We start from the raw sequence: 212,892 nt of genomic DNA on the forward strand, positions 1-212,892 counted from the left end.
ACACATTGGTCCATTTATTTTTAGTGACACTTGTAGCTTGTAGAAACAAACAAAACTGCAGAGGGAGTTCATATTTTTTACTGAAGGAAATAAATAAACACACTGCTGAGATCTGAATTTAACAAAAATAAGCTTTCCATACTCTAATATTTCTAGGCTATTTCAAACAATGTTATTTTCAATTTCCATCAAACCACCGTTTTGACTTATGAATCATGACTATAATCAGCAACAATGTAGGCTACTGGGCATCTAAAGAGAGCCACTTTAAATCAGAGTGGATACAGTTTTAAATAAACCTAGATATCTGAATGGATATTTCTGCAGCATGTGCTCTGATGCATGATAGGTTTCAGTAGCCTACTAATGTAAATTTCCCACTCAACCATAAAGTTACACAAAGGCGGTCATGAGCATGTCGAACTACAACAATTTCAGCATCAGTGGACCTACGTACTAATAATGTAAAGTAAAAAGGCCTATTTGATAGTTATTGGCCAGTGTTCTTGGCTCTTTTTTTTCTTTTTTACAGTGGAAGGCTCACTTTTTAAGGTGAGTTGAACCACCTGCAAATAGTGAATTAGTCATTTTTCAGTTGTGAAATCCAAGTCCTCATTTCTGTAAACTGAAAGGAAAAGCTTAGAATGGGAGAAACTGAACCAATTGACAGTGCCAGTTTATTGCCTTTTTTGAGGTCACTGCTTATATTTTGGACACTGAGTTACAGCTCTTCTGTATTAAAATCATTTTTATTACTTTTTCAAAGAGTCACATCACCAGCTGCAATATTTCTGGTTCTGAAACTGGGGATTCATTGCAAAGAAATCTTTGGCTAGAAAAACAAAACTTAGTTCACTCAGTTATTTGCAAAGTGGGGTTATTGACACAGTATGGAGTCTATAAAAGAAACACAATGTGTTAAGCATGAAAACTGACCCCCCCCCCCCCCCCCAAAAAAAAAGAAAAAAAAAAACTGGATTATTTTTCACCTTTACATCTGAACACCATATTGTGCTGTACCATCTCCTTTTGAAAATGACTGACAGCTACTCACAATTATTGACTGATGCGATTATGGAGGTGGTGTGACTGGCAATGATTTAACCTCATGATATGACTCATCTTTCATAAGACTGGCTGGACTGAAAGAATTGGAAAATGGTTTATTCCAGAATACTCACATGCTCTTCTTTTTTTCCCTTTTTGGTCTGGACTTCTGCTCTCACTCACTTTCTCAATAACTACTATCACATTCTATCTTGGAATCTGATGGATGGCTAAAAAGATTGCCGATAAGACAAAAACAAAAACAAATGTAGAGACATCACTCACTGAAACTGACAAATCTGGCCCACTGCCTGTGTTGGACATGGTTCTTCTGCTTTTCACCTGTAAAAACATTTCTAAAAAAGTTCAGACTCCACATCCCCTGAAACAGTATGCTACATATAACATAATCAAAACAGCATGCCAGTTGCATACTGGCTTTTCAAACCCATCCACTCACTGACTGCCCTCACATGCTTTCTCTTTTGGATTAATTCAATAAATACTTCTTTTGTGTGAAGGCTTGCGTGTGTGCAAGAGATGTGGCATTTGGAGTTCTGCTTTTTTCTTGCAAAACAAAATATATTAAAATTATTGTAGCCTCACCTGCAACTTCTGTTTCTCTTTAAGCGGTTCCTGTGTTCCACTGGCCTCAGTCGCATCTCCACTGCAGAGTCTAGTGTCTGCTTCTTGACTGAGGAAGTGAAATATATTTCACAATAAGCCACAAAAGCTGCATATTTTCCACAACACACAGAGGTAAAGTAATATACTGTGGGAAATCAGACCTTCCAAAAGGCCTCAACGAATGAATGTCTCTAAAACTTGGCAGATTTCTGCACATCAAAGGTTTCAACAAGAGTTCATCATTGTCTAAATTGTCTGTTATAGAACAGGCTATCACACCCATGAATAAAAACATAAATCATCAAGATTGATCATTCAAGAACTGCACTTCCAGGTTCCTGTTTAGTTTCTAGCCAAGTGCAATGTGAGTATCAGCCTAACATGTTTGATCTTGTGTAACATGCAGTAACACCCTGACCATGTGCAATATTATCTATGTAGATAATTCTCCTATGTGCAATAACAGTATGGACTCACTCTGCTTCTACTTATTTTTTTCTGTTTGTAGTGTCTATGTCGGCGAGCTGTTATAATTTAGTTCACTGTAGCCTACATAGCCTACTACTGCATGTACCACGTAATAATCAATAACTGTATTGAAATGAATCACTAAATTCACTCCATTGCATTGCTCATGTACGCTAATCCGTTGTAGATGAGGCACCAAACTGTGCAGATGGAGTCACTGCAAATTGTGTGAGCATTATCACCACCAAGTGGTTGGTTTGAACCATTACAACTTCTTGTGGCCTGCTGAATGATAACGCTGCCTGCTTGTGTAAAGGAAACCCTGGAGAAGAGGCTGCAGTGAAGGGGTGAATCGGGTCATGCGCACCAAAGCACTCGGGTCATCCGAAGAAAGACACGGGAAGTCCATCTGACCGTCGGAGGTTAGCCTATTTGATCCTCTTGCATGTGTAGAGCTCATCAACCATATGAATCTTTCAATAACGTGGTTGGTTGAACTGTGAATCATCAGGCGAGTAGGGACCCGTTGTTCTCTACAAGTTCACTGTGGCTCTGGACCAAGAAAAGCTGAACCCCACCCCTCCATCCCACCCCCACCAGTTGGACGGAGGCAGCATGACGGTATGAACCTGTTGTGAAAGGTGGGGCTGGATAATCATCTCATCCTCTGTGTGTAACTTTATTAACTATGCTGCAAAGCGTTAGCTAAGTGCAGACCAAAACCAGCTTATGGTGATTATGGTGGTGATGATGAATATAATGGTGGTGGTAGGATGTGGGAGCTATGATGTCACCTTTCCTTATCCAAAATGTGCTCACACTGTTCAACTACAGATGCAGGGCCGTTGCTAGGAATTCTGGGCCCCCTGAAAGAATACTAAAGTGGGCCCCTACCCCCTGACTTTTCCACTTTTTTTTCTTACGCTACGTATGTATTATCATTTTTTATTTAGTCTACTTTGTTTTGATGCTAATGCAGCATTACTATGAGTATTAGTCAGGGTCTTATGCAGAATTAATCAGTCATACAAACATTAGACTACTGGGGTTTTTTGTGGGCCCCACTGGGCTCTGGGCCCCTAGAATTATCATCACCTTTCTCCCCCGGCCCTGACAAGATGCAACAAAAGGCCCAAAAAGCCATTTGTCTATTTCTGTGCTCACTTTCTAACAAAACTGTACACTGACTCTCTTTTTATTTACAGACCATAATGTTGGGCTCCTCTGACATTTTAAAGTTTCATCTCCCCACCTATGGTGACTCCATCCTCAGCAAAATGAATGCTTTGCGGGAGGATCGCCGCTTCTGTGATGTCACACTGCTCCTCGGTGGTCCTCCCCAGGACGCCGCCGTCCAGCCTCTGCGCTTCCACGCTCACAGAGTGGTGCTTGCGGCGTCCTCAGATTTCCTCCGTGACCAGTTCCTGCTCCACGAGGGCCGAAATGAACTGAGCTTGGGTGTAGTGTCCAGCGTGGAGGTTGGCAAGAGACTGCTCTTGTCCTGCTACACTGGAGTCTTGGAGGTACAATACAATCTACAGCTATAACCAGATCTCCAGGTCTATTCACTGCCATGAATTAGTCCCGAGCAGGCCTCCTGTTTTACTGTGCAATCAAGATAAAATAAAAAACACACCAGGAAACAGACAAGATAAAAGAACAGAATAAAGAGTTGTATAATCAAAACAAACATGCTGTAACAACAAGAAGTTATGGATGACTAATATGACTTTAAACAAGGTTGTAATTCTGTTTTTGGACACATCTTTAAAGGTTGCAAAGTGGATGTTTGGTTTGAGTAATTTCTGTGATATATCTACACTGCTACAGGTCCCTCTGAGACAGCTGATGGGCTATCTCATTGCAGCCAGTGCGCTTCAGATGAGCCAGGTTGTGGAAAACTGTTCCCAGGCCGTGTCCCAGTACTTCAGTCCAACTCTGGCTTTCTCAAAACTGGAGAGGCCATCAGAGGAGAAGGAAATCCTGCTGCCAGACAGTGGCTGGCCAGGCCCCAGTTCCAAAAATCAGGAGGAAGGGGATGCAGCCCAACCCAGCACCAGTATCCAGGAAACCAGTACCGAGGGAGGGGGAGTTATTGTGAGTCAGGCAGCCAAAGTGGATAATCATGGAGTGAGAGAGGTTAGAGAGGACAGGAGGACGGTTAAAGCTAAAATAGAATCACCTGAGGACGCAGCATGTTTCACCACACTTCAGCCAGAAGAAGGTGGAGGCATCCTGGCTGTTCACACAAACAAGCCTTACTGTCCAGCCAGTAAGCAACACCCTCGTACAGCTGCCCAAGGACACGCATCATCATTCACAATCATAGGAAGTTCTGCTCAACATGAAGAGTTGGTCAGCAGCAGCTCCCAAAAAACAGATGAAATTCTTCTAGTCGGAGCTCAAGAGCAAAAATGTGGAGGAGGGTTGATAGACTCCGGTGTATCTGAGCTTTCTAGAGCACGTCTGTCAAAGAGGCCTTGTTCTGGAGATGAGCCTACAGAACAGTCAGGCAGTGCTTCGATCCAGAGGCCGTACTTGTGCAGGAGGTGTGACAGAGTCTTCCAGCACCTGGAGAGCTACATGGGACACTTGAAGGAACACAGGCAGTATCTGTGTTTGGTCTGTGGGGAAGGCTTTTCAGAGAAGAGCCACCTGTGTCGCCACGTACACATCCACACCGGTGTCAAGCCTTACAGATGCCCGTTGTGCCACAAGACGTTTTCCCACAGAGCCCCGCTGCAGGACCATCTCAACCTGCACACAGGGGACAGGCCCCATAAGTGCAATTACTGTGCTGTACGCTTTGCACATAAGCCAGGCCTCAGACGCCACCTGACGCATATTCATGGTAAGAGTAGCCTTGAAAACAAGCTGGAGGAGGCAGTGGACTGACAATGAAGGAGCAGTTGTAGTTTATTTTTAAAGTTACAATGCAGTCGGTCCCAGTAATTGTTTAAAGGTCCCAGAACACACAGGCAACATAACACAACTTATCCTGTTGAGGGTAATAAAGAAAAGGAGATGACAATTAAGAAATACATTTTGTGTTATATTGATTTTGAAAAAAAAATGCTGAGTACAGAAGATCTTACCTTCTGCTACCCCAGTGTCTTCCATTATACTGAGTGAGAATCATTGAGTTAATGCGTCTGCTCTGTAACATCTGGTCAATGTAAAGTAGCAGGTTAAGGCTCCCTCTGTCCATTGTTGTGCATTGTGCAGTGTTTTCCTGATCTCCATCCGGTTGCATGCATTGAACAAATTCCATTATGGTACAGTATATCATCTGCCTTGTGAAACAGTGAATGTGTCGTCAAGGGTTGAGACAGACATTGTTTCCAACACCTTTAAGCAAACGGCTGCATTTTATAGACAAGGAAAAAAAGGAGATAGATACTGTAGATAGATAGATAGATAGATAGATAGATAGATAGATAGATAGATAGATAGATATATAGATAGATAGATAGATAGATAGATAGATAGATAGATAGATAGATAGATAGATAGATAAGCACTGCTTCACCATTTGACCTCGCTGAAATTGAATTGTGTGCAGCTCACTGAGCATTACGTTCTAAGTAAATGGGTTGTCCCACATGGCTGAGAGGGTTTCCATGCTCTCTCTCACTCCATTCCTTCCCTTCACATGTCTCCTTCTCTCCTTCTTTTATCCTTACGGCCCAGTAATGTCATCGTCACTCATCTCAGTGAATGAAGCACTAGCTGTCGCCCTCCTCAGGGCATCCACGACGCCACAGGCAGGAAATTTGTGAGTGGAATGTGCATATCTCCACTGCAGAAATTACAGCGACTATGTGAGTGAACAAGGGAGACAGAGAATAACTAGACATCTAAGATACACCGAAGAATATGAACTGAATCCACCACATTTAGTGTGTTTTCAAAGATACCAGACTCCCTGAACGATATGCAGCAAATTTGTGAACACAAGTGAAACTCTATTTGTAATAGAAAGAGTTGGATAAAGTAATAACTTTGACATGGTTAGGTCATGTGATCATTCCATGAATGTCAGTATTGTATCTGCCTGAAGCCCATGCACACAGAATTTTATACAAAGAGACAAACAGAAATGCGCCATTCAGAGCACCTCCATTATGAATGAGAGACAGAGGTATAAAATATTAGGATGATTTAGAAATATGGAGGAGATGTGAATGTGAATGAATAACAGAGTAAAAAGAAAACAAAAAGACACTAGGATATTGAGAAAAAAACTACCTAAAACCTAAATTTCACATGAATGTGTATGACCATCAGTTCATACACATCAGATCATATCATAGTAGAAAGTATGGTTTCATGCACCATGTGCCCACAGTTCGACAAGAGGTCACATTGAACCGCAAGTAAGGAGCATGAAGGTGAAACAGCAGTACTTATCCCTCCTCCTATCCCACAGCTGAAGTGCCCTTGAGCAGGGCCTGCAATCCCCCAGCTGCTCCTGTAGAGTTGAGTGGAGCAGTTCATTGGCCAACAGATCAAACAGTGGTAGTTCAGGTGTGAGTGTGTGTTTGTGTGTGTGTGTAGGGAAGGCAATTCTCGAAAAAGATGCTCTCAGCAAGGCTACCTCTGAGTAATAAAACCATAAACATCACAGTGAAAAGTGCTTTTGTCTGATGTTTATCTGATCTCTTTCAACAAATGGGAATTCAAACTAATATTCAGACATCAAACACTACTGATGATAGATATTTGGACAATAATTCTTTAACATGATTTTGTATTGATTTTTATGTTTTGTTCAACTTTTTGGTCATACATGACACAGATAATGTGAGGTGTTTGATTTAGTTGCGTTTTCTGTACCTGCCACTGACTGGACCACTGGTGACCATCTTTCATCGTCTAAAACAAGATTTTGTACGGACAACAGAAAATTAAAAACAGTGTTTTTTAAGAATTCCATGTCATTTTGAAAACAACAACTCACTATTAGGGCCAGGCTTTCTTGAAAACCCCATAGTGCTGTGAGTTTTCTCACCATCTAGTTTAAAGGTGAGGTGTTAAACATTAATTTGTGCTTTTACTGCGGGTTAATATTACAGTGGGACAGTGGGACCTCCTCATCCTATCTCTGCAGGACTGACTAGATACATAAATAATAATCAGCTGCTCGATTACACAGCTCACTCCAGCCGGTGAGTCACACATGAGTGAAGCACCCAAATAAAACATCCAGATAGTTAGGTCCAATTATTATTTAACATATCCAGACTCAGTGATAGGCTCACACGAGTTTGAGTTCCTTCCAGTCCCAGATGCTCCACTTGTTCAAAACAAAGTGACTTTCAAAGCAGCAGCCAAGTTACATGTACAATACCGGTGCCTTGTTACAGCAGGAATGAGGGACATTTATGGTGCAAAAAATGACAGATCTTACATGTTGCAGCGACAGTAGCAACCTTTTATAGCCTCAGTCTTCTCAGTTTTGAATAGAATAGAGATGTATTGTCATTGCACAGTAGATACAACGCTGCAAGAATGATGCATCGTACTATATAGCACATGTTCTGTGCTTTTGACAACATTGACAGTTGTCAGTTTTAGCCTAGAGAGAGCGGTGCAGAAACAATTTTCTGCCCTGATAAGCAGACGAGTCCCTTAATCCTGAAGTTCTTGGTCCCTGCATATAGGAGGCATTATCATTATTACACCTGAAAAATATAATACAGCACAAATTTTGCCATAGAGCAAAGTGAAATCACATTATAGGCTTTCGTCTGCTTAAGTGAACAGCAGGTCATTGTAGTATGTCACACCAGAGATAAAGACAGATGGCCAAGGAGCCTGTTAAATGCTACGGAGATGCCAGGTTAAATCCATTCAAATGTGCAGGATGAAGCCATTTAACTAACAGGATTACAACCTTATAGGCTAGGCTGGAGTCAAGTTAGTTATTGTTTTATTGACCAACACAAGGTCCCCATAGTGTGAGTTAGGACAGCTTTAACAATTATAATATAATAATGAGACAATTGAATACACTTTAAAACTTTACCAGCCTAATAATGATAACTGTAATGGAAGTCATATAAAAAATAAAAAATAAAAAAAAATCAACGCGACCAAGTGTGTATTTAAACCTTTACCAGACACATGGTCAGGCTGTGGGAGAGTAAGTATAGATGGGGAGGACGCACTGAGCTGTTTTTCTTCTACTTCTCTAAACGCAGAGCTGCAATACAGCGAGCGGGAACTACATTTGTTTGTGTGTGAACTTCCTCTCTACAGACGCACTTGTCGAAGCGCATCATCTACTGCTGCTGCTGCTGCTGCTGCCTCTTGGTATGTTCCTTTAAAACCAGACAGCCCACGCCTCGAAAAGCGGCTTGTTCCGGCTTTGCCTCTTTACATCTTTTTTATCCTTGCTCACGACATTAAAATAGTGCCTCGCGCTGCTCCTCCGACAGTTGTTGTTTTTGTTCTGTTATTGCTATACTGTCGGGATGAAAACAAACATAAATGCGTCTCCGAGACTCTCGAGTATGGATGATGCGTAACAGTGCAGCAGCTCTGTGGTCGTGCAGCAGCCCGGTGGTGGTGGTGGTGAGATGCAGTGAGGCGCAGTTCAGGCACCATCACCGGCGGAGCGATACTTCCATCTCCTCTCAGCTCCGGTTCGTCAAGCGGAGGGTGTGTGGCTCGCTGTACCTGAACTGAACGTGTCCATCACGTACTTAAGGGGGGCAGAGGATCAAAACCGGACCGAGGGACCTGTGTCTAAATGCTCTGAGATGCAGTGCCAAACCGCCCTCGCATCGAGAACCGTCTCCCTGGGCTGGCTGCTGCAGCTTTTTTGCATCTGATGAAGATTGTTTTTTAATTATCAAATTTTTTTTGATGCGCTCCTGTGGATGTCTATGAATATGTTTATCCTGGTGCCCTGGTGTAGTGCGTGAGGTAAGTGACTTTATCCAGAGGTGCGCGCTATACTTTCTATTGCTCCTCTAATTGAGATTTTTGTTTGTCGGGTGCACTTGTTTTTTTTTTAATAATTTGCCTCCACTGAAGATGAGTGATCATTTAGCAGCTACATATCTCCGGAATTACATAATTAAATCTTGAACTGCTCATCATCCAATTTCTGCAACTGGTGCTGATGAGGGAATATCACAAGAAGCAGGTTGTATTGAAATGATGGGCCCGTTGCTTACAGTCAGTTTCCATTGGGGTTTATTTTAGAAAGAGTTGAGGCACTCATTGCAAGCTCTCCAGTAAATGCAGCATGAAACTGTAGATATGCTGCTGTAATGGGGGAGACTGGTTGGTGCTACAGTGTTTGTCTCAAGCATGGGGATGGGACTTTGTGCAAATTCATATATAACACCACTTAAAGTGACTCCTGAGCTCATGTGTTGCATATTATATATACTCTATAGCCTTCAGCTTGAAATGCAGCACTGTCATCATAAAGTTGAAGTATGCAGCAGCCTGTCATGACGGAGGCTCCTCTCTATAACCTGCTGATTTGCAATTGGAAGCAACCTGATATCCTGACAATATCACCAGCTGATGTTGGCCAAAGATGGCTTATAGCTCAGGTGTAATGAGGAAGGCCTCTACTATATCTGTATGTTGTGTAATACAGCAGCATGTGAGCTATATGTTTGCCCTGCCTCCCATCCAGACACAACCCCCACACTCTGGGATGATAGGCATTATGAATAAATAATCTCACAGACCCACATACCCCTACTGTACACTCAAAAACAAGTGAGCAGACATGTTGAACCCACTGTATTAATCCTGTAATAAATTATAGAACAGCACAAAGAAAATATCAAAGGAGAACTTCCTCACTTTGGCGCCATGGAAACTCATGTTTCTGTGCAAAACAGAACTATAAATGGTGTGATCAATGACAATGCCAGTGTGTGATATGATTTCTCATTTGCCAGCTGCTTGTTGTGTGTTTGTTCGCCCACACTGCCCATCCTGCTGTTAAGCGGTCTTTGTGTGCCTGTTAAGAGTCTGTCAAGAGAATAACAAGCTTCGTCAGTTCTCTGTGTTAAAGTTTAACTTTCTCTTCATCGTTTACATGCACGCTGGTGTGACAGCCATTGCTTTCACTTTACAGCCGAGTAGTGCAACAGAAAATAGGAAGTTCAGAGTTTTTGTTCACACAGGCACAATCTGATTATTTTTTTCCACTTTGTTGTCAACATTGTAGGAGCCATGCTCGATTTACTGTATGTTCTTCGTAGTTTGCATGACTATAAGTGATGATACAGATGGTATTTGAGGGTTTTTTGTTTTTTTTCAGCAAGGCGGTGGGTGTGAAGTTTCAGTGTTGTGCGAAAACCCTCCACACTCTTCCCAGAAGGCTGTGCAGTTGGGTATGTTAAAATTCTGCCTGTAGTATACATGCTGCTGAGGGGCTGCGTGGGTCATGCAGATGTACTGTATTTGGGGGAGAAATTTAAAAGGGCATTAGCACATTTATGAAAGTGGAGCAGAGTGAGTTGTAAAAACCAAAGCTGGCTCATTAAAACAGTGTGTGTGTGTGTGTGTGTGTGTGTGTGTACAGGTTGCATATATTTCATAAAGTGAGTGTACAATAGTAGCCTTGTGATCAGGATATTTGCCTTGTTTGTTGTTTTGTGTTGATATGCTCCTTCAGTCATAGTAATTACACTGACATCACATAGTTACATGCTCTCTTTCTCTCTCTCACACACACACTTGTTATGGAATGTTCTAATTCGGGGGTCTTGGTGACGTGAGAAGGAGTAGAGGGTACTCATATTACTTCAACTCATAGTCTATGGTGGTGTGTGTGTGTGTGTGTAGTTTGTATATCCATGCATCCATTTATTATCCTCTTTTTCCGTGTGCATCTCTATGCATCCATTTGTAGGAGAACACCTTCTAATATGAGCATGAGTGCTGATCCATCAGATGACGCAGGGTTAATTCACCAACTAGACAGCTCCTACCTTATCTCCACTACTGGTTGTTGTCGCTCTACAAACTGGCCTACAAACTTTTTTTTTTTACTTGTACATGACTCCATTCTTGTCCATTTGTGTCAAAATTGGCAGGAAACATGAAGCAAGAAATATAGAGGATGAAAGGGAAAAAAGCTTCTGAAGATTTTTCCAATAACTTATACAGCAATTGCCATTGTTTGACTTAAAATCCTAACACTTCACTTCCACCTTAACACAGCAGTAGTCAGTGGCGCTGCTGTCCCTGATGTGTCTCTGCAGATACTGGGGTACAATAGAGATAACTGTGCCACCTCACTCCACTGGACCAACAGAAATGCTTGAGTAGGAGTTGCAAAGTGACAGTTAAATGTCAAAGCAGAGAACAATCAGAGACTAATGCCCTCAAGGATGCACAGAGAAGACAACGCTCACATGATGTCATAACGACCACATCCCTCCTACATGCATTGTCATAGCGCTTACTCTAGTTGTTATCCCCCGATCCTTCATGTAAAGTGGGCGTGTACAGCTTTGATAGGCCTCTCATTAGCCCACTGCTGCATTCTGCTTCCTTCCAGTTGCAGTTTTTATGGGAATAACTGAATACAGTGGTAAAAACATGGATCGCACTGAAAGATTACAAACATGCAATTGTAGACTGATATTCTATAAGAGCTCTGATAGGCTGAGCCCAGTTATATCTTTGTGCTTCCTGTAAAGCATCATGTGAAACAACACTTTTTTTTCTTTTAAGCTTCATACCAGAATAACTCTACTGTACCTGTTTTTTTCTACCAGGCCTTTTTCCTTCACTGGCACTGCTCAGACATGGTGAGAAGATCTGGCAATGTGAGAACATCAACCTTTACCCTTATGTTAACCTAATTTTAACTCAATCATAAACCTAAACCTAAGCCCGAAATATAAAGACTGCAAAGTGCAGATGTCCTGAGATGGTAAAAAAACATTTCATACATCAGAGGAGTGAAAAACAAACTCAAAACAACCTCCAATCTCTTTCTTTCTCTTTCTGTCTGAGACATGCCAAAGGAAACTCCAGATGCCCTTCCCCACTCAGACGGGGGCCAAGTGAGGACTCACTGTCCTGAGCCAGATGATAGCTCGCCAACTGTTGGCTGTTAAGACACAATGTACTTCTCATCCTCCGCTCAGTGAAGTGGGCGGCTCAAAGGGCCAGTACAGTAAATCACTGCTTAGGTCCACAAAGCCTTCTTTCAACAATTCCAGGGATATTTTGCTCTTTAAAAGTGGACGTGTAACATGATGTGTCCGTCTTAATGAGGTAGGCGTTTGAAATGGCACACCCTCAAGTTTCACTTCACCCCAAAGATGACAGTAATATGCTCCGTAGGTACCACGCTGCTGCAGGCACAAACAAGTCGGAGAGAATGAAAACAGAGCTCATAGGTCAGTTTCCTCATTCTAAGATCATCGGCGAGGGAAAAGAACCTGATGAGGAAGTTGAGGTCTGCTGTAATAATACAACACACCCACCCACCCACCTCTCACTGTCACAAGACTGCACTTACTCACACTGTGGGGGCTTCATGTTGCATGTTTGCTCACATGAGTGGTGACCCATTCATGCAATTATTGGGAGTTTTCAGCGCATCATATTCTGTACTCCCCTCTCCTCATGTCATGTGAGGCATTAATGCAATGCAATGTAATTAACCTAACTGGTCCATGTGCGTTTGTGCGTGGGGATAATTCCTGCATAGAGACAGTGGCAGGGAACGAGTGGTATCCTGCTGGGGAGTCACTGTTGAACAGGATGTAGCAGTTGCTCAGAGCGGGAACAGGTGGCCGTCAACGTGACTCCAGCCAGAGAGTCGCTGTCAACAGTTGCCCCTGGAGTTTGCACAACTTGTAAGCTCGCAGAGAAAAAAGGGGGCGAGTTTTTCCTCCATGGCTCTCACGCGCCAAGATGGAAAAATCCCCACCATCTTCGCCTCCAAACTTCCCCCCTCCCTCCATCCCCCCCTCCCTTGCGCACTCCCTCCCCTCACTCCTCCTCACACGGTGCTCCAGCACTTTGTGGGCTACAATAGCGGTAATTGCGTGTTATATTTGGGCTCCTCGCGGAAGGAAATATGACCCACCGGGATAGACCGGAGCTGTCCACGCGGCCGACGAGGCAACGCGGGCGCCGCGTACTGCTGGCAGTTTGGAAGGTGCGTAAAACTGCTGTAATAATTGGCAGATCGCCTCAGATTTGCTGTATAGATATCTGTTACATATTTATAGGTATGATGTAGACATAAAAAAAAAATTCTCTGATGAAACCATGGGTATATTTCTAGTTTAATGTGCTGTAGCTTGCAGCTTGTGCGTAATGGCACAGTTCTTCTTTCTCTCTCTTTCACCTTCTCTTTTAAAGCGTTCACCAGAGACTCTGAAGTAAGTTCATTTTTCATAAAAAGTTTGTTTTTCAGGATTGATTCTTACAAAAGGTTCTATTATTATGTAATTATGTTGGCTTGATGTTGTTCCAGACATTTTATAGACAAATAAATAGGCCACACAGGTTTTTGTAAACAGGTCCTGTTCTGTGCACATGGAGTGTGAACATGGCTGCACTGGCTCTCACACTGCCTGCAGTTTGGTTTCAAAACTGGTGTAAACTGAGGCGCTTTGTCCTCCCTAATCTCAGTTTTTTTTAAACTTATCTCGGGTGTGTGGGTGCATTATTTTACTGTATCCCCAGCCCTATTTGAATAGATAATTCTCAAGCTTTTTTGTGTGGCACCTGCTCCCTGAGGGCTACAGCTGTTATTTCTGGTGAGCAGTTTAAACAGATGCAACAGGCTCTGAAAGCAACAGGTGCTGGCTGTCTGCACGCTGTGTCCAAACCGCTTCGACTCAAAAGGATAGTGGTGTTTTTGTGTGGTTGCATGTACTCGTATAAGACTCTACTTTTGGTAAATGGGATTAAAAAAAATCAAATAAGATACAGGAGGGTCACAGAAAGAGTTACAAAATACCCTATTGTACTGTAGTGTTATGTAAGAGCAGACACATTTCCTGGTATGGCCTGTTTTCAAAATCTGTACACAGTGGAATATTTGAGTAAGAGACAAGAGTTTGATAGAAGTGAGAATGTGTAGAATCAAACGAAAGCATGAAGTATGAATCAACACAAAACTCTACAGTATGGTGGTGGTGGTGACGTTATTGTGGGTTCATCACACATACAGTAAGCAGGTGGATTTTAAGGCCGTAGATCTCAACAAAGGAAATGCTGGTGGATGTGCATGTGATCAGACTCTGCTGTTCTTTGTATTTCTGAGGCTTAAAGACACGTTAATACATAACACCATTGATATAACTACCAAAATATGAATCCTGTGTCCATGTGGAGGTGTGGGCCTGCTGAAGCTGAAGTGTTTATAGACTAAACTGTGAGCCATAATATAAAAATACTGTGCAGGCTTCATGCATACAGTGCAGTACATATCAGTTCAAAAACAGTTAGTGATGCTATTTATCTATTTATTTATTTTCATTTATCTGTCTTATGTGTTGTGGCATTGTACTTGGGTCGACACAGTCTTGTGGCGTCTCCACCTAATGTGCTGAATGGGAGTCAGTTGTAAATGATCTTTGGAAACATTTGACATGAACAAAGACTTTGACCATAACAAAAAAAAAAGGTATTATTATTTAGCCACATTCTGTCTGTGTTTATCAACAGTCTGCATCATGATTAACCCTGATTCATGCACTGCTATTATGATTCAACATGAGATATGTTGGGAGGAGATATGTTCTAAAGAGCAAAAGTGAAAGCTGAGATGATTCTGTGTGACTGATCTTGCTCTCAAATTATTGTTCAGTCATGGAGTTTTATTTTTAGACTCTACGGAAGTTAATTTGTCTCCACCCCTAGGTCTTAAATGATCTAGTACCTTTTGCACACCTACAATATGTTACTGATATGTTTTTTTTGTGTATATTTTTTTGGCATTTTTGCCTTTATTTGATAGTACATAGTGAGATAGACAGGAAAGGGGGAGGCAGAGAGAGGGGGGATGACATGCAGGAAAGGTCTGCCCGACGCGGGATTCGAACCGGGGACGCCTGCATTGAGGACTAGCCTCTACATGGGGCGGCCGCCTTAACCACTGCGCCACGCACCGCCCCATGTTTTTTTTTTTAATTAGAAAAAGCAGCTGTGCTCAAACAGTTATGCAATTTATTTGTATGAATGTAGCTATTAAATGAATTTTGTCATTTAATTAATTCTGTTTTTGTCTTGCTTTTTATTGTTACATTTTAGTTCACTGGCTTGATTTTAAAATCAGCTCTTATCCATGTTTGTAATGAGATGAGTGCAGTGTACTTGACTTGGACTTGAAACAGTGCAAATTGTGTTCAAAGTGAGGTCTTTGTAGCTACTGCCTGTTATGGGCTGAGATTTTGGCTACCTTTTTTTTAAGAGAGAGAGAGAGCACTTTTATTGCTCACATTAGATGAAATACATTTATGACTTTTACAATGGAAGGCACGGAAGACTGCCAGTGTGTTCACAGAGTAATTATATAAATGCTGGTCCTTAATCGGCAGGACCCTGGAAATCAACAGATTAATGACCTTATCGAATGCAATATTCAGCTATTTGTTAATTTCCTTAAGCAATTAAACTGACTGTTGTTGAGCTATTGTACAGAGGTGTAAGTGCAGTGGACAAAATCATAAAAATGCATCCCTCGGTTGGACCCTGCATGCCATACTGTATCTTTATCTGTCAGTTCTGTCAAGGTATTGCTGTACAATTAATTGAAATGGTACCAAAATTGCTATTTTTTCATTGAAAATGAATCATTTTGCATATGAATTAGCCCTGTTATAGAGAACAACACAAGTAAACACTTTTCATTTATACTGTTCTAGCTATTGTGGAGATTATGTTGTTGTAATTGTATGCACAATAGGATTATATTGAGTTAGGATTATGTTCTTATGGTGATGAGTTATTCCATATGGTGGTTTGTCTACAGTCATTTTTGTGCTGGTCAGTGCACAAAAACGACGAATTAACTCTAATCCCAAGTAAGAGTTATATTGTAAGCAACTATAAAGAGTTAATGAATGTACAGCAATTTTAAAAATAACACGTTACAATATTTGTGTTATTACAGCTGTGTTTAACCATATTCGCTTTCCACACCAACATGAAGATATGGGTGTTCCACAGGAAGACAACTATTGACAAGTTAAATACTAAATATCATTATGTCCTCTCCCCCACAGTCACCGTCGCCAAGCAGGCGCTGTTGTCGGGGCTGGTTGACATGCATTCCCCCTGATCTTGGCGACGCCTCCCTCAGTGGTGTGGTGGCAGGATGCCAGTGCAGGCAGCCCAGTGGACAGAGTTCCTGTCCTGTCCCATCTGCTACAATGAGTTTGACAGCAGCGGCCACCAGCCCATCAGCCTGGGCTGCTCCCACACGGTGTGTAAGACCTGCCTACACAAACTGCACCGCAAAGCCTGCCCCTTTGATCAGACGCCAATCAGCACGGATATCGACATGCTGCCGGTCAACTGCGCCCTGCTACAGCTGGTTGGAGCTCAGGTGGGTCAGAGTGGACCATGTGTGTTTATACAGGTGTCAAATGAGACAGTCACAGTAGGGATGTCACGATTATAAATTGTCTTGGTACGATTATTGTCAGAGAAATAATCACGGTGTTACGATTATCACGATTATTACGCATTAATTAATTTCACAACACTATGAATGTGTAAAATCAAATATAGTCAAAATATAATTACATTACTCATTGTTTACACAAAATATTTCAAGTATCTATTAATATATGACCAATTCTTAATCCCCCAGGGGAAGTGTTTGAATTATTCAGGTCATAAATTGTCATCTATACCAAATGTTTGTGTCTATTTTAATCGTTTTTTGTTTTGTTTTGCTTTTTTTTTTTTATTAAAAATGACACGCTAACATTTAAATTCCTACCAATTCAATGTTACGTTAGTTAAATGGACCAGTTATCTGTGCATTTACCTTTATTTTTGCGCACATCTGCCGATAAGGTTCCAACATCATCTTTTTGGGAAAGTAACGGTATTTAGGAATCTTTACGATTAATTAATTGTGGCGTTTAATACCACGATTAATTGTGAAAACAAGTAATCGTGACATCCCTAAGTCACAGTAAGACGAACTCTAACTACCGTCCTCTTTGTGTGTTGTGATGTTTGCTTCTTAGGTTCCAGATGTGCAGCCGGTGAGCCTGAGTAGTGCAGCAGAGGTGGAGCACTACGAGGTCTGCAGGGTGTGCGTAGAAGAGCTGGCTCTCTACTTAAAACCAATCAGCGGAGCAAAAGGTAGTGTGTGCAGTGTGTTTGCATGCAATGTAATAAAAAAAATCTGAGTTCAGTGGACATTTGCAAAAGCGAATCAAGCTCTTCATATATATTGTGCGGGGGATGCAGCTGAGGTTGCCTGTGGAACTTGGTATTCATGCTTTTCACACTTGCCATGACGCCTGAAAGCTTCTGTACTTTTACACTACCGAAGGAAAATTCAGCTCTCTGCATAACCAGATAAGAAATATTAACTACAAATTGACCAGCGGTTCCGTTTTTTTTGTGCAGCCAATTCTGGGTGACGCTGCGATGGTAGCATTTATCATTCTTGGCTAATAACATCATTTGGACAGTTGAAACGCATTAATGCCAAAAAAGGAGAATTTGGTGGGAGGATTTAAGTAAGATGAAGCTTTAAACTTCATCCCTTCCAAGAAGAGGCCTTTAAATGCACCAACAAAGCTGCAGGCTAAGCTGCTCCACACTTCTTTTTGGGGGTGAGGAACAGGTTTCTTTGCTTTATTTTAGACAAGAGCAGATAAGTGCCATTTTGGAAAAAATGAGCTGAGGCTTTGTAATTATTCTTTGCATAGTGTTGTTTTCAATAAAACTTTATTCTTTTGAGATATGTCTGTTTTGTTACATCTCAAAGTCACTCAACTTTGGTTTGACTGATATCACCTTATGGAAATAAAAAATAAAAAATGAAGATTCTAGAATTTTTTAAAAACGGAGTTATCTGCTTTTAGAGTTAAACTGATACAAAACCAATCAATTTGAATATAGCCAACAGCACTGTGACGGAGCTCCACAGATGCACTGTTTTACCACTGAGTTATCACCCACTATAGGTGTGGCGACCCTGAGTCCGAGCGTGCTCAGTCGGCCCATGCAGAGGAAGCTGGTGACCTTGGTGAACTGCCAGCTGGTGGAGGAGGAGGGCCGTGTGCGGGCAGTGCGGGCGGGCCGGTCACTGGGTGAGCGAACGGTGACGGAGCTCATCCTGCAGCATCAGAACCCCCAGCAGCTCTCCGCCAACCTCTGGGCAGCGGTGAGGGCGCGGGGATGCCAGTTCCTGGGACCTGGTAAGTGTGTGGAAAAGAGTGGAGGACATAAATGTGTGGTGCGGGGTAATACATGTGATCTGGAACAAGTGGCATTGTGGGTGAGATTTGCATAAGAACTAAGCTTTTGGATCTTGTCTTGTAAACATCATCAACAATCCTTTAAGTTTAAAAATAATGGAGGCTGCATAAAAATAATTTGTTTCAATCTATTTTTTAATAAATAACTCACCCTTTTTCATCTCAGTTAATCTCGACTATGTAGCTTTCTCTGAGATATTATCAGTCAATATAAAAAGTAATTACAGAGAGAGTGGTACTTGACTACTAAACATCCAAACTGTGAGTTTAATAAATTGCTAGTCTCTCACTCGACTGGACTCGTGTCAAAAAAATTGCTATTTTCGATTGCCTCATCAAAGTGACGGCTGGTGCCGGTGCCTGGTGTTCTGTGATGATTACTCATAGGGCAGATTCTGAATGGGAAACTGTTTCTCATCATGATAAGAGAATGAGTTCATTTAAAAGTCTGAGGACACCTGGTTCTGAGTGCTGAAAATCAATGGAGAGAAAATTCGAATATGCAGCCATTGTCTGTAGTAAATGTGTTTGTGCTGAATATTGTTCCCTGATTCTTCTTCTCACGCTCTTTGTCTCTGTCTCGCTTCTCCCCATCACTATCTCAACCACTTGCTGCTCTTCTCTCTGTTCCCACACCGCCAACCCCCCCTCTAATTCTCCCTCGTCAGCTATGCAAGAAGATGCGCTGAAGCTGGTTTTACTGGCTCTGGAGGACGGCTCAGCTCTTTCCAGGAAGGTGTTGGTTTTGTTTGTGGTGCAGAAGCTCGAGGCTCGGTTCCCGCAGGCCTCCAAAACCAGTATAGGCCACGTGGTGCAGCTGCTCTACAGAGCGTCCTGCTTCAAGGTACTGCACAAGCAACACGAATGAGCACGATCTACATACACACTAAAAGTGTGCACATACAAGAACATGTGAGCAAGCTGCACTATTAACAGCTCCATTTATAGAGAATAAGCCGCTGGCTCTTCGAATGTAGTCTGCGTCAAAGTGAACAAAAGATCCTCAGTTTGCTGCTGTCCCAAGAACCCACGTCATAATAAATGACCTGATTAAATGAAGGGTATTTAAATAGATCCTCATTTACCACCACATATTTTTTTTACCCCATAGACAGAGTTTCAGGTTGATACTATTTTATGTAATCAGTTGTAAAGGTGTTTTCCAGAGCTGCTATTCTTGTCAGCTAAGACTGATATTTTCCATGGAATAATGCAAAGAATTTATACAAAAAACTTCAAGCCAAATGTTTCCTGAGTGAGTTTTGGAAACCCCCTCTCAACTGCAGATTGTGGTCCAAATTAATATGACCCAGTCTGACATTTAAGATATGTATTATCCCTCCCTAAATACTGATACCAACATCTAATATTGCATAAAAGTCACACCTGCAGTAAGGATACATGCTCTGCTGATGCATTCTGTGTGTGTGGGTGTATTTCTGTGCCTGTTATCTGATGACAGACATCGCTGGTAGGGCAGAAATGCCAGCTATCTGCTTGTGATGTAACAGCAGTCTATATTTGCCCTTGTTGCCCCGCCTCGCAGGACAGGGACAGACAGCACAGAGATGCAATGAAAGATAGGTGCAAGTGAAGGAACAGAGTGTTTTTTTCTTCTAAAGAGTGGAGAGCAGCGAGAGCTCTGAGAATAATGAAATCTGACTCGGTTCAATTGTTATTTTGACTGCGGAACCTGTTTGATTTGCCGGAGGTAGCTGGTGGTGAGTGTGCTGGTGTCTCGTGATGATTACTCATAGGGCAGATTCTGAGAGAGGGGTAATCCCTTTGTCTGATCTGAATTTGAGTTTATTAGTCTGAAGACACCTCACACAGATACACTGACGGGAAGGTAAATCCTGTTACAGTTAATATGAAAGTCACAGGTATCGCTCTTAGTACCTGGGACCTCCCAAACCAAAGTACTATTTATTATTGGTGGATAAGTCACCCTAACAACAGGTGTCACAGGTGAAAACTCTACTGTAATAAAAATATGATATAATAATAATTTTGGTGAATCAATAACTCAGATTTGACCTACTAATACAACTCATACAATATATACTATATATATATATATATATATATATATACAGTATATACAGTGTATATATATATATATATTAGAAATGCTAATAGATTAAGACTTGCTTTAAAAAAATAAAATTATTATTGCTAGGTGAGAAGCTTGATCTTGGTATTCTTCCTCTGTATAAAGAACAGCAAAATATAATTTCATATATCCATACTTTCCTTTTTTTTCCCTCATCTCTTTTCTCACTCTCCTGCCTCTAATTTCACCCTCGTTTCACTCCCTATCCCTCCGCCATCCGTCCTCTCCTCTCCTCCCTCTCAGGTCACTAAGCGGGATGAAGACTCCTCGCTGATGCAGCTGAAGGAAGAGTTTCGTACGTACGAGGCTCTCAGGAGAGAACACGATGCCCAGATTGTCCACATCGCCATGGAGGCCGGCCTACGGATCTCACCCGAGCAGTGGTCCTCTCTGCTGTACGGGGACCTGGTCCACAAGTCACATATGCAGTCCATCATCGACAAGGTACCGTTGCTTCGCTCGCCGTATTAGTTTCAGCATCGACAAAATCGTCAATCAAAAAAGCACAGGGGAAATTAATGCTCGTCTCCCGCTACAGTTGCAGTCTCCAGAGTCATTTGCAAAGAGCGTTCAAGAGCTGACAATCGTTCTGCAGAGGACAGGAGACCCGGCCAACCTCACAAGCCTTAGACCACACCTGGAGCTACTTGCCAACATAGACCACAATCCAGGTATTTTGTGTAACAGCGGTCGTTCTGAATGAATACTAACTAAGGAGTCTGACTGATTAACATTTACTCTGAGCAAACGGTTTGTCCAGTTCCACAAAGATGAATGAGAATGAGATGTGAAGAAAATAGGCATGCTGTGGCACTCGCATATCAAAATGCAATTAGCAAGCACAAAACAGAGGATTAAGCACTGATTTATCTTGTGTGTGTCACATTGATTTAAGCGAAGCGCGGTGACTCAGCAGGGTGTGTGATGCCTTTGACACTCAGAAGTGTGTTCTGTATTGTGGTTCCCTGCTAAACTTGGCCATTATATTGTCATGAAACAACAGTGTGCCTCAGGCATCATGACAAAGCTTCACACACAGTGTATCACTCTGCCTCCGGCGCATGGTGTTTAGTGCATTAACATAAACATTTCATTTGTCAGTCACAGATTTTGTCTCTATTGTACACCACACCTCTGCAGTGCTGCTCAACACAAATAGAGATGACGCTGCTTTGCATTAAAGTGAAGCTAGTTGTGTGGCTCTCAGACAGCAGTGTTATCGTTGAAAGAGCTTTTTGTACAGACATCAGTGCTCCACCTAGGATGAATTGTAACCAACCTCCCTGACTTTTCATGTAGCCCTCTTATCAGGTTGAGTGTTTTCATTTGGTTTGGTTTATGACCCTATACCTACTAAACTTAACACAGTGTCAAGTGCTAATCATCAAATGTAAGCATGCTAAAGAAAGATGCTAAACTAATATGGTGAACAAGGTAAACATTTTCCTTGTTGAACATCATTGTTTTAGCATTGTCATTGTTAGCATATTAGTATGCAGGTTGTAGCGTTGAGCCTCACAAAGTAGAATCATTGTAACCTTGTTATTCTGGCCTTTCTTGATACAGACATGTGTTTCACTTCTTTTGTTGTAACCTGTCGTGGAGACAGATGAATGTTTAATCTCAATAATCTCTGTTCTTCTAGTATTTCTTCAAATACGTGCCAAATTCTTTCAAGGTTCACAGACTTGATAAGATCCTCCACTTAAAGGGATAGTTCAACATTTTGGCAAATTGGCCCATTGCCATAATCACTATAGTCACAGCAGTAGGTTTGTTACCTTTAATTGTCGGTGTAAGCTGTTTTTAGAACGGAGGTGTGGAGCGGCAGGCTGCTCAGGGCTACGCTATGGAGGCTAAGGGAATTTCTTGGTTTCCCTCATCAAACTCATCAAATACACAACCCAACAACTCCAAAAGGCTGTCGTGGACAAGTTGTGACCTGCACATTCACCACGCTATGAGATAATAATGGAACGTTACGAGACGGAGCTGTTTTAGAGGTAAATTCATGCAAAACCGCTGATGCGCGTTGCGTTCAGGGACAGTTTTTCAGCAAGCAGTCTCTGTATTTACCCTGTATTTACCTTGAAAACGGCTCAGTTTCGTAACGTTCCATTATTATCTCATAGCGTGATGATTGTGCAGGTCACAACTTGTCCACGAAAGCGTTTTGGAGTTTTGGGATTGTGTATCTGATGAGTTTGATGAGAGAAACCAAGAAATTCCCTTAGCCTCCGTAGCGTAGCTCCGAGCAGCCTGACGCTCCGCTCCTCCGTTCTAAAAATAGCTTACACTGACAAATAAAGGTAACGAACCTACTGCTATGACTATAGTGATTATGGCAATGGGCCAATTTGCCAAAATGTTGAACTATCCCTTTAACAGACAGTTATTGTTGATCTGTGTGCAGACGCCCCAGCGCCATCATGGGAGGAGCTGGAAAGTGTCATGCTGGCTGTGAAGTTGGTGGTTCACGGACTGGTGGAATTCATCCAGAACTTCAGCAAGAAGAGCCACGACACTCCTCAGGTATACTGACGCGCCATTGTATTGTACACCAGGTTAAAGGGATAGTTCAACATTCAAATTCGCCTATTGCCATAATCCATAATCCAGTAGGTCTATAGTAAATACAGGCAGTTCTCAGGATACTGGTGCTGCAGCTCCATCCAAACATAGCCGAAGGCCGTCAGCATGTTCAAGTTCAGGGTCCTGCAGCACACTTTGTTCCTCCTGCCTGTGGCATTTAAGATAAAAGACATGAAAGTGTCTCTAGCCACTAACAGTCAATGGTTAAAGATTGTGCTATTAAAGCTCTTAACTAATTAACCATCAGTTATATAGCTGACACAAGAGAGTGAACAAATTCTAGATAATGTGTATGTATGTGAATCAGACACTGGACTCTAACAGTGTACATTGTGTAGAGTAGTGGAGTGAATAGAGACTGAAGTTGACCTGTATGTTAGTATAACCTACAGTATATTCACATTCTTGCCCACTAAAACAAAATGACAGAAAAATGGTTAAACAACTGTAGTACATTTCTGTTGAAGCTCAAAAGATTCTTCATTCCTGGGAAACAAAAATATAATATCATTACAAATACATTGTGGAAAAAATCCATTATGGAGAAAGTCACTGAGATTTTTTCTTTTACTTTTTTTTATTCTCTCAGAAATGAAAATCACAAGCTGAAAATAAGGTTTTTCACTCTGTAAACCAGGAAATAATTACCATGTAAGTCTACTTTGGAGGCAAATTGTTTGGAAAGGGAGCTGGGCCATAAACACTTAAATTATTTTCCACTGAGAATGAATGATAAGGGAGATTATTAAGTCTGTGATCATATTCTTTTTAGTTTTATGACGCTTGTCAGCTTTTCTTAATAGTCTGTCCCTCCATGTGTGTGGACTCTGACTTATGACATGACTCCTTTTTACTGTTTGTTTGACATCACAGTCCATCCATAAATTGTGAGATGTCCCCCTCTCAACATTTACTTTAATGAGCTGTAACAGTCTGCAGATAAATAACAGAATCACCTTGGATACATTTTACAAGACCATTAAAACTACAAAGAGTGAACATTAACTAACATCTGGACATGAACTTCACACCTTTAACTTATCATTACTGCTGTAATGATAGGTAAGCATATTAACCATGTAAACAAAAATCACATGACACTAATGTGCTGGAAAAATCAATAAAATGCTTGTGTACTTTGGAGGAACAAAAGGTTTGACGTGTCAGTTTAATTTCACACTTGATGTACATAGTATCTGTGTGTCGTTCAGCCTCAGGCCAACAGCAAATATAAGACCAGCATGTGCCGGGACCTTCGTCAGCAGGGTGGCTGTCCCCGAGGAGCCAACTGTACATTCGCACACACACAGGATGAGCTGGAGAAGTGAGTGAGCAGTACACACACAGTAACGCACTCTGATCATCCAATTTTACATTTCCAGCTGTGTTATTTTATGTTGTTATTATTGTATGTTTATTGGCACTACGAAGCCTCTCCCAACCTCCTATTCAATTAGATTTTAATCTTTTTATCTAATCGTATACTCTCTGACACAACGTCCTCTGTGACAGTAATATTGCATGCACACACATTGACACACACAAACACACACACCTAATCCCTCCCTGTTGAATCGAATTTGCTCATTATCCGCGATTGTCTTCCTCGCAGATTTCGACTGAGGAACAAGAAGAGCAGCAGCGTGGGCCGCGCATTTCCTCTAGCGCCCGGGGTCATGGGCAAAACCTTCACCATGGAGGGCAGCATCCACGCAGATGTGTCTGCGGGGATGGGACAGGGGCTCAAAGGCACGGGGGAGAACACAGCCTCCCTGACAGAGGGAGTCCCTGGCCTCAGCCACCCACAGCTTATCTCCAGAGGGGCTGACATGATGGAGGAAATGAAGAGAGCGGTGCCGAACGGATCCAGTGGGGCGAATGGGTCCAATGGGCTATCTGGTGCCGGCAGAGCCACGTCAGGGTCAACGGAACAGTAAGATTATTCATCCGCACCTTCTATTGTTGACATTTAACCACATGACCAGTCTAATATTACTTACAGTTTAGCACTCCTGTTAAAGCAGAAGTAAGCGATTTTAAGACTTATATTAACACAAAAATATCGCTTACTTCTGCTTTAAGTTAATGCACACAAATTTACATTTAAGTTTCCAAACTCTCAATTTACTGTAGTCATTTCTCAGTGTAGGGTGAATTGCGTTCAAATGTACATGATTGTCAAAATTTTTTGGTTTCCTTCATTTACATTTGAATAGCTCCATTCAAATCCACATTGTCAAGTCACCTCATGTGTGGGCTTGAGCACACTGGCTATTTGCATATGATTTGGGCTGAGAACTAATCCCTCAGGAACATTTATGTGCTGTAGGGAAGGTTTGACCTTTTCGTGTCTCCGAGTCAGCCCTGTGCTCTTTTCTTTTCTCTTTCTATTGTCATTCCGTCCATTAGGAAGCCCATCTCTCCCCCCAGGACTCCAGTCAGCCACTCGTCAGCGTCGTCTCCCCTGACCACGGTTGGACGGGGCGATGGCGGTGGCGCCGCTATGCCCAAACACGGCGGCTTCATGCTGCGCGCGCCGCATCCCTCGCAGGCGTCGGAGATGTACTATCAGGAGCCGCACTCTGCTTATGACACAGGCCACTATCCGCCAACCTGTGAGTCAAGTTTCTGGATAAAAAAATTTGAATTTAAACGACGTTTGAAAAGTCATAAAATGTAAATGAATCCTCTCTGCTCTTCTCTCCTCCTGCCTTTCCTCCCCTCACTTCTCCTCTCCAGCAGGTTCTTACTACCCATCCTCTCTCCATCCTCCCCACAAACCCTGCATGGCTCGCTTCCTCCGGTCGTCCAACGTCCCAGAATCCTCGCTGCCGCCCTCCATCGGCCCTCCGCCGACTTCCTACCCCAGCGATCCTCAGACGCCTCACCCGCCCTCCTCCTCCTCCTCCTCCGGGTACCCGCCGCACCCACCTAGAGACCGGATGGGTCCTGCCTTCCACCCTCACCCGGGGCAGCCTCAGTATGGGCCCTTGGCTCCTGCACACGGGGTTTATGCTCCTCTGTATGACAGCAGGAGAGTATGGAGGCCTCAGGTGAGCCTCCTTGTGCATTCCTATCTCCCTGTATAATTTGGTCTTTTTTTGCAACTTTATTGATAGCGATCACAACTGTTATTACAGCTGTACCACAGAGAGGATGCCAGGAGTAACTCACTGCCTCCGGAGGTGCTGCATTCCTCCGTCTACCAGCCGCCACTCAGGGAGAGATTCAACTCTCTAGACAGCAACTACTGCTCTGGAGCTGAACATCGTGCAGGGCTACACAGGGTCAGTGAAATAACACTTACCATTTTCACATAACAACACATGTCTGAAACACTTTTTGAGTCATATATTAGAATAATAACCGTGCTAACTGGCTTTTACCAGACCACAGCCTCCCCCATTTGCTTAAGTGATGTTTATTCATACTGTAGGTTGGTAGCAGTGCCAACGCAGTCTATTTAAAACGAGCGGAAGGCTTTAAAGAAAGACAATTTATTTTAATTATTGGTAAGCTACTGTATATAGGAGATAATCCACTCTATGTAATAATTACAAAACGTTGCTCTCTGCTGAGGCTAATATTAGAAATATGTGCTTCTTTTCTTGATATCATGAAACATCTCATGAGTAATACCCAGTATATCCCCACTGAAGCTATCTGTATGAGTTGAGGTTGGTGCGTCTTACACTAAACAGATTTATCGCGGCTTTCTTTTCTGCAGCGTTTCCTTTCCTTCGCTTTCTCTTCTTACACCCACATGTCATCTCACCTCTACCTTCCCTGCCAGCCACAGAGCTGCAGTATGTAGCTTCAGCCTCCTCTGTAGTCCTCCCACTTCTCAGCCAAATATGTCTCTGCCTCCCCCACTCTCTTCTCTGCTTCTCACATCATTATATACCATTACCACTATAGCTGATGCTATAGGAGAGACACAATCAATACATTTCAAATACAGGAAATAATTGTGATAAGATAAGATAAGATAAGAAAAGAGTGGGTGCAAAAAAGTGAGCAAATATTAACACATAGATACGTATGCAATTCCATGGAATATTCCACCACTTGCATGTACACTATATGCACTGCACCTGCATATTTTACAGCTGCTATTGATGTTTCCACCCTAATATCATCAGAGGACCTCCTCTGTCTCCATTTATGTCACACCTCGACCAAACGTGAAATCAGGGCAAGATTGGATACATGTCTGGAAACAGTATTTCTTTGAGGCACAGCTGAAAACTGAAATTGTAATGTGCAGTATTGTTGTTGTCCAATTTGATTCTGGATGATAATAATGAGTTTATGATTTCACTCATTGTGTTAGATAGTACTGGATGGCATTGAGGCTAAAACGTTAATAAACATGTTATAAATATATAATGAAGATGATGGTGTTCGTATCGTGGTCTGTTCTCTCTTCTCTCCCTCACACTTCGTCTCTTTTCCGACGCTCCCTCGGCAGGATTACGGTCGTGTTCCTCTGGGCTACGAGGATCTGTTCAGAAGGAAGCAGGAGCAGTGGGCGCATCACCACCACCATCACAACACCAACAGACCCTCCCAGTCCTCCCCCATTTTCACCATCGATTTTGGAACCGAGGTAAAAGGCAAACAAGCGATAGGCTACAACACGTGTAGGCTGCATGCACCAGTCATTAAGAGATTTTATAGACCACCATGACCGTTTTATCCATGCTGTCACTGCAGCCAGATGAAACTGTGAGTGATAAATTGCTTATGTATTTTACCCTTTTTTTTCTTTCTTAAATTTGGTGGATTTAATGCCCATCCCAAAAGCTAGGGTTTCCACTGTGTCCAATACAATTTAAGTGGGAGATAGTTGCTTAGCAACAGTGGAGGAAGATATCATAGCAATGCACAGTTGTGGCATGTGTGCGTGTGTGGGTGTGTATATGTGTGTGCGTGTGAGAGAGAGAGAGGGAGAGGATCAGAGAAAGCAAGAGGAGAGACTTTAACAAGCGGTGACTCAGGCTTTCAGCTGGGTAAAGCTTTGTTTAACAGCACGTCAGATGTTTTTCTGACGATATCCACTCTAAAACGGAGCTCTTATTAAAGAAACCACAAGGAGTTCGTAAGTGTTTGTTTACTAGACTCAATTGAATTTGGATGCTTCTGCATAACAAGCATAAGCAAACAGGACCACGGGCGAAAAAGACTGGCTATTTCTATTTAATGATGTCTGGTGCTTGCCACGGGGATGACAGCAAAATGGCAGCATGTCAGCACGGGGCAGCAACAACATAAATCCAAATTAGTGAGCAACCACCAGGCCTTGTGTATGAGGTGTATGAAGCCTCCTTACAGTAAACTCACATCCCCTGTTTAACATATTTGTCTGACTTGTGACGATGTCCATCTACCTACCCAGTGTCTACTGTATACGTACCTGCTTATTTTATGCTTATATGCAATTTAGAGTGTCCAATTCAACTGTCTCATCTATTAATCTGCTAATGTACTAATGTAGGCATGATGGAGAGAACATGCAAACCACCAGCCAGTGGATTCAAACCCAACACAAAATGCTAACCACTGAGTTGTTGTGCTACACCAACTGTAACTGTTATGTACCAGCTGTAACTGTTATGAATATGATATGCATAGATAATTAAGAGAGAACTCTTTCTCTTTCTGTCTCTTCCAAACAAATGCTCAGCTGACAGATAATGGTGGCAGACGTTGTAGCTATTGTCCTCAGAGGCCCCTAAAGTCATGAAAAAACCCCACAAATCCTCGTAATCCCCATGACCTCTGGGCAGATCAATCTAGATTTAGCATCAGGAGCATGTCTCTCTCACACAGTGGAAGCAGAGGAATATGTTCCTATTGTCATTTTTGAATCGTCTCTCTCTCTCTCTCCCTCCCTCTCCTTCAGCATGTGGAGAGCAGCGGTGGTCAGTGCGTGGGGTGCAGGTTCAGAGGCGAGGAAAGTTTGGCGCACTACTCCCCGTGGTCTTGCGGTACCATCGGCCCCTGCCTCAGCCCCTTTGAGCCCGAAACGCTCAGCCACACCTCAGCTCACTCCTGCTCAGATCACTCGGTGAGACTCATTTCCCACACCCAGAGACCCAGTTGTTCACTCTCCAGCATCACTGTCTGCTCCTGTGTATTTAAGTGTTTGCCTCCCTTGTTTTTACTCGTGCAGGAGTTAGACAGTAACGGAGGCGGAGGTGGTGGCGGCGGCGGTGTCAGTAGTGGCAGTAGCGTGGGGAAACGGTGGCTGCATTCGCTGGATCACTACCGGCGCCTTAAAGACGAGGACCCGATCATTCCCTTCAGCGAGGGGCCCATTATCTCCAAGTGGGGCGCCATATCCAGGGCGTCACGCACGGGCTACCACACCACTGACCCCGTCCAAGCTACAGCCTGCCAGAGCAGCTCCAGCACCACGCCCATCAACTTTAAAGGTAACAAGGGACGGACCAAAGCACAGGGAGAGAGAAGAGGATTTATTTATTGTATTTAATCAGAAATTTTAAATTTTTAAATTATTATTATTTCTATTATTATTTCTATTCTATTTCTATATATTATTTCTCTTTCATTCTTTGTGTAATACTTATACATTTCATCCTGTGAATATGTGCATACATACACTATATTTCTCAATGCTTACTATTTTAATGGTAAAATTGCTTTGAATTTTCTTTTTCTTTTTTTTCTTTTTGGAATGTTTTTCTGTCATAGATTACAACCCTCACTTGGATCATGGTGACTACAGGTGGAGCTCCAGAGGATCAGACTCCTCCAGCCACTCCAGCTTCCTAGAGAGGTACAACTAGTTTGTTACATCACTTTATTTCTATACAGGTCGTCTGACATGCTAAACTGGTAAATCATACAAAGAGCTGAGTAGTGAATATAATTGGACCATATGTGTTGTACAGTATTGAATGTTGTCATAGCAGTTCATTTCTGACTGTTCCCTAACACGTTTGCTCTCATTCCTGCTCTCTCATCCCTCGCCTCTCTCATTGTGTAGCAGTCACTTCCTCTCTGAGGTCAGACTAAAAATAGAGCTGCTAGCTGGTTGGTAAAAACCCACTGGGCTGCCAGGAAAAGGAGTCAGGAAAGCCCTCTGCATTGATGTCTCTAATGCACTTTCCACATATTTTCCAAGATAGTGACATGGCTTTTTTAATCACTGTTTGTGTTGTTAGTTTGTAGTATTATAATACCACATTTTGTCTATCAATACCAGGTGAATAATTCACAATGTAATGCATTTTAACAACATTAGCTTCATTTTATATTATTTTGCCCTCACTATTGTCTTTCTGTTGAAATCAATGGAGTGTATCTACAGTACCTTTTGAAAGCTAGAGAGCAACTCTGTGTTTGTTTGTGTCTCTGTGTGTTTCCAGTGAGCAGCTGTGTGCATCAGATCTGCGTGGCCGTCGACCTTCAATAAGCAGCGGAGAGAAAATAGTCTCTGATCTGAAGGCCCATCAGACCGCCTACAGCCAGGACCGGGAGGGGGCCGAGAGCGAACCAGACCCAGACCGAGACATTGAGCTGGAGCTGTGCGCTCTGGACATGGAGGATTCAGACCACCAGGAGATCAAGTCTCAGGTTGGTCTGATGATCTGTGTATCACTCAAGTGTAAATGTCATACTTCAAAGAACAACCAAACCTCCTGCCACTTTCTTATCTTTCTTTCTTTCTTTTTTTTTTATTATTTATCATCTTTTCCTCCCAGGAGTCTTTAGACCTGGCTACCCCACAGTCTCAGGATGCTTCCCACCTCCTCCCACCTCCCTGCTCCTCTCCCCTCCTCTCATCCCCTGTAGAGGATCACCCGCAAACAGAGGGTCCTTCGACAGAAAAGATGGATGCTCACCTGCTGAAAAAGATGGCCTTCAGGTGAATTACCACGGCAATCACTGTCAAACAGGATGGCCAACAATCTGCGTTGCTTTTTGACCTGATTTGTTTTCCTCTGTCTTCATCCTTCCCTCCTTTGCTTTCTTCTTTTTCCTACTCTCTTTCTGTTCTCCAGGAAGTCTCTGTCTCCTGGGGGGTTGGTCTCAGGAGGTCTTAGCGTAAGGAAGCTGGTGCTGCGGACCGGTCCTTCTCGACTTGGGGACGCTTCCACCCGGGCTTGTCAAGAAACGCCGGGGACAGAGATGCTGCTCAATGGAAGCTAAGAGGACTCAAAGTCAGACAGTGACCTGTATCATGCTAGTGCTGAGCTGCTAGCCCACAACCAGAGCCTGGTTAAAGGGAATACCATTTAATTCCAGCCTTCATATTTGTAAATCATCTGCCTAAATAAAACCTGACAGATATGGGTCACCGGTCTGTGCTGCGCCACACCACAAGGGGAAAGAGAAAACACCCTGTCCTGCCTCCTAAGTAGTCATTCACAAATATAATAGCTCCACAGAGAATATAGTGAAATCGCTGTTAATGCCTAGATGCTGAACCCGTCCCTGTTGGAAGTTTAAATCACAGTTAGGAGAAAGGCTGGAGATCCCACAGCATCGTCACCACATAATCACTCTCTCTATAAACTCCCGAGGTTTATACCGTACATCATCCAGTTTGTTGTCGTTCCTCTTGTCCAGACAAATGCCGCATACAGCACTTGTTTATTTCTGTGTTTAACTACCCAAACAAAACTTAACAAGCCAGGCATTCTCCATCCCCTTCGGAAACTTTAAGCCTTTTATGGATATCTGCCAATTATTTTTCACGCCCCTCTATCTCTGCACTTATTTTGGCCATTGGTTTATTTTCTAGCCTCTGTGTTTCATAAGTATTTCCCAAAACATCAAAGAGAAAAATGGGAAGGGAACTCCATCCCTCCAATACAATCAAAAAGAAACAGAGGGCCTCACTATACTGACAGTGAAACAAGCCTCTTGTCTTTTATGAGTCATATGATTAAAAATGTTGACCTTCAAATTCCCTTAACTGTCACAAGATCACAGAGCACAATGACACACTCATAAACTGAATCTGATAATGATCATTGGTGATTGAAAGTCACGAGGGGTGAACAAAGTGAACTACTATACTAGCTATACTAACATATTTTCTCAGCTGACTCATTCTGCATAACTAATGAAGACAGAGCAATTCTCTCTAAGAGGGGATTGTGCTTTGAGCTGCAGATTTGAGATAATTTAGTAGATTTCTCCTCAAGCCATGTTCACTACACAGTCAGCCCTCGAATACTGCTGTTCCATCCTTGTGTGCGTTAGCGGCACGTATCCCTGCCTCTGACACACGTGACACACACGTGCGCAAACGGTCGTTCACACACAATAGACAAACATGCAATACAGTGGCCTTTCTCTCCTTGGTGTCCTATAAATCTTGGGCTCTACAATGACGTTGGTCCACCACGCTCACTGACTGACTGACTGACTCCCGTCTCATATCAGAGCTGTGATCTTACACGCAAACGCGATCTCAGAAGCTGAACACTGGAAGTCACATCTTTTTGTAATCCCGTGGCTTTTTCCGCGCTTTCCAGCCCAGTCACACATACATGTACTGTTTAATATTCAGAGGTCATGCATGATTTTTCAAGCTGAAGCCTACAAAAAAAAAAAAAAAGTGAGGGACACCTATTTCCTGTGTTTCTTCATGCTGTGTCTTTGTTTAACGTTTTTTTTTTTCTTTAAAGTTTTGGTTTGTTTATTTTCCGCATTCGCTAACTTCCGTGAAGTTGTTCGTCGGGGTATTTTGTATCAGGATCTTTGTTACCCTTGTTGTGTTTCTTTATGTTTTAATTCACAATGAAACTGATCATCTTGTCTGATGTTTCTCTGTGTTCGCTGGCCATCAGATGTGCTGCTGTCAGAACGCTGTAATCCACCAAAGTCGAGTTCACTGTTATTTTGTACACTATGGGTTGATTTCCATACAGAACGGCCTCGCCTCAGTCCCTTTGATAGATGCGAGGCGTCTCGTCGTGTGTGGTTTAGTCTTAAAGACCTTAGCATGAAACATTCAACCCATCTTATATACACAGGATTTAAAGTTGTGGAGACTCCACTGAGTTTGTTTACGCCCGCTCTAAATCTTATGAGATTTGTGTAGAAAGAGAAAATGAGTCTTTCAAGTTCCCTCTTTGCTTTCCTCTCACCTAAGCCACTGTAGCGTCTCAAAAAACTTTACAGGAGACAAGTGGCAACATCCTTCCCCTCAAGTTATATCTTAAATCCCATTTTAGAGGATGGCAGAATGGCTACACAAATGAGGAAAGGTTTTTTGAGTCCAATTTAACAAGAATGAACACTGAAATGAAGGACTGGTGACCTTTTTGGGTGGTTTCTGTCTTATCTTCCACCATACTGCTAAGAGAAGCAGGTACAGAAAATGAAGCACTGGACTGAACAATTCAGCGCGACTTGGATGTGATAATACTGCTTTGGTAAAAAAAAAATTAAATAAAAAAAATAAAAATTTAAAACTTTTATAGTGTTGATTTCTGACCTGTAAAAGGCCAAGAGCTGGCGCAGGGATTTAGCTGCTCCAAGTCATGAAATTAGCCTCAGCTACCCACTGTCGCTCTGCATCTGTTTACAACTTCAGCTTTGAAGTAATGTAACGATAAGTGCCATGTCGTGTACAGTACAGTACAGTACAATCAATCCCTGCAACGTTCCTATAGCTTTTCATATTCCTCAGCTGTACACTTATGTGAGGAGGGAAAGGCTCAGTCAAGTTGAGGAGTGAGATACTTCTCTTGTAGTTCTACTTTGTTCCATTAGAGGAGGCTAGATCCTTGTCTGTCTGAATCGCTCAGGGAAGACTTAAGTTGCTCAGCTAGTACTTTGGCTTTTTCTATAGTCATCACTTTAAATATTCTGTGGATGTATTTACCCGAGTTTCACTTGTTGATAACCGATCCTTTCGCCCAAACCAAAATGGGTCAAAGTTTTAACGTTGATTATATTGTTTGCCAGTGTTTACTTTTGCCAGTGTTTTCTTTTGCCTCTCAGTATCAATATTGACTTTGCTATTTTTTTTGTTGCTCTCATGGGAAAGGGCTGGGCACTACTGTATGTAAAAACAGTATTGTGAGTATTGAACTTATGTCAAAGTGATACTCCCTGTTTCCTTCTAAAGTGTCTATTATTGAGCACTGCTGTAGTGGCTAATTGCACTGCACTAATTTCCACCCCTGTCACTGCCAGCAGGTGCACTCCAAGTGGGGTGTGCCCTCCCACCCACCCACTCCCACCCCTTCCGTCCTTCCCACCCCACTTTCTTTCACCCTCTATCACCGCCTCTGTCCTCCCTGCATCCTGCCTCATGCATGTGATATAGTCCCTCTTGTGATGGCGGAGGAGTACTGATGATTCTGTAGTTGTGATACAACACACCCAGCGCTGTAAGAGTTCTGCACATGCCCACTGTGTGGCCACGTCAAGTGCTGAAGTTTGCTTGCAGCATTTTACTTGTTTGCTCATGAAAATTAATTATTGTTTAATAGAGATTATATTGTTATTACTATTATTGTTATGACCAGATTTGGTTGTTGTCGTGGTATTTTTTTCCTTCTTAGTATATTCTAAGTCTGCTTCTCTGTTTTGAATTTGAGAGTTTGCTGAAACTGTTGAAATTTTTTATTAGACAAGAAAGTGTCTCATCATTCTATATTCTATGGGAAAAAGCCTGTTTGTTGGTTGTGAAACATATGATGAACTGATGTTTTCTGACTATTCATGTCTGTATTAGACATTTTATTTGCGAATCTATTGTTCGATTGAAATGTAAATGAACTATTAAGAGATGGTACACATCCGTCATTGTATACAGTCTGGCACCATCATTAGATGGACTTATAGTATAGATGCTCATTTATACAACCTGTGATAATCAGCGATATTTAAATGTTTAAATCATTGGGGCAGTTGTGTAATGTTTCAGAATGAGGAAACTAAAATCCTTAAGAGACAGCATATCTAAAATGTCCCCATAATGAATAATACTGTTACGTATTCCATTTATTTCCTTGGAAATATCACATTGTGAAAGGTTTCCCTTTTACTTAACTGTTTGGTAATGCAGGAATGGAGTAGGTCTAACCTATGGTGATGATGATTTATGTGCTATTAATGATTGATGGAACTGTTTGAGTATTGTTTGACTGACTGATTCTTCTGTGCATTTTCTGGCTTGTTTACCTGTGTTACACTGATTTACAGACAGCTTGGCCGAGCAGCATACTGCTTCTGTGTTTTGCACTGAGAGATGGAATTATGAAAAGGAAGATTTTAGCACTTGAAATTGCATGCTACAATAAAAACCGACAACTGATAGTGTCTGCTTGGCTCTTGTCGTCCTTTGTGAATTTCAGTTTCCTCTTCCTGCTCCTCTCAGAGCCTTTGAGAAGTCCCTGTGAGGACTCAACCCTTGACACAGTGATGAACTCCATCTAAGACTGGCTCAGTTATGTAAACAAAAGTGGCTGTTGCATCACTCCTACACTTTATTCTTCCTGAGCACGTTTCCTCAAGGCATTTTCAGTTCCTGATCAGGAAGATGGTGGCTGTGTAAGGCCTCTGTCACTGCACCATGTTGTAGAATTAAAACCGAATCACAATGGGGTAAGCAAAACACAAGGGGGTGCTAAAATTCTCTGAATCTCATTGGGAAAACAAGTGCATATTGCACGATGTATCTCTACGGCCAGTGTTACTGTAAATTGTGTCTTTTCAATTGTTTAATTGTATTACCTGATGAAACAACAAGCCCTGACAGGCTTTACAGGAAGGGCTACTGACACTACAGCAGAATGAGGACACTGGGTGTGTTTGTCACAGCTGACCCCTGTGGTTTAGTGGCTGATTATGAAGCATAGTTGGAAGATTTAGTAGAGCCACCCTCGCTTTCAAGTCATAATCTGTGAATGTGGATAGCATTCCCATCAAACTGTTGCCAAAAATAGTGAATTATACTGTATGTGTTACATTACATTAACTTGAGTTAGAACTGCTGGTTTGTGCAATATGTTAAAGTAATAATAGTGATTTTTATGCATCTAAGTCAACATGCAAACTGCTACTTTTTCTTCTAAAGACACAATTACCCCCCCCCCCAAATAAACTTTAATAAAGCATCCTATATGCAAAACACTTTGTTATAAAACATCTGTACGCAAAACACTTCAGGATCAGGAATAACCTTGTAAAATAAAACAAGATCCAATGTCTATTTTGAGTCAGTTTTGGTTGTCTTTGAGGAGAAAAAGTTTGAGGATCAGGACCCAAACATCATGAGGGGGCATCATGTCATGAAGCCTCCCCTCCTCCCCAGCACAGGCGAGAGGGGGCAGTGACAGGCGCATGCGCAGTGCGGATGTCAGCGGGTTGGTCGGGCTTGTGTTTACAGCTCGGCTGGATGCTGTTGGGCTGCTGATGTTACTGGGACAGTGCAATGTTGTGCCCACCGCCATTGGAATAAATACAACAGTGGGATTAAAGGTAAGCTGTTTTTACACTTGCACTCGCGTTTCACTGACACAGTTAAATGCGACTGTCCCTTCAGGTGTGGAGAAATAAACCTTTTTCTGGGTTGTAACTCTCAGGGTAGCAGGGCTAGCACACGTTAGCCTGCCCTGCTATACACAGTGATATGGCCTGTATCAAGGCTCTCTCCAAGCGAGGGCCAGTCAACGGGGTTTATTCACTACATTATTGGCAACACTTTTCACACAGCAGGTTGAAATAATTGCTTCGTGGTGCCGGAATAGTTTCGCTAATTGGTCACTGTGTAGTTTTAACATTTTTGTCGGACGGTGAATCGATGACTGATGAATAGCTACCTTAGCTAACGTTGGTGGCAGGTTGGTCAAGGCTAAGTGAGGCAGTAAGTTATCAGCAGAGCTAGCTACATTAACCTCCTCTACATTTATCGAGCAAACACGATTTAACCCGGGATAACTTGTCTATCTATCTATCCAAATGTGGCGTTTAAAACACACCATGGCCCTGTGAGGCTGGACATTGGACATGTAGCAGCTTGTAACCCGATTAAGTGGTGTCTCCATAAAGCCAATTAATGTATACCATCATATCAGTGCTGTGCCTCAAATATTAGTGACTTGGTGTGAAACCACTCTAGTGTCGTTGTGACTAGTGTGACACATTTTGTGTGTCTATAGTGTTTTGTGTGTCACTGTTCATACCTAAAGCTGAGGGCGGAGTGACAGCTGGGTGTGCTCTGTTTTCGTTTTCAACACGCGCTGTCTGCACGGGCTCATGCTAACGTTAGTGATTATGGTCACTGCAAGTTGTTGTCATTTATCTATGGTGTATTGATTCATACAGAAATACCCCACAATGCACAGTTAACCATTCTGTTTCCTGTGTCGTGCAGTGACACTTCCTGATAGCAACACATGTGCATTTTTATTAGGCTATAGGCTAGGTAATAAAGACAGATTAGGATTGGATGAAGTAAGTTACTGTAGGTCAGTATGATTTTTAGATTGGTTTAGGTAACATTTATGCTGTTTGGATTGTCATAGCAAGATGGCAAGATGAAAGCCTTTAGTTGTGTATCCAGGTGTTGACACTAGTGAATATTTGTTTAAGATAGTAGCAATTAGTACAAACTGCCTTACAGATGTTTACTGGTGGACTTACCTTCTGCCTCGTTTTCTTCCTAAAGTCAAGTCCTCAGACACAATGAACATTTAATCCATTCATTTTTTTGTCAGTGGAAGTTTTGTTATTGTCACATGATAAAGGGAGGGACCAACAGCCACTGTTTTGAATAATCCTAACAACAGTAGGCTACAAACACACATGTCTTGACAATCAGGGTTTGTGAGTCCTCTTGTGTCAGACATTGCCTGGAGGTGCTTAATTATTGTGTTAAATGAAACCTGTTCATTGACTTTACCTGTGCCTCTAGTTCACATGACAATAACGAAGTCACGTAACACATGCAAACAAGATATACAACTGTATGAAAAACTGCTTTTTGCTAATACCTTATAATCTTCAATCTAACCCCGCTGACCCTGACCCTGCCAGACAGCATCCTCTCCCTTCTGTTATTAGCAAGGAGACATAATAAGTAGTAGCAGCAAACTAGCTGTTGTCAGGTTGTTATTGCCGCAGGGAATAGCCAGAACCAGTAGCTTTTGTATTGTTGTGAATTTGAATAGTTATCAACAGTGGACAACATGTATGGTAACTTTGGGCCAGATGTGCCAACTGCCACTTCACTCGGCTCTTTGTTCTTGGTCTGTTTCTTGAAGCACAGGTCTTGCAGTTGAACCTCATCAGGTGATGCACGCATAAAAACAACACTCGGATTTGGCAAATATTTACAATAAAAAAATAGGTTGGCACAAAGTTAGTACAAAGGTCAATGGTTCTTCAAATATATTCTTTATTGTGTGTTTTTAAAGCAGTATGAGTATTTTCAATCATTATCATTGATTCATATGTTACTCTAAGATGCATTCTTGAAAACTGGCCTCAGTAGATGTAACAACTTACACGTTTTTAATTTTTTTTATGTTCAGATCAACATCTCAGCCTCTACTTATAGTACAACTGCCAAATGATCCATAATAAAATACAGGACTTATGAACCAATACAGTACTATAAATCCTTGGTCCAGCCCAAAGATGCCAGCACTAATTGATCCATTTTGCTGTTGAGCTGTTGCACATTTTCTCCTAGTGTGTCCTCCCTGGTATCACTCCTATTATAACTTGGTCTGTAACTGATTTTAGACTGAGCCCCAAATGGTCTGAAATGCACCTGTTACTTGGGGAGCTGGTGGAGACTGAATGGCGGCAGCGGTGGGTGTGGGTGTGGGTGGGGGGCTGGCTTCAACTGTAGTGGATTAGTAGTTCCTTCATCCAGCTGCTGTGGATGGGATGAAAGGAGACCATGTGGGGTCGAAACGCATGGAAATTCATTTCATAGCTAAGAGAGGAGTTGCAAAAGTGCTCAGAGAATTAGTCAACACACTCAGTAACGCCTGCAAAACGTCTTCCTCGCTTATTGTTGACTCATAAATCACAGTTGAATTTCAAAACATCCACAATGAGTTTGGAGGACGCATTGTTTTTTTTGTTTTTTTTGCAAATATGCAATGGTTGCATCATGAGTAGCTGTGGGTATTTGTGTACTGTCCAACAACATGGAAATTAAGTGCACTGTTGTGCTGATTCAGCTTTCTGCCTGAACTGCTGAATTGGTTCTTTCAAACCAGACAGTTATCTGTTTATTTACCACAAATGTGGATAACATTGTTTGGAGGCATTGTGGGTAGAGTCTTGGCACAGAGTGGTGTGAACCTGTTAAGGTCTGGATTCTGTGAAGGACCAGCCGTTGTATTCACACCTTTTTGATCAATATGTGACTTAACCTGCTTCACCGCGGTGCATACAATATACCAGGCTGCATCTAAAATCCCTCCTGTAGGTGATCTCTGTTGATGTGCATGGAGCTGTGGATTAACAAACACTGCTAATATTTCAGCTCAGAAAAGTCAATAATTGCTTTGGTAATATTCAGTGACTTATCCTGAGCTTATCGTCTATTTAATATTAATCAGTCCTTCTAATTATTCAGGCCTCCAGTCATTTCCTCCAGGGGGGCAGAAATGTAATCAATGTTTATCACTTATTGCCTTTTGATTATTCTGCTATTTGTATTTTATTAGTTTTAGGAAAAGGACAGATTATCTTTTGAGCTGGTTTTTACTTTACCCAGAGATATTTCTGTCATCAGGTTAGATGCTTTCTGAACAACCAGTGGCAGGAATTGTGTAATACCAGACTAACATGTCACACCCTAAATGTATCATTAGTTTGTCCAGTTCCTATTGCAGTCACCCCGTGCTCTTGGTCAACTTTAATATCAACATTTATACAACTTACTGTCTCCATATGTACTGGTTATTTCGAGAATGAAAATAAAACATTCAAATATCCGTAATTCACACATAATGTGTGTATGATCAGCTGAGTCTTACTGTAAGTTTAACCTTGTGTAAGTGGCACTCGCTGCTTTCAATTCCAGCGTCTGAAGGCCTCTACACCCTTAACAACTGTTTGTTGTTGGAGCTCATATTCACTTACACACACACACACACAGGTGTCAAGTTTCTTTTATGAGCTTCTTTATAATCTACTGATAAATAAATGTCTGTGAATAACCACACATTGTGCGGCTCAGTATTTCACAGTCGAGGGTGTTGTTGTAGCCAGGCCTGTTCTGTGTGTGTGGAGTTGATTTTCTTTCTTCTTCTCATGCAAAACTATTATGTTGTTGAGTTTGAGACATGCAGAGGTTTCTGGTTAGCCAAGTAGGAGCCTGTGCTCTACATGTGGACCTGAACTGAGGTGGTTATTCAGTGATCACACAGGACAAATAAGATTTAAATTAGGTTCTGCATGCGTCTGTTTGTGTGTGTTTGTGTGTGTATGTGTTTCCTGGAGTCGTGCATCTTGGCTCTGATCATTCAGTCCCCCTTTCAGTTCTTTTCTTTCTCTTTCCTTCTCCACCATACCTTGTGACTGACCTTGTGTTAGTTCAGCTTTTCTTTCTCCTTTTCTTCTTTTCTGTCTCCCTGTTTCTCTCTGGTGTCCCTGCCTGGCTGAAATTACTGCTGTGAGGCGCGTCGAAAGGGGACTGTGCTGCAAGCCTGAATGCTCTCTGGCTGTGTCTGGCTGTGTCTTCCTCTCCCTTGTGAGGTGCACGCAGCGCCCAGCTGGCAGCCCAGGCCAGACCATTCAGCTGGAGAGTGGTAGAGGAGGAAGAAAGGACAGGCATAGGTTTCCTGTGTGCACATTTTTACACATGGATTGACATAGATATTCTTATCAGATGCTGTGTTTCTGCTTTGAACTGTGACAAACAGCCATGCAGGCCCCTCACAGGCATTTGGCCCCAAATTTGCAGGTCGCACCCAGACTACATTAAGATAACTGCGTTTATCACTTTGGGTGTTAAAAGCTATGTTGGTAAAGCTCTGAGCTCTAACTCCTGTGGCTGTGAAAGATTTAGATTCAACTTCACTGCATCTTATCACCACATAAATATCTGCTTTTTCTATTTTTTTCCTTAACGAAACAAGCAACTAGGTTAAAAAAAAAAAAACACATGATACTATTCTTTTTTACTATTTTATGCCAGGTTTCATTCAAGGAAAAAATGCACAAGTGTCAAAAGATCAAATAGAAATTTTGGGTGTGAACAATAACTGCCCTTTCTTTATATTGTGAATTGAGTATCTGTTGGATAAAGCAGACAATTTGAAGATATGAGACATTATATAGGCTACTTTAACACCTTATATAGTTATGAATACTATGTAGAAAAATATTTTACAGTTCAGTGCTTTGAATATGTAAGTGTTACACTGAACAGCCCAGTGATACAATTAACCTGAAATGACCAATGTGTCCTGTAATTTTCTAAATCTTTTTTTTTTATATACAAAAAAAAAATCTTATTCATGTCTAAAATATTTATATTTAATTGAAAACCAGAATTAACTTTCACATCTGTATCAGGCAGAATTAACGGCAAAATATTTGCATGAATATCACCAAAAAGACCAAAAAGAAATGCTGCAAATGATGAGGGTTTGTTGTCATGGTGACCTACACAATAGTGCTCCATTTCTTTTCTTCTGTCCTGTGCTGTCAGAAGATAATCCAAGAAACCAAAGATAAGATTTACAAAGCAAGAATTACAACAAAACACACAAAACAAAGACATAAAGAGACGAGAAATCACGAGCAAAGGGTGTGGCTGGGTTAAAAATAGTAAGAGTGAATAAAGAAAAAAGAGAGTCTGTCACTGAGGTCTCCTGTTCTAGAGAACAAGATGGTCTTGTTGAACACAGTGATTCTGATGTGTAAAAATTAAATTATACAGAGCAACTTTGTTAAAGTTAAAGAAAATTCTCTCATGAGCCTAGAAATGTCATCCACTTTAAGATATTTAGAAACCTTTTAAGCATTTAGCTAGGAAATTCTGTTTCTGATCTTGTAACAATCACTATACTCTGATAGGTAGTGTGTGTGTGTGTGTGTGTCATCTTGGAAATGTACCGTGTCACTGAAAAGGTTGATAACAAACAGTAAAGCTTGGCAGGAAAAGGCAGAGAGCTGTTACTGAGGCAAAAGAAGGAAGCAGGCTGACAAGGCAACCATTATGAGCCCGTTGGAGCTGCCAGCCAGTCGGGCTGGATTTGTGTGTGCACGCACATGTGTGCCTGTGGGTGTGTTGACTTGTGTTCATGATACAGCTAGCTAGAAACGTGTGTGTAAGATCCAGCAGTAAATGGCAGTTTTTTTCTGTGTGTGTGTGTTTGCATGTGTGGGTGTAGCTCAACTGCAAAGGCTGAGAGTTTCTTTTCGGTGTTTGTGAATTTAAACATGAATGAGTTAATGAAGCTAATCGCCATCTCCCTCAGATAACATCACAAGTTGTAGAGTCTTAGCTGAGCTTGAATTGCTCTCTAGTGAAATGATTGATTCTAGGGTTACAAAGCAGTAATCTGCTTTTAGGTTAATGGTGGCCTGAGAATTGAATTGGCTTCTGATGAATTCCTTTTCACTACTTCATATTTCTTGGCGTTTGTCCTTGGGTGGCTGCATTGTTAATATCACAGTTAACATTTAGCATCATATAAGACTCGTGAAATTTCTGAGCATGTAAAAAGATGCTGTCGGGAGGCTATGTGGACTGTTACTCAGAGACTTGAAGGATAAAGGATTGAAAAAAGGCCTATGTGTTGTAATTTTAGTTATTTTCTTGATTAATTTGTTCTCAAGAAAGAGCTGATGCTAATGCTTATCTCGCTGCTAATGCTTTGATAGATGTGTTCTAAGACCGTTTATAAGATTTGGGGGAATATGCCTTATCAGCAGCAGTCACAGTGGCAAAACCAACAAACAAGAGACCAGAAAGAAAGTTCATCAAGTGAAAAAGATCCAGAAGAAGAACTAGATTAATCACTCAGATTACAAGTGTGCTAAAAATGGAAAGCTGGTGCCTTTGAGCCAAAAGTAGAGTAAACATCTGCAAAGATTAAAAGCCTGCGTAGGCTGAGCAGTGATGCACATTTTGGATTTTGGACAGAGTCAGATGCGCCTTTTCTTATTGACTGAGATTTGCTTTGTTTATCTGTTGTTTGAGAAAATATTTGACAGTTGGTGGATGAAAGATCCTTGCAGATAATGGAGTTGGCCGGGCCAAGGTGGAATTCTCCCGCAGGTGAAGGCCACGCACACCCACACGGGTGTTTCTGATTCTCTGGCTCTTGTCGGGCTGGAAGGCCCATAGACCAGAGCGGCTTTTTTATGCAAATGAGAATGACTGATGCATCCTGGGTAATTTAGGGGCAGCGCCCGGCATCCCTCCATTGAAAAGTTCAGCCTAACTGGCTTGACAAACTAACTAACAAAAAGTTGGCTATTAACAGGCTATTTACAGACAACACTTAGCCAAAACCTACCCGGTGATTCGACCAAATACGTGTAGATGTCTGGGTAAGAAATTTCTGGCCACTTTGTGGGGTCATTGATCATTGTGGTAGGCTAAATGAGCATACCGGTAGATTAATTAATTGTAATTTTTCAAGATAGCGTGAACAGTGGGTTTCAAAGAGGGTGTCAAAATAATTATGAGACATAGTGCTACAAAAGAAACAAAAAATTAAACATTCAAATTGATTGTTAGTTAGTCTACGCTCCATCAAAACACAAAAAGCCACTGAGTGCAATGTAAAAATGCTGGGTGCTGCCCCTAAATTACCCAGGATGCATCAGTCATTCTCATTTGCATAAAAAAGCCGCTCTGGTCTATGCTGGGAATTACTGTACATGATGTCCCTAAAAACTTTGTGTGCGGGGCGGTGCGTGGCGCGGTTTTGATTTGACAGATTCATCAGTTTTAGAAAGTTAATTTACCACTATGAATTTTAGTCAGAATGTCAGTTAGAATTACATAATCACTTTACTTACTTTAGTCTATAATTACTCTATAATTTTGGTGACAGTTCCAGAATTTAAGATGAATTAACTTGTAAAATGTTAGGCCTATATTACAAGATGAAGATGTTAGATTGTAAGATTAATTTATAATATGTTACATCATAGTCCTGAGAGAAAAGTAAAGTTCATATGTTACAGGTACAGCTCTCAAATGTAAGATAATATGGAACTTATTACATTATATCAACAGGTTTTACCTGATGCCACCAAACTATTTGAGGTAATAAAACGATGACAGTGTATATTTACACTCCCTAAACAAGTGCAATAGAATTATTGTGGGAATGAGGAAACTGTGAATCCAGTACACACACCAATGTTGTTGGACTGGGTTAGCAGGGCCTTGAAAATGAGTTGTCAGTGATCCTAGAATGAATAACTTTGGCAAGACAGTTAATAAATCATTGCAGGATAGACCAAACATATTGTCCCAAGTGATCTAATAAAATCAATTTTTCTGTACAGTATGTAATATTCATGTTGTTTTGTTTATATATCGTCATGTTTATTTCTACTTCGTATCATTTTCAAGGTTTCTGATTAAGATAAGATGATAAGATATGTACTTTATTGTCCCCCTGTTGGGAAATTTGGCCTGGACTCAGTGCCGCCAGACCCATCAACCGACAACCACATACACTAGGCAGGTAGTTAAAAAAACACATTCAGGTAGTTAAAAGAACACTGTCAATACCAGTAACTGCAGTAGAAACACTTTTGCACACAGATTGACAAAAGGTGCATCGGAGGAGGAGAGCGACATAGGCTGGAGAAGAAACTCCCGCACATACATAACAATAAGAAATCACAACAAACATTCTAGGTCAGAGCAGCGTGAGCCCGGGTCGCCACAGAGCAGCGCCACCAGAAATGACAGTGATTGTCAAAGTTTTCTTTCCTATGTTCACAATATTTTTGTACATAGCTTCACACAGCTAACCTGTGAAGTTAACTGTTAGCAGTTATAAGACTTGTTTGGTAGTTGGGTGAAGTGAAAAAGAGGTATAAAGCAGAGATGTGGTGGGCTCTAGTGCTCTCTGAATTGTTGCAGTTCCTTATTAGGATGCAAGTGAAAGAAACATGACTGCTAGCTAGCACTGACAGTACTCATGATTAGTTATTAAATTAGTGAAGTCATGTGATACCTGAAGAGCTGGAAAGGTCTGTATAACTTGCTCTCAAACACCGGGCTTTGATTTTTTTTTTTTTTTTTTTACATGGCACTTTGTCTTTTTCTGAGACAGCCATGGTGATATGTCTTAAAGACTATGCAGGATTTGTAGCTTAACTATGCTACATTTTTATTTACCTTAATTAAACAGCTTTGGAGTCATTGTGATGGTTTAATAAATGTCTTAACTTGTTACGAGGGAGAATGGAGACTCTCTGCCTTTCACGTGCATGCCACTTATTGCATATCTTGGCTGAAGAACTTTGCAAAATCAGGGCCGCCTCCCCAATGTCCCAGCTCTCGTCTCTGCGGCACCGCGACACAAACACGCCCCGTAACCCATAATCTCTTGTTTAGGGCTGCCCCGACCAAAGATTTTGTTGGTCGACCAGTAGTCGTCACTTATGGCGATTAGTCGACTAATCGACCCCCCACCTTGAGGGGGAAAGAAAAAATTTAAAAAAGTTAATTTTTTTTGTGCCCGCGGTCAGGTTGAGAATTAATTAATTAAAGCAGAAGTAAGTGATATATCTTTGTTAATATAAGTCTTAAATAGTTATATCTTCCGACAGCAATCACTTACATAGAGTGTTTGGACCGAAACACGGGTCTGTCAGTCACTCTGCTCTGCTCTGAGCCGAAGAGAAAACATTTATCGTATCCTACAGTTTTTATCCAATGAGGAGAGAGAACGGCATGCAGGGCTGTGTGTGCAGCCAAGGGACGCCGTGAATGTGGTGACGTAGGGACGAGGACTGTTATGGTGCGTTCAAGGAAACTCGTAACTCGTGTTTTTCCGACCTGTGAAGTCATACCAGTTCAATCTGGTACGACTTCACGGGTCAGAAGTTACGAGTGGCCGTTATAGTGACTTTCACAGGTAAAACAGGTCGGAAAAACACGAGTGGGTTGCCTGGAACGCTACAAAGTCGTAAGTTGTGACTTGAAGCTGTAATTTACGGTTTCAAAAGCCTGCCTGGAACGCAGCATTAGCCAAAACGACCGGATCGCTTACTTTTCCTTTAATGCTCATGACTCCGGCCGTGTTGGGTCCGAGATACAACAACAAGCCGGTCGGGTTTTACCGTTATTACCGGCAGAATGCCCGTTTATCACCAATAAACACAGTAGATGAGGAGGGTAAAAAGTTACTGAGCTCAGGCTGTGTGACGGGGGTGTGGGGGTGGGGGCATAGACATGTCTATGGGTGCGGGTCTCTGACTGCAGCGGGGACCATCATTGATCCGCTCCGTGACACTGAGACTGACCGCCGGTGAGCGCTGTGGGACGGGACCGGGGCTCAGACAGCACCGCTAATGAGCTTCATTTTGACAAGACACGGCTCCAAATGTTTGTTTTTTTCCTGCGACCAATCGACCAATGAAATTTTGGTCGGCTAATGATTTTTTGGTCGACCAGTGCTTGGTCGACTATTTAGGGGCAGCCCTAGATTAAACTACACAATAGCCTACATGTTGTAACATAGTATACGATATATAACAGTAATATCTACCGCTCTATTGATTGCTTTCTCTCTGGCTTCGATGTAAACAAATGCACATGGCCAGGATGAGGGTTAGCAAAACAGCGGAAAAGCGACCAGACTTCCTCTTTAAATCAGTTATCATGAATTGAACAACAACTAGAAGTCAAAAGTCTATCTTGCATTTGGCCAAGTGAGCCAGTGTGAATGTGACCTTTGAGCTTTTGGACTTGAATGTGGTAGAAAGATGAGGTGAGTAAAGTATGGTATTAAGATTCGTATTACTTCCCACTGGTTTCAGAGGATACAGGGCGACAGTTCTCTGCTCAGTCTGAGGCTCTCTGGACACATTACAAGTCATTTTACCCTCTAACCCTGTCTTTCAACTTTGGTATTGCAATATAAGAAATGCCAACACCCTCTGTATGAAAAACAGCCACTCATTTCTGCAGTTTCCTTTGAAACTTTAGTGCAAGCCTAAGCTGTCAGTTGATATTACTCAGTATATGTTGGTTGCCTAATCATAACATTCATATCAGCCGAAACTGTTACGAAACCTTCATTTAACACTGAGATTGCTACTCATATTAAGGTTTGGCCTGGGTCATAATATTGTTATCATAAGTAATTCACATTATTAACTGCTTTGACCTTTCCACTGTAATTTTTAAAAATTATTATTACTTCTCCATTGTTGGACCTGCTTTGAACAGGAAGGGCGGGGGTTCGCCAAGAGAGTAAAATGAAGAAACAGCAAGTAGAAAAATGGAGGAGGGCAAAGGCAGAGGGGGAGAGAGGAGAGCAATGAGGGCTGAGAAAAATAGGAGAATGGTGGAGGGGAGATAAGGAGGAAAGAGTAGTGAAAGGGACAGGGATGGGAGAAAGTGAAAGGGAGGAGTTGAGAGGGGGAAACGGCCAGAAATAGCTTGTTATGGTCTCCTCTTGAAACCCTGCCAGAACCTGCTGTTGTGCCTTTCTTCCTGTGCTACACACAATGGCACCTATACCACCTCACACCGTAACGGTAAACCATACTTAACTCTCTCATACCGGTCATCATACCATGAAATGTGAAAAATGTCTTCTCTTTTCTTTCTTTTGCTCTCTCCTTTACCTATTCAAGTCTTAACCTTCTCCTGCTCATCATCTGTCCTCACAAGAAACAACATGAATGAATGAATAAATGAATGAATGAATGAATTCATTTCGAACGAACATGTCTAAAATGAAAAAATATATCACTAAGTATCATCAAATCATAATATGCACATGTTTGAACTTCGAAAAAGATGATTTTTTGAGAATTTATGAATGATTTACAGATTCTATATTTGATGGTTCATTCATTATTTTGTATCATTATATGCCTAACTTTGGCTTTGATGCCATGGTAACATATCATTGATGGGATTATTATGAAGGGAAGTGGAGTGAAAGGCAAAGTGAAGGTTGAGCTGATGATGTGAAAGGTTCCCCACAGGATCTCAGTTTTCAGGCTGTTTGTGGTTTCGGTGGCAGGCCGGGAGAACCGTCATGAAGTGAGGAGTGCACACAAATGCAATTAGCACTTTGAGTCTTTGTTGTGTGTTTAGGGGAATATATCTCTGGTGTACAGTACAATGGTGTCAGTGGGGTTGCGGAATCGTTGTAAGGGATGTTACTGACGTGTGCTAGATGGATTGTTGTAGCAAGTTGGCTTGTTTCTTTACTCCCTCACTTTCATGTGCATCTTTCCTTTTCTGAATGACACTTGTATCACCATGGCTTTGCACTGCATCCGGCTATTTTGCACATACTTCTTCTCTTTTCTGCTGAGATAGACAAAGTTGCTCAAAATGACACACAGTTTTCTTTTTTACTTCATTCTAACCTGGTCTCTTTTACCTGATCTATGCTTTTTTTTTTGCTTAATATTTCTTTTGCACCGTCTATCTCTCACTTAATGCTCCCTCTCTTTTGGGTTTGTAAAGCTGCCACAAAATTACGTTAATAATAATAATAAATTTTATTTGTAACGCGCTTTTTCAAGTGCTCAAAGACGCTTACATAAAAACACAAATACAATGCAGAAAATTATCACAGATTAAAATACAAGAACAAGATACACAAGTTTAATTTATAGATTAAAAGCCAGTTTAAAAAGGTGGGTTTTTAAAAGTGATTTGAAGGTGTGGGGGTCTGTGCAGTCTCTGATGGGTTGGGGGAGTGAATTCCAGAGGGTGGGGGCGGCAACGGAGAAGGCTCTGTTGGCTCATTAAATCCATGCATAAAAGGTACCTCCAGTTTTAGAGGGTTAGTGTCCAAATAGCCAAGTTTCCAGTCGTCTCAAAAGATGCTTTTCATGGTTTTCATCACCTCATGACTGTTTTCTGCTTTTTTTCTTTATTTATTTTTTTCTTTCTCTAGGTGATTTTGCTCATGATCTCCCACCACTTCCGCCTCCTGTCTTCCATTCATGAGCAGCGTGGCTGAGTTTAACAGCGGCAGCCATGGATGACAAGGGCTCGGTGGGGAAGATTAGCGTGTCTTCGGACTCAGTGTCCACTCTCAACAGTGAGGACTTTGTCCTTGTGTCCCGGCTGGGGGACGAGACACCCTCCTCCACTAATAATGGTAGTGATGACGAAAAGACAGGACTGAAGGTAAGGATGGTTGGTTGTAGGTGTGGACAGAAGCACAAGGGAGACTTAAGAGCTGTACTCATCTAATTACTGTAGAGTCAAGGTGCTGAGTACACTATACCACTGGTCTGTTAATATTTACAATAGCCTCGTGGCATGAATCCATTCCTCAGGTGCTTCTTCCTAAGAATACCATATGCCCATTACTGAAAATGGTCACCATCTGCTCTTGAATATTCAAGAAAAATTATAGTAACTGTGAAGCTATAATAATTTTTAAATAAAATATCAACTGTAGAATAACAGGCCAGATGCTGCTGCAGAGTGAAAACTGTTTTTTAGAGTCTGTTTGAGGATTATCCAAAACATCTTGATGCTCATTTCATCTTTACCTATCTCTCAACAGTATATCATGTTGGCTCATGCCAGGGTCACAGTTCAGATTACATTGTTGTCAGGTTGTGATCATCACTCACTTATCCAAAGCGCGTGTCCATCTTTTTAAACATGCAGTCTCACACTCTAACCATAAGGCTAACCATTTCTCTCTTTTTTTCCCCCCTTTTCCACATTTTCACTCTACCACCTTTAGTTTGTCTTAGATTTGTGTGTTTTTTCTGTGTGTATTTCCTCATTTGCTATTTGTAGTAAGGAAGTCTGTAAATCCTTATTGCACATCCCTAAAAACTGAGAGCATTTTCATAGGCTTTATTTGTCGAGAAGAATTTGCTCCTATATTGTCTGTGTTATTTAGATTGTGTGGGACAGCAAATAAAGAAAGAGGCCATGGCTGCACACACAAACGAAACAACTGTAGAAAACACTATCCCTTGTGCATTGTTTTTGTGTGAGCTGAAACTGTAAGACAAGTCAGCTGATAGTTTACCAATTTGTTATTCAGTGTCAGCAGGCTCAATGCAACCGAACCTTCGAAAAAAAACAAAAAAACACTTCCCATCTGCAGTCAATCAGCTGCCTCTCTTAGTATACAGCCTGCGCTATCATGCTACAGTATGTCCGACATACAGTATGCCCTCTGTGACTCTGTCGAGTGCTACAGTTAGCACTCGCTCAGCAGATATAGGTTTACCAACAGTGCGCCGCATGGTGATGCGGCAGCAAGTGCTTTGAACTCATTGTCAGAGAAAATAATGGTGTTTTGTGACCTGGGTGTGTCTCTTCACAAAGAGAAAGAATACTTTCTGAGGAGATGTGTAGCTACCAGCCACCATCCTGTGTGTGTCCCTAATGGGTTCAGGTTACCTCCTCTCCTCTCCTCTCCTCTCCTCTCCTCTCCTCTCCTCTCCTCTCCTCTCCTCTCCTCTCCTCTCCTCTCCTCTCCTCTCCTCTCCTCTCCTCTCTTCTCCTCCAGACCCGGATACATTTTGTCCACGTCTATTCCTGTTTATTAGTAATCACATTTCCTGTTATTGAAGTGGCTGGCCTGAATTTTCATATTCTCTCCATGACTTTATATCATTACGGTTCCTCCAATGTTTCTTTGCAAAGGAAAAATTGTTAACTTGGTAGTGTGAAGGTACCACAAGATGGCGCCACATGAGCATAGATTTCGCATATTCCGCTGATGGGACGAAGCCACACTTTCCTGTCATTTGCAGTGCTTGGACATTAGAGAGTATGAGTTTGCACAATAGGTGCGTAGAGCGTTTTGAATGGGTTGTGGTTGTTCTGATTGATGACACGGTTAGAGCAGCTTTGCGATACCTAGCTGCCACGGAGGAGAAGCAGAACTCGACACACATCCACCGTTCTTAGTATGTACGTAGCGGTGAAATCACTCCATCCACTGACACTCAGTCATCCAGATGTCATGTTTTGGTTTTCACCAACACACTTTTGTGCACATTTCCCTCCCAGTCCGCCCATCCAGTCAGAGAGGAGTCAGTGTGTCTAAACTTGTTGTTTGTTATGCAGGTGATTTCTGAGGAAGGGGTCAGCTTTAAGGTCAGTCTCTTCTCTCGCTATGTTTCCTTTACCAACTCTCCTCTATCTCTTGCTCGTGTATATCTCTGTCTTCCTTTCTCTCTTTGTCATGTGATTCAGTGGTGATTCTGTCTGTGATTATTTGTGCTGCCTGTATATTTACCGGCTGTTGAGTGATGGCCCCGAGCGAGCTTTGTCAGCAGCTTAGTTCCAGTGATGGTAGTGATAGACATACTTACATGTTGCACTGGAGTTGTATGTTGACAGCTGCCAAGGCTTTTAGCGCTAACTGTAAATCACAGTCCCCACTCCAGTTTGACGCAGTTAGATGTGTGTCTGTTAGATACGGAGCCCGAATATACAGTAAAACCGATAGCTGCTTTACATCAGTGTTGTTTTCAGGAGTATCAACACGCAGATGCCTGTAGATTTACTGGGCATCCTGCTCTAGAGTACTGAGCAATGAAGAAACGACTAAATTTAGGGGGGATGTCCAACAGTAAAACAGTGACATGCACCACACAAAGTGAAAAATCAGACTCTTCTCTGAATTGCCTATTTTCATCCCCTCTCCGCTCAGTGCAGCAGTGCCCTCTGCAGTTAAAGCCTGCTCTCCATTTCTTACCTCACATCAGGCTACAGCCACATCATGCAGGGAAATGTGTTTTGTGGCCCTTCATGGTTTGTCCGGCCTGACGCCTGCTCTTTGTTTTTACTATTTGGTGGAATAAGCTCACATTATAGTAAGTGTTGGCACGGCTGTTCTGATTTCTGGGTGCAACTGTTTCACAGCTCAAACACACTCACCGACTAATCACTAATATTAGATGAAATGCAATCAATACATATGTCTGACTGCCAACATGAAACAAGGCATCTTTCTTCTTTAAACATTCACGCACTCACCTCGAATTAATTACAAGATCACAGTTAAAAGCAAAGTCACTGCACATTCCTCAAAACTGCAAAATATGGTTAATGTAGGCCTCAGGGTTATTGTACATTTGTTATGATTACAATGATGATTTATCACAGTACGTGTTCCTGTGTTTTATTTCATGTGTTTGGATTTAAAAGTGTTGTTTTTTCTGTGCCCCATTTTGTCCCTGCTTCTTTGTGTGGCTGTGTGGTTGTCCATGTGTGTGTGTGTTTCTGCTCCTCTGTGTGTGTTTGTGTGTGTGTTTGTGTGTATCAGATTGTGGGGAATGGAAGCGAGCAGCAGCTCCAGAGGGAGTTAGAGGATGTCCTCATGGACCCCTCGGTAGCTGACACCGGGCTCGGACCAGAAACGGAGATGGACAGTCTCGCCGGGGGCGACCGTGGCCTCCTCCCCACCACAGCGTCACCTGTACCGCCAGGCTCTGACCCTCTGAGCTCACCCCCCCCACCCAAGCTGGAGATGGTGCTCCCCGTTCAGACGGCTCAGGAGAGCGAGCTGAATGAGAGGTCATACAGAGGTGAGATACAGTGTGACTTTTCTCATCTTCTGTTCTTGTGTCTGTCTCAACTGGCTGTTAACCACAGTTTTATACTGTATATAATATAACTGTTGTCATTTCTTTTTTTTGTGGAAATATTTTATTTTTCAGTTTTATGCAATGTATACAAACATATCAGTATACCAACAGTATAAAGACATAACATAAGACAAAACATGGAGGATAAACCTCCTTACCCTATAAGTTTCATAATAAACAAAGTTCAGGGTCCACCGGAACTTTAACTCCTGTGATCCTGGTTAAAGTCGAGCAGATATCATGCCAGAAAGGCCTAACTTTCGTACACAGCCAGGTACAGTGCAGAAAGGAGCCAACTTCGGTGTCACATCTGAAGCACATTTCTGACAGGTTAGATTTGAATGAGTGTAATCTTTCTGGGGTAAGGTATAATTGATGTAGAATATTATAGTTAATCAGTCTATACCGGGCATTGATAATAGTTGACAAGCTGTTTTGACACAAATCTGTCCAAAACTGTTGTGTAAAATGTGTAACATTGAGATCTGACTCCCATTACATTCTAAACTTAAACAATCCTGGTTTTGGGCCCTCATTCAACAACAGGCGATACATTTTAGAAATAAATGTATGTGTGTTTCGCTCATAAAGAAATCTTTCAACATCATTCATGACAGGCAGGGTCATTTCAGGATCCAAATTAGCCCTCAGAAAGGATCTTAGTTGGAGATAACAGAAAAACGTTTAATTGGACAAGTTACAGTATATTCTGTTGTAATTTCTTCATATTGACTTTGTGTGTGTTTGTTGCATGGGTATGACTGTTGTCCATCTCACTTATCCTCCTAAATTCCTTACTCCATCCTCACTTCCCAGACAGGTGAACTTAGACAGGGTCAATATGGTTAATTCGCAACAATAAAATGAACATGTAAGTCATTAAAAAATAATTATTTTATTTCTACTTTGCAGCTGATGAATCATCATCAGAGGGCAGTCCTATCAGTCCCATTCCAGATGAGGATAGCGTTGTGTTCAGCCAGCTGACCTATCTGGGATGTGCGTCGGTCAACGCCCCCCGCAGTGAAGTGGAGGCCCTACGTATGATGAGCATCCTCAGAGGACAGTGCCAAGTCCCCCTGGATGTCACACTGTCTGTGCCAGGCGTGTCTGAAGGCACGGTCAGGTAAGGGGAACATATGGAAAAACAGTCAAACGTTATTATAAATTCAGGTTCAAAAGTGTTTTTTTTGCTGTATGTGTGTGCAATATGGATTTATATGAGCCCTGAATGTGTGTAAAAGCTCATTCAATAGTAATCAAATTACCTCAGCAACATCATACAGCAAGGGGTGGTATGTGTGATGTAGGATGATAACCAAAGATGTAGTCAAACTTGCTTCGGCACATGTGTTGCTTGACTGAAAGGAGTCAATGTGTGATATTTTAACAGGTTGTTGGACCCCAACAATAGCACAGAGATTGCCAACTACCCCATCTACAAGATTCTGTTCTGTGTGCGGGGTCACGATGGCACACCAGAGAGCGACTGCTTTGCCTTCACTGAGAGCCACTACAACGCTGAGATCTTCAGGATCCATGTGTTCCGCTGCCAAATCCAAGAGGCGGTGAGGATTCAGTCATTGATTGTTATTTTGAATAATGTGTAACTATGTTCTCTGAATACACATAAAAAAAGAAAAGAAATCACACATACTAAAAATGTCCCAATAAATGTTGCTGCTATTCAGTTATAGAACCACAGGGGGAGCAAAAGCTCCTGTTATGAATCCCCTGCTCTGTTTCACACTCTCGCCTCTTTTTTCACACTTTTTCTGTCTCGTCGACTCACATACATACAACTTGTGTACACTCTCATAATGCTGGCAGTATTCTGGTTGACCTTGCCTTACAATGTTGATCTCCCTGTAGCTTGGTCCCACAGGGCTCAGTGTCAGTGCTGGTGGTTCCTCACTGGTCCCCAAGGGATTATGTCATGCACTGCAATGCACATGAACACTACACACAAACACAAAGTACACACGACCCCCCAGGCCAACTTATAGGAGGGAGGAAGTGTCATTGCTTATATACAGTGGGTTTTACCAGAAAATAAAAGAAGAGAAACGGGAATCCACTCATGAAAGTGGGTTAAAGTGCTGCCTCAATGTTCAGTGACCTGATTTCTCCCTCATGGAAGCACTCTCCTTCAATGTCACGAACAGCCCCCAGACAGACGCCACTTTATCAGTTTCCCAGACACCCACCGGTAACACACATGCACACACTATAAAACACCGATGCAAAAGTAATTGTGTGAATATCTTTTAGTGTACAGCAATTCAACTCTTTATCTAGCAACCGGACATCTCTGTCTCCAGCTCTCTCTTCCTTCTTCCTTCTTCCTCACAGTCTTCCTCTTGCACACACCCCTCTCTTCCTTTCTGTCCCCCAGCAACAAACCAATCTACACGACTTTCAGCTTTCTTGTGGTCTCTCATTCGCACTATTAGACTGCGGTGAGTCAGCCCATTGGTTTGCCTCCTTCAGGAAAAAACTGCTCCAGTCATATGCCTCACATCAGCCTCAAATCCTCTGTAAACAACTCCTCCTAAAACCTCTTTAGACACGCTACATTTGTGAACACTCACACTGTAGCCATACCTTAAAAATGCATATCTTTTGACAAAGGATGATTTAAAAAAAAAAAAAAGATTTTTCTGATGGCACACACACACAAACTTTCCAAATCAACATTGACATAACCTTGTGGCAGTCCATCACAAACACAAACTGTGTACTGTTCTATTAGCCACAGCTGTCTCGTTCGCTTTAAGCCAGTGACCCAATTATTTAATCAAATTGTGAAGACCATCTGAGGCATTATTACCGATAATCTCGCTAATACAGCAATTTAGAAAGACATATTAACTTAATTTCCTTCTTTTATTGAAATAATCATTGTAATAACTTTGAGTGCATGTAAGTACTTTTTCAGTGCATTTTTAAATAGAACGGTTCATATATGAAGCAAACCACGTCCTCAGTCTTACTCCATAGTGCCAGACCTCCTAGTCAGCCCCCAAGGCTAGTTTCTAACAATTCTCAATCTCCTGGTGTTGGTAATGTAGAGCCCTGTGAAGTCTCAAATCCAAGGTTTCTTTTGTCTTTTTTTTTTCTCTCCCGTGAACTGAATTCTCCCTCACAGAGATGTACATCTAGTGCTGTGTGATTCAAATCAGTATGGCCCTACAGTAATAGATTTGTTTCGCTGAAGCAATATGGGCTCCTAACCCAAATGAAATCACACGTTTGGAGAGACAAACAGAAATTGAACTGTGGCAAATGGATAGAGATTGTTGCCATGACATCAGCTGAAAATGTCTCAAAGCCTCATGTCAGTACGCACATACTGTATAGACAATGCTGCCAAGGAAGAAACAATAAGAATATTCTGGAGGGAAAGACACAGTGTAACATGACACTTAACAATTTCCAGATCTGTAAGGCTACAGCTTTTTAAGTCTGATTGCAAATCCAAAATGCTTTAAGCAATTAACTGTCATGAGATTTTAGAGTAAAAACAGTAACTTTTAAATATTTTGTATGTAGGTCATTTGATGAATTTAAAAATGTTTGCATAAAAATGGCCAGGGACAGAGCCTCTGATCCAAACTACTACAGAGGAAAGAAAAAGCTAAATGTAAAAGAAAAATTGTGTGTATGTATTTATGTATTTATGTATTTCTTTCAACACTTTCACACTTTTCCTATTTCCAAATACATTTATTGACAGTTCTTGTCTTGATTTTGAGGCATGTGCTGCTTTCTAGTTAGATTGAACTGCTATATTTTGTATTGTATGGCGTAATTGACAGTTTTCCTCAAGGGAAAAAAAAAATCTGTTCAAAGAAAAGAACGGCAGAATCTTTTTCCTTCTATAAAAGCAGCACTCAATACCTGCTCAAATTACTTGGCAGATTGATATTTTTGCAGTGCAGCTGTCCAATGTCCTGATAGACTTTGCACACAAAGAATAAAAAAGCCATTTGAAAGTGGTCAGTTTTAGCTGTAGCATTGATTGGAATAGCACAGAACAACAATTCCTTTGTGTTAAATGTCATCATTTCATCAATTCAGGGGGCGACCCCCATCTACCCCTGCTCATCCACCATCTCTTACATCCAGTCCCCCATTGTTTCTGAATAAATAAACCCCCTGCAATCCCCTAACATCCTTCTACGGTACCAGGAACATAACAAAGGCTTTGTGCAGGAGAGGCTTGAAGCTGCTTTATATTCTGACTTTGAAAAAAAGCAAAAGAGCCTTGTTATTTATTGATAACAGCAGTTTCCCCACACCATCTCCCAGTCACTAACCCCCAAGATCCACTGTTTACCAGAATTAGAGATGATCCAAAACCACTGTGCTGTGGGCCTCGATTTGAGACAGAGCTCTGTTTATTATCACACACACATGTCTGCTTCGTAATAATCGAAAATAAAATAAAAGACCTTTTCTTGGCTTAATGCAAAGCTTGCAAATCCGAAGTCTTGTGAGTGGAAAAGTATGTTTAGTGAATGTAAATAAATCATTACCACCCAGTTTTCCGCACTTGGCAGTCTGTAGCTGCCCCAACTCTGCTCCTCTTTTTGGGTTGGATATTTAGCAGAACCCTGCAGTCTTTGCTAGGACTGAGTCGTCTGTGTTTGATGTTAATAGAAACAGTACCACACCACGCTCAGATTCACAGGGAAATATGAATCATTATGTTGATTAAAACTCAGAATGCTTAATAGTTTCTAGCTTCTGCAGTCAGTAGAGTAGTGGGTCATTAGGTTAGTTTTTTAGTGCCCCATATTGCAGGATGACAGTAACAGAACTGCAGACGCCGGATTGAGTTTTTAATCAATACTAATGACCCACTGATTACTTTGCCTGGTGCTGGTAGGTTTGGCTCACAAAACAGAGCTCTCTCTGGTCCACAACACAGTTCAGCTGCAGGAGCCGAGCTGAATATTGTGCAAAAGCCAAAAATACACACTACAGTATTTTGCCTTGCGATATTGTATGCTGTCTCTTCAGTGGATATTTTTATTGAATTCCTGTTGTAATTAGTTAACTAAGTGACCTGCGTCTACAGTTTAAGGCTATTACGGGGGTTGATGTTGGGACAAGAGAGTTGTTTTGTAAATGAATTTCACCTGTACTGTTTAAATTTCTACTTCATGCTGAATAGAGGTCAATAAAGGTCATGAGTATTAAAACAAAGAAAAATAGGCTCTTTCAGGGAATGTGTTGCATCAGACAAAGTACAGTAGTACATGAATTGAAATGGGTTAAGTGATCTTTTTTGACATTCACTATTACCTAACAAATAACATCAGCTCAACACTTTTTCTCTCTCTTTCTCTCTCCAGGTCAGTAGGATACTGTATAGCTTTGCCACAGCGTTTCGGCGGTCAGCTAAGAAGGCAATTCTGTCGTCTCAGCAGGCGGCTCCGCTCACACCTGACAGTGACTTGTTCACCTTCACCGTCAGCCTGGAGATCAGGGAGGACGATGGAAAGGGTACCTTCAGGTGGGACAGACACAGTTACACATGACATATTTTATGTAGAGAGTATGCCACACATGGACTGTTGGTTGCAGATACTGTACCTGTATTTGATAGCTGTGCTGTCTATATACAGCAGCAAACTCGGTATGCATATGTGTGTGTGACTGGGTGAGTATGAGAAGTAGTGTGAAATGCTTTTGAGTGGTCATTTAGAGTAGAAAAGTGCTATTTGAATGCAGTTTATTACCATGTACAGCTTGTTCACTGTAATGACCACTGTGAACACAGACTGAGCAGAATCAGTTAACTGTCATGAATCACTACACTCCCATAAACTGTGGCAGGTTTATAAATAGATAATTATTCATGTCACAATTTACACAACTGTTGTGATTTAGTGAGGCCAATTTAACCAGCTAACAGTTACTTTTTAACTTAAAATAGCCTTTTTGTACAGGTTGTAATTTCTTCCAAATTGGCATTTTATGCATCATGCGGTCCTGAGTGAAGCACTGCTTACACATAATGCTCAGCACAGATGTACACACACAACAAAAGGCACGCATGCCAAGATCATTCAAGTATAAATCATAGATAATTGGAAAATCCGTTTTTAATGATATAGCTCAGTCTCTGCCATCAGTCTGCACACTGTTTTGAACACCAGCTTTTGTCATCAGATCCAGCTTGTCTTGAATGCCTTGGGCAGTGTCATTGATTTTGTTTTGAAAAATTGGGAAATGTAAAGAAAAGAGGAAGGTTATAAATCTGAAGAGCCAGATTTGTGGTTGCAGTGGCTCACTCTCTATAAACTAAATATTTACAGAGCTTTGAATGAAATTGGCTATCAAATGGCCAGAGATTCTCACCAAATTACACAAACACAGAAGCGTGCAGCCCTACTTTGGGGGATTAAGTGTCGTTCAAAGTGAGCAGAGTTTTGAGTGACCTAGTTACAAAAGTCACAGACCTTTGCAGAGATGACAGCGTGTGGAGTAAATGCTGCCCAGTTAATGAAATGTGAATGCTTTAAAGGAACGTTACTTATGAATGTTACTTCTTCACACACAGACTTTTTCACACATTGATAAGGAAAAATAACAGAAAGTTCCTGTGTTTGCTTCATTCAACCCATCTTTCCTGACCGTTTTGATTTTGTTTTCCCATCTTACTGAGTCACATCCGTGCGCTCACAAGCAGCCTCAGATGCTCAGCTTATTTGAAAAACAAAACAAAACAGACAAAAAAAATGTTTGTGGTTATTTTTAGCAAGCAGATATTTCCTCCTCATTAGCTCTTGGTTGATTATTTTTAGTTTGCTGACTTCCAAGCAAATAGATTTCACATGCAAGTAAACATTCACTGTTTTTTTTTTTCTTTGCGCAAATAAGATATAGACTACTCCAAAACTGTATCAGGTGGCAATATAATATACAGTATGTAAAATAACACATGATTAAAATGTATTTACATTGTTTTTCCTTTATTTGGAGTGAACAAACCCGTTTACCTGCAGTCAGAGAACCTACAGTAATGGTAAAACCATGACTCAGTCTGATAGTCTGGTTGACTAAGCCCTGTCTGGTACAAAAAATCACAAAGCACAAAAAATATCCCTGCCTGCCTAGATTTTAAATTGATTAACAGGTTTTTATTTTTTTCTTTACTCAAGGGTTTCTTCAGTATTTCCTCAGGAATTTGTGTCAGCGAGGGTTTGCAGAATGTGGAGTGCTGTTCCCGTCTCTAAATGTCTCTGCTGTTAGAGCAGGAAAAGAAGCAGGACCTGAGCATGTTTGATAACAGCTCTTACACACACTTTTATTATGATAAATGCAGCAGTTCTGAAACATAAGCAACAATCTTCATTTCTGGATGACTGATTGAATGATTAGAGATAAATTCCTGCGATATGCTTTGTCCAACAGAGGGAATTCTTTGTGTAAATTTGTAAACAACAGTAGAAGCTCATCAATTTTTCCCCTTCCCCAGCGGGGATATAAATAAACGACCTGTTCACTCTGCCTGACTTCAAGTCAGATTTAATCTATCATTTGGTTATTTTGTTATATAAGGTTTCAGTTTCGAATGTTAGTAAATCAGCCTTACTGTGTCACTCAGACATATTATTGAATCTGCTACATAAATTAATTTGATACATGTTCCTCTCATTCATCTCCGCTTTTCCATTATGCTACTGGTTTTAATAGTTCTTTTTTTTCTTCTTCTTATTCAGTGCCGTAGCAAAAGACAAGGACAAGCAGAGCTTCAAGCTGCGTGCAGGAATGGACAAGAAAATAGTGATTTATGTCCAGCAGACCTCCAATAAGGAATTAGCCATCGAGAGGTAAAACAAAGCACACTTACACACTCATGAACACACACAACGTTTTCAGAGCAGCATTCTCAAAGGTACTAGATTACTGTATATTGGTATAGGAGCACTGAATGTGCTACAACATCCCAACAGTGATGACGATAAGAGAATACAAAGATTAATGGGAAGAACCAAGGTTATGAAACCCATAAGTTAAAATTTCTATCACTTAGGAATTTTCCTGTTGAAGGAAGAATCTGTCAAGTACGTCTTTGGACGAGAGCGACCGCTCTATTTGCCAGTCTTCCTTCAAGTGTGACCAGACATTCACAAAAGAGTAATCACTCTACTACAGTTGATAAACACAGCCCGGTGAATATCTTTACATCCGTGCGTCGACCCATGTCAGGTTTTAAGTGTTCCGGCACAGTTATAAGAAGTTGATTGATGTGAGTCTGTCTCCAAGGCTCCTCATTTTCCACGCTTTAATAAATCTGTTGAAATTTAAACATTCCATCACTTTATCGTGAACTTCCATTTTCACGGTGGTTTGTTATTGTTTGAGGAACTTAGACAAGGTGAGGATTGAAGTGCTGTGTTTAATATTCTCCACGTCCTGGTCTGTGTTAGAGGATCAGTCCAGGAAGCTATTTGCAGTAACATATGTGGCGTTTAACAACTGGTTTTACTCTATACAGAGATTTATTGTTCTGTCCCTAGTTCCCGCTCTTGGGCTTTTCTCTTTTTTCTTTTTCTTACGTAATCCTTTTCATTTCTTTCTCTCTCTTCTCTCTCTGGCCTCGCTTTGAGTATAAGTGTCTTCATGTGCATATTTATTTGTTTATATGTGTGTCTGCAGGTGTTTCGGTCTCCTGCTCAGCCCGGGGAAGAATGTGAAGAATAGTGATATGCACCTGCTGGACCTGGTGGGTGGCTGTGTTTTCATGTGTTTGTCTCTGTGGCCGTGCACTGTGTGTTTTTGCTAACTTCCTCCAACTGGTGCCCCTTCAGGAGTCAATGGGAAAAAGCTCCGACGGGAAGTCTTACATCATCACAGGAAGCTGGAACCCCAACACGCCTCAGTTCCAGGCTGTGAATGAGGAAACGCCCAAAGGTACCAGCCAAAAATCTGTCGAAAAAATTCAAATAAAACAAAACGATTTTCAGCAGTTATTATTTCCTCGTTTCGTATTTCACAGAATAGGTTGTCGTGTCTTTACTCATGTTTTCACACCAATATTCGACACATTGACAAGTGTCAAGATCAGTTTCTGATAAACCCTCAAATCAAACTGTTAAAGAGCAGGAAATCATAAAATGCTGGCTACAGTGAACAGGCATGGGAACTGTACACCAAATACTGTTCCACACGACACAGTAGGTACAATGCTTTAACAGATTGCACCTTGGAAAATTGGTTATCAAAAAAGGACACTAAATCCAGCTTTAAACACAATGTCCAATGTTGTTAGAATCCAGCAAGCCATGGTTTGTTTTACAGAGGTGAATCACACACGGTTGCTGCTGGTTTTCTTGTTTTATTCTAGATAAATTCATGTACATGACGACAGCAGTGGACCTGGTGATCACAGAGGTGGAGGAGCCCGTCCGTTTTCTGCTGGAGACGAGGGTCAGAGTGTGCTCCCCAAATGACAGGCTGTTCTGGCCCTTCAGCAAGCGTAGCTACACTGAGACCTTCTACCTTAAACTGCGCCAGGTATGTCAAGTCATGGCACGACTCTCCATTTATTTTGCACTAAACTACAATCAACACTGCCTATTTGTTGTATATACATTTTTATTACATTTTATATTGCTATTTTATTATGTATAGGTTGTTCTTTTTATTCTTTGTGTTGTTATTGTCACTGTGTGTAATTCTGCTGCTGCAGCACTGTAAATTCCCAAGTTGGGATCAATAAAGTCTATCTATCTATCTATCTATCTATCTATCTATCTATCTATCTATCTATCTATCTATCTATCTATCTATCTATCTATCTATCTATCTATCTATCTATCTATCTATCTATCTATCTATCTATCTATCTATCTATCTATCTATCTATCTATCTATCTATCTATCTATCTATCTATCTATCTATCTATCTATCTATCCCAAGTTTCTAACAATTATCTTGACAATTTTGTTTTCTATAGTTTATTTAATGTGTTATGATTTGTTCTCTCTTTAGATGGAGCGTAAAGAGCGTAAAAGTCCTGCCGCCGACACACTCTATGAGGTGGTGAGTTTGGAAAGTGAGACTGAGAGAGAGAAAAGGAAGACCACAGCCAGTCCCGGCATCCTGCCCACCGGGTCCGGTACCATGGTTCCTTCACCACCTGAGGATGATGAGGAGGAAGGTGATTGCACGTCCTTTTTCTTTTTCTTCTAAGTCACGTGGCTGCTTAGTCACCTCTGGGAAGTCACAGAATATACAGTGGTAGCAAATCACTGAAGCATCTGTCAGGACTGACCTCATTTAGAAACATGCACGATCGATGCAACAATAAAAGTAGCACCATGCAGGACAGTGACATTAAATAAGGTTAACCAGTGGGCTGGACCAAAGCGTTTTTAGCCTTTGACTTAATCACTAGTGCTCTAATGATCTAAAAATGAGAAACTCCTGGGTATTGTGGGGCTGGGTCAGAAATAGCCTTACAGTATGGTCCACAGGAATCGAAATCCAGCAGGAGATCGGTCAGTTTGTTACAGAACTGTCTGTACTGTATCCTCACAAAGTACTTGCCCGTGGTGTGTGTGTTTTTTGTGTGAATGTAAGAGGTAGCAATGGCAGTAAATGGCAGATAGCATAACTGAGATACTTTCTGTATCTCTCAGTGTCAGTCTCTTTTGGTACAGTTTGGTCTAACATTTTGGACGACATGTCCATTGACTACTCAACGCTTGTTGTGAATTTTTGATACAAAATTTTTACAATAGATAGAGCAGTCTTTTTAGCTGATGCAGTGTAAAGCTGGAATAAAAAAACCTGTTAGACCATGAATTCTCACATCTGTGTACAAAAGGACAATTTATTTAGAGAGATGTAGTTCAAGTCCAGTAGGCTACGTACAGCTCACATGCAGTCTACAATAAACCACAAATACAGCTCTGTTACATATGACACAGTGCAAAACATGGCCCAGCATCAACCAGGGGATCCATAGCCTTTGATATAAACATCAGTTGAACACTTTGAAACAGAGTAACTACTAGTGGAGTAGAAACTTGTGTGTACAGTGTCTTCAACACCAGCGAGCAGAGAGTTTGATTGACTCTACAGAACACCAATGTCTGTGAATTTGAAAACATCCACAGTATTAGTTATTGTCATTCATTTAATCATACTCTTTACACATGTAGGAGCTTTGATGAATTTAATATCACTGAAGTAACACTGTGATGTGTTTGTGCGCCTGTGTGTCCAGATAATGACGAGCCGTTACTCAGTGGATCAGGTGATGTTTCCAAGGAGTGCGCGGAGAAGATCCTGGAAACCTGGGGAGACTTGTTATCCAAGTGGTAAGGCTTTTGTTCCCCCGTTCACTCTCTCCTTCCCCTCATATCGCTGTTGCAAAGAATGTGCGCACACATGTCCATGCACGCACACAAATAATTCATTTTTGTGTGTATGTGTGCAGGGTGGGGGGGGTTAGTGCACGTACTGTGCACTGTGAAAGAAAGAGCAGCAGGCAGGAGTTCTTGATAAGCAGCTTATTAAGATGGCTTCCCTCTCCCATTACTGCATTTGTTTTTAATCAAAAGCTTGTGATGAACTGAATAGAAACTGCTTGGACTTTAATTAGCTGGAAGTTAAGCCCCCCCACACACATACACTGCACAGCATGCCTCTCCCTCTCTGTTCTCGTGCACGTATGTTTCTCAGGAGAACCGTAAAATATCTTTTTTAATGTGTTATCAACATATATCAGCTTTTTATTCTTCATTGACTTGGTTTGGGTGTTTATCGTGTCCTTTCATAATCCATGAATGTTTTGAGGTATTTGTCTCACCTCTCTGATAAAATTACCGCCTAAATAAAGAAAGGAATCATAAGACTGGCCTATCATAATGCTCGGCTTTGTGTGTGTGATTGGTGATTCTCTGTGTGTGTGTCTGTCAGCATGAGAGCATGTGTTGTGGAATTGTGGGATGTAGCGCTCAGAGAGCACACAGAGGCAAATCACAGAAAGCCCTTTACAATCTTATGCCCCTAAGGACCAGGCCTGGCATTACTTACGTCACATGCACTTACACATGCGTGCACACACACATACACAGGATACTTTTGTTTCCCCTCTTAGTCTCTGCAGAAAATGCCACATATTGCATAACCTGACGGTTGGAACAAATAAACAAAACAAAATAGAGAGGGATGAATTAAGAAAAGGAGGGGAAAAAAGTGAGAGAATCATCAGGGATTCAGGGGTTTTCTGTCGGCGCCAGTGAGGCAATAGTTGGTAGATTCAGCTGTGGCTCCATTTTTACCTTCTCTGTCTCTGTATCTCTAATTCTGTGTTCGCCACTTATTAGCAGGCTGGCAGGAATTTATTTCGCACTGCATACCGTATGAGGAGGATTTAACATGTAAAGAAGATGAGAAAGGAGGGAGGGAATGGACATAGATTTGATTCATCTTGCGGCCATTTTTATTTAGTTTTTATCATGTGTCTATTGTTTTCCCATCCTGCTAAAAATAGCGCTGGGGTAAAGTAAGTAAGATTCTCATGGGAAAAAAATGAGAAGGAATCTCATGGTTAGATTAAGTAACATGTATTTTCTGTACAAAATGAGAACATATTGTACATTCTGAAACTGACCTTTGAGTCCTTGATTGATGTTATCCCTTGTGGGAGACACGACTGGAACTTTTGAGAGACCGCCAAGCATGTAAATTATAATATTTTTGGTAGTGGATGATTGAACTCCTCCTCTTAGTCATGATTCTGTCCCAGACCATCTATAAAGCCCATAATAAACCTTCTTAGACACAATCAAGGGCCAATGAAAACATTGTTTTTGGTAGATACTGTAGACAGGTGTGCACTGTGCACTGCAGATTGCAGCTGCACTGTTGAATGTAATGAGGGAGTCAGCAGTGTTCCATACTTTGAAGATTTATTGAATGAGCCACATTGAATAAAGTTAAAATTAGTATGTCTTTGATAAAATGCCTGACTCCCTCTCCTCTCCTCTCCTCTCCTCTCCTCTCCTCTCCTCTCCTCTCCTCTCTCCCCTTTTAGGCATATGAACCTATCGGTGCGTCCTAGGCAGCTGCCAGCCTTGGTGCGGAGTGGCATTCCTGAGGCTCTTCGAGGGGAAGTGTGGCAGCTCCTGGCAGGCTGCCATAACAATGACCACCAGGTAGAAGAGTACCGCACTCTTATAACAAAGGTAAGACCACACAAAAGAACCGTCTTTGTTAAGATGACCACAACTAAATCTCTATGATTCCCTAATGTTGTGGGTGTAGTGATTGAAAAAACTTAAGGCTCTCAATTTTAGGATGCATCAGCAAGCTGTGAACATCACCTCTGGTGATTTCTTTTTTCTTTCCTTTTTTTTATCCCTTAATAGTTCTGGCCTTTCTGATTCCACACTTACAATGGTTATAGTTTGATCTCTTCAGCTGAAACACATTCACTTCCCATGGCTGTCATTTATGGTTTTTGGTTTCTGCTGGCCAGTGCCAATGTGCTACTGTTCATGTCCTTGGCACCAATTTTGGTTAAGCTTTACTTCTTTGGAAGTACACCTCAGGGCCACTGTTTCGTAAGTTTCCCCTCTCATGTACTCCAGACTTGTGATGGCAACCACTGCTGCCCCCGTAGATGTCAGCTTAATACTTAAGGCGTTACATAATTGAAAGACTTGTACATTTTCTTCAAACGGAAACAAATAGCCTTTAATAGTTCTGTTCAAACCTTTTCGAATAACTCCCTGTGACTTTGTGATTTACTACTTTAAAAATATACATCAATAATTTGAATATTGATGTAACTACTTTTTAATTTCAAAATGTTAGCTGTTGTTTTTAGCTATTCAATTTTGCGACTTTGGGTCTGAATGATGGTGAGAAATGAGCAGTCTTCGAGTGGCTTGATGGTCAGTGTGAGCTGCAAGGATGTGTCATGAATAAAAACGATGACAGTTAAGACGGATGCGAGTAAGCTCACAACAGTGGCTGATCTTGTGGTGTGTGCAGCTGTTTTTTTTTTATTTTTTGTTTAAGTGAATGTTGCCCTCAATATTTCAGACTGCTTTTGAAGTCATGCACATGCAATCTACTTGGCCAAAAATATCTTGTTCTAAAACATTTTCACACGATTTTACATTTGTTTTATTGGCCACAGAATGAATGTCATTTTTCCCCGAAACACAGTGGGTAATGTTAAGTCAACGCCGCACAGCGCCTCACGCCTGCTACATACAATGGTTGGTCTGTGATCAGAGAGGATAATTTAATTATTATTATTCAATTATGATGATTTCAGTTGGGGGTATTTTTACCAGTAGTTTTATCTTAGCCTTTTGCTTCGCCTTAGTCCATGTGCCTCTTCTCTACAAACTGGCGTCTGTATTTGTGTTCAGAAATGACAGGTAGCTTTTTAGTTTCAGTTTGGTAGAGAATGCAAGTTTGTGTATGTGGATATGTGTTTGAGGACGGGAGGGGACTTCGCCCTGCTATGTGTTAGTCTATGTAAATTTAATCACGGCCACAGCTCTGTCCACTGTTCTTATGTAAAGGCAACATCCCCAGGCAGCGAGCTGGGTCCCAGGTGGTGACAAGATGTTGGTCTTGCCCTTTCCTCCCCTCTCTTCTCTTCTCCTCTCCTCACTCTCTTTTTCTTCACTGTCCCTGGCTACATTCTGCTTACTCCTTTGCTCTTTTCCTATCTCTGCCTTTATGCTTATTCCTTATTCATGCTCTCGCTGCCATTAACCTGTGTACTGCTTTTTTTGGCTTAAAATAAATAAATAAAACGTCTCAGCTCAAATTGAAGTTTTACACAAAAATAACGCAGGAACTGGGATGTTTTTCCCTGAACATGAATGGTATAAATGGAATCTCAACTTTCACTCAGACAACAATAACAATGGATCAAAGTGCCACTGCGTTGATAGCCACAGGACACAGAGTTGGATAGGAATTTATTGCAGAAGCACTAAAGCATTCCAGGTTTGTACGTCAGCCAATAAACACACGGAGAAAAGTGTGGAGAACACGTGCAGCTATATTTGACTCTGGCAGGCAATTCATGAGTTTTTATTTTATTGAACAAGTAGTAAGTAGAGTCGTGTTGATTAAAAAAAAAAAAAAAAACCCTAAAACTTAAACAAAAGATCTTGTTGAAAGAACTAAAATATTGAAAGCGTATTGAAACATATTGTAAATTTCCCCACTGTGGGACAAATAAAGGAATCTTAACTAAATTGCATAATGGTTTTCTGCATATTAGAAAAGGAAAGAATTTTCATTCACATCATTGTTTCCTTTGTAATTGGCACTAATTGAAGCTTATCTTCTCACATACTAATTCATTCTTTCCCTTTTCAGCTGCTGTTTTAAAAACTTGTACATACCATACTCAAGTACCAGCTCCTAATTTGTTTTGTGTGCTTTCGGTATTCACCCTATTTGTGTGTATCTCTTTGTGCTTTATTGCAATGTATGCACATGATGTCCTAGCCAGTGTCCTCTTTGTGCCCTAACCTCATTTGAACTTGGTGTCCATTCATATCTGAATGCAGGGCATTGATGGAAGTGAAAACTGGGCTGTAGTTCTGGGGTATCAAACCTGTGCCTTCCCTTTAGAGCCCCAATGAGCTCCCTGATATGAGGGTCCTAGCTGCCAAGTACTGGATGTACCGGTCTAACTTCAAATACTGACTAATTAACACTCCACCAGTAACTAATAAACTCATTAGTCTGCTATAGCTATGGCCCACATTTTGCATTAGCTCAATAAATTATAGTGAGTGGAGTCTAGGAGAAGTGCATATAGCACACGCATTCACAGGCACACACAGACACAATAAACTTATGTCGAGATCTCAAGCATCACCGGATGTAACACACGATGGCAGCCGAAAACCATGCATGTAGAAATCAGTTAGAAGCGAGCGAAGGCCACAACAGTGTATGTTTTTGTACCCGTATGTAGTCAAGTGTGAAAAGACCCAACATGAATACTGTAAGCAGACTAGTGGTGAATTATTTGAATAGCATTTGTATAGGAATGAGTCTGTTCTGATCCATATAAGCTGCTGATCACTCTAAGCATGATCACTACACACTGTTTCCTGTGTAATTGGCTTTGGCAGCGCACTGGTCGAATGCCAGCTGATTCTAATCAGGAGGATGTTACAAAAGACAGCATGACATATTGGCAGGCGATACTTTGCTATTGTGCTGAGGGGTCATAACATTGTGACCATATCACAGCATCACAGTCATTATATTGTTGTCAGTATAAACTTACCCTTCATGCACAAGTAAATTGTTGAGATCATCTTTGTCATGGTAGCTACTTTAAGGTGACATGGAGCGCTTAGGAATAAAAGCAGTGTAGCCAAAATGTGCCAGCTTGAAGCATATTACCATAGATATAAATATAATTCTAATTTAGTAGTTGTAGCAGTAGTTTAATCTTTTTTTTTTAATTGTTTGTTTTATTTATTTATTTATTTATTTATTTTTGCCTGAGTCATGCTGTTTTTTTTGTGGCTCAGTAGCAAATGTTCTGAGGCTTAGTGCTCAGGTCAGTGGACATGCACAGCGCAGACACATTTACATTTACTTAATAAGAGGAGTCAAATATTCCTCCATGGTTTATAGTATTAACAATACTATAAATTAATTATCATGAGGTGTACCTGTATAATTATACCATTACAATTATATGTTATATAATGTTAAGTTTTATTGACACAGTGTGAAGAGCTGTTGATGTGTCGATTTTGATTTAAGATGCTGATTTTTGAAGTTGTGTTCAACTTGTGTGTGTGTAGTTGTTGATGATAGTGTGTAATGTTGGTTTATTCACTCTCAACCTCCATTTACACTTACACAAAGATGACACATTACAATAAAAATCTATGAAGGTGTGTCAACTGTGGCATAGATGTGCACATTCATGTAACATAGACACAAAAGTGACCAGCTAAACACCGGCCCGGTCCCCAGACCTGCTGCGCCAGCCTCCTGTGGAGAGAAAAAACAAGCGCTCATAACTACCTGTCTGCCTCCGTCTCTGCCTGACCCACATAATGACCCGTCTGCCTGCCCATGTCTTTCTGTCTCTCTTAATATTCATTTGTATTTGTGTACGCCTGACTCTGACTGTCTCTGACTTATACCTAGACCTGTTTGTGCGCCTGTCGACTCATGTGTCTTCCTGTCCCTCTCTGTCTGCCTGCTCATTTGTGTTTGTCACACTCGCTGCATGCCTTTCCTCTCCTGCTGTTTTAGCGGCCCAGTGTGTCTGCCTCTCTCTCCTCCTTTTTGTGTATGACTGCAAGCCCGCCCGTCTCTCCGTCCCATACTGTAGGTTTATGTGTGCATTGCTGCTCTGACTTCTGCAAGGCAGAAATGGAAATACATTTAGATAGGCTTTATCCTGCTTTGAAGCCAGTTTCCACATATAAAAATAGTAAACAGTGAATGCCAGAAGGTACAGACATTCAGATCAAAGTATTTCAGATTTATTTTTTCAAATATGAGCAGCAATATGATCATTTTTCATGGAATTTTGTATCATCTTCCCACAGTAATGTGTTTGTGTCTGTAACTACGTAACAAGTGTCACCACCTTTGCCTTTTGCCTCCAGGCTCATCATTCAGAGATAAACGGTGATAAACATCAAGCACATAAATGGTAGTGTTATGACTGCCCAGTTCTATGAAATTTCTTTCCTACAAAGCATTTCTCTGATTAGTAGTTAACCCATCTAGGACATCAGCTGACTAGTAAAACTTTTTTTTTTTTTTTTGGTGGATCACGTTGATCCAAAAGTTGGCGCCTAGTGACTGTTTATTTTTATGTTTATATAAAAACAGAGCTGAATTATCAGGATTATGTGGCACCAGCTGAGTGGTGGTGGATGGTGGGTGGGTAGTAGTCATAATCAGATGAGAGTCAGACATAAGGGCAGTGAATTATCTTATTCATTTAATAGTTATTACTGTAGCTTAGCTTATCAACCACTTTTTCGCAATTTTGATGTTGTTGTTGAAGTAAAGAAATATTATACGGATTAATCACACAATATATTAAGCATTAATTGCATTCCACCCTGATAGTAACTCCAAAAATTTCAGTAAAATAATGATAACAATATTTTGATTGGACACGATGAGATGAACAGTCATTAGCTCCTTATCAGTAGCAATTACATGCATTAACTCTTATCTTCCCATTATAATATGCTACATATATGTAGGCCAGAGTTTGGGGCCATTGTGTTGTTGCCAGGTGTGTGTCAGCTACTTGAAGAATGTCCTGGAGAGGTTGCCAACCTGTGAGGAAACGTAGGTCAGACAGATAACAGCACAGTGTTGTGCTCAACTTGGCAACCAGGTGACAGTACATCACACTCTTCCTTCTTCCCTGTTTTCTCAGCTCTCTTTTCTTCTCACTTTTTTTTGTTCTTGCTATCTTGTGTGTGCGTCTCTCTCCTCAACCTCTCCTCCCCCCCTTCTTGTCTGTGATGAGCTCTGTGTTCCCTTTGACTCCCATCCTCATCCTTTTCTCCCATTCCTCTTCTTCTTGCAACCCTTTTCGTCGTACTGTCATCTATTTTTAGCTCCTCGTGTAGTGGGCAGAGGAGGTGCGTGAAAGCATGGGAGTGTGTCTGGATTGCGGAAAGGTGTGTGCGTATGTGTGGCTGTGTGGGTATGTTTGGGTCTCCATCACGCTACACTAAATTGCCCTGCACGAGACAGACACTGCGGATGATGAGGATGTGGAGCGTGCAGCACTAAATCTGATGGTGATTACGACCCACTGAAGTTTCTAATTTTAGCTGAGTAATTAAATGTAATCATCACATCATATGATCTAAAAATAAATCAGTTAGTAATTATTCCAGCACAAATTCAGTTGGCTCTTCACAGGAGAGCGAGGGCTAATTCAAGACAACGAAATAAAAAGTGTTGAAGTCAGTTCTAACCAGACCTTTGGAGACGTGCAATAAAAAAGCTGGCTGTTGACATTGCTGGGAGGGAGATTAAAAAATGTCTGGTGAGGTCATGCCTACCTGGGTATAGCTGAGTGTATCAAAGCAACTCTCATGTGAAGTGGAGGTGCTGTGTCTGCTGATGCATACGAAACCAGGAGCAGGTGCATATCTGTTTAGGGCTCTCAGGCCAAATAGACAGAAGGACATGTACAAAGTTACAGTTCAAATGCAAACAATCTGCAATGTGAGTCAAAGTACAATTTGACAATGTTAAGATCTTGCTTGTACTGTGCTTACAGTTTTGGCTATTGCGTAAGAATATTAATAAGGAATTGACCACTGTGACTTAATTGTTAAAGAAAATAAAACACTAAGATCTAAAAAAGACCCTTGAGGAAAGTGCACAATAATTGTAATTTCTGAGTGAACATGTGGACATTTTAGAGTGGTATTTCATAAACACATTCATGAATGCTATTATTATTATTATTATTAACATTACCATCATGGCCTTCCTGCTAAAGTTAGAGGAGTTTTGGTCATGATATTTGCACATGATGTTCCAGTCATCATCTCAAGTTTTAGTTACACAACTGAATTGCGTCCTTCAAGCTCTCCTTTGCTTGCAGTTTGCACCTGGAAGGCAGACCCAGTTGCTAATTTCATAATTACTTGCTGCGTTTGCAAATCGGCTGCAAATTACTCACAAGCTGTGGGCTCAAATTAAATTATTTGCGCCATGTTTCCATGTTTTTAAATCTGTCTCTCAGTCTCTTAAGATTAAATGTTGCTGTGTTTTATTATGAGTAGATTACGAACAAAATGATGATTGAATTTATAAAAATCAATTTATCATGTTATGTTTCATTCAATGTACAGTACAGAACTATTTTGAACACATCCAGCCAGTAAAACTGTAGTCAAGGCTTCCTTTGTGATGCAACAAGGGAAAAAAAACATAAATTCCAGCTTCATGTATCACGAGAAAGTAAAGAATATTTGTTAAATAACAGTATTTCTGACTGCCTGGTTAAGTTCTGCCCTGTCATCCCACACAAATAAGAGCTGATGACAGCCGTGTATAGCCTGAAGCACATACTGTATGTATAGTTCTTTCAGCATGCTAGGATGCACAAAGCTGTAGGGAGACCTGCTGTTCTGCCCTGTGTGTCCTTGGTATACAATCAGATTATTAATAGGAGTGCTTCCTGTATACCTCATTTATTGTTTCAGGACTAACAAACACAATAACTTTGTATTTCTTCCAGCTCAACATTTCTGGTTGCACAGTCAAAACAGTCAAAAGGCCTGAGTTAACAGAGAATGTTGCTAATTTTAACAGTGTGAAACTGTATTTTTGAATCTTGGGTAATTATGAGAAGAAGAAAAAACTGAGGGAGGAGTGAGAGCATGGGGGGAAGGAGGCAGCTTCGTGCCCTTGCAGTTGATCATTGGTTGGAGCCACAGGGAAAGGGGAGGGGCCTCTGTGCCACTGTTTCTGTAGAGAGAGAGGCAGAGGGAGCGAGAGAGAGAGAGAGAGAGACAGCAAAGGAGGATAAATGAACACGGGGGGTTCTCCCAGCATCGGTATGCCTGCCTACCTCATTTCCACTCCAGACATAGTTGCTGCTCTTCTGGAACGAAAAAAACAGCTGAGGTGTGTTTGTATGTGTCTGTACGTCTTTTAAACATCAGTCAGCCGGCGCACTGCCTTGATCGTTTCACAGCAGCCTGCTGTGATCTTACTGCGAAGGACCAGACAGAAGCTGAGACAAGAGCAAGCGGACATGGAAGAGTGGTGAAGAGAGGGTAAAGGGGCAGCCAGACAGAAGAATCAGGAAAAAGAAGCTGGACAGAGGTGGAGTTGCAGGACAGAATTAAAATTAGAAATCATGCTTAATGTCTCCTTCCCTCAATTTATGCATGCGGGGCTTTACACAATAATGTCTTTCCAGTGGAATCTGTGTTTGTGACTCCGTGGACTCCGTGGACCGTAGACAGATAAAAGGCAGCTTCAGTCTGTGCTTTCTGCAGCTGCAGCAGATGTTGAAGACATCTCTGACTTTATAGGGAGCGGAGGCATTTCAAGCATAGATTGGACTGGAATTCCTTTAAACAAAGTCACATTTCTTTCTATTTTTTCCTTTTTGTGCCTTCAGCCGGGAAGTTTGTTTGACTGGAGGAAAAGAAGACAAGAAACACACATATTTCTTTTTGTGTGGTAATCTGTTTTTACCTGGTGGCTTTTTTTTAATCTCTGTATAAAGCCACAACTGCCCGCAGTGAGGACAAAACAAGGGAGCTTCCGCACCTTTCTCTGTCCTTTCCATCCCTCCTGCATTTGAAATGGCAAATGGCAGCAGTCTCATCATGGAACCGCAGCGTGGAGCTTTGCATTTGGACTAAAACCGTACGGCTACTATAAGAACCAGCCAGATACCGGAACGAAATAGTGGGTTCCTGGGTTCATCGTACCCTTGAAGGGCCCCTCAGACACGTATTCCTGCCCAAGATGATGAATTCCTCCCTGGATCCACTGAACCAGAGCTCTGCTGACCCATCAAACGTATCTGCTCCTTTCTGCCTGCTTGAGATAGGCTATTCCCAAATTTTCAGCACCTGTCTCCTTGAAGTCTCCGTCATACTGCTCCTCACTGTTCTCATTATTTCCGGGAACCTGGTGGTGATTTTTGTGTTTCACTGTGCCCCCTTGCTAAGCCAGCACACCACCAGTGCTTTCATCCAGACTATGGCGTACGCTGATCTTCTGGTGGGGGTCAGCTGCCTGTTCCCCTCCCTGTCCCTCCTCCACCACTTGCAGGGCCTGGACCCCAGACTAACCTGCCAGGTGTTTGGGTACATGGTGTCTGTTCTGAAGTCAGTTTCCATGGTGTCGCTAGCGTGTGTAAGTGTCGACCGCTACATCGCCATCACACGACCTCTGACCTACGCGTCCCTAGTAACGCCTTGCCGGGTGCGCTGCTGCATCGTTCTAATATGGTTGTATTCTGCTCTGGTGTTTCTCCCGTCTTTTCTCGGGTGGGGTAAACCTGGTTACCACGGGGATGTGGTGGAGTGGTGCGCAGTTCAATGGAGGACTAGTCCGGCATTCACAACCTTTATCGTTGCGCTGCTCTACGCCCCGGCTGCTCTCACCGTGTGCTTCACCTACGCCAACATCTTCAAGATCTGCCGCCAGCACACCAGGGAGATCAGTGAGCGCCACGCGCGTTACCGACCCCAACAGCCGCAGGGCCCAGGATTGACAGCGGGGTCTGGGGTCAAGGACAACAGTGCAACGGAACAGGGGCAGCTGCCCCATTTGTCCCAGCATCAGAAACCCCAACACCACCAACCACAGTATCAGCAGCCTTCATCAACATACCCGGACAAGCGATACGCTATGGTACTGTTCCGCATTACCAGTGTGTTTTACATCCTCTGGTTGCCCTACATTCTCTACTTTCTGTTGGAGAGCGCAGGGATCTACCACCACCCCGCAGCCTCGTTTCTCACCACATGGCTGGCCATCAGCAACAGCTTCTGTAACTGTCTCATCTACAGCCTCTCCAACTCTGCCTTCAGGAAGGGCCTCAAACGCCTCTGCTCCTTCTGTTTACAGCGCAGCGGCGGGGGCTTCGGGGTTAGGAACACCAAAAAGGCTTTCGTCGGCTCCGTCGAAAAGGGTTGTGCAGGGCCAGGGTATGGATATGGCCATGGTGACACAGGCATTGGCACAACATGTCATGTGTAGTGCGCACACACAGAGGAAAGTCTTTTCCCCAGAATGGCATTTGAACTTTTAAAAAAGATGCCTGATGTGATTGCTGTAAAATGTCTCCTCTGTTAAGCTGAAATGTGCTGTAAAGAGATGGAAGGAGGCGTCGAACTGCCACTGCTGTTTCTGTCGCGTTTGGAGGTTACACAGGCGTCCTCTCTGCATACGCCACAGCTGGCAAAGACAGAGGAAGGGAGTCAAGAGCAGAGTGCTGAAGAATTGAAAAGCCCAGATAGCCCACAACGCTTTTAAAAGTGGTCAAAGAAACACAGTTTTTTGTGTGTGGACATGGGTGATAGATGACAGTGTTTGGAAAGGAGGATTAAAAAGGTGTCTGCAAATCTTGGAGAAGTGAACTCTGTCGAGGGTGAATGACATTTTTATCTATTGTTTTTTTTCTTTCTTAACTTATTTTTGCCAAAAGTAGAAAACTGATCTGAAAAGCTGTTTGTGGAGTATGTGAAACAGCACAACCTTCGTTTGTTGCCATATTATCAGCACAGTATGTGTTGAATGCAAAAAAAAAAAAAAAATGCTAATGGAACAGTTAACTACCATGCTGTAGCAATGTAGCGCTGAGGTGTACTGCCAATGGCAAGATGTTTTTTATGTGCCCTTACCCTCTCATTATTTACATGCTGAAAGTGAAAAAGAAATGGAAAGAAATGAGCTCGGTCTCTAGACCTAGGTCCAATGCCATTACAGAGTTTGTTTGCATTGATCCAACTGATTATAGCTTCTCTCCTTTGAGATATCTGTCCATGGAGTATGCATTTTAGATTATTTATTGATGCTGTTAATACAAGATGAAACATTATGTCTTTAACTAACTTGTGGGTTCACACATTGAGCCCACAGTGAGGATAAGATGCTACCCAGCTTTGGTGTACGACTGTTAAACTGACAAAAATCAAATATAAATTTCAGTGAAAATTTCTTTCTGTTCTTTTTTTTTCAAAATGTTTGTCAGTTCATTGCACCTTTGTTGTTTGGATTTATCTATCTAAACCTGGAAAGCATATATTTTTACACTTATACACTGACTTTTGGTACATTTTTTGGGCTGATTTTAATTTTATAAAGATGTTTTTGCCCAAATGTTGAGTGTAGATGAATGACTCTAGAACTGTGATCCATACCCTTTGTCTTTAGATGTGGCTGAGATAAACAATCTAATGAGAAGCCGCAAAGGCGTGTTTGTGGAAATAATCACATTTACATATTCTTGCAAATACTGACCCTACCTGAGTGCATGCTGTATTGTTACTGCATCATTGTGCCTGCACTCCTGGACTGTGCACACATTTAAATGCACACATAAACACAACAGAGCAGACAAATAGCCCATTCACTCTGCCAGCAGGTTAACCTCTGTGCAACACCATGAAGAGGGACTGACCCCTCAAGAAATTGCAAATGCATATGTGCACGTGTGTGTGTGTGTGTGTGTGAGAGAGAGAGAATGTGTGTGTAATTTGTATGTGTATTCTTGCATCTATGTGCATGCATGTCTGTTTCCATCATCTTGTTCCCATCCATAGTCGTATGAGCACTTTTCACATGAAGTTAATATTTAGTACAAACTAATTAAGGCAAGTAGTAAGATGAAATGAAGCCAAGTGTACATACTGTGTCAAAAACTCAAAAGTAGTGAAAATGATCTCTATTTTGAACCATGGAAACTCATTTTACAGTTTCTTTAGGTGCAGATATTCTATCTTTATATAACTTATCTAATCTACCAAAGAAAGTCCATCAGATATTCTTGGATCATGATTTTTTTTTCTAGATCCCTTACATTTATCAAATGGGTTTTACACAAACGTTTGTGTTGCTCCATTGCACTGTGTTGGCTCAGTGATGCCTTGTGTGCATGAATACGACTGTTTCTCAGTTATATGGTGATCAATTGTTTTTGCCTTGGTAAAAAAAAAAAGAAGAATTAACTACTGGGGAAGTGTTTTCCCACAACAGCCAGGGAGGGCTCAATTTGTAGACTTGTGACACAGACTGGTTGGTATATGCATGTGCACAGATGAAAATGAGCCAGCCTCTGTCACTTTAAATCCACATTTAGAAGACAATAACCTGAACCACGTTTGCAAGTCATTTAGTCATGTGACTGTTTATTCAGCATTCTTCAAAAGTTCAGAATTTGTAATTACTGCTCCAAAACAACCAGGAGCATAGTCATGACTCAAAACTGTTATTATTATTATTTTGCGTGTGTGTGTGTGTGTGTGTATGAGTATGTGTGTTAGGATGTGACCACTGGCTGAATAGGACTGTTGAAGGTGTTCTAGCAAAAGGTGTGAACAGAGTTATCACCTTTCATTGCTTTATTAGCTGTACCTCACCTCCCTCAAGTATACTGTATTCTGTGAGTGTATGTGAGTATGATGTATAGTGGTGGTAGATAGATTCACATGTTGTCTTTTAAGTAATTTGGCTATCATCTGTGAAGCATTGCCAAATATTGTAATCTTTCCTGTTTGTACCTTATTTTGTTTAGAAATGGTGTGTACAGAAGTGGCATATTGAATGTCTAATTGTCAAACTACACAAATTTATTTTTGTAAAAATGACTTTGTTTTGTTTAGTCTCTTGTGAAGTGATACATGTTGCGGACTCTAAGTAGGTTTAGCAGCATGCTAAGTTGTGTCTTTGTGAAGATGCATTTTATTTTACTTGGGGCAGTTTCTATTGAGGTGTCTCTACTGTTGTTTGCAATTTGAGAGATTGAACACTTTGATGTTCTCCACTAAAAAGATCATCATTTCCTACAACATTTAATGGTACAATTCCACAGAAATGTGCGAGATTTAGGTCAAAGTTATCAAGCCAAAACTTGTTCGCATTAGCATTCGCATACACACACATAGACACACATTCCCCTTTTCCTGTGGGAAAACAATTGGCTCTCGTGTTCTCAAGGGAATGACGCTCTGGTCGTGGCTGTCTCGAGGTACAGAGCCATTTTGGGAAGGATTAGAGAGAAGAGGTTGTATGAGCACACTGAGTCTGTCCTAGGAAGGCATTTGCAGGTCAAAAGCAGGCTTCTGCTATGAAAGATGAATGATGCACTGATTAATACATGAATTGGTGAGAGCATACAACAAAAGGAAAGTAATCAGTAATCAGTAAAACACGTGCAGGCCCTCTGCATGCAATTAGATTGATATTTAAGTATGAATGTGTAAAAAAAAAAAATCAGTGGTTTGATGACTCCTTACATTTGAATTCATTTTAATCCTTTAAAAAATCTCCAGAAGCAGTGGGTGGCTGCTGCTTTGTCACCTTCCTCTCCTTATAAGATTCCCAATCAGCTTTATGTGCATCTCCACTCGCTGGACAAGGACTAACCAGATGTGTATGACTTGGGAACAAACAGAGAACAAGTCACATCCTGCATATCTGACTCAGGATAAACAAAAGTGTATAAATTGTTTCACCAGTATTATGTGTCTCATGTGTTTTGTATTTTTATCGAGATAAAGAACACATGAAACTGATAAGTGTAATCGGAGCCTGATTTAAAATAACAGAAGAATTTTGATCATGAACATATTGCTCTCTAACTTTAGAGAAAATGTTTTGTGATCATCAACAAAAGACTTTGACACTCTATCTCAGCACAGGTTGGCTATTGTTTTATACAACCTCACTCTAAGTGCACTTTAACACACATACACACATTCCCACACAGTGGTATTTTCTTATCTGCCTTTTAATCTATTCTATTTGATTTTCTTCTTTGTGTTTTCATAACACTCAGAATAGACCACACCAGACCCTAATAATAGCTGACTCATGACCCAGCCGTGGTGAGAAACTGTTTATTACCACATCAAGATGAGACTGACCACTGAAACAAAACCTTGGTCTGGAAACTTTCCAAAAGATCCAGGAATTGTGATTCTGCATTCACTCCTGCCCACACTGAATGCTGAAAATTGCTCACTGTTAACAATGGGGCCTTTGTAAGTTTGTGATTGAGAAAATGAAGCCATTACCATGTTAGGTAACATCATTATTTCATATGTCGAGGGTGTTGAATTTGTAATGAGGTTTTTGTAAGATGGCTGCTTTTATAGATCGAGATTGTAAATGGTCGAACGTGTTAAGTTTTGCTTTCGTTGAAAGTGAGCCTCTGTGACCAATAAGACACTTTTCATTAGATGATGCTTTGTAGGTGACAAACCTCTACATGTCCTATAAGATGTACATGTTGTGTATCTGTACCGAGCAAATAAATGTAATGTTATCTCAATGCATTCAAACCTCCTTGTGCTACAGAGTCTGAGCAGGGCTGTTTAAAATGATGTGTTCCTTTGTGTGTGTGTGTGTGTGTGTGTGTGTGTGTGTGTGTGTGTGTGTGTGTGTGTGTGTGTGTGTGTGTGTGTGTGTGTGAGAGAGAGAGAGAGAGACAGAGACAGAGAGAGAGTGAGTTATGTGAAATACATAGCAGGAAAAGGTTAAATGTCAGCAGTAAACACAGTTTAATTACATTAATACAGTGTTATTTGTGACAATTATCATAGGTCCTGTCCAAAGAGATGGTTCCTTTAGTGAGTTGGAAGGCTCCTGGCCAAAGATCAAGTGATGCAGCTGATAAGAAAAGTAATAGCTTTTTTTTTTTTACATCCTGCAACACATTCACATACAATTTTCTCTCATTTGCCAAATCGTAAATGCCTCATGTTGATCGTTACAGATAAAAATAAATTGTCGCTGTGTTAACATGCTGTAAATGGGCTGTAATACAGCAGCACCATATTTGTGCAAGCAGTCACTCTGCTGAATTTGCATCCAGGCAAAGCTGCAGTGGAAAATGTAAGTTAGACTGGATTGACGAATAAAACCATAAGAAAGTACCCGACATTGTAATTTTGGCAGTGTAGTATTTGCTAGTGTCATTATGATTTATATTGCTCATTGAACTGTCCGTCATCTCTGTTCTGATCAGATTCATATTCTGTCTCTTCTCCTTGTGCTGAAGCAGTGTACCAGTGCACAAATGGCACAGAAAGTAGGGCACGAGACAGATGATTAACATTTAATGATTGACGACTAAGGTGAAGACACAGCAGTACGAGTAGCTTGAGCACTGGTCGATTACAGAGTATTGTAAAGGAAAGACAGGAGGAGTCACCGATTTAACTAACCATTATTTGTTTTTATTAAAACCAGAATTCAAATTTCACCTGTCTACAGTTATATTAAAGGTATTCAGAAAAGAAAATAGATTTTGAGCCCACTATGGGTCTTAACATTAGTGTAATCACTCATCGATCAGATGATGTAGGCCAAACTTTGTGCAAAATTCTATTTTCGAGTAAATCCGGGGTGAAAGTGGGGTAGTGTTTTTTTCGCATTGGATAATGCAGACGCACAAATTATGCGTCACGTTGCTCACGATTCATCAGCCAGTGATATTGGATCCGTCATCCGTCAATCAAACGTCTGAGAAAAACGAGGGGTACGATGGAGGAGACTCGTCCAGCACCACCAACACAAACTCTCCTCCGTCTCTACTCCACTCTCCTCCTCCGGATCCCTGCGCTCCATCACTTAGCCTCGTTAGCTAAGTTAGGAAGCTATAACGTAGCAAGCCTACGAGCTAACCGTTAGCTAAACACACTTGCACATACACACACATACACACGTTTTCCTTACTCGGGTAACCTCGTGCGGCAACTCGTGGAAACTCGTGGAAGGAGGCGCGACAAACAGGACAAGCGGCCATTTCTGAACACCTTTAATGATGGAAGCGTCTGTCAAAGCCTTTCTAATAATTTACAAGACAAAATTTCTGTCACATCAGTGAACTAATCAGAGAGTTGCACTCAGGGTTGCTGGGGTTGAGGAACAAAGTTTGTATCAAGCCTGATAAATATCACCCCGTGTTCTCTTGGCATCTCAGCGGGGTCCTTTAGGAGCAGAGAAAGAATAACAGAATGACATGTCAGCTATTGTGTTGAGTCAGAGAAAATCAGGGACATAAACAATAGAGGGCTAGCTACTCAGCCTTCCCACGGAAGCTCTACTCTTGTACTTTATTCCTAGCTTTAGACACACACACACACACACACACACACACACACACACAGGACAAACACACACTGTAGCTATGCCATTTTTGGCTTATCCCCATGAAGTGTTTTTATTATAGGTCTGTTAGAGCAAGTTTTACCTCTTGACTTCCACTGAGTTCATAGGTGCTCTTTGATTCCCCTACAGTGCTACTCTGGCAGTTGCTTGTTACAGTTACGACAGTTAACAGTGACAACTCTTGTGGCATTAGATCAGACACTAACAACGAGCATGAGTTGCTGCTCTTTCCCTGGCTGCCATACCCACCACTTTATTTGTTGTTGATTGTAATTAGAATAAACAGGACTTTTGATAGAAGATGCAACGATAGTGTGTCACTGTTATGAAGTGATCCATGGTTGAGAAATAAAATGTCTTTCATCGTGAGACTCAGTACCTTAAAGGGGACCTATTATGCTTTTCCAGCTTTTTTGTTGGATAATGGTTCTAGAGGATGTGAAAGTGCCATATCATGAGGCTTATGCATTTGGAGGTGAGCCCTGCAAGATGTTTTGGATGGCTCTGCACGCAGTCTTTTTTTAACATTGAAGTCGCATTGATGTCAATGCGTGCCGGACCCCCCTACATGGCCATGCCGAGGTATATGCTCCAGGCCGGCCCCACCCCCTCCCCCGCTGCTCTGCTGTGGCTGTTTTCAAAACTGCAGACTACCGTACTGCCTACTTTATTTCTTGCTGTAGCACTGTTAAATCATTAAGTTTTAATATTTTTTCATGCTAGGAAGTAACTTTTTAGATCCCCAATGTGCGGTTAGTTTATCCAAACGACGGCTATTTAGAAGTTTGCTCCAACGTTTCAGAGAAGTGAAGCTCTACCTGTGGGAGCAGCGACCAGGTGGAGCAGCGGCTCATCACAGAGGCAGCAGCCCGTCTGCAGAGCAGGTCAGCCGGCCAACCTCCGTCGTCATCCCGGGGAAGAAATCGATCGCTAATAAACATACCTGCAGGTCTTTTAGAGGTTTACCGCCGGCTGGTTAAATTCTTTTTAGGAGATAAATGTTGGTCTCATGGATGAACTCTAACAATTGTGGCAGCCGCATTAGTTTGTTTGAATGAAAGGTGAAGCTTCATGTGTGTATTGAACAGAAGAGCAGCGCTGCCTCGGGGCTCTGTAGCCTACATACAGAAATCACCACATTTACATCAATAAATAAATGTTTTACAATGAACCGATCAGTCTGCATAAAATTTTATTTAATGCAGACTTGAGATGCTTGCTAGCCATCGTCATGGTAACGCAACGCTGAGGCTTTGGCTCATTTGCATTTAAAGGGACAGGCACTGAAACAGACCGTTTTGCACAGGGCTGTTTTGAGAGGATGAACAGACTGCTGTGATGTTTGATCTTTGGGGGTATTTTGACCGAAGCATCATAGACATGTCTTTAAGACTCTCAGGAACTATTTTAATTTGTAGAAAATGGGCATAATAGGTCCCCTTTAAAGCAAGTCCCATAATGGTATCATGAACATTTTTACAGTTTTCAAATTGAACCCTAAAACATATTCTATCATATGTTATATAACATTATTTTTAGAGGAATCTTTCAATAATTTGGCTTCCTTGAGGTTTTGAAGCCTTGCTGCAAGCAACAAATTGAACAAGAGCAGGAATAGTTTGACGTTTGAGAAATATGATAATTTGCTTTCCTGCTGAGAGATGGATGAGAAGATCGACACCTCAATCACATCCATGAAACATGTACAGAGCCAGAATGAATAGCCTAGCTTTACATGAAGGCTGCAAGAGGGGGGGGGGGGGACAGTGCACCTCATTTTACCTAAAATAATAATAAATAAAAAAAACCTTTACATAAACATTTCTCCTCCTCTAACACACTCCTAGCTGTACAGACATGATACTGGCATTGATCTTTGCCATGTTACTGTATGTGCGTCTTGCGTTGTCTTCTCTATTCAGTTACATAGAGATACACTGCACGTCACATTGGCTTCCTCTTCTGTCTTTTTTTGTGTTTCTCTTTTTCACTTTAATTCTCACACTTCCGTCCACGACCATGAGACACTGGGTTTGTTTTCTCTCCCCACGCACGCTATGCTCATTCCAAACCTCTCTTTAACCGAACGGACAGACAGACATAAAGGAAGCTAATTGGCCATTATGTCAGAGGTCTTTGTACATGCTCTCAGCACTTCAGATAAGTATGGCTAAGTGGTGCTTGTATAAACATGGATCCTTATCATTCACTGATAGACTGTAGCACAGTGTAATGGGCCCTTCACACTGGATGCAGTAACTCCACCCCTGTGCTCTAAAGCGCATCAATACCAATGGCTTTCACTGTGAATGAACAGATTTCTGGAGTGCCTCTGTGCACCTTTTTATTTGGCCTTGTAGCTAAAGTTCATCCTGGTTGAACTTTACTGATGCACTTCATGGTGAAGCCCTTCCATGTCTATTCAGGAAAAAATGTGGTGTAGCCACCCAGAAAGGACAGAACAATTATGCAGATGATGTTAGAAGTGAAATTACAGTGTAATTATGGAACTGTGTTAGAAAACCTCTCCCTAGACGCAAGAGGACATATTTGGTAGTTTTTGGAAAAAATAATTACCCTGACTAATCTAGGATCACCGGATGGGATAAGTTACATGTTGTATTAAAAGGTGAAATACCATGTGTATCAAAGACCAACCTTTAAAAGGCACAGGAACAAATCCTACTCTGACCAAAATCGCTCTAACAATCAACATTACTCAAACTTCCTGAAGCATCTAGTCACATTGGCTGTGCTTACAGTCACACACACACACACACACTCATAGACATGCAGTAACTATGACTTACTGGGTGTGGTGGAAGTTATGGAATGAACTGTTGTTGGTCTCTGATCCCGATTAGCTCGCTTTGTTTTAGTATTCCTTTCTTCCTGCATTTCTTCTCATACTTGCATTATTTTTGTTTCCCTCTTTTCCTCTGTGGAGGTTGGAGCAGAAACCTTGGGAAAAGGAGAGGGGAGGGCTTGATGTGTAACAGAGAGGCCGAGAAGGTATAATTAGTTACAAAGTAAATAGGAGAGATTTGAAATACACACTATGGCGTTCCAGATTGGTATCCCAAGTAGGAATTTAAACGGTAAAAGCTGTATTCCTACCAAAGTGATTTTGAGCGAAGTGCTGGATGCTTCATATTATTTGCTAATTAAACATGGATCTGCTTAAGCATCACTGTGATGCACAGCTGACTAAGGTAGTCCTCTTCACTACTACTGACCTGTCTTACTGTCCACTGATGGTGTTAGAGCACCAATCCCAACATGAGGCTCCAAGTGGTGGCACAGTGGCTTTAACTAGGCAGGTTTGAGGGTGTATACAGACCTGTGGCTCGTTTGCTTTGTTCCGATTCCGGGGCTTTAACGATACAATTGTTTCATTTTTCTTTTGGGTCGTTTGTGTTTGCACGGCCCAAAGTTTTAAACAAATGTCATGCGTGGGCCGAGTGTTCTCTCATTGGTCAGAAATCTTACCTGGAAGGAAGAGGAGGAGGTTACTCAGGAAAAACAAAAACCATGGAACATCAGCAGCGTGATTGGCTGGTTGTTGTTTTTTTGAGTCAGTTGTGTCGGCGGCTGAGTCGATTATGTTCTCACTGCAAAGGAACCGGTCCAGGGCTCGAATGGAAGTGAGCCGAGACCACACGTTCTTGGTGATCTCGGGCCGCTTGTTTTATCCCGCTATTGCTGTGTTCGCTGACTAAACGAACCGATCTTTGGGGTTAAACGTTCCCTGATTTGGAACAACTGCTCAAAACGTGCTTGGTCTGAATACACACCCTAAATCTAATCTTTAATCAGTTGGGGTGTAACTTGTACTAGGTAGGGACTACATTTTGCTTTCAAACAGCCTCAGATCTTTTTTTCGCATGGATTCCAGAAGGAAATGATTTGTGTCCATGTTAACAGGGTTGCATCACAGATTTGCCAGGTGCACATTCATCCTCCCAATTTCCCATTCTGCCGCAGTTCTACCAGATTCTAATCTAGAGACTATGTGGAGGCTGTTTGACCAATTTGAGACAACTTGTGCTTTGTGCCATGCAGCATTACCTGCTGCAAGTCCCCATTAGACAATGATCAATTATAGCCGCAAGAAGATGCACATGGTCTGCAACAATACTCAGTTAATTATTGTGGGTATTAAGGTACGCATGGTTTGAAAATGCAGTGCAGGTCGGACTCAAACTATTGATGCCAAATTGTGAACCTACTGTACAATCCGGCGCCTCAGCAGGAGTCCAGAGTCATTAGATCAGGATAAATTGTCTGCTGTTGTGGCTCAAAACGTTGGTGTTGTGTGCTGTGTATTCTGGGATGATTCTCTATTCACTAGATATAAAGAGTGGTCATCTGAGTTACCGTAGCCTTTCTACCAGCTCCAACCAGTCTGGCCATTGTCGTCTGACCTCTCTCATCCACAAGGTGTTTCCGTTTACAGATCTGCTGCTCATTGGAGTTTGTTTTTTGTTTTTTTGTTTTTTTTTCTGGGACCACTATGTTAAAAGTCAAGTGCATAAAAAAACCCCAGGAGATCAGCAGCCTCAGAAATACACAATGCCCATTCTGATGTTTGCTGTGAGCATGAAGTGAAACTCCTGACCTGACACTGCCTGATGTAATGCACTGTATTATTGGCTTATTGGATAACTGCATCAGGTGTTCTTAATAAAGTGCTCAGTAAGTATGAAAGACATCTTCAAATCTGTATTTGATTTGTCATGTAATGGCTACGGTGTCTTAGAGTAACATTACTTATTCAGAGGCTGTTTGTTCCAAATACACTGATCATCAATAATGAAATGACGTGTGATTAATCTTTGAAAAGCAAGGCTGGTTTGGAGTATTTACTGATCTGTGTGTGTGTGTGTGTGTTTCCACTATGTGCTGCTCTGTCATGGCAGTGGAGGGATATCCCAGAGAAGTATTTTGCCACAGGCTTGTGTATATACTGTGTGTAGTCAGGGTGCGAGTCATGCCTCTTTACTATCAGTTTATCCCAAACATGAAGAATCTCATCTGACCTTGTGTCCTCATTATAGTCTCTTTTTTTAGCTCTTTGGATGACTGTCTATTTGAGTCAGTTGACTGGTTGATTTCTTTTGCCCACACTGAAATACCTCAATAACATCTGAACAGAATGGACCTATAAGGAATTTCCTGAATTCTCCTCTAGTGCCACCGTGAGGTTGGTATTTTAGTTCTTGATTGAAAGTCGTAACATCAACAAGCTAACTGAAGTCAGATGGCAAGAGTGTAAAGATTAAACCTGCCAAGCATCCTCATGTTAGCATGCTGAGGTTAGCGTTTAGCTCGGAGCATTGCTGTGTCTACTTGCAGGCTCACAAAACCACTAGCCAGGCTATAGACTTCGTTCCCCATTAGTTGCTCCATTTAGCCCAAATGAGAGCACATCAGTTTTTTTTATGAAAAAGTAGGGCAAGGCTGGAAAATATTTATTTAGAATTTACTCTTTTGTTCATACACTTTTATTTACACCTTCACATATCTCCTGCTCCTCTGTCCTGGTTGTACATCCAATACACCCCACAGACAAAAAAGACTTATAGTTGATTCACTCTATTATACCTCACTGAAAGCCAAAATGCCTTTTATCAGCTTGGTGTTATGCAGTCGGTTTATTTTTCTCTCAAGTGACCTCCTTGTTGATATCATTCTGAAGTAGGTTAATGTATCAGATATTTTCTCAGTACCCAGTGTGAAGAGTGATGTGCAATATATCACAACTAAATTGCATAAATGTTAACTCCTACTGCTCAAAATAGCTATTTGTGTTGTGAAAAAAAAGAAGAAAAAAAAAGAACTCTTATTTGCTCTATACATACAACAATTTTACATTAATGAAGATGATACATATGTGTGCTCTGTGTTACGTGATCTGTTTTTCTTTGCTCTTCATTCTTAATCATGTGTTAGAGTTGCATTATTGTTACCATCGGTTGTTACAGTACTGTATCTAAGGTATGGCAACAAAATACAACTTAAATACAAAAAAGAGAGACGAGGAGATGTGCACAGTCTGTGCTGTGGAAGAGAACACTCTGTGCCATCAAGAATCCATCCCACCCCAAACTGTAAATCCCAACAGTGTGTGGGGGCGCTACATACTGAAGAACACTGACCACTGCTGGATCTCAAAGGAATTTTTTTTCTCTCCCAGTACTTGTCTAATGAAAACATCTTGTGGATTCCTACGTGATTTGATCTTCCTGTTTGTGTCACACTCTATTCCTTTTTTTCCCCCCCACTCACCTCAATGTTTTTCTGTTTCCCCTCCCTTTTGTCTCACTGCTAGGAGTCCCCTCAGGACAGTGCCATCACCAGAGACATTAACAGGACATTCCCAGCCCATGACTACTTCAAAGACACTGGAGGAGATGGACAAGACTCACTCTACAAGATCTGCAAGGTGGGATACACATGCACAAGGTTGTTTAAGTATAACACAAAATGCAGATGTTTATGTCATTCTACAATTAACCGTGACATAGTGTATAGAGAAGTGCACAATGAACACAAAATATACCTGGAAAGAAAGGAAAATATGACAGTAAACAATAGAAAAAGGTTTTTGATGGAGTTTTTGCAACTCTTCTGTCGCTTCATGGAAATGGCTGTGAATAATTTATTACAGATGATGTAGGTGGTGTTTATAAACACACACAGTTTGAAATGAAATCCTCCTTTAATTACACAGGTGGGATATGCACAGTTGGTAGCAGTGGGGTTCATTGCTACAGCCTATGGCAATTATAGCAATCTGCATGTGCAATTGAATCACGTGCAATTGAATTCAACTGTAATTACTATGTAAGTGATTTGCTTTACATTAGGTCTGAAATTAAAGTTTGTAGAGCAGTAGAGAAAGTCGGTAAGACTAAAACAAGCCGTTCATTAATTACAACTGAACAGCCACTCTGTTTCTGTGTGGTTCAGCGGGTTCATAACTGTCAGCGCCTGTCTAGAAAAGCAAAACAAGTTCCTAATCGAACAAACACACACACTCTCAGTCTACTGTAATCAGTCCTGCTGAATAACTGATGCTCTCACACCAGTGCGCACACACACACACATATACAGCGTACAGCAAACACTGTATGAAATGCCTATTGATCGTGAAATACATGCGATCGCTTTCTCATGAAAATGAACACGTGCAAATACAGCTGAGGCACGACACACGTTTTATCCTATAGTTCCATAATCCCACATGATTAGCCTGGCCACACACGGCTTTTTCTTTTCATTTTCATGTCATTCATTATGTATAACTCAGGTGAGAACATCCATCTCTTCCTAGACAAGCACCTCCTCAGGTGTGTTTGAATAATTCAGTGGACCCTCCCTTACCTCAGTGTGTGGATTGATCCACACTTTGTCTGTTTGACTTGTATTCATTATTTGTGTTTGTAGCTCAGTAGGCCACTACAGCCCATTTCCAAATTCTCTCACTTCACATAATACTCAATTAACTTTATTATATACCAACATCTCTCTCCAACCCTTTCCTTCCCCTCTTTTTGTCCTTTTCTTTTCTTTTCTTTTCTTTTCTTTTCTTTTCTTTTCTTTTCTTTTCTTTTCTTTTCTTTTCTTTTCTTTTCTTTTCTTCTGATCAGTCTCTACTCACTATCACATTTATTTTTTCCCACCTCTCACGCCAGTTCATCCTTATCTTCCCATACCAGTAACTAGGCCTTTCACAATGAAAGCATGTGATCAAAGACATCAATCTAAGGTTTTTTTTCTTAATCGAAAAAAAGCATTTACACAAATGTAATTTGACTGATATGATGGTGATTAGAGTGAGTAACTGTGTCACATATGCAGTGGAGCTTGAGCAGTAAGGACACATCTTTCTATCTCTCACATCCAAATCAAGTATTTACTGCTGTGTTAGCCCTAAGACGATGTGCCAACTGTCTCTCTTTTCTTTTCTTTTCATTATATTGCATAATTTGACTCTGATGTCAGAAACACTGCGTAAAGTATCTCTGTAATTCTTGGCTTATGTCATACTAATTACAAGTTTCCAAGGAGACAGAAACATTTGGCCTTCCTATTAAATTATGTTATTGTGATTTAATTTCCCTCATCAGTTTTTGAATTGACTGTAAAACTTATTTACCGACTGTGTCCGTTTGCCCTTGTCTTCTCCTTCAGGCTTACTCTGTTTACGACGAGGAGATTGGCTACTGCCAGGGACAATCCTTCTTGGCTGCTGTGCTGCTGCTGCACGTGAGTTCACATATCAGCAGGGTCCAGCAAAAAATCCGAGCTTTTCAAACAATTTCAAGAGCAGGGGGGAGCTGTTTTGTTTTCATTTGACATCTGAGTATTTTTGACATGCTGCAAGGCTGAAAAAAAAAATCCCTGGCTTATTTTGAAGGTCTTATACAGCTTTTCCTTGTAGTTTAAGATACAAAAGGTACGATGCACTCTTACTGCACAAAAGCAGGACGATTTGAGATGAAATATTGTATCTGCAGGACACTGACATTTTTTTAAATCTATAAATAATGTAAGATTAGTTTGTGTTCATCTTGCTTTTAAGCACATCCGCAGTCCAAGGACATGTTAACACTGCCACCTAGTGGAGAAATCATGTCCATGTCCTCATAAAGCCTTATACTGTACACAACTGCAGACATGTGCATAGGAATCTTATTGCACTATTTACAGTAACAGCTTAACTCAGTTTATAATTTATGCAGAAAAGCTTGAAGTTCGTTCTGTTTCCCTTTGTTTGTGTTAAAAGTGGTATCATTGGAATATGAACTGACATGAGATACTAATGACTAAATGTCTGGGTCTCCTTCAGATGCCAGAGGAGCAAGCTTTCAGTGTGCTGGTCAAGATCATGTTTGATTATGGGCTCAGGGACCTTTTCAAGCAGAACTTTGAAGATCTCCATTGCAAATTCTTCCAACTTGAGAGACTCATGCAGGTGTGTGTTTTGCATTTGTAGATCTAAAGTGCTTTCTCTGATTTACTACAGGAGTTGTTTCCTTTGCCCCTCTCCTCCCTTTCCCTAGATACGTTCCTTCTTTCTTTCTGTGTTCATTTTTCCCCCTAAATTATTAAACTACCTCTCTCTACCCCTCTTCTGTCCTCATTATCCCTTTTCTTTGCCCCTGTCTCTTTATGTCTTCCTCTCATCTTCACGTGTCACCATTTTCCTCTCTGTCTTTTACAGGAATACATACCAGACCTTTACAACCATTTCCTGAATGTGGGGCTGGAGGCTCATATGTACGCCTCTCAGTGGTTCCTCACCCTCTTCACAGCCAAGTTCCCTCTTTACATGGTCTTCCATATCATTGACCTGCTACTGTGTGAGGTTGGTAATAAAGGACAACACAACTTTAGTTTTGTTGTGTACAGATTTTTAACCTGTTCCCTTTTATTTTTTATATCTATTTTATCTATCTATTGACTAAAAGAAACCCATTTTTAGATGTAAGAAAATGACACAAAACAAATAAAACTGAAATACAAAGGTATATTATCCCGTTCCTTTAGATAGTCTGTGATGGCTCTTTAGAAGTTGAGTGAGTGATTTGTTCGCTTTGGAAAAATCAAGCACTAAAAGGCCCCAGGAGATGAAATAACATAGCCTGAAGTGAGGGAAATATGACATAAGACAAGTTTGGAACAATGGGGACTTTTCCAAGAGCTGCCTGACAGACCAAACTCTGGGAAAAGTTGATCCACTTGAAGTAGTTGGGGAAAATAATTTCTTTTCTGATGGGAGTGAAGTAGCATCTTGGCCTGAATGTCAAACTCTACATTGAGTGCAAACCATGTCCCATAAATCACCTTAATAAAGCCATTGCTAACTGTGGTGATGCATGATGCATTAATGATTCACAGCAGCTAGAACTGGGATACTGTTCAAGCTTTAGGAAGTGAGTGACAGTCTCATATACAGAGAGGAAAAAAGCTGCTGCAAATCACAGAGTGTCCAACTGTGGTGAAAGCTTGATGGTCCAAGCCAAGACAACTGGAGTGTCTCTGGAGAGATCTAAAGTCCCTCCCCTCATAAAATCTGACGGCACTAACAGATAATCTGCAAGGAGGAATACAGCAAAATAACAAAATATGCAAAGCTTGTACAGGCTTAGCATTATCAACCACCATAGCAGTAAAATAATTGGTCTGATTATGTAAACACATTAGATATTTCTCCTTTTATTTTTTAATGAATTTACAAAAGAATCTTTGTCATTAGAGGGGATTTTGTGTCTGTTGCTGCCCAAAAATATTCAAGTAAATCAGTTACACTGCAAACTTTAAGTTAATCTCTTTTAATCTACACTAACTCCATTTTTAATACACCTTGGATGAAAAAGCTTTTCTTTATTTTTAGGGCATCAGCGTGATCTTCAATGTAGCCTTGGCACTTTTAAAGGTAAGCTGGTCTGCACCAAAATGAACACACACACACACATACACGCACACAGGCACACACACAGTATGTGACAACCAGAGCTCTGAGCAGAAACAGAGTCTCATGACTTGTGCCAGGAGAAAGTTGATCTTTGGAAAGATTTTACATGTCAGCACATGTGAGCAGATGCAGATACGGGCAGAGTGTCACCACTGTTATGTGCTGAGAGCAGGGCACATGTTTTCATTGAAGAAGTACGTGTCCTCACAGCCAGAGTTCAGTCAAAGAAAAACGTCTTTGTAACGATTATAATTTTAAGACTTGACTTCTCACAAACCTGCTTTTTATCATATGCAGTGTCAAATTAGAATAAAGAAATTTGTTATCTACTCTCCAGACTAGTCTGGCTTTGATGAATCTATGCTCTATTTATTTTTGTGTTCTTTTTTCCTCAGACATCAAAAGACGACCTGATCCAAACAGACTTCGAGGGTGCACTCAAATTCTTTCGTGTCCCGGTTCCAAAGAGGTACCGCTCTGAGGAAAATGCAAAGAAACTGATGGAACTGGCCTGTAGCATGAAGGTGAGTGCAGAGGAGAGGAGAGTAATGTCTCAATGCACTATGACCATGTAGTATCTGCAGCTTGTCACAGTGACGTGCATCATACAAACACACTTAAGATTTAAAGTCTTTTACTAACCCTGAGTCCACAGTTAATGGTCTTCAAAATATTCAGAAACTTCAAATAGTAATAGATCTGGATTACTGCAAAGTTAAACCTTTCATATCAAATCACCAAAGCTTGATTAATCATTATAGTACCATGAGAGATTATATATTTTTTACGGTCAGAAGCCTTTATTTTACTTCAGCAGTGCTACTGAAATACCAGTAGGGGTCACTGTTGAACTTAAGACAAGCTTAATAGATGCTGTGCACACACACGAACCCCAAGCACTCACACTTGCTTCTCTCTTTCTGTCTGTATGTCTCTTAAACACACACACACACACACACCTGTGTCCTGACCTGTTTTAAACAGTCTGTCCTAGTTTAGAGGGCCTGACTTCTTTGAAGGTAACTTTGGGCAGAGATATTTATTAGCACAAACTCTGTAAAGGAGCACACAGAGAGAGAGATGTGAACTCTTTGGTTTGCTGTTGCAGAGGCGGGCATCAAGGAGAGGCACACAGTGAGCAGAGAAAAATCCACTGGCCTAGCTGCGTGGTCCCACGGGTGTTTGAGCACTCATTTCAACTGTATCAGTTCTCAATATATATGATACTTTTAAACTGATCAGCCTGTCAGACGAGAGGCAAACATACTGTTGAAGCATAATCTAATACTTTGTGCTAGTTTGAGATCATTATGTAATCACCTACTAAAGTAATAATGTAATAATAATTTATTAAATTATTACGTTTTGCAGTGGTTGTGTTTTAAAGGGGTTTTCTTGCAACCATTTGAATAAAATACTACCATGTAGTTACATAAAAGCTGCATGAACCTTTTACTTCATACAGCTTTAAGAAGCTATTTGCAGCACATTATTTGGCAAGAGAAAGTAATTCCAAGAAGTCATCTGACAAATTGACCTCAGTGAGCACTGTAATGTTGGAGCTGAGTCGAGGTAGGCTAATCTGAATCTAAAGCTTGGATGTCACTATAGCAGGATTTACTGACCAGATTACTGGCAACCTCATTGACTGACGACAAATCTTTCTGGTTTGCCCAGTGCTCTAAGTTTACTTGTAGTTTTAGCTCTGATTTTCCAGGTACATATAGTCAGTGCCCAATATATCTCATAGTACTGCTTAAAATACATTTTAAAGTTTGGATTATTGCATTTAAAGCAGAAGTAAGTGGAATGTTTGTGTTAATATAAGTCTTAAATAGTTATATCTTCCGACAGCAATCACTTACATAGAGTGTTTGGTCCGAAACACGGGTCTGTCAGTCACTCTGCTCTGCTGTAAGCCGAGGAGAAAACTTCTTGTATACTTCCTTGTATCCTACAACCTTTATCCAATGAGGAGAGAGAACAGCATGAAGGGCTGTGTGTGCAGCCAAGGGATGCGCGTGAATGTGGTGATGTAGGGACGAGGGTGGGGGCTGCTAACTCCATTGGCTGACAAGAAGTTAGCCAAAATGACCGGATCGCTTACTTCTGCTTTAAATGACCGACCTGAGAATGAACACGTATATATCTTTATGAGCAAAAAAAATAAGTTTAAGGGGTGCTGTATTAGTTACATTGATATTTTTTAAAAGATGGTATTTATATACCAAAGATTAAGGTCAAACATCCTGGTGTGTGATCCCTGGAGTTTTCACTTCTTCCTCCCCTGCTTCATCACCATCAAAGCAAAATCTTGATCATAGCGATCCTGTCTCAGGTAGAGAAAAAAGAGGTGGGAGGGAGGTTAAGGTATCACCAAGATGGTGTATCTATTTCTAAACTATAGCGCAGTGATGATGGTAGTTGGTTGTCTGTGAGTCTTAGATGTTATTAGGAAAGAGACTATTTACTTCATAATTGTGGTCAAAGGTAATTAAAATTTCAATCGTTTTTTTCTGAGTGTGAGGCAAAATACATCCATAAACGACAGTCGGGTCAAAGAATTAATGCAGGAGACAATCAGGGGGTCAAACCAGGGTTATTTGTGTTGTTCCGGTGTGTAGTTGTTACACCTACTTTGTCCACTTATCTGCCAACCTCTTGACTTGCTAAGCTGATATATGCAAATTGTTCAGGGAATTAAAATGGAAATCATGAACGCCTGCAGTTCTTTTTTTTTTCTTTGCTTGTCAACAATTTTGTTTACCTTTGTGTTTTCATTTCTGTGTCCATAAGCCTCACAGTGCTTGACTTTCTACCTAGCACACATGGACATGTATGCATAGGTGTGTTTGGTGAACGCTCAGGCTCACTAAACTTCAGAGCGGCAGCAGTGAAGCGAGGGTTGTACTACAGTAGATTTTTGTTTCAGACCAGAAGAGGATGATCAGCAACTCACCTGAGAGAGCAGGTGGTTTTACAATAAGCCTCTTCTAGTTCCAAGTGTACAGGAAACTATAGTGACGTCTCTTGTAAATTTATAATTGATCCAAACAAGCCTCGTAAGATGAGAGATATGTTACATCTATAAATTATGGCTGTACTTGACAGAGGTGGATGCTTGGTTCCTAATTGCTTTTCTAAGTAGTTACTCCTGGAGACCCAGCTGTCTGTCAGTGCTGCGAGGAAGAGAGGATGAAAAAAGAATGAGAAAGGAGATGGATAAGTCCTGCCCTTAGTCACCTCCTGTACTTTTTCCTGTTCCTTTTTTTTGTCTTCATTTACAGAGCCAGAACGTGTGACTGTGCTCACACTAAGACACACATACACACGCAGTAGGACAACATGTGGGCCATGCTGCCCCAGTTCTGCCTGCATCATTAAGTGATGAGAGCTGGGAACATTTGGATCATCTGATATCCTGTAGTTTAACACTAAACCTGAGATTGTGGCATACACATGCAGGCAACCAGGCGTACATGCAGCAGCAACAGCGCTTTGATGTCGCAGCTGCTACTAGATGCATTAAAATCCACAAAACGACAAACATGTCTTAGTTTGTGGACATTGGTGGTTTTTTCTCTTTGCTGAACATAGTTTTCATTGTATGGTAGCTGTCTTTTAAAAAGGCCAATGTAGTGCATGCAGCGGTGGGTAGTGAAAGGTCCGTTGATGAGACTGCCTAAAAGCAGTGTGTGTGTGTGTGTGTGTGTGCAACTGCAGCTGTAGGGATGAATGTGACTGTGGGTGTGTGTTTGGGGTTTTAAATGGGACACTGTTTGCTGTTTTGGGCGATCTGAGGTGTACCACTGAACCTGAACTCTCCGTGCTGAATGTTCATTGGGTCAACAACAAGATGGTGAAAGTGTGAGCTACTGAAAATTCACTACACCTACCTACCAAAACCGCAAAATGACACAAAAAGAATTGTTTGTAAGTGATCATACAATGTAATCTGACGTTAGACACTACAATGGCCCCTCGATTGGAGGCTCAAAATGTTATGTAGAAGCTACATCTAGGACTTTCCTGGACAGTCTCTATAAAACTATAAGGTGACAATAGGCTTTGGATTGCCTACACTTTAAACAGCGATCTCTCAGTGTACCAGCTTGCCAGACAGAAATAAACAGCCGTAAATTGTGCAGTAATCGCTGCATATGTTCCATTACATCTTATTCAAATTGCTGGGCAGGAGTAAAGAACAGCACAGTCCAACAAGGATTATAAATCTTGTGGTTTTGTTTACAAATGATTGTAAAGACCTCCCTCTGGCAGCCGCCTTTAAGTGAAGGAGCCAGAGACCACTGGGCTAGTTTTTTTTATTGCCATTCTTCACCATGTGTGTATTTGTGGTTGTTCTTAATACAGCGTTTCTCCCCCTCCTGCTGTCCAACAGATCAGCCAGAAGAAGCTGAAGAAGTTTGAGAAGGAGTACCACACCATCAGAGAGCAGCAAGAGCAGCAGGAGGCCCCCATCGAGAGATACGAGGTAGAGACGGGCGTGAATTCAATGACTCCTTCACAAAATAAATGAACATAAATTAGATATGGTGACATGATCTCACTATCAGAATAAAAAAACCCTAATGTGCGTGTTCTGGCAAATGCAGAAAACTTTTTTATCTGTGTTCTTAACACATTATTTTTAAAGAGTTGCACCAATTATGTCAGCAGCACAGCAAGATGAAAGAGAGAGGGAGGCGAGCACTATTTATTATTTCCTACTATTGAATCCAAAGTGTAACATTTGATCTCACAGCTCTGCAACTCATAAATATAGATAATGCGTTGCGTTGCTATTACAAAGTACTGTTGTAATCTAAATGAGGATGTATTTCAGTGTTAAATTTGCCTCTGCCAATACTTTTGTTTTGTTTTTTTTGTTTTTTTTATTCAAAGTTGCTGTATGTAAAACTGTCAAAACAAGCGCCATATTCACAGTATATCAATTTTATTTACGATAGACCTTGACAGTCCTTGTTCCAGAAAGACAAAGTACCAGGCAGTGAAAAAGCCATTAATTGTACATGGCCATATGTCATCTCAAGGGTAACAGGCTGGTTGTATACAGAACAAGATCATCAGTTACACTGACTTGAGTTCCTCTGAGTTTGCTCTTAAAATGGTCCCAGCAAGCAAACATCAAACATCAGTTTTTTTGTATGTATGTGTTTTATATACTCCAGCCATTAAATCATGGTATAATTGGTTTAATCAGCCTTTTGATCCTCATGTGAAGATGCACATGTATGTAGATCATTCAGCATGAAGAAACTCACTTGAATGTTTCATATATACTGCACAATATTATACTCATTATTGCAGAGTCATAGGCTCAACACTGTAGATAAGCAGGAAGATTTGCTCTGAAATGAAAAACGTGTGAATAATGGAGGAAGAAACATGTAGAAAAATGTTGCCCTGGTGTTTAATAGTGTTTAGAGGAAGGAACAGCTCCAGAGTTCATAATATCTAGACTTCTTCCTCTTTACTCTTCTGCTGGGAAAATGTTCTGTACACAAGTGTCAGTTTTTTTTTTTTTTACACACAACTGCCTGTCGCTGTTAATTATGTACAACCAGGTTATGCTTAGTTAAACATTACAGACGACCCACTGTGCAATTACGCTCTCACCTGATCACAGTTAACTTTTGCACTTGCACAATCTCATTCTGTAATGTTGTTGCCTTGCTTTAGACACCTCAGAGCCAGGAAGAGATGCTTACACATTCATTTGCAACTCTTCATGATTAACTCCTTCTTCCCTGCCCGCCTCTCTCTTCACTGTCCTTCCTCTTTCGTGCCCTTTCACTTCTCTCCGTTCATATGCTCTTCTGGTTTGCTATCCCATTGTCTTGATCTGCTTCACTGTGTTGATTTTAAACAATCTGTCTTTCCTTCCTTTTCTTCTGACCTCCCTCTCCTCCTCCTTCCATCTTTCCCTCCTTGTATCCAGCGGGAAAACCGTCGTCTGCAGGAGGCTAACATGCGTCTGGAGCAGGAGAACGACGACCTGGCACATGAGTTAGTCAGCAGCAAGATAGCTCTCCGCAAAGACCTGGACAACGTAAGCCAAAGAGAGATAATACTTTTGTGCAAGTTTTGTGAGCGAGAATGTTTAACACATTTGACTCGTCACTGTTCTGAGGAGACGGTTCATGTGGCAACTTATTTTGCAAGAACTGAAACAGTGAAATTGTGTGTTTGTGCAATAGAAACACATACTGTATGTATATGTGGCAAACACTTTATTTTGACTGAGCCTTAATTTACACAAGGGCTTAGTGATATACAAAAACAGGGAATTCCTTTGTCAGATATTGCGATGACTCATGATTTCAGTGAGATAGAGATTTTTGGATTTTATTCGCACTGCAAAAAATCCAAAAGTGATGATGATGTGATTTTTTGCTGAAGCCCGTACCAAACAAACATGTTCCCTTACGCTAGCAAAATATGGTATGTAGGCCAGGACATCTCTGTAGCAGCACAATAGTGGTATGTTGTGACATATTTTAGTGTTATCACAACATTGCAGCTCCTGCGATTAGGATATTACATTTGGCCATATTGTGATTTCAATAATATTTTGATAAAAATTTTCAGGTCAAATTTACACTGTGTCAAAATGGTATTAGTGAATGTGTGTGTGTGTGTTTGTACGGTAAGGGAGAGAACATAGTGTCCGTTTGTGTGTGTCGTAGTTTGACTTTCTTCAAAGAAAAAAAATGTGTTAGAGAGAAAAGTAAGAGGAAAGTAGGACAAGTCTAACTTTCACTGACCTTGAACATTGAGTTATTTTGTCTGTGTGTGTGTTTGTGTTGATGCGTTTCAGGCAGAGGAAAAGGCAGATGCCCTGAATAAAGAGTTGCTGCTGACCAAACAGAAACTAGTGGACTCTGAGGACGAGAAGAGGCGACTGGAGGAGGAGTCTGCTCAGGTTAGACCCTAAATCTCCACTTGCTGAGGAAAACCTCTTCCCAAACCCAGCTGATGTTTAAAATATGGGTTTTATTTTAAACTTCAGGTTAGGGTTACAGATAGTAGGAAAGTGTCAGGAGGACTATTGAAAAACACATTCCCAGGTGTCTCTTTCTGTGAGATGGAAGTGTCTATCTCATGGAACCGACAGATAGAGTCACTGTCTGCAGGTTTTCATTCAAACCAGACACAGCAACACCTGATTTTACTGGTAAGATGTCTTTCTCTGGATTGTTATTCAGCGTGTTCACCTGCTGTTTTAGTTTGGTGGGAATAAAAACATGCAGACTCATGGTAAGTGCTTTGTTGTCTGTTGATCGATTATACTGTTCTTTTAAAACAAGGCTGCAGTGTATATTTTCTAAGGTAGCGGTGCTGATGCTCATGCTGAGACTAGAGCCACAGTCAAACAGAAGTCAGAAATGATATCTGTAAAGACCAAACCTTAACAAAAACAGCCATGATGTGAATCTGATTTTAGTCCTGTCAGACCTTCAGCAGTAAGATTCAATTCATCTATTCGCCCCTGTATTTGTGTGTCTCTATGTGTCTATTTGCCAGTTGCATATTCTCTCTGTTTGCCTCTCTAAATACTATCTCTTTAAACTCGGCCAAGCTACTTTTACTCTGTCTGTATAGTGAAGAATCTAATTTAATCCATTTCCCTATTTTGATGTGGATAAATTGGTTCCTGCTTCCTTTATTATTATGTTGTTTCTATAAGACACATACGCTCCCCAGTAAAGCCTTCAAAGTCAGAGTGTGTCATGCCGTCTTACATGTTGATTTCCTTGAGTTCAGTGAAGAAAGCCCTCGGAGGCAGAGGACAAACCTGCTGCCCTCTGTTCCCATGTGTGTTCAGTGCTGTCCTCCAAACGCCTCCTGTCGTCTTCCGTGTGTCGGGAGCTGTCAGTGATGTATGTGCTCGCATGGAGGTTGTGTGGAGGGCGTGACTTTGCCCCGAGCGTCACATCTGCCAATACCTTCCTCTGTCTTCTTTACATTTCATGGCAGTCACACGGTCTCTGGGGCTTCGGATTCAGCTCATGTCCTTGGTCTCTGCCCTGCAACATCCTAACTCTATCTTTGCATCCACAGCTGAAGGAGATGTGCAGACGAGAGCTTGATAAATCGGAATCAGAGATTAAGAAGAACGGCTCCATTATTGGAGAATATAAGCAGGTATGTCTTGTGTGTCTGAAACCTTTAGATACACTTAAATGTAAAAGTTTCCTTCCACTTTGCTTATACACACACATATACGTATATAGGCTTTGCATTTCATAACACACAGTACTCTTTCCTTGCAAGTATATTTCAGAGAAGTGAAACTGTGGTGGACCCACCCAGTTTTTTTGACGTGTGATGTTTCACTTCAGATCCAACATCATAACTCCTTTTACAATCTGCATAACCTCCGCCCATCTCACCAGCCCCAGCCATGATGAAAAGGAACATTATGAAATTAATCTAAAATCTGCCTGAATGAATAGGAAGACAAGAATAAATATAACAGTAATATTATACCTAATACATTATAAACCTGGGGCCGTATTCACAAAGAATCTTAAGGTTAAAAGTAGCTCCTAAGGGCCGAATTTAGGAGCAACTCCTAAAAAAAGTGGGCGTGTCAGTCTTAAATTTAGGACTCCTAGTTTTTTAAAATAAGAGTAATTCACAAAGTATTTTATGCCTAAAAGTAGCTCCTAAGTCTGGGAGAGCTTAAAAGTCCTCGTGAGGACTCCTAACTCAGTAAGACCTATTCACAAAGAATCTGAAATGGCTGCAGCCAGGCAAATGTATGGAGGACTGCGAATTGCTGCAGAGGGGGAAGCTGGAGCACCTGCCCCTTTGCTCGTTGATGCCCAAAGTGCCTTTTTGTCGGTGTTTATTTTTTATTTTTTTGTCATCTACAACATTTTCGCTATAAAACGGGAGGAGTGACGGTGACGAACTGTCCAATATAGGCGTCACAACGGTCGGACCGAGGTAACTGCGACTGCTGCGATGCAGTCGTGCTGATGTGAGCCAAAAATATTTTTAAAAGGTTGGTGGGTGCGCTAAACACATGTTAGTAGTAATAGCTCACGTGATAAGGCTGCTCCCCCAATAAACTAAACTTATTGTCAGTGTGGGTTCAAATCCTGCTATAGGCCACAAATGTGGGTAATGCATTTTCTTTTCTCATCATTATTATGATCACCATATAATATTAGGGCTGTCAACGAATGTGAAAATTAATATTAAAATGTGGGAAGAAAAAAAACAGCGGCTGCTTTGCGAGTGGACGCACTGACCCTCATAGAGTTGCATTTGCACAGCGTCACACTGCAGAAAGTGAGACGCGACAAAAACTGTAGCAGAAAGATGCAGATGGCAGAGAGAAAGTCAGAAAGTTCAGAGCCCAACTCGGCAGCAGAGACAGTGGTTTGGACTCGAAGCTGTCTGAAAAGCCCCGTCGGACCTGACGGCAAAAAAAAAAAAAAAAAAAGTGTAGCGGAGCGGCTGCGAGGAGGAGGAGGAGGAGGAGGGAGGGGGGCGCCGCCGGCACTCAACAACCAATCACCGTGTTGAGCGCCTCGAATTCGTGCACGAGAATTGACGTAATCCATAGCAACGGGGCGTCACCAGGGGCGTCACTCTTAGTTTGCTCTTAGTGATTTATCCTTAGTAAGAGTAGGTCTCAGCTGCTTTGTGAATAGCTTTTAAGAAAAAACTCCTACGTAAAAACTTTTAGTGCGAGTTAGGAGCACTGCTAGCGGTAAGATAAAAGGCTTTGTGAATACGGCCCCTGGACTGTAGAACTGTCTAAAGATTTTCACTTCAAACTATATGCAGAGCATTTTCCGAAGCTAAAACAGATGAAATACAATAAGCCAGGCCAGGAATAATGGAACTTAAAGATAATAAATAAAATCTTAAAATTGATTCTAGATCCTACTAGCAGCCAGTTTAAACAAATAGAAGTACTGTAGGTGCAGATTGGTTCCTAGTTCTGTGCAGCTGTGCTGCTGTTTTCCAGTAACAAGAAGTTAACTAGACACAAATGATTTAAAGACTCTTTGAATTTATTATAATCTGTGGCACAGAATGAATTTTATGAGGATCCTTAAAATCTAAAGTAGATGAACAGAAAGCTGCTCATTGATCTGGAAGAAGCACTGAACAGAGGAGCTTCGCTAATTAATGATGGAAGTGCACACAAAACAGAGTAAAACTGCACAAGTAGTTTAGCAATTACTGGTCAAATATGAATGTGCAGTAATCCTGCGGGTTCATCTTTGAGTGTGGCCAGATTTATGTAAAGAGGTAGTAGATACAGTGACCAACTTGATATTTAACAAGACTGCAGAAACACACACACATATTAAATATTATGGGAGCCTAAAGGGTCAAACGGTATGTTTGAATTCCTCCGTTGTCTCGTGATATCAAGATAATTTTCCTCCATCTTCCCGTGATAACGAAATAATTTTCCTCCATTTTCTCGAGATAATGAGATAATTTTCCTCAGTTTTCCAGCGATAACGAGATAATTAATTGGAGAGATAATGAATGAAACGTGATAGGCCTGAGATTTCCATCACATGTGACATGTCATGCTGACTGACGTCTCCTTGAACACCATTGTACTGTAGGTAACGTTAAGCCTAGTTCTCTCACTAGCGAGCCATCAAGTGAGCTGGCAAACAGCTGTTGTAACATTAATTCATTCCTTGCACAATTTTTTGGTCGAAGCCACTTTGTTTTTATTGAATGTGTATTGAGCGTCTTGGTCTGATCCTTTCATATTTTTGCAAGGCCAAACAGTCATTACTAATAAGATACAGCACCAACCTCGCAATGACTGGTTTGGTTTATTTTATGTAGCATTACTTTTTTGTCTGTTTTGGTGAGATTTATGTGGCTCATCCTGAAGTCTGGATTTTTGAGGACTGAGCCATGCGATCCTCTCCTCGACATCTCTTTCCCTATTTGGCTTCTCTTTTCATATCGGAAGCTCTGATCAAACCATTACTGTGGCAAGACTAGATATAAATATTTAAGGCTGGTATAAGAGCGATCTGTTTTCACTCATTCATCTAGTTTGTGAAGCAGAAATATCTAATTTTACAAACCGTCCCTGAGCTGAACCCAGAGCCTTTGATGCCTGAGTTTGTGAGCATATTTTGAGGTCCTGTGTCTGAATTCCTCTTACGGTGATTTTCGTCCTTTCAGATCTCATCCTGTCACTTAATGCTTAAATATAAACCCCTCCAGATCAAGTACTATTACCATCAGCACAGAGACATTATGCAACAATCCAGCTCGTATTGCTCCCTGTGCGACCAGACAGAAATAGCAAGAGACTAATTTAGAAACAGACCTTAACTTCACCTGAGACTAAAAATATTTGCAACGGATTGGAATTGACAGCAGACCTGAAAACTGGTGACAAGAGCCATTGTAGAGGAGAGAGGGTTTGATGGGTGTGTGTTTGTGTGTATTTTGGTTGAAAGCAGCCTTCAGATTGCTAGTATGCAGCTGGGAGCCGAGCAGAGCTAAGTGTGAAAATGGGGCTTCTTCAAAAAATAGTCCTTTTTGTGACAGGGAGGAAGAGGGTGATAGATGAAGAGAGGCTGGAAATGAACAGAAGTCTGTGCAGGAGAGAGCAGAGGGAGGACAGTAGCTTTCAATCCTCTGGGATTGACAAGTTGAGGAATGCCCCAAAATAGCCTGCATTGTTTTCCAACCCAGATAACTCAAATTATTCTTCAAATAGCATTTTCCTTTTTCAGTGGCTGTGAATGCCAAGTTTCTTTTTGTGGGATCAGAGCCAAAAAAAAAAAAAAAAAGCTTTGTGTGCTAATTGCCCCTCCAGCCCACACAGACAGAGAAACGTCTGTTAATGGCGAAGCTAAAAACAGTTGTTGAGTGTGTGCATTGTTACCCCTGTTATAAGAGCAGAGCCTGTGGAGTTAAAGTCAGGGTGGCCAGGAACTTTCCAGGTAACAGCAACATGCACCAGTGTTTATGTTTATAAGGTCCTGTTAGCACTATGTTTGTTTTAGAGGAAAAAATATTCTCAACATTTCTACAACTAACTGTTCAGCATTGAATTCTATATAATGTTATAAATGTGAAAAATAATACAAATTTCATGTGCTTACAATGTGCCCATTGTAAGCATATGCACTGGATACATGTATTATTGACAAAGTAAACAAACTTTGCCTCAGGCGGTTAAGTTACATCTGGACACAATGAATTATTGAGATGAAATGGTTAAAAGGAATAAGACTGAGATTGTTTATGGAAAAAAAAAGAAACGCATGAAAACAAAGAAATAGCCCATGGGTCCTAATCGTGGAGGATGAGAGACGAGCTCAAAATGAGTTCATTATGAATGTAGCACAGTAGTGTCAGAAATGAAGGTGAATAAAATGCCTGCTGTGGACAGAATGGTCCCTGGCCAAGCAGTTCGGGTTCGAGCTTCATAGAGTAAAAAAGATGCGCCGTATAATGTACAGCAGAAAATGTGTAAAAGAGCAGGAGAGAGAGCTGCAACATCAAGAGGGATAGGAGATCTGTAGTGAAGGAGGAAAGGTAGAGAGTAATGGCAGTTGATAGCGTGAGAAGGAGAAGATGACAGGAGAGAAAGCATAGAAGACATGTAGGAGGAGAAGGATGGAAATCTGCTCAGCTAAAGATACACTGATAGATGTATGGATTGATCTCTAAGGGAGGAGGATGAAGAGATAGACAGTATACGCTGCAAAGAGCGGGAGCAGATAGAGAGATCGTCTGTCTACAGAGAGGTGGGATGACCTGATGTACCCGCAGGGATGACTCATGTCACATTGATCTCGGTTCATCTGCAAGCTAGAGCTGTGTTTTGTGTGTGTTTGTGTTTATCAGGGTGTTTGAGCAGGAGAGGGGAAGAAGAAAAGACTCTGTATAATGCAAGAATGCACATGCGTACTCATGCATGTGCGTCCTGTGAACTCTGCTGGAAAAAGCATGACCTTATGACATGACTAATGGACTTAGAGTTAAGAGGATGAAGTCTCCTCCACAAAGACTGATTTATCTAGAGCCACGAACGGAGCTGGGAATGGGAAACATTAGACGTTGTGCAGTGTTATGTTCATTCAGGATGGGCAGAAATCATAACAGACAGTAAAAAAAAAAAAAACATCATCTCAGTGGAACAATGCACTACTCTCTTTGTCTCTGAAACCTGTTTTAACTGCAGTGGCACGGATTTGGTTTGAATTAACATGTCATTACAGATTTCTGTTATTTTGTCCCATTTTATTCAGTCTCTACCACAATAAAATACCCAAGTGTTTATCACATTGTTGCAAATCAGTGTGCTACTTATTCTTTACTTGAATATTTGCGTTTTGTGTTATTTTATATAAACCAAAATAAAAAAGGGATTTCACATAAACCCATATGGATATCTTATTTTTCTGACAATGAATCTTGACAAATGTTTCTGGGTTCTCTGGGCTGTCCTAAAAGTACTTAGTTGTGTTAAATTGATTCATGTACTGTATTTTCAGTAAGGCAATGGTGCAGCAGGCAGCAGAGCAGATATTGTTATATTGACTGGGAGACACACACAGTAGATGAATTGTTGATAGGTTGAAAACAGTGTTAAAGCACGTTACTGAACCAGTCCCCTGTTTTCTACTGTGTGTTTGCTTCCTATAGATCTGCTCCCAGCTGAGCGAACGACTGGAGAAACAACAGACGGCCAATCGAGGAGAGCTGGAGAAAATCCGGGTGAGTTGTGTGCAATCACACAAATACATGTACACACACGCACACTCAGGCTCACACTGCTGTCTACCCTCCAACACAGAGCTATACTGTAAGTGCAGCATAATTACAGAGCTCTGTTGTGAGCGACAAACACATGAATGTATGTGTACGTTTCTTTTACACGGTTCCTAATTGAACAATTAATGATGTAACTACAGAAACAGTGTCACATTATCACTGGCTAATGACTTAAGATGATGTAATGCAGTGTTGACTCTGTGTAAACCATGTGAACGATCCCTTCAACCCTTCCAGTTGCCAAACATTGAAGCTTAGTTTTCATTAACAAGGTTGAACTCACATAATGATCCATAAAATAGAACAAAAATGCCCAACAAAGATATTTTCTGACCATCATTTACATAACTTGGATTTTATTTATCAGACATGAACTTCTCAGTCTATGGTAGAGTTGATTTGAAGTGAGATTTTACTGTGCAAAGCACGTCCACTGGCGTCTTTACTGATATAAGACCAGCAAAATCCAGCTGTTAACCTCCATGTCGAACATATGAGCCTGAAATGCACAGGAAGTCTTTGATCTCTTACCCTGAGTCTGCATGTACAGGATGTTAAGTAAACTTAAACTTAACTTAAAAGACCTTTATTGTCCTTGCGGAAATTTGTGCTGCACAGCAGCTCAACAATCATCACAATCCCACTCAACACATATCATACTTAGACAAATCATACATTAAAAAAAAAAAAAAAAGAAGCATCATACGTATAAATAAAAGTAAAAGTCAAGGTGTGTGCAAGAGTCCAGGGATCCCGTAATGTGTGGGTGTGAATGTGTGTGCATGATTAAGATATGGGGGGGGGGGGGGGGGTCAGCGCGAGTTGTTTAGTAGAGCCGTGGAGTGAGGGACAAAGGAAAACTTATATTTAGCAGTAAGTAGCATGTCGCCACGTTGTTGTCATGACTGGCAATGAAATCAAAGCTTTTCAGGGGAGAACTAGGAGGTAGCACAAGGAGCCAGTGAAAGACATCGCACTTGCACACTTGGCTCATGGACTGTTTGTGTAGACTGTAACTGGGAGAGAGGCCATTTTGGCTCGAAGCTCTATCAGGGCTGGCCAGAGACTCACAAAAGGACAGAGAAAGGGTTTATTACACCAAGGACAAGTCCTGTAAAGGATGCAGCAGGGCCTGTGTGTGCGTGTGCGTGTACAGTACATGCCCTTCTATCATCTTGTTTGTACTTGTGCTTTTTTTTTCTTTCATTACTCACCAATAATGATGCAGCAAAGGCAATAAAACTGTCAGCAACTGCAATTAGAATTGATACAGGGAAGCAGTGGATAATATACAGTATAATTGCAACGTACAACAATGTTAATTAGAGATGTTCAAATAATATACTGACACACTTATTCACTAAAACTCTATTCAAAGTGACGACAGAAACAATTTCAGCTCGGGCGCTCTGCTGCTTCATTAATACTCCCATCCACTTCTGCAGCGACGAGCCGTCTGTAAAAACATTATGTGTAATTACTGCTCAGTTTTAAACTCGGTTGACAGTTAATCCAAATGAAATGTAATATTGTGATGAAAAATTCATTTTAAGGGAATATCTCAACCAAACATAGTCAACTGTTATTTCTAAGGCACATATCTTTTACTGTTAAGTATGGTAGACAGTGTGACTTGTTAGTGAAACCCAGGCACTAATCTAGCTGCAGTACAGGATGCAGCCACTTTAATAGGACCCAGGTGATTCAGCGCCAGCAGCACTGTTGTTATTAGGTTTGGTGGCCGTGAGCATTAGGAGGAGCAAGTAAAGTGAGAGAGCCCTGTGCTGCACTAGCATTGTCTTAGTGATCTAAGGAGTATTTTTCCACCTGCAGTAAGGTTTATTTGAGCATCACAGCAAAATCAGCACAAAAAAAGAAAAACCCCAGTGCTTCATTATGGCTCTCTTCACACTGATTTTCGGTTGCTCCCTGCTAAAATGCTGTGTACCCACTGAAAGCCCATCACATATACATGGGCACCCAAAAAGAGCTTTTTGACTAAAGGGTGGGTGGAGAGCAGCCCTGACCCAGCAGAGGAGGGAGGCATAGCTGGCTTGTTCGGCCACCACACTAATGAGGTGTCATGCTTCAGTAACTAAACAGAGCACTGTCTCATCTCATAGTGGAAAACTATTTCTACTGTAAGAATAACAGACGGGTGGCGCATTTCAGAGTGACATGGATGCATTCAATCTGGACATTTTGTTGTTGTTGTTTTTTCTTCTCTTCTCTTCTCTTCTCTTCTCTTCTCTTCTCTTCTCTTCTCTTCTCTTCTCTTCTCTTCTCTTCTCTTCTCTTTGTTGGCTACACATTTTCTGTGTCCACCAACAGTTGGCGTTTTCTTCTGGTTCATTTTTTATTGGTCTATATTTATTTTTTTTAAAAACTCCTCCTGCACACATGCTTTAAGTCTCAATAAAATGCTCAAGGTGTCCTTGCATCTCTCTCAGATCTTTGTCTTTGTCTCTCTATTTTGGATAAGTCTTTTTCAGCATTCCTTCCTTACTCATTAAATAAAAGCCTGGGTACAAGTGTCACCAGTTTATGTAACGGCGTTGGTGCCAGGCTATACAGTATCTTTACAGTATTTAGTGCCAGGCTATACAGTATCTTTATTTAACCTTCTTCCTTTGTTCCTTTACCTTGAGTCTTTCTTTCTTTCTTTACTTCCTACATTCATCTTCTGTTTTGTTGTATTTTTAATCTCCTCCATCTCAAAGGGGAGAGCTCTAGGAAGCTGATTGTTTCAACAAAAGAAGGAGCTTGTAAGGTCAGGGAGTGGTGTAAAGATGTAATTTATTGCCTTATTTTTTCCTCTAACCTTTTTCTATTTTTGTTTCTGTTTTTCTCATAACCTTCTCCAGTCCAAAGTGGAGGGCTGCGAGAAGTGCAGCAGTCTTTTCAACAAAGAGGGTCGTGTGCGGGCCGCTGTTACCACGGCGCCGGCCGGAGGGACTGAGGAGACGGACGAGGAGAAGGAGGGTTTGAAGAACCAGCTGAGGGAGATGGAGCTGGAACTGGCTCAGACCAAACTGCAGCTGGTGGAGGCTGAGTGCAAAATCCAGGTACACTAACACTCAGTTTTGATCCAAATCAAACTCAGACATGAAATCATAGCTTGATTTTAGATTGATATACATAAATGTTGCTGTAGACACAGTAAAAAAAAAAGTATAAATACAAAGGGACTTTCCTGCCACACTGTTCAACCCTCCAATCTAAATGCCAGAGCAGCTTGTGAGTCATGTCCTGTGTAGTTGTACAATAACAATATAACTTGAAGCACACTCTGCTCCCATCACGACTTACAAGCTGCTCCAGCCGACACGGAGGCCAATTATCAAACCGACCTCGACTCATAGTGAGTCTGCTGGTCTGGCCTTTGTTGCAGTCATACATTCAATAAGGCTTTGACGGCCTTTAAGAGGGTCCAAAGACAATTATGGGGAGGATATAGGAGGTTTGGAAATGGGACAGGAGGTCTGAGAAGTGAATCGAAGCTTCATCATCTCCAGTCAGTCCAGTCATTAACTCAAGGACAGTTTGGGGTGTTCATTTTAATACTGGGACTACCTGATATTATGTAACACAGTGTGACTATAAAGACGGGTCAGGCTTATTTCTGCTCTTATGACTTAATAAACCCTTGAAGAGCACCACACTAAAGAAGTGACACAGCATAAAATTTGCTATTAACAAGATATGGTTAAAGAAATGAGAACATTGTGGAAAAGTCAGACTTAATTTACTAATTGAGTGATGACAGGTCTGTGATCAGTGTCTGAAGCAGCATTACAGTCTAGCAGAATTAGAAAAGATCAGTCTTATTAAAGAGAGGAGCTTTGAAGCGCAGTGGAAATATTGAATAAGTTGCTGTCAATGAATGGTCAGAGTGGAAATTATTTTAATAGAGTTTTAACATGTGAGACAGAAACTGAAGCCTGGTGCATCCGAGGGAAAACTGTGTCAGACTAAAAGAGCGTGAACTATTTATAATACAAGTTTTTGACTGACGGCAACAAGCAGCTCTGTGATGAGTTTATTAGAAAGGATGTCAAAGAAGAAAGATGACGACTTTATATGATTAATGATGTCTGTTTAGAGCAGGAAGGGAATTGAGTTCACAGCTGCCGGCAGCATTGTTAAAATAGATAATAAGATGCCTCAGAAGTAAACCGAGGCCTATGTTCTTTATTTTTTATTTATTCATTTATTTGATTAGGAAAATGCACATTAATCAATATATCATGTTCTTTAAAAACTTTCAATGTTAATTTTCTGTCGTTCTGGCCGCCATCTTTAGTTCTTCTCTTTCTTCTCGGTTCAGGACCTGGAGCACCACCTGGGTCTGGCCCTCAACGAGGTCCAGGCCGCCAAGAAGACCTGGTTCAACCGAACGCTCAGCTCCATCAAAACCGTCACTGGGACCCAGGGCAAGGAGACCACCTAACCTGATAACCCCTCCCACCCCCACCCTCACCCATCCCACCCACCCTCTTTTACCCAGACCACGTCTGGAGCTCAGTGCAACTCACCACGCTGAAACCTCTGGACCCCTAAACTTAACCCACTGGGCCATAACTTTAACTCGAACATTGACCGTTAAAACCCAGGATGACCATTACTACAGACTATGTTACTTATCAAAAATGTTCCTCTTGTCTCTCTCTCCCATCCCCACGCCTACTGATCTAATCTACCCCCGCCCCCACCTCACCCGTTCCTTCTCCTCCTCACCCCCAAATGACTGCAGCCACGTGCGCTGATGAGAAGGGGCTGGAAAGCATAGGAAACATAAGATGAAGTACAATGGTACCACTTTCCCCCAGAGAAACTATGTGCTTCCACTGGTCAGAGAGAAAAGCGTTCAACAAAAAAAGAAGAAGAAGAGAAATGCTTCATTGATTTCTGTCTTTGTACTGCTGATGTTAAAGACCGGCAGAAGGAAGGTAGGACATCTGGACTGTACCTGTCCTGACGGGATAGAGAAGAAAACACTCCGTCCTTCCTTACTCTTCTGCGTGCTCCCCTCTAAACTACTGGCACAAACCAACCGGTCCCTGGAAAATGTTTCTTTTAGGTACGAGAGCTAATATACGCCTTTTCAAACTGAGCTTTTTCTAATTTACGTTGAACAATACCTTACTTTTTCTTTGTATGTACATGAATGTGCTTATGTAAAGAGGATATGTGTGTCAGAGTGTGTGTGCGCGTGTGCATGTTTTTATTTGTTTTGTTTTTTTTGGTTATGGTTTGTTTTGTGTTGACTGTGTGGTGTATGTGTTCATGTGTGTGTGACTGTTCGAATGCTTAAGTAATTGACTGAATTAACGTTAAGCTGTGTATAAAGAGAGAAACGAAGAGATGTGAAGTCCAAGGGAAAGAAAAAGCACTAAGGTTATGAGTGTGTGCATGCATGTAAGGGAAAACTGTTTTTCCTGGTTGTCTCCTGAATTGTCCAAATGTGTATATGAATGATGCTAAAGAGAAGTTTGTTGACAAAGCCTTGATCTGAAGGTGGATAAAGATGACGCTCGTAAGATATGAATATGTCCTTCACGGGGGGGAAAAAAACAAAAAACAGATGCTTAAAAGTTTCCGTACGAACAGCAGCACGACTTTCCTCACAACAAATTCCAGACACGAAACATGCCCAAGGTTTGTTTGGTTTGGATCTCCCAGCACAAAGAAATTTAGAAAGCTCCAAACCATGAAAACCTCTGCATGTATTATACAGAACGTGTGTGTGTGTGTGTGAGTGTGTTAGAACATCACCACAAACCCTAAACATTGCTGAGAGAAGCGTAAAGTCAAAGAGGAGAACACACACACACACACACACACACACACACACACACACACACACAGAAAAAAACTACAATTCCTGCTGTATTAGAACACACCCTTGAAACCCACTCCCCCACCCCCCGCCTGCTTCTGGGGGGGGCGCCAGCTGCTCTGTGACCTTTGACCCTGACTGGTAGTGTCATGTTTGATATATTGTGGAGCAGGGTGGCAGGTTGTGCTGTGTTTACAGTAGTTTTCACAGTTCATTCAGACCACTGGGGACCTAAGCACTGAATTACAACGTCCTCACGCTCAAATATATACGTATAGAAACACAGATACAGAGCACTCAGTGGCCACTTTATTAGGAACCTGACATGATAAAGATGTTAGTTACTGAAAGCATTAGGAAGATATGATCTAAAAGATGTACAGTAAGAGCGTACTGGTCATCTTTAAAAAGGAATTTTGTTGGGGAAGCAGAAACCAGGCAGAGGCAAATAAAGCGATGGAGGTCAGAGAAGATGTTTACAGCAAAGAGGACACAGATAAGAGCAGCACAGAGTACCAGCATAGTGCAGATGGGCATCTCACAATGTATGACTCTTGGCTTTTTTGTTTCTGCTGCTGACGTCTGTTGTAAAAAGAACAATGAGGCAACATCAGGGGAGAGTGTTTTCTTGGCTTTACATTAGGCTCCGTTAATGGCACCACAGCGTACAGCGGCACTCTCACCGTCCAAGAGCATCTCTTCACAGCCGTCTGACAAAGTTGCTCATCAGGCACATGACAGAAACTTGTGCTTGTTCCAGTTGCGCGCTCAGTAGAGCACCTTCAGGGGATGAGGCTCGGCTCGTAAGAATCTGCAGAATTGAACGGCTTTATCGAACCAGCTTAGGGTGAAATCCCTGTGAAACATTTCAAACACCTTCACGCCTCAAAGAATTCAATGTGTTCAGGAGGGGAAAAAAGAAGCGGGATTTTATCTGGAGCTGAGAAAGTTTAAATATTTAAGTGGCCACTGAGTGTGCATGTGCACACACTGTTGTGAATGTAGGAGCAGGAAAGACACGCAAATAAAGATGCTTGTCATCTGCAAACAGTGTAACTCTACACCTAAAGCACGGATCGGTACCACAGGAGTTACCCCATCAATGCAGGAGTTCACAGCAAAGTGTTCAATGGTCAAGAGCAGAGACTAAATCAGGCCAAAGGGAACAGAGGGAGGGAGGGAGGGAGGGAGGGGAGAGGGTTAAAGTGTTTGTGTGTTTGTTTGCATATTTAAATGAACAGGAAGGAGAAATTCCAATAAACTAATATCTGTTCATACTTCTATTCATATTAGATTGGAGGGAAAACAAAGCTGTTTTTCTTTTGCCAGCCTAAAATTAACCATTACTGTAAAATGCATAACTTGAAGGTGGAATCTGATTGGCTGGAATCTACTTGTGATGTCAGCGGAGGAGTCCGACTGAGACGGAAAGAAACAAAAGGGCCATTCCTCTAAAGGCACTGGGTTGTATATAACAAACATTTAAAAAAAAATGAATATAGAGTTTTTGTTTATGATTTTCTACTCTGTAACTATAACTAATGTTGCCTACTTGTACCTACCTACCTGCTGCCGTGCTACAGTTTAAAAACCACAACTATGTTTTATGTTTTTAATGTTTATTTTTGCTCCAAGCTTCTCAGTCAGACTGCTGTTTGGTTAATTAAAATGCCAAAACGTAGCTTTATCATCCAACGACAACAAAAAAAAAACATTATCAATGTGTGGAAATTGTAATAGTGTAGGATGCATTGTGTATACTTCATGAATTTCAATATAAAGATATCGACACAAAAGGATCTGCGTTTCTTTCTTTCTGCACAAACTATTTATTAAGAATAACATAGTGTGTTCACTAATGTTGTGTCTTTTTGTTCTTTGTTTCATATTATTTCTCTTTATCGGAAAAGATAATGTGTCTGAAGATGTCAAAATACCTTTTTTGTCATTTGACAATAGAAGCAAGAAGAAGCTCAAGTTTCAGATGTTCAATGTCGAAATGTGCAGTCAGAAGAACTTTACCCCCACAAAGTTGTACAAAGGGGGAATTTAAATCAGGAGCTCTGTGATCAAAGAGAAGGTAAATCACCAGACTCAAACTCTACAGCTCCCCTGCTACACGGACTACTCAGCTGGCACCAAAAAACTATTGTGGTTTGATACTCAGCCCCAGTTGTAACATTTTTTCTGTTTTCTTTTTTTAACTCTGATCCATCAGGAGCTGCAGCAGATGGAGGGTAAACAACAAAAACCAGGTAACACTGAAGAGGAGACACTGGGGGTGAGGTTTAAACTATGTATCTGATTTCTATAGATTTCCTCTCACCTCAGAGACCGACACAGTGAATCTGCCCTGAGCGCAGACATTTAAATACAAGTACAAAACAATAAAGTGAGATTACAAAGTCTAAAATTAAATCTCATTGTTATATTTCTGTGAACGCTGAAACACAAAAATCTCCTCGTTTGACAATTCCCTCTCCTTTGTTTCCAGCTACACCCTCATATTGCGTTTGGTTTCCAGATAAGTTAATATATTATGATGCCTCACTGTGGAAAACAAGAAGCTGTTCAATATTAAACCCACTTTCACTCCTGTCTATCACTTTTAACAAAACAGCGTCATGTTTCTGATGTTGCTCACATATTAAGAGCAACAAAATTCTATTTATAAGTCTATTGGTGTTTTTGCACCTTTATCTTTGTCCTGACTTCAAAGCCATCTCCTATGAAGCTGAAAATGTTTTGTTTTTTGTTTTTTTCTCTCTAATTTCCAGCATGTTGTATTTCAGCTGAAAAGCAGAAGGAGATAAAAGAGGTCTATGCTGCTGTTATAATGAGACTTCTCTTGGTCACCTCTCGGGAACACTTCTCTGGACATCTGAGAGAGTTTTGAACATGATAATAAACCCCGTTGTCTTCTGGCTAACAGCCTTTATCTGTCAGCCACTTGAACAAGCCGTTTCCCATGTGCAGCCTGGAAATCTCACAGCTTTTTACTTCTTTTGGCTCCAGTTCTATCTTTCTTCTACAACCCCCAGAGAACATGCCTCATCACATATGGCTGCATTGTTATCTGTGTCAGGTATGAGCTATTTTCTGCCTCCGCCTGTGTGCACAAAATGTACAGTGGGCACTGATTGTGCTGGGGGTCTTACATATTTCATTTGAAGTGTTTATAACTTAGTACAGGCCCATGAAATTATCACCTTACGTGATGATGGCCTTTGGGATCTTGGCTGTGTGTCGGCCACCGTGGCTGCAGATTGCAAAGCAGCAGGCTCGGCGAGTTGGAAACCCGGTACCTGCAGCGGCTGGAGGTAACAGGCGTCAGCATTATGCAATATCACCCTGACAAGCTCCTCTCCCACAATCCCCCATCCTACCCCCCCTCCTCCCCCCTCCTCCCTGTCCTGTGTTACAGAGCTATAAATACAATCAGCAGGCAGCAACAGAGTAAAATGCAAAGGTGGAATGCTGCAGGGACGGGCATCTTCAGTTGCTGCTCGGCTCAGTCGTAAGTGATTTGTGAGCCAGGGATGAAATTCTGTGTGTGTGTGTGTGTGTGTGTGTGTGTGTGTGTGTGTGTGTGTGTGTGTGTGTGTGTGTTAGTTTGAGTTACAGAGGCCATGTGACACGATTTGGACCTCAGGGCTTCCCAGCATCCTCCTGAACTGTCCGTCACCTGATCTCCTCACTTCAGAAACACACACTGAGCTTCTGCTGCTTTAGCTCCAAAGTCTGACAAGTTATTAATCACATAGAGTGAGGTTTAAAACATCTGTTTATTTTCACACTCAAATTTTCTTCCTTATTAACAACACAAATTTTCTTATTATTAATAATAAAAAAAATTACAGGACATAATAATATTGACACATCTGGTGTAGGACACATCAATAGTTTAACACTGATGGGAGAAGACAAGTGTTGAAGACATTTGGAAGGAATTGGAAGGAGAATTGAACCCAAATCCTCAAGATGTCCAATTTCATCTGACCAACAACAATAAAAGAGTAAATAAAAGAGAAATATTCCCATTTGAGAGGAGTATTTTTCCAATTTATGCTTAAGAAATTATTGTTGAATGATCAATCAAAATAAAATATTGTTGCAGATTTTATATCGAGGGTATCTTTAATGATCAGTGCAAATTTAATCCCCCCGTGGAGGCTCAGAATGAAAATGATTAAATTCTGCTCCAATGGCTTAACTTCAAAAATGTGTATAAAAAAGCATCTGGAGCAGAGCATTTATTCAAGGTTTTCACATTATTTTAAAACATTAACTCAAAAGTTATTTCAACATTGATAAAAAAAAAACTTCATCTTAATGAACACAACAGTATTCTGTGCTAATTATTCACCTGACTGCCCCTTGGTTTAATGCTCATTTACTCTCACTAAACATCATCTACATCAGTGCTGTTGCTGTGCTGCTAACAGTGTTTACAGGGCTGATGTCACCAGCGTGTCAGACAGCAGGGAGCGGAGAGGAGGCAGTGATGTGATCCAGATGGAAGAAGATTCATAACTAATCTGGGTCCAAAGAAGTCAGTCGCACTTTTAAAGTCAATTATCTAGACTTCAAACACTCACGACTCACTGGGGGTAAAAAATAATTAGGATGGGTTTAAATTTGTTGCAGTAAAAAGAAAGTTAGGCAACAATGTCACATTGTGTGGAGTGGAGTTTGGTTCAGACAAGGTCAGCACTGACTGACGTTGATGATTTTATAGCATCACACTGGTTTGAAAATTCATTACAGTTTGTATTATTCAAAGTGTCTCATAGAGTTTTATTTTACGCCAATAAAGTGTTGTTGTTTTTAAACATTTAGTATTTCTAACCAAAACAGATGGATCAATAGAGTTTTAAAAGCTCTGGCTGCTTTTTCAAACTCCAAAGCCAAAGATCATAAAGTTTATTATGTGAAATGTTTTGATGAAAAGATGAACTCCATCTGGGGTCCCTCAGGGATCCATTTTAGGCCCTCTCTTGTTTAGTGCCTGTGTAAGGAAAGCACCTTCATCCTACCCCAGTGTTGACACCTAAATGTCTACAGATGATACCATGTGAAGTAAATATGATATGATATGAGATTAATCAAAAAATAGAATGGAAATTAAGAAAGTTTTAGGATTAATAATTGCATTTAAAACAACATACACATGGTTGTTAAATATTGCAAAGTAAAACTGGAAAAATCTCGGTAATACCAACAAAAAAGAAGAAATGTCATGTTGCAGCATTTGGCTGTTTTTATCTCAGTGTGTTGTAGTTTAACTCCTCAGATTACCCAAAGTAAACCATCTTCTTTACATCTCAGAAGTTCAGAGGGACACACCCTCTTTGATGGACATTTACAAGCTTTAACACTTTTCATTCCCATTCATTTTACAGGGCTCAAGTCAAAACATTGCTTTTATAGGATTTGTTACATCTTCAACAGACATGTTGATCTATAAACAGGCACTGACGTGTGTCAAGAGGGACTGGAATGAGTCCTGTCAAATTAATCTTATTTGTGAGCATATCACGGCTTCCTTTAACCAGCCGAAATATAATATGGGTGATCCACACAAGTTGTCAGCAGTCCAAGGTCATTTATTTCCCTTACAGTGTATGAATCTGGGCTACGCACAGATGCCTCTGGTGTACTGTGTCTCATTGGTTTTCCAGATTAGTGTGTACATAACTGTGCGATCAGAAAATGTGCTGTGACGGTGAGAAGAGGCAGGCGGCCAAGTTTTATGATCAACCTGGGATCTTATATCTCTGCATCTATTTAACAACCAGTGCTTATTTCACATCATATGCAGATACCTATGGTTCCTACTTCCAACAGACAGAACGAGCAATTATCCTCCATGACATCTGAGAGCTGCATGCTTCTTGTTGCTATAAAAAAAGAGTTTTTACTGGAGAGGGTTATTTTTCGTTGGTTTTTATCACGTTGATGTAATGGAGATGGCAGGCAAACAGCAATACATTCAGATTCCTGACACATATGTCCTCCTTTTTGTCACTTTCCAGGAAATTCTTACAATGATAAACACACTTTAAGAATAGATAATGCCATAAAAATGTGAACACTTCCATAACTGAGCTGCCACATTTGACTGTGGCCACTGATATCTGCAGAGCAGGGTTTAATTTGTCAGGATAACTGTCAGCGACTGGAGAGTTTAATCCTCATCCTGTGTCTTGTTTCCTTTCTCTCAGACAAAAAAACATTTCACCCCTCCCTTGGTTTTTCCCTTTCTAGAAAACACACACATTTTGCACAAACACACTCTCGGTGCCTTCCAGGATGATTGGCGGCCGTGGCTGTGCGCTGGTGGTGTTGACTGCTGGAGATGTCACCGGATACCCGGACTCAGCCGTCAGCAGTGCTCCACTAAAGATGACTGACAGCTCATATTGCTGAAGTGCCATGTGCTAAAATTCTTCTTAGACAAACTTGCCAATTATCGCCCATAACCTTGACTCTGTAATCGTAGCATGAGGTATTATCACTCCTGAAGGTCACAGTGTAGACTCAACAATGTGAACCTATATGGTGGAACTATAAGAACATTTGTCCATATGCCATAAAAAAACCAAATCAAAATGTTGTCACAGTGGTGGCTATACAGTATGTATTTAGAAAAAAAGGTGAATCATTATTATGTTCTTGGATTTAAGTTTTCCAATGAATATTTTTTCTTTGATAAGTTCTTCTTGCATTTACACATTCTATATGACTGTCAAGTCAATTTTTATTTGATCTGAGGGATTCAACAATTAATATAATATAATAAATCCCCAATTGAGCTGTTATTCTAGGTCTAGGTATTGTATTGTCTCCATCCTTTAGTACAAACATTCATTGTCACCAGATAATACATCCTGCTGCTGACATGAGTGATCCCCTGACTCTACTCTTTCCCTGACATGGTTGAATATTGTTCATTTTGTGTGTGTGTGTGTGTGTGTGTGTGTGTGTGTGTGTGTGTGTGTGTGTGTGTGTGTGTGTGTGAGACTTCTTCTACCTGCCAAACCAATGACATTCCCTTCAGCTTCAGTGCTAATTACCAAATATCAGCATGATGATACACTCAACTAAGACAATGAGAATAGAAAACAATGTACTTGCTATGCAAATCAGTATGGTAGTATCTCAAAGCACCAAGTGCTCTCAGTGTGTCGACCAAAAACATAAAATGTATGATATTTTTTTGTTATTTTTTAAAAATGTTTTTGCCGAAATTTAATGTTTAAAAAGGAACAAATCGTAAATCCTTCATGTTGTTGTTGCCTTCATGCCGTCCCTGTTTTTTTGTGTAGATACTAACAAGTGTTTTTATGCTTCACGTGTTTTGTAATGCAGAAAATGACAGGTTATAAATTCATCAACACATTCTACTTAGATATTTCTTTCCACAATTTAACACAAGTCAAGTCTGTGAGTTCTCTGATTCACCAGTGGCTCCATCATTCTCAGTTTTCGGAGATCATTAAAAAACACTCACGTTCAGAGATTCAGCACTTTCTCAGTTTTATTTTCAGTTCGTTAAGCATAGATTATGTCAAGAAACAGTGACAACCACAGATCATCACTGCTGTGAATGTTGCTACTAATTAAAAACAATCAATAAAGCGAGTTTCCAATGATCCCCTCCGTCACTGTCACTGGCCTCTGTCGAATCCCACTCCCACTACATTCCACAAAATTTACTCTGATAATTTAATGGATCAAATAGCCTCAGTGGACAAATATCACTTCATGATTTTATAGGCAGCATCATAAAACAGCTTCATTTTAATCCTCTTGTTGTCAAAAATAAAATTAAAAAATCATATTTACAGGGAAAAAATGAAAACACTCGCCACTCATAAAACGCTACTTCCTGTCAAAACATCATAAATAAAAATTGAAAAAGGGGGAGAAAATAAAAATCATGAATCCTAACAGGATGGATGCGCCCAAAACAACTCTCACAAACAAGTAGTTCAAAAGATATATAGATGTATATATATGTATTTATCCATATATATTCTGTATATATGCTTCTCTACAAAAAAGCAAGTTTACTCTTTCTATGAGTAAATACATTCTACTCTACAATCACTATAACAACAGCGTACATTCCCAACCAAAATGCTTTGATCATTTATCAGGAGGATATTGGACTTAAACAATCAGTTGACCATGATCAGGAAGTATGCAACATGCTCAATGTGACTATATGTGTGTGTTTAAGTGTGTATGTGTGTGTGTGTGTGTGTGTGTGTGTGTGTGTGCGCACATGTGGGTGTAAAATAGGTTCCCATCCCCTCCGGTCCATGTGCCTGTCAGACGTACACACAAACACACACGTCCCTCTCGAACACACATGCACACACACCCAGAGAAAACGATCTGTTCAGCAGTTAGTCTGGTTAACTTTGCCTCAGCAGCTGAAACGTGATCCCGGATCTATTTCTGCTGCTCTGCACAGTTCAGAGCGACCGGCCCGATGGGCTCTCCGTCTCTTTGTGCGACTCGTCTCCCTCCTGCTTCCAGACAAATTTAGCCAGACATAAACGACCAAGTTTCTGTGCTAATGCAAGAATGAGCAAGACACAGTTTTCCTTCAGAAGCTGGATTCACACACATGAGAGCTAGTTTTTTTTTTTTTTTTTTGACATATTTTTTTTAAAAACCTGGCATTTCGTAACTGTCTAGACGGAGAATATCAGATCACTTGTGAGACTGCTGGAATGATCAGATTTATGCAACAAAGGCTTCCGAGCCTTTGGTGTCTGGATAAATCCCATCCAGCCGAACAAACCCAAAACCATTTCCCAAAAGCACCTCTGCATCCCTTGCTTTCCCGTTTTGACCTTTGACCTGGCAGCAAGATAAAGAGGTTGCCTTTTGGGGATAGCAAGCGCATGGTCTCCGAATGGAAAGGAAAGTCAAAAAAACCTGATGTTACCTGGCAACGAAAGCACTCAGAGCTCTTTAGAAAGTACTGCAGCATTTTGGCGTGCGAAGCCCCCCCTGTATTTGGTGCTAGTAATTTCTATTTTATTTATTTTTTTGTTGATGACAGCACTCCTCCCTCTTTTCTCCTGGCAGCAAAGCTCAACTTGTTCACATGTGACTGCTGTTCCTCCAGAAAAGCAAAGTAAAAAGTAAAATCCAGTATGTACAGTGCTACACACAGCCCGTTATAAAGCACCAAGATAAATAAATGGGGGTAGATGGGGGTGTGTTTTCTTCTTACATGGCTCAATTCCTAAAATACAAACAAGGCCAAACCACATGTGTGACTCTCACTACATACAGTACAAGTAGTGCGATATTAACCACGGAGCAAAGAATGTCATGCTGTCTCAATGTGCTCGGCTGTTATTAACGGTGAACATTGAAATATTTACATTTATGATAACATGTGTGCTTGTATGTGTGTGTTTATCCATTTGCATATACATGTGTGTGTCAGGTAGCCCTGAGAAGGATGTGTGGGTGTGTTGCTTGTGTGTGTGTGTGTGTTTTTTTGTGCTTCTTAGATTACAGGTGTTTTTGTAGTTGTTGTCTTTGAACGCCCACAAAGAGGCGTTGTGAAAACTGTAGGGTGCACAGATGGATGTGCATGTGTGTATGTGTGTGTCTGTGTGTGTGTGGACAATGGCTGCCATGGCTTCCACTTTTTCAAGAGCAGGAACAACATCTATCAGAGAGTCCAGAACAACTATTACACTGTAAAAAAAAAAAAAGAAAAGAAAAGAAAAAGTCAGGAAACACAGCTACTGTGAGGAGAAACCTGTCACAGGAATGTTTTTTTGTTCTCATTTCAGACATAGTGGAGTATGGCTGGTGTTGTCGTCTTCATGGTGCTGCTACAGTACAGGAAACACAGCCAGTGTAGTGAATATACATGTAATATTGTTTGCTTTTCCCTGCAATAACCTCTATTAGAGCAAAAACGGCTTTTTAAATCAAACACCCAAATGATAATTATTGTTTTTCTTCCTTTTCACTGCAAACTCTAACATGAAGCGCACATCAGGGACCTCTCCCAGTAAATGAACACCATCTCCGACCACGGGACCAGCCTGTGCAGCCCCATCGGACCGCTTGTGCCACTTTTAGTCCGACTTTTTGTTCCCCCGAGCGCTCACTCTGCCACCTCTTCCTCTGCGCGCTGTTGTCCAGCCAACAGAGCAGGAGGACAGGGTCAGTTGTCAGGGGGTGACTTCTCGTGCGTCTCTGCACAGTCTGAGGGGAAATGAAAAGGTTGCTCACTGAAGTATGACTGTCTGCCTTATTAATGTGGGCCATCTGGAGGGAGGGAGGGAGAGAGGGAGGGGATGGCACAGAGAGAGAGAGAGAGAGAGAGAGATGGAGAAAGGGCAGAGGGGAAATTAGGAGAAATTCTTAGCTGATAGAAAAGGTCTGTTTCCGACACGGCGGAGCTCTGAGCTTATTCACCTGCATGTGAATTCCACACGAGGATGAGAAGCAGCAGCCATCTCTCAGGTGCTTGTTTGAAACTTTTAGAGGCCAAACAACGACTATGTTTCCTCTGTGATCTGATGGAAAAGCTTAAGAGTCCTTAAACATGGAAAGCATGTCAGAGTAGGTGTTTTTTTGAAGAAGCAGGATCTAGTTTCTACAAGACAGCTTAGTATTTTTAATGCTCCTGCGTGTCAGGGAAGTAAGATGATCTGAGCACTCATTTATTTCAGACAGATCTAGTTCACATTCTCGATGTACATAGAGATTAGCTGACAAAATATCTGTACATTGATTTCCAGTGGCAGCTTGAGTGCAGTAAGTTTTGACCAGTGACTTCTCTGAGTGTATAATCAAGACTTTATATGCAGATTCCTCCAGGGAAGGACAGTGGATACACTGTGTGGGTATAAGTCCAGCTGCTGAGGAAGAAGTGAGTAAGAGTTTGTGTGCTTGACCTCAGTGACCTGAGATGGTCTACGGGAAGAACTGGACTTCCTTCAGTTTATCTCTCAATCACAGTTTAGTGTCACAGTTTGAATGCATCTACGTTTAATGTGCCAAATTCTTTTCACTGTCGGCTCAGTAGTTTCACAAAATCTGATTCTAATTTAACTTGTCTTGAAAAATTGGCTTTATGAGCTTTAATGAGTCTATTGTCTGTTTCTCAGACGTCGTATTTTGTTGAAATCAAAGCTGGCACAGGCACAGGAGATCAAGCTGGCGCCCAGATCAAGGCGAGCGCGAGGAGAATCAAAGCCTTTTGATGCACATTCTGTTCGATTCAGCCTCTGCTGACTGACATATTGTCTCTATTAAAGGATAAAAATAAAAAAATAACCAGCGAGAAGCCTTCAGAAGCATGTGAGCTGCAGAAATTCAACTAAAAGAACAGTGCAGTGTTGAGACACCTGTTCAGCTCCAATAACCCCAGAGTTCCTGTTCTCCTCTAATTACTACCTGTGTAAATCCAGTATGTGGCGTTAAACTCACAACACTGCCACAATCTCAATCTTGTCTAATTGATTCAGTCTTCTCCCAAAGCAAAGTTTTCCCTCACCTGTGTCAGGTAAGCAAGGTTTATTTGGAAACAGGTGCACAACAAACATGTCTTTTTGGGGCCTATGTGGGGCCACAGTGGGCAGCCCCCACTGTGGCCCCATCACTGCCATGAAATGTGGGTCATGAGGGTATTCTCTGACCAACTGGGTTATGTGTGCCCACATAAAGCCATGCATGTATAGGCAGCCGTATAGGCAACCCTGTGCAGGGCCCACATAGGGTTAGAATGGGTTTGTTGGGTGAGTGCACCAGTCAGGATTTGGCGACACTGATCAACCTGTCAAAATACATTACTGGAGATAATAACTGGAGATGGTTTTCACCAAACTTTGATTGTTGCTGATTTGGTTATAAGTAGTTAACATTATAGTAAAATATTTCTTTCTTTAAGAAGTTTTGATGCATTCCTTATTCAGGCAGATATTTCAGCCTCAATCCATCACAGGCAGCTACGTCTATCTACTGTATGTCTGTCTAAGATCCACCAAAATTCTTCTCAAATCTTCTGGCATCATTGACTATAGGAGGCAAAAAACAACAACAATCCAAGCTTCAAAACCTTCATTCAGCTCACAGCAACTAAGATATAACGTAACCAATGACTGAACCCTAAAATCCAGCCACATAAACACAGAAAAGCTCAGACTGGGGAGATGATGAAGGTGATGTACAGGCAGGAGCATATAATAAATCTAATCCAGTCTTTACAGTAATTAGTGAGCCATTACTTTGTGCTGTGTCTTTCCCCATTGTGTAATACAGTGTTTCTGCCACCAGCAACATCACTCCCATACAGTATGGAGCAGCAATAGGAGGGTGGGGGGAAGGGTGTGTGTGAATGCGTGTGTTCGGAGAAAAGAGGAGCAGTGAGTGGTGCCGGTGAGCTGTGCTTTGGGTCCCTAAGGCGAGCGGGACAGAGCTGCGTGTTGATTGGACGAGTTTTTTAAGGTGTGTTAATGGTTCGAGGGAGGAGCGCGTACATCAGAGTATACACATGTTATACGCATACAATATTTGTAACAAGAGTATTCCCTGCCAGTAGTGAGACTATAGAAAATGTGCTTTCTGACAGGCTAAGTGTGTATATATTTGCGTGTGTGTGCATGTGTGTGTGTGATTAAGTTATGACTGTGTTCAGTAGTGAGCACCTCTTTGTCCAGGCCACGTAAACAAACCTCAGGCAGCAGAGAGCGTGCTCAGAAAGGCTCAGAGAGACATCAAAGATAGAGGTGGAAAGGAGAGGAAAGAAGGAAAGAAGGGAGGAAAGGAAAGAAGGAAGCATTATTATTCTAACAGCACAGGTTAATAGGAATACCAAAGATAATATTGCATCTCCTAGAACTAGCTTCAATTGCTCAGTGTATATAAAATTGGAAGAAAGCTATACTGTGATATTAGTTACATTTCACTTTATAATTCTAAAATAATTTATACCAACAATAGTTATATTTTATAGATTATTTACATAAATACATCTTCATATAGTAATATTATTGTCAACACATCATTATAGAAACATACACCATACATATGTGTATATAGTCACGTTATAGCCACACGTACACACACATACAATGAATATACAATCAAAATGAACTATTGCAATGCCGTGTTGGGTAAAACTCCATCAAACATTCACATCTTCTCAAGTAAATATAAGCTCGAACAGAGGAGTTCAGATGTATTGCTATATGAAAGACCAAAGTTCAGCCGAGCCTCACACAGTCGCAGCTGAACGTTTCTCGAAAAATCCGAGTATTGCTTATTGTAAAGTCGCCCTCCTCTGATTGGATAATCTGGATGCAGAGAGAAGAGATAGAGAGAGCAGAGAGAGGAGCTTTGAGCCTCTCGGTCAGTAGGTCAGACGGTTCTGACGCTGTTGCCGGGCCAGAAAGTTGTTTTACTATTTCCAGCGGACTGATCAAAACTGCAAACAGTGTTGGATACGCGAGTCCGTCGGCTGGGATAGAAAGGCAAAGCCCATTCAGACGGGACAGAGAAAACAGGTGGGCGTGTGAGCAGCCAGGTCAGAGGTGTGAAGACAGTATCCAACAACCTGCTGCCACCTAGAAGTCAGAGAAGAGATCCTGGGGGCCCAGGTGAATGATAAAAGGAGCGATGGTCCGTGGCTGGTAGAAGGGATTGTCAATGAAAAGTCCGCCTGCATGGAGATGAAGAACAGAGAAACAGAGAGCGGGGGTCATTACTAGATGAACAACATCTATAAATCTAGATATACATGAAGTTTTCTTCTCATTCTAGACAAAAATATGAAAAACATTCAATATTGTTATTTTAGGGCAAGGTACTTCAAGTCCAAGAGTGGTTCTTGGAAATATTCTAGTTGAAAGGTTTATTACTTTAACAATACAGTTACATAATATTGTCTGTGAGAGTGAGCCTTAGATCACATTAAAGGAATGTTTGGATTTTTGGGGAACTTCACTTGTTTACTTTTGCTTAGACCTAGATTGGAAGATGGGTTTGATGCTGCTGTTATATGGTTATGGTAAATATGAAGCTACAGACTTAGCTTAGCTTAGTATAAAGACTTGAAGGCAACACTGTAGCCCCCTGTACTGTTGCCTCCTGCTTTCAGTCTTTATGCTAAGTAAGGCTAAATGGCTGCTTGCTGTGGCCACAATATCAAACTCTTAGGAGAGGAGAGAGGCAATCATAAATATTTATTCACCAAATAGTTTATTTTGCTATTTATGTAGAGTCAGGGTTGGGATGTTAACCACAAATCAGACACAGCTAAAGCAGTTTTGGATGTAAATACTCTCTGTGGGGCTTTTGGCTCTCAGTGCACTAAGAATAATTCAACCTCAAACCAAAGTGTGAAAGAAAAAAAAAACTGGAAGCTGGAAATAATCTTCAATCACTGAGGATTGAAGCGAGGCTCTCGATGTGTGAGACAAATATCAGTTATGAAGGTTTAGAACAACGCAATGGAGCTCAACCAACCATTGGACAAGATACTGGATCCTCTCATACAATGGCTGCGCCTCATAGCTGTAACCATGGAGACGTCATCAGGGGTTATCTCTCGCTGGTTGGATGACCAAGACGTGGTGAAGGGCCATCTTAACTCTGTGTTGACTGGCACCTTTAGTCCTCAGAATAAACTGAAGTATCTCTTCTACGGTGCCTCATTCAGCCAGGCTCATTATTTTATTCTTGATTTATCAATATTTTCATTAATTTAATCAACTTAATCAATTTTTTTTTTAAACATGGATTTTTTAAAAACTTTTATATGAAAATGTGAGAGTCTTAGAGGGATGGTTTTGATGGTTCAGTCCTGACAGGGAAAAATCATGCAAAACAAATCCAGCAATGATATGGAAATACTGAAACAATAACATACACATATAACACATATTCATGCAGGTCCCTTATTGCTGATAAAGTGATGTTTATGTGCACAAGTCAAATAAAAAAGAAAATACTGTGTTTTAGATGAGGTCTGTGTAGATGTACTGTAGAGTGTTTTGTCTTTATTATTTTGAGGCCAATTTATAGCAATTCAATTTTGCATAAATATTAGACTGTGCTCCAATATAGCTGCATAGAAAAAAGCTGCAGTTGTTTAATGTAACAACATGCAGTCCATATGTAGTGTCGGGTATAGCTGTGGCAAATCTGCCAAATATTAATCCACACACAGTAATGAAATCGTGCAGCTGAATGCAAGATGCGGGATCTAAGAAGAGCTTTCTAAATTCATCCTTTGTCTTCTCATCTTTCCCTGCGAATATCTATAAGCTGAGGGTCAAAGGGATGTAACGAGAGGCGCCGAGGAACGTGGAAAGCTTGAAATTCAATCAGTGGGAATGTATGAGGGTGGAATATTAAAGCTTCGTGTTCAAATGTTAGTTTAGGTCACAGGATTGTGCACCTGTTTAAAGAGTTGGGTAAATCTCTTACAGCCACTACAGAGGCCGAATCCAAAACAAAACGAGCCGAACAGAAAGGTGCTACACCTGAAAAGCCTTCACATCAGATATATATTTATACACCAGGCAGTGTTCAGCTTTTATAGGAGATAAACTTTATTCATTTTTCAACATTATTTATTTAATCCTATACATCCTTCACACAGCTCACATTATTATTTTTTTTTTACAAAGAATGTGTGTGTTGTGTGTATCATATTGCAAAGGCTATCCTCCTTCGAGAAAGAACAAGCACAGTAACAAAAGACTGATATATAATATAATTTAGACTCAAAGAATGAGGTAACAATTCACAGTACAAATCCTTCAAGTTTCTGTTTATCTCTTAAGAACTTCAACCTGCAGTAATTTTTTTTTTCATATTCATAAAGGTTTTTGGAAACAGTATGAAAACTAAATAAAAGAAAAAAAACAAAAAAAAACAAAAAGCAAAAATGCGCTTTTACAAATCTTCAGCTCAAGTCCTTAATCCTCTCCCCATGATATTGTAGAAAAAAGAACCCAACAGAACAAAAACACTGAGTTTCCCTTCTAGAAAAAGGTGCGTTTGGTATGAATGTCTCCTGTGCTAAAAGAAGTGGTAGTGGGGGACGGGGTAGGCGGGCACTTTCATGACAGGCAACAGAAGCATTCTCTTGGGCAAACCTAGAGGGGAGACATGAGAAGAGCACAGCTCTGCGTGAGTCCAGGGCAACAAATAACCAAGCGTTTGTAACGCTCACTACACTACACACTACGCTACATGTTCGCCAACAAACAGCCCCTGTGTCAAAACAAACAGGGGTCCCAGAGGAGGGGCGTGAGTGTGAGTGTGTGAGAACAGAACAGGGAAGAGTGCTTGTAGTCATGGTCACAGCCTTCATCAGGGGTTAGAGGTAGAAAGATTCAGAGTTAACAAAAAGCAAACAAACAGGTTAAATTCAGTTTATTACAACTTGGATTTTATTTTAGTCATTTTAGTGTCTTTGCAATTAGTAATAAAAACACTGAACTCATTTAATCAGTTGCTGAGATTTCACATCTGACGACGCTGAAATCACAAGCAGACTGCCAATCAGATAAGATGTAAACAACAAACCAGAAGAAAGTGAAAACTACACTACAGCTACGAGTCAAACTGGTTTTGCTCTCAGTTTGGTTGATCTGTCGTTTTGTTCTTTTGAGCAAAGTTGCCACATCTTCAAATCTCAGCATTTAATTAATGCAACGCTGCTACTTCTGCTGACGAGGATGTACACACTGAAAATGAGTGTCCAAGTTGTAACAAAGAGGAATAATCCTTTTAGAGAGAGGATGGAGCAGAAGTTGCTGTTTCTGCTGCTGTGCTCTGTAGTAAATCAGGCGCTCTGGACGAGCCTCTATGATAAACTCTTCTATGTTCTGTGATTATGGTCTTCTATGTTCTCTGGTGTTTTGTTCTGGTGAGCACAGCAGCTTTTCTCAAATGCATTATTAGTGCTTGCCGACAAGAAGTCCCAAAGCAGCATAAGAAAAAAAAAGCAGGAAACAAGATGAAAGTGTCCAGTCCCAAATATAAAGGAGCAGTTCCTAAAGTTTTTATGTGCACCTTTTCCCTTTCTGATCAGATCCGATGTGGCTGAATCTAAGATCTACAGTAGAACCACTTCAGATACAGACTTTTTGATCATTCTGACTATTAAACATCAGTGACAACCAAAAACTCTTATTTATCCTGCTCTCCATCTGCAGCTCTATATTTAAAGTCAGCAGCATGCAAGATGAAAAATTAGATTTCCTCCTAAAGAGCACTCGCTACATGTGATGTTCAAATGTTTGAGTTACAGTACATGTTGAGAGCCCCACCAGAGGAACCACTATACTTTCTTACAGAATAAAATCAATATGTGAATATAATCCAAGCCTTGGTCTCTATCCTTTCTTTATAAAGATCACCCACCAGCATATATGACGTGTTGATGAGTAATGGGGCAGAGATGGGCAGTGAACAATGATTTATGCTTCATCCACCTCCAGATACAGGAAATTCAATCACCTATTTATCAAAGTCTTTTCATTGGCGAGTCCTGAAGCAAACTACTGAATGGATTTCCTTTTCTTTTTTTTTCCTGAATGTCAAGGCCACTGACAAAATCACCAAAAAATCTGAGTAAGAGGAATGACAGTGAAATGTGCTAGTTAGATGTAAGCAGCGCCTCCTTATTGAATTCAGAGTGTTGCAGTGAGGGTGGCAGTCACAATAACACGGGGGAAGAGTGTGTGAATGCCAAGGGCTGAAATGAAACACCCCACACTAACGCAGCGCTCCAGCTCTCACAAACACGGGGACTGAGGTGCGCTTCATGTACGGAGCTGCTGGGTTCTCCGGGGGGCACTAAACGTCAGGCCGGAGCCTCAGCCCAGTTTCTCCCAGCACATAAGACCCATTCAAACTCCAAGCTGTAGGATGGACAGAGGGGCCTCCCAATGCTACATGTGTACACACACTACACAAGGCTGAGTCTGTTGAGGTCAACATAACTGTGTTTGACAGAGGGATGTATGCAGCGATTTTTGTACCGATACCTGTGTAGAGGTCAAGCACCGGTATAGATTTTAGACTATATGTGTCTTTAAAGAGAAACTATGCAAGATTTCTAATTTAACTGTGCTACATTTGTAACTTGTTATGAGGATGAATGGAGGCTCTCTGCCTTCCACCTAGCGTCTCTTGGCTGAAAACCAACTTTGCAAGATCAGTGCCGCCAAACCGGTGTCCCAGATATTGTCTCAGCGGCACCGCGACACAAACACAATCTCTGGTTTATGACAGATAAGACTACACAAATATACACGTCGTAACATCAAATAACGTTATCCATCACTCCGTGGATTGCTTTCTTGCCGGCTTCGTTAAAAACAAATGCACATGGCCAGGAGAAGGGTTAGCAAAGCAGAGGAAAAGTGACCAGACTTGCATAGTTCCCCTTTAATTCCTGTGTGTGTTTGTGTGTGTGAGTGAGAGGGACAGTGAGTGAGTGCAGTGAGCACTTTCAGCAATAAGGACATGGAAACCCCTAAGCAGCAATAACATGACAGGAGCAGTGCTGCAGTGCTGAAGCTTCCCCGCTGCTCTGTCTTAAATAACAGTTTGGGGGTGGAGGGAGGGGGAGGGGGCAAAGTGAGGAACTCACACTATGTCTTCTGCTAATGTGAACAGAAATGAGAGTGATGGCAGCAAAGACTGTGTACCCGGGTTATTATAAGTCTAGGAAAGATTGTATAATGAGTAAGAGTTCCTGTCTCGACACTTTTCTATTTCAATTCAAGACAGTGTGTGGTGGAAGGGGTTGTAGGATGTGTACAGTAGGTGTGTGTGTGTGTGTGTGTGTGTGTGTGTGTGTGTGTGTGTGTGTAGCATAATAATAATGATCAATTTCTCTGAATTTTTATATAGGCAGCTCTCTACAGAGCATAATGGTCCAACCCTGACGGATGAGGGAGTTAGCAGATTAAGAAACAACTGGTGAGTGCACAATTAGCCAAAGCACAGACAGATTTGCTTAAAGACAATTTAAGCTTTGTTTAATTATGACTGAAATTCAGCGCCAAACCTTAAAACGTGGATTAGTGGGATGAGATTTTAAGAAAGTGATTTTTAAAGAAAAGGGTGGAAGAAATTGGAGCCAAGAACGCGTGGAGAAGACGGTTGGAGGTGGAACATAAAAACTACTGATGGTTAGCAGTTTCAGTAGGAGCGAAGGAGAGAAGCTAGAGGAGGGGAAAGAGAAGTATATAGATGGTAAGAAGGAGGGTGAGATGAGGACGAGTAGACAGGAAGTCTAACTAGAAGCACGTACCGTATGCAGGAGCAGCTGCTGCAGCAGGACTGTAGCCATACGGTGTCCCAAAGCCTGTGGGGACGAGGTTACAGGGTCTGGTTCAGTTGTACACTTGTTTAATTCCAGGCTGCACTTTTTTTTCAACAGTAAGTTTAGATGAGTGTTTTGGCCTAAATTCTAGCAGACAGCTGTGGGCTCAGGGTAATAGACCCGAGTGGAAGCTACACTCCTTCCTAACAAAATCAGCGGCGGTCTGATTGGAGCTATAGGGGTCGTACATTAGCGGACGTTCAGCACAAGCTGGAAATAAATCCCAGAATAATCACCGGGCAGTTTTGCCGCTTGATTCTCTGACAACATTGGTTATCGCCGAGCTCTCATGCAGACATTAGCTACTGTCCTCTGTACTGTAGGCTACTGTAGGCTGCTTCTGAAAGCCTGTGATATTTCCCTTACAACTGCAGGGGAGAACTGATGCTTACTGAGCAAAGGAGCCGCCTAAAGCAGGAGAAAATGTCAGTACTGTAAAGACAACAGTAAAAGAAAATGCCAACTCTGCACAAACCACTATGTAAAATATGAAAAAGGAAGTCTCTTCCTCTTGGACATAGGTTATGTATTATGCCATCATATATCAAGTTTAAGAAGTTGTCAACTTTATTGCTCATATCTAGTGCATTTATATTTTATATTTATATATTTATTGTTACATAAGATAGTAAAAATAGCTCTTACCCATGCAGATAGGAAAATTAATAATACACTTCTTAAGCATTGACATAACAGCTGTCCTCTCATTACCTGGTGTGACGTATCCAGGTGCAGCTGCACTGACGAAGGCTCCTCTTGCGAGCGCTGCTCTTCCTCTTCCTCTGGCTACCTGAGCTGCTACTGCCGAGGCCGCCGCCGCCGCCGCCAGTGCTCCTTTAGTCTGAACACAGACAGACAGACCATATGTGTGAGCATGAGTGTGCATAAAATATCCATAATGAAAAAGTAAAACAGTATTTAGTATTTGCACAGAGAGATACAGCGCACAAAAATAAGGTACAAAAGCACAAACACACTTCTCAAAGACAATGTTCTATTCATTATGGGCTTTGTTGTCCACAGATCTGTTAGTGCACAGGTTCAGTGACGAAATAAAGGGAGAGTGGCGATCTGATAACTGTCAAGTATTGATCTGATTAGACACTTGTTAAACTCAAGTGTTATTGATTACTGTTGGGTGAACAAATTGGACAAATAGTCCCAGAGCTCCACAGAGGTGATACTGATCAGAAAATAGCTTTAAATGCAGTCACTGCAACTGCACAAACCTTTTGGCTCTTAGGAAAGACATAAAGAGAGTGGTTTGATAGTGTGTGTGTGTGTGTGCCGTACTGTACAGTATGTGTGTGCATGAGAGTGTGTGTGGGTTTTCTTACCTGAGGCAATATCTTCTTTTTCTTGTTTGCAGCTGCGTTGGGACCAGAGAAGAGTTTTTCCAGAGCTGCCAGAGCAGCGCTGGCCTTTGCTACCTTTTTGTTGGGGCCTGCCCCACGAAACTTCTGCCCGTCAACCTCCACCTGAAACACACACACACACACATATATATATATATACACACACATCAGAACAGTTTGGAGCCATGCTTATGTTTCCCAGGTTCCTCTTTTTAAATGATTGTTCTTGTCCTTTCTAAAAGTAGTTTCGCTCTTTTTTGTCTCAGCTGTGTGAAAACAAACACTCACAATACCGTTGCCCCAAAACCCATGTGTTAACCAGTCATCAGTAACTCAGAGAGTCTGGCTGAATAGGACAGCTTGTTTAGCGATGCCCTGCTGTCACGAAGGCCTGCTAATCAATCAGCAGAGCGATGGAGCAGCCAGCCGTGTCGGAAAACAACACACCCCACAGAGAGAAGGCTTGCTCCAGGAACCAGGTTGACTGATTGACTCTACCGGTGATCAGACTGTTTTTCTGTGTGTGTGTGTCTCCCCCTGGCCATGCTGCACATAGATGTGTGCTGGTGAAATATGAACATTTTTATTACATCTTTGTGGTTATATTATGTCATGGCTCGACACTCCCGTGCATGTGTACGTATTTTATAATCTCACCCCAGCGTGAGTCTGTGTGTATACGCGGCTCTCACCTCCATAAGAAAACGTTTGTCATGGCTGCCTCCACTCTCAGAGATAAGCTCGTATTTGAGGCCTCGTCTCTTCTCGTTCAGCTCCATGACGGGATTCTTCCCACTCGCTGTCAGTATGGGACCCTGAGTTCGCACCTGCAGGGTGAGAAGGTTATTGAAGTGATGTAATTTAAAAACATCCTCATATCTTTACTATAAAAGCACAAGGTGGAGAGTAAACCAGAGGGATGGAACATGAGGTGCGTGACCAAAAGCATGACTGTGAACAGGGAGAAGAACCGGCTTGGATACCTTTTATCTCCTCAAAGCAAAGCGGCTGTTACATTTCAATCACTTCAAAAGGTTTTTTTAGACTTCCACTCAGAAAAAAAGCATTGAAAATGGCATCATGTTATCAGCATGTTTAAAAAAAATAAAAACCCACCTCCAGTGTGTTGGAACTGTCCGAGGAGTGTGTTGGGTTATTGCTAGTGTGTGAGGACGTCTCACTCTTCCCCTCGCCGTCTGACTTCTCGTCTGAACTCATGGGGTCCAGGTCTGAGTCGAAACCCGTCGGGTAGCCCATCGCCTGGAGAACCTAGAGAGGGATGATGATGACAAAGTCAAAAAGGAGCCATGAAGATGCAACACAGCAGGAAAGAAACAGAAGACAACAAGTTCAAGTCCAAATTAAAAGATAACTATTTCGACCTAAAATGTCAATAGTGCAGCAGTTTTTCTGCACTTTCCATGTATTTGATGAGCAGATAATGGCACGACAACTACGACGGCAGAGCATCCAGAGTTGCCCTTTCCACAGTGTACCAAGTTAGACTAGCTCTTTAAATGGAAATTAAAATGTCAAACATGTCATACCGCTGTGTTGATGATACTAATTTAACAAAAAATCTCTCCTAAGAGCATCACTACCGGAGGACGCCGAACTTACATGACATGACAGGGTTTAATTTGACTCAGACGATGTGTTATAATAAAGCAATTACAAAACGCCGGCTGTACAGAGTCACACAGGTCCTGGACAGCACTCAGAGCAGCAGAGTGATTCTTTATGAAGGCAGGAGAGGAAGAGAAGAATGACACATTTTTGACCCAAATAGGCGATTGTGTTACAGCTGCTGAACCAGACACTACAACGAGAAAGCATGTGTATGTGAGATAGAGAGAGAGAGAGAGACAGAGAGAGAGAGAGTACAGTAGATGGAGAGGGAGCGAGGGAAAGAACGTGAGATCAAAAGGTGAGTATATGAGGAAGAGAAAGTGAGAGAGAAGGAGAATGGAAAAGGGGGAGAGATGGGGAGAAAGAGCCTTTTATGGGAATGGAGCGGATAGCGGATTATCCCAGCTCTGTGCTCTGGAGAGCCTCTTTGTTCACAACCACTTTGGGATTACAAGGATTTGCCCACCTCGATCCTTCCTCTCTCACACACACAAACACACACACACACACACACACACACACACACACACACACACACACACACACACACACACACACACACACACACACACACACACACACACACACACACACACACACACACACACACACACACACACATTCACGCACAAACACACACACCAACAGACATATGCAGACAAAAACATATCTATAGAGACACACAGGTCTGGCTGCAGCTGGAGGAGCTTAGAGAGTTATTCAGGTAGGCAAGAAATAATAATATCTTTTTTATTAGAGGCTCTTTTTTGATTTCTGTTCTGCACGTAAGTCAAGACGGGCAGAAGAGGAATCAAATCACACATAATTCTCGTGTCCGTTGCACATGCATTGCACATCGTCCACTTTGCTGCTTTTCCTTCTTTCCTACCTTGACGGCGACGTGCAGCTTGGCCGTCTTCTTGGAGGATCCGGATGCTTCGTAAACGGTCCCATCCAGATCCACGGACATGGTGAAGACTGGGGCGTGAACCGGGCCCGACTGGGACAGCAGACGATACTGCAGCCCTGGTCGGATCTGGTTCAGTCGCATCAAAGCATTCATTGGCTGGTTGGAGTCTATGGCTTTACTGTCCAAGACTAACACAAGAACAAGAAGGGAGAAAGTGTGGTTACAGTTCAGATTAGAGTGGACGTCATGCAGCTTTGTAGGGGTGTGTATCAATTACCCAGCTGGAGTTGGACAGATTTGTCCATTGGAGAGATGTTGTATGTAATAAATCATATTTTGTAACACTTTTCAAATCTCTGGCTTGTTGTTTTCATGATGAATAAAGGCGCTCCTCTATTTTCTTTCTCTTTCAATCATAGTCCTCCCGTTTGTCAATATCTAAAAATGCCTTTCTGCCTCCATTAGTTGTGGTTCATCTTCTCCTTGTACGAAGAAAGAGCTGGGGATGGTTGGGTGGCCTACTAAAACGCCAGCAATCAATACTATTGATCTGCCTCCAAGGGATTGAAGTAAGGGTGGAAGGTAGAGAAGCAGACAGGGAGAGAGATACAAAAAATATAGACAATGGGAAGAGAGGCAGCTTATAGGATAGTATGTATTCTTATCCCTAGTCTCTTTCCAGCTTTGAAACAGATTGGTTATAATGGTCAGTGACTGAAAAAGCACAGAAAAAAAAGGTTGGATAATCACAATCCGTCATTGCTCAAATCTGTCCTTCCTTCTCGTACCTTTCCGCAGATTCCTCTTCATCTTCTTAATGAGGTCCTTGTCATCCATCGCTCCATCCTCGTATGGCCTCTTCAGACCTAAACCTTAGAGCGAGAGGCAAAGAGGAGGAGCTGCAGAGTTACTTATCAATCACAGACTACGAGAAATGTTTATACGAACACAGAAAGGCGCTCGTGTGTGACGGGAAGACAAGGAGGCAAATTCGCAGGAAGCAAACAATAGATGAGCGCGAGCATAAAGATGGATAAATTCACAGATAAGATAAACAGAGCGGAGAGGCAAAGCAGCAAACACTCAAACAATGAGGAAGACATACAGTATAAGCTCTTTTCTGATATGCATCTGAACCTTTAAATGCTCTGGCAATTTTCCACGTCAGCACCATGAGGTTTTTTTTCTATGAAAGCCACTTTAGAAAGAACTTTAGTTCCAATTCAAAATGTTACAAGGGTTGGGAGACTTTTTCAGAAGTGTAGACATTCTTCCATAAAGTCCGTACAAGCTAATGACATTTCTCCAAGGCTACCATGTCAAATATTAAACAACTTTCTCATCTTTAAAGGGTTTTTTTTTATCTTAATTTGTCAGTCTCAGACAGTGCTGCCAGTGGTCATGTAGAAAAGCAACTTCACAGGTCCAGAAAGGTATATTATGTGTCAAAAGATTTCACAAGCCCTCGCCTGACACCGACACTGTAAATGAACCGATGGATGTTCCAGTGTCAAAGTGAGAAAGGAGCAGACAGAGGAGCAGGGAGAGAAAGAAGGATAGATTCACACAACCTGATGGCCTGAAGAGGCAGATACACAGACACAGACAAACACAGAATGAAAAATAGATAAGTGGCAGATGAGTCACAGGAGATGCGCGCAGCTAAAGATGAAGGGGAGAGGGCTGAGCAGGCAGGCAGGTGAACAGGTACACACCTTCTTTATCAGACCAAGGGTATTTCTGTGAGGGTTTATTTGAAGGGAGAGGCTCCATCTCCAACACCTTGTAGATCTGCCCGAATGCCATGAGTCTGAGGGCATGCTGGTGGAAAAACAGTAACATGACACCAAATTATAAAAGGAGGAGTTAAAATTGATGCAGCAGCAGCTGAGATATGCTGCTCTTTAGTTATGGGTCAGAGGATCCTACATTTCCCACAATGCTAATTGTTTTTCATCAGGCCTTTCCTGCTTTTCAAATCTTTTAAATTCCACATTCCCAGTTGGCAACATAAACTTTCTTTTAAAAAGTCTCAACTTTTCTCAAACTTTGGAAACCTCCAAAGACACAGAATACATTATATCATTATTTTATAACTTGACATCTAAAATCTGTGGAGTGACCTTTAGATATACACGATCTATTCTGAAACATTTAACTCAATATAAAATTCCATCCATACTGTAATTATGTTATGTGAATTTTCTGCAGAAAACACACATATTATGTATATTTGAGATATGCAGTCACATATTCTGTACTGCAGCCTTGTTCTGTTTTATAAAATCAGTTTTGCAGGGATGTGCATCTTTGTTTGTACATTGTGTTGTGGAGGTTTTGTTAAAATCAAATTGAGACTGCTGTGCTCGTGCAGGAAATAATACGACCTTGTAAATTGCGGTTGAAAAGAAGCTGAGAAAGGCATCGTTAAGATAGAATATTCAACTTCAAAAAAGTTGGGAGGCCTTGTTCTAACAAAGAAGCACATGGGGAAACTAGAAATGAATTGGTAAATGAACATCACATCTTGTGCATTAATGAAAGTCTACACAGCTGAAAACCGAGTTAAAAAACTGTTCCCAAAGAAATCCAAAGGGACCCTGCTTTCTAATGTAAATATCAATAACATCAGCAAATATACTGACCAGTATGTCCCGGCATTAATTTATCATTCTCCAGCTCCTGTACACATTCTGAATCTATACAAACAATCAGAAAGATAACCAGAATGGCTCACAGGGGCTTTGCTAATATAAATCCATTAGGGAGGTGGAGTGTCTCAGATATTCATGAGGCTCGGTGTAGCTCATTGACACAACAGCTCCCTCTCTCCTATCTGCGCTTGTATCTGCTACAATTATCCCCATTGACATTCCAGCCTCGTCCGGGCTGCCTTCAAAGGAAATGGACGGCAGGATTCACTAAGCCATGCGGCTCAGAGGCTGCCCTGCTCAGTCGAGTGTGTGTGTGAAGGAGGACGTGACAGCGCGAGTGCGTGCACACAAATACTGTCCTCGGGGGTGTCAGAGATGGATTTATGGCTCGCAGTGGCAATAGTTTCCCACACCAATCATTAAAATGCGGCACCACACGGCTTCTTCTGGAAGACGCACACGCTCGCACAAGTTCGTGTGTGTTTGTGTGTGCAGATTGTGCGGTTTGGGGGATGATAGGGTCTTTCTGTCTGGTGACTGGTGTGTTGCTTACTGATTCCTGCACACTGACAGCTCAGGGCAAGAACAGCTGGGTGATAACAACACTGTCTTCAAACTGCTGTGTGTGTGTGTGTGTGTGTGTGTGTGTGTGTGTGTGTATACCTGTGCACTGTAGGTAATGTCCTCAGCCTGCTGGTCGGTCATGTTGGCTAGTGTGTTTGTTGGCTCTTTCTCACATGGGTCGTGTAAACCTGGACCACCTGGGGGAGGTGACAGAAGACGCCACACACACACATAAACACACACAGTCAGTTGGTGTGACTCTCTGCTGCTCGGCAACATCTAATTAGGCTTCACTGTCACATGACATAAGTGACAGTGGGAATCTTGACTATTAAAATCGGCAGCAGCAGCAATGGGTATATCCAACGGATCAAACTAGCAGTGTGCTTTTCAAACCAGCCACTCAAACCTTTTACTTTTAATTGTGCCACATTTGTCTTAAATTTGAATATGGCAGGTGAATAAATGTTCCCCTGCCACCGAGACACACATTTCCTTCCTGTGAATAAAACCCGAGCTGTTTCTATTGTTGAATTTGTATTCAAACATTCATGGACACCGCTCTGTTCTCTTTTTAAATATTATAAAAATCTACTGTCAGTCCTCTCTGAACTGGAACCTTAATAAACCTTAGTCTGGAAGGACAAAATCTGCTTTTAGAGATAGACTAAATTTGAAAAATCCAACAAAATAAAAGTCTCAAACATAGTTTTGAATAATTATTTTTTCCAAGAATGTAGACAATTTCATAAAGCAGTCGTTCGGCTGCTCATATTCAAGATGCTTCTTTAATGATGATATTCCTCAGACAGCTGTGCTCTGCTGGCTCATTTACAATGTCTTGACCTCTCAAACAGAAACAGCTCAAAAATGTGGTAAGCGGCGCTTTGACGCATCTCCTCGTCTACCAGAATCGAGCGTTTCCCAGCTCTGATGATCAGTAATGCCAAGAATTTGCATGATCATTTGCATCGGTCTCAGATCTTTCCAGTTGAATGTTTTAGCAGCCGTTGTGCTGGCTACGTACCTGGTAGCAGTATGCCTGAGGCCAGACACTCCATGACTCGACGCAGGGCTTCTCCTGCCCCAAGAGGTCTGTTGCAGGTGGCAATTGCCTTCTCACAGATCAGCTCTAAGGGCTACAGGGCCACACACACACACACAAAGATACAGCACTGATGAACATGCTACAGTAAAGGTCAGGTGCTGTGCCAATAGAAGGTAACATCTCTTTAACACTGAATCTATTGTAGGTGAAATTAAACTTTAGAGAAATTAAACTTGTGTAAGTACTGTATGGATACTGCACTCAGCATAACTCCCTAGACAGTTAATTAATTTATAGATGAGAATACAGTGCATAATTCTTTTCAGTAAACATTCTGTATGATCCTTTATTTAAAGGTGGGAGAAGAATTAATTTCAAAGGAGACTGAAAACTTTTCTCTCTCTTCCATTTCAACGCTCAATCACAGGCAAAGACTCACCCATCCTTTGAGAGGTTCCCACACCGAGTGTCTATTGCACATGTCTCTAAGTATCCTGAGGACAATAACGCAGGACTTGAGCCCGTTCACTCGAGCCTGAGACGGAGACGGAGGGAGGCGAGAAAGGAAGAAAGAAGAAAGAAGGAGGAAGAAGGGGGACAAAATGACGGAAAGAGAAGCGGAAAGAAACAAATTGAGCGTAGGGGGAGTGGTATTTGTGCACAACACATGCACTCATACACATACAGTACAGATAACAGCCTGCTTTACACCACAAAGCCACAGCCATAATGAAGTGATTGTATCTGTCTGAAACTCTGCCTGAGCTCCCCACAGAGAAGAATATTCTGAATCATGTTTAAGGTGCTAAACATTTTTTTTTGTCATCATCTCGCCTCTAGTTTTAGAACCTACAGTAAAATCTAAACTTGCACTTCTTTTTTTTCTTTTTCTTTTTGGTAAGGTAAGTGAGTTGGGAGACAGATGGGGAAGGGTATGGGAAGGGAATAAAAGGGAAGGGACAAACTGTACAGATCAGGCAGGTTCACATAATAGCCAAAAAAGAAAAACAAGTATCAACCATTGCTTTTGTAGCCTTACGATACATTTTTTCAAATTCTTCCTTGTTCTATTTCATACACAGTTGTAAACAGAGAGAGAAGTATCAAAGTAATGTTGTACGTGATGTTTAATATTTGTCAGCTTTTGCTGATGATGTTGTAAAATAACATCCAACAAATTAAATCTGGGATAACATCAAAACACATCAGTATCAATCACAGAATTTGTAATAATTCAAACATATAAATAGTTAAAATCTGCTTGCATCTTTTTTTTAAATTAGTCTTTACTGAGTGGGCATAACAAGCAGCACACTATCAGCCCACAGTGAGTGTATTCCCCTTTGAGTGAATCGTCAGGCTACAATAAGCATAGGGCAGGAAGACAGGAAGTGAGTGGGTGCCGACCTGGAACCACTTGGCGTGTCGCAGCGCTGCCAGGGCCAACAGACATCTGTGTCTATCCAGCACCTCCCCCTCCTCCTCCTCCTCCTCCTCAGCCTCCACTCTGTGCGCAGCAGCACCCAACACTGCCACAAAACAATAACAACCCAATATAGAGAATGTGAAACACACACACGTCATGTCTGAGTGTGTGTGTTTTGAAATTGGTTTGCGCGCGTGAATGTGTGCAAACACACGTTGAGACGCACGCGTTGTGTGTGTGAATGCACACATACACGCGCACATGCATGGATATATTTTTGGTACATACAAGGCGCTTTTCATGCCATAAAGTTGTTCCTCTCCTCGTAGAAAGGGCTCACTCTCCACAGTTCACAGATCTGTGACAGAAGCTCCTGAACGTCTCATCTTTCTTTTAAAAACCGTGTGTCATTTTCAACACTGTGTCGAGTGCATCCTCACCACATGCGGGCGTTAAGACAGGATGCACCGCTGCTATACCGCACGCGAACGTGTTGAAAGGTACACACGCTACTCAGCGACGATTGAGTCATTTCCATTTGTCGCTCACAAATCAGTGAAAGGGAGAGAAACTAGGGGTCACAAGAGAAGAGACAACTTTGTGGGATGTAAAGCCCCCCCCTCCCTTCCCCCTCCCCCCCACAGACATACAACAAACAAATACCTAAGGAGTGTTTGATTTACAGCGTGTGGGCACCGATAAGACGTATCCAGTCTTCTCACTGTGCCCAGTGAGGTAAATCAATCTCGCCTTCATGTATTTGAAGAGGATTTTTATTTATTTTGATCCAGTCTGCACCAGGCAGGAGTCAAAATAGGAGTTTGTTTTTTCTTGAGGTGCATTTGATTTCACAGGCTTATAAAAAAAATGGTGCAGAAAAAAGCAATTCAACATCCTGTCTGGGCAAACGCAGCATCAAGCGCTCCTAAAGTGGTGGAACTTGGAAAAAAAAAAAAAAAATCTAAGATAGTTTGACCCAGTCTGAGACAAACACAACACAGGAGGGATCAAGGCAGGGTTTAGTCAGAGCATTGTGGTTGGTAAAAGAGGAGCATTCCTATACTTTTATATGTAAGCATTTGATTCATGTCGCCCCACACACCAGGCTGCTTGAGTTACTACTCTCTTGTCTTTTTTTTTACTACTGTGAGAATCAGCACAAAGCCTTCAGTATGATATGCAAGGCGAGCTGAATCAGACAAAGCTGTGTATGAATGAGTTGCAGTTACATGGGGTTTTGAAAGAGGGTTTATTATGTGTAGGGGCCCCCACTGGAGGTGACATAAAACATACACTAAAGAGCCCTTTGGGTCTCAGTGGACACACCAACTAGGTAAATATTTTCCTCATCACTTTCCTGTTAAGACAAAATCCTTCCCTCAAGAGGTATTAAGTTGAAATGTCAAATGTATCTGCTGCAGAGCAACACCAGAACATCTATCTCACATTATCCCTGAACTCATCTGGCCATTATTGCAGCGTCGCTCTCCCTCTGACTAGCGCATATAGTGGTGTGTACGTGTGTGTCTGTGTGATGTATAATGGTGTATCTCAAGGTCTGTCAGTGTGGTCCCAGCTGCATGTGGGACCACTCCGCAGCTAGTGGATCATTATAGTCTTTCTCCTCTCGCTTGTCCTCCCACTGTTCTCTCCAACACTGTGCAGGCTGCTCCCTCACTCACTGCTCTTCTTTTATCATTATCTCCTTCTGTGTGACGCCGTCTTCTCTCTCAGTCTCATTAAAAAAAATGAAAAAGAGAGAGAAAAAAAACTCTGCTATCATGTCTCCTCTAATAATTTACTGTCACAGCACCCTCCCTCCCTCTGCGACCACAAAAAACTACGAGCAGAGCGGTTTAATGCAACTTTTATTCTAAAAAAAAAAGTCATCCTGTGTAAAAACGCCAATTCAAATGGTGACTGATGAGCAAGCACTATTCTAAATCAATACATAGATTACCTGGATTCAAATCAGAGGGCATGATCGATCCGTTTAATAGTCAAAGCTTACTGCAACATTTTTGCACACATGGGGATCCTTGTGAAAAAACTGACTGCTTTCCTGCTCATTAAGTGTGAATCCTGTTGTGCATGACTTGTTATTCTTTCAGATATGCTTTAACCCTCTAATATGTTGTTAATCACCAGGCAGGAGCAGTTCTAATCTTTAAAATAAGAGGTGCTTGACACTCGACAACACCGTTGGTATTTGCGCCTGTCAGTGCATGTGTTAATGCGTTGCGAGTTTCAGACCCTGCCGATGAGATAAACTGCACCCCTATCCCTCTAACCCCCATTGGGGCTTGATGAAATCTCAGCATTTAGACGTCTAGTGTGACGGGTGTCTCTATCGGTCGGGTACAAAATATGGCTGCGCGTGCTCTCAATTCTCTTCCCTGTGGCTGAGTGGATGTGTGTGCGTGTCTGTGTGCTTTTCTTGCGCTGCGAGGAGAGAAAATAGGATCAGTCTTCTCCATCTTGCAGTGGCACGCGGCATGATGTACGCCTAACCTTCGTGCTATCTCTCATCTCTCTCTGAGACCTGAGTGTCTAGTTGGACGGGAGCCACAGGATGGATGGGCAGCTTGCTACTGCTCGGTTATTGATTTCGTTGGCCTGCTGGCCTTCCTTCCCTGTCCTGCCTCCCACAACCAATTATAACCAGTTCCTGCTCCCCATGAAAACAGGGGAGGGGGCTGGGGACGCAGAATTGTTACTTGACTGAACACCAGACAGTTCCTGTGTGTTTCCTCTCTGATATGTGTCCTGTACCTGTCGTGTCTTGTGTCAGCATCAGTTAATGAGGTCAAACCTCTTGTTTAGGGAAACAACTGAGCTCTACACAGGAACATATACATATACAATATAGAATTAAATTGTCAGTGTGTGCATGTGTGTGTATGTGTGTGTTTGTGTGGGGAGTGTGTCTTTTCCTTCCTCTGAGCTCCTACCTCGCCCATTCTTCTTCTCCCGCTCCTCTTCTGCCTCCTGCGCTTCCTCCTCCTGCTCCTGTTCCTCCTCCTGCTCTCCTTCCTCTCCATTCTCCAACTCTCCCCCCTCCTCCTCCTCCTGCTCCTCCTCCTCCTCCTCTTCTTCCTCCTCCTCCTCCTCCTCATCTTCCCTCATGGCCGGTGAGGTGAGGGTAATCTTCAGCGTGAGTTTGGGCTCTGTTGTGGTTCGTACCAAGATGGCCGCCTCGGGCAAGGAGCTTGTGACCTCATATTTCTCCTCCGTCAGCTTCTGTCATGTGTCAAACAGATACAAGTGGACGGTCAGAGGAACAAGGTCACAACGTGATTATGTACAGATGGAAAAGAAGAGGAAAATATATAAATCATCCAGGTATGACAGGAGAAATACTTTGGCATCAAAATGACTATCTATTCTGGGCCACAGGATGTTATTGATATCCTGAGCTAAAATAACATGAAGCATTTCTAACCTGTTTGTCCACACTTAGCAGAGGAAAAAATGCTAATGCTTGATACTAGAAAATTTATGCTATATAGTTATATTTGTAGCATGACTACAGTACAACATTCTTATATAACAAATGCAAATATGACAAGTTACTAGTTTAGAGCCTCTTGTAAAGAAGGATGAATAAGCCTGGACCCTTCGAAAGCAATCTCTACAGAATCTTTAATTTAATATTTTAATCAAAGTTAAGGCTTTTATTTCTTTAGGATTTTTTGATTATGATTTTATTGTTTGTTTTTTTCCCCTGACACTTGTATAAGATCAACACTGGTGCTTCTTGTGTATAGGACCTTTAATCTATTTGCTTATTTTGCTCCGCTACACAGTAAATGAGGTGTTTACCTGAATGTACTGTCTTATAAAAAGGCTAATTAAGTGCAGTAACACAAACCTGTTAATACATGAGGTGCAGAGAGGATGAGAGATGCATATGATGAAGAGAAAGGGACAAAAAAAGCTCCCAAAGCTAATCCCTAATTAGCAATTTTAGACACATCCTAATGATTTTGTGTGATTGTGTGTTTGCCTCTATTGTTTTTCAGTGCCACCTATTCATTCTAAAGGAAACCAATGGAATAACAATCACTGCAGCATTTACCCAACAATGGCAAAAAAAACAAAAAAAACATCTGCAATAACCAGCACTCTTGCCCACTTAAACAAATGAACACACATCCACACGCACACCTCACACAGAAATAGGTCTACACACAGACTCAGGAAAAAGAAAAGTCTTTACTGACTATAAATACTGGACAAACAGCCTAAGTTGTGTAATGGCCTCAAGGAAATAGTGTATTTATGTTATGTCTAGCGAAAGTGCATGTGGCTGTTTCTGCTGCTCTTGCACTGTTTGTAAGTTGACCGTGTTTTTTGCTTGTATCAGTTGTGCTGTGGGGAAGTAAATCTCTTCACATTCACATTATGTTAAGTGTTAAGAGTTACTATGTGCCAGGTATGGATGAGGTGAGAGGTTATTCATCTAAGTCAATGTAGTGTCCTCCTAAGTGGTGTTTGATGAGGCGGCTGATGAGAAAATCACAATCTACAAACACTGGGCCGAGACATGAGATCACCTCACTGCCCACACACACTCACTCACACACATACTTTTCTTTCCTGTCTGTCTCCCTCTCACATCACTTCACTGCTAAAAGAAATGAGCACAGAGGCTGAATTTATTCTAGAGGAAATTTCTGCACTAGTCGGCCAGTTTAGGGAGTTACGGCTCCTAACTATTTTCCCTCCAACTGATCTTTTCAGGTTCACCTGGCTGCTGCTATATATCAAAATTATTTATGGGATTTGTGAGAAATCTAATCCGCAAAAGCTTAAGAATGTGGAATAAAGTTTAATCCCTGAATCTCATACATTATGAGCAAATAAATGCAAAACACAGAAATCTGAAAAAAGAACGAAAAAGAAAAGATGAAAAATATGTCCTGCATGTTTGGGCCTGGATTTGTCTGTGTGCTCTCTCTGTGTACTGTTGGTGTTTGGTATCTTGTGTGTCTGTATGAATGTCAGGAGCTCCACTTCTGTGCCATGACTTGTTAATGAGGAAACATGACACTGAGGTAGTGATGAGAGTATTAATCACACATGACTCATACATAGAATAACACTTTAGACTTATCACTTGGTGGCATTGCTGTCTCTCCACCACTCCATACCAGAAATCACAACGCTACACGACACTCAACACTTTTTTGCATTTAGTTTGATGTCAGAGGCCAAGATGCATTCATGTGTGTTTGTCAGAAGCAAGTTTGTGACCAAAAGTATTAGAGATAAACAAAAGATAGAAAAGGGGAGGCAGCATTTCGTGCCTGAACGCACGTGTTGGTCTGTGTTTCTTAGTGTTTGCGTCTCTCACCTCTATCTGTGTGGGTAAATTGTGACAGACAGTGTCCAGCAGTGTCTGTGTAGGTTTGTCTCTGCACATCAGCACCAGCTCCAGGTCCATGTCGCCTTTGATCAGGAGGCCTTTGGCAACCAAGCCGATCCTCATCACTCCACACAGCACACCACCACTGCTGGACTCCCTGTGTTTAAAGGACAAGAAACCATATGTAACACGGTTTTTTATACGTCTATAAGGACGTAAACATTTCACTTTAAAGTTGGAAAATACACTCTTGGCTCTCTGGGGATTCATGGAAGGGTATTAACAGCCAAAAGCAAAACAGCTAACCCTTCAAATAAGTCACATTAATATCACTCCTACTACTTCACACTCAATCCTAATTACAATTTTGTGACACATCCAATTAATCAAATTTCTCTGCAGGCAAAATAATTTGCCAACTTCTTTGAAAACAATATTTCAACATAAATCAATATTTATATTTAATAATAAATTGTATTCTAAGAGATTAATATACAAGGTGCCAGTTAACAATGCAAAATAAGATCTGACAATGTAATACAAGAATTAAATGAGAAGTAGTGAACCCTTAAAGATTCATGAAGATATCTGACCATGGAAACTGTGCCCAGAGACTGTCAAGTTCATTTCCTCTGCAGCCAAAAATGATTCTGCTTCTTGGGGCTGAGTCCTCACAGAGCTTTCTCAGAGCTTTTTGTGCACGGACCACACACATTATGAGATGGAAAACACCACACTAATATGTCTTAGCACTATAACTATGAGTCACTTGTACAGTAAATTAAACAACAAACAGCTAATTGACAATTAAATCAATAGTCATTTAATCATTTAATCTGATTTAGCTCACAAACAAGTGTGTTGTGAGCTTCTCAGAAAGATGTTTTGTAACTGGATGCATTTAAACGAGCAGCTCAACATTTTGGGAAATCCGCTAATTCAGTTTCCCCTGACAGATGAGATGAAGACTCCCGTGGTTTCCTAGCAACGTCAAGTTGATGACAGCTCCCCACAAAACAACAGTTTGGCAGATAAAACCCCATAAATCCCATACATTTAGAAAATCTGCAGAAACTGGATGTAACTTTCTTGGTCACATCACATTTCTCACATTTTCTCAGATAAATAATTAATCTATTCATTAAAAAACATATTCTGTATGAGGTGCTATGAGACTGATTCTACCCTACTGTACCTGTAGCTGTCACTGGATTCCTCGGTTTCAGTGCGGGCCTCATCTCCGGGGTCGTCCTCCTCTGTGCTGTCTGCTGGTTGGCCATCGACCTGGCTGTGGGCGTCTCTGCTGCTCTGATCCAGCCAATCAGAGACGTGTTTGAGGGCGCACTCGACAGTGGACACCAGCGTCTGAACTGCCTCCAGCTCTTGAGAGGAAGGGTAAATGGTGGAGTGCTTCGCCATGACGTGGCGGTCATCGTTACTGAAGGATCGGAAGGACCTCTGAAAGGAGAAGGAGAATGAGAGATGACATTTTGTGTATTCTGATTAAAAACTGACTGGGGAGGGTCTAGGGGGGGGGGGGGTTAGCTCAGTTGGTAGAGCACCTGCCCCATGTGTTGAGGCTATAGTCCTCACTGCAGGCGGCCCCGGTTCGAATCCCGCGCCGAGCGGCCCTATCCTGCGTGTCATTCCCCCTCTCTCTGCTTCCCATTTCCTGTCTCTCTCTCGCAGGGCCGGCCCCTGGCATAAACACTCTATGCGGTTGTTTAGGGCCACAGCCGTTAGGTGGGGGGCCACATGATCAGAAAGGTAGCGGGGTTCATCAAGTCATTTAAACATCCTGAGGTCTGCATGTGCACGCTATGAGCTTCATATGTAATTTGAAGTCAATATTCAGCTTCTTTTATCTCACATTTGAGACATTTGGTGAAAATAGAATGGCGGAATGACAACATTTATGCTCAAAAAGTACAAAATTTCATTTTAGACTTGTTTTCTACACTTATCTATTACTATATTCATATCCTATTTCAAGCACCAAAACAGTTCATTCTCATGACTGAAGGTGTGTTTTCACAAGGGATTTCGAAATTTTTCAAAAAGCAGACCTCAAATTTCCAGCATTTGGCCTAAATGATTTCTTTATACAGTGTTCTAGGACAAACTGGCCTCACTGTACTTACAGCGGAGGTTCTAATATTTAGACATAAAACACTTGAGCATTGTTACATCCGCAAGTATCTTAAAAAGATACATTTAAGAAAATATGTAAAAGTCGAGAAAATGGCCTCATAAACATGTCTGTATTCAGTTTTAACCAGTGATTTGGTCCACAAACAAAAATCTTGTTTAGGGCCACCAAAATGCTAGGGCCGGCCCTGCTCTCTCAACTATCCTGTCCATTAAAGGTGAAAAAGCCAAAAAAAAAAAAAACTGACTGGGAACATGAAGATGAATGCACACCTGTACAAAAACACACACATGCGGTATCTTTGTCTGCAGCAACAGCACTACTGCAGAGCGACTTTCAAAAAACAGATTGAGATCTGATTCATCAAATCAGCCTTTGATTTCTCTCTCTCACACACACCCATACAAAAAACAACAACAGCAACACATACACATACACATAGACATTTGTACAACAAGGTGGCACCCTGCCACCTCCTGTCCCACGAAGCGTGTATACAAGCGGCTTTTTGTGTGTGCAGGAGTGTGAGTTGCTTCCATGCAGACAGAACATGTATCTCTTTTAGCGGAAAGGAAATCAATTCGTAACTCAGGGACAGCTCCCATTTAATGGCACTGACCCTGACACGCATGCACAGACACTGACACACACGCACACACAGACACACACAGCTATCAGAAATTAATCTGACCATCCTCTCCACCTGTGCTAATTCAATCAGACATTCTGGCCTGGGGAATTCATGTCAGGGCTTCAGTCTTTCTCATTTGCTCCGTCCTGCTCTCTGGGTGGTTCGAGAGGGAAAGCCGTGGAAAAGAGGAGATCAGGTGGGAGTCAATCAGAGAGCGGTAAACGACAGAAAATAGAGGGAGCACGGAGACAAGAAGAAAGAGAATAGAAGACAGCTGAAGAGGGCAGCGGGAACAGAGCAGAATCATTAAAAGACGAGGGGTTGTGGGAGGGGGATGAATTCAAAGATGAATGTGAAAATAAAGAGATGAAGCAGAGGAGCAGGTGTAACAGAAGCTTTTCTGATTTGCACTCTGCAGTTAGTACCACCCAGATGGGCCCCTGAGCTTTAGCGCATCCACAGTAAAAAAAAACAACACCTTTTAATCTGTATGTTAGCCTTACTGTAGCATTTCAGAGGTTGGTTGATTATGTAGTTTCATGCTAAATGGAAAAGACTTTCTGTTACAGATTAATTCAACATCTGACCATTAAAGATTAACTTACATAATTCAAATAAAACCAAAATTAAAGGGTATGAATGTGGTATAGAGAGCAGATGAGGGGGTAACTTCAGAGTGCATTATAGCAGCACAATTAATGTTAATTCTTTAGCGCAGCTGTGTGACAGTGACAGAAATACTCCTACAACAGATAATTAATACATCACAGCAGTTGTCAGAACACTTCATTTTATATTAATTAAGGCTCGCGGCAACTCCACTTCAGTTTTCATCCTCTTTCACTATCTGCAGGACTTTTGTCTCGCTGTGTGTACACAAAAATCCTATCAACCAGAGTTTTGAGGTCACTGTGGTTTCGGCTTTTTCATCTTCAACTTTTCTCTTTTTGTTTTTCTTCCTATCACTTTCTCTCTAGCCCCTACTACTTCCTCCTTTTTGTTTTACAAAAATGAGACTGTTATATCTGAGAAAAACAATTAAGATTACAAGCTACTGTTCGCGCCATCACTTGGTAACCTCGATCTGAGGGATGGGGTCCTTTTTTAATCATTAGGGGTTATCTCACTGCGCTGGGGAGCCTGAGGTCTATAACCCAGTTCAACATGAGCGGGTCGCTCTCAACAAGCTGCAAAGTAGACCTGCTTATCTCTGAAACACACATTTCCTTTTATTCGCTACACACATACACACACATCTAGTCAAAGAGAAACGCACACCAGGCGTGACAACCAATGCGCACACATCGACACAAACAGTAGAGAGATGACCTTTCCACTGTAGTATGGATAGTGTGGCTTGAGCGCTACTATCAATCTACTTGAAATCCAAGGACCACCTACAGTACACACACACACACACACACATATATGTACACACTCTGACACACACACTTCATCTTTTTCCTAATTGAACTGGTGACATTCTCTTTCACCAGAGTGAGTAAGATAAAGCCATTAACAGAATGGAGGACAGGCACAGCACAATAACTGCAGCCTCACTGTCCATGTAGCTCAGTGTGTGTGGAGCAGTGTGGCACAAACATCTGGCAGGGTCGCAATGTGAATTTAGATACCTGCAATTTAGAACATGCAAGTCTAAAAAAAATCGATGCAATCCTATTTTTCTTTACAACATCAGGTCTTATTTGTGCATGTGACAGAAAAATCAATACTTTGGTCTAACTTGAAAGGCTGTTTTCAATGGTTCTTCATTAGCGTTATGAGGCATCTGTCAGAAACATTGAGCCTCCTTCCTCCAGAGCTGCGACATGTGCTACAGGACCAATACATGTCTATATGGATCTAATGGAACTACTGCAGAAAGGATTACTTGTTTGACTGATTAATAAAGACGGGGAAATAGGAGGATTTCCTACTTTTCTCCAAGGGATTCAAACAGCACTAAGGACAACAGTTGATTTTTCTAGTTCTAAGTTCTATCACTAATAGAAAATGACTGATCAACAATGAAAAGATATCCCAGTGAGTAATATGGAAAAAAAATAGATATATATATTGCACTGTTCCCATATTGAGCTCTGAATCATTTCTATTGTCTTCTATTTTTTTTTTTTTTTACTTCTTTTCTTCACAGAGGAAATACTGTATTACATTTTGGCTTAAGTGAAAAGCACAGTATACAAAAGGTGATAACTGTGTAGCTGTTAGTGTGTGTACCAAGAGGGCCGGGCCAGGCATCTTTATATAGCGCATTTCATACCAAGGGGCAACTCAATGTGCCTTACATAAAGACAAAACATTTAACAGTAAGAACTAGAAACGGAAAAAAACAGCATAAAACAGGATAAAAACATACAATTTTTCAAACATTAAACATACAGTTAAAATCAAGAAAAGAAAAAAAAAAGCATAAAGAAAGTACAAGAAAAAAACCTGAGTCAGTAGATCTCAGAGCCCTACTGGGTTTACACTCTACTAACATGTCATTCATGTATTCTGGACCTAAACCATTCAGTGATTTGTAGACAGAACTTTAAAATCGCCATGGTTTCGGACTTGGTCTTTAGTTTCTAAAGACAGTGACTGAAGGTGTTTACTGACAGCAACCCTCTTCTCTTTATTGCCAAAAACAATGAGCTCAGTTTTTTCTTGACTTAACAGGAGGAAATTTTGGTTCATCCAATTTTTGACTTGCTCTAAATAGTGACACAACGACTCTATGGACATTTATGTCTACGTGCGTGTGTGTATGAGGCAGTGTGTATCTTTTACACTCGCGCACCTACTCAGAGCAGTGTTTAACAGACCAACAGTCACAGATTTTATGAGCCGTCGCTAATGGGAGCCTCCGCAGCCATAAACCTCACAGCGAGGAGAGTCGTCTGTGTATCTACATGTGTGTTTGTCGGTGCTACTCGACCACGGGGGAGTCGCTGCCTGGCTGCTCTGATCACCATGTAAATCAGGGCAGTTAAGGAGGACTCAGTGACAGGAATCGACCCCCTCAGGCCAGCCTAGCTGCTCAGATAACGCTGCAGACATTTTGACAAGTAACGCGATGAGGAAGCTACAGTAGCCAAGATAGGAACAGATGCAGGATTTCACGGATTCACACTGATTTGAGAGGGAGATTGAGTGACGTGTCAGGAAGTGGTTATCAGTTTTAATTCTGCGAGTGCTCTGTGCTGGAGCTCTTCAAGTTGGCCTCTCATCCCCTCTTCATCTTGATTATTGTTATCAGAGCTGTGGCGCAAAGATCTGGTATGTCTGTTGTCAATGAGGAGCTTACACCACATAAAGCACACACTCAATCTGTTAGAGACCACCGTGGTTGTCCTTGAATCTGCCCTGACCTCCACACAACCTGGAGGTCAATCGCCCAATATGGTCCCCAGTCCAAGAATCCATGTGTGAGGGTGATAGCAACATAAATCATAAATGATGTTAAGCCACAAAGGATCTCTATCCAGACGTCTGGAACAGCCCCAGCGTCACTGACATAAAATTAGACTGCTGTGTCTCATTTCAGCGCAATGACCTAATGCTGGTCCTCGGAAGTTAAAATGAAGATCAGATGTCAGGACAAAATTAATACTAAATTCATCACATGATGTGGTGTAATGCTGTAAAAACTGAACATGCAAACATTGGTGCAGGAAGACAAACCGATTTTTGTTTAGAGGTAAAATTAAGTAAGAAATATTTTTTAAAATTGTATTAATCCCAGGGTTTGTTTAAAACCTGTCTGGTTATGTCATCGCTGTTGAGTAACAAGATAATAATGACCTCACTGGCTAACCTGTTTTTTTCCAAACCAAAACGTTATTAATTCCAGCTTCCTACTTAAAGCAGAAGTAAGCGGAATATTTGTGTTAATAATATAAGTCTTAAATAGTTATATCTTCCGACAGCAATCACTTATATAGAGTGTCTGGTCCGAAACACGGGTCTGTCAGTCACTCTGCTCTGCTGTAAGCCGAGGAGAAAACTTTCTTTGTATCCTACAACCTTTATCCAATGAGGAGAGAGAACGGCATAAAGGGGCGGTCCTCTCTGTGTGTGCAGCCAAGGGATGCGCGTGAATGTGGTGACGTAGGGACGAGGGCGGGGACTGCTAACTCCATCGGCTGACAGGAAGTTAGCCAAAACGACCGGATCGCTTACTTCTGCTTTAATGTTCAGTCTCCCCTTATCCCACCAAAGCACATCCTGTGTAATGCCTTATTATACTGTTCTGGTCATGTGGTAATGACTTTCCAGGATATGTATAAAATTATTATGTAACTATCTAAGATAAATATTATTTTAGCACACTGTGGAATGGAAACCTGGACACACACCTACGTCTTGGCGTGGCAGTCTTCCATCCAGGTCAGACAGTCTATTTTCACAGTTTGAGCATGAATTTAACATCCAGCTCCAAAGAAAAAGATTCCACTAAAGCTCAGACAGCCTACACAAATGATAACTTTATGAAAAGCCAAAATATAATAAAATATATAAAATCAGTGCGAAGGAAGCAAAAAAAGAAAACAGTTGCCTGAGATTCCTCACATCAACCAAGAAATCAGAACCAGACGTGCACATATTTATTTATGAAATCCCAGCTGTTCTGAAAGCCGCTGGCACACACCATGCACCATGCGTGCCTTGTCTATACACTATACCTTCATATGCCATTGTTGCATAGTGCTTTTAGACCACACACTTACCAATTACACTCCATTTCACGGTCCAGTGATGCCCACCGGCTGGCAGGCCTATGTTACATAACCACATTACACAGCATTTACAAGTCGCTGTGTGCTGAACTAACGTGCACACACACCAACACAAACATACTCCACAGGAAAAATCCAACAAATTTACTAATGTTCACCCTAAACATGAAAATTATGAATGACACAGACACACAAAACCCTTACAATCAATTACACACAGTCTAGCAGAGACACTCATTACTTCCATCACTTCCATCCATCACCATTACTCTGTCCCTAATGCCCTGCAGTAAAACCATTTCGGTTCGGGGTGCCGTGGTTAGACGACGTGCACCCTGTCAGTGGTGGCTCCTTCACTTTAGCAGCAGCAGCATCCAATGACTTTCCTCTCCATCGCCGCCTGTCTCTTTCAGGCTCTTCCTGTCTCATCCTGTCTCTCTGTGGCCATCTGCTATAAATTACATGACCCAATGCCAAGGACAAGACTCGCTGGAACAGTATCAGCTGTGATTGGAGGGACACTCTACACGCGTGTCTTTGCTGGAGACGTGTTTCTTTTTCACAGAAAATCTATTATCTGTTATTTTTAGAGCACCATTTATGAGCATTGTACTTGGATGCGTGCGTGCTTATAGGCAGAGCTCCTCAGGACGTGATTGTGTGCTCTTACTTTTAATAAGTCAGGAGCCTAAAGTCTGCACTGAGTGCTTAGATAACCCACACACACATAATACAAGGTCTTGTGAAGAGAGAATGAGAGATGAGGATGCAGAGAAAAGCCTCTGAAGGTAAACAAACAAGGATAACAAGGGTGAGAAATCAGCAGAAGGGAGATGAAGAAAAGGATGATTTTAATATTTCTAGCCCGCAGCAGAAGAAACACTGCCAACGACCCTCATAGTGAAACTGCGCCAACACCCAGAAAAACAAATCATCACCTGTAAATACCGGGGAAAACCATTTTAGAAGTGATATTTGAGACGAATGTCACGCATCTTTAGACCAACATGAAACCGAGAGGTATTGAAGGAGAAACGAAATTTCACCCCACCACCACCACCACCACCAAAAAAGAAGAAACATGACAAAACAGGCAAGGAGTGATGGGAGCAAGCAACACTGGGGAAAAAAACACTACTCAGTGCTGTCTCTGTAACATCCAGCAGCCTAGGGGAGATTGCATTAAAAATTCATCCTGTGATTTATCTGCACTCTGCTTGGCAGGTCGGCCCGGCCACAATCCTCTATCCTCTTTTATTGTGCTCTCTCTCTTTCTCACTGTCTTTCAGGTTTCCACACACACACACGCACGCTTACGCACACACGCAATGGCGGGATGCACATACATCACGGCTGCATGATCTGGCAGCAAAACAACAACCAGGCCAGACCTCTCTACTACTGTCCTGATAAACACGAGATAAAGAAGCGAAACATGGAAAATCTAGAGTAGTCTTATATACAGAGCATGTCATCATCATCCTCTGGGATGACATGCATCTAAGGTCTTCTTTCATCACTCAATCTTATAATGCAGCCTTTCCCAAACTACAGCTCCCACACTAGAGATTTTTTATTTATCTGTGTCCTTTGCTCCCGGTAATGTGTTGCTGTGGTTTTACAGGTTTATTGCCTGCCTGTAAAATATTATGACTGGACTGCTAAGAGCACATGAGCTGACACGGCACTGTTTCTGGACATTCTATTACAGCACTGAGTACAGGCTTGGTCTAAATGAGAGAGAATACCGAAGCACAATAAAATCAACATAAAATGATGTCATGTGGAAGAGGTGAGAAATGTTCCACACTGAAATATGTCATCCTGTTTTGACAAACACTTTTAAAACCTTGCAGATGTTTTTAGTTTTTAAGCAGTTTAGTTATGTTTATTAATTGCACCAAGACTGCAGCAGTATTTCATCCCCACCACAGTGTGAGATGTGGAACTAAAACCAGAAATATTGTTAACATTTTCCACAGTGTCCCACAGAAACAAAGGAGTGAGCTAATATTGACACCTGTACAGACAAACTGGATGGCAAAGCCAGACAGATACAAAAATATTCAACCCAGGCTGTATTATGTGTGCATCTGTCGGTGCATGAAGATGCAGGCGTAGACAGTGGGGATGTGTATTCATTAAATGCAGAAAGCTCAGTGGAAAGTCAATAAAGAAGCTGTTTGGTGTTTATGCGGTTTGCGCGGTGACACCCTTGCCAAGGTCACCCACAGTATTTGCTGCATCACCATAACTCAAGACTAATCACAGTACTGTGCAATCTGAAGACACACACACACACACACACACACACACACACACACACACACACACACACACACACAAATGTACGCACTAGTCTCATTAGCCTTGGTTATTTATGAGCTCAACCATGTACCCACTTCTGCAATGTCCAACCTCAGCACCTTCGGCAGCGTCTTGTTTTCTTTCAATCTCTCTCACTCATTCATTTTTCTCCTCCCCGCCCTCCTTCCTCTCCTTCCCTCCCTCCATTCTTCCATCCTCCCCTACAACCCACTTCCACTCTCTTCCTCTTTGTGCTCATTTTCCCCTCCTTCTTCCTCTTGTTCTACTTTTTAATAATTCATCTTCTGCTCTGCTCTACCCCCCTTGAGGGGAAAAGCTCCCACTGTCACAGGCCAAGACCATTAATCAATCCCTTGTCTCTCTCCTCCTCTCTACTTCTACCTCTCGCAGCTCTTAACCTCCCTTCCCTTCTCTCCTCTGTTCTTTTCACTCTCTACTTTTTCTCTCGCTTCCCGTATCCACTTTTCATCTCCTGTGTTTCTGTTCATCATTTTTGTTTTTGTGGTCTTATCTGCCCTGCTTCTTTTGATCTTCAGAGCCGGCCTCCCTGCCCCCTAAAAAACAGTCCTTTTATTTTTTTTTATTTGCATCTTCTTCCTCACATAACATGCCGCTTGTGCTTAGCCAAGCCTCATTTATTCCCATTTATACACCCATTCACTGTTAATGATTAGACCAATGAACCACAGATGAATACAGGTAGGATGTTACACATTAATTCCAATCACAAGTTGTCCTCAAACAGGAATAAAAACAGCTAGAAAACCTAATGAACGAGCACTAGTAATTAAACTAATTGCTCATTTTACCCACTCTCTTAATCACCGCTCTTCTTCCCTTCCACCTCATCCTCCATGCCCTTCATTCTGTTTCCTCTCATTGTTCTTCCTCTTCTTCATGTTCACCATCTCTGTCTTCTCCTTCTCCTCTTTCCTCAGTGATAACGTACAGCTCTCATCTCCTGTCGTCTCCCCAAAACACAGAGCGACACAGTCCTGTCTGCAGCAGCTCTTATCAGGTATCTACCTCTCTCTTTTCCGACGCACACACTTTGTTGTCATGTCTAGAGCCAGTTATCAGATTGAACTCTTACACCCCTCAGTCTACAGGCCGTTTCCTCATCCTATTGTGGATTATCCGCGCGCGTAACCCCTACAGTACGTACGTACACACACATTCCACACAGCAGCGCCAAAGGAAAGAGAGTGTATTACCATGCCTGCGGGAGGAGTGGTGGCACGTTTCCTTCCTTCTTACGCCCGCTTGCTGGAGTTTGCCGGGCGCGTGGTGGAGCGAGGAAGCGAAGGTTAGCGGTCAGGATGTTGCTGTCACGCCGTTTCCCTTCTTCATGTGCTCTTCTGTCACTCCAGCCACCACTCAATGAGAGCTTGTACTTCTACAGGGATGGAGAAGCAGAGAGGAGAAGAGGAGGAGGAGGAGGAGGAGGAGGAGGAGGAGAAGAGGATGAAAGGTTAATCAGTGCCTCAACAACTACAGGAGGAAATGTCAAGGGAAAATTGCAGAGCTGCTTCCGCTGAAACGTAGATTTCATAAATAACTAGATTAATAATGTGACCAAATACTTTAAAAACAAAGAGAAAACAGGAAAAGCAGGAGCACGATCATCATCTAATCAGCATCAACGCCATCACACCCAACCTGCAGCACCCAGCGCCACCATGATTTCCCCCCCCGGTAACACCCGACTCTCTCTCTCTCACACGTGGTTTTCTCAGCAGGGGAGCAGTCACTGTCCTTGAGCAAAAGATCTGACAGATTGGCTGATCCACCAATGGGAGATAGACATGTGGACACACACATACACACACACAGTAGAATGCACACATTCATTCATTTTTCATGAGCTGGCGGGGGTCAGAGGGAGGGGGATGTAATACAAACACCTACTTGTTTTCATACACTGGGTTACACACTTAAGCCTTACACACCCTCCTCCATTTACACACACGCACGCACACAAACTAGTTGTCAGACTACAGGTGAACTGTTCTTTTTGTTTTTATCGGGATGAAGACATACAGGAACATATCAGACAAGTATGGCGGCAATTTCGCCAAATGATTTCTTCTATACTATAAAATACAATAATCATGTGGAGTGTAATGGAGAATGTTACTGCAGCGAAAACAATGAGACATCAAGTGTGTCCATACCTTGAATGCAAATAGCATTTCCAACCACTTCATCAAACTCGCTTAAATAATGACTAAGATTTCTGCATTACTCTTAAACACAGTGTTGTTTTTCAGATTCACCTCTGGATGAACAGTAGAGGGATTAGGGGGAAAGTAGAGAGAAAAAGGGGCTGACAAAACTCAGAGATGGACTTCAAATTACAATGTGCAGAGCCCAGAGAGAGCAGGACCATTGTGCTACAGAGTGCTCTTTCCAATACAGTGCATGACAGTAATGGTTTTTCTGGCATTTATTCCCTTCAAAGTACAAAAAAAAATGTTGACAGTAAAGTAATGTTGAAAAAAAGATGCAGAGGCTTTAAAAAAAACAATAAACCGATAAATAAGTTACAAAGAGTTTACTTTTGTAAGAAGTATAAGAAATGTATAACTTCTACCTTTAGTTCGTCTTTGGGCTCTGACTGTACAGTAAAGTAAACATCTGGTGTTGCTATGAAAACACAGGGCAGTTTTATCAGTTCATAACGAGCCGAGATGATGCACAGCGCTCCTATTCACAACATGAAATGTCAACAGTATCACCACTGACAGTACACAGACACATTTGGTCACACTCAGACCAGAGCAATGACATTTATAGAGCTGTTTATGTGTGTATGTGTGTGTGTTCACACAGGAGTGTAAATGCTGATGTGTCAAAGGGTTCAAGCAGGTGTAAGAAAATATGTGAGCGTGTGTGTGTTTCAATTTCATTTAGATTGTGACAAAACATTTTCAACCAGAATTTTTTTTACCCCCATGATGACGGTGAAATGATGGTGAGATGAAAACAGAACGACAACAAAAATGTTTTTCCTTGGAGAAACAGGGATGAATAAGAGATTTGAGAATGAAAAAAATATTCAAAAAAACAAAAAGTGAATGCATGATGAAAATAACAAGGCTTCGTAGAAAAACATTGGCTGGTGTTTGGACCCACTTCCTTTTTTAGTGCTGCAGAATGAAGGAACGATTGGATCTCAGCTCACGGCAGTTTGCTGAAACTAGATTAACATGCTCAGACTTGATCTTCACTTAAAATACTTCAAATGTTTACAAAGTTCTGTTGCTTAATCTGATCACGACAAAGTTGTAATTACTGAAAACATGTGTGATAAAGTCTATGGATATTCTCATTCATCCAGGTCATCGTTCTTGAAAATGAGTAGTTCAACTTTTTGTCTGACTGACAAAAACTGACTTAAACTGCCCAAAGCAGCACTATACTATAGTGTGAGAGGCTCATTAGTGGATTTGATTATGCTGCACTGATGTGGGGAACAATGGAGCGATCCATTCGTAGGGCACGATTCAAGATTAAATCAGAGGCCGTTGAACTTTGCAGAACTTTCACTGGCAGTTTTCCTTTATTTACACTCCAGTCTACACACTGCTGATAAATAACAATGTCTCTAATGTGTAGACTAGAGTATCTCATCATCACCCTGAGATGATGCGCATCCATGGCTCTATCTGGAGTCTGTCAGGAGACACACAAGATAAACACATGTGACTGTTGGTGTCTCTTGGGAGTAGACCTGCTGGGGGATTAAACTGTGGTGATTCCGAAAGCCTCTCGGTGGGATGGAGGGAGAACAAGAACAAGACGGAGGGAGAGGACAGAGGGAGAGATGCTGTGAGTAGTTAGAGAAACAATGGGGAAAAATGGAGGGAACTGGAAATGAGCAGGAGCAGGAGCAGGAGCAGGAGCCGGAGCGAGTAAGACACGGAGAGCAGGCAAAACAGGCAGACAGCGGAACGGTAAGGAGAATACAAAGCTGCGCAAAGGGGACCGGGGGGAATCACATAAACAACCGGCGCCAGATATTGAGCCGGCCCCTCAGGCAAACAGACTCCACCAGAGGCTTCTCCTCATTTTCTCTCCAGCGCTGTCCCTCTCTGCACCGCTGGCCGCTGGCCTGCCTCGCTGACAATTACCTCCTCGACACACCTGGCAGCGATAGTGTCCGTGTCCGCGCACTCGTGTTTTGCCAGTTACCTTGCAGCCAACACTCATCACTGAAGGGTGGGTGGGTTAGAAAGGGGGTATAAGCTCTCTCTTCCAACGTGTCTTGGCCACTTAGGGTTGTATGCACATGATTATAGTGCATGCACAAAAACACAGGCCGAGACACAAACACCCTGCCAAGAAGCATAATAACAACGTGCCAGCCCCCATTCGATTCTCATTATCAGAGCAATTCAATGATAAACAACAACACCAATTCCCGCTCTTTGCAGCTCTCTCATGCTACTTTCCTTCTCATTTTTCATTAATTAAAATCGAGAATACCAGAATAAAGAATACAGCGCAAATTGTGGTTTTCAAAATATAACAGAGAAATGAAGCTTAGAGGAAGCCCTCTGGAGAGCAATATGAGGCCGACCATGTGCCCACTTTCCTCTGTGTCCCACTGGGACTGCAGGCAACTGAGGGGACCATGTTTTCACAAACTGTATCTGCCCATTTGTTGATGGATCCCCCTGTGGCTTTGTCTTCCGTGGGCTCACACTGACCAATTACTACATTTCTCTCTGCATCCTCCCTCCATCTCTTTTTTGTATACCTCCCATCAGTCTCCATTCTCCATTCTTCTTCTTCTTCTTCTTCTCTCCTAGTCACACCATCCTGGTGGGCTATTAATGTATGATCGTGTGTTCTTCCTCCAGAGAGGGAGAAGAGAAAAGGGGGTGGGGGGACTGGCAGAAGCCCTGCCTCATTAACGCTGGTGGTGGCTCATGGACATTAGCATGTTGCAAACACACACGCAAGCACAGATTTCCACACACATACTGTACAGGTATGCCCATGCACACCATCATGATAGCCTCAATTTGGTCCAATAGTTATTGAATATATTTGTCCTAGAAGTTTATGCATGAGGGAATACACAAACACACAACCATATACACACACACACACCTGTGCTGTGTCCTTCTCCTGCCTGCGCCAAGAACTGGTGATTACATCCTGTTTTCCCTAAGGAGATGAAAGGAATCAGGCAGAGGATAAGAAACGAGGGATGGGAGCTGATTGAAAGATGAAGGAGAGACAGACGAGCTGGGGAATTTGCTGAGATGGCTCTGAGCAGCAATTTACACCTTTCTCATCTGATAACCATCAAATGAGATGAACAGTGGAATAGCAGAAATGAAGAGACAGTGGACTGACAAAAGCCAGGGAGAGAGAGAGAGAGAGAGAGAGAGAGAGAGAGAGAGGAAGCGCTAATTAGTGTTGGAGGAGCTTATTTTCACAATGTATTCCCTTTAAGACTTCTTATTTCCTGCCTAATATTGTGATTAGATTATCAGACTTCTGCATCATTCTGCTTTCTAGCTGCTTAAAACGGAGTCGACTGTCATGTTCAGCGACTGCAGCACGGTTGGGAGTGAACTGTTTCATCCACCAGCCACACTGCCAGCAGGATACCAGTCAAAGGACTTATGATTAATGGCTGGTTACACGCCAGAATAACTGCAGGAAAAATTTCTTACTTTACAGACACAATTAAACTCTGCTGGCAAATCATATATTACAAAACACCTCATTGTTTTCGCGTCATAAAATTAGAATCACTTTTTTTTCTCTCTTTTTTTAGGGGAAATTTCAGCTACAAAAACCATCTGTAGTGTGATTACAACCAAGACAGTTTTGGGCCTCGTCCCAGGAAAAAGCTTCCCTGCCACATTTTGGAATAAGATAATATCTCCAACACAAAGTCCAAACAGAGCACTGATTTACTTCCTCACATCAGACATACTTTACTTCCACATTGTTGGCCATCACTTCCCCATTAATTAATTTTCCTGTTACTTCCCTTTATTTATTTTTTTATTTTACCTTTATTTTACCAGGCAAATTGCTTAAGATAAAAAAATTCTCTTTTACAAGCATGGCCTGGCCATGGCCTGGCCATTTTGTATGAAAGACTTAATGCAACTTAATGCAATGAGATGTGTGCTCCAGCTCCTCTGTTGATATCATATGTTTTCAGGTCTATCTATGCTGTTATGTCTTGTGTTTGCTGGGTTGGTATGGCTGTATTGTTTTTTGTCATTGTGGCCTTCAAGGTATTTACGGCGCAGCTACAGTGTCCAAGACAAATTTCCCTGAACGGGACAATAAAGTTTATCGTATCGTATCGTATCATATCATATTGTATCGTATCGTATCGTATCGTATCGTATCTACAGTATAGTCAGAATTTACCACTGCAAATAATTATTTATGTAGAAGGTAGAATATCATTACTCATGTTTTAGTTCTTAAGATGGCAAAAAAAGCCCCTCTCAATTTTATCACGGCCCATCATATTTAACCTGATGGGTAACAAAACAGATAAGTGGAGCATATTTATATATATATATATATATATATATATATATATATATATATATATATATATATAATATATATATATATATATATATATATATATATATATATTTTTTTTTTTTATTTACTTGAACTGGTTATCATTTTTCATTTTTGCTTAATAAACAACCATAAAAATGACTTCTTGGTGATTAATCAACTAATATTTCAATGCCACACTTGAGTTTTGTGGTCTCTAAACTCAAGCGGTTATTCCTGCATCATTTTCTTTGCAGATACAAAAGGTAGAGAACATCTCATGTAGTATTAAGAAAAAGAGAAGGTGCAGAGGGACCCTTCATGCGCAGCCTAATGGGTGTCATGTTTTCTCAGCTGTGTGCGTCAGTTCCATCTCTTGCCCTGCTGTCACATGTCATACTCACTCATTCTCTTAACCAACAACCTCACAGACGTGTCTCTGCGCTCCATCGAAGCGGACCTACAATAAAGCTAATATTTACAAAGAAATACGCAGGTATAAATATGGCTGCTATTTCTGGCCGTGAAGCCTGTGTGGTTTTTTGAAGTTATTTCAGATCTCGAGTGGGTAAGATATTTTTTGCTCTCACGCTTTTCCTCACCAAAATGCTATTTCTGACCCATCATCTTTAAACATTCATTATACACCTGAACGGCTGTTTGACTGGGTGAGAAGCGTGTGTGTTATATTAGCACTAACCTGCGTGTGGCTGGCTCCTGGGTTATTGCTGCCACAACGTTTGCATCTGGGAAAACATCTGCCAAAGTGTGTGGTAATGAATTTGACAAACAGGCACACACAAGACACCGGCACACCCCAAATAATGAAACTCTTAGGACCAGGTGGCGCACAATAAACAGAATGGATGCAGAATCACGCTCCCGAACGCCCCTCTCTAAACCGCCCCTCTGAAAACCACCTCTGTTGCGAGGTAGCGTGCATTGTGTAAACAGGTGCTGGCGGACTGAGATGTCTGACAGAGAAGATTCATTTTTGATTGCCGAAGCAATAACATAGATTAGTTAAGAGCAGAGCACTCGCTGTTCTTGAAAATGTGAAAATGCCAGCTTGAATTTTGATGAAGATTTTGAAGTCTCATGTATTTTCTTAAAATGTCCCTGTTTCCCTCATAAACTTCCCCATTTGCTATTCAGGTTCCATTTCTTCTCCACCCTAACAACATCTCATTTCCTCATCTGTCTTTTTCTATTTCCCTTATTCTTGGATTCCTTTTCATCTTCTTTTTTTCCACTGCCAAAAGAACATCTTTGCAGTACTGGATGTGCAGGTATTAGACTTTAACAAGCCTCAAACAAGACGACTAAAATGGAAGTTGGAATAATTTAGGCAGGATAAAACAGGTGTGATAGCCCTCTTTTTAGAGTAAATGTATGAAAAGGGGCTTCACAGTTTTTTGATGATGAGTTGTCATGACCTTTTGACTTTTCCACATGCTCCAACTATACATGCACACGGACAGCAGGGAAGATGACATGCCAGCTAGGCGGTTTTGTAACAATTTAACTTCATTAAGGCAAATTAACAGCTATTACAAGCTCGACAAATGTCCACAAAAACAACTGACTGAATTCAGACAAAGTAGCACAACTCACAACTGAACCGATGAGAAGGGAGGAAAAACAAAAAAATGAAAAGACAGTCACCAGAAAAAAACAGTCACAATAGCAGGAACTGGATTTTTAAGTCAGGAGAGAGATAAACAAGAGGAAGAGAGACACTTCAAAGGGAACCATTTCAGTTAGATACACTGTCCTTCTTAAGGTATCAGGGCCAGAGGCAAAGGCTGGACACTCTGACCCTCCTGTCCTTGTGACATTTGGTGTCTGTGTGGAGCCCATTTATCAAGATCTGAAAAAGATACAGTGGTAGGTCAAGTGGCTGTGCAGTGCAGCCAAAGGAAGAGCCAGTTTTTCACCACCTGCAGTTCTGAGACACATGCCCAGATAAACTGCAGGCTCACTCACAGAGCAGCATCTGGGAGATCATCATTTTTCTTCAGCCCTCTAACACTTAGTATAGAGGAAACCACTCATATGGATCAAAACGCATGGGACAGAATCATTCCTATACAAATGCTGTTAAAATAAGTTACTTTATAGTCACTATATGACAAGCAGGCCACTTACAATGTTAGTTTTACATCTTTTAATAGATAACAATATATTTAGAAAATGTCAAACTGTATAGCCTACCACTATCAAACTGGCATATGTTTAGGCTCTCTTCTAATTTATTTACAGTCTTGGACTTTCACAGTGTGTAATGATCTGCCTGCTGTCAACATAACTTCACTGCGTCTGCAAGTGTGTGTGTGTGTGTGTGTGTATGTATCACGCTGATATCTTCACCACTGTGGCGCAGTTAGTTATTCTGCCCTCCCGTTTCATTTTGGGACCTTTACAGAGTGTAATTATCATTCTCTTCCTCTGTCACAGCAGCAGGTGTCTTATATGAGAGGAGTGTACAGATGCTTTCACCCTGACCAGTCAGTCCCAGATTATCTAATCCTCAAAGATGTCCATTTCATTATTTTATACCCATGTAGTGAATATAAAATATGGCAATTGAGAGAAATAAAGAAGGAAAAAATGTTACAATTATCATCTTCTTAAAGTGATGAGTTTCACTGGGACAGATGTGATCACTGTCACCAGTTTCCACTGCATGTTTACCTGGTGACATCTACCCTGACCGTTTGTGTGGGTGGGGGAAGGGTGGAAAACAGGAATCGACCAGACATGAGGAACCAATGAAGGTAGTAAACAATGCTGCAAAGAAGCCACCGGAGAAAGAAGCTGATATGTAAAGTGTCGTACAGTGAGATTGTAGAGGGGAAAAAAAGATATTATTGTGTTTTCAAATGGAAGAATACAAGAACATAAGAATTGTTATAAAATAGTTAAGACTCTAATCTGTGATTATCAGCTTTCTCTCAATTGTCACTCCTTCTTTAACATAGAGCCTAAATGCTGGAGATAGAATCAGGAGGAAGTAGGATGCTGGATATATTACCTGCATTATGTCTCATTAATGCAAGACTATGCAGCAGGTTAGACATTTGCTGAATGGGAATTAGAATAAAGGACACCAGGGAAATGATGTCAGGCATGTATCACATGTCTGTAATGATGCAGCCGTTCCTTGTTGTCTGTCTTCATTTCTTGTCACCTCATGGTTGTATCGCTCTCTCAGCTAAAACAGGTTTATGTATGCATTGCGGAGAATTTATACTCATTTGTAGCCGAGTTTGCTCTCTCCCTCTTTGTTTCTGCCTCCTTTCTCCTTTTCTCCAATTTGTTCCTCCCTGACATTTTTCTTTTCTGTTTTGTTTTCCTTGTCCATTCTTCTACAACACAACAACGATGCGAATGTTTAGCACTTGGCACGGAGCGTACTTAACTGGTGTGACAACTGGAGGAGGACAATTGCTGATTGCAACCTGAAAACAGAGCCAGGAACAGGCCCATTACAGCATTACACATCCATTTAAAACTATGGCTCTCGATTCCAGTTGTCACAAAAAAAGCTGGTTGTTCTCTCCTAGTTTCCATTACACCCATTTAATCAGGAACTGTGTTACACCTGGGAGTCAAGGTGAACGCAATTTAGACACTAATAAAAGAGAAAATTAAAAAGAATGAGAGAACTGCTTACACTTCTGATTGGACTCTAATGAAATGTTCAAGTGTGGCCGGTGGTTCTGTTGAGTTTTTATCTGAACTACACACACCGCATCAGAATTACTTCCGTTTTTTCCTTTCCTTGAGAGAATTAAAAAAAAAAAAACTGACTGGCATTGGAAATAATTAAAATAAGGTAATCATATTCCATAAATTGCAAATATGACATTATCAGATATAATGAGTAAGACCATCTTTCAGGTAAACACGCATTTCATTATTCAATATGTGTAAAAAAAAAAAAAAAAAAAATTCTTCACAGTTGGATTGAGGGCCTTTTCCAGAAACTACTATTATTTTCTATAGATGATTGAAAGCACTGTATACATATTTCTATACAGGTTAACTTAAAATTATAGTATAGGTATAATACTCAATATATTTATTCTGTGTTGTTCTTTTTTGTTTGTTTTATGCATGACAGACCAGACTTTTGAAACATTTATTCATAAGTTTTTTCATTGATTGATATTTTCAATCCAATTGTAATGACCACTATTCTGCTGAGAAATATCAAATATAGATGGGCCGACCCGTGTCATGAATAACTGAAGATGACTCTCCTATGCGTCGCAGTGGACACACACTGTCTCTGCTGAACGCACATACACAAAAAGCAATTATTTCTCCCACTGAATACCACACTGATTTCCCCCCTGATCTTAACTTATGCACCTGGTCTGTTCCAATTTACCCTAGCTCTCCTACAGCACTGATGTTTTCCTAATAACTTCCTGTCTCTCACTCTCAGTCTTTCTGGTAATTATATTATACTTTGCCTGTTGCTGTTTTTTTTTCTGCTTGTCATCTTTTTTGTTTGTTTGTTTGTTTCTTTTAAGATGCTGAGCTAACACATTCCCTTCAGCTTTTTATCTAATTTACTGAGATGTGGACAAAATACTGGAACACCTCTGTGCTATAATTGCTATTAGGGTAACCAAAGTAGATTGAGCTGTTTTCCTATGTTGGCGCTTGTATACGTACTGTAATCCTTTACCTACTGCGCTGCTGGTGTGGGGACTGAACTCCTCAGGTCCACATCTGTCTGTCTGTGAGTAACATGGTTCTGCTACGAGGACTTACATCTCTCCCATTTCTCTTGATCGTCTTAGAGATGTTTCTACACCTTGATCGGAGCCCACATGTGTTAAATCCAGCTGACTGGCCCTGATCTGGGAAGGAACACAACGTTCTATATAAGGTATCACACCAGAGCATAAACCAACCAATGAGGAGGAAGGATGCGCTTGCAGACCTCAGAGACAGGACTGTGTCGAGGCACAGCTCTGGGGAGGGCTACCAAAAAAAAAAAAAAACATAACTCTGCTGTACTGTCAGTTCCCATGAGCATGGTGACCTCCATAATTCTTCCATAAAAAGAGTTTGGAACTTGCAGTGGAAGTGGCTGCCCGGAGAGGAGCCTTCGAAGGAGACGAGATGCGAGATCAAGTAAAGGATGATAAGTGAGAGATCTGCTGTGGAGATGGGAGGCTGCTCCACAGTCTGTCTGTTTAGATTGCTTATGCGCTCACTCTGGTTTTTATATTGCACTCCTAATGCGTTACTATGATCCAACCTAACAGCTTTTTCTATTGAGGCAGGCATTACATTCACCAGTTTACATCATCTCCACCACCTGGGTGCCCATATAATCTCTTTACAGCAGACTCATCTTACAGCCTCTGATCCTTTCACAGTGAGGAGGGGTTGAATAGGTCAGACCCAACCTTTCCATATTTCTGGGCAAATTAAGAGGTGTGGCCACCATGCTGCATAAATCTGCTCCCTAAATGTTATTTCTGCTACTAATGAAAAATTAATTATAGTTTCTGGCCAGATTCACAGAACTCATAAGTTTTTGGCAGAAGTAAATGCTCCCAATTGTGATGGCTTTTCCAAACATCTTTTCTTAACACTCGCTGATATGTCTTCACACTAATATTAGTAGGAGACTTTAACTGCTGGCTTAATCCTCTGTTGGATCGCTCTTCTTTCAATGTTTGTCTGCCTTCAAAGTCTGCCAAGATACTCCAAGCCTTCATGAAGGACTTTTCTGTCTCTGATGCCTGATGATTCTTAAACTTAAAATATTTCTTCTTTCCCCCACTTTCATTGTATTTTTTTTTTCCATACTGACTTCTCTAAGTTTCTATGGATGTCCATTATGAGAACTTCACTAGTACTTCTGCATCTTAATACTTTCAGCAGATTGATGCGAGTCAAAACAAAACGTGATAAAATTTATCTTCTTTGTTCTAAGTTTGATTTGATTGAGATTTTTGCCTTTTTAAGATGTAAAAAAGCTGTACCACTGTTTCAATCATTCCTGCCCACTCTAAAATAAAGTAAGCAAACAGAAAACAGGAAGCCCATTTACATTTTAATCCAATCAAAGAGGGCACTGTGTGAATAGGGGGGCTGACAGCAGCCAGATGTGCCTCATAATGTTCAACTTGCAGGGAAAAGGGAGGAGCAGACAGGTTCAAGGCTCAGTGACAGAGTTCACCATAAGAGACAACATGAGCGTGAGAAAGTCTTATACAGTCTGTCTGCTTCACCGCTTCACATTTGTTTTGAAACTCTGTCAGTGGCACTGTGCAAGGTAATGATTCAGGTGTGCAGTTTACAACAATGAGACACATCAGTGCTGAGTTTGACAGAAGGAGGAGTGGTGTGTACGGAGGATATTTGGGATTATAGCAGGTTTATGTGCATTTACAGAGCAGCCCCTCCTGCCAGAAGTGAAGCATTACACATAAGACACATGTGTGATTTCACTGATGTCTCTACAAGCCAGTTTCGTATTCTGAAATCAGAGCAAAAAATTAATTTTCCTAACATATTTGATAAGATACTGACTGAATACGAAAACAGTAGCAGTTAAAATGGTGAGGCTGACAAAGAAAAAAAGTTTCACTTGTTGCTTTAGCCTTCTGATAACATAATTCATCAGTATCTGCGAGCTGCTGGCGGTGATGTCATCTAGTTTGCAGACACTGTTATTTATTGCATGCCTAAACACAGGCTTGGAGAGAATCTAAAACCATCTCTGAGCCCTCTCATGTTCAGCTGAGTATCTGGAGTGCTGTGCAGCGCCGTGTTGCCTATCAAATTCACGATCTTAGGGCCAACTGCCGGCGTCGGCCTGCAGATGCAGGCAGCGTCGAGCTGGCGAAAGGAGGACCTTCCCCCTGTTTGCCTGTGAAACACGTGTTGTGGTCTCTGCAGCAGCTGGAGGTGTGTGAGCTCAGCGGAAAGACATGCGTTTACCTCAATATACTAAAAAAAAAGTATTGGATTTATTGCTCAATATGGGTAGCACACACTTTTTGGCCCTTTACTTCTGAAATGAATCAGGAGCCTTTGGGCCTGATTGTCCGCCAATAAATATTCGAAAAATGTGGGTTCCATTTTTTCAGGTCATGAGGAGAATAAATTTCTCACTCATTCCTGAGTGAAGCAACTTCTGTGGTATTACCAATATTGTGTCCGTTTTGATGTGCGTGTTATTCTGCTGTATTGACTATAATGTTTACACAATCTGGCTTTTTTCATGTTGTTGTAGCTATCCTTGTCCTGAACAGGGTCACATGGCTCATACCTTTACAACTCCTCTTCTTCTAAGAACCTACAATCAGGAGGTGGGCCTGTCATGCTCACAGTAAGTACAATTGGCAAAGTACTGTACACTATTACACACATCATACAGTGTGCAGACTGATGAAGTTGAAAACAAGATCGGAAAAATGAAGATAAATGATCACGCTCTGATTTATTGATCAAAATGGGCATTTTAATCTATATTAACTGGAGGACAAGGTTAGATCAATTTTTGTTGAACTCAATTGATTTCTGTGAATGATGAGTTCCCTTTGGCTGCAATGTTGACTTCTGTCTCTTTATTTAAAACCCCAAATGAAAGTAAACCCTCATGAGCTACAGAAATGCGTATGCACCGCCAGCCTTGGGCGAAGACACTCTGTTATCCCGTGTTATGTTTTTTAAACTACCACCCTGTCGTTCTGTGTTGACTGGGTCCAGGGGCAGGCCAGGGGAGGTCAGACCACAGAGTATTGATGAGATGGCAGAAAGCAGAAAAAACGCTGATGTTGCCTCTTGGAGTGAGATAGATAACATTGACAGGGGAGTGTAACTCCCTTCAGTCGATTATTAAAATGGAGGAAGCTATATGTGTGCACTTTCTGCTGACAGTGGGCCACGCTGGGTCAGAGGCTAACAAGGATAGATGAGTGAACATATTTGATAATGTGCTCATCCCATCTATCTATCTATCTATCTATCTATCTAGCTATCTAGCTATCTATCTATCTATCTATCTATCTATCTATCTATCTATCTATCTATCTATCTATCTATCTATCTATCTATCTATCTATCTATCTATCTATCATCTCCATGGGTTATCTTACTTTTAACTGAAAACTTCGCTGCCATACTCACACACAGTTGAGTAGTCTCCTGCGTCAGTGTGGGGAATAAATAGACTATCACTATGCCAGCATGCTGCAACTGTGTGTGTGTGTTCCTGTGCGTGTGCGTGCACTGGTAGTCTCCTGCTGTGCTGATTTCAGCAGGAACAGATGGTCCTGCCAGGGCTCTGCCGAGGCTCCACAGTCCATAGTCTGTGAGGAGACTTCTGAATGTGCGTAGAGTGTGTGTGCATCCTGCTGGTTTCCTCCTCTGTTTTTCCACAAATAATCCACCACACACACACACCCTTCTTTGAACCTGTTTTACATACTACCACACACACACAGACACTGATGCTAATTGTTGCAGTGTAAGTGATATCCTAGTGGTCTTTGGCCTACTTGTCTGTTCCAATGACACTTTGAGTCTTAATCCTGCTTAAAAAGCCTCTTCACTGCTAAGCTCAAGTTTGCCAACACACAAGGCTGACACACGCTTACCTTTGTGTGTGTGTGTGTGTGTGTGTGTGTGTGTGTGTATGTGGTTTGTGCATACTGTATGTAACAGGTTATAAACATATATTTACAAAGATGCCAGCACTAAAATTAAGTGAGGTTACTGCATCCTATTAAAATTGATAAGTCAAAATAAATAAATGCACTGACAAAAAAAATAAACAGCGGGCACTACACAGCATGCATTATTGTGAAATTATCGACTCAAATCTTTTTTGTTGAAGCATCAAGGTATGAAATTCATATTGATTCAGTTACTGTGCTCCTGACATCACTAACAAATCAGGGCTAATGAACAGGTAAACAGATCTATACCGAGCCTCAAAAGTAGAGTCCAGCACATCAGCGGTTTTCAAAATGAGGTTATTGGTTCCGTAAAAAAGTACAGGTGGTAGGGAGGGACTAAAGAAGATACGTAGGAAATGAATCACAGTTTTAACCTTAGGGTTGGTCATTTCAATCAGGTGTAAATGCATTCTGTTATGATAAAATAATCAGCCTGATTTGCTGGAAGACGTGTTTTTGAGCATCAATCTCCCCTATGGTTATTAGATGTTATTATCTCATCACAACATCTGAAATCCCAAGATGTCATAGTGTTAGAGGTCAGGTGAGGTCAATACGGCTCTTCCAGAGGTTGTTTTTGATGCAGTGTATTTGAAACCCTCCCAATTATGAAACATGCTATGAGTTGTGACAGCATGAGGGCAGCTAGGGCTGTCCAGATGTGAACTAATTCCCTAATGGGCTTCTACGCCACAATATAAAAAGGCATGCGCACATGCGTAGTACTACTTGATATCCCAGTAATGTGTCCCTCTCTCTGTCAATTTTCATTAATAAAAGCAGCAGTATGGTGGGTGAAGCCAGAGGAGCAGATTAGTGAGATACATTATGAAAGCCAAATTACATCCAAGGATGAAGTATTTTTGAGAGATTAATTTCACAGAATGGACTCAAAATGCTATAATCTTATATTATGGGCATAAACAAACGTAGCACAACTTCAGTGGCAGGAGAGAGTGTGTCCTGTCAGTCTGTCTTTGCCTATTTTGTCAGTGTTTTTCCTAATTTTCACTCTGGAGCTCATGCCTCATCTGTCTGCCCCTCTGTTCTCTGTTCAAACAGCGGAGGAAAATCTCTTGAATGCAGATCGTGTCCCGCTCTTCGGCTGAAATGACTGAATTCACAGACTTTGCCAACGTTTGAGTTGAGGCAAAATATTGTGGGAAAATAATATATTACTCATCTATTGTTTGAAACAGAGCTCCTGGGCAACAGAATAAGATTTTTCTATGTGTTCCCAAGTGGACATGCATTCACTCACTGTGGTGTAGTATACTGTGCACTTAATTCAGATAAACAAAATCTCCATCTTCTCTCCCACACCCCTGCTTCTTCATCTACAGCGTTTTAGCAGGAGCTGATCAGTGACTCCATTCATTCCAGGTCAATTTGGGCAGTGTGCTCGACACGGCTGTTTCATTACACACTTCCTTCCTGTCTGTCCCCCAACGCAGGGAAGGCGACGGAGCGGCCGGGAGGAGAGGAGAGGAAGATGAAGACGACATGGAGAATGATGGATTGTGACTGATTTAGAGAGGAATTATTGGAGCCAAGAGGTGAGATGAGCAATGCTGAAGAGAGGGGGTGAGGGATATAAACTGGAGGAAGACAATGTGAAACTACAAAGGACAGGACTGGGACTAAAAGGAAGGAAGGAAGGAAGGAAGGGCGACGGGGAGGGTAAAAGATAGAGGTAGCAAGAGAAGGAACAAATGAGAAAAGTAGTTAAGGAAAAAAAAGAAGAGCCTGAGAGAGTGAAGTCTTTCATTACAGCTGTCCTTTTCACACTCTTTAACAAAGTGTTTTATATTAATTCTCAAACAAACTTCACCTAGCCAAAGGGACAGGACCTGTCATTAATAATTACCAATTATTTCTTATGAATTCACAAAATTTAATTCCTTGCACTTTTACTTTTCCACTGTGCCTTCCAGACCGTGTCTTCCCGTAGGCCATCTCCATTAAAAGCACAGATTACAATTTAAAGAGTAAAGGATCATTCCACTTAATTTAAACCTGCGATTTCTATTCTGGTTTTATTCCTATATTATATTTCAAGTTCAAAAAGTCAAATTAACTCATCCCCTGCTGGCACCCTGTGTTAAAACGCTAATGTTTTCATGACTGTGGTTCTTCTTAGGTGGACAGAAACCTACTCAGTTAACTGACTAACTCTCCAGGCTGAGGTCTGACACCTCGGAAAGCTGCAACTTGCCTCCTCACATCTTTTTCATAGAATACTGTGTCTCCACCATCCTCTTTTGTCAAAGTATTGGATGGCCATGGTCCAACAGCCACGGTCATGCCCACTAACAAGCAAGAAAAAGACAGAGAGAAATCCATCCACGGCTCTGTTTATAGGTTTAGTGTTTCTCTGTAATTAGGTCACTTCTTTTACATCAGCACTTAGGTCAACACGGAAGAGCCACAAAACGACAACTCAAATCTCCTCTCCTTTTTGGATTCTGACGTGTTTGTGTTTGTGTGCGCATGTGTCTGTGTGTGAGGAAAGCATTAGATTGCAACCAGGCATGAGACAAAGGAGGGAAACGAGAGCGAGAAAGAGATTCAGCCTCAACTTTTCCCCTTGGGATTGGTCTCCATGGCTACGGAAACATTTTCAGCTGAATGTGCGACAAACATAAGGAAGAGTGAGAGAGAGAGACACACGCACGCACACAAAGAGAGAGAGAGAGACAGAGAGAAATAGGAAGCAGTATTGAGATACTGTCATGAGGTGTGTGGATGTTGATGACAGAAGTAGAAACAGCTCGTACAATAAAAATGAGTTATTGCAACATAACAACACATCAATATTAAAATCCGACTGTTATCAAAGACAAACATACAGGATGCAGTTACAGCAACACAGCTGCCATATATAGCACCGTGGCCAACTCACCACAAGACACTTGATCTCCATCATGAAACACGTAAGGCGGCAGGAAAAAGCAGCGACCCAGTACGCACTCTGTGAACTCTAATGGAAATCAGAGACCACTGAGAACAAACAGCATCCAGAGACTATAACATCTCATCTTACCACCAGACAATCAGACTCCATCTATATTTCAAAAGCTACGGAAAACTGTGACAATGGACTGTCATGATCCAAGATTGGCTGAGGTCACCTTTAATGAAGAGGAGGGCACCCTGGGATTGCGTTTCCACGCTGGCAGGCTAACGACAGTATCACCTGAGGACAATTTGTCTGAAGTTGGTAAGAAACCTTCAGCAGTAATTGAAATCCTGTTTTCTTCACTCTAAATTACTTTTTAAAAGAGACATCGTCAGTCTGATTTGGGGGAGCGCTCCTACTGTGCAATGACTTTGGGGACACTGTGTGTGTATCAACAGTTTGTTGCTAATTTACTATATGTTTCTGAAAACATTAAGTGAGCAAAAATTGTGCTCAACACAGGAAATGCCAGTTTCAATTTTTCTCTGCAATAGGTTTGTCAATATTTGCATAAAGTACAGCCAGTGTTACGGGTGATGAATTATTTATGGCGACTAAAGGAAAAGACTTGTAAGGGCTGGTTCTGCTTGACAGTGTTGTGTACTATGAGTGAGTGTGTGTGTGTGTGTATGTGTGGGTTAGGCGGGTTGACTGAGTGTCAGTGAGTGTGTGTGTATGTGTGTGTGTGTGTGAAAGAGAGAGAGAGAGAGAGTGATGCACTCTGCTGCACTCGCCGGCAAAGTCACTGCTTTCTCAAGGACACTGCGGCTAAGGGGCAAGAAAGAGAAAAGGAATGACACACAGGAAGGAAAAAAAGCAGGAATAAGATAGAATGAAATCAACACCTTTATTGATTCAGGGCGAGTACGATTTTTCTTTTTAAATAAAATAAGCAGAGAAAACAGAAGAAAATGAGAGAGAGAAAATAGAGAGCAGGTGGGAAAAAAACAGCTAAGTGACAGGGTGGACATGGGAACACACTGGGTCATCTTTCACAGTTTCTCCTCTATGTGTGTGTCAGTTTGAGAATGTGAAAACTTGTGGTTCCTAGGTGAAAGTGAAAATATTTCTTGTCGGAGAGTCACCACAGAGCTTAATCTACACAAACTAACCAGAAAACCCAGTTTGACCTATCGGTATCCAAACCTGTTAAATGCAAGACAGTGCAGCTACTGATGGCTGTCACGATCAATTACTGTGTTGATCCTTTTTGTGTGTGTGTGTAATCAATTACTCTTTAACGTGTTACACAAATTCACCCGTGATAATCGCTTTAATTGCTTGTTTTGTCTGGAAACAGAGGAAAGACCGAGAAGCCGTCCACCCCAACATAAAGAGGCCACTGAGCAGGAGCAGACATGGTATACAGTTCTAGTTGTGTTAGGCACACTGTGCAGCAGAGCAGCAGAGCAGCTTTCTTTCTGCCTGGTTCAGTCACACCAGCAATTCACTAAAACCTCTACAGTGATCAATTATTTACACATAAACACACACACGCGCAGACCCCAAAACATTCCCACTGAGATGATAGTGGGTAAGGCCGCTGGGTGAATTGCATAAAAGCTACTTTACATACATAAGCAGGCAGTTTACCAAAGCAGTGAGTGAACTCAGCCACCACTACGACCACAGGCCCTGACCAACTGTAATCAAAACACTTCCTCAGTGTGCAGCTGGAATACTGAAGACTACACCACAAGTTAATTTAGATATATACACGGTTGCCCATGAAGTTGGAATAAAATGTTTTGTTTTTTTTACCTCTTCTCATGAAATGATTGTGACAATGTGATTTATTCTTGATAGATAAAATCTCTTCCAAACATCACTGAGATTCAACCACAGTTAATCTTTATGGTAACACTTTATAATAAGTACTCACTATTAAGCATTAGATACAGAATTCAGCATTTATAACACATGAATACTCATTAGCATGTAGTTTATAAAGACAGTTAAAAATGTTTTACTCATCATTGATAAGCACTAACTGTATTTATAAACTACATACTAATGAGTATTCATGTGTTATAAATGATGAATTCAGTATTTATTAATGCTTAACTAATGCTTAATAATGTGCACTTATTATAAAGTGTTACCACCTTTATAATAGGAATAAAAAGTCTGAAAACAAAATGATTCCAACTTATTTGTACAACAGTGGTACAGATACAGATGGGTACTGAATAGATGGGAAAACAAGCTTGAGATATATGGATAAACAGAGAGGCGTCTTAAGATTTCTCCTCTTCGGCCCCACAGAACTTGTGTCAACATGTGCAATTTGAAGAAAGAGAGGGCAGATCTGTGCCAGTACTCCTGAGGCTCAGGAGATGTGCACCCACAACATGTCTCATCACGGCTCCTGACATTAAGTCATTAAGTTGTTGGCCAAAAGAAAAATGACCTCTGACTTGATGACACACACATGCATGGTCACAGACAAAACACACTCAGCTGAGGTGCTCAGCGGGGGTGTCAACCAACCTCTCTGCTGCAGGCCTACACTTGTTTTCTGGTTGATTGGGCAGCGCCGTAAACAATGAGCCACCGAGCCCAGCAGCAGCTCTTTGCACACCAGAGGGCCAGATATAGCGAACAAGAGATATGTGGACACAGAGATAAGATTGGATTCCGTTATTCATTTCACTCACCTCCCTCTGTCCTCCTATCTGTTTATCTGCCCACTTCTTCCTTCGGTGTCTATCCGCCCTGTCTGTCTGTCTGGAGTCGTGGTGTCAGAGCAGGCAGGATTCAGTACCTGAGAAGACACGGGTTCAAAGGTCGGTTAAAATCAGAATGACAGCACTTAAGGATCGCGTTCAGCTCGCGTTCAGTCACCCACCAACCAGCTACATCAAAAGAGAAGAGAGTAATATAAGTATCATTCCCTGCGCACATGCATTCACATGCAAAACGCACAACGATATGCGAGCACACAATCCGCTGTTATCTATAAGAAAACAGCGATCAAGGCAAAGAGAGAGGAGAGGAAAGCTGCGCAGACAGGGAAGGATGAGAGGTTCAAAGACTAAAACCTCCATTAAGCACTCCGGCAAGTGCATCTTTAATCTCTGTGTGATAACAGTAATTATTTTGCATTCAAGTATGACTGATTCACTTATGCACATGACAGACCCTCATTGTCATATTAGTCTCTCGTCTTCTTCCTGAAAACATCGCCAAAAAAAGCGCAGTAGATAACTGGTGAGAGACTAGAGAAGTGGGGCTATGAATGAGAAATAAAAAGATTGGAAATGATTTAAGGATAGAAGAGAAGAATAAAAGACGAGGTCATAAGAAGGCACAGAAACTGAAATTAAACGAGGACTTCTGTGTTTGGAGGGAAAAAAAACAGAATAAGATATGTATACTAACCCCATTTCCGCATTCTCTTTGCACGCAAACAGTTTACAGAGAACAGAAAATTCGACATTGAAAATATCAGAGGTTGTCTATTGGCTTCTTTCAAAAGTTTGGATAACGCAGAATTGACCTATTTTTCTTTTATGGACTCTGCAAGACACAAGAGGGGAAAAAAAAGGAGTCTGATGTGCAATAACCACCTTAAGCTTTCCAGCTTCACACTAATTTGTCTAAACTGATTATTAACAGAGGAGTGGTTAAATATTCAAATGCAGGTTTCAATAGCTTCTAATTTAGCTTCAATTTAAATCTCCTTCACCTAACTGCTCATCTAATCTCAAACTCATTCAGACTTCCTGCTGCTATTTCATAATAAAACCCAAGCCATATTCTCTTTGCTGTCACAAGGTTTTATAAGCTGGAGTCTGTGTTTCATTACATGTTGCTGTCTGGCTTGTGTTAAGTGTTAAGCTGAGGCAGAACCCAGATTTATGTGGAGTCCTGATTGGTTATCATTGGTTATCAAGAAGACAGACCTACTTTAGAGCTAAATAAATGTAATGTGTTGAGATGACTGGAAATGCAGCTTCGGTGCGTAAGAGAGCAGCAACAGATTGTCGAAAAATCACCCCGAAGCACCATCAATTCACAGACAAGGTAGATTCATGAAATAATTTTGTAAATTGTAAATCAATACGAACAATTGAGACTGCTGGACTTCTGGGAAAATCTCTGTCTGCTTTGCTTAGTCTTTATGAGCGTGGTTAAAAGGTGTCAGAAGAACTTAGTGAAACAGAGAGAACAGCAATAACACCACCAGGCAACAATGAATAAAATGCAGCCCTGTGAGATATGTATCTAATTACACATCCCTCACTGTGTAAAGACTGGCTGACAGTGATGATCCTGGCGCACCCTCCCACAGAGTCACACAGCCAAGAAAATCAAAGCAGAACAAATGTACGGTATTTGTTCTGTGTGCTGTTTGGCGAACAGGTCACACCTTAGATAATAGGGCATAACTGAGGAGGGTGTTGGTTGGAGCGATGGATGTTATGTCGTGGTCTTGCAAGTCAAACTGGTTCCAGGGCCTGCTTCTGATTAAAGCAAGTCTGTTCACAGCTCTGTCACATGCACATATGCAAACACTATCCATCACAGTCAGTTACATGCTTTGTTTAGAAAAGCTTTGCAGAGTTGACACCAACATATCTGCATTTGTGATATGTTACAGAACTTGTGCATTGTGTATCCAAGGTAATTAAAAACCACCTCTACTTTTTTTTTCTTACAGCTGGCTAGTTGGCAAACTGACAAGTCAAGAAGCGGTGGCCATTAAACATAATGAGGTTTGAGCTACTTGTAGAAGGTGGTGACATTCGCCTTATCGTTGTCTCAGCAGAGGCAGGTGCAGGTGGCGTTTGAAAGCTCACATGCTGTTCAGCTAACAAACATACACTATTCAGCATTTTGTGTCTTGGACAATATACAAATGTGGGTCCTTGAAAAGCTAATGTGCTAATTAGCACATGTTCTCCCTCAACACCCGGAGTGCAGACCAACTACCCAAGAACATATAGCCTACAGCAAAATCAAGAGTGTCATAATGAAAAACAAACAGACAGACAGCAGGTGCAAAATCAATTTTCTCAAGCAAATGATTGATCATCATTAAAATATGATAGTCAGCAATCTGCTGTGGTAATACAGTTTGACAAAACAAATGGCTTATTACACACTGTGAAGCATATTTCATGTCAGATCACCAAAAAAAGACACTGAATTCAGAGATTTCAAAATTATATCTAAAGATAATCTCTTTATCTACTGATTTTTCACAGATGTTCTGACAACTGTATCAGGCAGAGGTAAAGTATGGCATGTTGGTTAGGTTTGCTTAAGTAATTCTTCACACCTCTAACGGGTGTGGTGAATTGGTTTGAAAATGGAGAGAAGAAAAAAAGGAAAAATGTCAAGTCCCAGATTTGTATTTCAGATTTCATATTTGCTCTCTGCAGCAGAGCATGTGTACAGGAGTTAATAAAGACACACTGTCTGATAATGGTCTCCAGCGACTGACACATGTTCTCAATAAAGTACTCATGAGAAAGAAAAATAAACCTTCACCCGACAGCATCATTTAATTTGCCAATCCTTCACATCTCATTTGCAAACCATTACACATAGTGAGAAATAAGAAGCTTGGTGTCAAACTGAGAAGAAACGGTGCAATGAAGCGTAAACAAAGACATCATTTTGTGTTACAGTAGGTGGTAAAAGAGCCTGACTCAACAACCTGTAAGAAATTGAGCTTGTTAGTCACAGATTGGCAGCGCCAGAGATTGACGTTTTTTTATATGCAGAAGATGATGTGAACGTGGAAATCTACACAAAAATGGGGACATGGACAAACATAAAACACACCAAGGTCAGGGAGGGTTGTGCTTTCTGGTCCATATGCTGCATAAGAAGCCCCCCACCTCACATTTTGCCTCATGATGAAAACAGAGCAGAGCACTCTTTATCTGTCTCCCTGAATAAAGCTAAGCACTCTCCAGCTCTGTGTGTGAGTCACCCCCCACCATTAAGCTATCCATTTCCTAACTCATTAATAGAAACATTCTCACCCAGTGCCTTTGAGGACAACGGTGCCCTTGAATTCATGGGATACATTTTCCAACCTTCCCACCTTCACGTTTTCAGAGATCCACGTTCGGGGTTCTCGTGAGTGCAGGTGCCTGCGCGCTGCTTTTGTCTCTGGCGAATCACTCAGTCAGTTCCTGATCAAAGGGGCTGTTTCATCAGTTGGAGCCCTCACAGTATAATGTGTGGTGATGTACCCATTAGCCAGACCCACAGTAGAGGACTACAGCCAGAAATAGTAATACACCTAATGAATAGTATGCACAAAACAGAGGTGCTAGATTCAAACTAAATTTTATTTATAGCAACTGAACATTTACATCTTCAGAATTAAAACTTCTGCAAAATACTGCAACATATCTGCTGCTATTAATCAATGATGCAACGTTATAAGATACAGTTAATTAAAATACAACAAAACTAAAAAAACTAAACAAAAAATGGGCAAATTCAAGCCTGAAAAGTATTGTAGCAGTACTTGTGGCCTTTATCCACTAGCACTCTTGCTTGACTTGACTCAACTCGTTCTTTTAAATTTTCCACAAGGGATAGTACCTGTTACTTTTTTTGGTATCACCTCTGGGGAGGTTCTAAGCGAGCTGAGCCGATACTAAATGTGACGTCAACTGCCGGCAACTGATTGGCTGAATAGTATTGTTACTGAAAGAGTCATAAGCGTGTTGTCTGACACAAGAATCAAACCCGCTATTTTCAAAAACACGCTGGGAACAGCAACCACTAATCTACTACAACTTTTGTTATTCTTTCGCGTGAGTTAATTGGCCGCTGTGCACAAAACCACACCGTGGTCTGTGGATGAGGTGCAGACAACTGTGTTTGGTGGCTGGCGAGAGGACCCCCCCGCCCACGTTGAGGAGGTACTATTACTGTAAGTACTCAGTCGTATTGGAATAGTGCCATTATAAGGACACTAATCAATCAATCAATTTGTTTATTTCGGGCATGTCAATTTAAATCATCATCACAAGAAATAGATACTGTAGGTACTGTAGTACACTGCAATTAGTATAGCCTACTTACGAGTTTAAACTTGGGAAATGTACTAATAAAAAAATAAATACTTCAACTTTAAATCACTACAAGTGAAGCTGTAGCTACTACTGTGGCTTTTTTCAGGTTTCCTTAAAGCTAATAATTATGATCTTTATCCGATCAATATATTAATAATGCAGTCTGTGAAAATGCAGTTCTTGAGATTTTCCCCATCACTGAGTCTAAGTGAGATTGACATGTCTTTGGAAGCACATTAGTTGATCCCACTGTGAAACACCAGTGTGCTCTCATCAAAATATAATAGACCATTTCATTTACTTCTAAATTTGTTTCGCTATTCAATTTGTGAAATAAAATTAATATGACAATCCCTTTTCAATATTCATACACTCTAATAGTTATTATGATGTGACAGAGTATCCCTAACCTCGTTCTCAATTTAAAAATATTACATGCAATCCTAATCCAGATAATCTCCGTTATAAATCATTTTCATTACAGTGATGCTCTTGCATACAAGCATGCTTCAGTATGCGTTCAGAAACATAAAGGACAATTTGAACACACATGTGTGCATGTGGGGGAGGGACAGAGAGTGTGTATGTGTGTGTACTAGAGCTTGTGTATTTTCTTGCACTAGAGGTAGGTGACCAGGTTATTTTTTAGAAAAGTCACAGATATAGAACTTACACAGACGTAGAATTACAAATACTACACAGAACGATTGCAGTACACAGAAAACCACTTGGCTAAAGGGGAAAAAAGCCCACTCTACACCTACAAATGCACTCCTCTGTACTAGCACGTACGCACGCACACACACACACACACACACACACACACACATACAGACGCATGACACATACACCATGGAGGAAGCCCTGGAATTGGTTCTCTGCTTCTATATTTTCTCAGTATATGACACAGGCTGGCCCATACATCTCCACTGACTTAGCCTTGGCTTTGGAATTTCAATCAGGAAACAACTAGAGGGTGAAGGGAGACAAAAAAGGGTTGCAGCTGGATGGAGTGTGGGTGGTGGTTGTGAAGTGAAGACAGCAAGAATATATGAATGAAAAGGCGATGGAAGGATTAAGGATTGAATAAATGAAGACCCAGTTTGTATAGCAAAAATATCCATGCGTTTGCATCCTTTCCAAAAATGCAGAAGGGTAATCCGATGATAGGGTATAGAGATAGAGGGTGAGAGATGAAGATGCTGGTGGAAGTCCAACGTGTGGTGACGGAGGTACTGTATGTAACACGAGAGAAAAGGGAGACAGGAAGTGAAGGCAGAACGTTGTTGGTCAGGAAGCCTTGCTCTCCCTCCTTCTTCTCAACAAGAAAAGCAATTTAAGCCTACACTGATGCAGCCATTGCAGAGTAATTTACTGCTGATTGCATTTCTTTATCCTCAAGAGGAAGTGTTCAAATAGCCTTTCCTTGAAAAAGAAATTATCTTGTGACCAGTTCAATTGAATCATAAATTCTGAGTTTGAGAATAAACTACTTATCTATTCTACTATGAATAGAAAAAAAATGAATAGGCTTGAAATGATTAGGCCATGCTGCAGGTTTGATGCAAAAGACATTATATATCTATGGAAGCTGCCACTGCTAACACACACACGCACACACACACACACGCACACACACACACACACACACACACACACACACACGCATACACACACACACAATAGTTTGGAATCACCCCTCCTACCCCCCAATTCTCTGATGGCCCCAAGCCCAATTAAAAAAAGAATGATTTCTATTTAGAAAGGAAGACAATGTAGTGCTTTTTCAGCAATGTATCTTTGCACTATTGATCAAAGGGTTCCTCTCCCCTTTGTTCTGCGAAACCCAAGTAAAAACATAGATAATGGCATCTGTGCTGAGCAAAATCGTGGTGCAGCAACTTTTTGCTTTGCTAAAATTTTCCTTCAGGCACTTGAAGAGCCACCTTCATTCAGTTACAAGAAAAGCTCGTGGGTGAGACGCTCAGCTGGAGCTCCGATAGTCGGTGAATGCAGAACGTGCTCTTGCACAGATCTGTATACACTAATTCACACATGGGGTCATGCACAAAGTACACGCACACATAGCCATCCCCAGGAGCTGGTTGTGAGCTGACATCTACAAAGAAACCTCTGTTTAAAACATCCCTATAGACCCTGTCCATGTAATCCATACAGCTGGTTTGTGGGCACACTTGTGTTTCCAGGCATACGTAGGTCCCTTAAAGCATTACTCACAAATTAGCCTCCATTCAGCGCTAAACAGAAGCTCAAATGTTTTAACACTGACTCATTCTGCAGCAGAACACACATACAAATTGATACAAATCCACACAAATATACATACATCGGAGCCTATGGACAGTGCAGCGCCTGTGACACTGGTGGGGGAGCCTACGTAGGAGGTATAACTAAGACATACTGTATTGGAAGTGCGGGCAAAACTTGACACAGCGAGGAAGAAGAGAACGCATGCAGGAACAACTCATTTTTGGCTGACAGCAACTGTAAAAGCAGGACAGTGCTATAGAGAGGGATATTACATCATTATTTCTACCAGCTACAGCGCTATCTGACAGGCTTTTTTGGATCAGTGGAAATTACAGCAATGAGAAATCTTGGACGAGTCTTAAGTGTTGTAAAACTGTTGGGGATTCTCTATTCGCATATAGTTAGCTGAAGAGATGAGATGAAACTACTGATGATTAATCGTCAAATTTATTTTTATACCTTCCATTTATTGGTTCCACTTTCTCAATAGTAAGGACTTTCTGGCTTCTTTATCTCATGTGATAATAAATATTTTCAGTACCAAGCAATCAAGCAATAAAGAAACTGATCTTAATCTGTGGCTTTTTTCAAAATCAAGAAAATTAATCATGAAAATGATCTTGAAATGACTTCAGAAAATTGTTAGCTGCAATTCTGATGTTATCCTTTTTCCTTACCTCAATGCAAAATTAATAAATCAGATTTTCTCAACAGCGAGTGATGATTGTGCCTCAAGGTTAGCCACTGAACTCTAATTTGCTAAGAAACGTCTTAAATGTAGACTTTTAGGGGTTTTATCACATTTTCTTGGTACTGTAGCTCATTGGGAACATTTGCCTTTGATACAGAAGATTACCCAGATTTTATTAAATTAAAAAATAAACTGACGCTCTTTCATAGATGAATAATACAAAAAAAAGAGATACATCTATTAGGTCTCAATGCAACCTCATCTTTAATGTAAAATGTGAACATATGCTTGGCTACCAGTGAAACATTGGGCTATTATATGGTCTATTTGCTGCTACTCTGTGGCAGCTTTGCATTTGAAGTGTTTCATTTCATTCAATTAGGTATGCAAGCATATGCATCCAATGGTCTTTCTCCAGGTTTATAGAGCACACTGCAGTGAGTAAATGCTGTGCTCACCCAGATCTGTCATATCGGCCTGACAGCTGACAGAAAGCTGAAGCGCAACACGAAAAAGGCAGGAAGGTGAACAGGGAAGAGTTGACTCCTTGTATTTCTCTCACCCACACTTGTATCAATACACACAAGCACACAAGCACTAAATGAGAAACAGTGACTAAGTCTCGCCCTAGGCTTCATACAGAGGCTCTTAACAAATCCAAGCCTTGCCCAATCATTTCCCTTCTCTCTAGGTTGCCATAGCTACAGCCTGCCTCCTTGTCTGTACTTTGGGAAGGGTGAGACTCCACCACTGTGTCAGTGTGTGTATGTGTGCTGTGTGGTAACCCTACCAGATGGGGTCTAAACATTTCATATCTGGCAACCTTACATTCAAACAGCCATGCTGGACGTCTGAGACAGGAAGGTGTGAGACAGAGCAGAGAGGTGAGTCGTACTGAGAGAAGAGACACAGAGGGGAGGAGGTCTGTCAGTAAAATAACCAGAGAGGCTGTTTGTGACCTCACACATGCCATCCCATTCAGGACCGAAGCCACGGCTTGACAGCAACAACTTAAATTCACCTGTGTTCCCTTTAATTCAATGCAGCAGAGTTATTTCTCAATGAGTGGTATTAGTATACTCCTAATTAGTGCTCTTTAGAGGGTTGAATAATACTTACCTGAGTTCGGTTACTGATACAAAACAATGCTTTTTTTTTTGATACTTTGAGAATTAGTAAAATGAATTAATGTTCTGAAAAAAAGGTAAATTAGTAGTCGTACCAGAGTTTTGCCTAAATAAAATAGTCTGAAATGGGCATCATTTTGATTGAAATCAGGAACTTTCTGTAAACAAGAAAATGAATCTGACCAGACAGGTATTAGCTTCCTAAATGTGAGGATTTGTTGCGTTACGTGCATTTGATAATAAACCAAACACTGGTTTTAAAGAAGCAATTAAAGAATGTTCCCTTAGGGACTTTACAGACTGTAATTAGAATGTTTCTGCTATTTTCAAGGAGTTCACACTAAACAATAATAACAAAAATAATTGTTATTTGGACCCTTCCTCCTAATAATATCTAATATCTATTCTATTTTGATATTAGAAAAAAACAAGGGTGTAATTAATCATTTTCTGTATTTGTCTGACTTAATCCTGCATCTCTTTGGCTGTGTGTTTGCCATGCACTGATGATTCCCAATATGATAACATATGCATACTGTGATTTACTGTACACACATTCATTGCCAATAAACCTCTGTATAGAGAGGTGATACAAAGATTTTAGAAAATGTATCATACCAGAGCCAACAGCACCGTGTTTGTGAAGCTGCACATCCTAAGAGATTGCCTTTTTCCTACTCCTCTAAACAGGGCAGAAAAGTAAGTCAGTGTAAGTGTGTGTGTGTATGTGTGTGTGTGTGTGTGTGTGTGTGTGTGTGTGTGTGTCTTAGAACTTAGAAGCCTCACAATGCACTACACCAGATGCCACTATTCAAACTCACCAATCAGGTGTATGTATGTGTGTGTGTGTTTGCTAACAGGTAGATGACAAGAATGATATAAACACTTGAGGATCAACATATCACTAAAACTCTCACCATCTGCCAGTAGACAAATATAAACACAGTCCTCCCTTACTCTGCTATTTCTTTATCTCGCTGCATCGCTCCACTTTTCTCTCTGTTCTCGCTCTCTGCAGTCCTGCCATCCATCATCATTAGGAGGTGAATAGATGACCTGTCTACACCTGCAGCCACTCGCTGTCCCTTTACTCTCTGGAGAGGAGGGAGGTGAGGTGGGAAGGGAAAGGAAAGGAAAGGAAGGGAAAGAGGAGAAGAGAAGAGAAGAGAAGAGAAGAGAAGAGAAGAGAAGAGAAGAGAAGAGAAGAGAAGAGAAGAGAAGAGAAGAGAAGAGAAGAGAAGAGAAGAGAAGAGAAGAGAAGAGGCCTCAGGTATATCATTTCAATAAATGTCCATTTACTCACTATCTATTGCTAACACGATGGTGATTGAGCCTATAGTCGACTGATTTAAGTATTGTAATATATACAGATTTAGTGTTACAGGCTGGGTGTCCATGGTGATAGTCCCGGAAATAAAATGCTGTATTAAGTTGCTGCGGAGGTAAACTGAACATTTCCAATTGTCGCAGCTTCAAATTAAAAGCTTTTCATTGGTATAACAAGAGTTGACTTTTATTATGAAGTAGTCTCAGGATATAAAACGTGTTTGTCCGTGACCCCTTGCCACCAACATTCATCAAAAATGTATCTACAAAACCAAACCATACAGTAGTTTCCAGCATTTTGAAATATTGCAGGGAGCAATAGAAGAAGCAGCCACAGTGAGCTGTTAGAGGTGAAAGGCTGCACCTCCGACCTCCCACCGTGGCCTGACGTCTTAATTGTGATGCTGCCTCCAGAATTCTGTGACCTGTATTAAACTGTATTTGCTTTTACGACAAGTAACAACAGGTGTTACCAAATCAACCATGACAATGCAATATTCCCTTTCCTGATGTATTGCATTCACAAGGACATGATGAGGCCATCGTGGCCATGAACTTTGACTTTTGCACAGCAAAATCTAATCCATTTTTTGTAGGTCTAGTGAATTTTATTTTGATTTTGATGTCTTCAGATGTCAGATCATACAGATTTTGTGAGGTCACTTTAACCTTGACTTGAAAACTGAGTGATTATTTGCACCACATTTGAGGAAATCCCTGAAAGGCGTGGCTGAGATATTAAGGACAACCTGGAAAAATAATGCCTCCATAATGGTGACTCAGTTTATGAGTTACATACGCTGGCCTAGACAAACTAACTTTTGCCTTTCATGAACAATAACCCCAACAAGTCAGGATACAAACATGTTGACAGCATGTTGTTGACACTGAAACTCACTTAGCCTGAATTCTGTGTATAGTTCCAGATGCTGGTCTTTGAATTGCTTACATAGTTTTAAAGGTGTTTCCTCCTTTAATTCGAAATATTCTGTGGCCCTGTTTGAACACAGGCTTTGGTCCTGGATGGTTCACATTAAATAGAAGATCTCCATACAACAGTCTTATCGTGCTTTTTTTTCAGGTCATGGCAGATCTGTAGCTGCATCAGTTATTGCTATTGTTGTTATTGTTTTGAGTTATTATACTGCACTCATCAGTCCCTGTAATACCAACAGTGTCTCCAATACCATTGAAAAACAAGTACCATCACTTTTGGGCGAGGTGTCGGTTTTCTCCACTCTCTAACAATCCCACAATTTGCTGCACTGCATATTAATAAAATTATTAACAAGCCCGTATGCTGTTCCAAACAAAACAGGGAGTTGATGAATCTCTATATCCCTAAAGGAGGACGAAGGATCAAAGCCAACAGAGGCAAATATAGAAACAGGGGAGAAGAGGAAGCACAGGATAGTACGAGGGGGGAGAGGATGGGAACAGCTAAGATGGAGGAGAAGAAGAAGGGAAGGCAACATACAGATGAGGGGAGGACAAGCAGAGGACAAAGTATTGTCTCCTGTTAATATGTAAAAATAACTCTGCTGCTGCCTGGTGGAGGAGCTAACTGGGTCAGAGAATTCCCACAGAGAGCGAGAGAGAGAGGAGGGAGAGGTATCACATTGATTCAGTCTGTGGAATCAGTGTGAAGCAGGAGTCAGTCTCCCTCACCTTCAGGCTGCTCGGGCTCAGAGGCATCTTTATGCACATCCATGCCAGGCATTTGTTCATCCATCTCCAGTATCTATCTTTCTAATGGTCTGTTCTCCGCACCCCGCCCCTCTCCCAAAAATCTTTTCATCTCCCCCCCTTTTTCCTCCGGCTTTGGTTCCTTTGTTTACACCCTCCTTCTTTCCTTCCTCTGCTAATAAACATAGCCTCCACTTTATCTCACACGCTTCCCTCTCCCACACTCTGCTCTCTTGCATTTAACCCCGTCTCCCGTCTCCCTTTCTCCTTTGTTGTCTCCCCAATGTAAATATACAATTATATTGCACATCCCACTACATGAGTGAAGAAAACTTGGTGAGTAATACACTGCAAGTCGGCCTATTAATAACACTCTATCTAATCGTGCAGCAGTTTGACACATCTTTCACTAATTATAATGATGGTGAAACTGACTGATAACCTTGTAGGAATAAGAATGTATTAAGTCAAGTTATTATAATACAGCCTGTATTATTATCCGTGACACCAAAATCAGCCCAGAACGTCTTACTATGTAATACTCACTGTCATATTGTGCTCTCATACCATTATCTCCAATTGACTTGACATCTACTTTAGTTTCCGTAGTTTTTTCTCTTTCTGCTGCACTTTTCCTTTTTTATGCATCATCTCCATTTAGCTTTCCTTTGATTATTCAGCGCCTTTTCGGTTCCTCTGTTACTTTCCTGTCCCATCATATCTATGTTATTCATGTCTCAGCTCGTACCTGCCTTTGATATGATTGCTCCGTTTCCATGTAGAGCACCTGAAAACAGATTAACTAAATGTAAGTATAATTCCATTTTTAGATTTAAAAGTATCTATTTTCTTTTTTTTCCAAAAGCATTTAAAGATTAAGGATTATTTATTTACATAACTGGACAAAACCAAACATTTGAAATGCTTTTTCAATCGTTTCAGAAATGAAACGGTGGAGCTCTTTCATAGTTTCTCTCTCACTGTATTTAATCTATGAAATGTAATCCCATAAACCAAATATTTCATGGTCTGGTGTGTTTCTGGGATTTCACTGTTGCCCCTGCCAACACAGCAGCTATAAGACTAAACCATAAACCATACAATTTGCATTGGTCAGCAGTTCTGAGCGGTAATTAAAATCTTTATTGATGATGAGTGCTGTAAGCATACTAACTATTTTGCAGACTATTTGTCAGGCTACTGTACACACTGCACTAGCTGTACATGTGTAAGCCAGAGCCATACATCTAAAAGACAAATTAATACAGGAACATTTGTGGAAGGGGTAATTTCCCACCTGAGTATTTTCTCTCAGATTCAAATGACTTTTTTTCCAGCAAAGGTAAGCAATAATATGAAAAAACAGGATATGTAAATAAAAACCCTGCAAGATAATCAAGCTAAGATTTACCTATGTGTTCCTTTTACTTGCCATGTTTCTGATAATAATGTCCTTCTTGTTAACTACGCAATATATCTCCACTATGAGTACATACAGTACACGTGATAACATCAGTGTATCTTAATGTGTGCAAGTGCCTGGACAGAGATACATTTACAGAAAATGATTCCAGAGCTTAAAATGTTTAAGAACTCTGGTCTAAATGGATTAACCTGCAGGGCTGGTCCAAAATGGGCCAGGCTGTTTCTTGGCCGGCTGACTAGGGGCAACAGAAATAGCCCGAGCTGACTACGGCATATGTAATGCACTGCAGCAGTCCTCCAGGGTTTCCATGTCTTTGCATCTAAACCACATGCTGTATTTGTGTTTGTGCTTCATGTGTTTGTATAGCGGAGTACATGTGACGCCCTGGTCCTGTGCCAGGATGTTGGTATGTTGTTATGTTTACATCTGTAAGGGACAGAAGAAAAAGAGTGTGGGTTGAGTAATTCCCTCTTATCTTAACGGAGCAGTGGCACAGTGGTGCAGAACCCAAAGAGTAAATGTAGTGTATCCTAATGAACATAAAATATAATATTATCCTTGTCATGCAAGGGGCCTTTGGTTGAGGACACACTGCGCTACAGTGGTGCTACAGTAGATCTTTGACAGCGAACAGCTGAAGCAGGGTCACTGAGAGAAACCTTTATGCAGCAAGGCTTCTGTAGGCCCTCTATGTGTTTTTGTGGGCGTATGCAGAAAACTGAAAAATGTTCTGTGTTGGCTGTGGTGTGTGCACAATTCATAGTGAGTCTCTTTTAAACTACTAACACAATAAACCTCTCTTTCTTTGCAATTAAATATACCCTCAGAGAAGCCAGTCAGCGATCATTCGGCGTAACTCTACGGCAACCGCAGCCATTCGACTGCTCACATCACCACAAGCTCAACACCACCAAGCACAGCACATGTTGATCCATGTTCAGTGTATCTCGACACATCTGCATAAAAGATGGTTTTAAGTGACAACAGTTCAGCCACACGCTGAAGTGTTTCTGAGAACAATGCTCGGCTTTATTTAGAAACCACTGACTGAAAAGTTTAAAGTCCATACCAGGCGAGCATTTAAACAATAAAGCCATTTTATGACTGACCACGAGGAAGAGTGAATACACCTGACTGAGCCAGCGACTGCAGTCTTGCATATAGTGCTGACAGACCTGTGTGTGGACATTTACCTGCAAGAACTTAGCTTTAGGCACAGATAACAGTACAGCCTAGACATAATCCACAGATAAAGTCTTACTGGGACTATACACAGAAAGGAAACCTTATTGAGTCCTCCATGATAAGCCTTATTCATTCTGCAGTGCTGAAATAACCGCATGGTATGAAATGAGGTTTACATTACACAGGAGAGAGTGAGGCAAAACTTATGAGGAAATGGAATAGGAACTTCCTATTTAGCGTACATATTTCAGGAACAATGATGTTTGTATGTGTGCTGGATGTTTAACAATTCAACAGGAACAAGTCGCTGCAAATACAACGCAACACAACACAACAGCAGATTTATGTTGCATATCAACAGTCTAAGCCAGGGGATACGTGTCAAGAACAACCGTCGACACACATATATTCACGCCATCCAGCCTATGAATCAACTGATGAAATGATTGACATGCAAAGGAGAACATGAGATGAGCTTTAACATAATTCAGCTTATACAGTTGCTACAGTGGATGTGGCACCACTAATATTATGCCAATAAAGACAAGAGCATTTCTGACAACAACACAAAACACACCGATGCCTACATGTAGTATACTGCACATCCTCTGCACACCCGCTGTAACTTATTAAAAATCTAAGGAATTCAAATAAAATGAAATAAAAAATATATTTTGTTCTTTTTGTTCGTGAATCACAGCCGTTGTTTCTACCATCTGTGGCCCTCAGACATAGATCAGGGCTGTGGGAAAGCTGGATTTATATTAATCTTTGAGTGAAGCCACATACTAATACTCGGAATAAAAGTTCAACATTGTGTAAGAACTGCACTTCCATGAATTTTTTCTTTTTCCTTTGAACACCACTAAACGCGAACACACACCAAACACAAAGACTACAGCAGGCTACTGTCCAGGTGAGCGCTGCAGAAAAACCCCGCCCCCCTCTGCTTCAGCCGATGGGGGGGAAGCTCTGCTGTTCCCCTTTGCCCCCTTCCCTCTCCTATGACCACAATATGATAGACACATAATAAAAACAGATAAAAACGTTTTAATCTTCATTTGCTACTGTTAATTAATATCATGGGCTGTCACCTAATCAAGCTCCTCATCCTGGAAATGAGCTGCAGGACCAACAACGACTCTCCTCGCTGAGGCAGAGCTGCTCATTCAATATGCCTCAGCTGAGCTTTTTTTTTTTTCTTTCTCCCCCTCTGTGCCTGTTTTCATCTTAATTTAAAGAACAACTCGCCTCTAAAGTTTGCTGGTTGTTTGGGTCGCTCCATTACACTCAGCGGTAACACGCCTTGCTTTATGGCATCCTGGAACGGGCGGGTCTCAGAGGACATGTTTCCCGCTGCCTGATGGGCGCACCACGGCTGTGCCTGGGAGGGGAAGTTGTTCAGACGGCCCATTTCCACACTTGATATTCAGCCTTTTCCCCCCCGACGTGCCCTGACAGCTCGTTGCTGCCGCTCCTCTCTTTTTGCGGACTACATCTTCTCGTCATCATTCAGCGACCCACCAGTGGAAATAAAATCTGGCATGGATTCCCAATTAATTTTTAACATCTACATGTGCCTCCTCTCCTATTCATATCAAGGCGTTTCTCAAAGGTGAGCTTTTGTTGTGTGGACGAGGACGCCTCATTACATGCAATTAAATCACAGATAATGATATTAAAGACAACCCCCCATTATATTATTAATTCAAATCTCTACTAATTATCTCCTCCTCTTCCTCCGACCTTGCAACATTGCAAAACTCCAAAACACATCTTGACCTTTAAAATTCAGACCAATCCTGTATAAACCAGCAAATAGTCCCCTACTCGAATTATCCAATAGTCTTGACCATCAGTGTTGACAGTTTAAAGCAGAAGTAAGTGGAATGTTTGTGTTAATATAAGTCTTAAATAGTTATATCTTCCGACATCACTTATATAGAGTGTTTGGTCTGAAACCCGGGTCTGTCAGTCACTCTGCTCTGCTGTAAGCCGAGGAGAAAACTTTCCTTGTATCCTACATCCTTTATCCAATGAGGAGAGAGAACGGCATAAAGGGGCGGTCCTCTCTGTGTGTGCAGCCAAGGGATGCGCGTGAATGTGGTGACGTAGGGACGAGGGCGGGGACTGCTAACTCCATCCGCTGACAGGAAGTTAGCCAAAACGGCCGGATCGCTTACTTCTGCTTTAATATTCAAGCAGAGTGATGGTCTGAGGGCATGGTGGAGTGGGTGATCCAGGTGACCTCCATCCTTGTATGAAATCCATTTCAAGAGTCACTGTATATGCAAATGCATCAGCCGTGCCGCTGTTTTTTCTTTACTGACAAATGGTATTTTCTCCAGTCACCACCAAAGTACAGTCATATTATTTTTAGGGTATTTATTCTGGTGGTTTTCCTAGCTACAAATAAATTACTCCTACACAAGATGCAGGGACAACACCCAGAAATGACAGAAAATGAAACACAGGATATTCAGATAAGGTGCAGCAGCTGCACAAGTGGCACAACACACCATATGAAAGTAGTCTTGACGAATATGGGCATGCGTGTGTTGATGGTGAAACTCTGTGGAGAATAATTGTGACACTTCAGCAGCAGGGAGAAGCATAAAAAAACAAACAGTCATATAAACAATAAAAGCCTGACTTTAATCAAAAAATCTTGTCTACCAGGCAGACAATCATTACTCGCTTGTGAATGAAAAAGAAAATTTCAGCACCATGGAGAGCAAATGTCCCCAACTAAATATAATAAACAACAAAGTTCTCCAGAGTTCAACAGACCAGATCGAAGTTTGTCAAATTAGCACAAAAAAAAAGAAACACAACAAAAAAACTTCTTTTTTGATTTAAACAAAACTAGTCACCTTATACTGGTCCATCAGCAGCTAAGTGTCCATGGAGATAAGTCCAAATAGTCCATGTTATGAGTGACAAAATATATCACACCTCGCAGTTTACCATTACATCACCCCTGACAGAGAAAGCTTCTCGTCTCACTGGATGCATTCAGAGGAAACCACACAGGGGAACATAATTTTCTCTGTGGTGGAACATGTTTCTTGACAGTATCTGACAGCCTCGGTATTTAGGCCCAGATGGCTGACTTCATAACAGAGTTTAGTTGTAAACACAGTACAGTATATTATTCCCCTTTAGGGACAGACAGCACCTTCTTTCCACGTAACAAATGTCAACAGATTATACTGTAAAGCAATACAAGACTTGTTTTTCTTTGATTAAAGGGCACGAGTCGCTATCACAGCCTTTGTATTGTTATCATTACCCACACAGCACATTCAAAATGCAGCAACTAAATCACATCATCCCTGTTTAGCAGCTCTACACTGGATGTTTTTTTTTCTCTCTCTCTCTCTTATAGACTTCACAGAGCCCGGCTGAGCTGCTAACAGAAGGTGAGTAAACCTTCGCTGTCAGAGTTAGGCTTCTGCAGCTTCCTGCAAGAGGAGCTCTCACCACCGAGATAATAACCCAACATCAGTGCAGCGAGGTTGAGTCTGTGGACCAGAAATGCTAAGAATGCTAAGAAGCGCTCTTCAGCCTTTTTTTTTTTTTTTGTAAGGTGTTGTGTTTCTAACTCAGTGACTCATTTTGTGAGGAAAGGTGCCCACTTGATAACCACAATGTCATGCCCACACTCAGTCAGACTGAAAGCTACAATACCCGCTGCAAGTGGTTAGATGTTTGTTTGTTTTGGTGCTCATCTGCATGGCAACATATACTGTCTGCACCGTTTCGGTTTGACTCTGAATTGAGTTTACGTATCAGTGCTCACTAATTCAAGTAACAAACAAGTGTCAGTCAAGTCTCTTTCCACACAGAGATGCACCCCTGTGTGTACGGGCCAGCCCCTGTGTGTGTGGTTCCACTGTTTTTTCTGTTTTGGGCTGTTTCTCCGTGTTCGAACGGAGCCGTCTGGGAGCTGTCGGGCTATAGCTCTAATGAGGTGGGGATGAAAAGCCATGCAGTGAGGTGAACCAGCACAACATTTCTATTTTCAATATACAGTCCATCCCACAGTAGCCTGCGTATAGTTCACAGTACACAACAAAGTTATTGTAGAGTACAGTAAATGCTTTACAGTCTCCATGAAACGGGGCATGGCGTACAAATCTCTTTTCTCAGTATAATCAATATCATTATTATTTATTTATTCGTATTGTATGTAATACTGTATTCATGCAGCTCTTACTGTGCCCACCTACACACAGTCCATGCTGAGTGCAAAGTGTTTGAGACGCATCAACCTGGAACCTATGAGTATAAGTAAAGACAGACATACTGTAAAGGGATATGTCATTATTAAAGACTTTAAGTTGATAACAGGTGATCCTGTAAAGGTGGGTTTTATTCTCAAACCTAATTTATGTGTTTTGGTAAATTACTAAAACTAGTATTGTATGCTCATGTCTTTCTAGCACTGAGCAGCTCTCATTAACAAACAAATGGAATTGGTTCATAATAATATAAACTGGAGAGGGATATATGATTTTAATAAACATCCAATAGAGGATATTCACTTTTTATGACTCTGTTTCCGTCCACTGCCCGTTTGTGTTTAATCTAATTCCACAGAAAACGAGAAGAAGCTGTATGCTATGAGCTGCTAATGATGAAAAATAATTATTTGGCACCAGGCAGTGTGTAGAGATACAACAAACAGGCAGTCAGATGGCTTATTGATTCCAGCAAAAACTGAGACGCACACAAGCAAAGACACACAAAAAAAAAGACTTTGCAAGAATACACATCTCTTGCTTTCTAGTTCTTCTTTTTTCTCTCACAGCAACTCTCTCTCTCTCTCTCTCTCACACACACACACACACACACACACACACACACAGACACCCTCATCTTGCTGAGTGGTCGCTGTATGTATGCAAGTCAGGCTGACACTGATGTGTGTGCTGGAGTGAGACGATGATGTGGCTCCAAAATATCTCAGGAGAAATATGGGGGGAAGCTTCCCTGCAAGTGTTGTGTGTCTGCTCAAAGGCATGTGTATGTGTGTGCATGTGTGTGTGTTGAAGAAAGCTCTGCTCTGTTGCACACCCTGCTTTTTATCCCCTTCCTCTCAGCAAGCACAACAAACACGGGTGGATACACCTCAGTAGCCATAAGGCCTAGGACACCAGTATGTGTGTCTGCATTACAGTAATATTTCTGTGTCACTGAATACTACCACTTCAATTTAAATTTTTTATCAGTTTACCCTCATGAAAAATGTGGGTAATGTATTCAACCATAATTGCAGATAAAATCTGTGGCTTTTTGCATCTTTTGCAAAAGTTTTTTCACTTTTTTAAGCCTGGAAATGCCCACGTCACAATATCCTATCATGTAGCAGAGATGGGCATTGTGCTTTTTGTTGTTGCTGTTATGCGTGTCAGTGTAGGCTGGTGTGTGCGCACGGAGAAGAGAGACCAGAATCCCATAAATCCTACTTTATTAAATAAACGTCCTAATCAGATAAAGAAATCTAACACACCCCACGCACACACGCACACACACAGAGACCCACACAGCATCTCTCTGATAATCTCCATTACCAATTACGGGGTGATATGCCACAGCTTAACATGAAAGCAGCAATTAATCTGCTAACACCGGTCAGTGGGTCATTGTAGTAGGGAAAATATCACTTGCAGGCACACATGTGCACAGACAAAGAAAACATATCATGACAGTTTTCCTTTAATTGCTTCCAAGTATAATTTTCCTCATTTCTCCAGAGATGCAATTCAGATGTAATATTTTCTTTTTTTTATTACTGTGTTCTCAAAATTGGTCCCCAGTCTTTATTCTTATGGGCTCCTGTCAAAGCAGAGCGAATGCATAATTTAGATTGGTCTAATGGAAACAGACTCGCCTGCACTTCTTTTTGACAAGGTTTTAGTGCTCCTGTGTGAGAGTATAACTTTGAAAGATTCTTCTGTTGCTGTTAACTGGTACTTTCATTTAAAGTTGAGTGAGTGACCAGGCTTTTCTCTCATGTCACACTCTAACAAAGACGTGTCGATAAAAAGAAGAAATTCTGATGGCAATATAAAAAAACTTTTAATGTGCCTAAACTCTCTTTCCATTTCTCTTTCAGTGATTCTTTTGTGACGTGAAAGACAGGAAAACGGGGGAAAATATGCCGCCAGGTAGCTGCTTTACATCTACATTGTAGAAAACAGTGCTTCGCTGGATTACGTAAAACACCAAATCAATCTGTGCAATATTTAGCACGCAGTTTGTTGTCAATCGCCGATTAAGGCAGATTGAGCTGGATCATGTTTTTCAAGGCACTGACAACTACCACGAAAAGACACCACACACCCACAACAGGAGCTGGCAGTGTTTTGCATGTTTGTTACCACAAAGAGGGAAGCCAACAACAATTCATCTGTGCTTCCTGGTGGATTAATAAAAGAGATGAATGGTGAGCCTTAACTGTGACAGATGAAGCTCTTATCACACCATAATGAACAAACGGCTCCTCATTTTGTATTTTGAATAAAGTGTTGATTATATTCATTATACCGTAACTTTGTAAGGTAACAAAGATGGTGGTTTGATTCTGTTAAAGGTTACCCTGTAGTAATAAAATATAAATTCAGGATCATGACAGATAATGAAGATAATGACAATAAATGTTAGCTGCAGCGCTACAGAGCTTCACAGTGTAACCACAGTCATTAAGTACTTGTCGGCGCAAATAGAGGTGAGTGCTTTGCTCTATCGCACCTCGACAATATTTTGGTTCAACCACATTTGCTGAACCAAACTGGAATTCAACCTGGCAACTTTCCAGATACAGTCCAAACATGGTCTGCTTGAATAAATAGCTCGATCTTCCGGGAAGTCTGAATGAGGGCAAGCTATGGTTTCCCTGATCTAAGCTCTTTTTGACACAGTAAGCAGAGCTGGGACATGAGAGGAGGGCTGTGTGTGTGTGTGTGCGTCTGTGTGTGAGTGTAGGCGCATGTGTGCACATGTTTGAATGAGTGGCTAGGGGGAGAGAGTGAGAGAGACAGAGCCCAGAGATCAGCTCAGGTTTGCGTAAATGGGTTATCAACATGTGTATATGATATGTGTCATACAGTATGTTGCTGACAGTGTGTGCGCGTACGTGCATGTGCGTGCTTGTGTGTGTGCAACTGTTTACGAGGCACAGCAGAGAGATGACACCATAGCTGAGTGATAGAGCAGATGGGCCTCCCATATCTGTCAAACTGAATACATGCTTTTCACTCAGTCTATTCAATCCTTCTCTGCATACATGTAGGCGACTATGCATGTAAATGAAATAATTTTGTTATAACAAGATAAATGCTCACTCGAAATCATCATTATTATTGTTAACTATTATTATTATTATTGTAGGAAGAAATTTTTAAAGTTTTTTAGTAGAGAAAATGGCTTTCCTGTCACAGCGTGAGTACCAGAGCTTATATTACAGCTCCAGTCCATTACTGATGGCTGCACCTTTTTACCCCTACACGTCAGGGTATATACAACATGAGTCGCACCTTCATCATGTTCTGTTAATTAATCAAATCAAAATATAGCAAAATAACAACTGCGTTCCCTCCATCATATCCAACCGAACCATTTATTCGACCGTCAGCTCACGTTGACTAGATTCAGGTTGAGTCAACAAACACACATCTGCCTTAATTAAGGTGTTAACCTTTGTCTGATTCCATCCGTTCACACATCCTCCAACCTGTTCTTCCCTTATTTGCATCTGTAAAAGGCAGATATTCAATATAAGACAGTGCAGCACCTGGTGGCTGCAATGATCACAAACTGGACGTGCACTGAGGATGATTTGAATATTGGGTTTGCAACTGACAGCTGGAGCTGTTAGTGATAACCTCCAATCCCACCTACACCTTGTCTTCTTTCCCTCTGCGTGTCAACCACCCACTCCTTCTACATCCATCCCAGTCTTCCTCTGTGTCCACTCTCTGTGCTCGTGCTTGTATTAACTCATCAATAATGTCAAAGATGTGGTATAACCAGCCTGTTTAAATGACAGACAATTAGAGCAGACAGAGCTGTTGTGGTATTACTGTAACTGCACTGTGATAAACCCACCACCACTATGCTAAATAGGAGTAATTATATACTGAAGTTATGCTACAGCGAAATAATTGAGACATATGGCTCAAGGTTTGTCAAAATTAAGTTTCTTGTTTTTCCACCAGTGTCAGTATAAAAAATATCTTCATCTCTCTTTCCAAAAAAAAAAGGGATTCTGCGTAAACCCACACTAAGTGCTTTACATCTGGAGCATTTCCCTTGTGATAAAAAATGCCAACATTTGATTTTCAATCCTTAGTGTAGCACAAAAATGATAAACACACTGCCACATGCAATTAGTTCTTCACTGGCCTGACTAATTACAAAAATATTGGACTCAGTCCGTAAAACTATCATAGATTGAACAGCTTCTACATTAATTTCACAATTAAGCTTTTATATTAGGGGCCTAAAACCTAATGAGTGTTGAGGGGTTTTTGTGTGTGTGTGTGTGTGTGTGTGTGTGTGTGTGTGTGTGTGTGTGTGTGTGTGTGTGTGTGTGTGTGTGTGTGTGTGTGTGATAAATTAAGTTTGCAAATGTCAATCAGATGCTAAGAGACAAGACATGGATTATTTTGTGCAAAATCCAATAGAGTGATAGATTTCATTACTGGTTCCTTCTCCACAGGAAGGCAGTAATGAAAATGTCCAACATGCTTAAAGAGGAAATACAATTCTGGGGTCAAAGTTAAGTGTAAATCTATACCAAGTGACCAAGAGGTATTTCCAGATTACTTGCATCATGAGCTACTGCAACTAGAATCAAAACTATATACTATAAACTTATATACAAACAGGGCTGTCCATTTCCCCAGAAAGAAAACTTTTATTTTGAAACATCAAAGCTCAAAGGGAAATTAATTAATCAGATACAGTGCTTTATTCAATGACAGTTATTGTGTTTTTGAATTGGGACTGCTAAACAAACAAGCCATTCCTCAAGAAAACTCACTATTGTTTCTGTAAGTTCCCCAGTGCATCTCACGATGAAAGGTGCCTTTGTTTGAAAGTAAAGCAGCACAAAGTTCAATGTAACAGTGACTTGAGAGACCAAAACCTTGAAGAGTTCACTTCAGGTTCAGTGTTTGTGTGGAGTGGTGCAAGCTATGGTGCAGGAGGCCTTACATGGCCATCTCTCACACTCTGTCCCTCTCTCCCTCTCTCATGTCTTGTCTCTGTCCTTCCTGGATTCCACACTGAGGTGAAAGGAAACAGGAACGGCTGCAGCGGCTGTTGGCAGCAGCATTTTTTTTTCTCTGCTCCACTCTTCCTCTTGTAATGCACACACACACACACACACACACACACACACACAAAAGCACAGTCAATATTCCTGTGTTAATGGCTTTGTTCCTCAGCCAGTTGGGAAGATGTTTCCTCAAACATGTTTGTGTGACAAAGCCATTCTTGTTCCTGCAGATGGAATGCAGACAGCCAGTGTGTTTGTGTGTGTATTTCCACGTGTGTGTGACAAACAACACATTTGAAAATGAGATATGGTCAGCCGGATGGATATGAGTCAGCAGGGTGCAGATGGGCCCTTTATTATTGCCAAGTAGAGGAATATTCAAAAGAGTAGCACACACTCTTGCTATCTGCCCTTTGTTCAGTCTGCACCGCAGCACCACTGGGACTCTCCCCAACTCCCTCTTGTGCTTACTGGAACCTTGGCAGTCAGCAGCCAATTAGGACAGCTTTTACTAAAGCTCCAGCCAATTGGATTAGTGCTACATTTCCTTGCCAGATGAGACTCTAAATGTGCTGCTGTATGCTAGAATCTGAGAACTGGTGGGCAGACTCCTGTTTCGCTGATAGGCAGTGGAATAACACACACATGCGCGCTGCACAGGCAGTGGCAGGAGGAGACGGAGACGGAGACATCCCATGATGCTACACGTGTGTCGTCTCCAAGTGAGTGTGTGTGTGTGTGTCACTGAGGTTCCAAACTGTTTAAACCGAGAACATCACATGAAGCAAACCAGAAGCCCGGCTGCCGAGAGACCGCGATGCTGCTCCCCTGGGATACATAAAACAGACGCTGTGCACACACATGGGTGGGTAAAAAAAAAAAAAAAAAAGGAACTGTACCAGGCTTTGCATACAGAGATCACACAGATCACATTTGGGAGGGGGAAGTTTCACTCTGAAGTGAAAAATGAAACAGATCATAAAATGTTTAGGAGACAACTGATGCTTTTCCTTGAGCGTCTTTTCTTTTTTCCTTGTGAAACATTGTTTCGGTGAGTTTTCAGAATCAAGAATCAAGGATTCTAGGATGTAAGGGAGTTGTATGCCGTACAGACTGGACAGCCATTTGAGGCAGATGTATAATTTGGGACTGGGTAAATAAATCTGACTGGACTTGACTTGAACACACACTAAATGGTGCTTGTTTACCTGACGGACTGTGGAGTAGATTTGAATAATTTAGCTGACAAAACAGATTTTTCTGGTTTATGGCTGTGGTTCAGCTGTTGTTACACTGTCTGAATTTGAGTGTGTGTGTGTGTGTGTGTGTGTGTGTGTGTGTGTGTGTGTGTGTGTGTGTGTGTGTGTGTGTTTGCCATATGCTCAGTGTAAGCAGTTGTCATTTCTCTGTGTGTCCTTAATCTGGGTCCCTGGGCCCAAGTAAATTATTAGTGGAAATTAAATTCATTTCCAATCCACTTCTATCCACTGAAGCAATCATAATCCACTGGAGGTGTTTCAATCACGTGAAAATCAAACACCAAAAGCTAAATATAGAAAGGTAAAAGGCCTCGGTTCCTAAAACATGCTCCAGTTCAGTTTTGCTTTACATGGTGTTTAGAACAGAATTAATAGAAATACGTTTTTCATTTATTCATTTTCATTTATCACAAGGTTGAATAACAATAACGAAATCACAAAAAAGTTCTAAACAAAAATAATTAAAGAGAAATTAAGACTATCCACCTATACCTACAGTACAAACCCTCAGATGAATAGGGAAAAATTAAGAAAGAAAATTACAATAAAAAAATTAAATGTACCAGGAGAAATAATAAAACAAAAACAAACCAGAATACATCAAATAAATGTCAACAGAAAAGATTTGAATGAAAAGACAGTTAAAAAAAAAGAAATACTCGGAGAAAACAACAGCTGAAGAAAGAAAGAAATAAAGACAAAGAGAGATTGTGCTTTGTGATCATACAATAGCGGCTCACTCTGCCTCCTGCTCATCCCCTTATTGCATCGATATTGATGGAGAGTTCATTGCAAAGTCAGTGCTTATGAGAAAGAGTCTGCGGAAGTGCTCATGGGTGCCTGGAGGATACACACTTAAGCATACAGGTACACACACAAACACACACACAGTTTCTCAGCCTGCTCGATCTCTGGTACTCTGCTCACTTTGTCTGGCTGCTGCAGGATATTTGTCTATTGCACTCCATCGCAGAAATGAGAGCCTCACAAACAAAGAAGCAACAATGCGAAATCACGATCAATCTCTTAAACACACACACACACACACACACAACAAAGCAAAGCAAAGATGTAATCGACTCACAAAGCCCAGTAAGAAGCAGAAGAAGGGCTTTATATGACTGTAATAACCAGCTGCTACAGAAGTAATCTGTGTTACAGGACTATAAATCAATTAGCCAGGGCTGGTCAGTGACACAAAGACACCTTACATTTCTGAACAACCACAGCAGGTGCGGCTGAAGTGTGTTAGCAGAGACACCTCTTACATATGAAACAGGGTGGAGAAGGGTGGAGCAAACAAAAATAACCCAAAGGCAACAGGCCATTAATCAAGCCTGGAGACCACCAGGCTTAAAGAAGTGATAAACCAGCACAGACTAGTGAGAACCACTGGACCATGGCAGGGAGAGGGTAAACACAGTTCAATCAGACCGAACAGTCAAAAACGAAAACAAACTGTCCTCAGCTCAGACGTATAATAAGACAATGCTGAAAATTCAGGTTCAACAGCACTAAGCGGAACTGTTGGAAAGATTTTTGCATGATAGGTTATAGCACAGGTAGGCGTGAAGACCTTTGTTCGCTGACAGGCTGATACGTACCGCCGTTGTGACCTTTTCCAGCGAGAAATACGGTGTTAGTTTACGTTTAGTAGTGCAGGTTTTGTTTAAGGTATGAGAACGAGCTGGTTCAGCAAGAAATGAAGAGAGAAGCGGTTCAGCATTTCTCCCTCGAGCTGTCATTCACTTGATTGCGCGCGTGCGAACACTACAACAACACCAGCAGCGGCGGCGGCACAAGCGCGCGCGCAAAACACAGAGACGCTCTCCTGTAATAGTACTGCGCGAGGAAACAACCTGCACGCAGTCCCAACTAGACTCACTTCAGCCTCACCAAAACACTGCCTCGTGGAAGGAAAGGATAGAGGATAGAGGGAGAGAGAGGGAGAAACGCTGAAACAACAAAAGCAGGTTACGGAGCTGTAGGAAATAAACTCTGTTAGCGGGTACTTCAATGACCGAGAAAGAGTTGGAGAAAAATGTTTCAGCGCAGCGGGTTTAGATAATATTGATATCTCGCAGTGCAGTGCGGAAGTGGGCTATCAGACACCTGCTATGAAAGATGAGCTATTAGATGAGGCAAAAAGCAGCACGCGTGGACTCTTCATCTTATTATAGTCCATTCTTCGCAGGTACATTCACTTTAACACAAAAAAAACCTCTTCCGCAAACCCTGAGTGAGCAGACTGTAGACTCAGCGCGAAGAAAGTTGACGTTTTATCACGTGTAAAGTTCCTCTTTTTGTCCCTGCCACAGAAGAAAAAAAAACGAAAGCAAGGACGCACAGCGAAACAACACAACGCAAGAAAAGACAGAGAAATGAGATTAAATAGCGGAGCCGGTCGACTAAGACCAGGCGACAGAGAGGAAATGAGCTTTAAACCTGTTTCTCAAGATTTTGGTTTCTCTGACACATACAGCTTCAGTAGGCTGATATAAAATACATGGGGGGGAAATTACTAGAAAGAATGAACATATCAACCAACTTACAGTGATGGCAATTAGCAGCTGGGAGTCCTTCAGAGAAGACAGAAATATAGAAATCCAATCGGGAAAAAAATCCGAGAGGGAGCCAGTGTGAGCCGTCACCGTCCAGTCGCAACGAGGAGAAGTCACAAAGTGTCTTGACAACCGGAGCAGCGAGCGCGAGCGAGCTAGAGAGCTCAGAGCCGCCTGCTGGTTTACTGTCTGGCACGAGACGAGAGAGAGAGAGAGAGAGAGAGAGAGAGAGAGAGAGAGAGATGAATGGTTAGAGTGCGCACGCGCAGACGGGGTCGATTCATTCCGGTGGTGGGGCTGAATAGAGGCACAAACACAGGGGTGCGAAAGAAAGACAAGAAGAAGCTGCCGCACTTGTTTTTTATATTTTCTCAGCCTGGATTAGACGCGCAAAATGGCACATTTAATGAATTACCGCTAATAAGAGAAAAAATAATTAACAAATAATCAGGCTAAATATAAAAGTAAAAACCATAACACCATAGAAGTCCGGAATTCCAAACAAAGTATTAGAATAGATGAATAAAATAGCCCACTCAAATTAAAGCCCATTTCAGTATAGGTAGTGCCTATAAACCTATTACATTATAATACTCATTCTGTTACGTAGCTTCCAGTGGGCTAGATCATTATTCATGAGTTGATTATAGGCTTTTTGGTATTGGTAGTATGAATCTACAAAGTAGCCTATGGCTAAAGATGTCACATTAACGTAGTCAGGTAAAAGTAGGTTGTAAAGTGGCATTACATGAAAATAACCTACTCAAGTAAAGCACTACAAAGAAAATTCATATCCCACTCTTATTCCACCACTAGCCTATAACTCAGTGCTAATAGTTGCGAGAAATGCAAGAAAAATGTGACTAAATAAAATAACAGATAGACGCACAAAGCTCAAGTGTATAGGCTAACTGAAAGTGCACAATTGTTTTTTAAGTAATCAAACAAAAGGTAACAAAAACATTTTTAATAGATTTTTTTTCTACAAGAAGACCACATCTAGCCTGAGTAAAAAAAAAAATCTCGACAAGATCGAGTAGCCTACATCTTGACCAAGACTCTCCAATCCGAGAGGAGCATTACTCCCTCCCAGACAGTCTTATAAATAATTCAGCAATAAAAGCTTGCCTCTGCTTGCCTGGCTGCATGCATGCAGCACCAAAAGCCTCTCTCACTGCCCCCTCCTCCCTCCTCCCCCCTGCAGGGCGTCAATCTATGCGGGCGTTACCAATTAAAACAAATCTCCAAGCAAAATAAAGTTCAATCAACATTCTTGTTTCGTAAATGGCCGTGGCCGCGCGGTCAAATCAGCCTGGGATTACGAGGCTTCTGTCAACTATCAATAGCCTCGTGCGCCTGCGAGAGGCAAGGGGGGAGAGAGAAAGGGAGAGGAGGCGAGGGAGGGAGGGAGGAGCGGAGTGGCTGAGTTTCAATGCACAGACGGCGCAGTCGGAGCAACCAGCCGATGATGCTGTTCGTCCTGTCCTGATCGGAGGAGAGAGAGCAGAGAATCACCCGCAGGCGACGGCCAATGTAATCCAAGACATCCTGTCCCACAGCCGCGCTCCGCTCAGCGCTGTCCTGACAGAGCTGACAGAGCTGACAGAGGGGACAGAGCTGACAGAGCTGACAGAGGGGACAGAGCTGACAGAGCTGACAGAGCTGACAGAGGGGACGGAGCTGACAGAGGGGACAGAGGGGACGGAGGGAGAAGGAGAAAGTGTAGCAACAACCAGTCCAAAAGAAACAAAAAGCCATTTACCTGAGCAGTGAGCACCGCTCCCGTTCAGCAGCCCGCGCTGTTATTATACTTCCCCCCTTCACCGTGGCTTTCAGCGCTGCCGCTCACTCCGAGCTGCTTCGCCGCCGAACGGGAATTTAGACAACGGGATTTGTTCACGTGGTCGCGCTCGGTGCTCCCTAATTGGCGGAGATGCTCGAGCCGCCGCTCGCCTCGCTCGCACCTGTACGGTGAACGGCACAAGTATGCAGGAGGAGAGGAGGAGAGGAGGAGAGGAGGAGGAGGAGAGACAGGTGCAGGAGGAGGAGAAGAGATGGATGGAGGAAAGATGGAAGAAAAACAGACTGCTGCAGGATATATCTTATGGAGCTCTGCCCCCAGTGTGTGTGTGTGTGTGTGTGTGTGTGTGTGTGTGTGTGTGTGTGTGTGTGTGTATGAGAGCGAGAGAGAGAGTGTTATAAGCCTTCTAATGATTTTTTGTTGGGGAGGTGGGGGGGCAACTGGGAAGCTTTGCACATTTCTGAAGACTGAGAAGTCAACCTAAGCCTACTGTATATGGATATGAATTTATGATATAGATAACTGATAAATTATGGGTGGCCTTTTTATTGTAACACAGACCAGAGCGTCTTTGACAATTAGACCAAAGGGCAATGGCATTTAAAAAAAGTGCAACTTAAAAGATAAGAGAGTTTAATGTAGGCCTAAGCACTCTTGGCCACACAGCTGCTTCATGTGTAAGGATTGGCCATGAAAATGTATTTGTTTAATCAGAATGACTTCAAGTCAACCATTCAACTATTTTAAATAAAACTCATTAATGTGGAAAACATATATACGAAGAGTGAAGAGTCAGCTCATTTGTGAGCTTTACAAACGTTAATGAATAAACTTTCTCAATGTTTTTGTTTGGTGAAAGTCATGTGACAGCTAAATGTCATACAATGCATTACACTATGTTTCTGAATGTAACTGAAGTGAGTGAGTTACCTCATATTGAGGCACATTAGAGATGGAGATTTGGAAATGCTTCATATTTGGGTCTGTGGATTGGTGTTGCTGTTACTGTACATTATGGTAACAGCAGTGAGGATCAGTAGATGAACCCACAGTCTTTACTATATTAATGACGTTAGCAACATCTGCCACACATCTGTCAGTGGCATGGCAGAAGGATAACTCTCTTTTGGATGATATAACAGACAACTGACATATTTATAAGCAAGCACAACACCTCACAAGCAGCAATATACCAGAATGACAAATGTTAGCTGTTATTGTTGTATAGTAATATTATAGTACTACTTTTCATAATTTACTGTCATTTTGGCCACTCCTTAGAGTGCAGCCCATTGGTCTGCCATATAACACACACACATGCGCGTTACTTCACAACATATTTGATTTTTGCATAATTGCTGCAAAGGTTTGTAAATGAGGAAGTGGAAAACCTCATAATCCCATTCCCATACAAGCATACCATACACACAGTTTTTCATCTACCTACTGAGGCCACGGCGTAGTAGCAGTCAATGGTGCGGGAGTATTTTTAGATTTCATGTGGGTTGCAGATGCTGCTCCACTCAACCAGGTCACAGCAAACAGAACAGTGTTTTCACTGTAACATTCGTTGCCTTTGACAGTTTCTCCATCGGTGTTTGCTTCCCCATATTTAGTGTCAGGGTTGGGTTTTTTTTAAATACAAGTGGAGATGAAGATGATCATGGTACTACCTACACCACAATCCTAACCCACATGCGGTACCAGAACACCAGGCTCTTCTCTTCTCTTCTCTTCTCTTCTCTTCTCTTCTCTTCTCTTCTCTTCTCTTCTCTTCTCTTCTCTTCTCTTCTCTTCTCTTCTCTTCTCTTCTCTTCTCTTCTCTTCTCAGATTTCAACAGGCCTGACAGATTAGGCCAAGACACTCAACTGGCCTGCAGGCTGTTGGCAGTGATGTGGCTTTATGTTTTCCCCCTACTCAATTTTGGCCTGAATTAAAAGCATGTTGGTTTTTTTTAGGGCAACTTGGAGCATTTATAATTGACTACGAGGAATCTGACACAGTTTCAGCTCTAACTGCTGAGAATGTGCAACGAATCATCCTGCATGCCTGTGTTTATATCTTCAAGAGAATCCAATCAGGACACTGAAATCTAACGTATACCACACCTTAGCTTTAGTAACCATGGTGTGAGCTTGAACGTTACTCATGTTTCCAGACTGGAGGGGTCCCCTTGGTTTTTGGAGTCAGGGGGAGGAGAGTTATTATCTAGGGGAACAAAAGCTGAAGAGCAGAGAACAGAGCAATCTTCCCCTCCTCCTGTTTCCTTCTATCCCTTCCTTCATTCTGCCACCATCCTCTCTCCACCCCCCACCCCCGCTCCACACACCAACACAAACGCCTGCCATCTGACACCCCTCAAAGGAGTTCTTTTTTAGAGTCATCCTCTAAAACACACACACACACACACACACACACACACACAAACATTGTTTGGTAGCTGTGAGGAAGAGCTCTTATGTTCTCAATCCAAGGCACACAACTGGGCCAAGTGGCATAGAGCGAACCAGACGGAAGGACAGACAGACAGACGCCCTCTCCGCGCATTAATCAGGCCTATGTGCACAATGAGAGAGGAGGAGAAGCAGAAGGGGTTGAGGAGGGAACTTTTCTGTTGGTGGACCAGAGTGTACTGTGGGTCGCAGCGTGTGTGTATCATGTCATTTGGTGGGATGCCACCTGGCTGTCTGACCACAAGCAGGACACAGGGAGTGAGTGCGTGCATGCGTAGTGGTGGTGGTGTGTGTGTTTGTGTGTGTGTGTGTGTGTGTGTGTGTGTGTGTGTGTGTGTGTGTGTGTGTGTGTGTGTGTGTGTGTGAGGAGTCTTGCTGGGCCGGACAGAACTTCGACGGGCAGCAGATGGCGGTGCCAGCGTGGCGTGGGCATAAGAGCAAGGTGGACTCACACACATGGATGCACACAGGATGCCCTGCCTGCGGTCAGACAGCCAGGGTTGCCGGGAAGAATTTCAATAAATACTAATCTGACTATCTCACTCCACCTCCGGCCTTTTGCGCTTAAGATTTATCCATCTAACTCTGTTTCTTTGATTCGTCTGCTTGCTTATTAGCACTGATGATTATGCAGCCCACGGTTGTAATTTCTTTTCTAATTAAAAAGTTTCCGCGATATATCATGGAGGGGATGACATGTCACTGTCAACAAAGGAATAATCAATCTGTTTAAGTGCGTATAAACGAACGGCATTCAACACCGTACAATACTGGTGTCGAAGAGGTGATGAAGTGTCTTTGTCAGCCTAACTTGTTGCAATGTAGAGTGAGTATCACTTTTTAAATAAGATGTTATTGTCATGATCCAAGTCCTATTATACACAGAAAACAAAGTGCTTCTTTTTTTTTTCTATGTATATGTGCACACACATAAACACAAACATGCAGATGCACAGATGCACACACACATTAACACGCTTTCAGGGGGCTGTGGCTGAGCAGCTGTCTAGGGAGTGGACGACATCTCTATTGTTGGAGTGTGATGGATGAGACGGCAGCTTGAAATGCAGCATTGTGCTGAACTATACGGACTGGAGGGAGAATTTTTTTTCTTCCTCTGCCCACATTGTGTACCTTCATTATTGCAGTTGATGGAAAAATGTGTTATGGATTTCCTGATGTCCTTTTCCATGTCACGAAAGGTGAGGACAAGAGCCGTCCCATTAGTGATCACATTGAATGAGCAGATGATGACATGACACCTCGACAACACTGGTATTGTATGAAGGAGATGGAATTGCTTTTAGAGCACGTATTTATGTACTTTGGAAGAGTGGCCTCATATCTGGGCTTTAGATCAGTAACTCTCAGTCATTTCCCCCTCACACACACACACACACACACAAACACACAATGCAGTTGGTTTGTAAATAATCCTGTTCTGTGAACATCTGTTGTCAGTGACAGGTGATGGTAAGGTGAGACCATACTCTTGCCCCCACCCAAAACTTCACACAAATAACCAACACGCACACACACACACACACACACACACACACACACACAGACACGCACACAAATCCCGTAATGCTGTGTGCAGCTCAAGCCTTTGGCTGTCACACTTGAGCTCAGTCTCTCTGTACTGCTGGTGACAGCATGACATACACACACATCAAAATGGTTGACGCTCCCCTTTGTCGGCCGTAATACTCCAGGATCTTCCAACCTGTTCACACCGTGCAAAACACAATAGGACGTTTTCCAGCCAGCAAGCCAAAAGAAAAAAAAAGACTTCATTAGATTCATTAGACTGTAATCAGAGAGAAATCAGAGAGCCAGGGATCGTCACACCCCGAATGTCTTGAGCAACTTGTTGAGTGCCTTTCATGTTGAGACCCTGACCTCTGACCTCTCTGTGCAGATCAGCAAGTATAATCCAAATTTATCCCTCGGGGACCAGTAAGATATCATATATCATCTAGGCACTCAGCAGGAACAGTAGCATTGTAATCAGGCTAATTTGCTGACTGTTTTGACGCTACAGGTTAAAATCGCTAGAATTATTACCTTGAGGACTTTCCGAGCTGGCACCTGTGTAGTCAGCCAGATGTCTGCTGACAGGGCGCTGTTTGTTGCTGCAAAATTCAGGCGTGATCAAGCCTCATTTGTGGAAAATGAATATGAATATCTGTTCCTACCTGCCTTTAAAAATCATGTTTTGTCTCCCTCATTTGAATCTCTAGCACATTTTTCTTTTTCTTTGTTTCATATGAGACATCTGAAGACACAACAAATCAAATGAAATATCAAAGCTGGAATACTGTAAATTGTTTTTGATATTTTATGCATTTGCTGGCATGATATCACATGTGCTGAAACACTGCACCATATTCTACCATGTTTAAAACCTCTTACCATGTTGGACTGTTGGAAACCATTGACCTGTTGGTTTAATCTGTCTGAACAAGGCAGTGCTATGTGTTTTTATTATTATTATTATCTCAACTAAATGATGTATTCAAGTTGATATTAACAAAATGGTTGACGTTATTTACGCACAACCCAACATTAACAATGTGTCACAACTGCACAGTTTGACATCAGATGCTCCATCATTTTAAATGTGCAGGAAGTCATGAATTGCAGCTATTTTTAGAGTAAAAGGCTAGCATCAACATTCAAAGAGTGTTGGCATTTTATTTTGAAAGGACCATGTAATTAAGGTAATGGCAAGGTGACACAAATTGGGTCCTGCCATTTGCCCACAGTGTAGTACTTTCCATTTATTCTCCTCTCTGCATGAGTGCAAATAGGCCGCAGGCAGCTGAAAATGTGTTTTTATACTGCCATCAAATCGTCGATGCATTTTAAGAGCCTTCAAAGACACACTCACAGGTGTGGAAGTACACACCTGTACATGCACACCTGCTGAAACACGTAGCGGGAAGACCTCTGAAGTGGAAACGCACAGAAGCTGAGTGAACAGGCTCTGACTAAAACAGACTGTTGGCTAGATGATGCAAACCAGTGAAACCAGCAGGCTTTAGTTAGTGTAGAATCAGGCAGGCTGATGGTGCGAGCTGTCCTCAAGGTGTCTTTAGTTAGGCTGCGCAAAGTGTGGCATCCCTTTAAATGTATGATGACTTTACACTTCGGTACCAGCTGTGAGTTTGAGATGGGACGGAGGGAGAGAGACAGAGAGGGAAAGCAAGAGAGGCAGCAACGCACAGAGGAGAGAACGCCAAACGCATACAGCTCTGATCGCAGCATTGATCCCGACCTTGACGGATACCGGTTGCTTTAGCTTAGTGAGGGACATCAATCCCGCCTGTATCACCTCTAACTCCGCATCTCTTGCCAACCACCTGCCAGTTCCTCGTCTTCCCCCATCCTTCTGAACATCTTGGCACTTTCATCTTCCCCCATCTTTACATCCCTCCATTCAAATCTATCCTCTCCGTCTCTTGAGATTCACTCCAACCCCTCTGCATCCATGTTCCTATGCTGTGTAGCACTTCAAAAGCAGCAGAAACATGAAGCGAGTCACCAGGGAAGAGAGAAGAGGAGGAGGAGGATGTACTGTACAGGATATTTAAACTGCAGGTTGGCAATTAATACAGAACATGTTTTTTTTTTTCCACAGATACCTATTTAATGAACTAAAATGAATAATCACAGTGTAAACTACTTATGTAGATGTTATTTACAGCTGCAATAATTCTTTTAAAGAGCAGGTGGAGGGAAAGGGATTATTACCTGCTACTATATCATGAAATGTATAGAGGGGCCAGATCATGTTATTAATGGCAGAGGATGTGACAAACATAAAGCCTGCATCTGTTTTGTCTGTGGTGTGTGTGTCTGTGGTGTGTGTGTCTGCCTAAATCCTTCCATCTGTTGAGCAATAACAGACCCCACATTAGATCAGGCTGAATGGAGAACATAACAAACAACAATATTCCAGCTCACTGGTTTTCCGAACTCTAGGTAACATCGGTTATCCTTTTGTTCACAACAAACAGGTGCCTCTCTTTATATAATGTTCACTCTATCTACTTTCACTCACTTCAAGTGGCCTAATCCTACATTTGCCTTTTTCTTAAGACTGATGACTTCACTCTTCTGCAACTCTGACTTTACGTGGTTTTTGTGATAACCAGTATGAGTTTGTGCCATTGTTCTTGTATGCAAACAGTAACACACATGGATCTACCAGTCAAATTGCACATTACATCTGAAAAACACTTGGGATGTTGCAGAAACTCGCA

General features: G+C 41.5%; 5 protein-coding genes across 12 annotated transcripts; 4 read left to right on the plus strand and 1 right to left on the minus strand.

Moving 5' to 3' along the window:
- The first annotated feature begins 3,331 nt into the window (after nucleotides 1–3,331).
- On the plus strand, nucleotides 3,332–5,471 carry LOC146977460 (zinc finger and BTB domain-containing protein 26-like). The gene is made up of 2 exons (XM_085792429.1): nucleotides 3,332–3,665; nucleotides 3,973–5,471. The coding sequence occupies exons 1-2, from the start codon at nucleotides 3,354–3,356 to the stop codon at nucleotides 5,035–5,037; spliced, it is 1,377 nt and encodes a 458-aa protein (XP_085648555.1). The 5' UTR covers nucleotides 3,332–3,353; the 3' UTR covers nucleotides 5,038–5,471.
- A 2,894-nt stretch (nucleotides 5,472–8,365) lies between these two features.
- Nucleotides 8,366–31,617, plus strand: rc3h2 (ring finger and CCCH-type domains 2). 5 transcript variants are annotated; one of them, XM_085793721.1, is made up of 20 exons: nucleotides 8,366–9,072; nucleotides 16,377–16,699; nucleotides 17,352–17,469; nucleotides 18,303–18,536; nucleotides 19,265–19,440; nucleotides 20,953–21,153; nucleotides 21,248–21,380; nucleotides 23,123–23,241; nucleotides 24,513–24,625; nucleotides 24,914–25,234; nucleotides 25,711–25,916; nucleotides 26,041–26,354; nucleotides 26,442–26,588; nucleotides 27,773–27,910; nucleotides 29,207–29,371; nucleotides 29,477–29,738; nucleotides 30,019–30,103; nucleotides 30,696–30,903; nucleotides 31,032–31,195; nucleotides 31,332–31,617. In XM_085793721.1, the coding sequence occupies exons 2-20, from the start codon at nucleotides 16,469–16,471 to the stop codon at nucleotides 31,477–31,479; spliced, it is 3,483 nt and encodes a 1,160-aa protein (XP_085649847.1). In that variant the 5' UTR covers nucleotides 8,366–9,072; nucleotides 16,377–16,468; the 3' UTR covers nucleotides 31,480–31,617. The 5 variants fall into 5 exon arrangements, with proteins under 5 accessions (XP_085649847.1, XP_085649850.1, XP_085649848.1 ...); XM_085793724.1 differs by having other exon boundaries at nucleotides 8,523–9,072; nucleotides 26,044–26,354; XM_085793722.1 differs by lacking the exon at nucleotides 8,366–9,072 and adding an exon at nucleotides 13,024–13,297.
- A 5,061-nt stretch (nucleotides 31,618–36,678) lies between these two features.
- On the plus strand, nucleotides 36,679–113,882 carry rabgap1 (RAB GTPase activating protein 1). Of its 2 annotated transcripts, XM_085793726.1 has the most exons (27): nucleotides 36,679–36,774; nucleotides 49,386–49,621; nucleotides 51,536–51,565; nucleotides 52,740–53,001; nucleotides 53,974–54,187; nucleotides 54,455–54,629; nucleotides 58,422–58,582; nucleotides 60,795–60,905; nucleotides 61,735–61,801; nucleotides 61,887–61,989; nucleotides 62,423–62,592; nucleotides 63,071–63,239; nucleotides 64,311–64,404; nucleotides 66,126–66,276; nucleotides 88,284–88,397; nucleotides 90,149–90,223; nucleotides 90,807–90,932; nucleotides 91,182–91,325; nucleotides 92,355–92,396; nucleotides 92,831–92,959; nucleotides 96,835–96,927; nucleotides 98,395–98,505; nucleotides 99,274–99,378; nucleotides 100,518–100,601; nucleotides 106,119–106,190; nucleotides 109,112–109,312; nucleotides 110,575–113,882. In XM_085793726.1, the coding sequence occupies exons 2-27, from the start codon at nucleotides 49,469–49,471 to the stop codon at nucleotides 110,695–110,697; spliced, it is 3,279 nt and encodes a 1,092-aa protein (XP_085649852.1). In that variant the 5' UTR covers nucleotides 36,679–36,774; nucleotides 49,386–49,468; the 3' UTR covers nucleotides 110,698–113,882. The 2 variants fall into 2 exon arrangements, with proteins under 2 accessions (XP_085649852.1, XP_085649853.1); XM_085793727.1 differs by lacking the exon at nucleotides 51,536–51,565.
- On the plus strand, nucleotides 70,566–77,783 carry LOC146977463 (putative G protein-coupled receptor 21). Its single transcript, XM_085793728.1, has one exon. The coding sequence runs from the start codon at nucleotides 74,576–74,578 to the stop codon at nucleotides 75,815–75,817; it is 1,242 nt and encodes a 413-aa protein (XP_085649854.1). The 5' UTR covers nucleotides 70,566–74,575; the 3' UTR covers nucleotides 75,818–77,783.
- An 11,495-nt stretch (nucleotides 113,883–125,377) lies between the features above and the next one.
- On the minus strand, nucleotides 125,378–206,221 carry strbp (spermatid perinuclear RNA binding protein). 3 transcript variants are annotated; one of them, XM_085793751.1, is made up of 20 exons: nucleotides 206,132–206,221; nucleotides 204,361–204,558; nucleotides 177,166–177,272; nucleotides 157,501–157,682; nucleotides 147,632–147,894; nucleotides 146,425–146,593; nucleotides 144,020–144,308; nucleotides 141,050–141,171; nucleotides 140,082–140,177; nucleotides 139,622–139,733; nucleotides 138,694–138,791; nucleotides 137,092–137,197; nucleotides 136,165–136,248; nucleotides 135,356–135,564; nucleotides 133,954–134,106; nucleotides 133,530–133,664; nucleotides 132,820–132,960; nucleotides 132,194–132,323; nucleotides 131,411–131,464; nucleotides 125,378–125,794 (listed from the first exon to the last, which is right to left on the minus strand). In XM_085793751.1, the coding sequence occupies exons 4-20, from the start codon at nucleotides 157,501–157,503 to the stop codon at nucleotides 125,700–125,702; spliced, it is 2,259 nt and encodes a 752-aa protein (XP_085649877.1). In that variant the 5' UTR covers nucleotides 157,504–157,682; nucleotides 177,166–177,272; nucleotides 204,361–204,558; nucleotides 206,132–206,221; the 3' UTR covers nucleotides 125,378–125,699. The 3 variants fall into 3 exon arrangements, with proteins under 3 accessions (XP_085649877.1, XP_085649878.1, XP_085649879.1); XM_085793752.1 differs by lacking the exon at nucleotides 204,361–204,558 and having other exon boundaries at nucleotides 206,132–206,149; XM_085793753.1 differs by lacking the exons at nucleotides 125,378–125,794; nucleotides 206,132–206,221 and adding an exon at nucleotides 127,665–128,237 and having other exon boundaries at nucleotides 204,361–204,563.
- Nucleotides 206,222–212,892: the final 6,671 nt, after the last annotated feature.

Source organism: Trachurus japonicus, chromosome 12, assembly GCF_045865225.1.
Source record: "Trachurus japonicus isolate A0001 chromosome 12, Traja_1.0".
NCBI classification, from domain to species: domain Eukaryota; kingdom Metazoa; phylum Chordata; class Actinopteri; order Carangiformes; family Carangidae; genus Trachurus; species Trachurus japonicus.

What these genes read in the sequence shown, in the direction of transcription:
- LOC146977463 (XM_085793728.1), top strand. Translation starts at nt 74,576, where the DNA reads ATGATGAATTCCTCCCTGGATCCACTGAACCAGAGCTCTGCTGACCCA.
- rc3h2 (XM_085793721.1), top strand. Translation starts at nt 16,469, where the DNA reads ATGCCAGTGCAGGCAGCCCAGTGGACAGAGTTCCTGTCCTGTCCCATC. An exon ending in ACAGAGCGTCCTGCTTCAAG is followed by an intron (nt 19,441 to 20,952) that starts GTACTGCACAAG and finishes CCTCCCTCTCAG; the next exon opens with GTCACTAAGCGGGATGAAGA. An exon ending in AGGCCACTATCCGCCAACCT is followed by an intron (nt 25,917 to 26,040) that starts GTGAGTCAAGTT and finishes TCTCCTCTCCAG; the next exon opens with CAGGTTCTTACTACCCATCC.
- LOC146977460 (XM_085792429.1), top strand. Translation starts at nt 3,354, where the DNA reads ATGTTGGGCTCCTCTGACATTTTAAAGTTTCATCTCCCCACCTATGGT. An exon ending in GCTACACTGGAGTCTTGGAG is followed by an intron (nt 3,666 to 3,972) that starts GTACAATACAAT and finishes ACACTGCTACAG; the next exon opens with GTCCCTCTGAGACAGCTGAT.
- strbp (XM_085793751.1), bottom strand. An exon ending in GACACGCCAAGTGGTTCCAG is followed by an intron (nt 140,178 to 141,049) that starts GTCGGCACCCAC and finishes TCTCCGTCTCAG; the next exon opens with GCTCGAGTGAACGGGCTCAA. An exon ending in ACATTACCTACAGTGCACAG is followed by an intron (nt 137,198 to 138,693) that starts GTATACACACAC and finishes TTTTTCCACCAG; the next exon opens with CATGCCCTCAGACTCATGGC.
- rabgap1 (XM_085793726.1), top strand. Translation starts at nt 49,469, where the DNA reads ATGGATGACAAGGGCTCGGTGGGGAAGATTAGCGTGTCTTCGGACTCA. An exon ending in GCTGCCAAATCCAAGAGGCG is followed by an intron (nt 54,630 to 58,421) that starts GTGAGGATTCAG and finishes TTCTCTCTCCAG; the next exon opens with GTCAGTAGGATACTGTATAG. An exon ending in AACTGGCCTGTAGCATGAAG is followed by an intron (nt 92,960 to 96,834) that starts GTGAGTGCAGAG and finishes GCTGTCCAACAG; the next exon opens with ATCAGCCAGAAGAAGCTGAA.